General features: G+C 47.4%; 1 protein-coding gene and 1 long non-coding RNA gene across 2 annotated transcripts; one reads left to right on the forward strand and one right to left on the reverse strand.

Moving 5' to 3' along the window:
• Positions 1–309: 309 nt before the first annotated feature.
• On the reverse strand, positions 310–224,191 carry PLXNA2 (plexin A2). The gene is made up of 32 exons (XM_035280804.3): positions 223,512–224,191; positions 196,800–198,067; positions 190,048–190,230; positions 122,402–122,536; positions 82,744–82,844; positions 78,784–78,907; positions 76,673–76,826; positions 75,974–76,070; positions 72,416–72,530; positions 64,502–64,702; positions 62,287–62,383; positions 59,168–59,358; positions 40,671–40,822; positions 34,289–34,406; positions 32,193–32,329; positions 30,830–30,997; positions 30,585–30,678; positions 25,458–25,697; positions 24,650–24,793; positions 24,092–24,326; positions 22,662–22,804; positions 21,720–21,988; positions 19,710–19,776; positions 19,336–19,482; positions 18,533–18,692; positions 18,077–18,180; positions 12,454–12,553; positions 11,306–11,496; positions 9,621–9,790; positions 6,880–7,092; positions 6,060–6,210; positions 310–5,385 (listed from the first exon to the last, which is right to left on the reverse strand). Exons 2-32 carry the CDS (start codon positions 198,030–198,032, stop codon positions 5,290–5,292), a joined length of 5,730 nt encoding a protein of 1,909 aa, XP_035136695.1. The 5' UTR covers positions 198,033–198,067; positions 223,512–224,191; the 3' UTR covers positions 310–5,289.
• Positions 89,337–112,895, forward strand: LOC144580412 (uncharacterized). The gene is made up of 3 exons (XR_013529895.1): positions 89,337–89,472; positions 90,145–90,214; positions 112,792–112,895. It is a non-coding gene; the product is annotated as an uncharacterized LOC144580412 (long non-coding RNA).
• Positions 224,192–288,358: the final 64,167 nt, after the last annotated feature.

The following is a 288,358-nucleotide window of genomic DNA, read 5'->3' on the forward strand; positions in this document are numbered from 1 at the left end:
GCTGCTTCCAGTTGAAGGAAGGCTGTATTCTGGGGTCTTGGGGCTAGGGGGCAGTGTTCACCTGCTGGTATAAGCCAGAGCATCTCGGAGTGTGTGTGTGTGTGTGTGTGTGTGTGTGTCTGTGTGTGTGTGTGTTATGGTGATGATAATGACTGGTACATTAATAAACTCTGGCTCCAGAGAATTCTAAAATTCCCTCAAAACAACTTAGCTCATCTTTCCGTGAGTCCCCTTCTTATTAATGTGCCCCTGAAATGTTATTCTGCAGATAGGCTGCTGAACAATCAGGTTTATTTGAAGGTTTAAGTATTTTTTTTATTTCAGTAAACTTTATTTATATATAACAACAGTACAAATTGTGTTCTCAGCTTGCAAAATAGGAGTGTTTCATATTTACAATAGGTACACAATAATATATTAGAATAACAAAAAACCCCATTTTATTGGAACATTTTAAATACTTAATTTTCTTACAGTTTTTATTCCACAGCACCTGTAAAAACAACAAAACCAGACAACCATCATTGTATTTTCTTAAAAATATATATAATACAGATTCCAGTGTGTCAAGAGGAGTGGGTTTGAGCGGGAGAAGTTGTGGGAAAAGGCAGGTGGGCTCCGGCCCCTAGTCTCACGGTATAGAGAGCTTGTCCCTTCTTCCCTTACACACGCAAAAACATCTGCTCTGTTTGGGGGGACCATTTCCATCCTGCCTGCCGCCTTCCAAGTCAAGACCAAGGCCAAGTAAGTCAAAGTGAGGACTTTGCAATGCAGAAGATGTTTCTCTTGCCTTGAGGCCAGGACAGGAGGGAGCAGGCTGTGCTGCAGCACAAAGCTTCAGCTCAGGCTGAAGGCAGAGCTCAGCAGTGAGAATGAGACGTGGGTGTCCACGAGAGGCTGAGGAATCTCCGTTTTGCTTATTGGGCAGACACCCTGTCTGATGAGCAGTGGCCGTGATCTTGTCTCAGGACTCTCCTTAGGACTAGTTTAAAAATATCAAGAGTGAGACTTTATCCTTCATTCCTGGGGATCACTGAGCTCCAGATACTACGACATCACACTTCAGGGAGACGAGGGAAGAGAGACTGAGTTATGGAAAGCATGCTACCATTTTTCTCAAAGCATATTCCTGGAAGGCCCTGAAGTTCATCTCCATAGTTTCCCATGGGCTCTGCTCCCACAGCCCTGTGTCTACGAAGCCACTTTGCATTTTCTCACCCATCGAGCCTCCTGAGTCTCAATTCTTTTCTGTCTGTGCCCAGGCCCAGGAGTCTCATACAAGACACAATGTGACTGGGAAAAAAACAGCCTCCCCCGGAGCAGATGCTGGCTCAGTATTTACCAGCAGCAGGTTAATGGGTGCAGGTGTGGCAACCGGGATGCACCTGGAGATTTATCAGCCAGAGGCTTTCAAACATTTTCTATTTGTTCTGCCCAGGCCATTTTTTTTTGTTTAGCACATCCATCCCTTGTTTCTGTTTCATGCTCAGCAGGGCCAGGGGTCTTGACTGCTATTTCCTGTCCTTATTTGGTGGAGTTGAAGGAAGGTCAGGAGCTCAAGCAGCAGGTGAAGTGCCGCCAGAAGAGATGGTGGCAGCAGAAACAAGGGCAGCTCTCCACGCTGGGAGAATGGCCCCAGAACAAGGTAAGGCAGCTGGGTTGGTCTGCTTTCTTCCTTTGCTGGACTCCTTTTCCTACAAACCTGGTACCCTATGCCCTCAGGGGAGAAGAACTGTTGCCTGCTAGGTTGGTGGCAGGAACCAGCTTCCTGAAGCACATCAATTCGCTGGAAGAAAGACCTTAGTCTTGTTCCGTGCTGTTTTCCCCTCTCTAAAGCAGTGCCTGGCAGAGAGTGGCTACTCGAGAAGGTTCCTCTATGAACGAATGCAGGAAACAGTTCCCTCCTTCAGTGAGATTAACAGCTGATCCGTGCTTTTTATGACTGAACTCTGTAAAGAGGAGAGCTCTCCACCAATGGGAGATCCAAATGGTTTAGAGAGCTATGCTGCTGAGAGAGGTAGGATGGCAAGCACAGAAGCACCTGACCCCATGCAGAGGACGGGAGACAGCAGCAGGGGTCTGCCGGAGGGAGTGCTCTCCTTCCTGCCCATTAGCATCCTCTGTCTGGCCCAGCACCCTTCTGGGGTCCTCTTCCTTTTCCAGAGCATTGTCTCCTGTGCAGATCAATGAAACAAAGCAAAGCTAGATAGACTTTGGAGAGAGACTTGCCTCTCTGCCTCCTCCAGGGTGAATGGCTTCTTATGGAGAGGAGCTGTGGCTTTAACACTTCATCCTTACCCAAGTTCAAAATGTCCGCAAATTGGACAACAGGGAGAAGAAAGGCCAACCAACTTTCTCTTTTTCTCATTCCAAAGGGTGTGGACTCCATTGGCTCTTGGTGGCCCAAAGCCAAGAGATGTGAAGGAGGAACAGGTGGGCAGCTGGAAAGGGGGTGGAGCCTTACAACCTTTCCCCCTCATGGCATGGCTTGAGTCCAGCTTTTTCCCTTTTTATAGTTCCTTCCTTAAGGATGCACTGGGCCACTTCCTTTGCCAACCCAAGTTCCCCGACTCTCTCATGGAATCCTGAGAAACGTGGCCAAACCACTCACAGCCAGCTCCGGCTCTTCCCTCTCCACCCTCCAATTGGCCACTGCCGTGTTATTCTCCATGCTCTTCAAGGAAATGTCCCGGGGCAGTGAATGGTCACCGAAAGTTAACTGCTAGGAGATGCCAGGTAAATGCATTGAGTTAAGGGCTGGTGGAGATGCTGCTGAGGTGTCGACTGCCTTTGACTTCTTGGTGGAGCAAAGTCTGGATGGCAGTCTGAGCAGCAGTGTGGCCAGGAAAATCTTCACTCAAGCAGAGCTCAGAAGTGAGATGGGGTGGGCTGGACTTTTTTATGGGTGGTGGAAAGTCTCCTGCTCACACGCTTCTTGCCTGTATCTCCTCTCCTTTCATCCCCATAAATTATGGGCTCTGTGAGTATAAGCTTTGGGTGCTATGAAGAGCAAACACTTTGGCTTAGTGCAGAAGGCCAGTCATTAGTATTTCCTTCAGGCTATTAATAGGGCCCAAGAAACTTTAACAGAAGTGGATTATCAAAAGAAAGTGGCCTTGGCATGGCTGGTTGTGAATTACAATGAAAACAGCAAGTTTCCTGAGTATTTTGTTGAATGCTTTCTCTTCCCATTTGTCAGCTGCATTCAGGCAAGAAACTGGAGCTGAGGGGACCAGGCAACGTCTGCTGTGTGGTTAGACAGTGATCCAAAGCTACACACCAAGGATGGAAGCCAGCCCTCTGCGCTCCCCTCCCTCAGCCCTCTCCTGGGAATCACATGTGGTCAGCAGGAAATTGGAACCACTTGGAGGTAAAGCAGGGCACAAAGAAGCTGGAGCCCAGAGTTAATAACAGAGAAAATGACCCTGGTCCAGTCTCTCTTGAAGGAGCTGATCCAGCTACCCAGCATCATCGCCTAGGATTGGATTCCTGACCCTTTGAAAGGTGAGGAAGGGAAGCTTGTTCCTATCCTGTCTTCCCCCATCCCATCCCTTTGCTTCCACTTGTCCTCCTACCCCCGATTCCAGTGCTGCTTGCAGAGAAGTTGGAGCTGGCAGCTTGGATCCAAGCTAATATGGGAGGCCCGGACACTCTGATGGCTATCCTGGCCACCAAGGTCCTGACACCAACAGAGTGCTTTTCCTCTCGATGACTTCCGCTGGCTTCTATGGGGACTCTGGACCTGGGCATGGAGCTTTGGTCTCTTTGTTTGAAAACTACACTCAGGAGAATTGGTCATCCATAGTTTTAGGTGTCATCAGAAGAGATAGAGAAGGAAAGGAGTCCAGTGAGAAGTCATCCACTTGTCCTTCACACCCACAAGTCCACGAGAGGCAGAAAGAGAGGCAGAAGGTAGTAACGTGGGCATCCCACAGTCATTTCTACTGAGGAAGTGCTGCAGGCCCAGACAGTCAGGAGCTTCCATATACGAGCGAAGGGTTTTCTTCCCTCTCCAGGCACAAGAGAATGAAAGAAAGAAAGCATAATAATAAATACTGCAGCTTCTATAACTTATGCTCTTCAAGTATTGCTTGCTGTAAACAGTGTTTGATTTTTTTTTTTCATTGCCAGTAACGACTGGATGATTGGAGTGAACTCGAAAATCAAACACCCATGTTCCCAAATCAGCTTCCAAATGGAACCTCAGGGAGGCCTGGCCCACACCCCTCCAGGTCCTTTCCCCAGGGTGCTTGGTTTATGACAGGGATTGATATGAGGCAGGGCTGCCCATCCTCTGCAGGGAGGCCAGGTGTCTGATCTGGGAGAGCCCCACCTCACCCCATTGCTCATAGTAACTTTAGGGAAATTGAAAGGAAATGTGTCAAAGACCAGCTCCTCATTTGTTGAGGTTTAGGATTAAATAAAACAAAACAAAAAACAGTAGCAAAAAAGCATTGGTACTAACTAGGTACACATCTCCTCTCAAAAGATGAGAATGCAGGCGTGTGGAGGGTAAAGCTCCATTTCCAGTCAGCCAGGGTGAGCTGCTTGATGGCTCTGCAATCTGTGCAAAGTTCTGGAAGTTCCATGCTCTTCTGGCTGCAGGAATAATTCCAGGTTTTACTGGCCTGTTTTCGCGAAGTGTTTGGTGCATACTTGTGCTCATTCTTCTGGTCCTCCTCTTCCTCTTTTTTTTTTTTTTTTTTTTTTTTAATTTCAAGGAAAAGGAGGCAGTCATATTCCCTCCAATTTCCTTCAGCATCTCTTTGCTTTTTCTGGCATTTGGAAAATTGGCATTATATGAAAAAGGAGGAATGGGGGAAAAGAAGGAAGGAAGACAGAAATCAGAATTAAACAAAAGTTGGACGGGATTAACAGGGCGGCTCTCTGTTTTATTTCTGTTTTTTTTCCCTTTTTCTTAAAAAAAATTAAATAAAGTTCTCATTATTTCCCCAATATACATCAAATGCGTTTTCATGCAAAGCAGCAGTCACAGAGGCAGAACCGTCCCAAGCTCATGCCTCTCGGCTTGAAGAACCACCTTCTCTTGGCTCCAGGTTCTCTGGAGTTCTCACTGTGGATGGATGACGCCCACTGTCTCTTCCAGCTGGAAACTGGCTGTGACGAAACTTGGCTGGCGTAGGGAGAGGGGCTCTCCCTTCTCCCCAGGATGGTGTCTCAGGGGACAGCAAACTCTGGGGCCTGATCCCCATCACTTGTCCTTCCATCTGAGACTCCCAGTGACAGCTTGGATGGGTCCCTCTTCCCAGGAACGTGAGGCTTCTCCTCTCAGCTCTCAATGGACATGGCGTTAATGAGCTGCTCCACCTTATAAGCCAGCCGCTGTCTCCGCGCCTGCTCATCCTGCTCTAGGGCCCCAATGAGCTGAGGAGCAAAAACAAAGGCAGGAAGACTTCAGGACACCGTTTTCCGGAGTCCTTACCCCTTCACATTCTGTCTACCTTTCCATTCTGCCTTCATGCACAAAACCATAAGTAATTTAAATGATTAATTGAATGAATACATGAACAAACATCTATATATCTGTATGTATGTATGTATGTATGTATGGTGTTTAAAACATTATCTGGCATAGGAAGTGCTATGCAAGTGCTAATTATTTCCACCATGATGACTGCTTTCAGGTTCAATGCTAAAGAAGCCTGTGAGTTTTCCAAAGCTGTCCTATCCAACCTCTGTTCATGTTAGGTTCCACCTGTCTATCTGAAATGTAACTGACAGGATCTGCCCGAGTGCAAAGTAGTTTGATTCATTAAGAAAGAATGAAATTAATTATACAATACATTGAACTGAAAAACAAATTATTAAAAGTGTTATTTATTGTGTTAACAATGAGTGAAAGACAATGAAGCATACAAAACCCTTAGTGAATCAGGAGTGGGGTTGCCTTTTAAAGGAATGATAATGATTTTTGAGCTCATGGGCTTCTGACTCCCTAAGTGTGTTTTCTAAATTACCGTCTATTGTGATGTAAGGACTGAGTCAGGCTTCCTGCTCTTTGCCTGTCAGTTTCTGTCGCATCTGGGGCCCTGTCTTACCTCCTCACTGTACTTGCTGACATAGGAGTAGATCTCATTGAGAGCACTCAGCATGTTGAACTCCACGGCGTGCAGGCGGGACTGCTCGGCGAGGTAGGCGTTCATGTCCTGGTCACTGATGGCTGGGAGCTTGGCGATGTCTGCATAGTATCTGCCAGAGATAGGACAGGTGCCTTGATGGCACTCTCAGCAAACCTTTACCTATAGCTACCCCAGGTCCAGGTCCTTCAAGGGCACTGATGTCCCCAGTTGCTCCTGCCTCTCTATTTCTCTTCTGATGTGGCTTCCTCTGGCCTCTTGCTTCAAGCTGAGGTTGAAGCTAAAGGCCAGAGTTTCTTCAGTAGATTCCATCTAGCTGAGAGCTCATGGCTGTGGTGCCCAACAGAGTGGTTAAAAGCTCAGACTCTGACTAGGCTCTTTGTGTTCAAATCCCAGTTCTGCTACCTGTTAGCTGTGTGACACTAGGCAAGTTATTTAGCCTCTCTGTACCTCAGTTTCCTCATCTGTAAAATGGGAATAATAATAATACTGCCTTCACAACTCTACTGTACATTTTAATGAGATGATACACACAAAATCTTTATCAGAGTGCCAGGTGTTAGCACAGGCTCAATGAGTAGTAACTAGGATGATAATCATCTGATTACCATGGGCACAAAACCACCCTTCCTCCCGCAGCAGGGGGCATGGGCAAAGAGGGGAAGCGGGAGGTCCTGAAGAGATGACAGACACCGTCTGGGTTCTTGCTCAGTGACGGCTTACAGAGTGGGGAAGGGGCAGGGAGACAGGGGCACTGGCCTGTCCTGAGAGTGCTACTGACCTCTCCACCCAGCTCTTGTAGCTGGGGATGTCCTTGGCATAGAGCAGCTTGTTGGAGGGGGAGTCCTTGCCCAGCCGGTGCTCTGACGTTGAACAAGAGTCCATGAAGGTCTGGGCCACCACAGAGAGACAGGCATCCGTGATGCTGCCCTTGTGGATGTCAAATACGAACTGGGGGTTCTTGATCACGTTCACCCAGAAGCGCAGAGGGAGGCTGTGGGGAAAGGCAGAGCAGACTTGAGACTGGAGGCAGGCTGTGCCCCTTCCGCCACCCACTGCTATTCTTCCCCACAAAATGTCAAATCGTCTACCTGAAGGGGCAAAGGAGTAAAACGGGAGAAAATGGGTGCAGCCAGGGCTAATTTAGCCTAAGCTGTTACTGACGGTGAGAAATGGAGAGGCACCGCTGTACCTTAATGGGGGCACTGACCCTGATCTCTAACAACTGAGGGGTGGGCCTGGGTGTGTGCTGTTCCCTCCCGGGAGACTTTTCTAAAGGCCTCTGTGCCCCTAGGCAAGCCCAAGTACAGAGGACACTACATTTTCTCAGGGCTTCAAACAAAGCCACCAGGCTCCTGGAGTCCCTTCACAGTGCCCATGGCCATGGTCCGGAAGAAGGCAGTGAGCAGCCGAGGCTTGGCCTCAAAGCGGGCACAAAGGGCCCCACCTGCGTTCCCCGCCCAGCCCAGCTGCCCAAGCTACTTCCCAGGGCTGGCCCGGCCTTGCTGGGCAGAGGAATGGGCTCCCCTGGGGGAAGTTCTTTCATGACTCTCCCCAGGGCGTTCTTGTATCTGGGCAGGGGCAGAGGGAGAAGTGGAGGCCATTGTTGGCATCCTGGGAATGACTCACTGTAGCTCAGCGATTTTCCCACCCCAAGAGGAACCTATCAGTAGTTAGGAGACTTTCCTCTGCAACCTGGGAATTTATAACCAGAGGAGTTTTCTCAGCTCCTTAAGCCTAAAGCAGATAAGGCCATTTACTCTCCTTCAAAATCAGAACAGCTGCTGTTTTTACTTCCTCTTCCAGCTTTGCCTTCTCTTCCTCCTCTTTGCTTTCTGGGCTTTAAGTCTTTTGACTCCTCTGTGGAACACCGCAGGCTTGTCCTCTAGTCTGAGATGATGTTCCCAGCTCCCCAGTGTATTCTCCTCTTCCCTACTTCATCTTCTCTTGACTCTCATGGGCCCCAAACTTTCCCAAATGTCTCAGTAGTGCCAGGTCTTGGGCAAGATCTGCTTTACTCAGCCTCAAGTCCTTCCATGATGATTTCTGCCCATCCTCCAAACCCAACAGGATCCCTCACTTTCTTTTAGCTGCAGCTGAGAGCTGACTCATCTCTCCTGCCCTCCCCTTCTTCTGGCAGCCTCGGGGAGTTTCTGGTGATCTTTCCCTGGACAGTTGCTGTTGAGGTCTGGATAAGGAAACTCTCTCCCCACCACGATGCCAGGGTAGTACGTTTCTATGACTTGGGTCTGACCAGCACACAGAAGGCACAGAGATGGGGATAACCCCACACTTGCTCTTGGTTTTCCCTGAATTGCCCTCTCCCAGCACTGGGCTGGGGCTGCTCCAAAGCAAAGGGGACCGGCATGCGCAGCCCAGGGAATGCAGATGGAAGGCCTGTCCTGGCAAAGTGCACTGTGGGCTCCTAACCCCAGGATACCCCAAGCCTGTCCATCTCACTCCGCTGTGATCAAAGCTGCAGACTAAGGAGGGCTCAGCGACCACAAGATCCGGGAGGAGGAAGGAATAGATGGGGCTTGGGTCGGCTTTTTCCGAAGTGTTTTGTTGGTTGCTAGGACTTTTGATTCCCAAATAACAGCCTGGGTCCATCTGTGTCGGCTCTGTTTTCTGAGGAGACTGCTGACTCCAGACAGCTGCATGGGCTGCCTGCCCAACCCAAATGCCTGGACCTCCCCTCTCTGTGCTCTGTCCCAAAGGAAGCCTTTTGATGCCAGCTCTTGGCTGGGTCCTGCCTGACCTGAAAGCCAGTCTTTAGCTTGGGTCCAGGTTTAAAACCCAGGAGGAGAAAGTCTCATGCCAGGGGCCTGAGGGCTTCTCCCAATGCTGGTCTGGTTGTGGAGGTGACTTTAAGGAAGAGAACATGCCTACAGGACATTCTCCCTGCTGCTTCCTGAAAGCTATGGCACCAGGATAATCACTTGGCGTTAAGAGATCAAGTTTGCAATGAAATCCTCCCGGCCAGTGGGCTCAAGTCTACAGCAGGTGTGATCTCCCTCTCCAGTGCTGACCAGCTTCACCGGCGGTCTCAGTTTAATTCAGGGCTTCCCAATCTAACGCAGTACCCTAGAACTGCCCCACTCAGAATGCCTCATGATGGCTGGCTGTGAAGCTCTGCTGCAGGCTTCAAATGCAGCTCTTTGCATGGGTCCCCCCAGGCCCCTTCTCCTGAGAACCAGAGATTTCAGAGTCAGGGGAGGAGGCCCTTCCTGGTGGACTGGTCACAACCTGGAAGGCCAGAACTCAAGGGTGCATCCTGGTGCTGGGCCTCAAGCCAGGCAGGCCCCACTTGGCACAGGCAGCTGGGGACCATGTGGGCTCTGCAGAGCATATGTGCACTATTTGTTCCAGCCTCAGATCACCCAGCCCCAGCCGAGAATAGGCTACCCTCTCATCCTCCCATCTCCTGGTCCCCCGTTGGTCCCCATCCCCCACTGGTCCCCATCCCTCGCAGCTCCAGGCCTCTCCAGGCTGCACCTCCTGCTGAGCTCCCCTAGGATGTACCAGTTGCTTTTCCAGGTGTGCCGCACATCTGTGTCATGGATGCTGTGCCTGTCTGCCTGCTCATCCAGGAAATCAAACATGTACTTGATGGCCAGGGGGAGAGCGCTGCCCCGGTGCACAGTGCTGAACAAGGTCTCAAACAAGTCGTCCACGAATTTCTGCAGGGTGCCCTGGAGGAGGTGCGGGGGAGAGTGAGATAGAGGGGGTGACGGGAGATAGCAGATGGGCATACCAGATGGTGTCTTGGACCCATCCTGCCTTGGAAAGTTGTCTGGGACACAAGGCTGTGCAGGCAGTGTTGTGGGGTGGGGAAGGGTACTGTTGGTTAGCTGGGGAGGTGGAAGAAACTGGATCCTGGGGAAGAATCTCTACTCCAACCTGCAGCACATTCCACATTTATGCTTGTGTTCATGGCAGGTGGGTGTAGGCCCAGGGTCTTTGATAGGAAAACAGGAAGTGCCCTGAGTCCAGGCTTCTCATGGGTGAATGAGGGGGCACAGCCTTCAAGCCAGTCTGGAAAGGGTGTCCAAGGAACAAGCTGGAGGACTGGGTGCCTCCTGGCAGGAGCACAGGAGAGTCTGGTCTGATAGGAAGGTATGATGAGGCTTAGGATATTAGTGGCCTGGGACAAGTGGCATCTGTAGTGTGGAATGTGGGTGAAGTGTCTACACTCAAGAAACCCCCGGGCAGAGTGCTGAACCACAGGGCTGTGGAGGGTCTCTGGGGCAGGAATAAGACTGGGCCTGGGTCCCACAGTTTACAGGCTCATGGCACACCTCTGAAGGCCAGTGGAACCTCTAGCCTTTTCTGTTATCTCTTTCTTGGTCTCTTATTGGAATGCTGAGCCTATTGGCAAAGCTTGAATGGAGATATGGGGTCAGGTGGAATACTTATGGGCCACTCTGGGAGCAAGTATGAGAGCTCTAAGTTGGATGCCACTATATTAAATCTTCAGTGGCATTGTTAGAGGGTCAGTGGAAGAGAGTATTTGAAATCTCACCCTGCCTAGAACATAGGGGCCGTTTGATTATCATACTTACAGGCTTATTTTGGTATCTCCTAGGAAGGCTAGAAGACACAGCCTCGCTTCCATCAACACTTGGGGGTAGCCGGGGTGGGATGGGATGGGATGGGAAGGGGAAGCCTCCCCTTGGGTTACCGGCAGAGCCAGGCCTTTGTGCTTTCCCTCCCATGGTGGCCAGAAAGGGGATAGAAAGGCAATGACAATGGAGGCCAGCATATCTGTCCAACTAATATCAGCAAGCAACCCCAGTGTCTTCCTAAAGCTTAAGGGATCCAGAGGGAGAGAGCTGCTCCTCTGAAGTGACACAGGAGTCTCTGGAAGTATGCAGAAAGCTATGATGTTTGCTACTTTTGCCAAAGGGTAGAGAGCAGCAGTGGCCTGATCTTTCGGAAGCCCTGCCCAGGGACCTGGACTATGTTGTTGCTGTCAGTGGAGATCGGGCCTTGAAATGTTGCCCAGGCTGCTCCCATACTGTTGGGCTCAAGCCTTCCTTCTGCCAAAGCACTGGGATTATAGGGATGAGCCACCAAGCCCAGCTGTACCTGGACTGTCTGAATGGGTTCCCTTGAAGGACACACTCCAGACATGCTTCCTGTGTTGTGGAAGGACAGGACATGCTCCTCTGAGGAGCACTCCCTGGCCTGGGCAGAGTGGGAGTTACCTTGGTGGCCAGTAGCCGGGTCAGGTAGATCTCGGACACCATCTTGCTGCCCCGGTCACCCTCCTTCTGGTCACCGTGGTCATGGTTCTTCACCAGATGCCACACCTTGACCCCACTCTCCAGGTCTGGGGTGATCATGGGGGCCCGGGACCGCAGGCTGTCGGGGCTGCCTGTGTACCTGAAGGAGGAGTCTGAGAAGAGGGTGGTGGAGGGCTGTAAGTAACTGATGTCACTGCCTTGCTTGTAGATCCTTCCAGAATCCCTGCCTGCCTGCTACATTCACTCAGAATAAACTCATTTCAGCTGAAAGGGGACCATTGGGAACTCATATATGGTAGATCATTTTAGGGATCTTTGGTTGGCATGAGGACAGAAGAGCCTAAAGGCTCTTTTAGAAGAGGATTTATAAATTCGGTGAATTAGACAGACCCTTGGGAATCTGGGAGTCCCGTCTACTCTGACACTCCCAGCAATGAATAATTAATAGGTAAAAAGTCAATAAGATATTTTCATCAGTGCTTTCATATAAATATAGGTACTAAAGAGCTGCAAGTTGTAATGCTCCTCTTGGGAGTTAAGGGTATCTTCTTGCATGGGGCCTGGGGGATAGAATTTCTTGAGCCCTTTGTGGTGCTGCTGGGTTCAGTCCTGTGGTGCCCTTTGGCTGGGAAGCCCAAGAGCTTAGTGCATACATGAAACCAGAGAAAATAAGGGACAGGGAGGAGGTGCCATCACCTCATTGCCCAGAGGGCACTGGGGGCCTCAGCACTCCTCAGACTAATTTATCGATCAAACTGGGACACTTTTGAGAGTGCCAGGGGCACTCTTAATAATTCAGCTGAGACAACAGGCATAGACTGTGCTGCCCCAGCAACCTGGGATATATGAACCCCCATCCAGGTACCTTCCTGGTTCTGGGCCACTCTGACTCCTCCACTAGGCAGGATTATCAAAGAAAGGGCACATGCTGCCACCTGCTCCCACAGCTCTAAGGGCAAGGCTGCCTGGGAATACCTGGACTGGGGAGGAACAGAAACCTACTAGCAAGAGCCTGTGCGTGGTGCCTGCTGTTAGAAGGGGTAGCGAGTGGGCCCTGCAGGTGGCAGAAGACTGCTCTGAGCTGCCCAGTCTGCCCTGTTGGTTCTCACCGTATCTGCTGATGGATGTCCGGGAGATGCTGGCAGAGGCAGGGATGTTGTAGGAGGAGGTCTGTTTGGGGACCAGAGCCACCACCGACCTGTCTGATACCTGAGAAGGGTACAAAGGTACAGTATGGTGAATGTCGGTGTCTTGGGAAGTTGGTTGGTCAAGTACTCTCAGAGGTTTATCAGATAGGTGTGGGGTAGAGAGCAAGGAGTACAGGAATACTAGAAACAACCATTACTGCGGTTTTTTGAGCTTTTATTGGGTTAGAGCTGCACAATCACATATAATAGCCACTTGCCATGTGTGTTGATTGAGCATTTGAAATGTGGTTAATCCCAACTGAGATGAGCTGTGTCTAAATCGAGATGTACTATAAATATACATTACATGCTGGATTTCAATGACAGTATGGATACAAATATAAACTATCTTATTGATAATTTTTATACTGATTATGTGTTGAAATGTGATCATTTTAGACCAGTTAGATTAAATAAAATATGTAACATTAATTGATCTTTTTATTTTTATCTTTTTAATGTGGCTAATACAGAAATTTTAAATTACACATGTGGCTTGCACATGTGGCTTGCGTTATATTTCTACTGGACAGCACTGAGCTAGACCCCAGCCTCCCATCAACTTGGTGAGTTATGCACAAGTATTCCCATTTCACAGATGAAAAAAATGGAATCATAGGGAGGCTAAGCAATCTCTTAAAGGTCACATAATTAATATATGGTAGAGCCAACATTGTAGCGAGGTCTGTCAGGCTCCAGAGCCCATGTTTTCTCTTCATTATATAGTCTAACTTGGAATTTTATGTCAAGTCACACTGGTCTGAAGCCCATTTTCCTTTCTGGCTCTGCTTTCTTTCTGGCCTGGGTCCTATAATGCCTGGATCACTTCAAATAGTTTCACCAAAAGGGCAGCCACTTTTGGGGACTGAGCAAGAGAGATGGTGTCTTGTCTTGTCCTCTATGAGGGCGCCCCAGCTCAGCACCCAGCCTGCAGGGAGAGGGCTGATAAATGAGGAGCCATATTGAAGACATTTGGGGCCATTTTGATTTAAGATTACCCTCCATCCAATAAAAACAGAGAATCCCCAGAATCGTGGCGATCCAATTAAACCCCTAACGCAGAGGGAATAAAACAGCTATAATAATGTTATGGGCCATAAAACACTCCTATTAAACCATTTTTTATTTTAACAATTTTTATGAACTTTATAAGTTTGATTTATAGCTGCACCAGTCATAAAACCATCTTTCTGGGTCTTAAATTGTCAGTCCCTCTCTCCCACCAAAAAAGAATTAAATGTGGGGAAGTCAAACTATAAATGAACATTAGTGCTAACGAGATTCCCTGATAGCAGGTTTTAGTGGTGGTGTTTAATTTTACCCTCCCTATAAATCTGCGGAAGCCTGGGAACTTTTTTTTAACATCTCTTTGTTAATTAAGATTATGCAGATTTTCTTCTGCAGGGGCTCCAAGGACCTCTGACTCCTGTGAGGGTAACAAGAGGGCAGTGCATTGACTTGATGGTATAAAGCTCCAAGGTTCTGTGCCTGGAAAGTGCCAAGGCTCCATTTCTTCCCAGCTAGAGTAGCTCCCTGGACTTGTCAGCCGTTTGTATCATCAGCACCAGGACTGGCAGGGGGTCAGTCTCTACCTCTGTCTTTCAGGAATTCTCCTTACAACTGACAGCCCAGAAATGATACCCAGAAAGCTTGGCAGGGGCAGGAGTTTACACTCCCAGGGAGAACCGATTACATTATCATTTATAGTTTCTTGTCACCTAATGAAAGATTCACAAGGTGACTCAAATGACCACAGTTCAACTCAATTGCAGGTCTAGTCACTAAACCTCTCTTGTCCTTGGTTTTCTCTGTCTTCACCAACAGGTGGTGCAAGTCCATGGTCAAGATGCCTGGCAGGGTCTGACCTTGACTCTGCTGCTTTCCTCCTACAGGACTTAACCTCTCTGAGCCTTAGTGGTCAGTGGGGATAATAATTGCATGTAGTTTGTGGTGAGAATTAAAGAAGTTAAAACACAGAAAGGCTGAGAGTGGTGCCTGGTATCCAGTAAGCACGCAGTGAATGTTGGTATTAGTGTTGCTATTACGAGCATCATCATCAGAGTCTCCCAAAGGGAAGGATACTCCCTGCTGTCCCCTGTCACTCAGGGCTAGCATGTGGGAAGTGACTTGCACTCAGTAAAAGCTCAGTAAATATTTGAGGAATGAATGCATACATGAATGATAAATGACATCGGGGAATTGAAAGTGCTTTGTATCATGAGCACCATAAGAACAGAATATTTTCTTCTTCTGATTGGGAGCCATAGGCTGGAAAGCCCAGTAACAAGAATTAGGGTATCAGAGATAGAAGCAGCAAGACCTCACTCCTGCCCTTTAGAAAGTCATGATTTGGGGGCATAATGCTATTTTCTTTTGTACTTTCTCATTCAGCTTTAATTGGTACATTACAATTGTTCTACAGGAAACAGTAAGCACCATATGAAGTAGTGGTGGTTGGGCATGGATGTACGTGTATAGAGTTTACAGGGAGTGATGACAGCTGCCTTGTCTGTAAGTCCACATCCTGGGTGCCTCACACTTTCACAAGCCAGGGTTGTTATCTCCATTTTACAGAGGAGGCGCCCAACCAAGGTGCAGAGAGATTAAAGTCATACCACCGATGAGTGGGGAAGCAGGGGTTAAGTACGGTTTCCAAAGCCCCTTCTCTTCCCACTACACCATACTCATGTCCTCTGGGCAGGGGTCCAGGCAGGGTGTCAGGATGGTAGGGGGGGGTACAGGTGAGTGAGGGGATAGAGCCTGGAGAAGACCATTTTTGGGGATCCCCAGTGCCCCAGCTTCCTCTCTGCCCATGGAGGCTCCTGCCAGCTCTAGGGCCTGGTGGTTGGCAGCTCAGTGTCTGAGAGCCCAGCCTGCCAGCCTCTCTGCACATCTTTTCTGAGACAGGGACATGGGGGGATGTTATTAATCAGATGATCCCATGGGTCTTGCAGCCTGAGGCACTTCCTCTGGTTGGTTTAATTTCCCTTGGTGTCTCTTATTTCCAGTTTCTATTTTAGTATTTTTTCTGAATCCCAACCTGTCTACCTGTGCTTAATCTTACAGAGACCCCCAGCCGGGAGTGGTTACCATGGGAAGGGAGAAGAGGCAGGAGTAGATACCTCCTTGATCTTGTCTTCTTCTGTTGGGATGTTTTTTTTTTTGACTGCTCATTCAATGTGTCTGCCTGTGTGCTAAACACCTCACCTTCTACCTTGAATCTATTTCATACAACTGCACGGGGCAGGGATCACCAGGATCCCCATTTTACAGGTAAGAGAAAAGAAAGCTTGAGTAATTTTCCCAAGGACACCAGCTACTAAGTGGTAGCATGTAAGACCTGAAGAGAAGTCTATCCAATTCCCTGCTCCACTGCGAGTCAGAAGTGTAAGCTGCATTAGTAAGATGCTAAAGAGAGGAAGTCCCATGCACCTTAAGGTAGTTGTCCATGTGTAGGGCTTTGCAATATGCAATTTTTTTTTTTTTTTTTTTTGCAGATGTAGAGGTACACAGAATAGAAATCCCTAGGCCTTACCCTAGACCCGTTAAATCTGTTTCTGAGGGTAGAGTCAGGTAACTCCTGTTTTTTTTCTCAGTTCCCTCGTAATTCCAACGGGCAGCCATGACCAAGAATGGCTGCTCTAAGCTCCAGTAGTAGGAGGAAAGCAGGGAGAGGAGAATTCTTTTTAGACTTTTGAGGCCTTAGAGCAAGGCTTAGTAGGAAGGGGACATCCTAGGATGTTGAAGAGGCGGAGAGAACCTGCTCTCACCTGGTAATGCATCAGTGTGTCTGGGACGCTGAAGAGGGGAGAGAACCCGCTCTCACCTGCTAATGCATCAGTGTGTCTGGGACGTTGAAGAGGGGAGAGAACCCGCTCTCACCTGGTAATGCATCAGTGTGTCTGGGACGCTGAAGAGGGGAGAGAACCCGCTCTCACCTGGTAATGCATCAGTGTGTCTGGGATGTTGAAGAGGGGAGAGAACCTGCTCTCACCTGCTAATGCATCAGTGTGTCTGGGATGTTGAAGAGGGGAGAGAACCCGCTCTCACCTGGTAATGCATCAGTGTGTCTGGGACGTTGAAGAGGGGAGAGAACCCACTCTCACCTGGTAATGCATGTGTGTCTGGGATGTTGAAGAGGGGAGAGAACTCGCTCTCACCTGCTAATGCATCAGTGTGTCTGGGATGTTGAAGAGGGGAGAGAACCCGCTCTCACCTGGTAATGCATGTGTGTCTGGGATGTTGAAGAGGGGAGAGAACCCGCTCTCACCTGCTAATGCATCAGTGTGTCTGGGATGTTGAAGAGGGGAGAGAACCCGCTCTCACCTGCTAATGCATCAGTGTGTCTGGGACATTGAAGAGGGGAGAGAACCCACTCTCACCTGGTAATGCATGTGTGTCTGGGATGTTGAAGAGGGGAGAGAACCCGCTCTCACCTGCTAATGCATCAGTGTGTCTGGGACGTTGAAGAGGGGAGAGAACCCGCTCTCACCTGGTAATGCATCAGTGTGTCGGGGACGTTGAAGAGGGGAGAGAACCCGCTCTCACCTGGTAATGCATCAGTGTGTCGGGGACGCTGAAGAGGGGAGAGAACCCGCTCTCACCTGGTAATGCATGTGTGTCTGGGACGCTGAAGAGGGGAGAGAACCCGCTCTCACCTGGTAATGCATCAGTGTGTCTGGGACGTTGAAGAGGGGAGAGAACACGCTCTCACCTGCTAATGCATCAGTGTGTCTGGGACGTTGAAGAGGGGAGAGAACCCGTTCTCACCTGGTAATGCATCAGTGTGTCTGGGACGTTGAAGAGGGGAGAGAACCTGCTCTCACCTGCTAATGCATGTGTGTCTGGGATGTTGAAGAGGGGAGAGAACCCGCTCTCACCTGGTAATGCATGTGTGTCTGGGACGTTGAAGAGGGGAGAGAACCCGCTCTCACCTGCTAATGCATGTGTGTCTGGGACGTTGAAGAGGGGAGAGAACCCGCTCTCACCTGGTAATGCATCAGTGTGTCTGGGACGTTGAAGAGGGGAGAGAACCTGCTCTCACCTGCTAATGCATGTGTGTCTGGGACGTTGAAGAGGGGAGAGAACCCGCTCTCACCTGGTAATGCATCAGTGTGTCTGGGACGTTGAAGAGGGGAGAGAACCCGCTCTCACCTGCTAATGCATCAGTGTGTCTGGGACGTTGAAGAGGGGAGAGAACCCGCTCTCACCTGGTAATGCATCAGTGTGTCTGGGACGTTGAAGAGGGGAGAGAACCCGCTCTCATCTGGTAATGCATCAGTGTGTCTGGGACATTGAAGAGGGGAGAGAACCCGCTCTCACCTGGTAATGCATCAGTGTGTCTGGGACGTTGAAGAGGGGAGAGAACCCGCTCTCACCTGGTAATGCCTCAGTGTGTCTGGGACGCTGAAGAGGGAGAGAACCCGCTCTCACCTGGTAATGCATCAGTGTGTCTGGGACGTTGAAGAGGGGAGAGAACCCACTCTCACCTGCTAATGCATCAGTGTGTCTGGGATGTTGAAGAGGGGAGGGAACCCGCTCTCACCTGGTAATGCATCAGTGTGTTGAGCCGCTTCCAGTCACCCTCGATCTTGGTGGTGATGTCCTCATCTTGTAGCACGACCCGGGCTATCCGTCCTTGGCGCCACTCTGCGTAGAGGGGGTGGTGCAGGGAGCAGCGTGAATGGGATGAGGGCTGTAAGCCAGTGTCTCCCGATTGTGCCTCCTCTAGGGACCTGGCAACCGGACTCCCTCAAGTTGGTACCAATGACAGAGCCTAGAGACATGGAGGGCTCCATGGGCCCAGGCAGCGGAGGAAATACATGGGCCTTCCCAGAGACAGCCACATGTCAACAGGCAGTGCCCGAAGGGGGAAGAATTTCCCGTGGGCCTCACTTGCCAGGGCACACTCATGCCTCCTGGAAGGGTTGCATGCAGGGCAGGGCTTCCCTTCTTTCACCCCTCACCCGCTGCCCTCACACTCAGAGTCCAGCCTTCCTACCCAAGTCCATGTCCACCGCCCTTGGCCGCTGGGAATAGGGCACATTCTTATACACTGCATCAAGAATCTTCTCCTTAACCTGTGTGATGGTGTCACAGTTTAACACCTTCACTGGGATCTCTGGACTGTTCTCGTTGTCGGGGTTGACGCAGTTCAGGATCTACAAGTGGGGAACAGCGGGTGAGAAGGATGGGAGTCGAAGGAGTACTTTGAGGGAGAGGGTCAGGACGGTAGAACCTTCTTTTTCCAATGTTCACCCTCCTTAGAGGGGACATAAAGGTGATTTTCTGGTCTGTGACTTGGTTTCCCTCACCTTCGTAACATCTGCCAAATGAAAGCCTGAAACATTGTGTCCACCTCTTCTTTCTCAAAGCACCAGGACTCTACTTTCTAGCTCCTGGATGGCTTACGGGAGACTACAGTCCTGGAGTGAGGCACCCTCAGTGTTTTCAGATGGTTCTAGATGTATCAGAGATGAGCCTCACACTTCCCCAAAGCCTCTATGTTAGGAACCAACATACATCTTTCCCATAATGCCAATTACCTGATACCTAATGATGGGTGACCTTTTTTCTCCCCCAATATTGTTTAGGGTAACTCAGGGTATGGAGTGCTTTCAGGCCTTACCAAATGAGATGGGGCCGAGTGGAAGGGCCCTGCCTGCCTGCCTGCCTTGCTCTTGGTACACTTAGTTGCTTTTGGGCTCACCCCAGACCAGCCTCCCATCTTCTTTATCGACCCCCCAGAGTAAGGGGCAGAAGTAGAAGAAACGCCTGTGGGCCAAGAGCTTCTGGCTTCCTCACCAGGGTCTTGTACTCGATCTGCTGTCGGATGAGCTTGTCTTCGCTCAGAGAGTAGCGGGCCTCACCCGTGATGGCATCAATGGGGCCCTTCTCCATCTGCTGCTTGATGGCACAGTAGAGCATGAAGAGCGGTTCCCCTGCGCACTCCTGTGGGCACACACAGGGCAGGAAGTGTGGGCACACCTCCTTGGGCTTGCACCTTTTCCCCTTCTCTCTCAGAGCCAGGCCAGTGGAAGGAGGAGCTTTAGCACACCCAGGCCAGGTAGGTTCCTGCTCCTGAGGGAGGGGGGTCCCCATGCAGCCCTGTGGCCGGGATCTGAGCAGCAGTGTATCCTGCCCTGGACTCTGGGCCCCCGTCTCACTCCCTTTCTCACCTTTAGGAACTTGTGCAGGAGGAAGGCGAACCAATTGGTCAGCATCTTTTCAGCCACAGACTCTGTCCTGGGGAAGGGAGAAAGGATAAGGGGCAGTCCTTCACAGAGGGGTCCTGCTGGTGGGGCCTGGGCTTGTCTCAAAGTCTCCCAAGAGAACAAACAGAGCATGCGAGAATGCAAGGTGGGAGTCAGGACACCTGGGTTCCAGCCCAGCTCGCCCAGTAACTAGGCTGTGACCTGGGGGCAGGGGTGGCTTCTTTCTGGGCCTCAGTTTCCTCTGAAAATGGTGAGGTTGGCCTTTTCAGCCCTGATGGTCCACGATTCTCTGAACTGCTTTGGCTGCATCTGGGACAGGGGCTGTGGATAAAGGCACCTCAGCATCCCATAGGACTGTAAAGAACCAGTTCTTCCAACTCACTTCTGGCTTCACCACAATAACTAGAGAGTTTCCCGGTCCCTCTGGGCTTTGTTGCCTGCCTGAGTACTCTGTTTTGCCTATCTAGAAGACGCCTGGTCCCTTCCCCTCCAAAAACAGTCAGGGTCAGACTGCCTTGGGTTCAAATCCTGATTCTGCTATATGCTGGCTGTGTGACTTTGGGCAAGTCACTTAATCCGTCTGGTTTCCGTTTTCCCTTCTCAAAATGGCGAGAGTCATCACAACATCCACCCCGATGGTTGTTGTCAGAGTAGAATGAGTTAATATTTGTAAAGTGCTAAGGAAAGTGCCTGGCACCTGCTAAGCGCTATGTATTAGCTGTCGTTATGACTGTCATGTGGGGTCTTGGATCCCAGCCCTCAGGTAGAGAGCAGTGCTTAAGTGTTTTGCCAACAGGGGATTTGCTGGAGCAAGGGCTGGCCCCCCCTCCCCTTCCTGTCCCAGGGCTACAGATCTGGGGATTTGGGAAGGAACAAAGCAGCTATGACAGACCCTCAGTGAAGGGGATGCCAGAGGGGTATTTTAACTCCCTGCACGTGGTGCAAATTATACCCTCTGGTTGCAGTAAATCCCAGGCATTTGCCAGGGCTGCTCAGCAATCCAGGCCTGGGAGAGAGTGACAATGGCAGAAAAAATTGTAGCTTTCTCCCCTGGCTCCTCCCAGCACCCTCTCCCTGAATTGTGCCTGAGATTAGCTCTAATTTAAATACAACAGTTCTTAATGAGAGTTTCTAATGCTTGGATTGGCAGGATGGGGTCTCAGCGCTCATAAAACAAAGCCATTCTTCCTCCTTCCTCATTCTACGTGGGGCCTGGAAACCTCAGACCTTGCTAGGGGTAGGCTAAAGAGGAGGGGTGGTGAATGCCCTCTGTCCAGAGGAGCTCTGAAGCTGTGCCCCACTCCCCACTGCCGCTACAGAGGGTGGGCTCAGGGGATGCTGAGATTCAGATCCAGGAAGCTGAGCTCAGAAGGCACAGCCTTCCAGGCTGTCCAAATCCCTAGCTCAGTGCAGTGCAATAGAACCTTCTGCGATAATGGAAATATTCCTGTCTGTGTGGTCCGGTATGGTGGCCGCTAGCGACAATGTGGCCACCAAGAACTTAGAATGCAGCTAGTGCTAGGGCGACGGAGGAGCTAGATTTTACTTTCTATTTCATTTTAATTTCTAGCAGCTACCCGTGGCTGGACAGCACAGCTATAGAGGCACGGGGAGGAAGAAACTGCGAGTTAGGAATTATTTTTCTCATTTTGTCTAGGAGGAAACTAAACAGCAGAGAGGTTACAACCCTGGCCAGAAATCACAAAGCCAGCAGAAAACAGAGCTGGGACTCCAGCTGAGATCCAAGCCAAGGTCTGAGCTCATCCATCACACTTGGGCCACTTCTGACTCTGGTCTCCCTGGGCTGAGGGAAAATCAGATTCTGCCCTGCAGAGACATAAGGACGCAGGCTGCTCTGAATGGGTGTCCCTTCTGGGGAATGGGCTTCTCATGCTGCTTGGGCCTGCTATAACGAGGTGCTCTGTCCCCGTTTGGACTCCTGCCACCCTCTCCACCCACTGCTGTGGGTCAGACCTCCGGAGAAGCAGCTTGGGGTGGTTCTTGTTCTCCAGGTTCTTATCGATGAGGTCAGAGAGCAGCTGCTTGAGGACATCGGTGGCATACTCCAGGCGGCCCTGGAGGCCGGTCATGATGAGCGAAGCCACGTTGCCCCGGTCCCTCATGGAGAAGCTACGCTGCAGCTCCAGGGTGCGGATGAAGGTCAGCAGGAACACCTTGTTGTTGATGAGCTGGGCGAAGAGCTTCAGGGCCTTCTCCACGTGCTGCTGCCCGTTTCCCTGTACCTGGGGTGTGGTGTGACGGGGCAATGCCCTCAGAGTTCAGGCATAGGGTCTCCTACCCGAGGGTCTCACTGACACTAGCTGTAGGATCCTATCTTTGAGGCTTATAACCACGCCCACCCCATTCTACCCACGCTCAATGATGTAAGAACAGCTGGTCGTGAGGTCGACAGACAGCCTGCTCTGACCTTGCACGGGCCTGGGGAGGCTGGGATCCATGCAGAGCTCCCAAAGGGAAGGCTGCCTGATTTTCCCAAGGATAGCATAGGAGATGCCCCCTTAAACTTCTTCAGTTGACTAGTCTCCCCTTAATCTCCTCTGCCCGGTTTATTATCTTTAGTAAAACAAACCAACAAATGAACAAACAAACCTCATTGAATCTTATATCTTTCTTTAAGCCATCTTAAATCCATTTTAGAATGAGGCAGGATCTTAGTTAATTAGTTCAGTCATTAATTAAAAAATGACAAACAATGAGCCTTACCCTGGAATCATCCCAAAGTGTCTGCGTGCCCCTTGGCCATAACCTTCCTGACAGCTCTGTTGCTGAGATGTGGTTACAAACTACTGAGCCCTCTTCACTGCTAACCTTACTCTGTGCTGCTGGGTCTCAACTGCATTTACTGGGCTACCTAGGGCCTGCATCCCTGCCAGGTGGTTGGGAGGTAGGCGTTACCTCCAGCTCTCGCAGGACGGGGTGGTCCTCGATGCCTGGGAACAGGACTCGCATAGCGTAGGTACGATAGTCCAGGTAGGGGATTCCCGAGCGGTCAAGGTCGCTGGTTAGCTCATTGATATCCGTCTGGAGCTCAGCAAAAGCTATGAGAATGAACAGAGAGGGAGGCTCATGGGGAAGCCCCAGTCGGGGGAGGGGAAAGAGGGAGAAGAAGTTTGCCAAGGAGGAGGGGAGGACCTGGGGTGTAGCAACTGGAAGATTATGGGGGTGTGTCTCCAGAGGGTGAGGCTACTCCCAGCCTGCCTTTTTAAGGTGATTTTTATGTTATTTTCTCCTCTACACTTATCTATAATTTTGAATTTTCTCTTTACATATTGCAAGTATAGTTAAAACAAGGAAAAAAGAATACCATGATTGGTCTGTTGAGTAAAGATCCCAGAGCTGCTGGAGGCAGGTGAGAGACCGTGGTTGAGGGATCCAGAAAAGACCAGAACAGGGAACATGCTGCCCTTTTCCAAGCAAGACAATAAATCAAGATGCAAAAGCCTAGGGGAGGCCTGGCCATCAGACACTCAGCTGAGAGTCGAGTTTGGGAAGGGAAGGGCTTCAGAAGCCTCGACTTGGTGGTGGTACGCCTGTCTTCTGGCTCCTTCCTCTCCCAAACTCACCAGCCCTGTTGCCAGAAGGAGGCTTGGCTCCACGTGTTCTATTTCCCAGCCCAGCTATTCCCTGTCATTCAGCAGAGGGCTTGTTTCTGATCTTGACATTTGTGGCAAAAGGAGAAATGTTTTCATTCCTAATTGAGCTGTTTACCCAGAGAGCCCACCAGGTCCTCAGCCTAAGAGGACGCCCAGGTACACTCGTCACACCTCGAGGCTGTGGTTGCGTGGGACACGGGAGAAAACACAATCTGCACTCCCACACACGTCCACAGCCAAGGACATCAGCAAGCGGCGTCCGAACGCTCAGCCGGCAGTGCTGATGGAAAACAAACCCTGGGGGAGATGAGGCAGGTGCTCTCCTGCCTTTCCTGCCGCTGCTCCCACGTGCTGCCAAGACAGTGTGCAAAAAATAGGAGCTGGACACCCCCAGCAGGGAACTGGAGTCTGGGGCTGTGGGGCCCTGAGGGCTGTGACTGTGGGGACATTGAGGCCCTAAGAAGGAGAGGGAGTTGGCCAGATGGTAGGGTGAGTCAGGGCAAAGAAGGGACTAGAACAATCCAGTAGGACCTGGGCCCTCAGGCAGGGGGCATTCTTCATTGGACATCTCTGGCCCTATCGGCAAAAGAAGTTTCTGGGAAAACAGGTGAAAGTGGAGTGCAGAGGCATGGCTGGCAGCGATGCAGTAAAGATGGGAGTTGTCTGCAGGGAGGAAGGCAATAGGGCAGGCGGAGAAAGTGACCCAGCAAGTGAGGCTGTGCTGCCACTTACCTTCCTTGCACTCCAGGGCCACGCGGGACTCCAGGTTGTCCATCTGCATTTGCAGCCGCTTGAGAGTGAGGTCATTTTCTCGAGACTTGCGCTTGTAGGCAATGAGGACAATGATGACGATGATGAGGAGGAGGCTGCCGCCGGCCGCGATGCTGACGATGGCTGGCAGGGTCAGCAAGCTGTCTGAGATGACACTCACCGAGCCAGGCGAGAACACCATCCCGCCCACGTGAACCTGTGCATTGTACACACACAGACGCACACGATGCACACAGGTGTATTGTCCTGGCATGCCAGCAGATCCTTACAGTGCGAGGAAGGACATGACAGACCACAACCACACAGAGCAGTTCTGGACCAATAGCAACCTCCTGCCTTGGCATCTGCCTTTCTTTCCTTGTGTTCTCAGCTTATACCCATTTTGATGTAGGACATAGAGATGAGGAGATATGGAGGGGATGAGTCAGGCAATGAGGCAGAAGACAGCCTTTCCTTAGGACAGATCACACAGGCACCACCAGGCAGGGAGGAGGCAGTACACAGGAGCGACTCACTCACCATGACTTTGTGCTGCCCGGTGAGGTTGGGAGGCTCGCAGAGCAGCTGGGTCTCAGATACGGTGACAGCACAAGGGGTCTCTCCAATGAGCACTGTGTAGTTGAGTTTGGCCCCTCCAGAGGCAGGAGGGCAGAGGTTTTTGCCCTGTAGAGAATAGCAGTCTTTATAGGAATAATTGACACAGGCATGCACAAGTTAATTGCCTACTTAAAAAGAGATTAAGGAGAGGGGGAAGGGCAGCAGTGCAAAAATCAGGAAATGACTCCTTGGTAAGTTTTTGTGGATGGGACTTCTAACGGCCATGCTCTAGAGAGAAAGAGAGAAGACAGTGGCAGGAGAGAATGAAAATGAAGAAGAGAGTGGGAAAAATGCAGGGGAGACAAGATGCTGAACAAGAGAAAATCTGGGGGAGGATACATGGGATTCATGAAAGTAGTGGGGCAACAAATCACTTGGATGGACGCTGCCAGGACTGTGAGTTCTTGAAATGTGTGTGCAGGTCACTGTGGCCACAGAGAGGACAGAAAAGGAAACAGTTACTCCCAAGGCACTGCAGTGCCTCTGGTTCCCAAAGCTCACAAGAACAAACCGAAATATGCTCAGGTATTCTCTGAGACGCCTGGGTGCAAGCTATATGGATTGATGGGTCGATACCTAACCATAAGCTCCGTCCGTACAGAGGAGCCAGCTTTGCAAGTCCAAGTGCATAGGAAGGAGAGCCAGAAAGAAAGAAAGACAGGCCAGGAGTATGGTGTGCCCTCTGCCATTGCTGCCCCTGGGAACACTTCACTCTGGAGGGCACTCCTACCTTCAGAATGATGGGTGATCCTGGCTTTTGATCCAAGACTCCAGTAGGGCTGAGCAGTTCAAAGGTCGGGTTGGGGTAGTAGATAAACTTGGTATCATTGTAAATAAGCAAGGACTGGACATTGTTAAAGACAAATCCGAACTCATCTGGCCGTTCCACAGTGTCCAGGCCAGGCCGGTAGTCCGTGGTCAGAGAGGGTGCCAGGCAGGTGAGAGTGGTTGTGTTCACAACTTTACACACCTAAGAGATCCAGAGCGCCACATTCACACACCAAGTGCCTGGTGGGCAGAGGCCAGGTGCCCGCAGACGCTCCCCCACCCTCTCCCCACTTTTGTGCCTCATCGCTGGGTTTACTTGCTTGTCTCCAATCCATGGGAAAGCCCTCCAGGAAAGGGCAGTGAAATTTTGGGGAGTGAGGGACATTTTAGCTTAATTCATTCATTCACCAACCCTGTTTGGGCATCTAGTTTCTAGTCTGTGCTGGCGCTGTGCTAGGAGGTGGGGCTATGGAGTGAAATAGTCAGTCTGGAGAGGAGACAAGCATTACAGCCTAGTCCTGGCAGAGGGCCTGGGGCATGGGGGGGCACATGGCACTGCTGAATGCATGCAGGGATGTGAAAAATAAATGCCCTGGTGGGAAGGACCAGCTGCTCTAGCACTGTGTGTGTGTTTATGAGTGTGTGTGTACATGAGTGTGTGTGTGCAGGAGTGTGTGTGCGTGCATGTGTGTGCATGTATGAATGTGTGTGCATAAGCGTGTGTGCACGTGTGTGTGCATGTGTGTGTGCGTGCACGTGGGTGTGCATGGCCTGAAGCAGGGTAGGAGTAACTCATGGAAGTTTTCCCATGGAAGAAATGAATGAAATTTAATCTGAAGAATGAGTAGGACTTACCTAGATAAAGAGAGGGAGGGGGAGGGGAACAAGTTCCAGGCAGAGGGAACAGCACCAAAAGGCCTGGGGACAAGGGAGCATGGGATGTTTGAGAAAAAAGCAGCACAGAACAGCACAGTGTGTGTGTGTGTGTGTGTGTGTGTGTGTGTGTGTGTGTGTGTGTGTGTGCGCGCGCGCAGAGTGTGGAGCAGGAAGTGGTACAAGATGAGCACTCTGCCCAGTATATAGTAGTTCAGTTAATGTTGATTGAAAATATTGATGAAAAATGGGATTCTGCAACTCTCTAAATTTTTTTTTTTTTGAGGTGAAGCCTCACTCTATTGCCCAGGCTGGAGTGCAGTGGCATGGCCTTGGCTCACTGCAGCCTCCACCTCCCGGGTTCCAGCAATTCTCCTGTCTCAGCCTCCTGTGTAGCTGGGATTACAGGCATGTGCCACCACGCCCAGCTAATTTTTGCATTTTTAGTAGAGACAGGGTTTTACCATGTTGGCCAGGCTGCTCTTGAACTCCTGACCTCAGGTGATCCGCCCACCTTGGCCTCCTAAAGTGCTGGGATTACAGGTGTGAGCCACCGTGCCCAGCCCTCTTTAAATGTTTCATGCAGGACCTCTCCCTCCTCTCTAACCAAGTGCCCCCTAACACTGCATTGGGACAGAAACTTGGTTTTGACATAGTTCATGATATCCTTTTTCTCTTGGAGGACTGCGGTGGCAACTAAAATCCTGGCTTGGCTGGTTTAGTCCCTCCTTAGCATGAGCTGTGCCATTCTCTCCTGTGGAGGGTTTAGTTCTGGGGCTGCCCAAAACAGCAGCCAGACTGCAGAAACCACTAAAGGGCCCACGTGGGGCTTGGGAAGAAAACCCACTCCTCCTCCCTCTCTGCCAGGCCTCAATTTCAGCTTTGGGAGCCGTGGTGTCCCAGCAACGGCCAGGGCATCTCTGAGAACTCCAGTCTGTTCAAGCACATGCTGTCCTGGCGGGTCCACACATGTTGTGCATCTGGCCAACACACACACACATGAGCCTCGTGTTCAGAAAACAAGACTGTGTGTGAAATTGCAAAAAAAGCTGACACTTGCATAGAGATTATGTCTCGAGATTAGGTTAGAGCTTCAAGTCCAAGTCTTACCCCTTCCTTTCCAGAGGGAATTTAAGAGTTTAAACAGAACGCCTCACTGCAGGCTTCATGCTGTAGTGGGAGTGAGTACACATTCCTGCCCTTTTTGTGGTGGAATTCAGCAGCCCCTTATGAATCGAATGTCCCTTTCAAGTTCCAGCAGGGTACAATGAGGCATGGAGAGGTGAAGGGGTGTGGTGAAATGAGCCAGGGAGTCCCAATCCTTGGGTTCTGCAAGGAAGACACCGAGCCCCTATGAGCCTCAGCCCCACCCTCTTCCTCTCTGCTGGTCCCACTCTGGCTTCCCTAGACCAGGCTCCTCTATGAATAAGCAAATCACTCCCAAGCAAGAGGCTTCCTGCCCCATGCTGCATCGGCACTTTGTTTGCCAAACATTCCTCTGGGTTTGGCGGCTTCACTCTGGCCCTCCTCGCTATCCATTGGGGCGTCTTCGAAACCCAAAGACAGGGGTAGGCCCAGGTGTGCTGAGGATGAGATGGGGCCCAACCAAGCAGGGCTTCAGGGGCAAAGTGCCTCTCCCCTACCATTCCCAAAAGCAGAGGCACGAGCAGGGCTTCTGAGCCTCCCACTCCGGAGCCAGCTGATGGAAAACTGCATTCCTCCATCCTTCCCTCTGGCTCTGCCAGCCTGTAGATGCCAGGCAGGTCACCAATGAAGCTGAGCACCCCCAGCTCTGCAGAGGGCAGAGGGCAGAGCTGCTTCTTAATTAGTTGGAACACTGAGATTGTGGTGCCCGGGGCTGGAGGAAGCACTGAGAAGATTCCTGCCCAGGGCTGTAGATGAGTCCCAGTGAGTGGGCAGGGGCTTGGGACCTGAGCCTTCGCTCACAGGTGTCAGGTGTGGGGAAGGGAAGGGGCATCCCAGCCCAGGCTTCTCTTCAATGGCTTCCTGAGGACTAAGGCTGAAGCCTTTGGGGGTCACATACTCACTCTCCAAATTTTTCTCTGTACTGTATTAATTATGTCTTTTGTTTTCTGTGTGCTGATGCTTTGACATCTGGGGCCTTGCTGATGGGCAAAATCCTAGAGATAGCAAATAACTTGCCTGTGAGCATGCCTTTCATATGCACAACAGCCCGGCTGCCCCTTTCCATACCATCCTCGTGCCCAAAGCATCCCAGGACCAGGCACCAAACATCTAGGGACAGCCCCTAGGCCTCAGAGCCTGCTGAAATGACTCAAACCAGCTGATCCTAAACTTGCTTACCCTGCTGTGCCTGTTCCTTCCCGTAGAAACCTTGACTCTGGCCAAGGTTTCTCCCTCTCCCTCCCCAACCCCGGTGCTTCCTCCTGTGGCCCCTGGGGCAATGCCTGCCCTCTTGGGATCTGATCTATGAGTAGAACAAATTATACTCTGACCTTGCCATACCTGAATAATAATAAAACCCATATTTTAAAAATGTACCTAATTTGCTTTTTTTTTTTTTTTTAACTCTTTCCTGGATGTGAGCTTACCATTCTCATTCCCAAACCTCACCCTAGTCCCTGGAGTGACCTGTGAGCTTCTGGGGACCTGAGCTTCAGCAGTCTGGAAAAGGAGTGAAGGCCTAGGCTTTTTTACTCATAGATCAAGCTCTACACCTGACGGAAGGAGGCATGCGCTCACCCAGCCCAAAAAGGAGTGAGTGTGGGGTGTACTGAAGGTGTGGTACAAGTGCCCCCACATCTCTGGCAGGATAGTAATGTCAAGCCCACCAGCATTTCATGTGGCCTAGTTATAAAGAGTCTGGATGTTTGGGATCCACCTTGGCCCTGCCACCAGTAATTATGATTGGGGGCAAGATATTGAACCGTTCTGGCCTCAGTTTCCTCTGCTGTACAGTGAAGGGGTTGCATCAGATGATGCCTGAGACCTTTACACATCTAACCTTCTAGCAATCTGTCATTTTATGCATCTCCGTGTTTCTTACAGAAGCCTCAAATACCCTGGAAATATGTCTGGGGTAAGAGGGGAGACACAACACCATCTTCCCCATCTCTGTCTTAGCCTAGTCAAGCCTCTGAAGGTCAAAGCAGTAATAATAGTAATTTCTATGAAAAAGAATTGCCATAGTAGCATCTGCTGGAATATAATTATGAATACAATCATGTTTCAAAAAAAATTGGCTGAAAGACTGAGATGAAGCCCAGAAAAACAAAAAAATTTTTCAACATATTGGACATTCTATCCTTATGATACAGACAACTTTTAAAAATTACAAAAATTACATCGCTCTGCAGGGAAGACTAATATAAAATGTCCAAACTGATCATCTTAGCAACCAGGGTGAAGTTATCTGATGCAGCGACTAGCATTTATCAACTGCCAACCTCGTGCCAGCCACGGGCTGGCAGGTTACGAAGCGAGAGCAGGATTCATAGCTGAGGGGTGGAGGATCTGGAGGTTAAATGACTTGACCATGCTTGTACCGCTAATGGATGGCAGAGCCCTGCTTCCACTCCAGACACGTCTGAATCTGGAGCCAGAATTTCTCCAACCACTCTCAATATGTGTTTTTATTGTACCTCAAAGTCAACATGTCATAAAACAGGAGTCCTTTTGTGCTGTTTCATAAGCTCAGAAGCCAGTGCTTTGATACACTTACTATAGGACCTTCTGAGGAGAAATTACACTGTAATTATAATATAAAAATCATTGTAGGGCTGAAGATGGTGGCCCATGCCTATAATCCCAGCACTTTGGGAGACCAAGGCAGGAGGATCACTCAAGCCCAGGAGTTTGAAATCAGCCTGGGCAAAATAGAGAGAGCTTCTCTTTAAAATAATTATAATGAGAAAAAACTAGACACACATGTGCCTGTGGTCCCAGCTACTCAGGAGGTTGAGGAAGGTGGATTTCTTGAGCCCAGGAGGTCAAGGCTGCAGTGAGCTGTGGCTACACCACTGCACTCCAGCCCGGGCAACAGGGTGAGGCCCTGTCTTAAAAAATAAATTGTCAGGTTTAGGTATTTGGACCACGATTCCAGGCTCAGAGCCTTAAGCCAGCTTTCCTCTCCAGTATTCAGGGGCTCCAGCGCCTAACCAGAGCCCATCACATTGTAAAACACTGACACAGAGCTATGTTTACCAAAGGCTGGGGTGGACCAACAGTTACTCACATTGACAGATTCTTTGCCGTTGAATTTGACTCGGATCCTTGGCTCCTGAATGACATCCAGGTTGAAGCCTGTGATAGTCAGGGGTGTGTGGCCACTGGAAATAGGCAGAGGCTGCGTTAGTTAAAAACCCCTCAAATCTGGCATGGTGAACCTCTACCTTAGGGGTCCCTCTCATGAGCCAGACTTGGGCTGCAGGGATCATGGCGGGTGGCGGCCAGGTGCCTCCCTCCCACCTCCCGCCTCACCTGGCAATGCTCCACTCTGGCTCGATGCGCTGGACCCGAGGGTCGTCTATGTACTCAAACTGCAGGCTGTTATCCACACGGGCTCGGTCGACACTCACAGAAACAGGGACTGGGCCAAGGCCATTGGATGATGGGGGTGAGACACACACAATCTCACTCATTGACCTCCTGACAGGGAGACAGCAGGAGGGTTGAGAAGAATGGCATGGGCAATGGGAGGTGCCCACCGGCTCGACAAGGGGCTTTCCTCGGTCTGGGGGTATGGCCACAGAAGTGTTCTCCCATCCTTTTATATTCCACACGACAGAACACATCCTGCATCAGTATAGATCAGTGCCCTCTTTTTACCGAGGAGATTAGGGAGGGAGCAAATTGGAGTAAGGGGTTTGAAAATGAAAGGCAGGGGTAGGGCTTCATGGGCTTTGGGGGAACTCCCCTTCTCTGGATTTTTCTAGAATATGACTAGCCAGTGCTTGGAATTTGGTCAGGCAGTCAACAAATATTCACTGAGCACCTACTGTACACAGCAGTGAACGCACAGTCCTTGCCCCTGTGGAATTTATGGTACAAGAAGGACAGTATCAGGTAGAAAATGCTGGGCAAGCAGGGTTCTCATCCATGGATTCCTTCAGAATTCCCTACAGCTTCAGGGCTAGGGGAGAGCTGGCAAAAGGTAGTGTTCAATTTTTTATGCTCAAAGGACGCCCTGAGCATAAGTCTGTGCTTTCTAAGAACTGAGGCTATGCGGTCTCCACGTTTCTAAGAACGGAGGCTATGCGGTCTCCACGTTTCTAAGAACGGAGGCTATGCGGTCTCCACGTTTCTAAGAACGGAGGCTATGCGGTCTCCACGTTTCTAAGAACGGAGGCTATGCGGTCTCCACGTTTCTAAGAACGGAGGCTATGCGGTCTCCACGTTTCTAAGAACGGAGGCTATGCGGTCTCCACGTTTCTAAGAACGGAGGCTATGCGGTCTCCACGTTTCTAAGAACGGAGGCTATGCGGTCTCCACGTTTCCAAGAACGGAGGCTATGCAATCTCCATGTTTTTCAAGTCACCATAGTGAGGACTTAACGAATGCTCAATCCTAATGGTGACTGGGGCTCCTAGGAGCTCCTTCCTCTGGCATTCTCATGGCCTTCACTTCTCATTATTTTTAGAAGTATCCAGCCCCTCTGATATATGACATTTACACTGACAAGTGGGATATATTTCTCACAGTGACTGGTATGGTATTTGGGTCTAGGTGTAGCAAATAACATGAAGATGATGGGGCAGGCCTGTGAATGAACATGCACAGTAATATGTGTACAGCAAGTGTCCCAGATGTGCCGTTTTCTGGTGGGCCTTCAAGTTCATCTTACCCATAGAACTCGCAGGTCTGGTTGCCCAGGTAAACTGACACGCTGCTCCCAGCCCCAAGGTAATGGCCGGTGATGGTCACCATGGTGCCTCCTGACTCGGGACCTCGGATTGGGTTGAGTGACAGCACAGAAGGGTTCTTTGGAAAGAAGCACAGAAATGACGACAGCTTAGGTTTTGTCTGGAAGGAAGAATCAGGGTTAGATTCAAGGATGGGAGAGGCTGTCTTCATTCTGGGCATGATGGTACTTTTCCTGTCCTTTTCAATGCTGAATGCTCTCTCTGCTTACCCCAGAGGTGAGACCCTTTCTAAGAAGAATCTCTGGGCATGTCTGGGAAGGCAAAAGAGCCACGTGCTGAAATTAATTAACTCCCCAGAGAGTCGCATGCTCATAACAATGAAGGGAAAGCAGAGGTGACACTGACTAATCTATCAATTAGTTTACAAATTGAGAACAATTTGAAAATGCTTCTCTATCTAGAGCCAGTACTGATTTTTTGGGCACAAAATCGATAGGGCTGAATAAAGTGTCCCTGCCTGGGTTGGCCCACTGAGAGGTTAACGTCCTCCATTAACCACCCATGCACATGTCCTTCTGTCCTTTCCTAAGCAAAGGGCACAGCAGGCCACCTGGTGCAGACAGCTGTCAGTAAATGTGAGGATGGCTTCTCACACCCTCATCGGGAGGATGGCACATCACTGGCTGGGGCTTTCTAGTGAGCTTACTAAGTAGTACAATTCAGCCTGAAGCTGATAAGAAACGTCTAGCCTAAAACGCATCAGGCAGCTGACCTAAATCAGAAAAGAATTGCTTCCGCCTGGAGGACGGTGGAGTGGGAATGAATCGGAAAATGCATTTAACTGAGCAACTATATAGAAACGAATTCTAGTTTGCATCAGCTGTTCATTCGCTGTGAGTCCTGAGGCAAGTTTTGAAATCATTCTTTATTCCTCTGTCAAGTGAGAAGGGTGGGCTAGGTTACCTCAAAGCCCCTCTCAGCTCTGACTTTCTCCAGATTGTCAGAGTACTGACATTCTCCCCAGCTAGTTCTCCTGTGTTTGATCCTCACACAAACGCCCACTGCTCCTGCCCCGGGTAAGAGATGGAGTAGGTTGGCTGCGGACAGGGCAAGGTACTCTTCACTGTGAAAGAGGACAGTGTAAGAAAAGCGTGGAGATGCCAAGATAAGAAAGCAGAGGCTAGAACACCTGCAACAGGCAGTCAAACGCTTTACAGGGAATAGAATCTTCTGCTCTAAAGATTTTTTAAAACTCTCAGCAAGGCTGGTTTGACCCCATCTGCTAGTGTTAATGCCTTTTAATGAAGTACTCAATGTAGCAATGGAGGTAAGTGTCAGAAAAGAGACTTCGGGGCGGGGCGGGGGGCAAGAAGTCAGGTTATTGATTCAGTCTGAATGTAGCCCAGGCGGGCTGCAGGGCCCCAGAAGCAAGTTATTGATTTGGCATGGATAGAGTGCCAGTTTTACAGAAAGGAAGCCTTTGCAATTCTACTACCTGTTGCCTGTGCATAAAGAGATGTTTTCAGGTGTGAGTGTGTGAACGTGTGCGTGTAACTATAACAGCATACAGAGTGACTCTGGTGGTTCTGTGCACAGATACACATCCCTGCCAGATTTCAGTGACTCATCTAAACTCCCACTTAAAATATCCTTGGCAGAAAACTAAGCATGTGAATAAATATAGACTTACTTAATTAGGTCCCTTAGGCTATGTGTCCTCATTAGGCTAGAATTGGACTAATATATGACATTGGTGGGACCAGAGGCAATCCCTCCCCGGCCCCAGTCTAGGATCCACTTTCCAAGAAAGGTGGATTTTGCCTTATTTAGAACTCTGACCTGTGGCCCTCTGGTACTCCCAAGTCACAGCTTCGTTAATCGCATGCCCATCACATCCTGGAAAGACAGGCTCCCAAAGCAGCAAGGCCAGACACTGCCTTTCTGGAGGGTCCCTTTTCTCCTCCTTGGTCTGCAAGAAGCCTGGTGGTGGAGGGGAGTGGGGCCTTCCTAGGAGGAGTCTGGAGCATGTGTGTGCCCTCCCTGGGCACCTGAACCCAGCCCTGGACCCAGTACTCACCACAAAGGTGTACTGCTGATGGGACTTGGTCATAAACTCTGGCTTACACTCGCCAATACACAGGTGCACAGGCCCAGAGGTGGTTCCCACAAGGGCATGGCCCATCTCACAGACAATCCTGGGGAGAAAGCAAACCTTCTGATGAGGGGCTGGGCAAGGGTTGGCATCCCTGCCCCCTTACTCTCCCAGTCACGGCAAATGACTCATCACAGTCTTGCAGTAATGCTAGGCCAAGACTCAGCTTGGTCATCCATTGTGGTGTGTGACCTTAGGTACAGTGCTTTCCCTCTCTGGGCTTTGGTCTTATATGTAGTGCGAAGGTTGGATGGGATGATCTCTGAAGCCCTGTGTGCCTCTGATATGCTCTGCTGCCTAACCTGTGGCCAAATCTGTTATTCCCCATGCTTAGGACAGTGCCTAGCATTGAGTAGGAACTCAGAACTTGTGGAATAAAGGGAATGTCCAACAGAGAGAGATCTAGGGGCAGCAAGCTAGCCGACGCTCTCTCCTGTGTAACAAGCTGACATTGCTACACTCTCTAAAGGAAGGAGTGAGGGCCTATTTGCCAAGCAGATTCAACTGTGGTTTGCTTCCTGTAGTGAGTTTTAAAAAGGGGACAGATAATCTGAAGAGACAGTGAGAGTTCAAAGAAGGAGCTCCCTGCAGAATGGGAGGGGTGGAGTCCTGTGGCAGCAGGCAAAGGGGTGGGAACTGGACGAGTTCATTAGGCCAGCAGGTGACACTGGCCTCTCACTTCATCAAAGGCTGAGAGCACCGGGTGGGAGAGGCAGTGGCACGGCCCTGAGTGAAAGTCACGTCTCACACTCACAGGAGAGCTGGAGGGATGAGGTGTGCAGCGCTCTCTGTTGAGCAGCACAGATCAATACCCCTAGTGATGACTTCCCCAGTGCCCGAGAGAACACTTATACAAGCACATTGAGATATGGGTTGCCTTATCCATGGTAGCCTTCTAGAAAGGGTGGGCAGCTGAGGATGGGGAGAGATGAAGGAATCAGGGGCTTGGGGAACCTCTTGCCTGGAATGGTCAGGCCTGAGCTGGGTGGGATAGCGCCCTGCCAGCTCAGCAAGAAAGAGCTTGGGAACGGAGGGCAGGATTTTTCCCTTCCTCCCAGTATCACTTCAGAGGCTCAGAGCAGTTTGGTGCTCCTGGTAGGTTTGCTTAGTGGGGAGTCAGAAAAGCAGACCCCATCTCCACTAATCCCCAGTATTATCCTGGCACGGTGGGGAAGATCTGTGTTTAACCGAGCGATGCTTATCTCAACAGCTTCTCTAAGAAGGAAGGTAACTAAACAGAGATTTCATTTCGATGTAATAAAACTTGCATTAAACAAATATGCTGCATGCTCACACACACGGCACGCCACTGATCTCCATCTCCTTCATAACAGTTAATCCCAAATAACTACTTTCACTCCTGGTGAATATTTACTTAACATGCAATAACTGTCTTACTACGTTTAGCATATCAGATTCAACAAGAAAGTACTGAAAGGGAAGAATGGTCTCTCTTTCCCTTTCTCTATGAATCAATCAATTAATTATGAACCCGAGTAAACATGATAGTGATGATCAATTAATATTTTACATGTAACTATCTCCTGAAACCCCATTAGGGAGCGTTTGAGAAGCCCCATTTAAGGCACCGTGTGGTTATCTTCGTGCTACTACCTGTGTGGAGTAACGCCTCTTCCGTCCTGTTGCCTGTACCCCGGCAACCTGCTGCTGGTTCAGGTCCCTGACACCCTGCAAACGACGCCCAGCACACTCAAGGAGCTCCAGAGGAGAATCAACTGGCTATTGTAGGTAGTGTCGGGGCCAGGAGGGAAGAGAGCAGGAGGGAGCAGGAAAGTTTCTCTCCCTCTCTTCTAATGAGGGTTTGTGTGTTACTCACACATCACCCTTAGACACTCCTGCTGGAGTGATCTTAGAGAAGAAATGGAGGAAGAAATTGTCACAGGCTTGAAGTTAAGGAAGAAAGAAATATGAGAACAGGTGAAAGTCATGGGCAGCATGGAAATGTCCTTCCCTGGGCCCTGGGTCTGTGCAGGAAAGGGGAAGGCCCGGAGCAGCCCTGGTCAGCTGCCCCTGTGTTGAGCTCATGATGGGCCAGGGCCTCTGGGCACACTGCCTCTTCTAGGACATTTTCCTGCTAGGGGCTCATGTTTCAGAAGAAAAGTGGTGCATGTCAAGCACCTAGGAAAAGAGTGATGAACGAGAGATGGATGCCACCCAAGTGTCCAAGGAAGGGCACATGTAGTCAGCTCTGAATGCCCCCACCTGGAAAGGCAGGGTACAGAGGTCCAGGGGCTGGGCTGGGGAGAATCAGGGGCCCTTTCCTTGGCCATCAGCTGAACCCCCTTCTCAGCTCTGGAAAAAGTGGGCAGAGGGCTGAGGTCAGCTGTGGGTTGGAGAAAAGGGTCTGGGCAGGGAGATCTAAGAACAGGAGAGTCCTAAGAAAATCAGGCAGCATTGCAGACAAACTCCAACCACCTCTACCTCTTCTTCCCTTTCATTCCTGGGACCCCCTGCCTGCAGGGAAGGGTGGAAAGGGCTTGAATGTATTTGTCGCAGGCACTTGTTCTTTGAGTTCAGGGAGATAGAGAGTTAAAGGAAGACACCAGGGCAGCTGCAGGGATTGGAAAGGGTTACACTGAGGAAGGAGTATTATGCCAAAGCTGGGGATTCTAGACCTTAATAATAAGAAGGACTATAGTTTACTGATTCTGGCAGGCACTCTACAAGAAAGGATCTCATGCCATCCTCAGGCTCTGCCTCAGAGCGGGTCTTATCTCCATCGTACAGACTATGAAACTGAGGCTCAGAGATGCTAAGTGACTTATCTCTGGGGGCCACAACTGTGGTTAAGTGGCAGAGCCCTGATTCAAATCCAGGTCAGCTCAACTCCAGAGCTCACGCTTCTGACCATGCCCCTCTACTGACACTTGATTAAATGGGATGCTCTGTGCATCTTTCAAGGAAGGGACTGTATGGACATGGTAGCAACAGTAGACGTCAGGTTGTTGGCGGGGTGTGGTGAGAAAGACAGCTGGGTCCCTCAGGTCCTGAGAGCTAATCACTTCTCCCCTCGACCTTCTTGGCTGTAGACAACCACAGGCGGTGATGTGTGCACCACCACCTCCTCCAAGCCTTGCAAGTCAGCAAGGTTGGTGGATTCCTTGTGGTTTGATTTCTCGAGGCCTCTTGCCTTCCCTGTCTCTTCCCTGTGTCCCTGGTGGCTCTGGGGTCCCTGTGTTTTATTAGGAGACAATAGCTGGAGATATGATTCTCTCCTTATAAAATGGGAAGTTGGACCAAACAACCATCCAGCTTTGACACCTGAAGACCTGATTCTCCTGGCAGCAAAGGGCTTCCAGAGGCACATTAGTGCCATGGATAATCTTTATAATGGGCACATAAGTGCCACGGATAATCTTTATAATGGGCACATTAGTGCCACAGATAATCTTTATAATGGGCACATTAGTGCCACGGATAATCTTTATAATGGGCACATTAGTGCCATGGATAATCTTTATAATGGGAGCTGCAGATTCCACGGGGCGAACAGTTTCCTGCCTTGGATGTCTAAAGCACCGGCAAAGCAACTGTAGAGATCAGCTGTTCCTACACATCTATTTTCCAGATGAGATGTGTGAGGAGCAGAGAGCAAAGTGACTGGCTCAAAGTCACCTGGTTCATCCACAGTCGAGCTAAGGCTTCACTGTCAGTCTCCTGGCAGCCCCGTGTCTTGTCCCACACAACACCATCTCCCGTAGACTTGCATAGATGGTACCTCACTCCCTGGGGCGGGAGCACACACACATCTCACATCCATCCCGGAGTGTCTGAGTTCACAGGTACAGCAGATGAGAGGGAGCAGCCTGAGGATCTTTGGGGAATCTGCCCCATGGGGAGCCCTGTCCCAGGAGGGACTGAGCTGCAGCCTCAACCTGTATTCCATGGTCCAAAGAACTTCCTGTAACGGAGTCATCCAGCCCTCCACAGACCTGTGGGGTGCTGATTGCAGGACTAAGCAGGGCCCTTTAACCAACATTAACCTAATTGCTGAGTGATAGATGGCACGGCACAAGCATATGGTGAATCATTACCGTGCCGGCAAATCCTGCCCGCGCCCGGGACTCTGCACCGGGCCCCGTTAGCCAAATTCATCTCTCACAAACATCTGTAACGATAGTGCCTGCTGCTCACTGCCTGGGATGGAGGCTTTAATGATGTTAAACTCTGAAACCTTGGGAGTGGTAATGAGCCTGGCATGGCTGGAAAGCAGGGCTGCATCCAGCAAGGCACAGGGTGTGCTCTCTGCCTCCCGCCTGCCCCGTACCTGAGGTGGTGGCTTTCTAGGGTGACCACAGCCTCTGCAGGAATCCGTGGGACCGTTCTCTTCCCCACTCTCCCTTCATAGCCTCACTTGCAGCTTCTCTTGACACTTTCTTCCCCACGGCCCTGGGTGCAGCATGAGTGCAGTACATTTCATTTCATAAACAGAACTGAAATTCCTTACGTTTGGGCAGCACATTAGGCTAATGAAGGTCTCAGAGACTGAACAGCTTGCGAAGGTCTTGGGGCTGGTCAGTAGAGGAGGCAGGTCTAAAGCCTTGCAAGATTCTGAGGGCCAGTTGCCTAGGAATTTGCACTTCTCAGCTGAAAGCCTTACCTCCCACTCTCATCCCACACGCTAGCCCTTTCCTTTGGACTCCTGTAGCATCTCACCAAGTTTGGATACAGGCCTGTGTCTAGGGACCCAAGGGAGGTCTGTGAGGTCGAGGTGGATTTGTGGTTGCGTGACTGAGCACCTTGCCCAGTCTGGCAGGATGCGGGGCTCTGTAAAGATGATCTGCCTGCCAGGAGGACCTCTGTGGGTGTCCTGGCTCCTGCCACAACAGCTTTTACCTCTTTTTGGCTCAGAAGCACTACTGTGTCCTTTCCCTTTTTCCATCTTCCTCATCTCTTTCCTATAGGCCCAGGCAGCCGTTCCTCCAAGACTCATTCCTTGCAGGAATAAGGTTGTCATTGAAGGATCAGACCTGAAGGATCTGAGAGATCAGGCTAGCTCTTTCTTCTCCCCTGCTGTGGCTGGCAGGCATCACACAGCCCTCGGAGTCCAGGAATTCACCCCGTTCGACTCTGACCCTTCTCTGGGCCTTGCGAGAGTCATGGCCTCTGAGCCTCAAAGCTACCCACTGAGTCATGGAATTTCAGACTGCTCCTGTCCAGGAGTCGTGCCCCATCCCTGTTATGGAAGGGAAGTCGCCCTGCATTAGGGGTCAGGACACTCAAAGTAATTCTACCTCAGCCACTTATGCCCTGAATGAACCGGGGAAGGTCATTTCACTTCTCTTGAGTCCTTTGCTCTCTCTTGCTTTGCAAAATGACGATAACAATATTTACCTCTCAGAGTCCTTACCAATTAAAAATGAGATAGTGGATGAGAAAGTGCTCTGTTAACTGCAAAGTGCTGATGGAAGATAAAGCAATGTCATTTTTATGGTTGCCACTAAAGGCTGCCTCGGGGTGGGAGTGATCAGAGGAAAAGACCTGAGCTGGCAGAGGGGTGAGGCTGAGGGAAGGAAGTCCCTGCCCCAAAGTCATACTCTTGATCGTGCTCCTAGTACCCCCTGCAGAGCTGTGTTCACAGTGGAATCAGAATGGCTTGACCCAACTTTCCTGATAAATCACGCAGAATGATTGGGCTGCTCCCTCGCTTTCTCCTTCAGAGGGGTGGCATCCCTTTTTCCACCCTCCCACCCCCAGCTTCATGCCCACCTCCTGCCCACCAACTCCTCAGCAACTGCCACTGCCAAATGAACACCCCAAATTGGAACATATGTCACTCCTGGAGCCCCGTTCGCCTGTCCGCCACTACATGCCTATTTTCTAATTTCCAGCTGACACTTCCCTTAGTGAAATAAATGAATTTGCTCCGGTGGAGGCCCTGCTCGGATTAAGCTGCTGTCAGAGCCCCATGCACCAAACAAATTGTTGCCCGTAGCCCACCGTGCGGGATGCATTCCAATGGGGGCTGGCAGGGGAAGGGCTGGGGGAGACCTAGGAGGAAACGCTCAGTCACGCTGGTGGGCAAGCAAAGACTAGAATGAAGAACGGTTGGTGCCGGAGCCCTGATGCCAGAAGAGCCAGGGAACAGGGAATCAAGCAGAATGAGACCCCCTGAGGGTGGAGGTGACAGAGGAGAGGGTCCTGGGAAGGCTTCTGGGGCAGGTCCATAGGAGGAGAAGGTAATGGGAGATGAATCATGGAAAAGGCCCAGAGAAGGGAGAGGGGAGAGTCTCCAGTCTCCACTCTGAAGCTCCCATGGGAAAAGGGCCGGCCAGGGCAGACTCACTGCTCAGCGATGATGTATTCCCCTGGGAGGGGCGTGCAGGGCACCCCAGCCACCTGCACATGGTGGGCGATCTCAGAGAAGTCCAGACCCAGGTTCACGCCATGGATGGTCACTCGTGTCCCTCCTTCTGGCGGTCCGGACACCGTCAAAATCTGCAGGAGGGAAATGGGATTAGCAATTTGGGTTGGTCACAGGAACAGAAACAGCAGCACCCTTCCCCCTCTCCTAGGGAGGTTTCAGAACCTATGGACACCAGGAGTTCGGGTCAGTGTGTTTTCTCCACTTTTTAGCTTATCTCAGATCTTGACATCGTGCTCCGTTTTACATTGCCTCTTCGGTTCTTTACGTCATTCATTCATTCATTCATCTACTGATTTCAAAAATTATCAGAAAAAATACTAGACTCAAGGCAGAAAACCATTGTTTGAGGCATGTCTCTAATTCACTAGTTGCCGGATTACAATCAGTCACATATGTCTCTGGACTTCAGTTTTCTTAGTTTTGAAGGGAGTCTAATCATTTCTACCAACCTCAAAGGGAGCTTAGAAGCATCAAATAGAAGGTGTGCTTGGGAAGATTTTGGAAACCAGAGGGCTTTGTAATTATGACAGTGTTATTATTGCCACTGCTGTGTGCTAGAGCCCATCAGGGGTACAATGAAGAATACGACAGGAAATTTGCCCTCAAGAAACTTAGTATCAAGAGAGCTGAGATAAAGGAGGTGCATGAATAGCACTGATTCAGGGTGTCCAGGGATAAGACAGATACAGAGAGAAAGCAGTGGGAGTGCCGGGAGTAGAGACTGGGTTTGGCTGCAGAGGGAGGATCAAAGATGGAAAGTGCATTTGACATTGTTCTGCAAAACCATCCTATGACACACGTTAGACCAAGAAGAAATGACTTTTGGATTTTCCAGATCTTTCCTGGCTTCCTATTAGCAAGGATTGCTAATTATTTATTCCCTAATTCAGCCCCCAAATGCTGGAAACAGAATAGCAGAATACCAGGCTCCCAAGATGTAATAAAGTTCTATCTGGGAACAGACCAGACTCTTGGAAAAATATAGCTCTTTGGGATCCAACAGATCCCAGTGAGTAAGTTCACACTTTGTGGCCAGTAGTTATCTGAAGCAGGAAAAGTAATTAGAAGTGAACTGGATCCTAGACAGCAAAGGAACATGGAACTTCATAGCTGGAAGAGAGCTCAGAGTATCTTATTCTAAGATCCTTACTTTGTACAGCAAGATAAATGAGATCCAGAGGAGTCAGGGGTACGTCCAAAGCTTTGAACAACTTGTATACACAGTTGTAAAAAGGTCCAGTGTTCTTTCTACTACACTTTAGAAAGGGCAGGACAGGAGAAGGAAGGAGCAAAAAAAAAAGGGGGGGGGGAATTGATGAAGATCAAGTTTCCACTAGAATCTCCCAGAGGAGGATACCTGGGCAGAGCCACAGCCTCTCTGTTTTTGGACACTCTGGACAGTCTCCCTCTTGACCCTGTATATGCTGGTGGGGTGTCCAAGGGGGTGACAGGGTCAGTGTGCCCTGGGGTGCAGATGATGGATGAGTAGAGGTGAGCTTGCTGTGGAGAGCTCTGGAGACCCTTCTTACCTCCAGGCTTCTCGGCAAGTGCACTGCTTCCTTCCTGTGATGTGGGCACCATGAATGATGCTGCCAATTCAGCCACCAACCGCCAAGTGATAGTGAGCAGAAAAAGGATGCTTCTTCCCCTCACTGCCTGGCTGATAAGCAGTTCGGACTCCCGGTCTCTTGGTAAGCTGTCTGCAGAGCCGACTCCTGAACTCAGACCTCCTGCTTGTCTATCCTCCTCTGTAGGCCAAAGACTGTGCTGCCTCCTTCCCTCTGTGCCATCCACGCCCTGAATACTCTTATCTGAAGACTCATTTTACCCAAGTCACCTTGTGTATGGCTCTGACTCACTTGTCTGAGAATAAAATGTCTTCCTTATTAATAAAAATAAACAACAGGCATGAAATGAATCAAGTGGGCTCAGAGGAGTCTTGTAGGCTGGGGGTGAGGATGGGATTAGGAAGGACAACTTGGAGAGAAAGGAGCTGGCGTGAGGAACTGACAGCCCCTGCAGCTCTTCTGTCTCTGCACTCTAAAAATATCCAACAATAATCCATCCTGGCTGTCCCAGTCTCCTCTGGCACAGTTTCCTCAGGGACCTGGGACTCCTGGGCTCTAGGAGATGGACTCTTATTAATGAGAAACAGAAAGGGCTGCTTCCATACCTGCTGCAGGAGAGCATAAGAAGCAGACAATCTGCTTTTAGTTCCTGGTTCTCTTTTGAAGCACTTAGAATGAGCTTCACCAGCCCCTCCATCCCCTCCCCCAGCCCACTGGAAGGCATGAAGCCACCTACCCAAAGGAACTGACAAAGCAGTGGTGATTGGTTCTCTTTCCTTCTCCTACTTTTATTTCTTAAAAAACATTCTTTTGCTCACTGCAGTTAATTACAACCTTTCAGAAAAACTGTGGAGTGAAATCTTTCTGGAAAGCCTAAAAATATTTCTGTCTTACAGGTAGCCTGTGGGGACTGCATTGTGGATCCTCAGTGGCATTGGCAGGTTCCACGGGGTAGCTTCCTCCTGCTGGCAAATCACTGCAGTGTTTCCCTTCCAACATTCAAGGATCAGTGGCAGACACATGGTCATGGGCATTGGGGTACTGTAGGGTCTATTTGTTAGCACAGAGCTGCTCAGAAGCATAATTCAGCTTATATTGTTTAGAGAAGAAGATTGTTTTTTGGGTAAATTATTAGCAAGTATTGTAATCTTGGCATGGAGCTACAACTGAGATGGGTAGATCCAGCTAGCAGCTGGGGGAATCCAAGCCGGGAGAATCAGTGTCCTCGTGGGTCACTAAACCAGGTCCCTAGGGCTTGGAAAGTGCCTGGGGAGTGTGAGGTCTTCATGGGGTCTTCTTTCAATGCTGTGTACTATGCTGCCAGCACCCGAGTAGGTGGCAAGGGAGGCCAGGGGACAAGTGAGCAAGTGTCAAGCTCTGGGGCTTACAGGGACACAGCTTATAGCTTCCTTGCTGAAAGCAAAACTGACCTGTAAAAGACTGAATTTCCAAAACACAGAGGAAGTGGTGATTATTTGATTTGCAAGTGCATTCCCAAGGCCTCCATTACTGACGACTTCCAAATCTATATGGTTGGCGCAGGTCCCTCTCCTGAGCTCCATAGCCATATATCCAATTGCTACTGGGCATCTCCACTTCCCCATGTATGTCCCTCAGGCACCTCAAATTTCACCATGTCTAAAAATGAACTCTTAATTTTTCCTCCTCCCACCCCCAAGCCAACTACCCTCCCAGATCCTCTTTCAAGGTTAATGGACTCACCATGCACCCAGCCAGGAATTCTGCAAGCACCTTGGACTGTTTCTTTCCCTCATCTACCAGGAATAATAAAGAGAGTCACCAGGCCCTATCGGTTCTCACTCCCAAGAGTCTTTTGAGCCCACGTGTTCCAGAGTAGGTGTTCAGCAGGACTCCATCATCTCCTACCCATACTAACCCCAAGGGTCTGCACGTAAATCTACTTTCTAGTTAGCTGCCAGGGTGACCTTCACGAATACATATTTCACTACTTGACCAGGTTACAAGTCACTTGCTCTAAAAGGCTTCCATGGCTCTGACCATTGCCAAGGCAAAGTCCCTACTTCCTAAGGCTGGCCTGGCAGGTGTGGACTTTCTGGTTCTGAGCCCTTTTACCCCTTCAGCCACACTTTCCATTCAATAGCACATTCTTCATGTCCTGCCCTATCAGGGGTTCCTTTCTTTTTTTTTTGAGAGGGAGTTTCACTGTTGTTACCCAGACTGGAGTGCAATGGCATTATCTTGGCTCACCCCAACCTCCACCTCCTGGGTTCAAGCAGTTCTCCTGCCTCAGCCTCCCGAGTAGCTGGGACTATAGGTGCACACCACCATGCCCAGCTAATTTTTGTATTTTTAGTAGAGACGGGGTTTCACCTTGTTGACCAGGATGGTCTCGATCTCTTGACCTCGTGATCCACCCGCCTCAGCCTCCCAAAGTGCTGGGATTACAGGCGTGAGCCACTGCGCCCGGCCCTCAGGGGTTCCTTTCTACATCATGCCCTTTAAAAATCCCTGAGCCTTTGGACATGTTGCTCATTCACCTCCAGCTTAAAAATCAGAGTGGCTCAAGGGGGAGGTCTGTGTGCAGAGTGCAAAAACACAGAGAAAGACACTCTGTAGAAGGCAGTTTCTGTTGTCTGAAGCCATCCAGGCAGCTGAGAATGAGTCTACGGGCCATGCCCTGGCTGTGGTGGGCCTGGGAAGCAAGGACCCTGTACTCTGCCTTCTGTATTTCTTCTCAGGATCAAGTATTTGAAGAAGGCTGGGGAGGGGAGGCTTGGTGACAAAGGATTTCTCTTCCAGAGAGGGAGTGAGCAGATCCTGCAGGGTACCACCTCAGACCAGGGAGCCACAGGGTCCATAAACCCCTACCCCTGGCCGCCAGACCCAACACACACAGAGACCATGTCCCCAGGGCTCTCTCTTAAAATCAGCTTTCAATTGCAGGGCACCTGGGGCTGTGTCCCACAAAGTTGGCTCTCCTGGAAGCCAAGTCTGGCCTTTCTACATGGACCTATAAAGGGGCAATTTGGCTGAATCCCCAGCTATTGCTTGCAGGACTGTAGGGAAGTCCATCCACATCTGGGTGGAGCTGAGAGGCTGCAGGGGAGGGGAGAGCTAGTCTCCCACAGAAGTGAGGGTGAGAGGCTGCGGTGGAGTCACATGGAGTGACCCAATGACAGAAGGGAAACCAAAGTATGACCAGCATGTGAGGCAGATCCACATGTCTTGGTCAGTTTCAGATAACTCTATGCTGCTGGCTACACTAAGGTAGGGAAGAAAGACCATCTGATGCTGGGACTGTGTCTGCAGAAGGAAGAGAGTAACCTCTGGAGTCAGACAGACCTGAATTTAAACACTGGCTCTAACACTTACAAGTTATGTGACGCTGAATCTCAATATCCTCATTCAAAAACAGATCATCATGCTTGCCTCACAGGGATGATGTGAAGATGAAGTGAGATAGCACTGGGAGAGTCCTTAGCATGCTGGTTTAGAGAGAAGGTCTTGATAATTGGTATTCTCCTTCCCTGTGCTTCCCTGCACCTCTGTCTTCCTAGACGACTACAACATGGGATGTTAGAATGGCAGGGTTAGAGATGATGGAAGTCCTCCTATCGGTCCACAAGGACAACACATGGATCAGGGAGTTCATCACAGAAGCTGGGGTGACCCGGGGTACAAAGAGCTGCTCATGGGCTGATTGGAGAACCCCCGAGGCTGAGCTGGGGCAGGGAATGGTGATGCCTCCAGAGCAGGGTCCTGGCTTTGGCGAGTTCTGGACCCTGCACAGAAGCAGATTCAGAGCCAGACATCCTTTCACCCAAAATAAGTTTGGAAGAACACTGGCCCTGTACAAGACATTCTTTATTCTCTCCTCCTTCCCTTCTGGCCATTTCTTCTTTCCCTGGCTATCAGCCACTCTGGGGTAGATGCAGCATTCCCTAATGAACTCAGTTAATTCTTTCAGGGAAGTACTTCTGAATGAGATACCCATGCAAACAAATGATGTGACTCTGTGTGTGTGTGTGTGTGTGTGTGTGTGTGAGAGAATGTGTGTGAGTGTGTGTGTGTGTGAGTGTGTGTGGTGGGGATGTGGAGAGAGGGGGAAGGGAAGTGAAACCTGTTAAATCAGCAGGGAAGGTCTTAGAATATTGACTCATCTCAGCCCCAGGCTTTTCACCACATTTTATACTGTGGACTAGAAGTCTATCTGAATTCTCCCCATGTGGACCTCAGAAGTGAGAGCTAGAAGGAAGGGATTGGAGAAAGAAGATCCTAGAAGCAGCCTGCTGCTGTTAGGTTGGGGTAAAAGGGGTCACTGAGGCTCTTCTCTCTGTGATGTGCTGGCACTGCCTATGTGCCCTTCCCCTGGGAGTCCATTGGTCCTCACACTCGGGAACTCCCAGAGTCCTGGCCCTATCCTCTTAGGGATTATGGTCTTGTGCTGCATATTGATGTTTTAGTCAATGATGGACCATATATATAATGATGGTCTTATAAGATTATAACAGAGTTGAAAAAGTCTGTGGCATTGTATCAGCCATAAGTTATATGGAAGCTTAGAACATATAATTAAGTATCGTGCATAATACTTGAAAATCATGCTGAATGACTAGGTTATTGGTTTATGTACTTATTATATATTTTATTGTTATTTTGGAGTGTATTCCTCCTACTTATTAAAAAAAAAGCTAACTGTAAAACAGTCTCAGGGAGGTCCTTCAGGGATTCCAGAAGAAGGAACTGTCATCCTACTCGATGTGTGCTGTTGCCCCTGAAGACCTCCCAGTGGGACAAGATAAGGAGGTGGAAGACCTGACCCCGGGTAGGCCTAGGCTGATGTGTGTCTTTGTGTCTTAGTCTTTAACAAAATAAGTTTAAAAAGTAAAAAAGTAGAAAAAAATAGAAAAAGCTTATAGAACAAGGACATAAGAAAGAAAATATTTTGTACAGCTATGCAAAGTGTGTATTTTAAGAGTTATTACAAAAGAGTCGAAAGGTTAAAATTAAGTCTATAAAGTAAAAAGTTATAGTGACTAAAGTTAATCTATAATTAAAGAAGGAAACAAGGCATACTGTGTTTATAGTCTGTGGTCGTGTACAGTAGTGCCCTAGGCCTTCTCGTTCACTCTCCACTCGCACCCAGGGCAACGTCCAGTCCTGCAAGCTCCATTCATGGTAAATGCCCTATGTGGTGTACCATTTTAAATCTTTTATACACATTTTTATCATCCCATTTTTATGTTTAGATGCAAAGGTACTTACCATTGTGTTACAATTGCCTATAGTATTCAGGACTAGTGACATGCAGTACAGGCTTGCTGTCTAGGTGTGTAGTGGGCCACACCATCTAGGTTTGTGTAAGTACACACCATGATTTTCATACAAGGATGAAATCGCCTAATGACACATTTCTCAGAATGTATCCCCACAGTTAAGCAATGCATGACTGCACGTGTGCTCGCTGGGAGAGTTCAAGGGTGTCCACAAGTACACGGAAAAGCCTCTGTGCATTTGTCATGCTGTTCCCTGTGCTGGTCAAGCATGTCCGCTGACAAATGCCCACCCATCCTCAAGTCTCTGCTCAAAAGATGCCTCCTCTTCCCCTGACTTCTTCAGCAGACTTAGTAGCCCCTTCTCCTACCCTCCCACTTCCCTCTATGAACACCTCCAGGACCACAATTGCCACACTGCACTGTGACTGCTCATTCCCTCAATAAGACAGTAACTATCTTGGGACAACAGACTATCTAGCTTTTCTTAGCAAATGAATCCTTAGCACGCTTCCTGGAACACAGGAACTGTCAATAAATATCCCCAATTCTCTGTTAAAAGGAAATGCTGGTCTCAACCAGATACTAGAAAAGACTGTGTTCTAGTATGTGGTGTTCACACAAGGATGAAATCGTCTAATGACACATTTCTCAGAATGTATCCCCATGGTTAAAGAAGGATCCCACATCCTTCTTTAATGATGACTAGAGGAGCAGAAGTACCTAACTGTTGCCTGAGAGTGATGCAGTATTTTAACATCGGGATCATTAAACAGTTCTTCCTGCAATCTCCCGTGCCTTAATCTAAGCCAATTTCTGGTTTGATTCCTCATCGAATGGAGGACTGAACAGCTGCCTCCTCATCAAACATCTTTTAGCTACTGAAGACAGCAGTTAAGTCACCCCTGGCCTTTGCTTCTGCAATTCTTCCAGCCTTCTCTCCAAAGATCTTGGTTTCTAAACGTTTTGATCATTTTGGATGCTTTTCTCTGGACCCTCGGATTTCTATGCATCTTCTGAGAGTGTAGTGACCCAAACTCCGGTTGTGGCTTCAGCAAAGGCCTGACTGATGGATGCGCAGTAAGGAGGGCCTGCAAAGATGACTTCCTTTGCTTGTCACACACGCCATTAAGCTGGCAGGTCCTGGGCAAAACCCAGTGGAGGATAAACATTTGGTATCTTTCCCGTGTTCTTTCATGTTTTCCTCCCAGGGGTTCTTTCCCCATTTTAGGCACCTTTCCGTTGCTGTTCCCTCCTCCGTTTCTCTATTTATGTACAGCAAGTACAGAAAGCTGTATTTGCATCTTAATGGGACTTTAAGTTGTGTTATTACTGGCCTTAAGAGCACTGATCTCTATTGACTGGTTTGTAGAAAGAAAAATGTGTGTATTGTTTGGAGGATTCAGCAGAAAAATAAGGGAAACACTTTAGGATAGAGATCCCAGGCTAGCAGACCTAAACTCTGCCCCAGGAGCAGCCAGTAACGCCTCCCCCCCATGCAGAATGGTGGCTAGTTTAAGTCCTGGCCATACGCTTCTTGATCTGTACATCATAATAAGCCAGGAAGATTAGGCCAGCAGAGTGTGGAATGAGGCAGGCATGCCTAGGTCACAGCACATACGGCCACGGCAGGGGACCAAGTAGGAGATTCCTATCTTCTGCTGAGGCCCTCTCAAAGCTTCCAGGAACCTCTGGTTTAGGAAGTCACTTCTCCACCTGCTCAGACCCCACCTTGACAGCAGCACAGCACAACTGAGTCCTGGAGAGTGCTGGGGCACCCCAGCTAAATCTGTGTTCCTGCCAAACCCTGTCATGTTTGTTTTCCTCCGTGAGTGCCATGACCTGGAAAGCAGCTGCCGTGATGCTGCCCCCGATCTCATTCTTGCAGCCACTAATTGAACCCTTTGGAGGGAACTGTGCCACAAAGCCGCCCAAGGGTGAGAGCAGATGCAGCCAATTAATTACAGCTGGGGAGATGTGAAGGGCTGCACAGGGTGCAAGCAGGAGGCCCTGGAAGGCCCAGGGGCTTAGAAGCCTGGGGAGCGAGAGCTCAGGTGGGTTGTTCCCAAGCTCTGCCTCAGTCAGAGCCTTGTGGGGGCAGGGTTGGGAACAACTTCAGAGTAGAGGCTTGTCGGGGCAGAGGAGCGTGGTGGCAGCTTCACAAAGCCCAGCTCCCATTCTAGAGACCCTTCTTCCTCCGATTGTATCTCCCAGGCTGATAGAGATGGCAGGAAAGAAGCCAGAAGCAGGGCTTCGGCTCCAGGGTATTGAAGATTCTGAGAATGACGGCTACTGCTTTTACATGTGTTAAGTGCTTATAATGAGTAAGGAATTGAGCCAGGGGTTTTACATATTGTATCCCACCAAGGGCTCAAAACAAGGTATGAGGTATTATTATCATTCCCATTTTTCAGATGAGAAATAGTGTCCCAGAGAGGTTAAGTAACTTGTTCAAGGTTCCACAGTGAGTAGCAGAGCTCAGCCAGGTGTATCTAACCACTGCTTCTTGCCTTCACATAGCACTGCCCCAGGACAGACCCCTATCCTTGGTCACGCACCATGAGCACGCATGCCCTGGCCTGCTCTTCACTTCCGTGTGCTTAGGCACTCCAGCCCCTTTCCCTTTCTTCCCATCTCTGCAGCTGGCTTAAGATGTACAGATCAAGAAGTGCATGGCCAGGACTTAAGACATGGCAAAGGCTGCTTTCTAAGGAGCTCTGGGGTTGGCCTTGCTGCTCACTCCCTTTACTCCTGCTCTCTCTGGCTCCCTGAACTCAGTATCCATCCTGCCTCCTCTCTGACCTCACCTCAGGAAAAATAACCATACTCCCCTCTTGGCCTTACCCCTTTTTCTCTCTCTGTGCATGTCCAGTGTCCCCAAACAATGCCAGGATTGGGGACTACTGGCTTTCTTCCCATCTATGCAGCAGGCTTGAGGAAGAGCTTGGTGCCAGCTCCTTTCTCTCCTCTGGCTCTGCAGATTGACAGTTCTATTTGTTCAAGTAAGCTCAGGAAAGAGGTGAAGGATAGTACACCCGTCAAACGCAAGGGCTCTTGAGTAAAGTAGCTGTGGGTGAAATTCCAGTTGTAAAACTTACTCTCAATGTCACTTCCAGAAAGTTATCAGACCTCATAGCCACTTAGTGTCCTCATCTGTAAAATGGGTCTCATGACAATACTAACTTCTATTTCATGACAGTTTTGGGGTTGAAATGAGATGACATGTGAGGTGCTGAATGCACTGCTAGGCATTCAGTGAGTGTTAGCTATGATTTTTCTCATGATTATATTATGATGGAGAAATCCAGATAGAAGCGGTTAGCTAAGGTCCAAAGGAAACGTAGCTTTGTTTTCACAAGAATCTGATGCAGGTGGAGCCTCTGGGTGCTATTCTTGGTGGGGATTCAAGGGAGAGGCAGACAGGGTGACTTGAGAAGGGAAGGTGGCTGGTGTGGGCATTGCCCAGTGTGTCATTGGCTGCCCCTTGGATGAGCCTGTGCAGCTCTCACCATGGTTTCCAGCAGGTGGTCAGTCCCCACCATTGGATTTGTAAAAGGAGACAAGAGAGATTAATGTCAGAGATTCCCAGAATAAGACCTCCCGGAGAAGCCACTCCAGAATGGTCTCAGCCCCATCAGCATCCCCAATGGATGTTCACGCTCTGTATTCAAAGCTTTTGTGTCTGAGACTGGGATTTCAGGAGGGACCTGCCCTGAGGAGCCTTCTAATCAGAACCAACCAGTGAGGACAAGTCGTCTCCTCTCCTTCCTAATTCTCTCCTTTGGGTTTAGAGGGCAGTGGTGCCAACTTTGTGGCTGCATGTTTCCATTCCCTTCTGGCTCCTAAAGACACCTGGACGCTGGGTCCAAGAAAGCAAATTGTGGCATTTTTTTTCTACTTGGAGCATATGTGTGTGTGTCTGTGTGTATGTGCCTGTGTGTGCACTCTTCACAGTAGGCTAGAGCCCGGCTGATGAGCTCTGTAGGAATCTACGGCATTGGCGGTGCCAGCTCTCCTGCCCGGCGTGAATCCTTGCTGGCTCTGTCTTAGCTGATAGTACATTCAAAACCTAATTGTTATCTCAGCAGAGTAACTCCATTATTCATCCTGACACCATCCCCCGTTAGCTGTTTGTTGCAGTGATGTTATATTAATGAGGCCTGCGAATAAATGAACGAAAGATCAGAGTGCCGGCTTGTTTCTTGGGAAAGCTGGCTGACTTATTTATTTATTTGTGGGGAACTTTGCGGTGAGTCACTCTGGCCCTGGGCAGGTGGCTTTTGGCCTTTCCTGCAGAGATTTGGTGCAGCCTCGCAGATAAATACTTGTAAATGTCCCAGTTTCCCAAACAGTTTCACAAATGCATTTGCATCTGAGAGAATCCAGCAAAACAAATCTAGTTTAAATTATTTGTGCAAGTGAAGAACAGGAGCCAGCAGGGGCGATGGATCATCTCAAACTATTAAGGTATCAGAAATTATTTCAGCTTGAATTTGGAGGGCAGTATACATGGTTTTCTATAATTGATTTTCTCTCTCCAGTTACATGTACCTAAGATACGGAAGATAGTGTTAAAGAGTATCTGTATTCCCTAAGCATGGACTAGGGAGGTGGTGGAGAAGTTACTGAGGCTGGAAAATACGGAAAATAAAAGCTACATGGTGATCAATAGAGAAACAGCTGTAGACCTAACCCCCCTACTGCCTGGCATCAGTGTGACCTTATGGGGCAATGTGCCAGGTGACTTCAGGAACACACAGGAATGTCCTTTCATATCTTAAGGGTGGGTTCCTGGTCACACCAACTCTGGTTTTCATCCCCTGCATCTTAAGCCTGCTTTGCCTTGCCTTCACCTTGATCTCTGTTCTTGCCTGCAAGTGTGAACCAACCTGGGCCCCATTGTCTGGCCTCTCCCATCAGGCTGAGATGCTTGAGAAGTTAGAGCTGCCAGGCCAGGGAATCCAGTTTTAACTTTAGCTTAATGGCCAGCTCACTGGTGGGTATAGCTAAAAAAACAACCCAACTGAATCTAATGGCTTCAAGAAATAACTGGGGTAGGAGTTAGAATAATGCTTCCCCCTGAAAGGCAAGAAGTGACTGCCCCAAGCTCACATGCACCCCAATATCCTCTTCTTCTTGTTTTCCCTCCCACTCATAGGAGTAAGTGTGGACCTCATTATGTTTAGAAAGACAGTTAGGTGAAAGTTACTTTAAGACTCAGCACAAAGGGCAGCCAATGTTGTCATTTTGTCTGGCATCTCTTGATATTTCCAAGAGGATTCTGATCCTGGCTGCAGACACGTTGGGTACGCTCAGGTTGGGATGAGGTGGGGAAATGTACAGCCAAGGAACAGTCCCTCCCATCCCCCTGATCAAGAGAGAAAGCATGGTGTGGTGGAGGAAGTCTGCCTTCTGCTCTGCCACTAACCAGACGTGCGTGTGCCACTGGGCCAATTCTTTACTTCTCTAAGGACTGTTTCCCCAACTCTTAAGTGAAGAAGATGATAGCCATCTAGCAGAGTTGTTTGGAGGAGTAGGAACGCAAAGTGCTCAGATCCCGGCACATGGGAGAGTCTTGTTAAATAGAAGCAATTGCCATAAGGACTCCCAGAATTCAAATGTTGGCTAGTCTTCTCATGTTCCTTGTCTGAGGTTAGTGTCCTCATTAGCAGGAGACCTGTATCCTTGCTTCAGTCCTCCTTCTACATGGACACAGCTGCAGAGGGTGGAGATTAGAAGTCTGCCCTAGGCCTTTTGGAGGAAGCACAGTGGCCTGCAGAGCAGTCAGTTTCCAGCCTCTTCCAGGTGGCCAATGTTCAAGGATAGGCTGGGGCTATCCTGGGAGAGGCCGCATAACCTAGCCTCGCTACCCAGGACTCACGTATACATGTGACAGCTTCCAAGCCCAGCATGGTTCATGGCATACAGTAGTCATTAATTAAATACTCATTTAGTGAGTGAATTAATGTATTTGGAATGGTGGCATCTCCTCCCTATGATCAGAATGCTCGATTTTATGGTTTGACTCTTGTCTCCTCAAAATTCATATGGCAGAGACCTAATTAAGTACCTTAGAATGGGACCTTCTGTGGACATATGGTCTTTAGAGAGATAATGATATTAAAATGAGATAATTAGGGTGAGCACCCCCAATATGACTGGGTATTTATTAAAAAAAAAAACTAGGGAGAGAGACACACATGCAGACAGATAGCATGCCATGTGAACACAAAGGCAGAGGCCAGGCTGATGCTTCTACAAGCCAAGGAATGCCAATGATTCCCAGCAACCACCAGAAGCCAGGATAGAGACCTGGAGCAGATCCCCCCTCATAGAGCTCAGAAGAACCCACGCTACTGACACCTTGATCTTGGAGTTCACGCCTCCAAATACGTTCAGGTTGTTTAAGTCACCTGTTTGTGGTTCTTTGCTAGGGCCACCCTAGGAAACGGATACATTCGCTTGCAGTGAAGAAGACCTCTGTTATGTTAGCTCCCAAATCCCTTTACCCTCCCTGAGTTTATCCTCCCGAGAAAATAATCAGTTTCCTTTCCTTTTCTGCTGGATCCTGCCTACTCATGGCTCCTTAAGAAATGTTTTCTTTGGGCCTTCTTTTCCAGTGGGTGGCTCCTAACACCCTCCTCTTTGAGGTCCCAGCAGGTCCTGAAGCACAGGCTGGGGGAACAGAAACATGGCGGGCCAGACATCTCATGGGCTTTCCAATCCTCTGTATGTCTCCTGTTCCTGGGGTTGAGCAGGTGACACGTGCACTGACACCCAGGATGACAGGTGGAAATGGGAGCGGCTCACGAGGCCTCCCATGGGGGACAGCGTCATTATCACACCACAAGCTGGCTGAGAAGGAGCAGACGGTGAGTCCTGAGGGGGTCCTAACCTGAAGTTTATGTAAACTGTGAAATTCAATAGCCTGTACAACTTGTTCTACACGAAGCTGCCATAAAAGATGGATCCCCTGGGATGGGCCTGGTTGCTATGGAGAAGATGGGGTAAGGAGGGGTTAAGGAGGAACACAGCTATTTATCTAACTATGTGTGAGCCCACTTCTTTTTCTAAAGTAGAACTCCTCTGAGGTCATCTCATTTATTTCTCTGCCATCCCAGGCAGCACAGCATCCATTCCAGCTTGCACCTATTTCCAGGACTGGAAATTCTGCCATTATAGGCCATCATAGAATCCTTCTCTTTTCATCCTTCAAGAAGGATCTTTGTAGTAAGCGGCTTCTGTTTACTGCTGTCACTGCAGAGTGGCTGCACTAAGGAGGGCACCCATTCTGAAGATGAAGGCTGGGGACAAGGAGGTCTGCATCAAAGGGTACAGGCCTCATAGAAATGTTTGGGGAAAACATCGATACCAGTGTGAAGGGATTAGCCAAGAAAGCTGAAGGAAAGAAAATGAGTTGACTGGGCACAGTGGCTCACGCCTGTAAATCTAGCACTTTGGGAGGCCGAGGCAGGCAGATCACCTGAGGTTGGGAGTTCGAGACTACCCTGGCCAACATAGTGAAACCCCTTCCCTGCTGAGACAAGAGAATCACTTGAACCCAGCAGGTAGAAGTTGCAGTGAGCCGAGATCACACCACTGCACTCTAGCCTGGGCAACAGAGTAAGACTCTGTCTCAAAAAAAAAAAAAAGAAAGAAAGAAAGAAAAAGAGTTGATTCTCCTTAAAAGTTACTTTTAGCAAATAACGCATTCTTGCCAAAAACATCATACAAATGAAGTTGTGTCCTTCTCAGAGCATTCTGTTGAAAGGTACATGAGGATGATTTTTGTCATTACTGGTTTTGTTTACTTTCACCCGCTGGTTTGGGTGAGGTCTGCTGCATTTCTTCACAGCCCAGCTACTATTGTTCTTGTTATAATTAATAAGTATCTTATGGGAAAGTGGCTTAAGGTTATATAAATATCCTATTTCTCATCATACTTTCATCTACTAATTTTAGTGTTCATTGACCATTCTTTGCCTGCAACAATTATTACTGTGTAATTTGTTGAATGGTGATTTCTATTTCCATAATTCCTTCTACATTTTTTACTTGGAATTCTAGTGTAAAGAAGAGCTTCTTTTCTCCCCATTTATTTATTTAGAGACAGGGTCTTGGCCAGGTATGGTGGCTCACATCTGTAATGCCAGCACTTTGGGAGGCTGAAGTGGGTGGATCACTTGAGGTCAGGAGTTTGAGACCAGCCTGGCCAACATGGCAAACCCCATCTCTACTAAAAATACAAATATTAGCAGGGCATGGTGTGCATGCCTGTTGTCCCAGCTACTCAGGAGCCTGAGACACGAGAATTGTTTGAACCCGGGAGGCAGAGGCTGCAGTGAGCCAAGATCACACCACTGCACCCCAGCCTGGGTGACCGAGAGCGACCTCATGCCTGGGTGATGCGAAAAGAGACCTTGTCTCAAAAAAAAAAAAGTTAAAAAAGTGACAGGGTCTCACTCTGTCACCCAGGAGTGCAATGGCATGATCATAGTTCACTGTAGCCTCAGGCTTCTGGACTCAAGCGATCGTCCCACCCCGGTCTCCCAAGTAGCTAGCACTACCAGAATGCACCACCATGCCCAGTGAAATTCAAAATTATTATTATTATTTTTTAAAGATCAGTGTCCTGCTATGTTGCCCAGGCTAATCTTGAACTCCTGGCTTCAAGCAATCCTTCAACTTCTGCCTCCCAAAGAATGAGAATTACAAGCATAAGCCACTGCGCCTGTCCCCACACCATTATTTATTTACGTGTTTGTTTCTTTTTATCAGGAAGAACCAGTGGATTCTTATTTTATTCTGTTGGTGAAATCTGCAGTTATCATTTTTTATGTTCTTGCTCAAATTGCCCAGATTTGGCCTCTGAGATCCCCTTCAAGTTGCCTCAAGTGCCCTTTTGGTATGTACCATACAGGTATTGTTGCTACTTCTTGCCAAAGAAATATATAACCTGAATTTAACCATGAGGAAGTGTTAAATAAATCCAAATTGAGGGACATTCTACAAAACAGCTAGCATGTACTTCTCAACAGTGTCAAGGTCATAAGAGACAGAAAAAGACTGAGGATTAAAGGACTAAGGAGACATGACAATAGAATGTCACATGGGATCCTGGATTGGATCCTAGACCAGAAAAGGACATCAGTGGGACAACTGGCAGAATGTTAATAAGGCATGTATATCAGATGGCATTATTATATCCATGCTAATTTCCTGATTTTGATAATTACACTGTGGTTATGTAAGATGTTAACTTTGGAAATCTGGGTGAAGGGTATATGAAAGTTCTTCGTACTATTTTTGTACCTTTTTATAAGTCTAAAATTATTTCAAGAATGAAAAGTTAAAGTAAGAGACAATGACTTTTACAGGGAAAGGAGGATGGGGTGGGGGTAGGAGAAAATGAAAAGAGAGAAAATATTGAAATGAAAGAAAATACTCCAGATAATCATGAATACAGCATTCCAGGCCTGCACTCCCTCCCTAATGTCCTGTTCAGAGCGATGTCCCCCGAGTGGCTTGGGACACAGCATGGATTTGTCTGTCTTCAAAGATGCTCCTTCATTTCTCAACAGCTTCGACTTGAAAAACACCAGCAGGAGATTGGGGCCTCCGATGCCTGCTGATATGTTCACTGGGAAAAATCAATTACAGCCTAATTACCTCAGGGGGTTAATTAGCCTCGTGTAGCTTGGGTGTCCTCTGTGAACAGAGCAGCCCGTCAGCCCCTGGTCAGCGAGCAGGGCAGCTGAGGCAGAGGTTTCCTAGCAAGAAGCTTGCCTTGGGGCTGGAAAGGGGCCCCAGCCAGTCGGAGAGTGGATGGTGCAGGTGCTGGGGCTGGCAGAGGCGGGTGGGCGGTGCTGATGGAAGCAAGTCTCTGCCTAATTTAAGCTCCCCCACGCCACGGGTGCCCACAGATGTAGAGACTGGCAACTACAGCAGCAAGAATTACAGAACAGTGCAAGTTCTCAGGCCAGCAGTGGCCGGAAATCACTGGAATCAGGGGGAAGTCACGGAGCCCTGAACAGCTCAGGAAGCTAGCTGTCCGAGGGCAGAGGCTGGGGGCACAGCCAGCAGCCCCTGCAAACATTCTCTTCCAGAGACATAAGGACACAGGAGAAAGTCGGGAGGCACCATCCCTGGTCACAATCAAGAATAAAATGGGGTGGAAGTAGCTCTGTCTTTGAAAGGCAGTGTCTGCGCTCTCCTACCTCCTCTCCACGCAGATGAATGAGGGCCTGAAAGCAGTCAGGCTCTCCCACAGACTGCCCTGCATTTTCCCCGGACGTGCAGCCTTGGGATGGATTGCATCTATCTGGTTTAGGAAAGATCCTTAAGGAAGATATTAAGGAAGAGGAAGCACCACTTCTTGTTTTATATTACTTGGGCATATTGTAAAGAATTTAAAAATGGTTTTATAATTAAATATGAGTTCAAATACTGGCTGAATGAACTGGGGCATGTCACTCAATTTCTCTGAGCCTCATTTTCTTCAACTCTACGGTGAGGGAGAGAATACTTACTTCCCATGGTTGTTGTGAGGATTAAATGTAATGTACGCACATTAAAATAAATATTTGTTACCTCTTCAAATAACCCATCTGTAGGTCAGCAGCATTGATTCAATCTTGGGGGTTTCTTTTCTAAACTGATCTGGGGTTTTGATATGATCATAGACATGTTCTAGAAGTTTCCCAATATTCTGTGACATAGGTGAGGACCCGAGTTGCTTTCCTTGGCTGGCAGGGAAAATGAAGCAGGGAAAAGGATGGTGTAGCAGCTCAGGGAGGAGGCAGAAAAGGAGTAGCCCTTCCTCCTTTCCTAAACATGCAGACCACCGGGGTACCTGCCCGGCCCTTTTTTCCTAGTCCCCATCAGGAAAGTGCAGTTAGTTTCAAAGCATGAGTGACAGTTACAGACCAGGGAGCAGTGAAGGGGGAGCAGAGAACACAACCAAAGTTAACTACAGTGACTCCTCTTCCTGGCCATTCAAAATGTGAGCAATTGCATTTTCATCCACATCATCTATTCATCTTCCTTCGAAATTTGCTATTTTGGAAACATCGTTTTTTCCCCAGGATAATTAACTTCCTTTTCTTTCCATTAAAATGCATGAAAAAATTGGGACAGGGAGTAAATCCTGAGAAATGGCACGGTGGCTAATGTAGTGCCTGCCTTTACTCTCTTCTTCCGTTTTCGGCTTTGCAACTCTGAGCTAATTGCAGCTCCTGAAATCACATTTCTGCTGAGAAAAGCTAAACCTGTTTTCTGAAACGTTCACCCACCATGGAGCCAATTTCTCCTCCTCACTTGGCTCAGCCAGCCTGGCAGGGAGACTGGGCTGGCTCTGCCTCCCTTGTCGTGCGCACGTGCACACCAATGCGCTTGTACATTCATGCACAGGCATGAGGATGAGCTTCCATACACTTACCTCGTATACCTAGATGGGGGCCATTGAGACACAAAAGAGAGATTTCCTCTCTATGCCAAGAACTTGTCTACAAAGGCTCAATTTGCACTCTTCTTCCACTGTCTTGGGGTCAGCTCTTGGCCACCCCTACCTGCTGTAGGAACTTGGATGACTTACCTCGGTGATTTGAGGGTTGGAGCACTTGACATTGTGGCTGGACCAGTCGAGCCAGGGGCTGGAGGGGCTGGTACAGTGCTGGTGGAGGGTGCACCTGCGCTCGCCACTGCACCAGCCACACTCAAACTTCCGGTCGGCTTTGAGGCAGAGGCCGCAGCTCTCCCGCTGGGCTGCACACTTGTAGAGATGGACTGCAAAGAGAGCAGGAAGTCACCAATAAAACCAGAAAGGGCTGCTCACAACGCACACTCCTCTTGCAGGTGTGATAGAAGCTCTACCCCACCATGGATAACATCATTGAACATCATTATCATTGCAAGAATGTCTGATGGGGAATTAATAAATTGAGCCTCTTATCAGTCACTTAAGGGCATTAGGGAAAATAATATGATTTAAGAATTCTGGCTCTAGATTGAATCAGATTAAAGCTTTAACTGTGGCTTCGCTACTTTCTAGCAATGTGACAAAGGATTTCACCTCCCTGAACCTCACTTACCTAATCTCTAACATGAAGATAATCATTGTTTTTTTGTGAGGTTGGAATAGGATACTGTATATGAAGCCTGTAACATATCTGACGCCCTATGCATGTTTATTATCTTTTCTTTGAAGTCATGCTATATTCCTATGCGGCCATCTCTCTTATTCTCACACTCTCACATATGGTCCTTGTGCAGGAGGGAAGGGCTGCTTTCCTCCATTGTAGGTAAAATAAGGCTCAGAGAGAGATAATGACTCTTAGAGCTTAGTAAGATCAGTGACCCAAACTGGAATCTTCAAACTCCGACTTACTGTGCTGCTAAATGGTAGGTCCTGAGAACAGAGGAATCTTATCTGGTAAACTGGAAATTGCATGGGTTTGGGAGAGGAGTCAGCTGGGGGCTAAAGAAAGGCCAAGTGGCTAGCAGTAGGGGAAGCATTGCTGATTCAAAAAAAAAAAAAAAAGGTGACACAGTCCTGTTCAGAGACCTTGTGGATGGAGAATACGTCCCCAGAGAGGGCAAACTGGCTACCCAAATGGTAGCATTTGGAGTGTGTAAACTCTTTGTCTTTGCTTTTGTCTCCTGCTGACTTGAAAGTCCTAATATAACCAGCGAGTTAGTGGAACTGGGCTTCAGGTTCAGGAACCTGGTCTTAGCTCCTTGCCTGCTGAGATTTTGAGTTACAAGTAGAATTCTTCAAAAGCAAAACATGTAAAAGTCATTTTTCCATCTTTTGGTCAAGCACATATAAGCTTTCAGGACCAGGTGGTATGCCATTGCTGGAAGTGAGACATGCTCCCCAGGGAAAGGGCAGTTTTAAAATTCTGCCCATAGGTACTCATCCTATTCCTCTGTTGTGTCCAGTATCCTTTCATCCCAGCTGCAGGGCCTATATTTAAATGCCCTAATGCTTAACGCTTTTTAAGGTAGAGGGCAGGAAACTGGAATCTTAAAATGAATGAGTACACACTGAGCATCTATAAATATGTACCACATGGTCCATACTCATGAGCTCATTTGCTCCTCATGCTGACCCTGAGAGGTGGGCATCCTTCCTTCCACCTCACAGATAAGGACATTGGGTGTAAAGGGGACCGGTCATTCATTTGCATTCACACAGCTGTAAGGGAAACAGCTATCAGGTGAATCCTGCTTTGCTGGATTCTAGAACCTGAGTCTTTAAACGGTGTGGTCCTCTCCACCCAGCCCATTGGGCAGCCTGCAGTGACACTCATGCTATGAGGTGAAGGGGATATGAATGTGAAGACAACGCTGTCTGTGGGATCTCAGAGCTTCTTCAACATCGTGAAAGTCACAAGTAGAGTTTCTGATGCAACAGCTCAGATGTGGCTGCTCTCTAAGCTCCAGGTGCTAAGGCAACCTCTGGGATCTATGCCCAGATCCCCAGCAGGGAAAGTGTCTCCTATGTCTTAGCAGTGAGAAAGTTTGGCTTGGATATGAGGAGAAATAGAAAAAAAAATCCTCCTGGCTCAGTTCCTTTCTCCCAGTCTAAGTAGCCCCGATTGTAATGGCAGCATTTGGGACAGGGAACTACAACCCTAAAGATGCTGAAAAACATGCAGCTCCTGCTATGGCCTCACCCCCACCCCATTTCCATTTGCTGACTCCTCAGGTGGAAGCAGAGGCTTGTGACAACCCTAGCTACTTGAAATATGGTGAGACGTGTGGCCAAGGGTGGGAGGAGGGGCTAAGGATGTATTCCAGGGGGAAGGAGTTTAAATCCCCTCCCTAGTAGCAGATCCTCACCGTGATGTGGCTCAGCCTACAAGCTCTGAAATTAGCCTGTCTTGGTTCTAATCCCAGCTCTTACTATCTGACTCTTGGCCCATTTCTTAATCTTTTTGGGTCTCAGTTTCCTCATCTCGAAAATGAGAATAATAATAGTACATACCTCTCAGAGTTATTGTGATGCTTAAGGAAAATCTAATAAATTACTTAGTGAGTGCCTACCCATCGTGAGTGCTCATCATATTGAAATCACTTTCATCATTTTTGAGAGCAGGGTGGAATCTTGGTATTTGCTGCACTGAGGGTCAGGCCTACCTGGCACATGGGAGGAGCTCTTTGATGTGGATTTATAGGACGATGAATAAGGAGAACATGGAACGCCCCTCCTGCTTCAGCCAGCCCCCCTTCCTGAACTTCATTGCTCCAGATGTGAGCTGGAGTCTGCATGCTGCTCTCTCCCACCCACCTCAGGAACAGGAGAGCAGCCTTAAAAACCTTCTTTGTGCAGTGATCATGACCAGGGCCAAGGACAGGGGAACAAGAGCCTGAATGGAAACAATATCTCCATTTCCAGGGAAACTGGCAGGACATTCCTGCCTGCTGTTCTCCTAGGTCAGGTTCCACAGACACTTCAAAGCCTGCAGGAGCCAAAGAATAACGTGGATGGGCTGGCGGCCGCCTGACGGATGCTCTGGTTGTAATAAAACAGGGCTCCCAACAGGACTCCTTTGATGGCTCCAAATGTTGCTTTAGGATCCTCTGAAGAGTTCCGCTGACAGAGGGAGTGTATTATTCATGGCACAGTGTCTGGCTGCTCTGATCCCTCCAGCCCCAGTCTTTCCCGGGGTCGTGAAAAGATCAAACTTCTACCCGGAAGTAGCCACTTACCTTTCAGGTCCTGAGGGTTGTCAATGATGAAATTGCCATTCCACACCACAGCGAAGTCCACGGCCAGGTTGCTGATGTCCATGCCATCATACTGGTACTGTAGGGAGAGGGCAGAGGCATGGGGCTCATGGGGCTCTCCATCCCAGGGGTCAGGATGCAGGGAAGCCCTGCATGTTGCTCAAATTATTCTTATGACACCCTTTTCCTGAATTCCAGTCACTAATGTCAAGAGAATCCCACCCAAGCCCCTAGCTTGGCGTTCAGGGCCCTGCATAATCAGATGCAAACTGACTCCTCCAGCCTTCTCCTCCACTGCTCTCCTACGGAAAGCTTTGAATCTACCTTTCTCCAAACACATCTTCTTAAGCCCCTCTCTGTCTTCATTGAGTTCCTATCTTATAAGGAATGCAACCCTCTCCCTACAACCTCCATCCTTTTAACCCACCCGTATTCTTCTAGCCCAGCTCAGTTCACTTCCCCCAGGAGTCCTCTCCCACAACCCTACAGACCTGCCCCAAACTGTCCATCCCCTGGTGTTGCCACTTTCTGTCTTGTACCAGCACTTTTGGGGATCTGCTGTGCCTCTTTTCATGTGTCTCTCTAGAAAGTCCATATGTCTCCGTAGGCAGAGCTAACGCCCTCTTACTGTTCTGTAAGGCTGAGAGTCTCAACAAGCAGTCAGCCAGCCAAGACCTGCGGGGGCCCTCTAGTTCCCCACAAGCCTTACTTTAGCCAGCAGTCCACTAGGGAGAAGTGCCCACAGCTCTCCTGGCACAGATCTCATCAGCCCTCACCATTAAAGTCCTCCAGCTCTGGCCAGGAGTCTACGACTTTCTCTCTTGGGCTGATACCACAGAAGACATTTAGTCCCTTCACAAACTTCAGAAATAACGCCCCTGGGTGGCCAGCCCTGGCACCCTGTGAGGGAGACCTTGGGGCATCTCCCTGACCCCCCACTCTTCAGCTGTGGAGGGCGTGCCACTGTCAGCCTCTTGCCCCCACCCTCCCCTGCCCCCTGCCTCCCTTTGTTGTGTTGTGTTTCTTTCTCATCCTGCCTTCCCCTTGTGCTTGGCGGCCTTACACCGATTACAAATTCTATCAAGCGCCTGTGACCTGGGAATCTGACAGCTCCCTGATAAGAGGCCCAGATTCCCTTTATCTCTCCCAGGCGAATTAGCTTCCCTCAACACCTTTGTCACTTCCTCCCCTCCTGCATCTCCAGCTGACCCCCCACAGTCAGAGACAGGGAGCTGGCAGATAAAAAGATCTTCTTGGGGTTAGTATTATAATGAAACACCTCATGCTCTCTGTCTGCCATTCAGGATTGGATTAACCCTTGCTTCTCTTGAAATCCATGGCTTCCTCCTTCCCCTCCCTCCTGCCTCCTCTCCTCCCATCTCACTTCCTGCTCCTCTCTTCTCCAGCTTTCCCCTGTGGAGCACCCTCCTGGTATTCACTCCCTGAAAGGGGGACCTGGATGGGAACAGGGTGTGGGGTGGAGCTGACTCCCTTTGGCTCAAGTTTCACTGAAGACAAAGGGCGCTCTTTCCACTTCAGAAAGGTCCATGATGTGATTATTTCACATTGCACGCCTGTATCAAAACATCTCATGTAGCCCATAAATGTATACACCTACTGCATATCCATGAAAATAAAAAATTAAAAATTAAAAAAGGCAACTTCAGAAAGGGCACAGAGATCTCAGTGTAAGCCATGAAGGTCCTTATGGAAGTCTGTCTTTTCTGGCACCAGTCACCTGCTCTGCTCTGGCTGAGTGGCTGGGGTGCTGGCTGGCTCCTGCATCCCTGGGGATGTGAGCTCAGCCTGTGAACCTGGAAGGCTCTGGAAACCAGGGCTGGCCACACTGAGGCCCTAGCACTAGTGTAAGAGGAAGTGCTGCTCCAGACAGGGCCTAGCCTGAGTTCTCTCTTGTTTGTCTGAGATGGAATCTTGCTCTGTTGCAAGGCTGGAGCACACTGGCGTGATCTCGGCTCACTGCAGCCCCCGCCTCCTGGGTTCAAGTGATTCCCCTGCCTCAGCCTCCAGAGTAGCTGGGACTATAGGCACCTGCCACCACGCCTGGCTAATATTTTGTATTTCAGTAGAGGCAGGGTTTCACCATGTTGGCTAGGATGGTCTCGATCTCCTGACCTTGTGATCTGCCTGCCTCAGCCTCCCAAAGTGCTGGGATTACAGGCAGCCTGAGTTCTCTTACCGAGCTGTTCTGGCACTGAACGCTGGAGCTGTTGAAGCGCAGGGCGGGGACCCGGTGGATGGCCCCTTGTATGTTGAGAACGCACTCATAGCCTCGCTGGCCAGACTGTGGCTGGGGCAGGTTTCTCGCCTTAAGGGTAATCGGCTTTACCTCCCCGACCGGAATCAGGATCTCCTCCGTGGGCACCAGCTGGGGACAGTCCTGGGGGAACAAGTGAAGAGGCTCCATCTGTCCCACCCTCATGGGCCACGCAGGCCCATCTTGCATTAGGTGGGCTGCCCAAGAGCAGGACATTACTTCACGTAAGGCCCGTGGAGTGGGCACGGAGAACGGAATCACTCTTAGCTCCGGGGCTTTGATATCGTCCTCCCCCTCCCACAAGTTGTCTGTATCTGATGTGTGTGTGACAATTCAGGAATTAATTTCCAAGCACAGGGTGGCAGGCTGTGGATTTTATCTCCCGAGACCCTGGATAAAAGAGCCTCCACATGTCCCCGTCCCCAACCTGGCACCCCTACCTCTGGGTTTCATCTCGTTTTTCCAGCTCCAGATACTCGCCCGCCTTGCACTGTCGATGCCTGGGGGCGTCCGTTATCAGCAGCTTCAGCTTCCCAGCTCCAACTGAGCTGGGCTTTCCAGGAGGTGGGTCAAGCCCTCCCCTTCCAGCAGTATTCTAAACACTTGCTCTGTTTTTTTTTTTAAATCTCATTTCATTACCAGGCCCTGTGTGAATGCCATGTTGCTTTGGAAAACAAAACCAAAATAAGAAAATCTTGGTAGGGAGGGGCTTTGGGAAGGATCATGAGAGAGAAAGAGAGAGACGGTGAGAAAGAGATTGATTTTCTGGAGCTCCATGACTAGAGGTGATTCTCCATCAGAGATCAAATGGCCACCCCACTGTGCCAATCTCCTCTTTCTCCTTCTCTCCTAGGGAAGACGAGTCCAGTAGCCCCTGGCAGGGATGATGTGGGAACCACCTCCACAGGGAATCACCAGGGAAATTCTCACAGGAGATTCCCCTTTCTCTGTCCCCTTCTCTTGGGCAGCGGTTCTTAGGAGGAACTTCTGCGAATGCCTAGGGTCTGCAGAGGGTGTTACTGGCATTGATGCCAGGGGCCAGGATTGCTGAACTTCCTGCAAGGTGTAGGATGTGTTCAATGACAAAAGTGTTGTCCTCCTAATGGCAATTGCAATCCCTGTAAGAAGACTTGTGCAGTGCCGGCACAGCCTCAGACAGGGAATCTCCTGTGGCTGACTCTTGTCATGGTGTGACTCGGCTGTTGCCTCTTTTCTCTGAACCCCATTTGCAAGCCCATTGGCATCTGGCCCCTGCCTACCTCCCTCTAACCTCTGTGGTTCTTGCACATAATAGTCCAGCCATACTGAATGTATGGTTAATTCTGAGATGGCGTCTGCCTCTGGCCCTTTGAACATGCTTTTCTGTCTATCAGAAACACTCACTCCTGCCTCCTGCCCCCTGCTTCATCTCCTCTTTAGTTGATTACCTCTTCTTTTACTTTTTTTGCTTTTTAAATAATCACCTTATCTGAGAATGAATAATTGATGATCTCTTAATCAGCCTTCAAACTCAGCCCGGTTTCTTCTCTGCAAGGCTGTCCCTGACCCTGTCCCTGCGCTGGCTTCAGGATGGGTTATGAATATTCACCCGTGATTACTGTTGACCCACAGAACGACAGTTTCTTGGTTTGCTTTCCTCACTGGGCTGTGAGCTTTTTGAGGATGAGGCTGCATCTTCCTCACCTCCATCTCCCTAGTCTCTGCCAGTGCTTGATATGTAATGGACACTTGGTCATTGCATGTGGGAGGGTAAACAGAAAATAAAATAAAGCAACCTGTGAAAAAGATCTTTTTTTTTTTTAGCTCCAACTTTGTAGATTTGTTAGAGATGAGGTAAAGCCTGCCTTCTGGACTTAAAGAAACTTAAGAAGGCATTTGATTCTCAAAAGTTGGAGTTGGAAATGGTCACGGGTTTTGGAGTCATGCGACTTCTAAAGTGGCATGTCCACATTTACTAAGGAATTCTGACAATTTATGGAGAGCTGGATCTGGAGGAAATTCTGCACAGAAACCTACTAGGAGGGTCTGGATGCACCTGCAGGCTCACTGGTGTCATCCCTTGTCAGCTGGCCACCTGCATGTGAGGGACTCATAAGGAAACCCCAGAACAGATGGGTCCCTGTTTAGGAACCAGCCCCGCAAGCTGCCACCTCATACACTTGCTCTTTACTGCACTTTTACTTGCATTCCCTGTAGGCACTCTTGACAGACTCTTTCATATATTTATAGCCAAAAAAAAAAAAAAAAAAAAGATGAGCACCACTTTAGGGAAGCCCAGGCATCTCATGGAAAAGGAGATAACACTTCCTGTTAGCAGCTAAAAAATTTCCATTGAATCTAATGTTAGAATTTAAGTTAGAAATAAGGGTGAGGTATAATGATCTCTCTCTCTCTCTCTCTCTCTATCTGTGTATGTGTGTGTGAGTGAGAGAGAGACAGACAGACAGAGACAGAGACAGACAGAGAGAAAGAGAGAGGAGATTTTCCGACTCTGAACCAGCTGATGTATTGTAAATGATGAGCAGTTGTTTTTCATCTATAATGAGCTTAGACAGCAAATTCAAATTTCAGTAGCAAGATTTTAAAGATGTGCTTTTGGAAGCATGATGTCTGGAGTTAGTAAAAAAGATTGTTGAATCCTTTTAACTTGAACCAAGAAAAGTATATTTTTACATAGATGTTATATGTAATACCTATATATAACACACATGTAACCCTTATGTAACACACACACACTTTTGTCTTTTCAGCTGGGCTAAGTCCAGTCCAGCCCGGAGATTGGAAAATCATGAGTAGACTTTGTGAGTACTCTTATATATGAGGGGTTTTTTTTTGGCTGGGGGAAGATTTTGGAATTTTAGAAAATTTCCCATGGTCTGCTGGTTCAGACTTTTTAGAATGAAATTTAAGGTCTTCCCAAATTAAAAATTAGGGTCTTCCCAAATGCTGAACTAGGCCCCAAGATTGCTCTAGTAGAGAAAGATTGTCTTATGCTTTGTTTTTTTACTTGGTGATTGCTCTCGGGTCAGACGGAATAGGATTTTTTCTTCTATTCTCTAAGGCAAAGGAAAGAAGTGGTTGGTGCCCCAGATATGCTTTCTTCATCTTGGGAAACACGGGAAGATGCAGACCCTTCGGGTTGTGAGATGGTTCTGTTGAGTATATTCATGAAGGATCTGTGAATCTTGGGTGGAAAATCGCAGGGGCAAGGGCAGAAAGGGGGCGGAGAATACTGGCACCCCATATAAAATTGCCAAGTTGTTGGAACTTCAATATCTCTGGGGCTTGAGGACGATGAAGGGTTTAATCAGATACAATGAGGCCCCTTCCAACCTGTTTGCTTCTGTGGATACACATACACACACACACACACATACACACACAGGCACACACATGCGTACATACACATACAGTACCTGTCCTATGAACAAGAAAGCAAATCATCCTAAGATACTTTTCCTGCAGAATGTTAAGACTGTTGTTCACATTCCTGAAACACTGATTGCTACCGTGGATCCACACAGTCTTCTGAGTGATCTTTTGGGTCATCTTCTTCCTCTGCTGTCTCCAGGCTACCTGGAGCCAGGATCACCTCCTCAGCAGCAATCTTAGTTTAAACCAAGACTTAAACTTGTGGGACTATCCCAGAGGTGGGGGTAGGCTGAGGAAGAGGAAACACAGCTGCAGGGAGGGCAGGGACCCTTATATAGGAGCCCTTTGAGTCGTGGGCTCACATTGCCCACCTGTTCAGCTGTGCTCTGCCAGCTTTCTGTGCTGGGGACCCTTTAGCCCTCTGAAGCGACTTCTCCCATGTGGAAATGGCATTATCTTCACCCACTGGACTTCAAAGAGAGAGAGAGCAGCCAGCATCCTGGGAAGCTAATCGGATTTATTTGGTTCTATCTTTCCCCTGGGACAGGGCATAAAGAAGATATTTATGTATCTACATCTCACTAGGCCTGGTTTAGCCATAGAGTGAGATGAGCTTTAAAAGCTGAAAGCCTTACATCCTCCCATGCACACCTGCTTGCTAACACCATGTCACAGCCTGATCTGGCCCAGGGAGGCAGAGATGTGGGGGGCCCCGTTGGAGATCTGTTGTGCTCTGAGAGCTGGAAAGATCTGACTCATTACTTTAAGAGAGCTTGACAGATGGTTCAATTGAAAGTCAGTTTCCTCATCTATAAAATGGTGCCAATAATATCTGACAAACCTAGATTGTATGAAAGAGGAATATCAAAGTATGTTATAAATGGTAATATGCTGGATTAACAATTGTCAATATTAATGTCTATTTCTTGTGTGTGTGTGTGTGTGTGTGTGTGTGTGTGTGTGTGTATGCAGGAGCAGTGGATTTCAACTTATTCAAGGCCAGCTTGCAAAACTGTCTCTGAATCCTAATTTCTGCATTTATTTGATGATCATAGGAAAACTGTTTAACTCATTTAAGCCTCAGTCTATTCATTTATAATAGAATCTACTTCATAGAGTACTTAGGATTAAATTATATATATACATACACATATATATGTACTGCATAGATAATAAGCACTCAATAAATGTTAACTCCTAATATTTTTATTTTTGAATGGCATTTGCTCTAGCACAGCTGTTCTTCATTGTCAAACCCAAGCATGGAATTGTTCCATCGGCCTTCTGGAAAGATATGGGCAGATTTATCTCATATGCTGGCTTTTTATCTGGAAATGGCACCACTGACCCATGTTCTATGGGCAGTTTCTCCATCTGTGGAGATGGATTTGTACTGGCCCATCCACACCCTGAACCCTCATCACCAACAGCAGAGGACCAGGCTGGAGTCAGGCCAGAAGTGTGGCTGCCGCCATGGAAACGAGCAAGCTCCCCGATTTTCTGTACTGTACTCAGCTTTTTCGGATGCCTGAGTTCTCTGTAGTCTTGGGCAAAACCCCTAAATTTTTAGCATTCCGGTTACTACAGATGTCAAATATAAATTCTATGAAACTGCAGGGCTGTTGTGAGAATCAGTGAAAACACCAAACGTCAGTGGTTCTCATTCTTTAGCCTTATCTGGGATGGGGCCCAAGAATTTGAATTTCTATGAGTTCCCAGGTGATGCCGACACTGCTGGTCCCTGGCAGGCACACTTTGAGAACTCCTGGCACATGTGAAGAAATTATAAATGTGTGATACATTAATGTTGCTATATTAATCAATGGAGCTAATCAGTTATATATTGTTTCTAGGAAGCAGACAGACATAAAATTTTGATTCAAAATTGGGAAGGGAGGCTTACTGGAATTCTAAAAGAGACATTCTAGGAACCCCTAAAGAGATAGCTAAGGGATTTCCAGTTAGCTGGAAATCCAGGTGATTCCAGTTCCCCAAACTGCATGAAAATATCAGCTGGGACTCCTGAGACAGTAAAGGAAACCTTACCCAAGTTGGGCATGTGCATCTTTGCTGTTTCATGGATTATCAGGGGTGGGGTTCTCCTATAGCAGAACTTTGGACAGAAAACAGTGGGGCCTGGCTGCTGTTTGCTGAGAAGGAACATGTGGCCGGCTGTGGTTAAGAGCTAAAGCAGTATTTTAGGAAGCCCCGGAAGTGGCCCTAGCAACCTCGCTGGGAATCTGCATCCTGTTTCCTGAGCGAAGTTGGGAGCTGGGTGGAGTCTGGGCTTCCCTCACAGCTCCCCTCCAGACAGCCAGTCTGTGGGGCCATGCCAAGGGCCAAAGCACATGGTCATAAGGGAGCAGCCGTCCACCATTCCTACGCATTAATTTAATGCCGAGTTGCAGCGAGGCAACAGCTTCTCTCGGCCCAGCTCTGGAATGTTGAATCTCTCATCCGTGGCTGAGAGGGAGCTGTATTTCAGTGACTTCTGAACGGTGTGAGGAAGGCCGGGCCTGCTTCCAATTAGCTGCAGGGGCTCAGCTTTCTGGCCTCTACACACACCCCGGCAGAGTTTATTTATCCTGCTTTGAGCGATGCTCGGTGCCCTTGCCCCAGCTGCAGGTTGCTTTCAGGCTTGGCGGGTAGCCTCAGGAGAAAGTGGAGCAGCTGCTCTTTCTTGTCTAGATCTGTACTTCACCCAGTCTTTCTGTGTCCTGGGGGGCCACCTTTCCATTTTAAGGAACTTTCAAAGTGGCCCGTGTCAAGGTTAGTTTCTGAGACTGTGTCTCATACTCTTTCACTGCCCAGCCTTCACCCCTGCCCAGGTCTCCCACGGCTCTGCTGTTCTAGGCAAGATCTGCCCTCTAAGCCATTCTTCCATTGGCTCCCAAGCTGTGGTGCCCACTCCCACCCCTGACTGCAGCTCTGCCCTTTTCCCTGAGTGAGAGGACTAGCCCCAAAGCAGTTTCATATCCTTGCAGAATTCCAGGGCTGGAATTAATCTCCAGTGTCCAGGAAGGCTGGCATAGGGTTTTCAGGCCAGCTCCATCAAAGCATACCAACTGGCTGGAGGAAGATGCTTTTCTGAAATGTTCTCAGGGCACTCGATGCCTGGTTTCGTCATGCTGAGGCACCCATGGATGGGTCCGTTTGAAATGCCACCTGCGGCACCTATGTTTCTCCCTTTCAAGACAGGCAAATTCCATTTTTCTGACTGAATGTAACACCCGTTGTTTCATAAACTAAGAAGAGTTCAAGGGTGTGTGTGTTTTGAGAAACCTTTCAGAGTCTGTCTATTTTCTTACGTTTAGCCATGGAAGCTACCAGTACTGCTATGGAGATCAGAACACAAGAGACTCCATTTCTTAAAATCTTAGATGAGTCGACACAATTCCCATCAATGGAATTTAAACAGAGAGGTCATTGGTTCATCCATTCTTTCATGCATGCATTGTACAAATATTTCTAAATAAGACAGTAAAGATTTAAAGATAAGAGATAGTCCTTGCCTTCGAGGAGCTTGCTGTCTAGTGCAAGAGGAAGATGTGTAAGGAAAGGCTATCATAGTATATAAAAATGCCACATTGTCACTTATTGCCATTTTTGGATTTTCTAAAAAATAGAGTAAGAGAGAAATATGCGTATATGCACATGTGCAATTGTGCGACTATGTCAGGTCTCTATAGTTGTTCAAACCCAATTGGCCATCCTGGGGAATGAAAAGCATTCGATACAAGAAAGGGAGACTGGGTAACCAGGCTTCACTGTCCTGAGACATGCTATGAATATGTAAGAAAGTCAACATCAGTGAATAATCATTGAATGGTATATCCATTAGAAAGATAAGCAATTTGATATGTCACTGTGTTGATAACAAAGGTGAGTCAGGCTTCAGGAATGGAGCTTCGACTGTATAATAAGACAGGACTTTTAGCAATGCCTGGTTCTTTTCACTAGCTGAGTTTTTCTCTTTTTCTACAAGGCCACCCACCCAGTCATACATCAGAGTCAAAGAATCATTGAATTTGAGAGCTGGAAGAGAAGTTGGCATGAAAGAATGGTTGAGAGTGAATGTTCTATTGAACTAGACTATGTCTGCAGCCAAGCAAAGGGCTAGACTCAAAGAATAAACGCCATTCACTACACTCTTCTAGACCAGGGAGTGTGTTTGGTTGAATATGTTTCCTCTAAGCTTTCAGACTAAACCCCCAGTTACCTTCAAGCTTTTGAATGCATAGAGTCTTAGGAGTCTAGTAGATATTGCCTCTGCCTCTGGGGTCATTGGCTGCTACTTTTTGAGCTTTTTAATAACAGGGCTTTCTAGCATGCAGAATTTCTGGCAAGATGACCAAGATGGGCCAGGGCAAGAAAATAGCCAAGCCGTTTGACCCATCATCTAAAGAAGGAGGGGCCATTCAGACTCACTGGAAAGACTGTCATGTTGGGGTGAGCCCCTCTTACCTCTGAAACATTAATCCGGCCCTCCTGGAAGGAGCAGGTGGTGGGGTCGTGTGTGCAGAGGTTGCGGTACTTGCACCAATGGCAGCGGAAGGCGCTGTTGACACAGGACAGGCACCTGCAAGGACACAGACTGTGAGAGGCAGAGAGAAGGGAACAAAGAGGGAAGGCAGTATGTGTCATGATTAAAGTCTGTTAACCTGTGTTTAAATCCTAGTCTGATTCTTAGGAGGGAAGACTGGTGGACCATCCTCTAGCACCAAGAATTATGGATTCTCCATCCATGATATTCATGGGAACAGAAAATTGGAAAGAAAATGAGACCAGATAATAGTGTGACTTACAAAGCAGTGGTGTGCTTGTATAAATAAGTTCATGAGAGCTGATTATTCACATTTTCAGGAATTTTGCAAGCTGGTAGACATCATGGTGGTCGTTTGAAATTGACCATGATGGAAATAGTTGCCCCACAGAATTTGACAATGCCGCCAACTAGGTTTTCTTCTGATGCTGGTAGCTTAACATTTCCCAGGGCCAGGCATGGTGGCTCACGCCTATAATCCCAGCACTTTGGGAGGCCGAGGCCAGTGGATCATGAGATCAAGAGATTGAGACCATCCTGGTCAACACGGTGAAACCCCGTCTCTACTAAAAATACAAAAATTAGCTGGGCATGGTGGCGCACGCCGGTAGTCCCGTGAATAACCTGTAGCTACTCGGGAGGCTGAGGCAGGAGAATTGCTTGAACCCAGGAGGCAGAGGTTGCGGTGAGCCGAGATTGTGCCATTGCACTCCCTCCAGCCTGGGTAATGAGCGAAACTCTGTCTCAAAAAAAAATTAAAAAACATTTTGCAATATATCACTGCTTGTAAGGACAGGGTAGCTGACAGAGCACCAGGACAGAAACTGGGCAGATCTGATTCTAGTCTTGCCTCTGCTGTGGCCACTGGGGTCACACTGAGTAAGTCACTTCACCCTCTGAATTGGAGTATCCTCCTCTGCCTGTAATAAAACATTCCTGTCTATGCCACAGGGCTGTGTGGTGTCAGATGAGATAATGCATAGAAAATCGTTCTGAAAAGTGCCAAGCTAAATGTGAGTATTATTGTCAAGCGCTTAAATTACCAGTTACTTCAACCTCCTAAATCACATTTGAGTGTTAATGATTGGTTCACATCATCTGTGTTATTGGGCTTGGGGGAGCTAACAGTATCAGGTGGTAACTTTGCCCCACTCCCCCAGGGAGAGAATAATAGGGTATGTGCATGGTATGTGCTTTTCTTGCCAGGGTGTGCACCTCTTTCCTTCCAGTTTCACCTGGAGACTGTGTATATTCTTTTGGTTCTCTGTGTGTGATAAGATCATTATAATGGAGACGGGTTTTGTAGGTGGGATTTGTCTTGCTCCTCCTTGCAGCCCCCCTACTCCAGTCTTTCACAACTAGGCCAATCTGGAATGGACAGGACCGGGTCTGCAGTCTGGTGCCACATAGTGGGGCTCTGTTACATTTGGGTGGTTGGGGCTTGATCCAGGGGTCACTGGCTCACAGGTCATAGTATGTTAGGTAGGTTAGCTCATTTACACTTCATCTTCCCATGCAGAGCAGTTTTATCCCATTCTCCATTACCCAGACTTTTTTCCTTTCTGAGCTTAGGCCAATGCTATCTCATATACTCTCAGGCAGACTGGTTCTCGGTAACATCTTACAGTTCAGCAAGTAAATAATGAAAATGGACCAAGGGCCTATGGAGGATGGTTACTGGAGCTAGATTGGTTCTTCCGCTGGATATTTTTGTGACCTTCATTGTAGCACTAATCTTTTGTGGGCCTCAGTTTACTTTTCATATTAAACGGAGTGGACTAAATTTGATTCCATGACTTTTAACTATGAATTCCCAGAGTAGAGAAGGGCAAGAGACACAGTGTTTGGCATTAAAATGGAATCTTGGCTCTCAAGGAGACCTGCTTTTTTTCTGTTAAAACTTGCTGCCTCTGACAGCATCTGTGTTGACAAAGCAATATGTCTTTGAAAGTGATGACATCATACTGGGTTGCCATGGAGATAAGAGTGTTCTTACAAATAATGGATTCCATCACCACCATGTTGGAGTTTGAGAAGGAGGTAAGAGATTCTGTTGCCGAGATGCTTGCCATTCCCAAAGCAGGGTTTGCTGGGATTCAAATGCAGTGGTCAGTGGGCAACTTTGTCTATTTCAGCTTCAGTCCCTTTCTGCCCGCCCTGGTTCCCGCCAGGCCATTTCTATCACTTGTTCTGTCATTCTCAGCACATCTATTTATTTGTCCCAATAGGGTTCCTTCCTTGACTACTATAGAGACCCAAGAACTCCAGAAGATTATTTTAATTGTGAAAATCAAGTTCAGAAAAATGGAGAATAAGGACGACTAGCTTATTTGCCTCTTCTAATGTATAAAGATTTCTTTAGGGTTTAGCTGCAAACGGATCCTCTCCCCACCTTGATTGCTGAGCCCATCATGCCCATAGCTTGGACCCTACAGACTGGATACCCCTGAAGTACTGACTGTCATGTGGATCCCAAGTGGATCCTACCCTGGGCAATGGGAAGGATGAGTCCATAAACATTCCTAATCACTGCTTTCTCTGATATGGAACTGTTGATTGACCTTTCCCCTTGCTGAATGTCCAGGGGTTTTGGTCCTATGACCCTTATGTGGCTCTATTACAGGGACCTGTGTTTCCTTCTTTCTAAACCAAATGGTGCATGAGTTCCCAGCTTCTGTGGGAAGGGTATCAGTTTGTCTATGAGAGAGGATCAGCAGAAACTAAGTAGGGGTTTCACTCCCTCCATTTCTGACCCTGCTTTTTCCTTGTGAAATGTCCCCAACTTCTCACAAAGTTGTGGGGTCTCATAGCTTGTGGGCACCAATTAGCAGGCATCCAGCTGCTGGAGATGGCTGGGGAGGTCAGTAGAGCTAAACTTAAGCCCCACCGAAGGCTGTGGTTTAGCCTGTCTGGTTTCCCTTCCTCTTGAAAATATTGAAGGATGGATTTAAAATATGGTGGAGTTAAGGCCTCTGCTCCACCTCCCCAGTCCAGGTCTTTGTATCATGGGCTGAGAGAGGCTATTTTCCCCTTTCCCTGTTCCTCCTCTGTGGGTGACTGTGTGCATAGCTGATTCCCTAGCTCATAGTTCCTCTTCATCTGGTTGTGGGTGACATGTCCATATTCCCCTCACTGTCAATCTCTACCTTCAAAGTCACCATTAAGTGATGTAAAATGAAGAACTTTCTATATGGTTTCTGTGCTAGGACTCTCTTTTTACTGCCTGGCCTGAGAGTTGGGGGTAGGGTATGTTGGGGTGGGGTCCAAGGATCCAGAGACTGTGGGGGGGAAATACCATTTGGTTTACTACGGTAATATTTATGTACCATGCAGTCTGTCCAAACAAAGTGTCAGACCCCATGGGGAACCGTGAGGTGACTACCACATGGTTCCTGTCCTAAAGGAGCTTAGCATCGAGGGAGAGAAACCCCACACCCACATCCAGACCCAGAGCAAAACCCTCTCTAATAAGCACTTACAGTTGGTGGGCACTGCAGTTGTAAAACTTGAACTCGGTGCTGACAAATATCTTCCCTGTCTCCTTGGACCTCAGCTGTAGCTCCAGTCCGAACCAGTCTGGGAAAACAAACAAAACAGGATGGGGTTGGGCAACAACGTGAGGACCCAGTGGACAGCCACAGGAATAAAACGGGAAGTCATGAAGCCACCCCAGGGCTCTCTTGGGACGCAGATACTATGTGGAAGCTGCCTGAATCGTCTCTTCTCCTCCTAGGGGAGTCTCTGACTGAATAGCAGCCCACCCCTCAGACCCAGACTTCCTCTGCCTGCAGGGAGGAAGAGGCAGATTCCACGGAGCCCACTGCCTTGGTCAGCCATGTTCCGTTACGGAAAATATTTCAGAAATATTAAGTTTGAGCCCCAGGTTCTGAGGAGAGACCTGCTAAAAACCTGCTGATGGAAGCCACTGCATTCCTAGGAGGGTCAGGCCATCTGGAGAGACACTGTGTTCTCTGCATCCTTAACTCAAAGGGGAGCAAGGGTTTTCCTTCCTGAAATTCACTTTGGGGCATGACAGTTTGCTTTCAAACTCAAACACGTTGTCTAGGCCAGTATCTGGTATAAGAAGACTCTGTACCCGGTTCTTGTGACCACACCCTCCAGCTCCCTCAGTATAGAGAAGCCCCTCATTTTCAGCTCTCCTGGCAGATATTTCTTACCTTGATCCAGCGGGATGACAGGGACATCCTTGGGCCCAGGTGAGATGCAGATGACCTGGCTCCCGGACACCTGCCCCTCCACCTCTGTCAGGTTCCCAAAGGCACAGGCGATACCCGCAGATAGATCAGGAGCATCACTCACTACCAGGCTGAGCTGTGAGAGGAACAGAGAGGCTCAGAGGCAAAGAGATGACACCAAAGAAAGACCTCAGGAGACCTGAGCTCCAGGCCCAGCCCTGCTGGGACCAACTTGCTCACTGATCTCCCCTGACCTCATCTATGAAAGAAGGATGTTGGTCTAGGTGGTCTTACAGCTTTGACACTGAACAGTTACAGTCATTAATTATCAATGTGTGCAGGGTCAATGGTTTTTATTAATATTATTATTAATTAATTTTTCCATCTTCTCCAGCATCAGAAAGCACTAAGGGGTGGGGTGCTAGAGGGAAAGGTATCAAAATTCCTCTAACCCCTGTTTATTTTGACATGAAAATTAATTACAAGGCACCATGCAACCTTGAAAGCGAGTCATGAGCTGAGCCCCTCACAAACAAGGTCTTAGCTGTGGTTCATGGGAGTAAACATCCTGACCTGGAGGTTTACCAGGAGCTCACTAGGTTGGTGGAAGATAGCTAGCTCCTCACCCTGGCTGTCATTCATTAAGAGGCTGCTTATCAAGTTGTGGGTTCCCTAGAGTTTCTGCTTCTCTGTTCCATCTGGGCTCTCTGTTCTCTAGAAACTCCGTTGGAATGGACCAGTAGGTTTATAAGGAGCTCAGGGGATCAGAGAAGTCGCCACTAACTGCTTGACATCTGCTATTACCTATGATTCCAATCGTCTAGGCCAGCAGTTTTCAGCTTTCTGAGTTTGAGGATTCTCTTTTTAATAGTAAAAACGTCAGACTCTCGGGTGAATCCGCTGATTGAGAAAATATTTAATGGCAAAATGCTGCTCTAAATCTATTGCAATTTTAAATGAGTTTGTAGCCAATTACCATAATATAGCATCTAAGTGGTATTTGAATAGGTAAGAAACGCAACTGGCTTCCTTTGCCCATGAGGAGTGCCCACAGAGTTCATGATGATGACATCCTCGTGGCCTCCAAATTGAGGACCATGATGGTGTAGATGGGGGTTTCCCTTTGTTTTATTTTTAAATTTTTAGTAGAGACAGGGTCACACTATGTTGTCCAGGCTAGTCTTGCGCTCCTGTGCTTAGGCATCCCTCGCACCTCAGCCTCCCACAGTGCTGGCATTATAGGCGGGAGCCACCGCGCCCAGCCTGTAGGTTTCCCTCTGTCTTCCTATCAATCTGCAGTGCTGTTTATTTGCGGTGGGTTTCTCAGTCCCAGTGGGCATCACCTAGCTTTTCCATACATTTGTTTGCTGCTGAATCCCTGCCCCAGTTTCGTTTCCATGGGGCCAAGAGACTTAGGTACAAACTCCCCTGTTTGTTTCCTCAGCGCCCTCGGAGCCAAAAGCTCCTGGTGGGCATGAATGAACTGAAATCTTGGAAGGTTCATTAACTAATTAACATTCGTGAATGCTCATAAAACCTTCAGAATGAAATAATAATGCAGGGCCTGAGGACATGAAATATTTTGGGTTGTGTACCTTGACAGATAGTTAAGGGATATTTTATTCTCTTTAATATTCTCTTTAAGCATACGCTGACTTCGAACTGAGGCAGTCTCTTTCTCTTGCTCTTATTCTTTCCTCTCGCTCTCTCACACACACACACGCACACACACACACAAAGACAACTCGCAGATTTCTGTAAGAGTGCAGCGAGCGGAGAACTATAAATGCAACAGACACTGAAGACTGTGTTGTTCGGTATTGGATTGTATTATATTGCAGATGTTTGTTACTAAATGCGAAATCTAGATTTACAAAACAGATCAATGGGTAATGAATTTGCAGGGGGAAACTAGAGAAGGACTATGCCCTTTACAACAGGCATTGCCATAGGTTTGCTATAAACATAAAGTGTCCTTACTGCATTAAAAGTCTGATCAATTTACAGATACTCATGCAAGCTTGAATGGAGCACATCCACACAGGTGCATGCTCCGTGCTCCCTCTCCCCATGCCCCTGGTTGAGTTACTTACCAAGCGGCTGTGCTCAGACACTGAGATGCTGCTGGGATGCACCTCGAGGCTCACACACTGGCTGATGCTGGCAGCAAATCGATTAGGTTCCCAGGCCTGTTGGCATTTGTCCTTGCGGGAGCACCTGCCATAAACACAGATTCACAAGAGGTCAGGCCTCTGGGACCCATCTGTTTGGCTCTACTCTCCTCTGGGCAGGAAGGGGATTTGCTGCCCTGTGGCCTATGTTCTGTTTTCTCAAGAAGACTTTTACTGTACTCCAGAGGGCTTTGGTGACTCCCAGACTGTCTCTGTTGAAGTTACGGACAGACCAAGAGGGAAGAGGATTAATCCCCAACAGGAGAGATGCAGTTTTGACATGAAGAATTGTTACCAGTGGAGGGTGTTCAGGTTCTTGACGTCTTGAACAAAGAATTGGACAAAACGCACAAACAAAGCAAGGAAGGAATGAAGGGATTTATGGAAAGTGAAAGTGCACTCCACAGTGTGGGAGTGGCCTGAGCATAGGCATTTGAAGGTCCCATTACAAAATTTTTGGGAGTTTAAATACCCTCTACCTGGAGTACGCCCTATGTAAATGAAGAAGATGAGGTACAGTTACAAACTCACGTCCAGCCAGTGGACGCCTATGGAGAGGATATTTTCTGTCATAGCTGAAGTGCTAATTGGCTTTACGTTCCCTGGCCCCAGACCCTACTTCCCTGCCTCAGAATGACTCTTTACAGCAGTGTGGGATGCTAAGGCCAGCAAGTGAGGGCAGCCTGTGGGAACTGAGAAGCAGCACAGCCATGAGCAAATGAACTTTGGGGCCAAAGAGCCTGGGTTCCAACTCTAGACCTGTTACCTACTAGCTGTGACCCCTAGGACAAGCTACTTCATCTCTGCCTCACTTTCCTCAACTGCAAAAAAATGAGGATCAGCCAGGCACAGTGGATCACAATTGTAATCCCAGCATTTTGGGAGGCTAGGTGAGGAGGATTACTTGAGCCTATGAGTTCAAGACCAGTCTGGGCAGCATAGTGGGACCCTATTCTAAAAAAAAAAAAAAATTAGCTGGATGTGGTGGCACATGCTTGCAGCCCTAGCTACTCAAGAGGCTGAGATGAGAAGATTGCTTGAGCACAAGAGGCGAAGGCTGCAGTGAGCTATGACGGCCCCACTGCATTCTAACCTGGGTGACACAGTGAGATCTTATCTCAAAGAAAAAGAAAGGATGAAGATGATGATAATACCTACTTGGCAGGGTCGGTGTAAGAATTAAAGGAGTCAGTGCTTAGCAAATGGCCTGGCACATAGTAGGTGCCATGACAGTGTTAGCCGTTATAATATTGGTACTAACGGTGCTGATAATGATTCACATTCCCATTCTCCTCCGGAGAAATTTTTAAGGAAATAGGAGAGGATCTTGGCAGTGTGGGGCAGTGTGCATATGATTTCGTGGGTGGATTAATGGCTATTTGAAGGCAGTGGCCATGTTTTATTCATTGGGATATTCTACCTGTCACATAGTATATTTTAAATAAATGTTTGTGTCAGAAAATAACACCTTGAGACAGAGAGACAGACAAGGCGCTGCAGCCAGGGCTGCCTGTGTCAGAAAGCATGTTTGGCTGTTTCTCCCAACGTCTTCATCTCAGGCTCTAGGTTCCCCTGCCCACAGTGGCAGGTGGGCAGGTGACACCAGCACTCAGGAGCATCAGGTTGCTGCCTGCCTTCTCGCATGGGAACCTGCTCCATGGCTGGTGCGTGTCCAAACCAAAGAGCCATCAGGACACTAGCGATTCCACAATCAAGCAGTGATTCGCACCCTACCTCCCCCCAGAATCCTCCGCCCTTCCTTTTCAGGCACATAATGAATCTAAATATGAATGCTGTCAAAGAAAAGAATTATTGAGGTTTAAGTGAATCCTTAAGATAGCTCTAAAGTGAGCTCTTGACTGGAGCCTTTATCTCATTGACTCACTGAAATGGCTCTTTTTTATCATACTATTTATGGCAACAGCTCTAACAGAGATAAATAGCCTTGGAGACAATAACACACTTGCAAGAGCAAGGCATACAGAAGAGACAGGAAGGCTTCAAATCCCCCCAACCCCTCAGAGGCTCCTCAGCCCTTGGCCTCCGTTAAAGAGTCCTCTGTGGAGACCTGGGAGCCGCAGGTTGCCCCATCTCCTATGCCCGATGCCAGGCTGCTGCTGGCAGGTGGGAGAGCGCTTCAGGAGGGTCTGGTGAGGAGGAGAATGCCCAGATGTGAAGAAACCTCTGGGTATAAACAGCAAGAATCTTGTTCTCCATGAGCTCTTGGGACAGAGTAGCTGGGAGATGAGTGCTCTGGTAGGCAGGATGATTCTCCGAAGAGTTACTAAGTTGAGGGGCAGAGGACACCTGGGACCACCCTGGGACGTGGCTCATTCCAGCAGCCACAGCTGACCTGCACCAGGAGGAAGACGGGGTGGTTTGTGGCGGCAGGGAGACTCAGGCATTGCTGATAGATCTACAGGCACTTGTTCAAGTTGGGGAAAGCAGATGTCCTTGTGTTGAATAAATGATAATCCCCGATCTATAATTTTGGTGTGTTCTACATGGGAGAAGTGCCACAGGCTCCGGAGCTCAGAGGACAGAGTGGGGGAGGCGTGGGGAGTAGGAGGTGCCGCTGGATATGACCACTGCAGAGCGAGAGGGCAGGCAGCCCAGGGCCCTTTGCACAGAGCTGGCAGCAGGCTGTCAGGTTCTTTGGAGAAAGAAATTCTCTCGAGGAAAGACCCCTGCCTGCTGGCTGGTGGGCAAGGAACGGAAATGCACCCCCTTTTGCCATTCCTGGGTCACAACATTAGCATCTTTACCACTTGTCTGACCTAAATGGAGACACTGTCCAGGTCTGCTAAAACATTTCTGCAAAACTTTCTGAGGAATCTCTCACCTCCAAAACCCAAGCAGGGAACCCAGTATTCGCGGGCTCAAATCCAGTCCAGATTTTACGTCTGTGAGGCACCAGCCTCCCTCCCTCCAGAGCCCTCCCAACACCTGCTGCAGAGGCTGGAAGCCAAGAGCTATTGTGCAGGACCCTGAACTCTGGCCCTCCGCCTCCGCCTCCACCCCAAACCCAGCTCATTTCATGGAGATGCTTTGCTGGCTGGCATGGAGCCATGGAGTTTCCAACTCCATTGGGCAACAGAATTCCTAGCCAGCTCCTGCCTTTTGGGGTTTTCACCCTTTCTCTTCCCCTGGGGCCCTTCAAATTAGGAAGTTTAAGTGTGATTTAGCATTTATATTGAGTTGGTATTCAATGGCAGCTGATGAGGCCAGTTGAAAGTGAGATGGGAAATTCTCGGAATAATGAAATAATGAGGCCAGCAGCGTCCTCCCAAGGGTACAGGGTCCATGATTATTAATCTGATTTGTGTAGCCCCTTCTGGGCTTCCTTATTTCCAAAGCATTTATTATTTCATTTAGTCTTCACAATTCACCTGTGAAACAGACATTTTCCCTAAACAGCAGTGGAGAAACAGAGGCCCGGAGTTGTCAGGGACCCATCCAGGCTCACACAGCAGTTAGCTTGGGTCTAAGCCTCACAATGCTGATGTACCACCAGCTGCACACTCTTGGCACAGAGGGGCAACTTCTTCAGGCTACACTGAGGAGGTTCTAGGGAAACCTCAAGACTACCGTTTCCCTTGTGAGCTCTTTCAAAGACACAGGGATATAAGCACATCCCTTCAGAGCAGCTGAAGGGCTGAATTTGGAAGTAAAATGAGAGAGGCAAAGGCCCTGCTCTTAGAAAGAAGGCCCACCCATGGGCTCTTTGCCTCTTTCTGCTCTCAACACTGAAGCCACGATTAGAATTGCTGCTCTGAAGAGGGCAATTCCTCTCTCTCTGCAAAACGCTATCATATCCCATCATTCCAGGAAAGTCCCGGTCTTCTGCATGCCAAGCCCTTTTCCAGTATACCCCAAACTTACATGTTGTGCAGGGCACACCAGCCACAGTGAGGGTCCCCCGAGCTCAGGCACTCCCCACAAGTTGTATACTGCTCACACGACTCCACGGGGACCCTGGTGACCTGGCAGAGAGAGGAAAGAGGGTACAGTGAGGTTACTCTGTGACGATTAGCAGGTGTGTGTCAGACAGTCCTGCATGTACTCACACTTGCACTGTCAACTCCCCTAAAGAGGTGACACTGGTGGCCAATCATGAGCTCAATGTCCCCAGTCTCTTTACCTGTGTAAGGCGGGTAGGCTAAGCTGAATGTGTTTCTGAGTGGCAGGCCTAAGACTTCTTGCCTTTGCTAGAGGTAGCAGCAAATCCTCCATCTACTTCTGCCTGCCACTAGCATCCTAGCCTGGCAAGCCAGTGACAAGCACTGGAAATGGTTAACTCTGTTGAAAGGCTATTGAGTGGCACAAACTCATCTCTGAAGAGCTTTCAGCTGGGCTTGGGCTGAGACATCCTGCCTACACAGAAAACATTCAAAAAGGGAGAGGAGAAACTTTTCCCATCAAATAATATTCATAGTATGGCACAGACTCTTTACAGCCAACCAAATATACCACCTGGATCCAATTATCCCATTCTCTGATGCCTGCATTCAGTTTCTCTAGTAAATCTCCCATCCTTTGAAAAGTCTGGCTAAATGGGAACATCCACAGAAAAGAGCAGCCTGATTCTGTCTTGCCTGGAAAGTGGGAATCTGCAGATCAAGACCCTGCCCCACTAGAGACTGCAGCCCTTGCAAACTCCTCCTGGCCTTCTGCTGGGGCCCTGCAGGGACTTGAGCTGGGCCTGTCTGGATATTGCTCACCCCCACCTGCACAGCAGGAGTGGCAATAAAGGCCAGGCACAGGGGTCAGAGGACTGATGTGTTCCAGTTGATATGTCCTAGGTGTCTGTTGCTGGCTGGGGCAGGAGGCTGCTGGGCTGCAAAAACATTTGCTGGGCTGGGAATGGGTTCTTATTTGTTAGGGCATAGAGGTCCCCCACCTGCTGGATGTGCAAAAAAGTAAACACATAACCTGTGCTCCAGCAGCACAGTGATCCGCCTCTGGCAGGGGGGACAAATGATATGATGGAGACACCTTCACGGCATCCTCCTGAGAGGTTCAGGATGGATCCTAACACTGTTCATTCAGCAAATGTTTATCAGATGTCAACCCTGTGGAGCTCTGGTGCTATGCAATACGGAAAAAATAGCGAACAGCACACAGATTCTGCCCTCGAAGAACCCCACAGTCCAGTGGGAGTTGGTAATTACAAACTGAGACTCGCTCTATGTTGTGCTGAGTTTTTGTTGTGCGGGATTGCTGTGAGTGCTGAGGGTTTGGGGAGCTTAGAGAAGAGGTGACCAGGGGGTGAGTGTGCCTTAAAGGGCAAGAGGGGGTCAGATGCAGAGACCTGGAAAGACAGGCCAAACTGAAGGATTATGATGAGCAAAAGCGATCATGGACAGGTTCAGTATAAACTTAAGTGTAGGGCATACAGCGGGTGAGGGGAGAGATAAGAGCCTGCCTTTCCTCTCTTGGGTGTCCCCACCCATCCTTGTTACATCATCACATTTAATATTTCAATTTTTCTGTAAGTCAGTGACATGATCAGCTTTAAACATCCCTAACCTCCTTTTACTAATAAAAACATGAAATGCAGGGAGATGAGTGTAAAATCTTGCAACTTTGTTTTTTTAAAAAAACCCTGGTACCCTAAGTGTAGGATGGAGGATAGCTGATTTGAAATAGCTCAAGTATAACAGACTTGAGGGTTTGAGTTGTTTCAAAAATCAACTCAACTCTAAGTCTGATATGACCTGATAGGGTGATGTGCTAATGAAAGAAGCTATTTTGACAATGGGCTGCATACATAGACACACAGCATCAGGGTCAAGAGAAGCCACCCCATATTGGGGAGTTCAGAGTTCAGGTCTCTGCCACCTGCCCTAGGAGGGGGCATTGCTCAACCAGAGATCCTTCCCGGAGGGTGGCCAGGATGGGGTGGGATGCAGAGGTGGTGACTGAGGTACAGCAGATGAACCTGGGATGTTTGTTTAGTCCAATGAAGCGGAGTCTCAAGGTAGTCATGGAGGCTGCGTTCCTGTGTTCAGAGGCCAACAGTATGGCTGCAGTAGGACTCTTGGGTGAAAAGTTCAGAAAAGCTCAACATCATGCAACAGCCTCGCTTTTCAAAGGAACACCTATCACAGGGGTGCCTAAGCAGTCACGGTGACATTCATCATGAAGGCTGTAAGAAAGGACTTTTGCCCTCAGAGGAAGGCCACGGTAGTCCCTTCCAATTCTGACATTCCAGCATTCTATTTCCCATAGTTTCTCCAATTCCTCCTTGAGACATTTACGTTTATGATTTTTGTCCTGTACAACTTTACAGTTAAAAGATAACATGCAGCCACCACCACCACCAATTGATTGCACACCGCCTTAAAGAACAACCCTTGAACCCTGCCTCATGGCCCACGATACCTACAAGAAACACCTTTCAGACAGGTATCTGCCAGAGACCTTCTAGTGTGCCTCTCCCGGGCCTGGTGACTACCAGCCTTCTGGGATATCGCAGACCCTGGCTGCCTAGGGGGCTTCCGCTGGCCCCCTCCAAACCACTCTCTAAGGCCTGAGAGCGGCAGTTCAGTGCCTAGCCTCCTTGTCTTGGGTTTCGGGCTCCTTGTGAGTGATGTCTGCATCTGGCTGCAAATTAAAACAACTGTCTGCATTGCATTCGGCCCGTCTGTCAAAACACAGCCCGGCCCTCAGCAGCTGGGAAAAGGGGCCCTGAATGAGAGCAGTGTCTCCAGCAACAAAGCCCACTTTCACGCCAAGTGCCACGGAGATAGTGAAACCCTGTTCTTCTCCAAACATGAAACCAATAGCACAACTATTTTTCCTGTTTCCTGGGCCCTCCTGGTGGGATTTTTTTTTTTTTTTTTTTTTTCTTAATGCACTGAGTTGAAGAGCAAAGTGAAACAGGAAACTTGTAAGTTGGTGGGAGTTGGGGGGGGGAGGGGCGTCTAAAACTTGAATTATTCTCTAATAGCCACACACAAACCAGAGGAAAGAAATGTCACAGTGACCGGGAGGAGACCCTCAAAGTCAGATGTTCCCAGGGGCCTTCTCTGTCTCCTATATTCATGTGCTTCTATGTTCGTTCGTCAGCCAATATTCATTGATCGTGTCCTCCATCCAGGCCAGTGTGCCAGGCACTTCAGAATAAAAACAACAGCAGCATTAAAACACAACTAGCACCTTCAAGTTGCAAACAGACTAGCAATAAAAAGAAGAAAGCGAGGCGTGTTCTAAGAGAAGTATTCAAAGAGGGCTGAGGGAATTGAGAGCAAGGAGAAAACGGTGCCTGCGTCTGTGCTGCCCAGTACAATCGCCACTAGCCCCACGCAGCTATTGAGTTTGAAATGTCGCTAGGGCAGATTAAGATGTACTGTAAGTCCGCAGTACACACTGGATTTGGAAGATTTAGTGAGGAAAAGAAAAAAGGGAAAAATTACATCAATAATTTTTTATCGACATGTTGAGAAGATATTTTGCCTATATTGGGTTAAATGGATTATTAATTTCACCTGTTCTTCTTCCTTTTTGAAATGTGGCTGCTAGAAAAGTTAAAACTACACATGTAGTTCATGCTTGTGGCTTGAATTTTGTTTCTACCTGACAGTGCTGCCCTAGATGGAGAATACACAGTATGTGTCTGGGCCTTTAAAAGTGAAGAATATGGCTGGGCCCCGTGGCTCATGCCTGTAATTCTGGCACTTTGGAAGGCTAAAGTAGGCAGATCACGAGGTCAAGAGATGGAGATCATCTTGGTCAACATGGTGAAACCCCGTCTCTACTAAAAATACAAAAATTAGCCAGGTATGGTGGTGTGTACCTGTAGTCCCAGCTACTTGGGAAGCTGAGGCAGGAGAATCACTTGAACCCGGGAGGCGGAGGTTATAGTGAGCCAAGATGGCACCACTAGATTCCAGCCTGGCCACAGAGTGAGACTCAATCTCAAAAAAAAAAAAAAAAGGTGAAGACTAGACACATGAAGGGCATTCCAGGTGGAAAGAACCATATAAGCAGACATTGGAAAGCAGTTTCTTCAGACATCTTTGGTGAGGGCAAGGGAGGGACGTGCAAGTCTGGATATGTGGGGCTGGGTGACAATGGGAAGAACTGCTAAGACCACAGAGCTGGAATACGTGATGCCTCTGAGCCTTCTAGCCTTGGCCCAAACAATGTCCTCCATGAGGCAGGCCTGGGGCTCTCAAGGAGCAACGGCCCTTAATGTATGGTCCTCAAAACAGCACCACTGGTGTCACCTGCGAGATTACTGGACATGAAAATCCAAGGTCCACTAAATCAGCAACACTGGGAAAAGGGCCCAGGAAATGGGTCTTAACAACCCTCCAGCCGATTCTCATGCATGCCAACCACTGAGATAGTCGACTCCAGCTCCCCGAATGGGTCTTTTTAAATGTTAGGTCCTGGGGCCGGCAAGAAACAGAATATTACTCTTCCTTGGGGCTATAAAAGGAATTAGAGGGATCTTAGGGGTATAGGGGAAGGCAACAGTACTCTGGGGACTACTTCATGCCCAGTGAGAACTTGGTTCTAATGATTCTGCATCTACGGAGTCCATAAAGGACCAAGTTCAAGCCTCCACAATCAGGAGCCACTTCATCGTGCACCCCAGGTGACAGCCCAGCACTTGCTCTAGGGTTGGGTGGGTGGGGAGGGAGATGTCTTCAGAAGCCTAAAAAGGAAAGGGAGTTTTCTCCTGGACAGTGTCCACTGCATTGGGTGCCCTCTGTCAGGGCTGACTCAGAGTTTAATGGGACGCTCTATGATACTTTAATTGGCATTTGTTTATTATTATTGCGTTTTAATTATGCCTGAGGCTCCCTGGCCTCCTCCACTCTGAGTGCTGGGATCTGGGAGTGGCGATTGAGTGTGGCGACCGGAGTCATACAGTGGGAGGGTGCCCTTCCTCCTGTCCCCCCGCCTTCTCCCCAGGACCTGAGGTGTTGCTTCAAACTGGATTCCACGCTCACGCTCGCCACTCTTTTCTCCTTGATCTTATGGCTTGTAATTATGGCTTTAATGAATATAACTGTCCTATTAAGTCATTTACTTAAGAAATACTCTTAATTAAAGGTGACTCACTGTATTCTTGGCTCTCCTGGCCCCAGAGCCTTGTGTCTCTGGTGCCTTCCTTGGCCTGATTCAGTGGGGTTGGGGATATATGGAAAGGACCTGGCAGGGGGTGCAAACTGTGGGGCAGTTTTCTTTCCCCAACCAACTCTCTCCATTCAGCTCACAGCTAGCCCACAGGGTGTGAGGCCCAGTACAACCAGACACATTGTCAGATGATTAGAGGTCGTGGGGACAAGCCACTGAGGGAAGCTGCTGAAGCCAGCCTCTTTCCTGAAGATCTTGAAAAGCATGGCAGACCTGTAGGTTTGGACCATCCAAGGTTAGCCCAGGAAGGCCTCAGAGGCCCTGAGAGTGAGCCCTCCTGGACAGAGTCCCGGGCAATGACTCCCATCAGGAGCAGACACATCACCCTTCCCACAGAAGGGTTTCCCAATGGTAGGCATAAGAACAAGTACCCTTTGCCAAGTGAGCTTGGGGACAGAGAATCGACATTGCATCTCTGCCACCCTATGTAGACACGTGGAAGGGCCTACATGGTTCTGAGCACTTGTATGGCTCTTCCAAAGAAAGGCCTGAGTTGAAAGCAGAAAACCCCACATGATTCTGACAGTGGCTCATGCTGGAGGTACATTTAGTCCTTAAACGTCTACTGAGCCTCCTTACATTCTGCTCAACCCTCTGTTAGGCATCAGGGCTACTTTCTCTCCCCTCCTGGAGCCCATGGTTCAGTTGAGAACAAAACCAAGGAAACAGATAATCTCAATATGGTGGGACAGACGCCACAACAGAGGTAGAACCATGACAGTCATGGCTCAGAGGACAGAGAGTGGCAGCTCGCCTCATGGCGCTCTGGCAGGAGCACTCGGTGTTCCAGCGACCTGCAGGATTCCTTTGCAATCGTGCAAGAGAGACACAGAGGGACGAAAGGAACAAGGGAAAGCTGTGCCCCAGGCTGGCAGGCCCCCTCTGAGACTGAGAATTTAATCCCCTGCTTCCCCGGAATCTGCCCTCACCCCTGCCAGATGGTACACCTGTCCCCACACGTGTCCCCTGCCCCTGACACAAGGGAAGAAACAGAGGCCTTCCCAATGGCTGGGAGCCAGGTGGCAGGGGTGGGAGGTGGCACAGATGCCCAAATGGAGCACCAGTTGGCCTCATCAACAGCCTCCTGGTCCCCAGGGCTCGGGGCAGAGCACACAGCAGCTGAAGCTGATGGAGCTGCCTCCCTGGGCCTCTCTCCTTTCCTTTGTAACTTCTCTTGGTGGTCCCTCCCTGCAGGCCCCCCCGCTTCAGGTTTGGAGGGTCTCAGAGCCACCTTCTTCTCTTTCCCCCAATCCAAACCTGTTTTCAAGAACATATCTGACACTCATTTACACACACAGCTGACTGTGGATTGAAGAGAGACCCCCGCCGGGGCTGCTGTGTGGACAGAGATCAATAACGCAGTCACAGCGATTCTGGAAGAGGGTGTTGGCATTTTCGAAATGCTTTCACACACATTATCTCATTTGATCTTCACAACCCCCAGAGAGGAAGAGATGACAGGTATGTTATGCCTTATGATTTCCACTGGTCCACCACGAAATTAGGCTCACCAAGGGCGCATAAGCCCTCACTTGCAGTGAGTGGCAAAGTGGCCAACTGGAGAACCCTCTGCAGTCCATGATGGGACCGACCATTTGCTCTTCTCAGATACACTGCAGGGGCTCTTTCTGAGGGATGAGGAGGGAGGAGGTGGCCCAGAAGTCCATCCCAAGATCTGAGGCAAGAGCAGGGCAGGGATCAGGAGAACCGAAGCAACCTGAGGGCAGCGAGGCTTCTGCTTCTCTACAGCTCCTAGTACCCAGTAGCTGTTAATTGATGGAATAAATGGGTGCGTGGAGTATTTCTTCTTCACAGGCTTACACCAAATCTTGTAAGCCTTTCCATAAATGGGTGCAATTAACATGGAGATGTTGATTTTCTGCCTGGCAGCCTAATGTGCTGTCCTTCCCTTGACACTCATTCCGAGTCCTCACAGGGAGAGAAATGTGGGTCTATTGTAGGGGAGGCCTAGCCCAGCCTCCGACCCTGGCCTTATTCTGTTAGGCACAGAAACCAAGGCAGACCCTCTGGGAAAAGTTTAGGCCCCCTCCCTCCTGACATGCCTCTCACTCCATCCCCTTTGGCTCAGCAAGTCTCCATGGAAAAATACCCACACGTCTCTCTGACCTTCAGCAGGAAACAGCTGATGTCTGCTGGATGCCTGAAGCAACACCTTAATCTCAATCTTCCCTGCTGGGATCAGGTGAGGGATGCAGCAAGGAAATCATGTCGGTTGGAATCTGCTGCCTGAGGGTCTGGGGAAGGGATGGGCACTGAGGCCTCCTGACAGCTGGCAGGCTCCTGGCTGGCCCCACCTTGCCCTGAGCTGGGCAGTGTACCGAGCTTGTTGAATGGAGTGAGGCAGCAGGAACCATAATAACAGCAGCTGCATGTATCCAGTATCTACTGCATGCCAGGCACTTCACATGGATTACCTCATTTCATCCTTACACCAACCTTTCCAGGGAGGCATTCTTAGTCCCATTTTACCTATTAGAAAACTGAGTCTCAGCTTGAGTAACACGAGCAAGGCCATCTGCCTTGCAGGCTAACAGAAACAAACTGGACTCTAAGTTTGTCTAATTCCCACACCGATGCAGCAGGGTCTAGACAGAGGCAAGGACTACAGAGGGAAGGCCCATTCTCCTGGAGCTGCCCCAAAAGCGGCTGCCGCCGGGGCCATTCTTATTCCTAGAAAGAATGTCTTTCTGCTTCCTAGGCAAGCTGCTAGATGCTGCAATCTTGTTCACCCGCCTGACCACTGAGTCTGAGCTCATTTTATTCCCCTCTGTTTTCTAACAATGATTCAGCTGGTGAATCAGGAGGCAGACAGCAAGAGAGGTGATACCAGAAGGTGAAGAGGGACATAGATTGGGGAGGGTAGAAGATTCCCTACTGGATTTTGTTTTTTAAAGACACAGTCTTGCTCTGTCACCCAGGCTGGAGCACAGTGGTGCAATTACAGCTCACTGCAGTCTCTACCTCTCGGGCTCAGCAGATTCTCTTGCTCTAGCTTCCTGAGTAGCTGGGACTACAGATGTGCACCACCACAACTTGCTAATAATAATAATAATTATTTTTTGGTAGAGACAGACTCTCCCTATGTTTCCCAGGCTACTCACAAACTCCTGGGCTCAAGGGATCTCCTGTCTCTGCCTCCTAAAATGTTGGGATTACAGGCGTGAGCCATTGCGCCCAGCTGGACTTCTTTTTTTAAGCCTAAAAAAGAATGGAGGAGGTTATGAGCAGGCTCCACATTTTCCATCTGAGCCTCCTAAAAATGTCGCCGAGCCCTCTGTTAGCACAGCTTGGGCAGTGGCCGAAGCAGGGATTTTCTGTCCCAGTCCTACCAGTCATTAGCTGTGTGGCCGTGGCACGCCGGTTATGCTTCAAGACCCTCATTTCCTTATTTTGAAATAAAGACAATAGCTGTCCCACCTATCTCTGGGGCTCATCAGGAAGCAGAACATCTCTGAGCCCACTCTTTCAGCTTAGGTTTTTCCTATGAATCAGCTTCCCAGTAATTAATGTGAAGAACTCATTATTGTTTGTTCTCAGCGTTTGAGCCATTTCTTTAAAAATCAATAGTCATGCGTCCAGATCTCCTTAAATTCTCATAAAGTAAATACCAACCCAGCCTCCTGCCTGTCCTCTGGGCTGTGAAAGCCACGTGATCAACATCATTAAGAAAAAAAGAGGCACAAAACCCCCAGAAAACCAGCTGGAGGTTCCGGAGACTGTGATTGCAACTAAAGCAACACGCAACCTTCTGACCAGAAGCTGACCCAGGGGCTGTCTCCTAAGAACTCCTGACTATCTGGAGACCTGAGGGCGGAGTGCAGTTCAAAGAGAAAATCTATTTTTAATGACTTGGGGGAGAAGAGCATAGTGGTTGAGTAATTCAGAGTAATTAAAGCTATCTATCACTCAGAGAGAGGAATCCAAAGTTGGTTGAACTTTTCAATGACATTTTTTTTCTCCTCATTCATAAAAACTCAGCAGAGGTCCTGCAGCAGTCAAAGGGGAGAGGACAATAGGAAAAGAAACTTCTGGCCCCATACAGTGGACTTCAACCCTTGGATAAGGGCTGGGGCAGCGACTGCTCCCGAAACTTGTTTTCAGGTTGAGGCCATATTTTGTACTGGTTTTGTACTTCGAAAGGGACAGCTCTCAGCTTCAAACCCAGCTTCTATGTTTATCAGTCATATGACACTAAGTAAGATGCTGGGCTTTCTTGAGCTCCAGCTTCCTTCTCTGTAAAAGCATGACAACATATCAATTTTCCAAGGTTGCTCTGAGGTTTACGTGGTATCTATGCATAGAGACTTGCACACAGCTGGTGCTCAATAGTGGTAGCTATCATGCTCAGTCCCCAGGTGCAGACCCCTCTGAAGGTGGCAGTGTTTGCATGGAAAAGCTGCAGAGGGCCCTGGCTTTGCACTCCTATGATGGGTCACCTTGCACAAGCCACCCAGCCTCTTTGAGCTGAGATTGCTTATCTATGTATGACATGGAGAGAATTATGTCTGCCCTTTGCATGAAGAACCTTCTTTATTACATAATCCCAGTGTTGGAAGTGTGCTGAAACTCAGGATCCTTGGCTGAAAAAAGTCAAATTAAGCTTAACTTGCTAAGGGTAAAGGTAAAACTTGGGCAAGACAAAGAGAGTAGGAAATCTTATGGGCAAGGCAGATATTCCAAACACCACACCGTATTTTATCAGAGAAGACTCCTGTGCCAGAAGCCACTGTAATATAAGCTAGAAATACTAGGGTGGTAGAGGTAGGACCCTTTCTCATTCCGGTTTTTGGAAGGACCTACCAAAAAAAACAGAGATGCTGATACTATGTTGTCTCCATGACAACAGTGGATTTATTCAGTTAGAAAAAGCAACTGGGATAGGAAATGGGGGACGAGGCGGATTTGGGAACTAGAACTTAAGAAATAACTCAAACAGGCCTCTCACCTGGGGACCAGATGCCTGGGATTAGCCAGGTCCTACAAATCTCCTCATAGGGCCCGTATTGACTGGCCTACCCCAGGAGGGGGAAAGGTGATGATGGCATGGGGTTGGGTGACAAGGCAGGGATGGCCCCTACCCACTCATTCCTACTCATTCATTCCACAATGGTTGTTTGCCCCAGCCTGGTTCGAGTGAGGCCAAGTGACACTCAGAGCCAAGTCAAGCCTTACCACAGAGCTTGACTTCATCCGAGAGCTGGGCATCTGCCTAACATGCCTCTGTCTCAGGGCCTTGCTCTTTGGATTTCTACTTCCCCTGCCTTCCAGTCTCCAAGAGAGCATGAAAGAAGGGGTCTGGAACTCCAGTTTATCTCAAATGCTCTCTCTCTCTCTCTTTTTTTTTTTTTTTTGAGATGCTGTCTTGCTCTGTTGCCCAGCCTGGAGTGCATTGGTATGATCTTGGGTCACTGCTGCCTCAGCCTCCTGGGTTCATGCAATCCTCCCACCTCAGCCTCCTGAGTAGCTGAGACTAGGACATGTCATGTGCAATGTGTCTGACTAATTGTTTAATTTTTTTTATGGAGACGAGCTCTTGCCATGTGGCTCAGGCTGGTCTTGAACTCCTGGGCTCAAGTGATCTACCCGCCTCAGCCTCTCAGTGTTGGAATTACAGAAGTAAGCCACGTGCCCAGCCCTAAATGCTCTTTTTAATGTAAAGTGCCTATGGCCTTTTTTAAGCATAGAAGGTGAGGTTTGGAGTGGAAATCATCAGGGGAAGGAGCCCAAGAAGAAGCTGGTAAGACAGCTGGGGTAAGAGCATCTCTGCTGTTGTCTGAATAGAAGGTCGAAGCTAGCTTTAGTATTGTCTGAGATGAGGACTCAGAATTTATATTTGGGAGAATCCTTTTATAATAGGGAAAGTGGGGTCTTTAGGTCACTGCTCCTGAAAGAGATTGATGGCCTAAAGACCCCATTTTCCCTATTATAAAAGGGAATTACAAATTAGCTCCCATTGGCAAAGTTTTTGGCACTGCCTCCAAACAGAGCTCTGGTCCCCAAAACCCTCTTCCTGCTCTGCTGTTGGCATTTGTGGTTATTGATATATTCTCATAGGTTCTTAGGGACTCCTTGTTTACTAATCTTTCATCCTCGATACTTCCCTTAGAATCTGTTTCCCCAGTTATGAAGGGACCTGAGGTTGATGTTCCCAGGTCATCTTTACATAGGGTGGACAGTGTCATCAAATGGTATGAGACAGAATCAGAGTTGGTGAACCCTGATTGCCCAAGGCCTTCTTCACTGCACCAGGTCAACTGCTGTGTACACAAGGAAGCAGGGAGTGAGCTCAGCTCTATCCATAGGTGTCAGACCTGGGACCAGCCTCTACCTCTCTGCCTAAACTGTTGTGTGACTCTTAGTAGGTAAGAAACCACTGGAACCTCATGCTGTAAAACAGAATTTTGGTTTTCAGTAAACACGATGGAATGCATCCTCTCCACTGTCTCTCAGCTCTCCTTTCTCACCATCTGAGACTTAGGCATCTTGCCCTCTCTGACACATCAGACCTCCTGACAGTATTCTCTCTGACTTTTCTTGGCATGCTGAATGACTGGCTCCTTTGGGCAGGACTATAGAGAATTGTCTTGTCCATCACAGCTTCCTAGGATGAAGTTAGTGAGTGGATGAGTGTGTGTGTATGTGTGTGAACGAGGGTGGGGTGGGGGGAAGAGGGATAGAGGGATAGGGAGGGAGACGGAGGATAAGAATATGTGTTAAATCTCTGCTTAAGGGGAAACAAGAGTATCCTATGCTTACATTAGAACATTTGAATTTGCTTTCTGGTAGGAATGAATAAATAGAGTTCATTTATTCATTCCTGCCATTCATTCATTCAACCCAGCAAGGTGGTGATATGAGAGGCAGGGAAGCTTTTAGGCTTTGCTGGATCTTGTGCCTCTGTGTTAATTTGGGAACCTTTATAGACTGGTCATTTGGACAAGACCATCCCATGGAGGCAGCAATGACCACATGGCCTCAGAGCTTTGCACCCAGGGGTTAGTCGGTGTGGGTTGATTGGCGTGACCTTGTGAATCTGCATCCAGGTATATTTGATTTATAACCAAGTAGACCTGAATGTTGTTGAAATATACCTTGCACATATGCTTTGTGCATTTGCTTGTTTATTCATTCATTTGCTTAATCATTAGTCTATCCACTATGAGTTCATTCACCCAACCATCCATCTACCAGATCAGCTATATATATAACTTATATCAAACTTATCTGCAGCTGAAGAAGAAATTGAGGCACAGAGAGTCTCAGTGAAGTTGTTTAAAGTCGAATAGTAAGTTGTAGAGCTGGGACTCACACTCAGGCAGGCTGCCTACAGAGCCCATGTTCTCAACTTTGATGCCAAACTGCCTCTTAGACATGAAGAATGGCATGGACTAGAAAATGCTCGGGCCTGTGCCTTGCTGATAGCTGATGGTTATTATTAATAAATATGTATTAAACACCTACAATATAGTCTGTGTAGACGTTAAGTTCACAGAGCAAACAGATACGATCTTGATCCCAAAGTACTCATAGTGTTGTCAGGAAGATAGACAAAGCTCCCAAAATATAATGAAATATTAGCAATATGACTGATACATGGTAAAAGCTATAGGAGCAAAATGGAAGTACAAATCAGGGAAGGCTTTCTTTTCCCTTTTTTTTTTTCTGATGGAGTGTTGCTCTGTTGCCGGCTGGAGTGTAGTGGCGCGATCTCGGCTCATTGCAACCTCTGCCTCCTGGGTTTAAGTGATTCTCATGCCTCAGCCTCCCGAGTAACTGGGTAGTTAGGATTACAGGCATGTGTCACCACACCCAGCTAATTTTCGTATTTTTAGTAGAGACGGGGTTTCACCATGTTGGTCAGTATTGTCTCTATCTCCTGACCTTGTGATCCACTTGCCTCAGCCTCCCTAAGTGCTGGGATTACAGGCATGAGCAACCGCACCTGTCCTAAATCAGGGAAAGCTTTCAAGAGGCAGTGTGTACTGATAATCTCAGCCAAAGAAACACAACAATAAAAATAAAATCTAAAACAAAAAAACTCTGCCTATCTAATGGAGTTTATAGTCCAAACACCTCAGTGTGACATTTCAGCCTTTTAAATTCTGCTCCCCACCCAGGCTAATATTTCCACCTCTGTCCTCTTTGGTCAATATCAACTCCTCTCCTGTCAGGCTAGCCTCCTCTCATGCTTTGTGCAGTCCTACCTAGGGAATACCCTTTACTCATTCAATACCGCTAATTCAAATGTCCTCTCCTCTCCTGCTCATGTGCAAATCCCTGGGCCCTCCCTCCTCCAGGAAGTCTTCCTTCATCAACCTGTTACTTCTTTCTCTCTTGGAACTGAGAATCTGACTGCCTGCCCAATTGGCATGACTCTAATGCACTTTTTATACCCTTCTTAGGTAGGTATCTTTTTAGATTACTTATAGGGCTCTGCTTTTTATTTCTTTTTATGAGATATCTCTGTATGCTCCCACTTCAGTTTCTTGTATGAAATAGGCCTATAAATACCTGCTGAGAAGCTAATTATACCTGCCCAATGATCCAGGTTTTATTCTAAGCTCCTTAAGTAAATGCACTATGCTAAGGTTCTCTAGGTGTGGCTGAGGCTCCCTGGTGTTCTGTGAGGATCCATTAGGTAACTTGAGGGCTTTTAAAATTTTTTAATAGTCAATGTTTATGATACAGCAGAGACTTTTGGTGTCATGGAAAGGACATAGCTGTTAAGGTCAGAAGAACATGGCTCAGCCTCACCACGTACTCAACTGTACTAGGAAGTCCCATAACCTCTCTGGGCCTCAGTTTTCACATTTGTCAAACATTATTAGATGTTAAAATGAAGGTGCCCACGAAGGCACCGTGGTACAATAATGCTATGTTCTAACTAAAATGGCAGACTGCCATACAATTTTTCAGAGTAGCTTCTCAAGATCCAGGTTCCTGATTCTTCTGCCCCTGACCCTGGGTCCCCTGACCCAGATCAATGGAATAAAAGGGTTGAAGAAATGAAAAAGAAGAGAGTGTGTGAGTTTTTTGGAGGGAGCTCTTGGAAGGTTGAAATCTAGCCACCCTTCAACAGGACTACCTGGAAGTGTACAGGAGGAAATCCAGAGGGTAGGCTGGCGAGCCTGCAGGAGCGAAGCAGGAACTGGGGAGGCCACTGCCCCCACCCACCCCCACCCCATGGTGGCAGGCTGAGGATGGGCAAGTGTCTCCCTTGCAGAAGCCCTGGATGCCTTAGGAGGGAGGGCTGGCCTGGTGCATTTTTCGACCCATTCAAAAGACCCCGGAGGTGGTGCTGGGTCCCCACTGCGAACATTTATATGGAGAGAACAGGAAAATCAGGGCCCACAAGACAGGGTTCAGTCAAGAGGAAGCACCACACACTTGATGAGAGCTGCAGCCGCAGAAGTTCAGCAGGGGGCAGTTTCGAAGGCCCAGGAAGAACCCAGCCCTGTAGAGTCAGAAATATCAGCCATGACAGAGGCTATCTGCTGCCAATTCCAGTTCATGTGAGAAGGAACTCCTCTGACCCCTCTCCTTTCTACAAAGTAGATTTATTTGGGGGAAAGCAAGTGAGAGAGAGAGAAGTAATGGGAGAGTGTGCAGCAGGCTCAGGCAAGGGGAGGAAAACAATCTGCACGTTAGTCCAGAGTTAAGTCTGGTCTGGAGCTGGACGTTATTCTGATTTGAGACTACGTTTGAGACTGGGGAGACCAATGGGCTTTCATTAACCACACGTGTGCAGAGAAGCCATGCTGCCTGTCTGCGATCTAGGTAAAACTTCACTCACAGTAAACATCTCGAGACAGTGGGAGACAGCAGAGGGCTGCCTTGTGATGGTCTCTCCCAGCACTCGGGTCGGGCGCGACCGTGTTCAAGACTGCTGGTCCTCACTATCATATTGTCATGAGGACCACAAGAAGTGAGAGCTTCAGCACCGCGCTGCTCACTATCAGGCTGATTGGGTACAGATGGATAACTTACTGATAAAATCGTTTAAAACAAGAAAACTCTGGACACCAACCTTCAGATGGTTCAGCAGACCATGTCTCCTCAAATCCTGGTGTCTTTCCAGGGAGTGAACAGGTCATTCAGTCTCTCTTTTGGAACAAAAGAGGCCAAAAGAATTGAGAGCAGCCACACAGGGAAGCCTCTTGACCCACTGACCACCCTCTTCCAGGAGATTCAAGTGTGATGGTTAAATGTGAGGATCGAAGCTGGTCTGCTGAAGATAAGGCGGCAGTCAGGAACTGGCTCCGGGTTAGTACCCCTGTCTGGGTGCTTCTGCCTCCCACACCCCAGGGGCTTGTCCTGCCTGGGGAATCAATGGGGATTAGCGATTTTCAGCCTCCCCTCACCTGGGGGACGGTCCCCACTGATGGGGACTGTTCAAATCTGCCTTCCTCACTGCTTTCCTGACCTCCCTCAATTTCTGCCTCAAATGTAACCAGTGTCATGGAGCTTCTGGGGGTCACAGGAGTGGGAGGAACTTGCGGAAGATGGCAGAGAGACAAAAGATATATATTTTTTCTTTTTTTTTTTAAAACAGGTGCTTAGGAAATTAATTAGAGCAAATAATCACCGAGTTGTCTGAGTCTCTATTTTATTTGGTGCATGCCGGGTCTGGCGGAAAAAAAGCAGAATTTTAAATAATTTTGGAGTTATAACTGATGTAATTAGGTGCTCAGTGAACACTTAGCATTGAGCTGTGCTTATTAAAATTACTGTTTTAATCAGAATATTGCCAGAGAATCATTAATAATACAATGGCTTGATTCCCTGGAACTCTAATTAGACCTGGACTTTTAACCACCTGAGCGTAATCTGGCTCCGTCTGGATACGCACTACGGGTGATGCATTATCATTCCAGGGCGTGTGAGGATGGGGCATCAATACTGCTATTTAGTGACTGCCTGGATGCTTTTTTTTTTTTTTTTTCTGTTTTTTTTTAGAGCAGGAGAGTGTGCTGAGGCAGCATGGGAGTATAAAGCTGAAAGGTGGAAGTGGAGGAGGTCTGCCAGGGCTCGGGGTTGCAGGTCTCCAGGAGGAAGTGGCAGGAGATATGTTCCCTGATGCCACCAGCCAGGCATGCCATATACATTGTCCTGTAGGAGAGCAACAAAGCCACCATATCACAGACCCAGTGAAAGGTCTTCTCCGGAAGCTCTGCCCACAAACAGGCCTGTCCCTGATCTAAACCAAACATACCTTCAGGGAGGGGTGAAGCTCTAGTCTCCGCAAAACCCCTGAACACAAGAAATTGAATCATTCCTTCACTAAGTGATAAGGAAAGCTTAGTCTGGTGAAGGGCTAATTAGCCACTTTTTCCTCTTCCTATCCAGCACTTACATCACCACAGAAAAAGACCATAAGATTGGCTGCGTTTTTCTGGAACTAACTTTTTCCTTCCTTCCTTCCTTCCTTCCTTCCTTCCTTCCTTCCTTCCTTCCTTCCTTCCTCTCTTCCTTCCTTCCCTCCTTCTTTCTTTTTTTCTTTTTAGTGTCTTGCTCTGTCGCCCATGCAAAAGTGCTGGAATGCAGTGGCAGAGTCTCAGCTCACTGCAGCCTCTGCCTCCTGGGTTCAAGCAATTCTCCTGCCTCAGCCTCCCAAGTAGCTGGGATTACAAGCATGTGCCACTATGCCCGACTAACTTAATTTTTGTATTTTTAGTAGAGACAGGGTTTTACCATGTTGGCCAGGCTGGTCTCCAACTCCTGATCTCAAGTGATCCACCCATCTCTGCCTCCCAAAGTGCTGGGATTACAGGCATGAGCTACCGCTTCTGGCTTTCTCTGCAATGTTCTAATCCTTAGGGACATCTCTTTGGGTAATAAGGTCCAGAACTGGATGGAGGTGAGCAGACGGATTTGTGTTTCCTGAGATGCCTGGCTGAGCCGGCTTTTGTGGGGAGGGATAACCAGCCCAGCTCCTAGCTCTAAACACGGGCTTTGGTGTCTCTGCACCTTTGGCTGGTGACTCAGTGTGTCAACAATGCTGACTTAGCCCCAGCTGGGTGCAGAGTTTTCTGATGGATGTCACAAGGGTGGCCAAAAGCAAAGGAAATGAAAACATGCTCTCTGCCCTCCTGGAGCTTGCTAACTAGTTGGAAGGACATAACAAAGATGTGAAAAAAGATTCAGGACACTTAAAAGGCAGATACTGAGATGTGAAAATTAAGCTGGAGCCAGACAAGGGCATGTGGAGTTAAGTGGTGATTAGAGTGGGGTGGGATTAATCAGAGAGGGGCTGAAGCATTCTGAAGACAGACTGTGAGGCCAGACTTCATCTTTGACACATGAGGAGGGGGAAGCAGCACTCTTCGGGTTCTTCATTAAGCATTCCTTTGGCTGCTACTAGAGACCCTAAGACAAGAAGATTGAACTCTCTGAGACTCCCTTTTAGGACTACCACTTGCCAATGAGATACTTTTGTGGGATTTGAAAGAGGTGTCCCCTCTAGGCACATGGCTTGGTAAGACGAATGAGGACTTCGTTTCAGCCCCTACTTGCCCCTCAGCCAGATGCCTTTATGCAGCGCACTTCCTGAACCATCCTCAGCCTCGATTCCTAAGTCCCTAAGGAAGTAGGCAGTTGAAATGCAGCTGGTGGGTCTCCCAGAGTTCTGGCCTGGCAGACCCAGAGACAGAGTATTTTTAAATACTAAATATGGTGGGGCCTCTTATAATTTCTGTGAGGGGAAGTCAGAGGGTGCCGAGAGATGGGAATCACCTTTGGGGTCTGAGAGCAGGCAAGGCTCCAAGAAGGAGGCGAGACTTGAGAAGGGGCAGGGTGAAAAGTGGCCTGGGCACGAAAATGCCATAAACCAAAGCAGAGATAATGAGCTTTGGGTGTGCTCTGGGCATAGCAAAGGACAAAATATGGAATGTCTCCCATGTAGATTTCCTTTGTTACTCCTTCCTTAGGAGTAGACACTTAAGAACTGAAAAAATTAAACAAATCTAAGCCTCCCTTAAGGATGAAGAGCCCAGTGGAAGAATTTCTCTGTAAACCAATGCTGCTGGGAAGTAGATTTCTATCCCCAGGAAACCTAAGTAAGGTCCATCATGAGCGAGAGCTGGACTGAAGGATCCTCTCCAGCTCTGGGACTGTCTTAGGAGAGGGGGCCTGGCTGCTCTCTGTCCCTTTCCAGATTCCCTAAAATCTCTCACCCCAGGAGGATTTATACTCCAGGGAAGGTCAGATGAGAGGCGAGAATGGTCTCTGTGCTATAGAAACAGACAGGTAGGTTTCCACTCAAGAATTCTTGTGCTTCTGAAAAAAGAATACTGATGTGGTTTGGCTCTGTGTCCCCACCCAAATCTCACCTTGAATTGTAATCAAGGGCAGGACCAGGTGGAGGTAATTCAATCACGGGGGTGGTTTCCCTCATGCTGTTCTCATGAGAATGAGTGAGTTTTCATGAGATCTGATGGTTTTATAAGTGTCTAGCATTCCCCCTGCTGGCACGGATTCTCTCTCCTGCCGCCTTGTGAAGAGGTGCCTTCTACCATGATTGTAAGTTTCCCGAGGCCTCCCCAGTCATGTGGAACTGTGAGTCAATTGAAGCTCCTTTCTTTATAAATTACCCAGTTTCGAGCACTTATTTATAGAAGCATGAGAACAGACTACTCCAAATATCATGAATGGTAGCTCTGACACACACGCAGGTGTACCCCATAGCTCCACAAACTCATACCCATACTCTTACATACACACGCTAATCAACACAAACACACATCCGTACCACACCCTCACAGTGCACACCAATACGGAGACACCATGCATGAACTTCACACATGCTCACATCACAGCTCACACGGATATTTGACACACACATTCATGTCCCACACAGTCATAGACAGGCCCAACACACTCATTTCCCCTAACACCCCCACCTGCACACAATTGCGAGTAGAAAAGAGCCATCAGGAGCCGTCTCCCTCTGGCTGGTAGTGAAGAAAGATTAAGGCTGCCCAAGATTAAACAGAAGAGTTAAAAATGACAAACAGATTTCTAAACAGGATTAGAGTCTTAATGAAAACCATAATGAATGGAAGAGCCACACCCATAAACGGCCAGAAATATCAGACCAACGGATGAGATCCTAGATACTGCAGTTTGGAACCCCATCAAATTACTTCTATTATAATTCATCAGTAAATAACCAGGCCCAGCCTCATATTTAAGGTACTATCATGCTTTGGAGAATAGGCTCTGAGGCCATACAGACCCTGGTTTGAATTCTGTTTTTGCTTCTCATTGACTGGCTTTTCTTGGGCATGGTAGTCTATTTCTTCATCTTTAGCCATAAAAACTTCTTCATCTATAAAATGTGGATGATTATCTCCCTAATAGGAATGTTGTGAAGAATAAATTAAGTCCTAGACAGGTATAATAATAATTGATAATAACATTGACACTTATTAATAACATATTAGTGATTGTTAAACTTCACAATCTCTTGTTCCCTCTTCCACACCCCTTTCAGCTTCCTAAGGTTAAGGAAAGCCCTTGAGATGCACCCACTGGATGGTGAGATCACTAGGAAAATAACAAAAAAAGGAGAAGGGAGATAGAAGGAATGGGAAGGAGCAGGAGAACAAGGCAGGGGGAAAAAAACAGGAAAAAGGGAAAAGAAACAGAGAATAAGATTGGTAGAGCCCTCGGATGAGCACACTGAGTGGTCCATGGAGCAGTGCCCACTTTCTCTTTGGGTGGTGGTTGCCAGGAGAAGGAGGGGTGCTGGAGTAGCTGGACAATCAGGACATGATCTTCCCAATATTTTTAATATAAGAACTTTAATGAGATAATTCACATACCATAAAATTCACTCACCTAAATCGCGCAATTTGATGGTGTTTTGTATATTCAGGAACTGTACAACCATCAGCACAATCCAGTGCATAATAGTTTCATCGTCCCCCAAAAGAAACCCCACACTCATTAGTAGTCACTCTCATTCCCTCCTGCCTGTTCCAGTCTTAGGCAGTACCAATTGACTTTCTGTCTGTAGGGATTCACCTATTCTGGACATTTCATAGCAATGGAATCATACCATACGTGATCCTTTGTGACTAGCTTCTTACACTAAGCATGATGTTTTCAAGGTTCATCCATATTCCAGCCTATATTAGTAACTTCCTACATTTCTTAATTCAAAGACAAGAAGGTGAAAGAAAAGAGCTTAATATCCTCCCACATAAGCAAGTGTCATGATGGAAACTGTCCAACTGTTCACCCCAAGAAATCCCACTGATCCAGTTTAGTCATTAATATACAGACTTAAGAGATCAAGCAGCTGGATTCTTTCATTTTTACCATCAGGGAAACCGAAGCAAAGTGAAATGACGTTTTCGAGTGTGGGCTTTCTGTACCCTCCACACACCACTCATGAAAAAAAGAAAATGACATAGACTCCAAGTGTAAGGGTCTCTGGTCTATGGTTTTATGATTTAGATTTAATGTTAAGAGACAAATAAGGGTCTCTTGGTAGTATGTCCATATGTCTCTCTCTCACCTCTTAAAAGTGACAACTCCCAGTTCGGCTTTTAAAATGTAAAAGAATGACTCTCCTCTAATGGTGATCCGTCATTGTTTATGTTTAAAGTAATTTTACATGTTAAGACTGGAGCCTTAGGATGCAGGAAAGCAGAAAGCAGGCCTCCTGGGCCACACATGGTTCCTGAGGTCGGAGGAGCTTCCAATCTGGATTGAAAAGGACGCAGCCAGTCATTGGACTCAGGAAACATAAACCACCTTTCTTCTGTAATCGAAGTGAGATGTCTCCCTCAGGGAAGCTACTTGGAGAGTTACAGAAACGGCCAGGTATCTATTCCATCTGGTTGACCCCAGAGAGAGAAACTGTTTAAAGCCTAAGTTGTGTGCGGTTTCCCTCTGCACTGACATCTACCAACATTACCCATGGCCAGTAGATGTTGGTCTAGGGCCACAGGTAAAGAAACTGAACGGCATAAAAGTAAAACCAAGCCAGTGGTTGTCAGAACAGAAAATCAAATGCCATTTGCTCTCACGGGTGGGAGCTAAATGAAGAGAACTCACGAACACAAAGAAGGGAACAACAGACACTGGAGCCTACTTGAGGGTGGAGTGAGTGAAGAGGGAGAAGCGCAGAAAAAAATAACTATTAAGTACCAGGCTTAGGACCTGGGTGATGAAATAATCTGTACAAAAAACTCCCATGACACGAGTTTACCCATATAACAAGCCTGCATATGTACCCCCGAACCTTGAAGTTGTTTTAAAAAGTAGTTGCTTATGCCAGGCGCAGTTGCTCATGCCTGTAATCCCAACACTTTTGGAGGCCAAGGATGGTGGATCACCTGAGGTCAGGAGTTCAAGACCAGCCTGGTCAACATGGCGAAACCCCATCTCTACTAAAAATACAAAAATTGGCTGGCCATGGTAGCAGGCACCTGTAATCCCAGCTACCTGGAGAGCTGAGGCAGGAGAATAGCTTGAACCCAGGAGGTAGAGGTTGCAGTGAGCCAAGATCACGTGATTGTACTCCAGCCTGGGTGACAAGAGTGAAACTTCCTCTCAAAAAAAAAAAAAAAAAAAAGAAAGAAAGAAAGTAGAACCAGAGATACCCTATGTCTTAGGCAAGCCCAACTAAAGAAGGCTGAGAAAATGTATTTCTTATGCATGTGAGGCCTTCGTTCTTTCCTATACATTCAAATATTGACTTAGCTTGAACTATAGGGAGATGAAATTATCCACAGCTAGGCCAAGCTGGTGTCACAAGCGATAGCGTCCTTAGTGGCCAGGCATGGTGGTAGTGGTATCGGCCACAGCTGAAGAACCAGGGCAGAAACTCAGAGAATGAGGTATGGCCATGAAATTCAGGTATGAACACTGGTCACTTTCTATTCCAGCTATTCAGTGACTTGTATCTCCAGTTTTCTCAATGGATACTGTGAAAGTCTCAGAAGCAAATTCATTGTTAGACCCAAATTCACTTCAAAATGTAACAATAACTACACCAAATGGCCCTTTGTGTAGGGCCATATTTTATGAAATAATACAATGTTGCCATTCTAAAAAGGTCAGGCATTGTTTATTAACAATGCCCAAAGAACCTCATTAAATCTGGAAGGGGAGGATAGCAGGAACTAACATAATGCATTGGAAGTGATCTGTATACCAGCGAGGGCTGCTCTGGGACCAGAGGAGCAGTCTGGGCTTCCCACGGCTACTGCTCTGAAGTCCCCATGCTCTTTGAAGGGTTGTCATCCACTGCTCAGCATCTCTTTTCATTCCATCTGCCATAGAGGAGGCACTGGTCAGATTTCCCCAGGCCTCAGATTCCTTTCTCCATCAGAATTTACTCCTTGATTCATCTTTGGCAAACAGATAGGTGATCCCAGGTGAGGGAAATCGCATTGTGAGAGAAGCGAGGTGATGAGAATTTTCTCCATTAATCTGGGCATGCTCCAATTTGCACTAGGAGCATACATTTGCATGTTGAATTCCAGAAGCCCAATTCGAAGCATATTAGATAAAATAAAATTAATTCTTGTAATCCTCTGTGATCATATTCAAACCCAATATTTCAGCTTGGCACACAGAACAGGTTTGCCTGCCCGCTTTCCTCTGTGCTTTTCTATTGAAATTATTTTCTCAAACACATGATTGAGTTCTGGCTGCACAAATGGCCCTGGGAGGGGATGGGCTGCTTCTGTCCGGCATCCAGTCCCCTAGAAGCTTAAAGCCTGATGAAGGAAGACACCACATAGATAGATCCAGACAGGAGGTTTTACCATAAGAGTTAGAGAAGTCTAGGGGACTGAATTCACTGTGAATGATTGGGATGCTTTTGAGTTCTGTTGGGGTCACAGGAGGAAAGACAACATGGGGATGGCAGCAGTAGATATTCTGACCTTTGCACAAGTTCAGAACACCTGCATACTCTTTAGTCTGTACTGCGTCCCCTCCTTCTAGGGAGGCTGGCAATGAGAGAGACAGCATCTTGAGATGGTTAGCAGCTGAGCCCAGCAGGCCTCAGGGACTTGAAAAAAGGCCCATGATCATGAACAATTGCTGGGTGGGCCTCAGATGGTGATAGCAGTCAGGTAGAGATTTCTACCCTGACTCTCTGCAGAAATCTGTTAGACCCTGGGAAGCAACCTTGACCCTAGGCTCCCCCATGAGTTGGGGCTTTTCCTATGGTTCTGGAGATAGGGTCAATCATGGAATATGTGGGTTTAGCTTGCTTGGGGGAATCAAATAGACTTCCTGCACGCTAGTCTCCTGTGGTTTGTGATTCAATGACTGCCCAGTGCTACCAAGGTTTGTCTTGGCAAACTGAAGATCTATTTAAAAAGATCTTCAATTTGTTTATTGAATGTTTGCTGTGTTCTAGGCACTGTGCTCATGCAGTATCTCATTTAATCCTTGAAAAAACCTAATTCTAGCATTATTGACAACTATTATTATTATTATTATTATTATTTGAGATGGAGTTTCGCTCTTGTTACCCAGGCTGGAGTGCAATGGCGTGATCTCGGCTCACCGCAACCTCCGTCTCCTGGGTTCAGGCAATTCTCCTGCCTCAGCCTCCCGAGTAGCTGGGATTACAGGCGTGCGCCACCATGCCCAGCTAATTTTTTGTATTTTTAGTAGAGATGGGGTTTCACCATGTTGACCAGGATGGTCTCAATCTCTTGACCTTGTGATTCACCCACCTCGGCCTCCCAAAGTGCTGGGATTACAGGCTTGAGCCACCGCGCCCAGCCCGACAATTATTTTTAAGAGGAAACTGAAGCCTTAATGAGAACAGGTAACTTGGGGAAGGCTGAAGCTTAGGAAGGGTAGAGCCAGGATTCCAGATGTGCCTAATACAGAGCCTGTCCTCCCACCATGCCATCCTGCCTTCCAATAGGAAGCAGGCAATGTGGAAGCACATTAAGAGACTATGGTATCCACCTGCTTGCCCTGCCTTCCTGGAGCACAGGCTCTGCTCTCACTCTCTCTTCTGCTATCTCCTCACCTTCCTGCCTCAGAAGCAGTCCTGCAAGGAAGCACACGGAAGAGAGGCAGGCACACTGTGTCCTGGGCCCAGGGACAGGTGACCTTTCCAATTCAGCACCTTTATAAATCTTACCTAATGAAGTTAAGAGGAAAAAGGAATTAATGAATAAATGAAGGTTAAATCACTCCCTGCAGAAAATTGATGCTGACAGCGAGGGCCAAGAAGAGAGCTTGGAAAGCAGGGAGCTGACTTGCAAAAGAGGCTTTTAAAACTCCTTTCTCCGAATTTGAGGGAGGCATTAGCCTTGTCAATTCTGACGAGGGCAACGAAGAAGTCCAAGGAGATGGCCTGAAGAAAATGGAGTGAGAAAGCCATACTCTACCTTGGGTGATTGTTTTCCAGAAGCTGAATTGGGTATGATACACACATGTGCGCATGTACACACTCCTTTTATTTACTCACAACCAGTAAATAAAAGGTCACGTTTATGCTGTATACATGATTAACTCCTACAATCAAACAAGACATAGACAGTTTGGGTCTGCCTGTCTCATTCCTGGTCTTCCAGGGACCTCTGTGGCATGTCTTCTCATCAGCACACACTCGTTAGCCTCCTCTGTCTCCTTGTCACCACTACAATTGTCCTGATTCCCAATAGCCACCCTCCACTTTCTGGGGTGCACACCTCAGTCTACTTGGCTCAGAGGAGCTGCAGAAAAACACATGGCTAGACCCAGGGAGAAAGAGAAAGAAGGCTGTGCGTTGTGGCTCATGCCTGTAATCCCAGCACTTTGGGAGGCTGAGGTGGGCAGATAATGAGGTCAGGAGTTCAAGACAAGCCTGGCTAATACAGTTAAACCCGGTCTCTATTAAAAATACAAAAATTAGTCGGGCATGGTGGCACATGCCTGTAATCCCAGATACTTGGGAGGCTGAGGCAGGAGAATCGCTTGAACCCAGGAGGTGGAGGTTGCAATGAGCCGAGATCGTGCCACTGGACTCCAGCTAGGGTGACAGAGCAAGACTACATCTCAAGAAAAAAAAAAAAAAAAAAAAAAGAGGAGAGAGAGAAAGAAAAGCAGAAATAGCAAAGAAAGAAATAAAGCAGAAATAGCTGCTGGCCATGGCCAGCCAGCTGGGCTGGGAGCTGATGTAGGGAGTAGAAGAGGTTGAAGGGAAATGGATGAAAAGACCTGGTAAAGCTCAAAAAGTTGGATGAGGGGCCAAGGAAGTATGCTGCTGACTTACGGAGTAACTCTGAGGCAGCCACTCGCTAGCCTCAAGGTCAGTTTAGCTGCCCAGTAAAATGGGGTGGGAAGAAGAGGCCTGCTGGAGACGATCCAGCAGAAATCCCCCCTGGTGAGAGCATCGAGTAGGGAAGATCAATAGCTCTGACTGACCCTCCTCTCTGTGCCCACAGGTTCTTAGGAACCTGATCATGAAGACAAGGAGGCTCCGAGGGCCCCGCACAGCCTGTCCGTCCTGCGGCATGATGCGCCTGGGAGGCAGGGAACCTGCACTGGCTGACGGAGGGCTGGGAGAGCTGTGGGGAGCCTGTGGGGGCAGGCAGAGAGACCCGGAGCCAAGAGCTGACTAGATCAACCAGTAAATAAAAGGTCACAATGATTTTTTCAGGCACCCAGGGAGAAGCAGACAAGAGAGCCGCTGACGGCAGGAGCTGACAAGTGGCAAATGAGCCTCCACAGTTATCTGTTTCCCTTTCTTATTCTTGTCTCATAAGACAGAGGCTAGAAATAGATGCAACTGGCAGATGACTTAAGGATGAAAAATGGGCAACATGTTAGTTGTGGGGGACTCCGTGGTAGCAAGAGAGGGAGATTACCACAAAAGCAGGGAGAAAACGCAGGGCTTAGATGGAGCCATGTCCGAGGGTTTGGCTCTTACTCTGTCCCAGGCACTGTATAGGGATTTCACGTTCTCAGCAGTCCTAGCAGGTAGGCGTTATTGTTATCCCGACTTTACAGAAGACAAGATCGAGGCTTAGAGAGGATACGCCTGGCCATACCAGAGTGCTACAGCCAAGCTTTGAATACAGTTCTAATTGCCTCCAAAGATGAGGCTTTACAGTAAACTAGAATGCCTTCTTTTCACAGATTTTTTTTTTTTTTTGCCCTCCTCTCTTCTTCCTAAGCTCCAACAAGTGTTTCTTGAGTACCTACTGAGTACCAAATGCTGTGATATCTCTTTGGGAGATAGCAGCAGCCCAGATAGGCAAGGTCTCTGCCAGCAATAAATGTTGCAGAAATCATGCAATGAATGGTTGAAATGAGTGCACTATCTCATTTCCTTTATCCTCTTCCCATGAACCTGGGATGGGCAGAGGTCTTCCTTGCTGTACAGTCAGAGAAATGGCTGTCCTGAGGGGAGGGGATTGGGAAGGCCACAATAGGTCTCAGCACTGGAACTCTATCAGAGCATCTTTTCTCTTGATGATGTTACTTAGAGCCAGGGCACATCCAGAGGACCTGCTGGTGAGCTTGGCACAGAGAGCACCAGGGACTGGGTGCATAATGGCTTCCTACCAAGTTCTAGCTTGTAGTAGCAGGGGCTGTGGGAATCCCTTTTGGGAAGGGTGGGTGGGATTGAGCCCACCTGAAGGCTGCTCATCTGCATGCTGTAGAAATTCTGTGAGGATGGATGCCTCCTAATCCTTGCCTTCAGCTCTGCCAGTATCAAATTTTCAAAAATATGCCTGAATATGCCAAACTCTCTCACACTTCCAAGCTTTGCTTCACTTGAACAATACTCCTTTGCTTTTTTATTCTGCCGGGTGAGCCCCTCCCCTCTCACGATTCACCTAGAGCATCACCTCCAGGAAGCCTTCCTTGACTCACAGGCTGTATTGGGTGGTGCCCTCTCCTGTAATCCCAGCACTCTGCATACTGTATTGTAACTCACTACTTACTTGTCTGTTTTCCATATATATGTGTGATAGTGCAAGGATACGCTCTTTGCTGTGAGCGTAGTAGGTCCTCACAGGTTGTTTGATGAGCCATTTGACGGCTAATGGCTAGAGCATTGTTTTCTCATCTCTCCCATCTTCCTTCTACCTGGCTTGCAACTCTGCCCACCTCTTTCTTATAATTAAATATTAGTTGAGGGACAGAGGCTGAACCCAGACTGTTTGCTAAGCCACAGCTGATGATACAGCCAGCCTTCTCTCTACCTGGTGGGAGTTTTAAACCCCAACCTGTTTGTAAGGTGGGTACTGGTAATAACTGGGGGGAACAAGGTGAGGTGAGGGAAGTAACTTGAGGCACAGTGGCAAAGGCTTGGGGAATTTAACCACAAGGCATGCACACTATGAAGTGGAGATTGCGGCTGAAATGCTGAGTCCCTGAGCTGGTCTGCTACAGAAAGATCAAAGGGCCGGCTGGAAATGCAGCCAAGCTGGGCTCTGAAAACAGCGTAAGTTGGGAGGAAAAGGGCTGGAACACACATTTCCCCTAGTGTGTGCATGCAATGGCATATGAAAGAGCCTAATACTAATACAGTGTAGACACTAACACTAACATAGTATAGACACTAACACCCCCAGAACACGCAGGAATGTTGCTCTCATCTCACTCACCAACTACTCCTGTTCTTACAAGCACAAGCATACTCGAACCCAGATCAGCCTCTGAGCACTGTGCACACAGCCTCCATTCCATGCACATTCGTGGTCAGAATGTACCCAAAGTCAGGGCCGCAAGGGGTATTCAAACACATTTTATCAATGGGGAAAATGAGGCTCCAGTTGGCCTTGCCTCACATGCATGGTGAGCGACTCTTGATGACTGGCACAGGCAGTCTCTTACCTACCACTCCTCAGGCCACTCTCCCGTCCCCGCTCTGCCATCCTGTCACCTCTCTCCTGCAACAAACTCCCTGGCAGTTCAAAGTTGGATTCCAAATATTGTCCCTAGGATCAACCCCATGGAGAAGCCTTATCTGACAGGCAGCAGGTGTGAGTGGCTGGCCAGGACTCACAAGTGGTGAGAAAAAGCCCCCACGTATTTCCATAAACAAGTACAGCTGGTCACTTCTGGCTGAGGCGTTCAGAGGCCTTCCCTAAAGAAATCAACCAGTGGTGGTCAGTTTCCCACCTCCTGGGAACCCTATGTTCACAAAGCCTCCCAAAGGCCTGAGAGGGGCTGTCCAAGCCTGAACCATTTGTATGAGAAAACTGCTGGGGTGGAGACCAACACCTTTCCCCTCCCTCAGGGACACCCAAGGCCCTGGCCCACATATAGAGGAGCCTTGTCAAGTCCGGACCACACACTTCAGGACTTGCAATTGTGCTTATCTCCAGGGGTCCGCTGACTTCCGCTTTGCCCCCGCCCTCCTCCCTGATGCAGGATGCTTCTCTCGACACCTCTGAACCTGTATCTTCGCACTACAGAAACTGTCCTAGTCATCAGTGGATGAAAATAACTTTTCCTGACGGCTCCTCTGATGTTACCATCTTTTGTGTTGATCAAAACAACAAAACGAATCAGATTCTCGGCATCTGATTGAAGCCTAATTGGAAATCCAAAGTGGCACTAAATGTTATGGTCTAAATAAAGCACATTCAATTACTGAAACTCAACGCAGGGAGCACAAGGGATCGCTCCTGGAAGGACCTGAAAAGGAGGCTGCAGAGCTCTGGGGTGTCATTCTGCACGCCCCCCGGCCCGTGTCTGGCTGTATAAGAGAGTTAAGATGGCGAACGCAGGAGGCTTTCTTGAGCCTGAGAACCTCTTACTTAGGGCCACTGATTGAGCTGATAGGGGTTTGCATGGCTCACACTTGAAATAGCACCAGAGAGGCTGAATCGGGCTTCGATGCCTCACCTGTGTTCTGCAGCTGCCCTCCTTGCAAAGGTTCTTCCTTTGCCAGACTGACTGAGCTTTGGATGGGGGTAGGAAAATATGCCTGGGAGTCATGATGTCTCCCACTGGAGTCTCTGGCCTCTCCTGGTGCTGGGGGACGGTAAGCAGTGCAGGAGCTTTGCAACCACTCAGACAGGCTCCCTATTCGTGGCTCTGCCTCCTACAAGTCCTAGAGACACCTAGTTCAGATCCCTCAACATTGCTGCACCTGGACTTCCTCATTTGTCAATCAGGGGAGATAATACCTGTCTTCCCAGGTTGTTGTGAGGAGTGGGGATCCTGCTTGTGAGGCGCTGGGCCTGCTGCGCAGGATAAACTCAGCAGTAACTTCCTGGGGAGCGGTGCTTTTATTCCCTGCACGCTGACCACCAGAGGCATTTCCTCTCACTGCCCATGTCTGGCCCGGGGCAGTGCTTGCTTTCCTGTATTGGTTTTTTAGACAGAACTGTGCACTACTCCAATCTCCTTGCAGGTGTCAAGTGAGGGTCTCCTGGAGCTCCGAAAGCTGCCTCTGGACCCTTTTCCTAATTGGGAGCCGCTGTGGGGAGAGCAGGATGGGAGGAGCCTTCTGCAGCCACAGGGCTGCCAGGGGGCGCTGTCTCAGGAAGCTGAAGAGGTGTGGATTTGGCCTCAGAGGTGTGGGGCGGAGTCCCAGCCCTGCTGCTGGACAGCTTGGTGGCCCTGGGCAAATTACTTAGTGGGCTTGGATTTCAGTTTTGTTATCTGTTTAAAAAGGCAAGGACAATAATACTTATCTCATGGGACCAGTGTATTAGCTGAGGTCATGTTTGTAGACTAAAATAAAAACACGGCAAAAATATTAGATTTCAACACAGATTAAATAAGGCAGGGCTGAGAGGCAAGGCAGGGTGGTTATGTTATATTTTTTAGGTGTGGCTGTTTGCAAAGCACGATCTGCAGGGTGTGGCCTGATGATGATGTATGCGGCACAACCGTGAAAATCTAATTACTGCTACCACCATTTACTAAGCAGGTAGTATGTTCCTGGTACTTTCCAGAGTAGTTTTTATGCATTAATTTACTTACTTTAATCTTCAAACAATGCCCTAATTATGCCCATTTTACAGGCGAGGTAACTGAAGCACAGAAAGATGAAGCAACTCGCCCAAGGTCACACAGCAGTAAGTGGTAGAGCCAGGACTCGAACCCAGGCTGGCTGGGAAACTCTAGAGCCCCTGCTCTTCATGGCCGTCAGAAAATTACTGATAGTCAATCACTGCTTCTCCACATTCAGTTTATACCCTGTCTTCTCTGGAGTTACTTCCCCCTCAGACCTCTCGTCTCCTCGTCTGTAAAATAAAGGGCTGCTCGTAACTAGATAATCTCTGGATAAACCAGCTCTGGATTCTTGTGTTCGAAAGAGGGTGAATCCCTTGAGTGACCCCAATTATGGAGGGACCAGGACAGGTCCCTTCCTGCTGGTATGTGTTCGTGAGTTACTTTAATCATTGACTACATAGTACCTCTCTTCTACAGCATTGCTCCTATATACAAATAAATAACTATGTCTTGTTATTTATCTATACACCATTGCAGGCCTCCAGAATTTGACCGCCTTGAGGGCAGGGATTCTATTCCTTTTTTTGCTATACAAAAGCATACTTAATAGTCTACTGTTGCATCGAAAACAGCAGAAAGAAATCAAGAAAGTACTTATCTTCATGGCAGCTCTATTTAGGAGACTTTGCTGGAATATTAGAAAGACAGCCCTATCTATATCTCCATATGCAAATGACTTGTCAGTGGACAGCTCTATGCATTATACATGGTAGACACTTAATGGTCTATTGAATGAATGAGTTGGTGTATGCAAATGATATGCAAATCTTTCCCTATTTTAATTTGACCCTCCGGAACATCTTCGGGAACCCTCTGAGGCCTAGGTTGTTTTAATTTTGTTAATTGAAAGTTTTTAAACACAGTAGGTGTTCACACTTGACTGTGCTGAGTGAAACTGTTGTCAAGTTGGGAAAAGGATGCTGGGCTAGACCAGGTTACTCAGGATTTACCCCGATTCTTCTGGTAATTCAGAAGATGACCAAGTCAATTGCCTTTCCTCTCTGGAGGCCTGTTTTCCCATATTTAAAAGAATGGGCAAGGGTAAGTTTCCTTCTGGTAGGACACTATAATTTCCCATCTCCCTGTCATAGGAACACCGTTCTGGGCAGTCAGAGTGTCAGTCTTCACTACCTATCTAGAAAGAAAAATCAAATCCCTTTTCAAGGATTAGAGAAAGAGTCTCCAATCCCCCTCCCATTTAGAGAAATGAGGTTCTTGGCACCACTTCTCCCAGCCTGGGCATTGTATTTAATCATTTTTTTTCCAAACCAAAGGATTTCAAAATAAGAGGCTGGAGTTTTCTCTCTTAAATAGAACAAGCCAAGTGTCTGATTAATAGGGTGGGTTTGCATTTCCTTTCCCTCATGTGAAAATATTTATTTAAAAAAATGCTCCCATGAGAGTATTAATAGCCAGAGAATCAGCTCACTGTCTGCCTTTTTGTTCCCTGACATTTGAAATGGGGAAAGAAAGAGGTAAAAGTCAAAACCCGGGTTTGAGGTGGTCACTGTTGTCTGTACCCGCAGCCCTGAGAGGCAGGATTCCACCCTTTCTTTGGGAAAGGCACTGATCTGAGCGCTCAGCTCCTGGGCCACACTGGGGTTCTGCATCCTTAACCAGAAACACATGTGCATCAAAGGCTTGGATTGAAAGTGACACATTTTAAAACAAAAGTGCAGCAGCAATTCGCTTATCCTCACTTTCCTAATCCGCAAACTCTGTAATTCTCCCCAAAGTCCCTCAGGCTCAACTCTCCTCTCTGCCCCCTCACATTCCCTCCTCCCCAGAGGCTTAGCCAAGGCCTCCCAGCCCAGGCAGAAGGGAGGTCTCCTGTTACTGAGACCTTGCCTGCCTTGTAAAAATACACCTTGGCATGCTCTGCCTGAGCCCTGGGAAGCCTTATCGCCTGGACTAAACAAATGTGCCCAATCAAAATAATAGTCTGAGATGTCAAAATAAATGACAGGGGACATCTGGAAGTGCGGCTCCCCACATGTTTTTTTTCTCTTCCCCAAGGTCTTTAGGTGCCTTAGAGACTTGACAGTTCAGTAGCTTTGACTACAGGTAGAAGACTTACTGCCCCGTGGATCACAATAGCACCTCTGAAAGGGGTTCTTATTTTTGGCTCTAAATCCAGGTTAGTAGTTGACAGGGCCTCCTCCAAACCAAGGAAACCAGAATTAATTTCCTCTGCTGCAGCTGCTGGACATTGCTGGATGGCATGCTAAGAGTCTGGCCTGTCCTTCCATCTCTCCCCAGACACTGCATAGGGTCTTCAAACAATGCAAAGAATTTCTTAGGGGATGATGGGGGGTATCTCTCCTGCCTTTAAGACCTTCAGGAAAGGGTGGGTTTATGATCTTTCCAAATAATTTTTGTTTCTGAAAACTCCAGTCTGACAGTCTCCTTGCCCCATGTCTCTTAAATTACATAAAACAGATGTGGTTAAAAAGTCAGTTTCCTGTAATCCATGGGGATGAGGTCCCATTCCCCTGCATACTGAAGGTAGGCCACTGAGAGGCCTGCTCCTCTGCAGGATGAGACAATATTGCAACAGGAAGACTGCCATTGATAAGCAGTATACTCTTGATGGGGCAATTTCCAGGCAGTGTGATCCAGCTACTGATGGATTCCTGCAAACCCTTCCTGAGAGCATTTTTAGGGGCCATAGACATTTGATAGACCTCACTTAGGACTTACACAACCTTCAGCAAACCAACATCAAGGTTTAAAGCTGTCAGTGCTTCCGCATATGTTTGAAGAAATCAAACTAGTTCTGACTCCAGCTGGGTGTTGGGTGTTGCACAACGCTGATGGGGTAGCTAAACGGGGTGCTCTCTGGCCCTCATCTTTCTCATCTGGGGTCAGAATGGGTGATCTGTACAGTCCTTACCAGCTCTGACACTCTGTGGTTCCATGACTTTGGCAGCTGGGGAATCATGTTCTTAACTTGTGCTCATGGACCACATGCATCAGAATCACGTGGGTGGTGGGCAGCAGAGGGAAGAGGCAAGCAGAAGAGACGACTGACCGTGACTGCCAAAGCCAAGTCATAAAATTTCTACCTTACTGTAGGAAGTACTCACTCTTGGAGTCCTGAGCTGCCATGAGTGAGAATTCTGACTGTCTTGGGGGCTGCCATGCTATAAGGAAGCCCAACACACATGGCGGGGTCTTGTCTAAGGCACTATGGTCAACAGTCCCAGCTGATCCCAGCTTCCACTTTTCAGCCATGTAGGAGGAGAAGCCTCCAGATGATTCTAGCCCCTTGTCCTTCTAGTCAGCCCCAGCCATTCATGTCATCCCAGCAGAGGCTGCAGACATTGTAGAATAGAGATGGGTCGTCTTCAGTGCACCCTATCTGAATTCCTGACTTACACATTCTTTGAGCATAATAATTTTTTTTTTTAATATCCCCAAACCTGTGGGTGGTTTGTTACACAGCAATAAATAACCAGAACAGTGTGCCAACTACAAGCACATCTAGGACATTCAGAACTGGGGTCTGAACATTCACTGCCTGGAGAGTGGCAGACCCATCTTTTGCAATGAGCTTGAGACTTTGTTACTTACCTGGAGAGGCCAGAAATGAAAAGTCTCATGAGTATTCCCTTTGCGGCCCGGCATCCACGCATGCAGCCCTGGGCTCAGAGAGCTTGGGGGCTGACCAGGGCTCAAGGTCCCCCCTCCCTTCTCTCCACAGATGCCTGCTCTCCTGGCCTTTGGGCCTCACACATTGGCCTAAGGCTGCTTCCCTGTGTACTGAGGGGAGCGGGACTGTTTAGTCTGCCAGGCACATTCCTGGATTTTTAAAATAAATAGCAGATTAGGAGAGACTCAGCCCAGTGCTGTCATTTGGCCGGGCCGGAGGCTTCTGAGGCTGCACATGGGAGGGCGCAGGAGGAACGGCAGTTGGAGGCCACTGCTTGAAACTGGGAACTCTGTGCCAGCCATTAATTGTGGGGAAGATGTTTCTAACACTTTCTGAAGCTCCAAAGAAGTTCTAAGAACAACACTAGTGATAATAATTACCACCACTGATTTGAAACTCTGTGCCAGACATGGCGCTGGGTGATTTATATACATTCTCTCAATCCTCACAACAACTGTGTTAGGCCCATTACACAGATGAAAAAACTGAGGTTTAGAGAAGTTGAATGATGTTCTTGAAGCCATATACTTAGTGTCTATGGAATGTAGGTTAGCCTGACTCCCATGTGCCAGCTCTTAACATCTGTGCTATTTTGCCTCTCCAGGCCTTGAAATGGAGAACAGAATCCCATGCCCCCTGCACACTCCAAACACACACACCCATCACCATCCTTTCTGCTGTTTCCAAGGCCCCTTCTAGTCTGCACGGAGCCGTTCTCCACTGTGACTCCCTTTTCCCATTTCACCCTTCGCTGGATCATTTTATGCCTCTATTCCCTCTGCTAATTCAAACTAATTAAAGTATAAAATAGAATAATTGCTTCCATCCCTATACTCTTTCCCATCCACCCTGTGTATAGAGTTATACTCCTTTCTGGGAGTGGCCAGCCTGAGAAGTTGGGTGGAAACTGGGGCTATCAAGTTTCTTTTCATCTTGTTGCTTAGTTTTTCACTTGGCTCATAGCCTGATTTTCCCTGGACTCGCTGTCTGACTTCCATTAGACACTGAGGATGTGGGAGCAACTGGAATTCATGTTCATAACATCTGCTGGTTCTCTGTCAATGAAGCTGGGGCAGACTTTCTAGGAAAGAGCCAGGCATCCTCTCAGTGGAGCACCTGGGCAATTAACAGGATTGGGGAATCAGTTCCCAAATGTTCCCCTGGGACTGGCCAGTCTTAGATCTATTAACAGTACATTAACATTGACTTGTTAGGCAGTGACACTAACGACCCAATACTTACTAGTCCTATTTCTTAATTACATTTAATTAATTAATTGAGAGTGAGAGAGAACACATGAGTACTATATTGGATTGTTCTAGCTCTGTGGGGATATGAAAACCTCTCTAGGAAGAACGTAAGACCAGAGACTTGGTTTCACTCTCACAGTGTGCTCCACTCTCACTGCCCCAAGAATATTACACATGTCATGTTTGGAGGAGTGGTAGGGAACAGACAGGCAAGGGTTGGGGGCAGGGTGGAAGACAGCAATGAGAGTAGGTTGCCCAGAGATTTGTTTTAAAGTGAAATGATAAAAAACCCATTCCCATGATGTCTTAAAAGGTCTCAGGACTTTTAGAGAACTCCAAAGTCTTAAATTGCTGCCTCAAAGTGGGAATATAGACAGTCCCAACTTATGATGACCCAACATATGTTTTTTTGACTTTACAATGGTGTGAAAGCAATACACATTAAGCAGAAATTGTTCTTCAAGTACCCATGCAACCATTCTCTCCTTCACCTTCAGTACAATCTTTCACACATGACATGAGATATCCAACACTTAATTATAAAACTGGCTTTGCGTTAGATGATTCTGCCCAATTGTAGACAAAGGTAGGTGTTCTGAGCATGTTTAAGGTAGGCGAGGCTAAGCTATGATGCTTGGTAGGTTAGGTGTATTAAACATGTATTTGACTTAGGATATTTTCAACCTACAATGGCTTGACTGGGAGACAACTCCATCGTAAGTCAAAGACCATCTGTGCACATCCATAACCAAACCAGCCTTCCAGCTTTCTCTACAGTGTTCGTCCTTCAGGGAAGATGCTCATATGAGCACATGTAGCCTCATAAATCTCTCCTTAAGAACATCGTGTTGACCAGACATCATGGTTTGCTCTTGTAATCACAGGATTTTGGGAGGCCGAGGTGTATGGATCCCTTGAGTCCAGGAGTCTGAGACCAGCCTGGGCATTTATGGAAACTTTTTAAATTGGCTGGGTGCAGTGGCTACGCCTGTAATCCCAACACATTGGGAGGCCGAGGCTGGTGGATCACTTGAGATCGGGAGTTCGAGAGCAGCCTCGCCAATATGGCAAAGGTCCACCTCTACTAAAAATACAAAAATTAGCCAGGCGTGGTGATGTGCGCCTGTAGTCCCAGCTACTTGGAGGCTGAGCTGGGAGAATCACTTTAACCCAGAAGGCAGAGGTTATAGTGAGCTGAGGTAGCACGACTGCACTCCAGCCTGGGCAACAGTGTGAGACTGGGTCTCAAAACGAAACAAAAAAATTTTAAATTAAAAATTAAAAAAGAGAACACCATGCTTTTGGTTTAGTCTCAAGCCCATCTCTTGCGCTTTTTGTATCATCTTCTGGAGAGACAGAGCAGAGTCCCAATTCTAGGACATCAGACAAAGTTTTATAAGATCTGGAAGAGACTTTAGAGTTAGATTTATAATCTCCATCTTTAAAGAAGAGGAAACTGAGACCCTGAGAATTTGAGGGCCCAGGTCAGAGGTGGAGCCAGGCCTCGAACACGGATCTCCTGCTTAGGCTGAGGATGATTGGTGGTGTCATGTCCCCCTGCCCCCTCCTCATCACACCCGGTCTCTATACTCCTGAAAAATGGGATCATGAAGCATGAGCCCTGGAAGGGGCCATATAGAATGTGGCATCTGAGGCAGTGTAAAAAGAAATTCCTCATTTATTGTCTCAGCTGAGCCTCACACTGACCTTGTGTGAGAAACAGTGAGGTTAAGTGACTTGTGCAAGGCCACTCAGATATAGAGCATGGCGTAATGAAGTCCAAATCAGACCTGTGGACTTCAGAGACAAGCCTGTTATCTGATTCAGCTCCTCTCATCTATAAAAGAGGAACCGAAGCTGTGAGAGGATTCTACTATCAGTTATAGCACAGGCTGGACTAGAACCCAGGACATCTGACTTCATTTTTATAGATTATTCTACTGACACTTATTCAGCTGCTTCCTTGAAGATATCTGAGCTGTGTGTGAGTACTTAATCCACAGCTGGCTTCAGTCGGATGGGCCTCTTGAACTGTTCTTGCCTTTCATCTTTGGACTCAGCCCCTGGTGAAGTCACCTGGCTACCTATTTCTACACAATTTACAGCTCTCCAGGTGACAGGCCTCAGAGCTCCACCACAAACCCCCCTTAGACTTTGCCTCCTAATCACAGCTCCATCTGGTACAGGGAGCTCCCCCTACTAATATCTCACTTGACCAGAGACAGCCCATGGCAAGAAACCCAAATTCTTCCTATATCTGCTCACTGTGGTTGGCTACTGCTAAACTCCACTATTCGGTGCAGACTGTAACAAGAACTGGGGACCTGAAGCAGAACGTGGGACAGAGGAGGGCTATTTACAAATAAGCTATGTGGATACTTGGTGTGGCCAGGTTGATGCTCTCAGAGAAGGCATCAGATATGGATCTAGGAGGTGATTACATTCCCCGAAGCCCACTCATCAGCCTCCAGCCCTGACCCAGCCCCTCTTCTTTGGTCATATTTTGAATGCATTTTCAGAAAGCATCTCTTTGGATAACAAGATATGCAGCTAAAATATATGCCTTGGTACCTTCTTAGTCCCACTGAGGTCTCATTGGTCACTTCTTCTTTCCCACTTTGCTGGGCTCAGAGAACCTAAGAAAGAGCTCTTACCCAGAGCTACCTGCCTGGTCCTCTGCTGAACACAGTGCCTCTTGAAAATATTGCATAAGACATGAGTCTATTCATTCTCTGCCCATCCCTTTATCCTCCTATATAGGTTGCCATCTATCCATCCATCCTTTTATCTGTACCTATTTCTGCATAAGTGACTGGAATGGCGCTCGCCAAATGTTAACATGGTGTCACATTTTGGCTAGTGAGATTTAGTGACCTGCTGCTGTTTTCTTTGCTGTATGTATTGCTTGAATTTGTATAACAAGCATCTACCGTTTTTATTAAATGAAAAATATTTTCTCTTAAAGAAGAGCAGGATAAAAGAGCAGAGCATGTATAGAATTCAATCTGATGCCATTAGGCTATTTGGGTATATGTCACTCTCTTGTTAGATTGCAATCAACTCATGGGTAGTGACCAAGTCCCATTCATTTTGATAATTCCCAGAACTTTGTTCCCAATAAATATGTACCCAAGAATGGTTCTTTTTAGGCCCACTGACTGTTTCATTGGAAGGACAGGTCAGTGTTTATTTCCATGACTGTCTTACCCACTCTAGGTTAGGCAAAGCTGTCTGCAGATCCACAAAATTCCCATCTGGGCCTGTTTATACTTCAACTACAGAGGCCACATGAAAGAAGGTGACAAAGAAAGGTGGGTTCAAGAGGATCTCGACGTAATTTGCATGCAATTATCATATGATTTATGTCATCTGTCCTCAAGAACTAATTTTCAAGTCAGAACTGCATCACTGCTTCCCTTAATGCTGTTATGTGCAGACTTGCCTCTTCCTAACTTCTACTCATCCACATCCCCTAATTCAGATTCCTTACACTCAAAAAGAGAGGAGGTAAGGAGAGCTCTAGGAAGGTTAAGTCTGATCAAGGAAACCTGGAATTCTTGCAGAATTATCTGAGAATGACATAAGCCTGGAAGCACCTTGTGAAAGCTCCCTGGTCCTCCAGCCCTACCAGTATCCTTCTCTAGCTCAAGTCAGTATCCTTAGCTGCTGGGAAAGACTAGCGATCCTTTTCCTCCTTCTTCAGCCTTTATCTTACTTACCCTGTTTAGAAAAATGACAAGACCCCTGCTGCTGCTGAACAACTATTAACCAACTGACCAAGTGAATGGAAGGTGCCAGGCTTGGCTAAGGCCTTCACTTAGCTCTCTGGGTCTCCATTGATCTCATGAATCGCCTGCCTTCCCTGTTTCTCTTTCCCTTCACCATGGCTGTCTCTGCATTTGCCTTCTCTCTACTCACACATATTCACAGAAGATACAGTCTCCATCCATCCCAGAGGGTGGAAGACTTGCTCAGTTATTTTCCTGGAGAGGGTCAAAGTCTATTTCTCAGGACTTCCCATCTACAGGCCTGGTGTCAGCTTCCCAGAGCTGACCAGCTTTTACCCTGCACCAGTCTAAGACTCGCGCCAAGATTTTTATCTCCTTCTGGAGCCCTATCCTAGGTCTGCGTCTCCCAGAAGTGGGCCCAGCCTGGAGGCCTGGATTATTTACACCTCTTTGGCTCCCTTGAGCAGGAGACTCTGTGGGCCTGGCAGCAGTAAATCTACCTCCTAATCACACCAAGCTGCTCCATGCAGTCTGGCCTGTTCTTGCAGGGCTATTCATCACTTGCTGAGACAGGGGCTATGGCCTAGAGTGAAGCCTCCGGGAAGTGGCTGGCCCCCAGCTGCTTCGCTCTAGCTCCCTGCAAAAGCCTACAGGGACACCGCCTCTCTCAGGACCCCGGTGCTGCAAGCCCAGAGGTCTCTCTTCTTGGACTGAACAGTTTCTGAACAAAAGTGACAGATTACCAGCAGTTTCTCGCAGTTTGGAAAAGAGAGATGCGTGTTAGCACTTACCTGTCTCTCCGACATGATGTACAGGTAGCGCTGATCAATGGAGAAGGCCATGTCCCGGAGGATGGGGCTTCCATCTTTAAGCACAGAGACCATCTCGTACTGGACCCCACCATGGGGGGGACCATCGGCCCGAATCTGTGTGAGAAACAAGGATGTCCTCAGCACCTGCCCTCAGTATTCCCCTGTGGGCTACCTGCCTCTGCCCAGAGCAGGTAGCTTACAGAAGACCATTGCTAACCCCCATCACTACTCCATCGACAGAAGTGCCACTTCTTTCAAACAGCCCAGTTTTCACCAAACGGAATCCTTTCCCAAGCAGTCTTAGTGTTCTGGGCCCAGGATTTCTGACAGTGGATTTACCTGTGTGTGCATCTATGCCCTTGGGAATGGTTTAGAACATCCCTATGTGGTTATTCTTGTGTGCATGTACATCTATTTATAGCACTGTGTATTATACGTGTGTGTAAGCTAGTGTGTGTGTTTACGCACAGTCCTTCATGGTGGGTGGGGTGGGAAAGTCAACCTCTGCACACAATATCTTAGCCTCAGACAAGTATGAAGTAATGGTGAACAATTTATATAAATCATCAAAAAGCTGGTCATTAAGAGATTAAAGATTTTTGTATCCCAGAAGGGTCTTTCATCCCCCAAACATATGCCCTGACTGTCCACAAATCCACCCTGTGAGATGTGGGGAGCCAGGAATCCTGGCTTAGTCTCTCGGAGCCCATCCTAGGCAAATAAGTCAGAAAGGACTTAGATGTCATCTAGTCCAGTGCTTCTCAGCCCTGGATGCACATTAGAATCATCTAGGGAGTTTTTAAAAATACGAATGCCGGGGCTACCTCCATTCATCACAATCTCTGTGGGTGGGACCAAGGCATCTTCTCTGGCTTAACGGTTCCCCGGGTGAATTTAATGAGCAGCCAGGGTCGAGGAGCAGCGTGGTAGTCCTGCAATTCTCGCACCAGTGTGTCCTCAGAATCACCTGGGAGGGCTTGGTAGAATGTACTGCGAGACCCACCCCCAGGATTTCTGATTCATCGGGCATGAGCCCTGAGAATGTGCATTTCTAACAGATTCCCCAGGTGATGCTGTTATTACAAGGATTTAAGAAGTACTCCTCTAGGCCCCTATATTGAATGCTGACCTCAAAGGAAAGAGGTCCCTAAGGTCATACAAAAAGTTGGAGGCAGGGAGCCCCTGGTCGGAATGTGCCCACCCCCAGTTTTCCCAGTTTTTTGCTTCCAGCATAGCAGCAGACTCTTGACCAATATTCATGACCCCAGCCAGTTTTCGCTATCCTCTGACCATCTGAGCACTCTCTAGCTCAAGCCCCACCTCCTCCATGAAACCTTCCCCATCCCCTCTAACAGCTAATTAATTGCTCCCACTGTGATGCCTTTTTTTGCCAGACATTTTGTCCTTGGATTATAATCAATTGATTTGTTCATTGTATATGTACTAGCTAACATGTATTGACCACCTACTTGAATTGTTCTCTAATTGCTTCAGATGTGTTTAAGTCCTGTCAACATTTCGAAGGCAGGGATATCATTTCTATTTATCTTAAAACCCTCTGAGGACTAGCATGCAGCTGGGAACATAGCTGATGATGGATAAAAGGGAATGCTTGTGAAATGCTTGTTCAAAGAAATGAACTGTGCACCAACTGATAGCATATCCTAGACTCCTTGGGGCTGAATCAAAGTGAGGTCAAAAGACATTTTCTCTGGAAGATGTTCAGATTAAGGCTTCTCCCTTACACCCTTTGGATTCTCTCTTGTGCCCTTGATTGTCTTCTCCCTCTGCTTGTTTCTCCCCACCACACTGAGAGCTCCTCAGGGCAAGGCGCCATGACTTGTTCATCCAAGTCCCAGGCTTGGATATGCCTGATGCCACAAGCACACTGGCGTGGATGGATGGATGGATGTGTTTTCGGTTCTTACTGGCCGAGTGGGGAAGGTCAACAGCATTACTGATTGCAGAGCTAGGGCATGGGGGAAGAGCTTCCATTCCTATTTCTCTACTGTCCTGAATCTGCATACTTGAGGGGCCTGAACCAAAGCCTGGTTTGTACCTGTTGGGTTTGGATGGACTTAAGGTATGTGGGAAACAGACCATGAGTCCATCGTGGGGTGGTAAGCTCTGGCCCGGCAGTCCTCGCTGGTAGAAAGAGCAGATTCCTGCCTGAGGCCCTTGTGCCTATACCCCAGGAATAAAAATGGTAGGTCAGGATCTAGAGGCAAGGACACCATGTTCTCCTCCTCACCTGCTTTGGTGGGTGACTTAGGGGGTTTTGGGCTTGAACTTGAGGAGGTAACCGCAATGGAACTAAATAAACTCTTCTCAGCCACTCCTACCCCTCATCACTCCCCTTGTGGGACTTTCCCCTAAGCTTCACTCCTGCCCTCTTTCTCCCTAGCTAATGGGCTTCCTGCTGTTCAAGGCTATTGCCTTGTCATCTATCACTAAAGCCCCTCCTTCCAGGGATGTTGTCAGAAGGCCATTGGTTTCATTCTCATAGGGTCGGGGAGACGCTAAGACTCAGCAGTGGTGTTACAGGGCTTAGGCCACCCCCCTCTAACCTGGAGCAACTCTGATTATGAGATTCAAGCAGAAGGAAAAACAGGAGTCCCTGTCTGGGAAACTGCCCCATAATTAAGATGGTTCCCTGGACATTCAAAGCAGCATTCTCCCTTAGATGGACAGACCCAAAGTTCCTTAAGATTCTTGCAGAAATATCACAGCTTTTAGTCACAGGAGTTCTCAGGCTATTGCCGGAGGTAGAGGGGAGATGTGATTGTCATGACTTCTGGTTGGCCTGGTCTCAGTTTTCTGTCTCCATAAAATGGGGGTTTCAGGCCCTGCCTCTTGCCTGAGTCTCAACTGTGCCCCCCTCTGAAGGGAAAGTGTCTCAGTGCCTCTCCCACCCGCCCTGTGACAGCTCCTCCTCTCCAGGGAGATTTAAGTCTCCTCAAGGTGCTAGCTGGGTCCGGGAGGCTGCAGGGCTGGATCCCAGGAGTTGCAGAGCCAGCCCCCTCCCTCTGGCCTGGTCTGGGATCTCCTGCCTCAGAAGGCCAGGTAACCCTCTGCTGGCTGGAGCAGCTACCCTCTCCCTTGCGTGGATTCAGCAAGGCCTGGACACAAAGTCAGAAGAGAGAATGAAGGCCATGGTGATGGCCCTTCCTCTGTGGTCCCTGGGACCCCAGATGGTACCACGGCAAGATTAGAGCTGGAATTAAAGCAAAGACAACTTATCATCATAGACTCTGCTGCATTCGGTCAGGACCAATTCTAACCATTGTTTTACTGAGTCAGAGACCTGATCAGAAGGTTTTTCTTTTTCCCTGTCTGCAACCCCAATCTTTTAATAAACCAGGTGAAGTCAGAATCAAACCTACATAACTCTCAGTTGTCAGCGCTAAAACCAAACCAGAACAGAAAATGTTGTTGGTACTGAACCTGAACTAAGCTATGCTACTTCATCCAGTCTAAATCTCTGGAGAGAAAGGTGGTATTGGCCAAGAAGTCTGTGGCTCCCCACTCACCCCCTGATCCATGCTATCTGCCCCAAGCTTGAGTCACCTTTCAAGATGCTTACAGGGGATCAGAGAAGATGGAGAGCAGGGCCCACGAGCCCAGGTGTCAAGGAGAAAAAGGTGGGGGCAGGAGCTGGCAGAGAGAAGGCAGCAGAACCCCAGTGCGGCAGAGGTCTTTCCCCTCCCTTGATCCCCTTTGCTCCCTTAAGGCAACATGCCAGTGAGTGCAGGGTGTAAGTCTGGGCCTCAGGCATCCTGGGTTTCCATTCTGACTCTGTTCTTGCTTGGGGTTTGATTTCTACCTGACTGCACACTTTTAGGCGAGTTACCTCTCTGAGCCTCAGTGTTCCTGTCCGAATAACTAGAAGAAGCAATCTGCTGGGTGCCTATCACAGGAGAATCATAGACCTATAAAAATGACTGGAGCTAATCTTGCCTGAACTCTTCCATCCATGGCAGAACTAGGGTTCAAACCAGCCCCAGCTGGTGGGGTCTGGAGGAAAGCACCTGGCTGATGGGGAGAACACCCTGGAAGTGACTAGGAAGAAGGCTGCTACTACAGTTCCAGCCTATGATTTTTCATGTGTCTGTCTTGGATAGGAAATTTGGCGTTTCAAAGCTGTCCTCTTGTCTTTGCCAGAAATAGGATGGCCAGTGGTGAGGGGAGTGTCAAAAGTGCCAAATGAGAGTGGGATTTAAAAGCCAACGAACTGAGTCTATCCTATGGTGTCCCACAAAGTCACAGCAATAAACTGAACCAAGCTTTGTACACAGTCCAACACCAAGCTGCACAGTCCCAAAATCCAACCAGGTAGTGGAGGGCACTGGAGATGGGGCAGAGGAGGGAGGAGACAGGGACAGGTGGGATGAGTCGCTGCAGTGTGTTTTTCTATTTGGGATCTTCTTCTTCCAGGAAGACTTGACCTCAGTGGAAGTGCAGAAGATCCTGGGGCTCAGGAGCACAAGGTACAGACGAAGGAGACAGTCTTTACTGAGATGAGCAAAAGACACATGTGCCTAAACTACTGATTGGAGACAGAGTCTCACTCTGTCACCCAGGCTAAGTGCAGCGGCACAGTCACAGCTCACTGCAGCCTTGGTCTCCCAAGATCAAACAATCCTCCTACCTGAGCCACCCAAGTAGCTGGGACTACAGGCGTGCACCACCACAACTGGCTACTTTTTAATTTTTAAAATTTGTTATTTTTATTTATTTATTTATTTTTGAGACGGAGTTTTGCTCTTGTTCCCCAGGCTGGAGTGCAATGGCGCTATCTCGGCTCTCTGCAACCTCTGCCTCCTGGGTTCAGGCAATTCTTCTGCCTCAGCCTCCCGAGTAGCTGGGATTACAGGCAGGTGCCACCGTGCCCAGCTAATTTTTTGTATTTTTAGTAGAGACGGGGTTTCACCATGGTGACCAGGATGGTCTCGATATCTTGACCTCGTGATCCACCCGCCTCGGCCTCCCAAAGTGCTGGGATTACAGGTGTGAGCCACTGCGCCCGGCCTATTTTATTTTATTTTAGAGACAGGGTCTCACTATGTTGTCCAGGCTGTTCTCAAACTCCTGAGCTCAAGCGATCCGCCACCTCAGCCCCCTAAAGTGCTGGGATTACAGGTGTGAGGCACTATGCCCAGCCTGAACGATGCTACAGGACATTTAGTCTAGCGGCTTTACTACAGAATGGGTGACTGCAGGAGACTGTAGTCTCCTTCTCAGGAGGGTTTTAAACCCAGAATAACCCCTTTTGCTTCATGGTTAAATGCGGCCCTGCTTGAAAGCAGTAGGATAGACTTGGATTCTGAAAGGGTTCTGTTCACCTAAGGAATTTAAGAATAGCAACCACAATGCCACGTGCTGCCACAGTACTGAACAAAAATCCACTCATTTAACACTTCTAAGCATCCCTGAGACAAAAACTATTTTTAATTCCATTTTACAGATAAGAAATCAGAGGCACAAGAGAGTTAGGGGACGCTCCCGAGATCACACAGGTGGAGAGGGGCCTAACTGAGATTCACAGCTACAGCCTGAATCTCTGAAGATGAGGCTAATCATGGGCAAACACAGTTGCCCTTGCTGCTGAATAGAGTGGATGGGTTGTCTAAAGGTCTGAATTCCCCGCTCATCCACTTTTCCCCCTTTAGGCTCCCAAGGTCAAAGTGGGACTATCTCCTATTTCCTAGGGGCAACAATAAACTCAGAACCTAATTGTGTGGGGGAGATAAAACTCAGTTTAGGTCGGGTGCAGTGGCTCACACCTATAGTCCCAGCACTTTGGGAGGCCAAGGTGGGTGGATGACGAGGTCAAGAGATCGAGACCATCCTGGTCAACAACGTGAAACCCCATCTCTACTAAAAATACAAAAAATTAGCTGGGCATGGTGGTGTGTGCCTGTAGTCCCAGCTACTCGGGAGGCTGAGGCAGGAGAATTGCTTGAACCCAGGAGACGGAGGTTGCGGTGAGCCGAGATCGTGCCATTGCACTCCAGTCTTCGTACTGGGTAACAATAGCAAAACTCCGTCTCCAAAAAAAAAAAAAAACAACTCAGTTTATTAGGACTGGCTTTGGGGCAGGAGTGTGTGAGGTAAAATCCAGCAGAGATTTAGTGTCCAGTCCTCCAGGTGAAATGAGAATGAAATAGTAACCCTATTAGTACCTTTCCTTTAAATCACAGCTATGTCCGGACAGAAATTAATGTCAGCCTCTTTTCTTGAATATCCAATTCCAATCAGCATATCCAATTAACTCGCTTACCTGCAGCCCCCTCCAAACTTCTTTTCTTGTGCTTCAATTTCTTCTCTCGTTAGTCTTAATTTATGGAGCTCTTATTTGGAATTTGGTACTCTAATGTCACGTTATTATTAGTAGCAGTTTTTTTTGTCATTTTGTTTTGTTTTGTTTTGCAGGAGCAGTAGAATTGGAAATCTTCCTTTTGGGTTTCTTGGTAGCAAAGAGATTGGTTTGAAAGGCATCACCACACAGAGAGAGGCACTGGATGATGTCTGGAGGACTGGGATTGAATCCCAGTTTTTCTTTAATTGGCTGTGTGACTTCAGGAAAGTCATTTCACATGTTTACGTAATAGTTTGTGTAGTTGTCCCATAATGGTGGTAACTCCTGTCCTTAGCTCAAAAAAGATATTGTGAAAGTAAAATGAGTTATCAGCTATGAATCTCAGTACTGTCCAATATTCATTTATTATGTGCCTACCTTGAGCTAGGCCTATGTTAGGATATGTGATAAATGATACAGGATGCCCTCAGGAAGCCCAGGGATGGGAAATGGACAGGATAACTAGTTTTCATGAACACAGGGGTCATCCTGTATGAGAAGAGGTTTGCATGGGGGTCCCAGGGAGACCAGCAGGCGGGTAGAGCGGCATCTCATCTGGCCTGAAGGAAGATCTGAGGGGAGACTTCCTGGAGGAGGTGAGGCCTAAGCCAAAAAGCATGAGTGGAAATGTGAGTTCTTTGGACAATGTACAGGGTAATATAAATACACAGCTGTTCTTGTTATGTCTGAGCCCAGATTTCTTAGCAACTTGATCTGTCAGACCTGAGCATTTGGAGAGGATGAGACTTTTGACCCAGAGTTACTGAGGGCTCAACATCACTCGTCTCAGCATCTTATGTTCTCAAATTCACTTCAGAAGAGGCCTTTGTCACTTGCTTCTTCCTGTTCACCTAAGGACCCTACACTTTTGTGGTATATTAATATATACGTGGCATATGAATGTGTCTGTGTGTGGCATGTGTGGTGTGTGTACCTATGTAGTATGTGTATGAGTCTGTTGTGTGTATTTGTATGATGTGTATGTGTTGTGTGTGTGTGTATGAGTCTGTTGTATGTATGAGTATGGCGCGTGTTGTACGTGTGATATGTATGTGTGTGGTGTGTATAAGTCTGTTGTATGTATAAGGATGTGTGTATGTGTTGTATGTGTGTGTATGTGGTATGTGTATATAAGTGTTGTGTGTATAAATGTGGTGTGTTTGTATTGTGAGTGTGTATGAAGATGGTATGTGTTGTATGTGTACGTATGTGTGGTGGGTGTAAGTCTGTTGTATGTATGAGTATGGTGTGTATGTGTTGCATGTGTGTGTATATGGTGTGTGTGTATGAGTCTGTTGTGTGTATGAATGTGGTGTGTATGTGTGGTGAGTGTGTATGAGTATGGTATGTGTTGTATATATATACATTGTAGTGTGTATAAGTCTGTTGTATAAGTATGGTGTACATGCATTTATGTGTGTGTGTAAGTGTGGTATGTATATGCATATAGATGTATAAATGTGATGTGTGTGTATTGTGTGTGTGTGTTCAGACCTTTAAGGAGGGGAAAGGTGGAGAGGGCCTGGTGCTGCTGAGGCTGCCCCTGGGAATGAGTTAATGAGAGAACGTATCTGCAGCTGTGTGTTTGGTGCTGCAAGACAGAGAATTCAAACTTTATCTTTGTAGAGCTTCATGACCCAAATTATTTATAGATTTAAGTATTTGGCAAATTCTGTCTCTGAGACTCTTCCTCCCTCTATCCTGCATATACGTTCACACACACACATACACATACACACACTCTCTCACATACACATTCAGCAGCAGCAACAGCGGTGGTGGCAGTCCAGGGTGCCTGTTGCTGGCCCCGCCCTCCAAGCTGTGAAAACCTTAACGAAGCTTGTAGAGTCACAACTCAGCAGGCTGAGGCTCCCTGGAGGACAGCTAGGAGCCTGGCCCTAAATGCTTGGCTAATTGGAGGATGACGCCGGAGCCTGGAAAAATTGGCCTGTGGTTTACACTGAGCTAGCAGAGGAGAGGAAGAGAAACGGGGACAAGGGTCTCTCCTGTCCATGAAGGGGAAGGAGGTTAAGATGTTCTAAGCTTTGAGAATTTCCTCCACCTCTACACACACACACACACACACACACACACACACACACGCACACACACACAGTGCTTCCAGCAATGGTCCCCAATGAGTTGTCGGTCAATCTCCAGGTGACACTGGAGATTGACATTTCCATGTACAATTATTTCTATTTCTGTGTGTGTTAAGTTCAACTAGGAGTGGGTGGAGCTAGCAGTGGGGTACATGGGGCCAGAGAGTCCTGGATTTCAGGGGGCCAGGCCATGGAGATCTTTCTCCTGGAATGTGGGGAGGAGTCCCCAGAGGACTCACTTGTTCTCTGGACTTCCGCATCTTAAGACAGTATGAGAATTAACAGCCTGGCTAGTAAGGACAGTAGATATAGTGACTACTTATTGAGCATTTACTATGAGTAAGGGCAGCGTTCAAGGGTTAGGTTGGGGAGATTGGCTGGTGAGGAGCTCCGGAGACCAGTTTTCTGTTTCTAAATTGTGACATTTCTGCTCCCTCATCAGTTGAGGGTGGATGAGGATGGCCAAGTCATCCCTGGTCCATGCTGCTCATAGAACTGAGAGGAGTGGCCTCTGCTCCATGCCTTCCTACAGCCAATGACAAACTACACTCACAAAGGCACTAGGCACCCCATTCCTGGGGCCTCTCCCTTTGCCACTCAGGAGAGAGTGACAAAAAGAGCTAGAAGCAAAAAGGATTCAGATCTCTGGGTTCTACTCTTAGAGAATTTTGAACTCCAAGAGCCAGGACAAGAGCTTATGGGAGGTGAATTATGTTGGGTGATTCAGGAATACAGGGCTCAGGCCTTAGTCCAACTCCACCTTTATACACGGCTCCAGCTTGGACAGGGCAGGAGGCTCCAGGAACAAGATGAAGCTGCCAGGGGGAGAGGAAGCATTTGATTGTTCTGGGAAACAATAAGATAAACACAGCGGAGACAGCCGAAGCATTAAGCAGCCTTAGATGAAATCAAATCATGCAGAAGCAAAGCAGTAATTCACAGAGAGTGCGCACAGTTGGGGGGTGGGTGTAGCTGGAAGCGTGGTAGGAGAAATTAGTAAAGAATAATGAGGAACTTCTGCCAAATCCGAACCTCAGTTTAGCCCAAGTGCTAGGAGTGTGGGCACTCGGAATCTCCATTCAGGGCACTGCACACAGGTTCCTTTCCTGGAGATGCCCTCATTGTTTCAGGATAGAATTGAACCTCTTAGGTTTTTTGAACTGGGAATGATTTAGAGCCACTCTTTTAGGTCCATGGGGAGTGCTGGGCAGCCTTTCTCACCAAGCTCTGAAATAGGGTGTGGTGAGAACAGATGCAATTGGGCGTATTGGCAGGGTAGTTAACTACCTTGGAAATGCCCATCTCACTCGTCAAAAGCAGGCAGGTAAAGGAAACTAGCACTTGCTGGGACTGGATAGACACAGTGCTTTCAAATAGCTTCTCTCTCTTTGTAAATTTTGTTCAACACATTTATTGAGCATCTATTCTATGTCATCTTGTGTGCAAAGAGTTAGGGATATAAACATGAATACTCTTCAGAACTCTGAGGTAGGCATCCCCCTTTCATAGAAAAAGACATGTTAAGAGTCTATTGCAGAATCACACAGCTAGAAAGTGGCAGAGTGAAACTCGAAGCTGAATCTGTCTGATTCCAAAGCCTGAACTCATTTATTCTGCCTCCCTCCAGAGCCTAGGCTTGCCCTAAGTTAAACAGGAGGACAATGCCTGCATTAGGACTAAAAACTACATTTAAAAAGTGCTGGGTGCCTCTGGAGATTAAGTCCTGGGGAACAAAATAGATCATATAACTGTCGCCTCTGCTGTGACAAAAAGGCCACCTGCAGTCTGGAGAAAAGAGCAAAGGATAGGGTGTTTAAGAGGGTTGTTACTCTCTTTAATTAATTCATTCTTCTCTATAGCCAGAGATTGCCTTGCATTTTATAATCGGGAACAGTAATCTTTGCTTTGATTAACACTGAAGATGGCATTTCCAGCTGTAGGGATGGGCAGGGAGGTCGAGGGCTCTGAGCACTATTATCTGACACTGGGCTTGTGCCTAAATGTGGAAAACTCCAAGAGATTTTAAAAGAAGTCATTTTAAAATACACACACACATGTGACATGTGTTCACCATTGTGCAGAAAACCCATGGTAACCGAGAGAAATGGAGCCTACCTCCATGCCGTTGAATTTCTCTTCCCATTGCTAGTGTGCTGGGGCTGAGTCTTTACTGCCTCTTATCTGGGCTACTGCAATAACCTGAGAAATCTCCCTGCCTCCAGCATATTCTTGTTCTAATCTATTCTACCAAACACTGCCAGATTAATCTTCTTAAAACACTTGTTTGATCCTGCCTTTTCTGTATGCAAAATCCTTAAATTTCAGGTGTTTGTAATTTTCTTTCTCTTGCTTATCTCAGTCTCCTAATTTTTTTTATGATGAACATACACTACTTTTGGAATACTGAAAAAAGTAAATCATTGCATGTATTCATGCGCGCACGCACACACACACACATACACCCTACCTTCAATTGCCCCCTTTAATCATTTAGAAGAGTTCACACTCCTCAGTTTATCATTCAGGGGTCTAGCTAACATGGGGTTCTCATTGCATCCCCAGCTTTTTGGTCTTCATGCCTTTGCTTGACAATTTATTCTACCTCCTAGATCCTAATTGTCCTTCAAGGCCTAATCCAAAGGTCACCTACTCCATGAAGCCTGCACTGATCCTTCCCTGGAACTCCCAGAGCAGGTAGAATGTTTCTTGGCACAGTTACTTGTACACATATCCAGTCATCTTTCCTAAGATAGTCAGGTTCCTGGAGAAGAAACCAGACTTCGCACAGCTTCATACGCTTTACCATACTTGGTACTGTCTGCACACAGTAGGCTCTCAATAACACGTGCTGATGGAATGAAGGAATCCCTGTCGCTGAGACTGGCCAGGAGCAGAACTTTACTCATGGCTTACGTTGCTTGAACCCTTATTATTGTCTGATGTCATGCTAAGGGCTTTATGCACATTTTCTCGGTTAATCTTCACAACAACCGAATGGGGCAGGAACTACTATTATCCCTAAGACTGAGATGAGGAAATTGAGGCATAGCGAGGTAACCTCCCCAAGGTCACAAAGCAGGTAGGCAGAAGAGCCAGGATCTGAACTCTATTGGGTCTTCATTTTTTTAGTCCTCTGTTTTTCCATCACTAGAAAATAATGAGTAGAGAAAGAGGGAGTCTTGTTCCATGCCACCCCACCCACCCGAAATCCTCCGGAACCTGGCGTGTAAACACACTATCCACATTTGTTTCTGTCGAAATCATGTTTTCTAGCTCCCCAGTGGACTGGTGAGAGCTCTTAGGAGGAAAGCAGTTTAAACACTCAAGGTGCTGCTATGAAAAGAACTCCAGGGCCACTAAGCGGGAGCCTTGCTAGCTCAGACAGGTGGAAAGCAAGGACTGAGGTCATGAAGATGAGGTCAGAGTTGGGGTCTGAGGAACAGGGTAAGAGTAGGAAGGAGGGAAGGGAAGTCAGGCCAGAAAGCCTCCACCCCCTGCAGTCCCCGGCAGCCAGTCCAGGGGTACCCTGTGTGCTCCGGTCTGTCTGACTGCTTGGCAGAGCCCAAGGGCAGAACAGACAGCTGGGGGCGGGTCTAGCTCTTTTAAAAGATTCTGTTTGAATAGCTGTCATCTTCACACCTTTCCCAACTCCCCTCCCAGGAGAGGGGCTTTAATAATGAGCTGCTTCATGAAAACAGGCCCCTAATTAATTCACTGCTATTCTTCTGGGGCCAGATCATTCTAATCAAGGTGGGGTGGGGGTGGGGTGGCGAGTAAGGACTGTCTCGATCTGCCATGGACTCTCTTTGCTCCCTGCCATCACTGCTCCAAGACCCTCCCCGGTCACCTTGTTCTCTTTGGCTGGACACCTGCTTGTCCTCAATGCCCACCCCCTTTTTGCACTAACGTCCCACAGCTGCTGGGCACAGTGCCAGCACGAAGACTCTGCTGGTTCTGGGTACAGTACAGCAGGTGCCCGGATCTCACTGCAGAGGGGGAGGGAGGGAAGCAGGGCTCGGCCCTGTGAGGGATGAACTTCATCCTGCCTTTTCTCTGAGCATTCTCAGAATATCCAGATGGCTCCACGGTAGGCAAAGCGCAGCCCCGATTCTTCTCCTCAGGCCTCCCCAGATCCTCCTGGCCCTTGAGAAGTTTGCATTATCTAGGATGTCACATGCTCTTGGGTCTGGACAGCCACATTACCGCACAGAAAAAGTGGCAGTGGCTTCAGAGGATGTGCACGGATAACCAAGGACTGAGACCAAGGGAGCTACATCAAGGCCAACTCATAACAAAAATAACCTTAAAAAAATCCATTCCCCTGCCCCCCATAAAGCCAGATCACAGTGAGAGACAATGGAAGTTAGAGACTGTACAAGTCTCGCCTTCTCTTCATAAATTTTTTGGATTTCCTTTCTAGATCTTCCAAGCCCTGCGCTTCCACCTTCCCTTCCAATAGATGTTGATTGTCCAGTCAAGGCTGATGTCTAGCTCTCTGGGGTGGAGGCCACACAGGGGCACTCAGCCAAGGGAGTTAATGCTCACTTTCCTCATCTACAAACTGGTAACACAACATGCCGGCATGACAAGGCTGCAGCAGGAACAAATGAGCTAAGGAAGGGGAAAGCATTTGGGAAAACGGAAAGGAATGCATGAAGGAGAGGGATTCTGGATTGATTTAGCTCTGATTCATAGACTCGGGTGGGAGCTGACTGAGGAGGCAAATTGGGCAGGGAGGAAATTCTTCAGGGGGCCATGAGGGAAATGGATCCCTCCCACTCTATCCTTTCCAAGGTAGCAGGACTGGGGGTGAGGAAGAGGGAGTGGCAGCAAACGGGCAGCAGTGCATGGAGCAGGAGCCTCTTGCATGATGGGGGTTCTAGCTTGCTTTTAAGGCAGCCTCTCTCAGAGCAAGGAGGAGCTGTGGGAGCCATTTGACTAGGGTTGCCACAGAACTGGTGCTGGGGACACAGAGGGCTGCCGTCACTGGGCCAAAAGGATAGCAGCCTTCTGATTCAGAGCCTTTTCACTTTGTGAAATAGAGAAAAGCAAGAAGGAGGCTCCAGCCCTTCACCCAGAGAGAAGGCAGCTCGGGGCAAACCTACTCACTGTTAATATGCTCCTTAAAAAGCGCTGAAAAGAGCTATAGCTTGGCTTTTGTGTAAAGTACTAAAGCATCCCTCGTTCTGCCCCTCCCACACCCCCACTTTTCTAAAATTTTTTTCTCTTAAAAGAGTGTTCCAACTCTCTGGGGACTAGAATCATTAACTGAACAGCACTTTCCTCTCATAGCTTTTGACAATTTGGCAGTAAGCTGGCAAGTACCAGAGAAGCTACAAAGAAGCGGAGGTGAGGATGGGAGGGCAGGACCAAGGGGGTGTGTCTGGAGGACCCGCCTGGGGCTTGCCTGAATCCTGCCCAACACCTGGCTGCACTGGACCTGCCCTACCCTCCCTGCCAACTCTGGCTTTCGAGATGCTGGGCTCCAGCTGTCAGGGGGATGTGCTGGGGTATGCAGGGGAGCATCACGTGGCTTCTCATCTTCACCCCCTCTTACTACAGCCTGGAGGCTGCCTGGGGCTAGCTGACAACCAATCTGGACAAGGGATACCTCTAGGAGAGGTGGGAGTTAACGACCTTCATTCTGCCTGACACCAGGACCTCCCCAAGAAGCACAGTGAAGGGGTACCCAAGGCTTAAAGAATGGAGAGCCTGTGTGGCTGCGTGAGGAAGGAGGGCCTAAATAAAGACCCCGGGGCAGCAAAATCCAAGTCCTAAGCATTTCCTAAGTGGGGAAAACAGAGGGAGAGAAAGGAGAGTTACGAATTTCCCAGTCAAGTTGTGATATAAACAGATCCAAGGGAGGGGTTTTTCAGGTTCCTGAGATGACCTATGTTGAATTATTTCCAGTTCAGCATTAGACATCCTGACTGTTAGGGAGCAAATGGCTTCGGGGCGTTTGTCAGAAGAGGCAATGAGTCTTCAGCTTCCCTGGAGAGGATCAGAAAACTCTGGCTCCTCTCTCCCTACTAGGAGCCCATCCTCACTTAGCATGTGAGCAGAGCTACACCTGTCGAGCACAAACTACCCATTGGACATGACGCCAGGCACCTTATACAAATAATTTGCATCCCCAAAGCCCATTTCACTGATGAAGAAACTGAGGCTCCGAGAGGTTAGGTAACTACCTCAGGTCACACAGCCAGCCAGTTGTAGAAAGGCACGCGAACTTGAGTCAGTTTGATTATAAAATCTTTTATTAATCCATTTACCTCCCTAAAATACACTCACCTTTGTCTTGTGTATAATGTTAACATCTTACTGTCTGTCATTTTAATGCTCTTATTCTGCTGTCTGAGCCTCATCTAAGTGCCGACATAAATTATAAATTCCCAGATGTAGAAGCTGAATCCATATAGTTCATTTTATTCAACTTTTAGCAGAGTGCCAAGCATGACGGGGTGCTTAAAAATTGCATTCTACCCTTGAATCAAGGGAGAGCTCCAGAAAGCCGCCAGCTTGGACCACAAAAGCCTAACCAGCCAGCTTCCTTTTCCTTCACAGCCTCATGTGCTTATTTTTTAGTGTTTGTTACTCTATGAGAACAATGCATCAAATGCTGCGTGCTGCATGGAAGTCACAGCCTTGGCACTTTGTCAGGAGCTAATATAAGAAATCACCATATAAAAGAAGTGTCTTATTTGGATGTCAAACTCTTGTCCTGGTGTGTCTGTACGAGGTCTCACATGATAAATCACTTACAGAATGTAATGTCTGGGAATTGTCCCAAAAAGTAGGGACACTGCCTTCTATCAAAGTGTAAGGATTTCTAGCTCATTTCATTTCCCTTTACGACTTGGCTGCTGGGAAACTCAGGCTGAATCTCATGCTGGGTCCTGGTGCCTGTGTTGACCTTCTTGGTAGCATAGGTATTTCTATTCCTTTAGTGGCTTGGCTTTTCTAGTTCTGACATAGTTATCATTCCACATTTGCCAAATCTTTTATGGTAAGCCATCTTAATTCCTTCTTTGGAAAGAAATAAGATATGAATACATGCAAATAATTAGCTCGAATCTTTTCTTTGTACCCTATGAATTTGTACCTATTGTACATTGCCTCAAAGACCCGAGAATATCCTTTGCCTTATATCCTTTGCCTCTTCAAGGAGGAGTTGACCAGTGGGTGTTTCTGAGCGAGGATCTGGGCTACTTAAAGTGAGGGGCTGGAAGACAGGGGTGAGGTGGGGACTGTTCACTCCAAACAGAAAGCCAATGATTGATTTGTACTCCACTGCACTAATAAAAATCCATAGACTGCTATGGGGCTGGCCCATAATAAGGCTCTGTAATTATTTGTAAAATGGAAGAATGAATGAATACATTAATGAATGAACGCTTTTCTGGCCAAGAGATTCTTCTCATAGGAGAGAAGGCAAGACTGTTTGGCAGAAAGCCCCATCTTCAGGCCACAGAGGAGACTCAAGATCACTAGGACCCCAGCGGAGTCCAAGCTCTCCAGGCCATCCTTACCCACAGCTAGGCCAAAGCATTCTGCACCTGCACCATCTGCTGTGAACCAGGTCAGTGTGCTGGACACTAGAGGGAAGAGATTGGGAAGTGGAAAAGGAGGAAGGTAGGAAGGAGGAGGGAGAGAAGCCTATGTACAGCTTCTGATGCCTTTCTCTTCTTCCCCCTTGAAAGAGATGATCACAAAAATGCTAGCCCACAGTGGATGTGGGGAGGGAAATGGTGGTCTCTAAACATGTGTCCCCCTGTCTGTTTTTACTCAAAATCTCCTAACTCCCACCTGCTGCTCTCTTCCTTGTCTCTCTCCCACTAATACCCAACTCTCTGCATATCTACTGTTTCTTCCTCTGTGCTGTCTCTGCTTCTTTCTCCCTGTGTCTCTCTCCTCTCTCCCACCTATGCATGACCTCTCCAAGATGTCCAAGAGAGAAGCTCTTCAGACACCTGCATCTCCCCCAGGCTGCCCCAGACTCAGAGGCAGTTAAGAGCAGAAGACACCAGCCCCAGAGCACAGGGGCTCTACCACCTCCCAAACCGACCTGTGCCCAAACCTGGACTTGCATTCAAATCCCAGTGGCCTTGCTGACATCAGTTGAACTAATTTTTTCCTGTAATTAAAAGGAACCCCCCTCCCGCCCAACTCCATCTCTAATCCCAGATAATTAGCTCTCTGATTGCCAGTGCTGGGCAGGAAACCTCCTGTTTGGAGAGGGATTTTGGACAGACAGATTAGGCAAACACCATGCAGGAAGCTGCACTGGGAAAACAGGCTGTTCTCAAAGTTTGTTGTGAAAAGAGATTTGTGGTGGGCAAAAGGGCCTGGTTCCCTCCAGGTGGTCTGAGCTGCCTCTGACCCCGTGGGGTTCTCCAACACATGGGTCGCTTTTCTTGGCTTTCAGGATCCTCCCTGTGGTGGAGCCCTGCGGTGGGCTCTATCTCCAGCACACGGGGCAAGGAGTATTCCCAGGAAGCACATTCCTTCCTGCTCAGGGGGAAGAGTGTGCTTCTCTGCACGGGAGAGGGAGGGAGAGCCGCAGAAGTGTCCACCCCACATGCTAGCTGGGTGAGGTCAAAGGTTACTGAAATATGGCCGGTGACAACAAAACTACCATGACTCCAGTCAATCCAGGGAGTGGGAGAGATGCCAGGAAAAAAGGAACCTCTTCCCTGGAGGCTCTGGGGAGGGCTCATCAGAGCTGGGCATCGATTCTCCTGGCCAATGCTGTCCTTTGGCCAAGTAACAGGCACTGCACTCTCATCTGCTGGGCTGAGGGTATGCTGAAGGTAATGACATTTTGTTTGTGTCTACCATCTCATTTCTCTTTTTTGATTTTCATGATCATCCTGTGGGGGCAAGTATCATCTCACAGAAGAGGAACTGAGTCCTGGTGAAAGCACACAGTCCCTCAGTCACCCAACAAACCACTGCAGAGCCGATGCTAAAGCGCCAGGCTCCAGAAGGATGGCTGTCCCTGCCCTCTGCACAATCTCATGTCTTCCAGCTCCTGCTCTTTCTGTCTTGAGAGTTTGGGCATTTAGGATGTTGGAGTCATGGGAGACTGGGGACACCAGCCATCCGAGAAGATTTAGGACTCCAACAGCCAAGGGTTGGCTGACTCCTCTGTGAAGATCTGAGAGCCCAGGGCTGCCGTGACGCCCACCTGCACTTCTTGCTGACATGGGCTGGAGCTGGCATTCTCAGTCCCTCTAAATAACCTCAGGAGGGCCAGATATCTGATGCTGCTTCCCCCTCTCTGTACTACTCAAAGCTGTAAGATTATTCACTCTGGTTCTCAGAGAGGAAGGGGCAGAACTGAAGCCAGGGGCTGGTGCATGGGAGGGAGAACCTGAGCTTCCAGAGCCGGGGAGGGGTAGCAGGGGCTGGTGGACTGGCACCTGGGGGATTTGTCCAGCCTGCTGGTTGAGGCGCCTGGCCCTGCTCCCCCACCATGGCTTCTGCAGTGAGCTCAGGCCATGGGGGAGGGAGCCAGGCCATGGGGGAGGGAGCCAGGCCACGGATGGATTCCAGATGGGCTATCAGGTTTGCCCACAGTCGACTGTAAGGCTCCTCTGGTCTCGGCAGCTACCTCAGCTCTGATTCAGCTGCACGCTGCCGAAGGTCTGCTATGGAATGCCAGTGAAACCCAACCCGTCTCTCCCACCAGCGCCTCCCTCACTCCTTCTGCTACCTACCAGAGATAGATAGCACGTTTCTTCTCTGCCCCTTCTTTCTTTCATTAGTACAAGCCCCCAGGAGTAGAAACAGTTAGTGTGGAGAATTTAGCTGACAGCCGGGCTTTTGCCTCTGAAGCTCTGAACTATTCTCCCCTGGGAAGAGTAGCTGTATAGGTTCTGGGTTCAAGTTCTGGATATTTGAGAACAATGTGCCTGTAAGGAGAGCCACGGGGGTGGAGGAGAAACTCCTTGTGTCCCTCTGATTGCTAGATCAGTCTAGCTGGTGCTGGCCCAGGCATGGGAGGGAAGAAAGGAGAACACGGAACTAGCTAGAACTAGGCAGCCAGGTATCTGACAGCCCGCCAGCCTCTCACTGTTGCATGGCTTCCACATGGGCAATAGCACCTCATTCCATCTGCCCAACAGGCTGGAAGAAAGACAAGCGTTCTTATCCCCATTCTGCAGACTGATATACCAAGGCCCTGGGAAGTATAGAGCGCAGATTTGGTTTTGGTCTCCTGAATCTTGCCATAAACATTTTTGAGAACCTACTATGTGCTAAGGATAGCGTTCATGCTTTGGGGTACGAAAACAAAAGCAACACAGATCACGCCACAGAAATCAGTGCTGTTTTCCTAAGTCACATAATTCATAGATTAATTATTCTCAGAGAGAGCTCACTGGGCCTTATAATAGACTTTGACATATCCTCATCTCTCCACTGCTATTTTAAAAAGATCAAGTTCATTTCTGCCTTGTAGAGATAGGAAGGAATTATTGCAAGTGGCATGAGGGAATCACATCAGGATTTCCTGCCTCAGTTTCCCCTTTGTTATCAAAATCCTGCTTTATGGTGATTTGCTTCTGGAGTTTCCAGAACATTCCACCTTGGTCTCCTCCTCTACCCAGGGCTGCTGCTCCTAGTCTCTCAGGTCTGCCTTGGGTCCTTTGTTAATGACTGGCAGGCTGGAGGTGAGCTGCCTTATCAGGGTTGATTAGTTGGGCTGAAATTTGCATTTTGCTTCAGAAAACCAGTCTGGAATCTCTGGCAGAAAGCAGCAGGGCTTCAGCTTCAATAGAGAATGCCCCTGAGGCCCAGGCATTTGAATGAACCACAGAAGCCTTTTCTACCTTTTCCTTCTCTTTCCTCAAGCCCCTTCTCACCTCTCCCCTCACACCAGAAGGTTGGTTAACTGCAGCAAAGGGCCCTCTGAACGTGCTTGCAGAAGAAAAGGCTTTGTTTTATTTTTTGCTTCTTCAAAGAAAATGCGAAGCTCCCTCCAGCCTCTCTGGAGAATCAGTGAGGGAACAGTCTTGTCTCCAAATGCCATTAAAACATCTCTCAAATTAAAAGCAGTCCTGAAATGTGCAACTTCACGACACAGTAGTTCGCTAATACGCAAATGGTGGTCTCTGATCACCTGAGGGCATGGGCAAGTGGCAAGGGCTCCGTCCTGTGCTGCACGAGTGTCCTCGGGTAGGACATTTAGTCTTTCCGAGCCTTAGCTTCATCCCATTAATAATAATAAAAAAAAATTGTATCTTTCTCCTCCCTCCCTAATTTCAGGGTGCTTTGGAGGGAGACGCGGCCCTGTTACCCTTAGAGATAACAGTCTTGATTCTCATCACATGCCATCTCCCACTGCCCTCCCTTTCTCCACAGTCATGGTGCTATTTTAAGTTGAGGCTTCCAGCCAAAATCTGTACTTTATTAATTACACGTCACCTACTCTGTGTCATGTTTAATGCATTTTCCAGATTGTATCCAATCCACAGTAAAGGGAGGAGTCTGAATGTGGCCTGGGTGCCTGGCAGGGTAGGAGCTGGGAGGAGAGGGGGAGCTAGGCTGTGTGTGCTTTGACTTGATCTCTCCCCTTCCTTGCCCTGGAGCCTCCATTGAAGCCAAGGGCAAATCCTGCTCATAGCTCCTTGGAGCTCTCTATTTAAAGAATACACAGCACCCTGGGTAGAAGCACAGCACCCTGATGGGAAGGTAGGAAAACCTGCCTCATTAGGGAAGAGCAAAGGGCTCGGGACAGCTGAGATCCATTAGCAGGGAAGGCAGAAGGCTGAGGGCGATTGGAAAATGTGGCTCAGTGATACGCCAAGGGAAGACTGGAGATGACACTGACCATCTGTTCTTCTTCAAAGAGGAGATAGAAATAGCATTTGTATTGGAGCAGGAAAGATGTGAGCTAGACCTGGGTATGACATTCCTGACTGCTGGGTTTCCAGAGCTGTTTCTAGCTGTGTGATTTGAGCAAGCCCTTCAGCTTATTGGGCCTCATTTGGCTGGTGTGTAAAGTTAGCATTTACTCAACGTGAGCTCCGAGGTCCTTTCTGGCTTTGGTGCTCTGTGCTTCTTTCTTTGAGGAGACTATGAAGACAAGCAGCATCTTTTAGGGGAGTAACAAAGATGAATCCAGCGTGCTTCTTGACCTCCAGGAGTTCGCAATCAGGCAAGGAAGGCAGATAAACTACAAAATAAACGTAAGAGCAAACAAGCCCTGTTCCATGTGCTTTACCTGTGTGAAGACATTAAATGCCTACAGCAGCTCTATGGGGTAGGTTTGACTATTATCTCTGCACACCTGATGAAGAAGGTAAGGCACTCAGCAGTTAAGTAACTGTCCAAATTCTTACTCCTGGTAAACGAACAGAGCCAGGTTTTGAGCTCAAAAACCCTACTCCAAAGTCTGTGACATTCACCGCTGTGCACACTGCCTCTGACAAAGAAATATGAGCAACTTGTATACAAGGCGGACTCTGCTAAGTGCTGTAATCAATGATAAGAAATGTGAGATTACAGAGGGTCAAACCAGGAAGGCTTCACTGAGGAGGTGGGATATAACTTAAGCCTGAAAGAACAGGCTCTTCCTCAGGCAGAGGGTGGGGAGGCATGGCAGGGACAGCTTGAGTCAGGGCACAGGCGTGGACTGAGCTTTGAGCCAAGGCACAGGGGCACTTAGGGAAGAGGAAAGAATTGGCAAAGCTGGGACAGCAGGGCGGGAGGGTGTCAGAAGTGGGAAGGGGAAGGGATGTAGAGAGGGAGGAAGTGTTTCTGGCAGAGGGATGCCAAGACCTTGCTCAAGAGACTCAGCTATACCCTACCTAAAAGCTGTGGAGGACGATTAAATGATATTAAAAAGGTGAAAGCTAACTTAGAGAAGGCAGGGCAGGAGCCAGCGCAAGTTCAAGAACAGATAATGAAAGTCTCAGCCTGGGCTGGAGTGGGGAGGTGGAAAGGAGGGCAGGTGAGAGAACAGATGAACAGACAAGATTTGGCAACAAACTCAAAATGGAAAATGAGGGAGAGGGAGCAGTAGGGGAGTCAGAGAGCTCACCTGTGCCTGGGATGGCTGGTGGGATTTGTGGATGGGTGGCTCCAAGGGGCATGGGGTGGGGAGCTCTAAACTGTGCATATCAGGGATGAGACAGAGAGGCTCATAAAGCATTTACAATTCAACTTAAATACTGCTTCCCCAGGAAGTTTTCCTGATCCTTTTTCCCAGTAGTACTGGTTCCCTAGTTACAGGTTCCCATGAAGCTTAGTGGACTTTGCATGTCTCTACAACATCGGCCAGCCATATAATAAGCAGTTACCTGTGCAACCACTTGCTGGTGTCCTTCCCCAACCATCCTGTGTTTGGTTCAGTTTGATGCCCCAGTGCTGAACACAGTGCCCGGCGCATCGATGCTCCACAACTCCTTGCTAAGTGAATTGATGACTTCTGCCTCTGCGCTGGATGCCCTTTTCCCACTCTTGGATGTCAGCCCAACCGGCAGGGGCTGCTTCTCCCCATGGAGCACAGCAAGGTGGATGGATGTATTCATGTGTTCACCTGTCCACTCTCCCCACACTTACGGGTTCTGACGCTTCCGTACAGCGTAGCTGCGTGGCAATAATGAAAAACTTCGCATGGAAATTGACCTTAGCAGGAAGGGGCTGGTGTGTGTGTGCCCCATGAGACAGCATTTGGTTAGGGAACACCTTTAGCCCTAGAGGCTCCAGGGGAAGAGATCTGTGGTTTCCCTTCCTGGGCAGGCCTCTCCCAGCCCCATCCATCTCTGCCTCTTCTTTGTCCCCTCCAAACCCTCTTCTGCTCCGTTCACCACTAACATCTACCTGAGCCAGCGTAAGAGGAGAAACAAGAGCTCTGCCCCCACCCCGAACCCTGTCCAGGGATCTGAAGTTCTTTGCTCCCCTGGCCCCAATGCAAGAGGTAAGAGCAGAGGTAAGCCTTCTTTCCCTTCCCTCTCATAGGCAGGTTTAGTGCCAGGTGTTTTTCGGTGGTGTCTTCCATTGAAGACCAGTTTCAGACCCCTTCTAAGAAATTCTTTCCAAATCCCCATGGAATTTGCAGGGAAAAGGGAAGATGAAAATATCTGATACTCTTAGAAGTGGAATGATTTGACTCCATAAAAAGCCAGGGCAGGGACCATCTTTGAAAACACCTAAGAAAGAGAATGCAAACTCTGTGTTAGAGGCTGAGCTGAGTGAAGAAGCTGGAGCTCCCTTCATGCAGGTGCCAAACCCAGCCCGCCTCGCCTTCAGAGCCCTGGGTGTCAGTCCCGCAGCAGCTCCCTGGGGGCGGAGGAGGGAGCTCCTAAGGACGTACTTAGCAGGCGCTGCCTGACGCTAGCGGCACTAATGGATTCTCTTATCTCGCTGGGACCCTTGTCTGCAGATCGGCAAAGCGCAAGGAGGTGGCAGGTTAAAAATACTCTGTTAGCAAAGAGGCTTAGGTGGGGGCCTTGGCAGGGGAATTACAGTGATGAGAGACCTCTGGGGCTGGAAGTCAGGGACGAAACCAAAGCCTCTGGACCCTCCGCTTCTCTTCTGCCTCCCATTCGAATTCGCCGCAATGATTGGCATAGGCCTGTGGAGATGGAGGGATTAATGCTGCCTCTTTTCTAAGGCTGGAGAGCCATGCAGCCAATGAGGACCATGGCAGTCGCCTGGCCTCCCTCCTTCTCAGCCTGAGGCTTGGGCGTCGTCCTTGGTGTGCCAGGAGATCTCTGGTGGGAGCACCCAGCCCTCATTTATCTTACAGCTTATGTTCTCTTACCCAGGAAAAGGAACTAAGTCTCAGATGGGAGGATGTAATAGTACCCTGTGTTTAGAGACTGCGTGTATCGTGTCTGGGTGTTTCTACACCGAACACCCCCTTGCACCCTTGCAGCACGCCTGTGAGGTGAGGATTATTACCCGTTTTATATTTGGGGAAACAAGGCTCAGAGAGGTTATGAGACTTGCCCAAAGTCGCATATCTAGGAAGTGGCAGCGTGGACTTCAGGAGGGCTTTCTGATTTCCTCTCCAGGGCTTTTCCTGCATCCTCCATTCTCCCCACGATTTTGTTCCCCTTAACACTCTGATCAGGAAAACACCAACGGGGCAGCTCTCCTCAACAGCCTCTTTCAACTTCATCTGTCCTAAAAGCCCTCAAGTCTAGCTGCCCCTGCTTGGTCTGGGGCTGGTCCAACCCTAGGCTGGTCTTGGGGTCCTCGGTCTCCACTCCCTCAGGACCAGACGGCAGCTTGAGCAGTGGCGTCCCTGCTGCACCTCAGAACTACGGAGCCCCAGGACGCAATGCAGACTCAAGCCTCCGGGTGACTTCATCTGCTCCTACGTGAGCCAGGAAATCTGGGTCTCATTTTTTGATCAGAGAGGACAAATGTTCTACAACTCGTATTGGCACACTGATTCAGTGCCTACTGTACTCCTCCCTCCTACTCAGAAAGGTTCCCCCGCTAAGGTTTGACTTCCTGCTACAGCTTAGGGCTCTTTCTTCCCTACAGATGAACTGAGAGTTACTTTCCATGGGCAGGCCCCATCTCTAACAGCCCAAGGAGAGAGGACTCTGAAAAGGGAACCCCTCCTTCCCCACCACCCAACCTCTACAAAGGGCAGATTATGTTTCTCATATTAGACACACAACATAGAAAAAAACCAAACACACAATGTAGAAAGAAATCAACCACAAATGTGAGATTTTGAAAAAGAGAAAAAATAATCTTGATAACATCAGCAATTAGTGACAGGAGTTCCATTCCCAGTCACGGATTTTCTACAACACCATCTCTCTGAGAGATTTCTGTCTTAGGTGGCTACTCTAAGAGCAGACGTTAGGCTGGCTTGGACCTAAAGCAGCCACATGGTCTGCATAGCTTGAACCCTCTGCAGGCTCAGCTCACTGAGCTGGCAGCAGGGATTCCAAAAGATAAAAAGACATCATCATTGACCTGCAGGTACTTCCTGAAGATCCCATAGAATGGAATGCATCACTTCAAATACAGCTTGAATGCCTCCTGTACAAAGTATGGTGCTATGCGCAGAATGCTGAGTATCATCTAGTCCTTGTCCTTGGCAGCTTTTTTTGAGAGGGAACAATACAGGTAACTACGAGGTTTAATGACAAATGCACATGGAGCAATTTGGAAAACGCCTGCATGAGTTCAACAGAATGAGAGATAAAGTCCATGGGCTCCAGGGTGAGGAAAAGAAAATCAACAAATGTATAAAGTTTATAACAATGAAAACTGCAAAAAAACACAGAATGAGGACTTCATGCATTGACGTAAGAATTAAGCAAAGGTGGGGTATGGAGTAGGAGGAGACGGGGGGAACGCGTATTGAAAGAAACTTTGAAGGAAGGGTCCTCTCTAAATAGATGGATTCTTAACCTCTGGCTTCCGTTCCTCACACTTCACCTGGCTCAGGCATGGCACTCCTTCCTCCTCACCCCAAACCACGAAGCTCCCGGCACAATGGAAATCTGTGTGCTTCGGCAACTCTGCACCTGAGGCTACTGAACGAGAGGGCGTTCCCAAAATAGAGAGCAGAGCTTGGGGCTGCGCTGGAATGTCAGTTTGCTGACTGCCAGCATCTCTAGGTCGCTGGGGATGAGCATCAACTAGGCAAAGGAAATCCACGTATGATTTCCAAGCTTCACTTATCTCAAAGCTGAATTTTAACCTCATTCTCCCACTAAATCTCGGACCATAGCTCCTAATGAGGACTCCCCTGACTATGGGGATTTTACAGTTGCTGGAAGAAAAGGGCTGAGAGGAAGAGAGAAACAGGAAGGGAGAAGAGAACACCAGGATAATCTCTGCCCTCTCTCCCACACCCCCTCACAGCAAAGTGGACCGCTAATGCATTAATTAACTAAGTAGTTTTGAATGTACTCCATTGCACCTCATTGTCTGCAGCTGCCATTCCCTGGAGGAGCCATAATATGCTCAGCGCACACTATATAATTAAATATCAACACATGTGTCCCCTGCCCAGCGCTGGGATGCATATTTACTTGTGTTAATGAGAACCAGAATGGCCTTACTGATGAGCAGCCCATAGAGGTAGATGCACGTCTCCTGAAGCTGAGGTGCATATGCCTTAGCGCCCTGCTCTTCTAGCTCCCCTACCACTTTCTCCCCATATCCTTTTCCCAGAAGGCTGTCTCAGGACCCCTGGTGGAAGCTTTTCACCAGACCACAGGCCAAAGTGCCATCAGCTGCGCTCTTCCCTAATGGGAGTGAGCCGCAGCAGCCCACACGTGCTGCATAATGACTATGTTCCTGCTTAATACAAATTGTGGTTATTTAGCAGCCCAAATACCAATTCCCCACTGAGATCCCTGTCGCTGAAACCCCACACACATACACAGACTCAGCAGACACAAACACAAGCACCTGTGTGCTGCCTGCCCCCAAACTCTGCTTTTTGCCACTTCCCACCCCACCCAACCCAAATCCATCCCAGAACTGCTCTCTGGCTTGGGGGCCCGGAGTTCTTAATACTGAGATGAGTGACAAAGTGAAGGTGCTATGTGGAGCAGCTTGATGGAACCCCACGGCAGGTGTTTAGAGTCAGAAGGCTGTGGTTCAAATCCTGGTTTTGCTACTTATGGGCTGTGAAACCCTGGGCAAGTTCCGTAAGCTTCTGGGGCTTTCATCTACTTATATGGAGAGTGGGGACAGTGATACCTACACCGTAGGCGAGGACTAAAAGGTGTAATTTAGGAGAAGTGGTGCTCCCTGAATGTTCCTGTTTCTCACCCTCTCTTTTCCCCTCTTAACATGCAGCCACATCTGGATAGGGAGTAGAGGTATGCTGCCCAGAGACAAGGAATGAACTAAAGGAGATAGCAATATCTTCCCTCAGATTCCAGTTAAAACGCACACATTCTACTTTAAAAAGGGGCACTAGAAAGCAACAAGCGCTGATCTATTTTGTTCACTGATGTATCCCTAACATCTAGGAGAGTGACCAACTCATAAGAGATGCTCAGGAAATATTTCCTGATTTTTACTGAAATTGTACTGAATAAATGAATGATATTGTCTCTTATTCAATTCGTGTAATAACGTCATGTGGGGGAGTCTATTGCCCCCACTTTTCAGAAGAACAAATAGGCTCAAAGAGGTTAAGTGCTTTGCCCAAGGCACACAGCTAGCCTGGGATATAAACTCAGGTGTCTGACTCACATGTTCTATCTGCTGCTTTCAGCAGGTTCTAAAAGCCTAGGGAGTCTCTAAAAGGGAAAATAAAGACAAAAAGAAGTTTTTCTTTTCCTTTTAAGAATGACAGGTAGTGCTCCTGAGAGGTTGACGGGCCTCAGCACAGTTCTAATGAGCCATTTGTGGCCAGCTTAGGCTACCCCAGTGAGACCTCATTTCAACCAGGACATGAGGCCAGAGAAACAGGACTTCTCAGCAGGCACAAGATGTGGGACTTCTGGGAGTCAAAACACCAGCCTTGGTGGTGTTTTGTACTCTTAACCCCACCCCCATATTCAGTTCAAAAGATACCCTGCCCTTCAGTGGTTTTCTATAAGGACAAGCTGATCATCCACCCGGCTTGCATTCTTTGGCGTGAGCTCCCTAGAGAGGGTCTTGATTGTCCTCACTCTGGCCTGTGGATGCTCTCAGACCAAGTTATTGAACATGGAACAGCTGGGCTGGGGTAAGGCCTGACTGCTTCCCTGCACTGAGCTCCTTCCTATGCCCCAGAGACAGCTCAAGGGGAAAAGAGGCTCTGAGGCTGACCTTTGGGAGTGAAGGGCAGGCAGGAGCTGACAGGGCAAAGGCTGCAGATGCAGACAGGACACATACTCCAAAACTGATAAACAAGTGCAGATTAACGGAGTGATGACAAGACACAGGGAGAGTTCAGATGGGTCACACATGATCAGCAAGTCTGGACCATCCGCCTTGTCTGTGGGCAGAACTTTAACGCATCGTGAATATCTGTCTGTCTTCCATGGCAGACTTGATGTGGCTGGGACATAGCCCCAGGGCAAGCTACTGTGCACCCAAAAGTCTATTTTGGGTGTACGTGGCCCTGTTTGGGAATGAACCAGAGCCCCTGTCCTAGAAGATGTATCTGGTGGGCAAGTGGACAAAGGGCTGGAGCACCAGGAAGTCAGAAGACTAGGACTGAAAAGTCACATTGGAGTTCACAGTGAGAGATTCTGGAATGAAAGAAAGATTGGGGCAGAATTTGGGGGACCAGAAGAAGAAGAGAAACAGCGAGTTCAACAGGTGAGAAAAGGGCTTCTGTCAGCAGACAAGATAACCAAACCCAGAAAGCCAAGGAACCTAGATTCTAGCCCTGATTATGGCAGGAATTGAGTATAGCCTTGGGCAAGTCACTTCTACAGTCCTGAGTTTATAAAAATTAACAAATGGCTTACACTGGATGAACTCTAAAATCCATATTGACCACTAAAAAAAGTCTAAAAGTCCAGACTTAATACTCCCTCCCTAAATGTCTAGGCTTTTCTAGTCACAGACAACCACAGACACCAGGATCTCCAAGAACTTTCCCAGCTAGGTGTGGGGTGCTTTGTGCATCCCTCATTAGATATTCACCACCTCTTCTCACTCCCCAGCCCCCCTTCATTTCCCCATATGCAGATGGCTTTGTTTTCCAAACCTGATAGATGCTGACAGGTATATTATTCTCAGCATCACCAGACTGCCAGAGGCTGCTTGAGTCAAATGATTTTCTTTCCCCTAATAACTTGGAGAATTTTTTTCTTAAAAGGAAAAAAAAAAAAAAAAAAAAAAGGTCTTTTTTAATGCCTCTCTTTTACCTTAAAGAGACAGAGTGTCATTTATCTTCCTCTTTAGCCCAAAGTCAAATGAAAGAAGCATTAAACAAAGACCAGCCTGCCTTGAAGCAGTCATTTGTGACTGGAGGCTGGGGAGAAGTAGGATGGGCCTTGGGGACCATCTCCAGAGACTGGTGATTGACAGGCTGGGGGAAGCAGGGGCGGGTGGATCTGAACCGTGGCCAGGAGGAGAGGCACAGCCACCCACAGAGGCAGGGGAGCAGGAGGCCCTGTGGGGCTGGATGCCTGCCAGCATTGGGGCATGAGGCTGGCTAGCAGGCAAGAGCTGTCTGTGGGCATGTCCATAGGGGCTAGTTCAACCAAGCACAATAAAATGTAATGAATCTGACGTGGTCAAAGCCCAGCAGGCTTCATGGTATGATTTCATGACCCCCATGTTATCCTGGCCTTTGAAGTAGGACTAAGTACTGTCAAAAATTGCCTTTTACCTGTAATCTACATTGTTTTTAATGAGCATTAAACCATTATTGGTGATTCACCAACCAACAAGTGTTTTAAGCACCTCCAGAGTGACAAATATCCTGGCAGTATAAACAGAAAAAAAAGAAAAGAAAAAAGTCTTTGCTCTCAAGCATCCCACCATCCAGTGAAGAGGACAAGACAGAGGAAGAAAAATAGCAAGTGATGCCAGTGAGCAAATGCTGAATATTGTAGAGGATGGTCTTGCAGGAATTCAGGGATCTCAGTGGGGGCTGAGGAAGGAAGACTTCCTGGAGGGGGTGTTATTCCTAGCACAGGCTGTAACGTGCGGTACCATCTCATGACGGGCTGCAATCTGAACAACGGGACATAGATGAAAGGTAAATAGGTAAGCCTCCTTAGCATTTGACACACATGGGAAGAGGCGAGTTGTCCTTATCAAAGAAGAGCAGTGTGGTGGTAGTGTGGGATGCCATGTTGGCACTGTCACTGCTTAAGCCTGGAGGACTAGTAAGATTTGAGCGTGCTGGGGAGTAGGAGGAGAACGAAATGCAGTAATGATAAGAATAGCAGTGAACTTCCACTAAATGCTTCCTATGGCCCAAATACATGTTAAAGGTTTGATATATCCCATATCATTTAATTCTCAAAATACATTTAATCCTCATTTAATGCCCATCATGGTGGGGGAGGGGGGGAAATGGAGGCAACAGAAGCTTAAGAAACTTGCCTAAGTTACCTAACCTGCTTGCCAACCTTTGATCTCTTTAGCAATTAAATGATGGTAATAGGCCTGGCAAGGTGGCTCATGCCTCATCCCAACACTTTGGGAGGCCAAGGCAGGAGGATGGCTTGAGGCCAGGAGTTTGACCCCAGTCTGGGTAATGGACTGCTAAGATGTCCTGAGCACCTACTATGTGCCCCAGGCACCATTCATCATATGCATTTCCTTAAATCCATTCTTACCACATAATCCTGCTAGGTAGGAGCTATTATTATTCTTAAAAAAAAAAACAAACCTGTTTTCGATACAGAGTCTCACTGCCACCCAGGCTGGAATGCAGTGAGGCAATCAGGGCTCACTGCAGCCTAGATCACCTGGGCTCAAGCAATCCTCTTACCTCAGCTTCCCAAGTAGCTGGGACTAGAGGCACATGCTATACCATGCCTGGCTAATTTTTAAAATTTATTTATTGTAGAAACAGGGTCTCCCTCTGTTACCCAGACTGGTGTCAAACTCCTGGCCTCAAGCCATCCTCCTGCCTTGGCCTCCCAAAGTATTGGGATGAGGCATGAGCCACCTTGCCAGGTCTATTACCATCATTTAATTGCTAAAGAGATCAAAGTTTAGTGAGTAGGTTGGGTAACTCAGGCAAGTTTGTTAAGCTCCTAGTGCCTCCTTCCCTCCTCTACAATGGGGGACTAACTCAAAATTTAATTTTGAGAGTTAAAACTAATTGCGGGTTTTGCCATTAAAAAAGGCGAAACCTGCAATGACTTCTGCACCGGTGTTGTGCAGGGAGATGAGAGCAAAGCGGTGTTACAATAGAGAGCTGGGGAGGCAAAAACCACAGTTACTTTTGCGCCAACAACATAGCAGCCTGAGCAGTGGCTCCAAAGGGAAGATGCACGTATTGTCTGCAGACCTATGTGAAAACCACTGTTTGGGGCTCTGTTATTTGGAGATGTAACGTTTTTGGTTGGAGGAAGTGCTGTGGAATTGCAAAGGTAGGTGGGGGTCATATTGTGAAAGGCCAGGGATACCTGGATTTTGCTGTGTGAAAAGTGTGTTCTGTTCTTCCCTCAATTTCTAGCTCTCTACTTGGACATTGCTTGGACCCCTAAGTACTTCCAAGTTATCGCTGCTCTCTCTTCGTCCATTTCCTCTGCCTGCTGGTTGTGCCCAGAGCACTGCCCACATCTGCAGATGACACCTGGGACTCATAAGGGTCTGATCTCAGCTCTGGGCAGGCTGAGCCGAGCACATGTCCTGACCCTTAGCTCACTGCCAGAAAGCTTTTGGCTTCTGAGTTATTGGGTGGCAACTGTCCCAGGGAAGCTGCCTTCTCTTTCTAACAGATTCTGGAGGGCTGAGGGAGCTGATCTCATCGTGGCCTTGGATAGTATGGACAAGTCTGTCCATCTTTGCAAAAGAAGGCCCGAGAGTGCTCAGGCCTTACCTGGGAGAGTCCCTGCAGGAGCCTGCACAAAGCTGTTTTCTGTGTCCAAGGGACACTTTCGAGCAGTAGGAGAGAAGGAAGGGGTAACTGGGATGCTCTGGGGCGGGGGGGTGCTGGCAGGTTGGCTGTGGAAGACAAATCCTTCTAGCAGCTCCCAAGGAATATGACTCATCAGCTCAATGTCACAGAAAGAGCCCAGGCCTAGGAGGGAGGAGATGAACAGCGAGGTGACTGTGAGCAAGTTACTGCCCTCTAGGCTGGAGCTGCCTCACTGGCATATCTGAGAGGCAGTGACAGGTAGTGATTAAGAGCAAAATCTACAACCAGTCTCTCTACATTGGACTCTTGGCTTTACCAGTAATGAGAGCAGAGTTCTCAACTTCTGTAAGCCAAATGCCCTCATTTGTAAAATTTCCTCATTTCAAATCCTGTTGGTGCAAGATTAATAATTTATATATCTATTACTTGGAACAGTAGATGGCACAGAAAACATCCACGTTTACTAGTTTACAGACACTAGTATTCATGTGCTACTACTACACTGAGGATGTTGGATTACTGAGCCTTTGAAGGTCTCCTAAAATGTCTGTGGCTCTATTTCCCTGCACTATGAGCCCTGTTTAGATTTCAGACTTAATCTAGCATTTGCTGAGCGCTTACTACATATGAATATATTATCTTATTTAATCCTTGAAGCAAGCCCTGTGGATCCCATGTTATGTTCATTAAGAAGTGAGCACATCGGCGCTCAGAGAACCTAAGTGAAGTTCTCAGGATCACACAGCCAGCCCACCGCCAAGCAGGATGCACCTGCGGTCCGCCCCAGTGTTCTTTCCACTCTATCAGCAAGGGGACAAAGGTCGGTTCTTTGCTGCCAAGCTGTTGCATCTGTCCAAGATTTAGGGCCAAGGCTCCTGTTCCCAGCAGATCCAGTTCTGGGGCTGTGCATGCTGAGCCTGTCTCAAGGGTGAGTGGAGGATTTGCCAATGAAAATGTTACCAGCTGAACTAGCATTAACCAGCCATATTGGGGCCAAGATGGAGGGGAACAAAAATTAATCCTCTCATTACCAGCCTGACCTGCAGAAGGATGAGCAGCACCAAGCCAGGAAGAAGAACTCCAGCAACATCTGCTGCTGCTTGCTCAACTTTCATTTCCCCTGTCCCTCCTGGGAACGCCACACACCACACGGGTTCCAGGATGCTGAGATATGGTGTATGTGTGCACCACACACAAGCATATATGCCAGAGACAGAATTAGGAGTCCGCTGAGATAACGCTTTGAAAAGAATAGAAGTTGGTGGAATATGTGGGTTTTCTCCCTTGTGCCAAGTCCCCTCCGGGAAGGGTATTTGGATCAGAGGCGGAATCTCTGAGTCATGGTGTGACTGGCTTTTGCAAATGCATCTAGGCCACTCGCCTGGTCATGGAGGGGTCCTGCCCACTGCAGACCTCAGCTCCAGTCAGTGGCAGCCTTCCAAGTATGGAAAAGAGAGGAGTGAGGACTTGGTAAGGCCTGGCATCAATGGTTATGTGTGGGGCTGGGAGCTGGGGAGAGAAGAGCTAACTCTTTGGAGAGCCTGCCTGCTTGTTCTATTCTTGCAGAGACACCTGGGGGAGGCAGGGAGGAACACAGAAGTCAGAGTCATAAGGAGACGCTGAGGGTAGAGTGGGAGGAGGTAAGGGCTGCGGAGGGAGGGAAGAAGGTATTGTTAAATTCTCTGGATGGTCATCAGCCAGATGCGGAGACCATATGGAGGAGGCAGGCTGGAGGTGTGCAGGAGGGGAAGAAGACAAACTGAGGGGAGGAGAGCTGCGAAGGGCAGAAGAAGCAGGTGAAGGCTGCTGACCTAAGACATCAGAGTGGAAGCCGGAGGAGCGCCCATGCCCCCTATAGGCTGGTCCATGCACCAGGGCACCTCTGCTCAAGGCCCAGCCCAGTTCCTCTGCTTTCGGTTCTGAAACTCAAACCCCACAATGCACCCCCTGCTCCACACTAGCCCTGAGGCCTTCTCTCCTCACGTGTCCCCCCACCTGTACATCCTCACGTTCACGACTGCAAAATGACAACAGTGGTGTATACAAGAGAAATTCCCTGTGGAAATGAGCTGGCATTTCCTGGTCTCCCTCAATACCTCTGGAATGCAAGGGAAATTGGACTTGGCCCCTGCTGATGTGCTACCTCCCTGGTGCTGGGAACTCTCTGTCCAGCCCTGGCCATTTGCTGTCTTTGGGGGAGCTAGGACAGCTGGGAGCCAGCTGTTGTTAGGACTTTGCACACTGGCATCTCTGTGGGAGCTCCCGTACCCCTTAGAAAACAGAACTCAACAGCAGTGAGCAGACTGGCTGATCCTGCAGGAATCTTTTCAGGGAGAAGGTATATGATGTGTGAACTGGAACACCTGGAGACTCTGTACCTGAAGAGCACTTGGGAACTCCACTAAAGGAGGATGAGAAAGAAGGCTAGAGGGTGGAGGGAAAGAGGGCAGGGATGGGATAAGAACAAAGCGTGAGTCTTCCTACAGTCCAGCTGGGTCCGCTCATCCCCTCTGAGAACCCGACAGCAAAATGTGGACTCCAGTATGGAACACAGCCAGTCACTGGGCAAGAGTTCTTCCTTCCCTGGGGAGGTCCCTTCTTGTTCCCCCACTGTCTCCCTCCAGGGCTGGCACATACTCTCAACAAGGACTCAACGGCTTCAGCATTAAAGTATGAAGAGATAGAGGCTACACAGCCTGGAGGCAGAGGAAGAATGTGAAATGACCTCCGAAAGATTCTGTTAGGGTAAAGGAGGCCAAACTTTGCTTGTGTCCTGTGACAGTCTAGGCAGTCTGATTGGAGCTATCAGTTATGAGAAGCCTTGCTTCTCCTTCTTGGCCCAGACCCTTATGAGAAGCCTGAGCTTGAGTACTGGGGCTAGCTGTCTCCACAACAGGAACCACTGCTCCCCAGGGGAATGGGCTGGAAATCTGGAGAGGTCATCCATAGCCCCAGAGGGGATTGGGAGCAACAACCCGAGGCCCTGGTGGGCAGAGGTCAGGCTGAAGAAAGGCAGTCTTTCTAAGAGAGTGCCTAAGAAAACCTGACAGCCAGAGACAGAAGACCGTATGTTTCCAAACATAGTTAAAAGGTACCTAGGGACTCACTGGGATGGTTATAGGGTTGGACATGGGCCAGCTTCCCATTGCATGGTATCTTGGGGTTTTGTCTGAAGTGAATTGATGGATGGCTCAATTCTGTTTCTGTTGGAATCAACCAGCCTTACGTATCCTCCTCTCTCATATTTGTCTGGTGCTTCACAGTTTAGAATAGACTTTCAAAATCAGGTTCAAGTTAAGGTCACAATAACTGTGGAATAAACAAATAAGGAACTGTTGCCATTTCATGGGTGAAGAAACAAAGGTCACAGAATGGTGCTTCTAGCACTGGTTCCCATCAGCCTTTCCAATGAGATGACAGGAGCTGGGTTAGACAGGTGAGCACCGCAGAGGGGTCCCAGCAGCCTGCAACTAACACTGGGACTCATTCATTTCCATGGGCATGGGTAGGAAGGAGGCTGTCACCCCTTTACTCCTTGAATTATGCAGGTATCCACCTCTGCCCTTACCTACCAGAGCAAGGAGCCATGGCCAACCTAAGTATGGCTTCAAGGCTACAAACAACATGGCTACAGATATCTTGGGGTCATGAAGAACAGGATCCAAAAGTGATGAGTGACAAGGTCACAATTAGGTGGGTACAGGCTGGAAAAGCCTTGAAAATAATGGAAATTATCAACTAGAAAAAGTCCCACAGTGAGAAATGAACAATAAGGGGACACTGTCCAGGTAGATAGAAAGTGCAAGGAAAGCAGGTGGTTTTACCCAGGGAGATGTCAGTGACTGAGGATGCAGGGGAAGGCCAGCTCCTGGTGTTTGTTTGTGAAGCCCCTGCTGAACTAAAAGCTAAAACCTGGAGTTACCTTTCAAAATGACACAACTGATTATTACGTCCCTCACTTGCTGTAAAGACTTTGCTTTCCCTTTCTGCCCCGCTCCCTTCCTCCTGGACTCCTGGGCTCCTCTAGCGCTGAACCACTCACTCCCAGTCCCCTGAACCTGCCGTGCCCAGTTCACCGCAGTGCCTTTGCACAGACTGCTTTGGCTGCTGCTGCGGAATGGCCTTTTGCCTCTTTCACAGCTCAAAACTCCTTGCATTACAAGCCTAGCTCAATGCACACTTTTCTTTGATGCCTTTGCAGACTCTCCCAGACCTAGTAATTCATTCTGGCTGCTTTAGGGCCTCAGCACGGGGTACATATTTCTATCTTGGTACTCTTCTATGATTCCAATTGTTCATACAAGGCAAGGCTGGAACGGTTAAATGCTGCTAACGGTTAAAGGAAAGGCTGTGACTTACCCACCTCTGTATTTTTCCTACCTGAAGCATTCAGAGTCCAGCATAATGCCTAACTCAGAACAGATACTCAAAAAGCAGAGGACTGATTAGCAATACAAATTCTGGAACTAGACTGCCTGGTTTGACCCCTACTCCACCTCTGATCAGCTGTGTAACCTTCACATCCCCGTGCCTCTGTTGCTTCATTTGTAAATGGGGATAATCATTACAGATACCTCAGGATTATTTATGAGGATTAAAAGAGTTAATACATGCAAAGCTCTAGGACGGTGGCACTTAGTAAGCACTAAATGAGTGTTTACTATAATGATTACTATCTTTTGAATAAATGAATAAACAACATGGAATTAGCAAGTTGATCACATTTTTCCTTAGTGACCTCAAGGGAGCTCAGAAAGAGTATAATCTGGTCTGGAGGTGGAAATATAGTTCTGATGAGGGAAACATAAAATAACCGCCAGCAAAAGTCTAACCAATGGGCTGTAGAACTAGATAAGTGGTTCTCAACCCCTGGTCCCCAGAACAGCAGCATCTGTCCCACCTAAGAACTTGGTAGCAATGCAAATTCTCGGGCCCCGCCCCGGCCCAGTGCTGATGAATCAGAAACTCTGGGGGTGGGACCCAGAAATTTGTGTTTTGACAAGCAGTCAGGTGATTCCCATGCACTCTGAAGTTTGAGAAACACTGGGCTAGACTTTGCCCGTCTCTTGTTATCTGTGTATAGTTGTACTGGGAGATTTTGACCCTGTTGCTGCAAAACAGGTGGGGGCCTTACCCCGAGGACTTGAACAAACATTAGTCAGAAAACACTCCTAATAATAAAGGATGACGTGCAGTGCATTTAGCACAGCCTCTGTCATTCCATAGGAGCTTAATAAGTGTTGATTCCTGCCTTTTTTCCTTTTTATCCTACAGAGGGGAGAAAAAAAGAGCAAAGGTCACACGTCCATGGCACTGTTATTGCAGAATTCCTGAGCTCTCTGGAGTAGAGGGGAGGAGAAAGCTATGGCAAAGAGTTATGAGAAGCCTTGCTTTGAAAATTAATATACACAATGTGCAGCTGGCTGCCTGTTCTCTACTGGGTGTGGGGACAGTGTGCACAGGGACATTGTCACTTTCTGCTGAGCCTGAAGCTCAGCTAGAGGAACAGGTGGGGAAGAACGAGGATGGGCCTCACTGAGGGAGGAGAGCTTGGCTGAGACCCAGTGTTCCCAAAAAGGGTTTACGCACTGAGTCAGACTGGCCCCAACACCCCCTTGAGCAAGGCCTGAAATACCAAATGAAAGAATAAACCTTCAGGATTAGGGGTGGGGGTGTGGCCCGCCTCTGCCTCCTCTCCAAGGGGTTCCTATGTGTGAGAGCTAGCAGCACTCGCCACCTCACACCGCACCTGGGCCCTTGGCCTCCTTGTGGGGAACCCAATTTGGAGGGTATTGAATGAGGCACAATGTAAACACCTGTACCAGGAGGATGCGTGGAGAGGGAGCGTTCTAGTGACTCACACCTTAAATACCAGCAATTTAGCAAAATTTAGGGCAGGGGTTTGCAAAATGTGGTACCCAGATCAACAGCATCAGCATCAACTGGGAACTTGCAAAATCAGCATTTGGGAAATGCAAATTCTCAGGCTCCATCTCCGATCCATTAAATCAGAAACTCTGCGAGTGGGACCCAGTGAACTGCATTTTAACAAGCTCTGCAGGTGATTCGGATGCAAGCTGAAGTTTGAGCACCACTAGTGTAGGGTGTGGGTTGAAGTCTTTTTCTTGGTTTAAAGAGGAGAGACACGTGCTACCACGTAAAGGGGCCCTCCCTCTTGCCCTGGCATGGAAACTCTGCCACACAGCATCCCCAAAAGTATGACAGCATGCTGGGCCTGGGCTAGGGAGAGTCTCTGGTGATAAGGACAGGGGCAGAGACCCGGTGGATGGTTAGGGGAGGAGAGGGGTGGGGAGGCTGCCACGACTCATTTTCTCTCAACATGAAAGCCCAGAGGAGGCCTAAGCATCCTCGCCATTGAAGCTGGTAAATTACAGGATGATGATGGTGATATTACCAATAATGATGATAATAGCGCCAATAAGGTGAGGTCAGACAGGCACTTTCCCGTCCTCGGTCAAGGGGTAAGGTTGCAGCTTTGGTGCATTTGCTTCTGATTTAGAGCAAAAGCTGGCTCCCAGCCAGCTCCATTTCCATGCTAGGAGGTGCAGCCAGGGCCCTTGGCTCTTTGTCCTCCCTCCCTTCTGCTGGACCTGTCCTGCGGTCTGTCACCTCCCCACCTGGCACAATGGTCTGCCAGGAGGCAGGCAGCACTCACTCCCCTTCTCCCCCACTAGACCATCCCTTGGTTCACAGACTACAAGTCAGCCCTGGAGGTCAGGATCAGAAGGAGAGGTTCATCCTCGATGCTATCCACAGTGGGGGCAGATGAGGGCCCTGGAGGCTCTATTAGCTTCTCTCAGATAAGCCACAAAGAAACTGGAGGCAGAAACTGTGAGTGCTGGGGTAGAAGGCTTCAGCAAATCCTTAAATACCTGGAGCTGGAGTCTCCCCTTGGAGATCCCGTCCTCCCTCCCGCTGTCCAGAGAAACCAGAGCAGGGATTCAGAATCTCAAGGAGAGAAAAGGTCATCTGGTAGCATCCTCCTTCCACGGTATCCCCTGCCACCTCCCAGCCCCTGCCTAAAGGCATCTTTGTTACTTTTGGAGATTTCCCAGGATGAAATACTTCTCTCAATGCTACAGCATTTTCTAGGAGGATCAAAGGGAACAAGCAAATACCCAAGCCCTGGGTCTCTCTCCTCCTGCTGCCTCCTGCCCCACCCCCCACCCTGGGGCTTCAAACACCAGGAAATTAGCACAAGGCCCCCTGTCATCACATGCAATGACTTGTGAACATGTGCTTGGGTTGTTTCTCCTCCACAACAGGCGGTTTAGAGCAGCTCACTGGGGGCTTGTATTTTTTTTTTTTTTTTTTTAAAGAACTGTGTGTATGTTAAAGTCATTAAGGCTGGAAAAGTGGGGTGGAGGGGTAGGAGAGTAAAGGCCATTATATGGGAGGAGAAGAAAAATGGCCTGTCTTCAGGCTGTCAGCAGAAGAAACGCCTCTGCATTCAAGCGGTGGGAGAGGGGTTCGGGTGGGAGGCCCCAGTGGGCACCTCTGCTGGGATGGCTAGGAGCAGGGGCAGGAGGCAGAGGAAACGGTTCATCACACAGCCTGAGCCATGGCACTGGCAGTGGCTGTGGCTGCGGCTGCCTGGGTGTGGACTGTCACTATTTGTTCAAGAGCCACCAACAGAGAAGAAACCTAAGGAACAAAAACATAAGAGCTCATGCTTGATTTGTGTGTATCAGACACTGCTAGGCTCTCTGCCTTTGCTCGTGTCGAGTCCATACAACAGGGACATCCAGCCTAGAAAGGCACTATTATTTGCTCCATTTTACAGATGAGGAAACTGAGAGTCACAGTGGTTAACACAGCTAGCAAGGGGTGGAGAAAGTGTGGAGACACAGGTGAGTCTTTAGGGATTTGGTCTGAAGTTTCTGCCCCTCATGAGCATTCACTGCCATTGCTTCCTACCTTAAAGCAATGGAGGGGAATTAGGACAGAAGATACCCCAGGAGGGGTAAAGAAGCCTGCAATGCGGGAAATGGGGGTAGGAGGGAAAGAGAGTAACCCCTGTTGGCCCTGGCCAGGTCAAGCTTCTAGGGTCTCCCAGAAGCTTGCCCAAGTTTGAGAGGGGAGGTGGGAGCTGGCTCCTCTGGGACCCCAAGCTCCAGCCTTCCAAGTCTTCCGATGCTCACTCAGCAGGAAATCTTTAGCGTTCAGCTTCTGAGCCTATAACCTCTTCCTTCCTTTTAGATTTTAATTTGGTGGGCTGGAAGACAACTGTGTGTGGGAGGTTGTCTGGAGCGATAGGAACACATCGAGGGCCACAAGAAGCACCAGAGAAGCTCCGTGCTGGCTGCGTCCCTGAGGACCATCCCATCTACCACTTCCTGACCCAAACAGTCCAGACCTAGCCTTCTCCTTCTGAGCAAGCCCCTCCAGGGACAGGCTACTTCTGCCAGGGCCTTCCCAGGCACTGCTGTTGCCTCCTAAGGCTGAGGAGGGTGGTGGCAGGAGTGGGTGCAGGGAAGGTCCTGTCTGTTCTCTGGTTTTGCTTTCAGGGGGCCAGACCCTGAGAGGTGCACCCCAGTTCCTCAGAGCACATGCTCCAAATCACAGCTCCAGTGACAGCTTTGGCTTTCCCAGTGAGGGGGCCAGCTCGGGAGGATGAAAGTCCGATCCCACTGGCTGCTCCACAGGCTTCCTTTGCCAAAACACACTGTGAAAAGACCCCTGACCTCCACCTCATACTTTCTCTGCTCCACCTCCCGTCAGCCCTGTTTGCTTTCCTCCTCCCCAGAGAGGGTTAGACAGCTCAGTAATTTAGGGATCACTAGCAAGAAAGGTGCAGAGGTCAGAAGTCAGAGACAGACTGGGAGGGGAATCTCACCCCTGCTCTCTGGTAAAACTGCCCACGTCTTCCCGTCATCTGAAGACCAGGCCCTTTGGTCCTGAGTTCACTGTGAAGGTAGGGATGGGGGCCAAGGATGGGAAGCGATAAAATACAGAGATAGGAGGAGAATATGTACATTTTAAATTATGTCCTGAAAAATAACTTTTGGGAGGCAAATGTACTCCTCCAACTTTCTTGCTTTGAAAGTGTGCTAGGAAAGGAAATGCTATACTCCCCTGAGACCCTGTCCCATTTAGGAAGTTCTTTCTGTTATCTCATTTCAATTCCTCCCTGCTCTAGCTGCTATACAAACAAAGGCAAACTGACTTAGTGCCTCTCCTGTCTCTTCCACCATAGCCTGTTCCATCTAGCTCAGCTCAGTTCACCTCCAAAGCTTAGAACTTGAGACACAGGGAGTCAAACCAGTTGAAGGAGATGAGCAATGGGTTCATCTCTCCTCCTTAAGAAATCAGAACCACCAGAAAACTGTAAGAGAATTTCATGGCAGTTTCATAGCTGCTGAAAGCATCTTGCTCTGCCCACACACGTGGCGATGTTGGAAAATTACATTCACGGAATGGAGCTCTACGAGGAAGGGCCTAACAAGGTCGTCTCCTCATTTTTGCAGACAGGAAAACTGAGGCGTATTTGCCATCACTGTGCTGGTTAGTAGCAAAACAAGGGCTCTCCTGGTTTCTTCTGCAGTTATGAGTAAGAAAAGGGGTTTGAAGAGCAGCCTTTCAGCTGCGCAGAGCTATGCGGGGAGTTTGCATCCAGTACTGCAAGGTTCTAGCCCATTCCTGGGATGGGCAGCTCAGCTTCTCCCTGAGGAGAATCTGACTGCTGAGTGGCCCGGTGAATCAATGCAGCTTCACAGGGTGGTCACATCCCTGGCTAGGGGTGGGGGACAGGAAAGGCCAAGGAGCCAAGATCAGAAAAGGGAACAGCTTCTTCCCATGTGGAATCTAGCTGAGGTTGCCAACCTCTTGGTCAAGAAAGAAAGCCTTTCCTCTCTTCCTCCTGTTTACCCAGAGGAACTGGGGAAGGCTCTGCAGAGAGGAAGGATGAATTTATTCAGTCTGGGACAGGGAGGGAAAGTTCTTCTGGGGCTCCCCCGTCGTCTAGGGGAAAGGTCAGAAGAACAAAGGTCACAGATGGACCTGCCATGATGTGGGAGGAGGCACATGTGTCACTGTGAGCTGTGGAGCGTGGGGGCACAAGAGTTTGGCAACTCAGACAGGGGAGAAGCCACTGATGGCTTATAAACCAGACAAGGTTCATCCTGAATCTAGAGGGAGGGCAGTGAGAGCCCCATGAAGTCACTTTCTTGAATGTCACTAACATTTTCACATTTCACCCTCACTGTGCCTTCCTGTCCCTTTTTTTTTTCTCTTTCCCCCTTAACCTTCCTCAGCAGGGGATGGGGGAGTAGAGGGAGCCGGAAAGGAGGTCTGCAGGGCCTCATTGACTCTGCTGACCATCCACAGTCAGAAGCCGTTGCTGACAAAGAAGAAATGAAGGGGCAGAGACGGGAGGGAAACCAGATGTCCACAGCTGCAGCACCATTCTGCACAGCGTCCCCGCTGTGGTCCCTGCTGTGGACGAGAAGCCAGAGCCAGGTGCCAGAGAGGGAGAGGGGGGGTCCTCAGGGATGGGGGGTAGTGCTGGGCCCCACTCCTGCTTACCCACCCCTCAGTTCCTTTTACCTGGGAAACAGATCACCGAGAGAGGCCCATCTGATGCTTTAGGCTGGGAATCTGGTTTACTCTGGGGCAGATGAAAAAGAAACTGCACTGTAGCATCTTACAAAACTGCCCCCCTTTTCAACTGGGACTGAGAGATGGAGAATGTTCCTTTAGGCTTTCATGGTACCCTAGACTTCGAAGTTGTTTCTACTTCATATTCTAGAACTGCACCGTCCAGTAAAATAGACACTGGCCACAGGCAGCTCTTTCTACTTACATTAATTAACTATAAGTGAAAAAGAAATCCAGCTTTTCAGGCACACTAATAATATATGTCAATCTCTCAACAACCACGTGTATCCGACAGCACAGATATAAAATTGTTTTCTCATCACAGAATGTTGTCTTGGACAGTGCTGTTCTAGGAAGTTTTTGCTCATGTAACTTTCATTCCTGATTTCTCCCCATGTTCACAGGATAGCCTGCTCCTTAGGAATGAGGACTAACTGGCCCTGAGGATAGGTGTGGGGTGGGTTGAGACAGGGATGAGGGAAGGGACGGGTAGGAATGTTTATTCTGCCAACCTGAAGGTTTTCTTTAGACTCTGAGTCTCTTTGCTAGTCCTAAGCAATTTGACTTGCCTGGGGAGGAAGGGGGAGGCTGTCTGCAGCAAAGATGGCAGCTGTAGCCAAATGGGTTTTGAAATCCTATTCTGCCTCCCATCTCCACCCCCTGCTTAAAAAAAGCCAAGGAAAGTATACCAAGGCCAGCCCTAGATAAGGTGGGTGTACTGTCATTAGCCTGACTTACTCATCACACCCCAGGGCCTCTACTGGAATGAGTGTAGGCAGGGATGGAAGGAGGACACAGGCTGGGGATGAGGCAAGCAGTTAAGCTTCAGTCAATCTTGAAAGTTGCTGACATGATGGAGACGGAATGAGAGATATTAAAGCCAGATACTGGGCACACCCAGCAAAGCCTCCCACCCAGCTCACCCTTGAGCCCGGGCTGGTTCGCTCACATCAGGAGATCCACTGGTGCAGAGAAATCACAAAGCGCGCGTGCGCGCGCGCGCACACACACACACACACACACACACACACACACACACACTTCATGCAGTTCCGGGGAGATTTCTGGAAAGAATCTTTCCAGTTTCTCAGTAAGCCTCAGCTGTTCCTCTAGGCTTAAGTGGGAGGAGTGGTCAACAGATGGTCCCAGCTAAATAGGCAAAACCTCTGAGATCCTCTGAAAGCACGGCTGAGGTCCTTCCAAGCCCAACAGTCCAATTAAGCTTTTTGCCCACAGGTGGAAGCAAAAATGAATTGGGGCCATTCTTCCCTTCTTTTAGGCATGGAGTGCTCAGTCCTCCCATCAGCCCTCTCTCCACCACTGGCATTGGCCCATAGGGAATCCCTGCCTCTTATACTCCGCTCTGAACATTAGGTTCTTCAGGGATCAAAGACTCCCAGAAAGATTTCCTTCTAAGGTGTCTTCTAGGCTGCAGGGATCCAACGGAACAGTTCAGAGGAAAACTCCCTGCTTGGCCTTGTTAAGGAGGCCCTCTCAGTCCAGGAGGCGGGGCCCCTCCGAATTAAGGCGCCGGATCCAGGTACCTTTGATGATGTTCTTATTTCTTTCTCCCAAGGGCCAGAAAGCTCTGCAGGGAGATCCTGCTGTCCCGCTCTTCTCCAGAGGCCTCTCTTCCTTGCTGCAGAGCTCACTGGCATGACTGGCACAAATATATCCATATATCTCTCTGTAAATATACATGTCTTTAGCTATATATATCTTTTCTTCTAAAGACTTGGCAAGAATTCCCTACAAGCCTTTTCCATGACACTATAGAAAACCAGCAGAGTCATCAGCTTGATGGTTCCCACAAATATAGCTTGGGGGTTGACCTCTGCAAAGCTCCCTTGAATCTTGCTTCCAGTACCCCAACCCCTCCAGCCCTCACTAGCCCCCAGCCCCCTGGCAACACAAAACACAACTCGGTTTCCTGAACCTGCCTCTTTATTCCTTGTTGGTCCTGGAAGCAAAAAAGATATCTATTGCTTTTGACCTATTGTCTTAAAAGAATAATAAGCTTTGTGTTCCTCCAGCTGGCTGCAAAAGGAAATTAGCTGGGAGGTGGGATCCAATGGCACTTAGGAACAGGTGTGGCAAAAAGGAGGCACTGGTGGCTTCAGAATGGGCCACATCTCTGGGTGGGCAGGACGGCGGTACAGAGGGAGGTGGCGTCTATCAAGACTTAGCAACCATTGGGACAGCAGACAAGATGTGGCAGCCATCCCTTGAATGACTCCTTGGATAAACAGAGGAAACACCAGTGTACATGCACAGGTGGGGAAAGCATTCCCAGAACTTTCTGAAGAAGTTATCACTAGGCACAGATTCTGAGAATACTATCTTCATCACCCTGCATCAGCATTTGTTGGAAGGAGGCCCAGGACGGCAGGAGGAAAAGGTTAGCTCCTCTGTTTTTTTTCCCCCCCACCTTTCTTTCTTCCCATTAAAGGCTTGGGTAGGTGGAGACAACCCCTGTAACTTTTCTATGAGGTATTCAGATCCTAGCCACATGTTGACACCATATTTCATCCCGAAACAGGTTTCCTTTTCTTGATTTTCAAAGTGGGGATTGGGAAGGGGGGTCATAAATAGAGAATAGAAAATGCAAAGGAATAAGAGAATCCACAGAGAAATGTACAAAATGTAACTTGGCCAAAAACAAACAAACTGAAAAAAAAAAAGCACAATAAAACCAAAAGCCACAACTACACCTCCCAAAGCCTTTTTTGTTTTGTATTCCTGTTTGTAAAGTTGGGTTGTTATCTTTGCAACAGAGAATGCCAGCAGATGTTGCTGGCAGCTGTTTAATGACAGTGTCAAGAACATCTTTCAGAAAGGTAGGCTTGGAGGCAGGAGGCGGTGACGGAGAAAATGGAATGGGGGAGAGTAGGTGGCCCCGCATCTGTAGAGAAGTAGCTGAGGAATGAAGAGCTGTACTGGGAATTGCAGTGTTATTTTGTACAAAATCCTTCCTGCAGGAAGGTGGGGGGGTGGGGCAAGGGATATTTTTTAGTTTTTTGCAGCCCTAAGAATTTTGAACTAGAATTACATGCGGCTGGCTGTGTCTCTGGACAAATATCTTAGCTTCTCACTCGGCATCTACCACTTTCTTCTTTATTGTTAGTGACTGTCATGAGGATAAAATGAAGGGACCTGGAGACCCTTAGAGAAGGGTCCCAGCAGTCTCCAGGGGTGATTAGCCCTGCAATTATTCCACATCTGGAAAAGGTAATAGCTCCCAGACTGGCAGGGGTGTGTCATGGACCAGCAAGAGAAAGATGGTTTTTGTTACATAGCCCAGAGAGGCTGATCTCAGTTCTGTAGTGTGTGAGAGAGACCATGGGGAGGCTGGATTTGGAAGGCAGGGAAGCAGGAGCAACAGCCTTTACAACAAACGTGCTCCAAAGAAAACCTCCTGAACACTCAAGCTCTGAAATTCTTTTCTGTTCTGTGCTTTCAGCTTAGTTCCCTAAAGCTGACTCATGAAAGCAAGCTTGAAACCCTCACAAGCTAAACATTTTTTTGTAGAGAGAGAGCCAAAACCAGCCAGTGCTACGCGAAGACATCCGCAAGGTGCTCTGTCCTAACTGGATGGTCGTTTTCGTTACTGTTAGGACAATGACCGAGATCTTTCGAAAGTCCCTGGCTATTATTTTCTCTGCCTTCGGAGCATTACCAGGCCATGTACTTGGGGGATATAACCTGTGGGTGTCAGGTTCTTTCTGAGGCTGCTTATCAGATGGATCAGGTAGCAGAGAGAAGGCAGCACTAGCCCTTACATTTGTGCAGTGGTGTGCAGTTACTGTTGCTTTCACCCATATCATCTCACTAAATCTGCCCCACAATCCCATGAAGGAGGAACTGAAATGATCAATGACTCCATTTTAGGGCTAAGAGAACTTGGGTGATTTCCCCAAGGTCCGTGGCTGTGGAGTTGGGACTGAGTTCTGCTCACCGGGTTTCTGGGCTTTTCCCCAGTTCCACATTGCACTACCCCCGTGCTGCAAACCAGAGTCTTTAGGAGAATGGAGCTCCCAGATCCTGCCTTGAGGGGAAGCACGAAGGAGGCAAGCTTATCTCATGCCTTCAACCAGGTGCCTGAGGAAAGAACGCATGTTCTATGTCCTTTACACCTCCTGTAACCCATATCCTACAGAGATTTCATGTCACAGAGGTTCTAACAAGATAGGCTGGATACCTGCTTTAGGTGAGATAGAAGAAAAGACACAACAAGAGTATGGAGGCCTCACGGAGGCTATGAACTTTGAGCCACAAAACTAGGGGAATTTACACCGAGGATCCACTGCTTACTGACCAAATAATCTATGGGAATCTCAGTTCAATCCATTTGCAAAATGGAGATATGGGCCAGGTGTGGTGGCTCATATCTGTAATCCCAGCACTTTGGGAGGCCAAGGCAGGTGGATCACCCGAGGTCAGGAGTTCAAGACCAGCCTGGCCAACATGCCGAAACCCCCTCTCTAATAAAAATACAACTCAGCTGGGCATAATGGGTGCCTATAATCCCAGTTACTCGGGAGGCTGAGGCAGGAGAATTGCTTGAACCTGGGAGACCGAGGTTGCAGTGAGCTGAGATGATGCCACTGCACTCCAGCCTGAGCAACAAGAGCAAAACTCCATTTTAAAAAACAAAAAAAAGAAAAAAAATGGAGCTATGAATCCCCCCCTCTCAAGCTGCCATGAGAACTAAATGAGAGGAGAAATGTAAAAGTATACTGCATACTGCAATGTGTAAAAGTGGATCTTCTGGACCTTACGGTTCCAGAAGTCACCAAAGATAAGACGGCAGAGGGTTGTGGAGGTTCCTCTTCCTCTTTAGAGCAACGCCCATGCACGCCAGCCCCAGGTGGGCATGATGTAGTGTACCCAGGAGAAGGGATAAGCCACCTTAGAATGGAAAGGGCCTGGTGCATGGCAGGCTCTCTATGAGTTTCCCTTCTGTCTCTATCCATTCCAAAACATTCTCTATGAGAAAAGCAGAGAAAAGGGCAAAAATACAGTCACAAGGACAACCACAAAAACAAGGCATCTTGAGGATCCCTCCCAGCCTCAAGATCCTGGATGATTTCAGGCTCCATCTTTAACAGAGTCAACCAACCACTGCTTCACGCTTCCGTGCCATGTTGTGAATCTCTGCTGACTTAGGGATGAAGTTGGAGAGTCTTATGGTGATAACTCTCACTCATATGGTCATACCGGGGGAGGTGGTGGCAGCTGTGGTCTGTGTTACCTAACTCTAAACATAGGCAGAGCAAAGATAGTGATCTTGTGGTTGATTCAAGGGCCTGGGCTGAGCTATACACAAGGCCCCATGGGAGGTCTGGAACAGGGAGGGAAGCATGGTCCAGCAGGCCCACCAGAAGGGAACCCTGACTCCTCCGCCCCTTTTTCTTAGCTCCTAAGAAGAGGGGGGAAAAGAAAAGCGAACCTGGGGCTGAGGCAGAAGGATGAGCATACTGGCTAGCAATCCATAAGTATTCCCTCGTTGCCAAGTACTGCACTAAAAGACTTACACAACTGACCTTATTTAACTTTTGGAGCAACTCTGCAAGGCAGGTATCATCATTCTCAGTTTGCAAATGAAGAAGCCAAAGCTCAGTGAGACTGATTTGTCCAATATCATCATCTCCTTAGATGATAGGATTTGAACCACGATAGTCTGCTGCCGAAGTCCATATTCTTCCCACTATACACAGAGCTCCTGTCCAAACAGCCTGCCAGTCAGGAGCTGCAAATAAAATCCAACACCTCCTACAGCATGCTCTAAATCAGCACGAGGAGAAGCTGGAGGTTGGCAGAGAGCAGATCTTTATCAAGACATTTCAGGAGCAGGAGAAATATCTCCACCCTCTTCCCAGCCAAAAGTGTGATTGTGTGTGTAAGATGAGACATATTTTGGGGTGGGGGAAGGAGGGTGGAATCTCAAGCTAAAATTACCACTCACACCAAAGCAAACCTGAAGGCAAACTGGGGCCTCAAGGATTTTGTTCAATTGTGTATGTGTGTGTATGTGAGTATAGATGCCAGACTGGGAGAGAAGGAGGCAGAAAAGGGATTTTTTTTTCATTCCCAGTGGCAGTTATAAACCTTTTCCTCCCAAAACACATGCTTCTCCCTCACTTATTTCGTGTTTTCTCCTTTCTGATCTTGTGCAGAGAACTAGCATGCTTTCATAGACTAGTAGACTTTGGGGCTAGAAGACCTGGGTTTGCTTTTCAAATCTACTACCTACTGAGTTGTTTAGTAACTACATATTCTGTGAGTAAATGAGAAAATAATTTAATCTCCCTGAGTGTTTTCTCATCTCAAAAAATATAGTACCTATGTTGCAGGGCTGCTAGAAAGATCAAATGAAGAGTGCTTAGCACAGTGCTTGGCACAGAGGTGACGCTCCAGAAATGGTGGTTGCCTCTATTAGGGTTTCTCAACCTCAGTACTACTGACATCGTGGACCAGATCATTCTTCATTGTGGGGAGGAAGTCCTGTGCGTTGCAGGATGATTAGCAGTATCCCTGGTCTCTACCCTCTCGATGCCAATACCTTTCTCTGCCCCAGACATAGCAATCAAAATATATCTCCGGATACTGCCAAATGCCCGCAAAATCACCGCCAGTTGGAAACCACTGGCTTGAGGTAATTAATACTGATATGAGCAACTAGTAATACATGTTTGACAGCACACAGTAGGCCCATATGTAACAGCCATTTTTTTGAATGAGTGAGTGAATAATTGTATGAATGAACACAGTAATAATGGGCATTGCTCTGCATCTCTGAACCTTCGGGGGCAGTACAGTTTACTCAGTCCTGGATCCCCGAAGGTCGATGGAATCCTCTGTAGTTGTCTTTCAGCGCAGACCTGGCATCTGGTGGGATTTGCAGATGGGGCACTGACGGGTGACGGAGGCTATGAGCTAAGTGAGGCTAAAGGATTTTTCCCTCTGGAAAGGGCAGTCCCAAAAGGGTTTGGCTGCAGCACTGCTGGCTTGAATTTCTGCGTATGAGACGTGACTGCCTGAATCATGTGCACTCCCCAAGAACGTTGTTCTTTGCCAATACCTTTCTCTGCCCCAAACACTGGGTTTGGGGATGGTATGTGTGTGTGTGTGTGTGTGCGCGCACGCGCGTGCACACGCAGATGCGTGTTTGTGTGTATATATGGCAGGTGGTAAATGTGGTACAGGCATGTCTTGTCCTGCTGCCATGGACACTGGGTTTGGGGATGGTGTGTGTGTGTGTGTGTGTGTGTGTGTGTGTGCACGCAGATGCGTGTTTGTGTGTATATATGGCAGGTAGTAAGTGTGGTGCAAGTATGTCTTGTCCTGCTGCCATGGACACTGGGTTTGGGGATGGTGTGTGTGTGTGTGTGTGTGCACGCAGATGCGTGTTTGTGTGTATATATGGCAGGTAGTAAGTGTGGTGCAAGTATGTCTTGTCCTGCTGCCATGGACACTGGGTTTGGGGATGGTGTGTGTGTGTGTGTGTGTGTGCGCGCGCGTGCGCATGCAGATGCGTGTTTGTGTGTATATATGGCAGGTGGTAAATGTGGTACAGGCATGTCTTGTCCTGCTGCCATGGACACTGGGTTTGGGGATGGGGTGTGTGTGGGTGTGGGTGTGGGTGTATGGCAGCTGGTGAGTGTGGTGCAGGTATGCCTATGTGGTGCCGGTTATATAACACATGATGATCAAGCAGACCTAAAATGTCATCATCTGCCATTTGAACCTTTTTTATAAGCAGCAAAAAACATCATTCTCCTAACCCTAACTGATGAAATAGATAGATGAAAACAATGAAAGTAAGATGCGTTGATTGAAGGAGGGTGGAGTTGGGAGTTGAGAGTGGCCACCTAGAGCTCAAAGGTACACTGTTTAAAAACCATTAGACGCAGGTTCTTAATATTTTAGGGTCATAAACAGCTTTGAGAATCTAAGTAAGCAATGGGCCCACTACACACAAAAAAATCTAAAGATATAAATGTTTGCAAAACATTTTTCTGGTAGATCGCGAACCCGCTGAATCCTGGAACATGGATGAAAAACCCTGTGCATCCAACTACTGCAATATTCTGTTCTTACCGATTTTGCAAGGGAGGGTTATAAGGTTTTGGCTGCTGCAGCACAGCGAATGATGAAACCCAGATAGTCCTGGCATGGCTCTGTTAGCTCAAAGACAGCAGAGGCCCAAGGTTTGGAAAGCACAACCCTTTTTGTGCTCACATTTCTATGACAAGGGCATTGGTGTTAACATTACTTCCTCATAGCCCTAGGGTCCCTTGGTGCCAGAGATAATTTGTTTTTCTGTTTCCACAGTGGCCTAATGCTACTTAGCTCACACATCTGGGTAATGATTAGTGTGGACAAAGGATGGGCATCCAGGTTCTAATCTCAGTGTCATTACTGGGTGATAGTGACAAATCACTTGCCCATTCTGGCCAGTTTCTTCACCCCTAATATCACAGCCTGTGGGATTCTTAGGGTTACAAGATGAGATCAAAATGGGAAATATATATATATATATATATATATATATATATATATATATATATATATATTTGTGAAAGCTCTTTATAAAACTGAAACCAATGAACAAGTTTAAGGGCATTATTATTATCTTGCATTTAAGAGAATGACAAGGAGATTCATACCAAGAGAATTGCTCTGAGGCCTTGGAGCCAGGGAGGGTAATAAAGATCCCTTTTACTTGGAAAAGGAAAATTGATGCCCAGGATATGGAAGAAAATCGTCCGGGCTGGGTGCAGTGGCTCACACCTATAGTCCCAGGACTCTAGGAGGCCCAGGCAGGAGGATCACTGAAGCACAAGAGATTGAGGCTGTAGTGAGCTATGATTGCACAACGCATTGCAACTGGGGTAACAGAGGTGGGGAGTGTGGTGCAGATATGGCTGTTACCCAGAGTACATAACATGTGATGATTAAGCAGAGCTAAAATGTCATCATATCTGCCATTTGCACCGTTTTTTAAAAACAAAAACATCATATTCCTAACCCTAATAGATGAAATAGATAGATGAAATAGATGTCTCTAAAAATATTTTTAATGTAAAATAAATAACTATAAGTTTTATTTAAAAATTTTTTTTTAAATGAAAAACACTTGTCCAGGATCATTCACCCGAGAGTCCTGGGGGTGGGAAGTTAAGGAGGTTCATGGCTTAGGGCACATAGCTCTGGACAACCCAGCAATGGTTTGTAATCCTGGAGTCATTTACTCCATCTTTTTAGGCTGATCCCTCAGCCAAGGAAAGAGACTGAGAAGAGCCTCTTGCCGCAGTTCCCCTGGTATTTTGTGCTCAGGTTGAGGCCCCTGTCTGCTACTAGATGCAAATCAATTTCCAAGTTCACAGTGATGGGAAAACTAGAAGGCTCTTCATAAGGTCTACCTGCTGTTAATGAGCTGATCAGGGGGAAAAGGCCGAGTGAAAATGAACAATCACTACCTAGAGTCACCGGAGTGCTCCATGCAGCCTGTCCGATGTATGTATTTTATGCAGTGCTCAGGCTGCCGGTGCCTGAAGGCAGGTTTATGAGATTAAAGCCCAGTGCCCAATAAATAATTTAGCAGCTTACTGCAAAAAAAACATACATGCAGTATAATAGCGACTATCTCCAGCAGTCTGATGTGTACATACATTTTAAATGCACACCACTTTCATCTACATGTCTCCATTTGATGTGGAGTCCAAAACCAAATAAGGAAAAGAAAAGAACACCATTACCTCCATTCTGTCTATACATCCTGCCACCGAGATGGGGCAGATGAGAAGAAAAACCACACGATGCAGTCATTATTCAGGGCTTTGCTTGCTGTCCCTCTCCACCTCCCAGACCCTCCACTGCCTTCTTTGCTTTCGATTACTGTTTTCGTGTGTGTCAGAAGAATCAGAATCTCCACTGTTCTAGTATTCATTCAGAATTTGGCTTTCTTTTCCCAGTGGTACCTTTTCTGGAGCAAAGTTGGCTCATGGTGCTGTTTCCTACAGTGTCCAATGTGACTTGCTCGTGAGTACAGCTCAAAAGGTAGTATAAATAAGTACCACCACCATGGCCACCAGAGTGCAGGCTGAAGGCTGAATAACTCAGAAGTAGCGGTGATGGATTGGTAAGGCTTGAACTTGGCAACAAGGGAGCGGAAGAGTACTGGAGAAGGGAGGAGGAAGGGGTAGGAGTGGGTGTGTCACAAGAAGAGTAAGTGGGAGAAGGCAGAGAAACTTGCAAGAAGTTGCTCCAAGATCTAGAAGCATCAGGAAGTGAGTGGCATGTAGTGATCTAGGTAGCAGCATGAGCTAGCAGGAGAAGATGATGCCAAAGCGAGCCTTCTGATTGGAAAGTTTGCTGGTTCTGATCACAGTTAAGGGATGCATGGCTTCACTGGGGGAGACAGGCATGAGGGAGAGTGGTAAAACTTCCCTCTAGTTTTTGTGATCTAAGAGGGTGGCAACCACTCTGCCCTGGTCTCTTGACTCTCCTTCTGTGAGTAGGGGAGACCCACAGACATACCAGGCACTGGGCTTGTACAAGACTCCACCAAGCTTATCCCACCCCCTGCTTTTTGCACCTCCATGGCCTTGGCTACATTTACTGCCAGTGGCTGTGGTTTATCTCCCATTGTTTATGGCCTGGGACAGGCTGCCTACAAATAGCTCCCCAAAGAGTGGGGAGATTCAGGCATCTGCCATTCTGTGAAGCTCTTTCCAGAAATGAAAAGGACAGTCATAAAATGTGTTTTGGGGGGGGTTCAGGGTGGGTAACATGCATCATAAAAAGCGTAATGGACTAATGCTAATACACAGACTGGCTGCAGCCCAGGGGTGTCTGCTGAGCTCAGACATAAATACTGGGGAGGCACCAAGGAGACAGATTTTTTATTTCTTTGATTTGATGGTGGGGGGAGGTTGGGCATATTTTTTCCTTCATTTCTCTGTCTATGACCATTCCTCTGGGGATACCACCAATCTGTCTGAGACTGAAACTCCCCAACATTTTACAGCTTCAAGGGGGGCAGCAATTAGATTACTGGGAAGACTAGAGGTGCAAGGAAGGTGGTGGGTACATGATATGGCCTCGGGAGGGAGTCTAATTTGGGGGTTTGGTTGTGCCATACAAGATCTTGCTAGTGACAAGATAACCGAAGAGAGTGAAAATAGTTACGTCGAGTGTGTGACTGAATGCCTCTATGAGTAACAGTGAACTTTCCCAACATCAGGCACGTTTCCAATATTGCAGGAACTGATGAATGTTTTCTATTTAGTTGGAACCAAAACAACAGCAACACCAACAATCACCCAGCTGGAATCCCATCCCTGCTCAACTTCAGGTACGAAAAGTAAAATACCTGTTTGGTAATTAATAAAAAATTCAAGTACTTGAGGACTCAACCAAACACACTGTTTCCTAGGGTTTTATGTTAAAAAATACCCACGTTCTCTGCTAATATTGGCCATTGGCCAATTGCTCTCTAGCCACACACTTACTCTTAAGCATGCATTTACACAGAGTGGGTAAATATACAGTGTATCTGTGGGGCAGAGGACGTAAGTGAATGCAAATCCTGTGTTTTAGTTTTAGTTTTGGGTAGCCTTAGTTTTGGATGCTACTGAGATGCTCTTGCTCCTTTTTCCCTATCATGGAGGGGCTGAACACCTGTGAGTTTGTGGTGGGGTCCTGAAAATTGAATTGGAGAATGGACTCAGTCCACGTAAGACACTGGGTTAACTGAGATGAAAGAGAAACAGCAGAAAGCACAGCGGGGTGGGGGTGAAACCTCCTGCTTACCCTTGTGTGTGGAGAGAAAAGACTGGAGGCATTTGGAATTCAGATTCCATTGCGCCATTTGCTTTGGAGAAATTAATTTTCCATGTGTTGTCCCTGAGAATGGGTGGAAAATAAAGTGGTATTCAGCAGAATGAGTGACAAAAGACGGAGTGGAGGTTAAAAAGAAAGCTATCTCTTTTGTCCTTTGTATATGGGTATATGTGAGGACAAAGAAAAAGAGGAGAGCGGGGAATTGTATTAGGTGTACTAGACCTGTGCTAAGAGATTTTGATGCTTATTGAAACTTATTATAATCTTTCTGAAGTAGGTATTATTATCCCCATTTTAAAGACGAGAACTCTCAACTCTGAATTGTTGAGAGTTAAATAACTTGGCCAAGGTCACGTACTTAGTAAACAGTGGAGTTAGGACTTGAACTCAAATCATTGTCTTCTCTCAACAATTTAAAAATATGAAAGAAAAAAAATCAGTAAATGATGGTTTAGAAGAAAAATTACTTTCAGTCTGAAGATCAAAAGAGCAAGGACTAATGCATCCCTTGTGCCAACTGGTACAAATTATTATTCTAAGTGATAAAGGGAGGTCACCACATGTGCCATTGTTGGTAAAGGGTTAGATAGCCCCATTCACCCTCAGCCCACATGTGATTACTCAGGCTGAGGGTCAATGGGTCATTGACAGTCACGGAAGCTGAACTGGGGGCTAATTGCAGGAAAAGACTGGGTTTCCCAGTGACTAAATGTGCTGCATATGTACCTAGAAAAGAATCACGACATGAAAGAGAGCTCATCCTTCCCCACCATGTGCAGCAATGAGCTCTATTACGTGTGAAGTTAATGGGTTCTCTGAGGCCCAGGGAGCTCTCTGGATGGGGACCCTTGGAATCATTTGTCAGTAGGGGATATCATCATCCACCTAGAAATGAGGCCCAGCCGGGCCCATCAATAGGTGTTTGGCTCAGCCTCTTTGAAACAAGCTTAGGGTGTGAGGAAAATTCCTCTTCCCTTAGTTGGCTAGTCTCAGCCTACCTTGACTCTCATTAGGTTAGACATAAAGCAGAACTTCCTGGCTATGAGCTGTCTGAAGCTTGGCCATGAGCAACCAACATTGGCTCTGGCACATCCTTTCCTAAAGAAGTGCAGCAGAGACACCGAATTGCTGCCCACAGCACTGGGTAGGAGTGAACCCTCCCTCCAGCCTCACCTTTGCTTGCTGGTATTTCAGTAAAAGGCCCAATACAAATATAGAATGTATAATTTTCGCATCATTCTTGGCAAATCCCAGGTGCGCCCCATTAGCAGAGTTCCAAGGATGCCATTTTCTATCAAGAAAAAGACACGCTGCATCGGAGTGCTTAGCTCAGGACCCTATTAATAGCAATCCTAATTATATGGCTGCAAATTTAATTCATAGCAATGATTAGTGTCAGAATCAAAGGCATCAGGCATCAATATTGATGGAATTGCATAAGCCCTATAAACAGAGAACAAGCATTCGGGCCCATCCCCCAGCAGTGGTCTGCTGTTAACTATTGCATTAATGTCTCTTCCAATTTTGCCAGATCAAAATGACTCCATTTCTCAGTGTTCTCCTCCTCCCTACTGAAACCTTTGCCTGGCCAGCTCTGAATGGGTATGACTGGCACACAAAAGATCCCAGACAATGTCTTTGAAGAAGAGCCCGGGGGCTCCAAGGGATGCATGGGTGATGGGCCCCGGCCCCACGCTTTACCCAGCAGCTTTTGGCCTTGTCAGCAACACTCCTTTGTCTCTCCTTCAGAAAGCTCACGGCAAACAATGATGCCTGGAGAAAGGGGGACTGTGTGTGGCACAAAAGGCTGCCACCCCGTCCATTGTGACCCAGGCTGAGAGGGGTGGGGAGGTGGAGGAGGAGGCCCGAGGAGAGGGAAGCAAGCAAGACAGCGTGTGCCGAGGTGACAGCCGCTGTGTCCCGGCTTCCAGGGCACCTTCACTCAAAAGAGAAGAGGTGGCCCTTCTCTCCTCCTATGCATCTCCTTGCCGCTCTCCATCAGGCAGGTGGTCAGCTACATTCGGATGAATGGAAGCGTAGAGAAGTTCAACTGAATGCTAAAAAGTTAGTGGTTAAAAGCACAGGTCTGGGGTCAGAGAGCTCTGGATTCAAATCCCAACTCCCCAAGGAGCAGCAGTGTGACTCTGCCAAGTTACTTAGTTTTGTTGAGCCTCAGCTTGCTATATGTAAAACGGAAATAAGACTAATCATTTTTACAATTTGCAAGGGTTAATGAGGCTTAACTGAACCAAAACAAAACACTTAGCTCAGGGCTTCACAACTAGTAAGTGCTTAATTTATAGTGGATCCCTTACACCTACCCCCATCCGAAAAAATGGCATTCCTAGAGAGAGGACTAACATGTAAGACTTGAGGGTTCCAATTCAGTGTTCTTCTGATTTGTCAGAACTTCTTAGCCCTGAGGCAAGAACTTAAGTAGGCCTCCCTGCTGGGCAGGTTCTGGTATGAGCTATCTCATACCAGAGACAGCTGTCACATGGAGTGAGGGCTTAGGGATGCTGGTTACCCTAGATCAAGTTTGCATGGTCAGGCCGGGTACAGGAAGCTCAGTTGGACTCTTAGCTCCAGGGGAAGTAATCCCTAGATCAATTTTAACCTCTGCATAGGAAATGCCTGCATGCTACAGAGAGGCTGAGGTCCATCTGACGTTTCGTGCAGAAAGACTGTTCTTTAAAATGATATAGAGAAGGCCAGGAGCAGTGACTCACGCCTGTAATTCCAGCACTTTGGGAGGCCGAGGCGGGTGGATCACGAGGTCAAGACATCGAGACCATCTCGTCAACATAGTGAAATGCCGTCTCTACTAAAAATACAAAAAATTAGCTGGGCATGGTGGCGTGTGCCTATAATCCCAGCTACTCAGGAGGCTGAGGCAGGAGAATTGCCTGAACCCAGGAGGCGGAGGTTGCAGTGAGCCGAGATTGTGCCATTGCACGCCAGCCTGGGTAACAAGAGCGAAACTCTGTCTCAAAAAAAAAAAAAAAAAAAAAAAAAAGGTATAGAGAAGGGCCCAAAAATTGGAATTCAAAAACCTGGATTCTAATCTTGCCTCTGTGGGTAAGAACCCGGGTGAGTTTCAGCAGATCACTCTACCCTTCCAGGCCTCAGCTGTCTCATCCATAAAATAGAACAATACACATCTTACTTGTCCAAAGTCAGTAGACCAGACCAGTTTTCTGAGGTTGCCTCCAGCTATGAAATCTATGATACACATTTCAGGGAAGACTCTTGATCTTGACTAATAGTGTGAACCTTCTCTCCTGGGGGCCTTAACCCCAATTCCCCAGCCTCTTTACCTGAATTGTCAAGCACGGGAATCCCAGATTTGTTATTAAAGCCTGTCAATGCCCTTTCTCCTTCCAGATTAGCGGGGAGACGCTCAGGCTTTGCCATAGAAACCAGAACACAGGGTAGGATGGGGATGGCTGATTGGGACAATCCCAGTGGCACCAACTCCTGACCTTCTTTCCCACCTTGGAGTCTAGAAAACTTTTTGGAGGCTGAGTCCAGGAGATAGGTGGAACCCCAGGAAGAGACTTAGCAGGCCAGAGCTCCAGATTCATCTTCACCACTTTCAACTCCATGTACTTTCTACTTCCCTGGACAGAGGGGGCGCATGTTAGCACGAAGGAAAGAGACGTTCAAGTAGCCATAAGCTCTTAGCTTGATCATCTGGGGCTACACAAGTGACTTAGATATAGGCTGGGCACATCTCAACCCTGAAGTGTTTGTAGTTCTGGTTCCAATTTCTGCATCTTCCCTTGATTTACGACTTGACTCTAGGTAAACCCATAATCTCTGAATTTCAGAATCACCATCTGCAACAGAGCAGTGAAATATCCCAATCCCTTTATTTCTTTATTTTTGAGACGGAGTCTCGCTCTATGGCCTAGGCTGCTGTGCAGTGGTGCAATCTCAGCTCCCTGCAACCTCCATATCCTGGGTTCAAGGGATTCTCTTGTCTCCTGCCTCAGCCTCCCAAGTAGTAGCTGGGATTACAGGTGCCTGCCACCAGGCCCACCTAATTTTTTTTTTTTTGTATTTTTAGTAGAGACACGGTTTCACCATGTTGGCCAGGCTGGTTTCAAATTCCTGACCTCAGGTGATCCACCCACCTCCACCTCCCAAAGTGCTGGGATTACAGTCATGAGCCACGGTGCCTAGCCTCCAATCCTTCTTGATCATCTGAAAATTATATGGGATTTTTTTTTTTTTTTGAGACGGAATTTCACTGTTGTTACCCAGACTGGAGTGCTAATGGCATGATCTCAGCTCACTGCAACCTCTGCCTCCTGGGTTCAAGCAATCCTCCTGCCTCAGCCTCCCGAGTAGCTGGGACTACAGGCACGCGCCACCATGCCCAGCTAATTTTTGTATTTTTAGTAGAGATGGGGTTTCACCTTGTTGACCAGGATGGTCTCGATCTCTTGACCTCGTGATCCACCCGCCTCAGCCTCCCAAAGTGCTGGGATTATAGGCGTGAGCCACCGCGCCCGGCCAGTTATATGGGATTAATGAATCAAAGAGAATTTGGAACTCTGGCAGAAAAACATAATCCTAGTACAGGAGTGGTAGTGGTAACACTGGCAGGAGGAGTCACTCTAGCAGTAATAGAGGCGGTAGCAGCGATGACTGCCATTTATTAAGCATCTACTACGTCAAGATCTGCAGTAGGTATTATATATCCTCCATGTCTGATAGGCATAGCAATCTTGCCAGGCAGGCATGGGTGATCCAGATGAGTAAACTCAGGTCCCCTCAGATCACGCAATTCATCCGAGGCAGAGCTGCGTAGCACCAGGATATTGTGGTTGGTGTGGAGGCATGCAAAGGGAGAGAATGGGCCCATTTTAGTTAATTCTGCAAAGCTGCAACAGCGGAACTGACACTTCCCCAGCCCCACCCTGGGGAGGGGGTCAGTATATATTGTTTCGTGATATGAGACTCGGAAAACCTCTCACTGGTGACTAATGCAACTGGATGCCAAAGTCCAGCAGGATTAGATTAGTTCGGCTCAGCTGGTCCCGTCTTCTAAGTATTTTTTCCCATGACTCAGGGCTGGGGGTAGGGGGCAGGATTCTCTTCGTCTAACTGACCTTACAAACATGTCACTGAAAAGGAGCCTGATCTGACAGCTTCACTACCCCAGGGAGCCAGGGAAGAAGTAGGGTTTTGGGGAAGCCTCAAGATAGCAGTAATAATAGAAAGCTCTTTTGTGCCAAGGACTATGTTAAACACTTTTTACACATGATTTTTTTTAAATCCTTACAACAAACATGCAGTGTTTATTACTACCCCACTCTACAAAAAAAAAAATTGAGGTTCACAAGTTAGTCACAATTGTTGTAATGTTTAAGTGCACATATGCTCATGTGCCCAAGCTGTGTGTGCACTCCATCCCTTCCACGAATTATTTCTTTATGATCTATTTTTTTCCTTAGCACTTATCACCGTCTAAACATACTAGACCTTGTGCTTACTTATGTTGTTTGTTTGACTTCCCACATTAAGATATAATCTCCATCAGGGCAGGCATTTTTCTTTTTTTGAGATTAACTCTCACTCTATCCCCCAGCCTGGAGTGCAGTGGCACAATCTCTGCTCACTACAACCGCCACCTCCCAGGTTCAAGCAATTCTCCCACCTCAGCCTCCTGAGTAGCTGGGTTTATAGGCATGTGTCACCATTCCTGGTGAATTTTTGTACTTTTAGTAGAGATGGGGTTTCACCATGTTGACCAGGATGGTCTTGAACTCCTGACCTCAGGTGATCTGCCCGCCTTGCCCTCCCAAAGTGCTGGCATTACAGGTGTAAGCCACTATGGCTCGCCAGGGCAAGCATTTTTGACATTTTTTTCTTTTTTCTTTTTTGAGATGGAGTTTCACTCTTGTTGCCCATGGTAGAGTGCAGTGGTGCAATCTCGCCTCACTGCAATCTCTGCCTCCCAGGTTCAAGCGATTCTCCTGTCTCAGCCTCCTGAGTAGCTGGGATTACAGGCATGTGCTACCATGCTAAGCTAATTTTGTATTTTTACTAGAGACGGGGTTTCTCCATGTTGGTCAGGCTGGTCTCGAACTCCTGACCTCAGGTGATCCACCCACCTCGGCCTCCCAAAGTGCTGGGATTACAAGCGTGAGCCACCTCGCCCAGCCAACAATTTTCTACTGCTTTACACCAAGCTCCTGGCACATAGTAGCTATTCAATAAATGTCGGTTCAATAATGAATTATTTCGTTTAATGCTTATTGTAATCATATGATGCAGGTGCAAGAATTGTCCTCCTTTTCTATTGAGGAATTGAAGCTCAGAGGTCACACAGCTAGTAGGATGGAGTCAGGACTGGGTATCTCCTAAACCCCTATACTCTTTGTTATGCAAACTGGTCCCTATTTGAAGGCAGGAGAGGGGACCAGTTGGTCTTTGTAAGTCCCTTCCAACTCAGAGATCTATGTCTATCTTCCAAATCCACAGACAAGCAAGGCTTAATGGCATAAAAATGTATATGGTCTGTATTTTCCTAAAGATAAGACCTCTGTAAACACCAGCACCGTGGCCACTTGAAAATTTTGCATAGCCTATTTGGGTCACCTTAATTCTGTGAGCTTGAGTCATTACTCCCATCCCCCCGTCCCCAAAACACAGTTCTCTGTGTTTCACCTGCTCTGCAATAAAGCCCAGAGCTACAGGAGCTCCCTGTTAAGACTGCAAAACAGCCAGCTGAATACACAGCCCGATGCCTCATACAAGAGTAGTCCAAGATTGAAGTGTGTTAGAAACTACACAAAAAGTACAAAAAGTAAATGAGTCCTTAGTTTCTCCCCTTTCACTATGGCTCTGGGAGATCAGGACCTCCCTCCCTGGGGTCTGCTGGGGATCTGGATAGAGCCCATATCCTCCGTCTACACCTGCCACAGCCAAGCAAGGAGATGGTGCTGGCTAGAGTGTTTGTGTCAAGGGGGGTGGGAGTCGGGGGATTCTGTAAATATGCCCCTTTCTTGTGCCAACCAAATGCAGCCTTTCCCAGATTTCAGAAGACCAGTTCTGGGGACCCAAGAGGCCTATAAAACAACAAAACAAACAGCGAGCTTGGCGGCGGGAGCCCGGGCAGGGAGCCAAACTCATTACTAAGGATGTGGTGGTGAGCTCCCTGAGCCACCACCCTCCCCTTCCATGCAGGCTCTGGGGAAGGGCAGAGGGTCTGTGCACCCCACCACCCCAGTCCCCAGCATTGCTGAGAGCCCTGGGAGAGTTAGGATATCGGTCGGGCCATCTCAGGTCCCAGGAGAGCCACTGGGTCTCTTAGACGTGGACCTGTAGCTCCGGCTGTTTACTCAATCAAGGGTTCACACTGAGAGACAAGTGAATCATTTCCACTCAGAGGAATGAGTGGCTATTGTTTAGTGGGGTTGGCACAGAGAGAAAGGCATGTTTCTCAGTTTTTCATCCAACTTGGCCTTCCGTCCGCCAAGGCAACTCCACCCCATGAGGGGAGCCAAGTAACAGGTTAGTGTGTCTGGGGAGAAGGTCTAAAGGCCAATGTCAATATTGGCATTGGAGGGTGAGGGTGAGCCTATAACCTTGGGCAAGACATTTCGTATAGCTATGGCTCAGTTTCCTACATCTGTAAAATGGGGTAGAGATGCAGGGGCAATCGGCATGCTCAGTTGAAGTATTTGAGGAAGATGGAAGGAACCACGGAAAGGTATCTTGTAAACAGTCAGTGTTATCAAATAACATAATAATCCCAGGGCTGGGGGGAGTTAACACTCTGGTGCTCCTGATGGATTCTTTCCGACGCCAAAGCTGCTGTTGCAAGCAGCTCACAGTTTTCCTGGCTTTGCTTAGTAAATGGTTTGTGCGATTACAAAGAGGAGAACAGAATTGGGAAGTCAGGGCTTCCTGCGGGCTGGGGACTGGAGACCTTGGGTTGGTATGTCCCTTAGGAAAAGGCAGAAAGGATTTTTTTAAGGATTTCACAGGCATTTCAGTGGCCACCATTAGCTAACGGGAAAGAAGGCAGTGTCAGCATAAGCCCGGGCTCTCCCCAGAGCTTAGAAAGCCTCTGAGGATTTGCAAAGATGTCCCAGGAGCCCTAGAAACAGAGGTTGGTGGGGAAAGCGTGGTTCCCTGGGCATTCTTGTTGGCTTCCCTGCTATACACCAGCCTGCATCTGATCCAGGTGAAGCAGATGGCTATCTGTGCTGCTCTAGGGCCCTCCAGGCAACAGTGTAAATGCTGTCCCCTTCTTCCAGCCAACATTTCCGAGATTACCACCCCACCCTTTTCCAGATGTTGTTAACCAGAAAACAAACTCCTTTCCTGTTACCCACCAGAAGTTGTCCTGTTTCCTTGACTCCTCAGGCCACTGCCACAGCAACCCTCCTCCTCCCTGCACCGACCTACCCAACTCATCATACCTTCCTTCCTTTGCAACCTTTGCAACCAGCCATATTAACAGGAGTCACTGTCGGTGTCTGCTTCTATTTCAATTAACACAAATAGATGTCTGGCATAGAATAGGCACCCAATACATTTGAGATCACTTTCATGAGCACCTAATATGTATCTGGCAGTGGGGATGGGATGACGAATGTGAAAAGGAAGGTCCCTGACCTCAAGGACCTGTGAATCTCAAGAGAGGTGGACACCTTAGCAGCTACTTCCTTGTCATATGCTGTGGGGTCTAGGAGGATGGTATGCACAGTGGTCAAAGTGACAGGGTAAAGGACATGTCACAGTGCTTGAGCAGCAGAAGTTTTTGGTGGGGAGAGAAAAGAGAGCCAGCAGCGTCTGCTGCTTTTAAGGTTCCTGGGACTGAGGGGCTAGAGAGCTCTGGCAAAACACTACCCTCCAGCTTCTGCAAGGAACCCTGTAGGGATGTGAAACCTGGGCTGAGGCAGCAGTTCAGCAGCTGCAAATGAACGGAAGAAACCAAAGGAACTTCACCCTGGACCTGAGACAGTCCTTCCTTCCATTGTCCCGGCATCTTTCCCTTGCTCAGCTTGACACCTTCCCTCTTTTGCCTTATGGCATGTATTTGATTTGCCTCCTGTGTCCCCCCTGAAACCCAGAAAATCCCGTAAAAGGAGTTTCCAGTTCCTGTTGCCACTCTTCCTCCAGCTGCTTTGGTGTTTGCACTCAATCTCTATCATCTGGATTTCCACCACCTGTTCTTAACCAGGAGGGATGCTGTCAGGAGGAACTGGACCCAGGCCCCAGATACCCTGCTTTTCCCTCCCCTACATCTTCCCCCAGGTCTGCCTGTCCTCACTGTCCTGGCCATGCCTCACCCTGTCAGTGCCAAGTCCCTCCTTCCTGACCCTGAGGGGCTTTCTGCTATACTGGGGGCAGGCTCAGAGGCAGCCTCACTTCAAAGCCCACATCCAGGGGGCCTTGGCTTTTCTCTTTCTGCTCCTGTCCTCTGCCTCACCCTGTCCTCTTTCATCACACACTTCACTGACAGAGCCAGAGAAATAGTGATGGCATCATTGCAAAGACTGTGAGATGTGAGGCAGGAGTCCCCTTGGCAGCACCTCTGATTGGTGACCATCCAGTCTCTGCCTGCATATTTCCACTGACTAGGACCTCATCCCCTCCTGAATCAGCTCTTTCCATCATGGGACAGTCTAGCTGTAAGAAACTTCTTCCTTATATGAAGGGGAAAACTGCTTTGCTGTCACGCCTACCCAGTGGCCCTATTCTGCCCTCTGGGGCCAAAATGAATAAGCCTAATTCATCTTCCATAGCTTAATGGCTAAGCCTGCCGATTATAAAACCAGATAATCACGGTTCACGTCCTAGCTCTGCCATTTTGTTTGCTGTGTGGCTTTATTGTTATTTTTTAACCTTTCTTGGCCTCCATTTCCTCATCTTTAAAATGGAGGTGATAACAGCACCTACCTCACAGAGTTATACAAGGAGTAAATGAGTTAATAGATACAAAGCTCTTCAATAGCATGTGACACATAATAAGTGCTCACTAAATTATGTTATCTAAAGAGAGCTGTTCTATGTCCTGCTTTATTCACCCTTTTTCCTTCACATAGCATGAGTCACACATCCGTCCAGCTCTGATTTATCTGGCACTTGAGTTAGCTTAACACCCTCTTGTGATGTTATCTCCAAGGTAAAGTGGAGTCACTGTGTCTCGTGACATACAAGCTGTTCTTCTATTATCGTGATGAAGACTAACTTTGCTGAAGCAATATATCACACAGTTGGTTCATGTCAACCTCATGGTTAGCTAAAATCCCAAGATCCTTTTCACTTGATCTCCTTAGGTCTTAAAGCCTCACAGGGCTCTCCCGCCCCTCTAACCTGTTCAAGTCTTCCAAGCTCCTCTGCATGTTGGAACTTCATTGCATGTGCTTTGTACCTTCTCAGTGTGGCACCCAAGGTCTAGAATACTCTTCTCTCCCCCAGCTCACCAGTTCATCTGTCTCCTCTAGTCTATAAGCAGACCCTGGTAATTTTCCTCTTCAGTAAAGCCTTGTAGACTGATCACACTATAGTTGCTGTCTTGCTTGAATTGTTCCACCCTTATGGTGAATCTTTGCATGTCTTCTTATCCCCTTAGCTTATGCAAGCATTGCACATATAGGTTTTTTTGTCCATTTGTTTCTTTGCTTTTTTGAGATGGAGTCTTGCTCTATTGCCCAGGCTAGAGTGCAATAGCATGATCTTGGCTCACTGCAGCCTCCACCTCCTGGGTTCACGTGATTCTCCCGCCTCAGCCTCCCAAGTAGCTGGGACTTCGGTTATATACCACCACACCCAGCTACTTTTTGTATTTTCAGTAGAGACAGGTTTCACCATGTTGGTCAGGCTGGTCGTGAACTCCTGACCTTAGGTGATTCATCCGCCTTGGCCTCCCAGAGTGCTGGGATTACAGGCGTGAGCCACCGCACCCAGCCTCACACATAGGTTTTGGGGACTTAACCTTATTTTGTCTGTCCCTTCCACACGTTTGGAGCTCAGAAGGCAGTGGTCTTATCTAGGGTGCTCTCTAGGCGTCTTGCAGAGAGCAGTGGATACGCAGTTATGTGACAGCACATGAGAGTGCCCTGTGGTCCTGTCACTTCTAACAAATCTCTGCTTCCTCTAAACTTCCATACACAGGGACATCCTGTTCCTACAGGCAACAGTGGATGGGGGTTGGACAGCCTGACAGACGCCGGGCCAGGCAGGGAAGAAGTGAGTTAGTTCTGACGTACCCGGCTTCCCTTCCCTCTCCAAACTCTTAGCTATTTTTTTTTCTTTACTTTCCTTCCTGTGTTGAAAGAGCTATGGGGCTTGGACCATAGTTGGGTTTCCTGGGGACATTCCATAAATTCTTCATGGGTTATTTCTCTGGAGAGGGGTGGGAGCAAGTAAGCTGGTAGACGGGAGGCCAGCAGGGACCTGGGTATGAATGTCAAGTAGCTCAAAGCAGCGTGGGTGGGAAGGAAGGGTGAGTTGCACAGAGGAGGAAGGAGGGGTGTCATGAGCTCATAGAAACTGCCAAAGAAAGGCCAAGCAAAGAGTAAGAAGCAGCAGCCAACTCGCAGGTCAGAACAAGCTGTGGGTAGCCACGCCCCCAGCTTTGCTCTTGAACTTGCTGACTTGTCTCCACAGTAACTTGTCCGTCAGGGTTTCAATAGGGCCAGGAGAACTTGGCCAACTCAGGTGTGTGACTTGGAAAGACGCCAAGCAGACCCCGATGTGTGCTGTGCACGATGCATGGAGATACAGGGAAGGTCAACGCAAGGTCCCTTTGTGTCTGGCTGGGTCCCTTTTCCTTTATTCACTTCTCATCCATCCATTCAGCAAACGCTGACTCCTTAATTCACATCTAGATTTGAAGAGAGTGAAGGCACTAGCCCCTAGCTGACCTCTGTAGCAAGCCTGGACCTGAAGATCCTTCTCAGTCTCCCTCCCTGGGCTCTAGAGCTGCTTCTTTAAGTAAAACGGTGCCAAATTGGGTGTCAAGTCAATAAGCAACTTGTCCTAGATCTCTATGCTTGGGCAAGTCAATTTTCTTCTCTGGGCCTCAGTTTCCCGGTCAAATAATGAGAGTATTGGGGCAGGTGATCTCTAAAGTTTCTTAAAGAATGGTTCTATTTTTCACAGCAGTTCTGAGGCCTATCCCATGAGTGAACACTTGGTGAAGGGATTAAGAGGGGAAAAGAGAACAGTCCGTAAAGCATGACCCCTACCTTTCATAGCACTTTTAAGAGAATCAAGGAGACAGAGTGGCGCACATGACCTGGGACAGTGACTGAAGGTGGGGAAAGGTGCTGTCACCAGTGTGTGTGGCTTCTGCTGGCCCTTAGAGAGCCTGTGTGTCATCTAGGAAAAGGTGGTCCCTATGGGGAGATGACTTAGAGGAGTCCCACCGGGCAGGTGTCTATACCACAGGGTACATGATGAGACAGGGAGAGCACAGGCTGGATTTCAACTCCCACTAGACCTTTAGCCTGATCCTCCTCGGCCAGGCACAATTTCCCTGACTGGATGTGGTGGTCCTGGCTGAGCAGGGAAGTAGCCAGCCTCAGGGGTCCAAGCCGAACTGCTTCCTGGTAGAAGCCACTTTTATTTATTTTTATTTTTTATTTTATTTTTTGAGACAAAGTCTCTCTCTGTCACCCAAGCTGGAGTGCAGTGGTGTGATCCTGGCTCACTGCAACCTCTGCCTCCCAGGTTCAAGCGATTCTCCAGCCTCAGCCTCCCAAGTAGCTGGGACTACAGGCATGCACCACTGTGTCCGGCTAATTTTTTTGCGGGGGTGGGAGTGGGAATTTTTGGTAGAGATGGAGTTTCACCATGTTGGCCAGGCTGGTCTCAAACTCCTAACCTCAGGTGATCTGGCTGCGTCAGCCTCCCAAAATGCTGAGATTACAGGGGTGAGCTACCACACCCAGCCAGAAGCCACTTTTAAATCTTAGCAGAATTTCACAGACCAACTCCTTCCCTTCCCATTTTAGAACAGAAAATGCAAGGACCACATTCTTTCTCTCTCCCATGTGCTGAAAAGCCAAGCTAAGGTCCCTAGTCTCAGGCAGAGTGAAGGGCACAGAAGAGGAACATGTAGGCACCTCCACAGTGAGCAAGGAAATGGTTAAATGGCTTTGGTATCATGAGAACCAAAAGAAGCCTGGAGAGTTTAGCACTGCCAGGTGAACCCTGGCCAGTTCTTCTCACCTCCTTTGGCAGTCATTCAGAACAAGCAGAACATGGAAATTCTTCCTCGGGCTCACTCCAGGTTACCCTTCTTCCACATTCCCAAACAACATCCCTCCCAAGGGTCTAAATGGATTAGGAGGAAAGAGCTCCAGGGTGATGTCAGCATCAAAGGGTGAGACGCAGTGAGGTCTTGCGTGTTCCTTGATCCACAGGTGCTGGGACCAGGGAAAGGTGGTGGGAGGGTGCGCTTGGGAAAAGGGGATTAGCTGAGACCGGAAAGAATGTGGCTGCTATAATCCCACATAATGAACCAGACTATGCTTCCTCTCTGCACCCTAGGCACTAGACAAGCAGGTACAAGCTGTTGGCTTCAGCCTGCCTCACAAGAGGCCTCCCATGCTGCCAGCCCCAGACAGCCTGTGCCCTCCAGCTGGCAGAAGTGCCCAGGGAGGCACAAGGTAAAATGTGTACTTCTGCCTGGCAGCTCACATCTAGGTGGGGAGCTGGGAAGGGAAGAGTCTGTGATTGCAGGAAGAGGAAAGACAGGGGAATGGACTCTGCTTCAGGCATGTATGCCATCAGAGAGCAGCACCCACCGTTTGCCCAGGTCTTAGAACGGGGACCAGTAATCTGCTTCAACCAACTCTGGATTCAACAAAGACCAGTACGATCGACTTTGCAGGTCCTAGGGAGGGATCTGCGATGTTGGAGATGTATCATGTACATCATCAAAAACTTAGTTTTACTTGATTTGGGAAGGAAGAGCAATTTTTTTTCCCCTTTTGCAGATATACCTTCTTCAAGTTTGGAAAATATTGATATATGCTTGCATCCTTTACATACCCAATGACCAATGGCTGGAGGAAGTAGCTAGAAGAGAAGTCGCAAAGCTGGCCCCTTCTTACCTCCACATTTCACCTTCATTCCCCACCAAAATAAAAAGTTGCCTGTAGTTAAATCTCCACCAACAGCTACCTTCTAAGAGAGATTCTCTGCTGAGAAGCTGAATAGCATTGAGGCATCTGAGCTCATAGACTCTTACCTTTTTCAGCTTGCCACTCTTAGTCCCCACAAAAACCACGCTGTAGCCATTGTAAACGTAGGAGGCCACTGAGGTCATGCGGTCCCGGCTGGTGGTGTACAGGGTCAGGCCCTCCACTGGAGTTGAGCCTCCAAGCGGCTGGTTGATGTCCAGTCCACAGAAGTTATCATCAATGGGAACCGGCTGGAGGGAAGGGGAAGGAACTGGGGTGAGTAACAGTGGAGGCATGGTGGAGTCTCTATGCAACCCATATCCCCAACTTCCAGCCTTAAGACACCAGGCCTCAGAGGGGCAGACATGGGATTTCAGGGCCCTAACACATGCTGCAGACAAAAACTCCTAGCCAGCTCACCCACAAATTCCATATTGGTTCTTATGAAGCCAGACGAAAGAACAGGCAACAACCTTCCACTCACCTGGAGTCACCTGCCTCTACCTTTCGGCCGGGAGAACCAGGGTCAATTTGTAAAGCTAATTGCCTGAACTCATTTTCTATTTATTTTAAGGTCCCTCAGGACCATAGCATTCTGTGGGGATCTTTCTATTTCAGACAAGAGTTTCTGGCCGGTCGCGGTGGCTCAGGCCTGTAATCCCAGCACTTTGGGAGGCCAAGGTGGGTGGATCACAAAGTCAAGAGATCGAGACCATCCTGGTCAACATTGTGAAATCCCGTCCTACTAAAAACACAAAAAAATTAGCTGGGCATGGTGGCACGTGCCTGTAATCTCAGCTACTCAGGAGGCTGAGGCAGGAGAATTGCCTGAACCCAGGAGGCGGAGGTTGTGGCGAGCCGAGATTGCGGCATCGCACTCCAGCCTGGGTAACAAGAGCGAAACTCCGTCTCAAAAGAAAAAAAAAAAAGAGTTTCTTCAGTGGATAATCAGCTTAAAGGCAACATCACAAGATTTCCACCAGCCCTAAGAGGATTTCTTGTTTGTTTCTTGGGCTGTGGGGTCTCCCTTTGGGCTCAAGAGATTTTAGGCCATTCAACTACCCTGTTGTTAAATATTCACCACCATGTCACCATGGGAATTCTAGCTTCCTACTATCTAACATACTGGAAAGAGATAAGTGTCGTAATAATACTGGACAGTACCATATACTTTAGAAAAGTTTATCTACATATGTCTCAGTTTCTTCCTTTGGAATAACAACTGCCCACCTTTCTGATAGAATTGTGAAGGAACAAATGAAAGAATGTCTGCAAAGGATTTGTGTTAAGTTGTCCAACTGTCTCCACTCTCGTGCATTACAGATCTTCAGCAATGTTTGGGTAAATAGAACTATGAGAGAATTCCGGAGGTGGTGTCCTTCGTATTCCAGCCTTTGAGGAGAGTGGTGGTGTGGCTCCATAATGTATCTGTCAGGAGAGACTGGAGCACGTCTGAAAGAAGATCACCTTGAGCAAGTGAAAAAAAAAAATTGCTGGGCAGAAAGTAGGAAGATCTTTATCCTATCCCCTGTTCTGCCACTAACTGGCTATGAAAACTGGACCAGTAGGGTCCTCTTGTAGGGCTGTTAAAGGGAATGATAAATTGATGATTTCTAATATCTCAAGAAAGACCTTAGGTCTCTCATCTAAGAGAGAATGAAAGACAAAGACTGCAATGCTTCCTGAGGCAGAGGCTGCTGAGGGGTTTGCATTCTGTACACAGTACCCAGCATGGGGCTGAGCCAGAATGGGTGCTCTGACATGCCCCAGTTAATGGCACGATGTGGAATCCTGTGGCAAAGGCTTCAGGCTCTGGGCCAGAAAGAGCCCTGCATCCTGTGGCAGCTGTTCCTTCTGGGTCTGCAAAGGCATCCCAGAGGAGGAAGGAAATGGCTGTCTAGGAATCATAGAAAGCAGTAGAGCAGACTGCCCCTGTTCCCTTCAGCCTCCTCCTCTCAACCTCACCAGGGAAGAGCAGGCTGACACATCATCACTCGTTGACAGCCTAATTTCTTTGGAATAATTGGTTTATAAGTTATGGCATGTGATTTAAAAACAAAAAAAACCAGGGACTTCCCTTCGTCTTCTCAGTCCCAAAGGAAGCAGAGGCTCAGTTTTTGTGGCTCCATAGTGTTTTGCAGAGAGCTGCTGCTTCTGCTACTGGTAGGAATGATGGTACCACACTGGTGTGTATATATTCTTCAGGAAAGGAAACACATTTTTAGGTTTAGATGACTTTTGAATCCAGGATAAGATGGAGCCCCAAAGAGCAGAAGGAACGGGTTTCTCAGGAAGGGAGTGAAACTGTGGTATGCTGAAGCCAGCTCACAGGAGATAACTGTGCATTCAGTGGCATCCCATGATGCTTGAAATCAGTCATGATAGGAGTATTTACACCATGGCAATTGGCAGAGGCTAAAAACCAGAGCTTCCCTCTCCCTCCACTGCCTACATAGAGCCAGTTATTTAATATTTACCAGCACATCACCGGAGCCAACCACAGGAATTCTATCTCCCCAGAAAGGTGGGTCAGAGTTATTAGCTACATATTTTACATTTTGTACTTATTTTCCTCATCTCATCCCTACACCATAGGCAGCAACTGCCCTGGTTAAGACAAAAGCAATCCACCTTTTAGTCCTTTCTCTGCTGAAATCAGCTGTGTGACCTTGATATGTCATGTACCCTGTCTCAGCTTCAGTTTTCTCATCTGTAAGGTAAAAGTATTGGACCAGGTAATTGTCAACCTTCCTTTGAGCTCTAAAGGTCCTTAATTTCATGGCCTCCATTTATTTCCCACTTTCTGCAGGGCTGGTAAGGCCACAGAGTCTGAGCACAGGCATAGCCCAAGCCAGCTTTTGAGAAATGACAACAGAAGCAAAAACCTGGTAATCCTGGATTTTGCTACCATCTTATTGGTTCTAAAGTCTCCAGAACTACAAAAAAAAAAAAAAAAAAAAAAGATTTGTTCGCAGCCGAAACCTCCTCCGTTTCTTTTTAAATATATTGTCAGATATTCCCAGACACCTGATGTACCTTTACTTTTGCTCAAATGGCGAGAGCTTGGTGTATGGCTTTTCTTGGAAACAGACATAGAAAGAGCTTGGACTAAGAGGTAATACAGGGGAACTAAATTCAAATCTCTGCTTTACCACTACGGCTGTGGAGATCTGAGCAACTTGCTTAGTTTTTGTGAGTCTTTGTTTTTTTATCTGTAAAATGGGGATGATCACTCTTGCTTTATGGGGTCATTGTGAAGAGCAAGTGAGATAACACTTAAATGGCCAAGCTTAGCCTTTAGGACATAGCTGCTAGTCAATGAGTGACAGCTCCCTTCTTCCTCCCTTTTCTGGGATCATAGCTCAAACTTTCGCCCTGAGAGTTCCATGTTATTCCAGAGTCATGTTAAAATCAAGCTCTGGGACCTCGGCATCTTTCATTTATCCTTATTCTCGTTTAAGTCCACCAAAATGTCTCTGGATCCCTAGGTCTTGGTCCTTTGGACTGTCAGGATCTTTAAGGGGCCATTCTTCTTGCAGTCCCCTGCACCAGAAGGATGTGGTGCTGAAGGCGGGGAGGCAAGGGGCTCCCCACTCTGAGGTCCTGGCGCCACTCACTGTCACCTCTCTCCTGGTGCCTTTGCTGTCCTTTTGTAACTAGCCCAGGCTTGTCTCTCTGTGCTGGAGCAGAGAAGAGTGTCATCTTCCTCTTTCCTCTGGCTCAGAAGCAGGCAGGAATCAGCAGTTTCCTACTGACAAGGCCCCCTCTGGGTTATGGGAACTAGGCTGGACGCCGCAAGGGTTTAACCTTTACAGAGGGTTACAACTCCTCCCCACTTCTCCCCATTGGTTAGAGCCAGTGGCCATAGAGTTTTGCTGCTAAAAAAAAAAAAAAAAAAAAAAAATTAGAGACTCTCTAGTCCAGCTTCCTCATCTTACAAAAGCAGGTAACTAAGAAAATACCTGGCTTTTTATTACTGTGATTAATGTTAATAATCATAGCTGCCTATTTATTGAATGCTTATTATGTTCCAGGTATTGTGCTAAGCACTCTACATAAATTTTCCATTCGATCCTCATAATCACCATGAAAAGAAGATAATATTATCTCTGTTTTAAAGATGAAAAAATTACAGCTCGGACCAGGTACATAACTTGCCCAAAGTCACACAAGGAGTAAGTGCTAGGACTGATTTTTAATCCCGTCCGTTTTACTTCAAAGCCTTAACCACGACACCATGCAAATGACAGGAGTAGAAACGGAGCTTTGAGAGGATGTTTTCTCGCTTCAGGTACTGGTGTTTGGTCACTGCAACCTCTGCCTCCTGGATTCAAGCAATTCTCCTGACTCAGCCTCCTGAGTATCTGGGATCACAGGTGCCTGCCACTACTCCTGGCTCTGTTTTGTATTTTTAGTAGGGACGGGGTTTCACCATGTTGGCCAGGCTTGGTGATGGCAGGCACCTCAATTTAGAGTACTCAGAAGATGGCCATATGGGCCCCTTGGTCTCATGTAATTTTTCTAGGCTACAGATCCAGAGCCCTCAGCACTGTGTACAAGAAACTTACTTTTCCTTTGTCACGCTCCCTGCTAACTCATCATGGTCAACCTAACATTTCCAGGCACGGTGCTCACCTCTCCCTGTATTATCTCATCTGATCATCCCATGAGCTAAGCATTATTATTCCCATCTCACAGATGAGAAGATAGAGATGATAAGCTGCTTCTGAAGAAGCCAGGAAGAAACACAGATGGAATCTGAATCCTGGCTTTTGTCTCAGAAGCTCAAACTCTTACTGCTACATTATATTGCCAGATGTCAGATGTTTCTCTCTCACTAGATTATAAGATCTGTGAGAGTAGTGATTGTGTCTTTTTTTTTTTTCTTTTCTGAGACAGGGTCTCACTCTGTCACCCAGGCTGGAGTATAGTAGTATATAAATGTAATCTCTGCTCACTACAACTTCCATCTCCCATGCTCAGGCCTCCAGAGTAGCTGGGACTACAGGTGCACACCACCACACCCAGCTAATTTTTTTATTTTTTTGTAGAGATGGAATTTTATCATGTTGCTCAGGCTGGACTCAAACTCCTGAGCTCAAGCAATCTGCCCGCCTCAGCCTCCCAAAGTGCTTTATAGGTGTGAGTGTCTTTTTATGTTTGCATCCCCAGGGCCTAGAACAGCTTCGGGCACTCAGAAGATCTCCAATACTATTTGTAAATGAATGGAGGGATGGGTAGATGGATGATGGTAGATGAATAAAGAGAGGGATGACCTGTAATCCCAGCACTTTGGGAGGCCGAGGCGGGCAGATCACATGGTCAGGAGTTCGAGACAAGCCTGGCCAACATGGTGAAACCCCGTCTCTACTAAAAATACAAAACAGAGTCAGGAGTAGTGGCAGGCACCTGTGATCCCAGATACTCAGGAGGCTGAGTCAGGAGAACTGCTTGAATCCAGGAGGCAGAGGTTGCAGTGAGCCCAGATTGTGCCACTGCATTCCAGCCTAGGCGACAGAGCAAGACTCTGTCTCAAAAAAAAAAAAAAAAGAGGGATGCATGGATAGATGGAGAGCTAGGTGGACAAAAGGATGATGGATAGATAAAGATACAGAGGCACAGATTAAGGGAAGGAAAAAGAGGGATGAGTGTATATAGAGGGATGGATGGAGGGATGGAGAAAACAATGAAGGGAAGGAGCAGGGACAGGTGAATGGAGGGATGGGTAAATGGATGGATGGATGGATGGAGAGATGCATGGAGAGAGAGGGAAGGAGGAGGGAGGGGTAGATGGATAGAAGAATGAAAGGAGGAAGGAAGGGAATGGATGGAGGAGTGATGGGTGGATAGATAGATGAATGGGTGGTTGGATGAATGATGGAAGGATGAGTAGATCATGAATACTTTGATGGCAGCACCATAAGCCTCTGACAGGGCAGTGCTTGCCACTGAGTTTCTTGTCTCTGCAGTCCTCAGCAGAGATTCTGAGCTTCTCTTCCCCTCCTCTTTTGCCTTTGCCCACACTCCTGATTCTTCTTCCGTTTTCCATCAATTGGTCAAGCTAGACTTTCTTCCCTCCCCTCTGACTGTCATTTCTGATGCCCACTTGAGCCCCTGACTGGGAACCACAGTGGCTTACAGTTCTGTGTGTACATGACCTGGTCCCCATTACTTCTGATGGACCCTATCTCTGCCTACTCTTTCTCTCGCATACTTTGATCTGGCTGCAGTGGCCTCCTTATTGTCCCCAGACGCCCCAGGCATGCCCTGAATTCTTTGCACGTTCTCCTCGCTCTTTGTCTCTCTTGAATACTTTCTCTAGATACCTGCATGGCTCCCATTCTTCCCATCCCCAGTCTTTGCTCAGACACCACTTTCTCAGTGAGTCAGTCCTCTCAGCTACTGCCTCTCCCCCTTCCCTGTTTATTTTTCTCGATAGCAATTATCACCATTTAGCAAACTACATATTTTATATGTTCATTTGTCTCACCCCAGTAGCATGTATTCTCCACAAGGGCAGCAAGCTGTGTAGGCCTGCAGGATTCACCGCTGAAGCCTGTAGCATTTACAATATCACCTAATATGATGTAGACACTCAATACATATATTTGAAATGATAATGAATCAACACACGTGTACCAAGTATCTGGTGTATGTTAAGACCCTGCACTATTGGTTACCACCTGATAACCTGAGTCCTAAAAACCTCTTTCATTTCAGGCCCGTGGTGGTCTGGGAGCAGGTGTGCCTGAGGTCATGGACAGGAAAGTTGGAACCTGTGTCATAGAGCAGGATCGGGGTGAGGTGTGTGCCTCCTTACCGCCTTGGTGCACTGGACATCCTTCCCCAGCAGCCAGTTGAGTTCCAGGTTGCCCTCGCCCTGGTAGCAGGACTGCAAGCGCTCCTTGATCTGCAAGTTGATAGCCCGGATGGGGAAGGCACACAGGGCAGAGTCGTCAGGCGGGTGGTGATACTGCTTCTGCCCTTTGGAAAAGATGGCGAAGAGTACATCATCCTGGCTGCTGATATTGAAAGCCTGGGCCAGTGAGTCCCCAGGCTTGGCCAGGTAAGCAGCCTGCAGGAGGCGGTATTCCACCCCAGCCCGGGTGCAGCCGAAGGGCAGGGACACGTACGAGTGGAACTTGGGGTCATCCTTGCAGAGCCGCACGATGCGGGAGGTGTAGAAGAGGTCTCCAGCGGAGTTGATGGCCACGCCCTCGGGGGTCTCGGGCTGGACAGTAAGAAAGTAGACAAAGCTTCCACTGGCGAAGCCATAGATGTAGAAGATGTCAAAGTGGGAGACCAGGGCCAGGGTGTCTGAAGGGATCTTGATGAGAGAGGAGACAAAATCGCTGTGGAGCTCATAGTCCAGCATGGCTGAGGACTCAGGGTCTCGGGGCAGCTTCCGGCTGGACAGGGTTGGGAAGTAATCCTGCTTCCCGTCCACGGCCGTGCCGATGAAGAGCTTGCCGTCCTCACCCTCGGAGCGCACGATCACCCCATACATGGTGCCCGTCTTGTTGACGCTGGACAGGTAGTGCTCCTTCTTGTGGGACGGCTCCACCAGGATGAAGAGGTCGTCCAGCCGCAGCAGCTTGCAGACCCCCTGGTAGAGGCTCCCGCAGGCCAGCAGGCGGTTCTCAGAGTAGTCAATGATGAGCAGCTTGTTGACATTGTTGGTGAGGGTGAGCACTTCACTGCAGGGCTGCACGATGAGGGGCGGGTAACAAGACTTGTTGTCCTCTTCTGGCCCTGTCTTATGAGCCACCTGGATGGTCAGGTTGCCCGTCAGCTTATAGACCCGGTTGATGGCCCCCACGTAGACAGCCCCTGTCCCTCGATGGACTGTCAGGTGGTTGAAGGTCCAGTCACGGTTCTCAGAGTGGAAGGTGCTGAACTGAGGCATGCCGGCTGCCGGGGGGGCCAGTAGCACCCAGACCACTGACAGCAGGACCACAGAGCGGCTGTCCACCTCTGGGCCCCGTGGCCAGGGCCGCCTCTGTTCCATGCTGAGTGGGGCGGCGGTGAGGAGACGGCTCCCGCGTGTGCTCATCTACTCCGCCTTCCCGGGTTGGCCCTCACATGGTTCTGCAAAACACAAGGCAGGATGGTCAGACCAAAAATACGTTCCAGGAGGAGGGAAGAGGCTGGCCTGACCCAGGCTCCCCATGCCGGCTTAGCGCTGTGAGTCTGTTCCTTCTGAACTTCGGGTTTTCTATTTTTAACATACTTTCTCCCTCTTAGGAATGTACAGGGAATCCTGTTATCTATTTTGATCTCTCGCCTTTATGCTGTAAAATACTTACTTTTCTTTTTTTTAACTTTACAAAGCATCTCTATTTCTGGCCTCTTAAGCCATCGTTTTCATCTCTCAGAGAGGTTAAAAAGCTGTTGAAGTTTACCCAGCCAGTCAATCCAATGTCAGGACTAAGCCAGTCTTCCCCACTCAACAGGCTCGTCTTATCCCAGTCCAGTGGAAATTGCTCCTGTTTATTGAAAGCTTATCAGGCAGGCCCTCCCCCAGGCTCTCTAGGTCAACTGCTCCCAGAGTCTGACATTGCACACAAAATTCCTTCCTATTTCAGACTCCCATCACCTCACTCCGCTGCATCTCTTTACCTTCTTATGCTCTGTTACCCACAGAGGCGAGGAGCTGGTCACCCTGAGTGAGATTGCCCCTCTCTGCCCTCAGCCCTTTCTTCTCCAGCAAGAAAAACCCCTGATCACTAGCTGTTACAATTTTTTAGGAAAGAGAAACATGTTGTAGCCAACAAGACTGGGATTCCCACATATGCCATTCCAGAGCCAGAAAAGCCCTTGGGGGATAAGCAGATCTCCTGCAATCCCCCATCCTTCTCAATGTGGATGCCCAGCTGCTGTCAGGCAGCCAGATCCTGGGGAAATTGCTTCAACCTCTGCCTCTCTGCAGGGAGTGCACTGGGAGCCAGGACACACAGAGAACCAGTCTTCTTGCTAGGGGGTACTGACTGGCTGAGTCCAGCTTCAGCCACCTCGGGCAGAGGTACTGGGTTTGGGAAAATGTGGGGAGCAGCAGAGGGTGGTGAGTGAGGTTTAGTCTCATTTCAGGTACTGCTGGGGCCTTCTGACTGTTTCAGCATCGATAAATCACCCGTGGACCTCAGTGGACCATGCTCAAAGCCCAGTCTCTAGCCCTGACTCCTCTACTCTTTCCCCTGCCTCCTGACTCCCAGGCTTTAAGGCTCCTCCGCTTCCAGAGCCTTGGTGCTCACTCTTCCCTGTTCCAAGGAAGCTGCCCAGAGGGGCAAGGTGGGGCTCCTGAGGATAGCCTATAGCCAGGGGCAGGCTGGGCAAGGGGCAGGAACTGGAGGTCAGAGAGCAAGACCTGTCCCATCACTATCACAGTACTGTCCTGACATATGGAGAGGGACCGTGGGTGGTGACTTAGGCACCAGAAGAAGGCAGTGAGCTGTTCTGCAGGGAAATCTCTTCTCAGTTGGACAGATCACCTGGCATCTTCTCAGGCAAGTCCAGACAAAACTCTGGGCGCATAAGGTGGCAGGGATGGAAAAACCCAGGGGACAGAGAATTTGCTCCAAGGCAGCTTAGGAGAGGCCTATCTGTCCCCCTTAACTCCCCAGTCTTGCTGGTTTGGGTTTTAATTAGAACAGACACCCCTTAGGGAGTCCCCTAGAGTTTCTTTAGGAATGACCCTTCCTGTTCCTCAGTTTTGCCTACTTAGCTTGGTAGCCACCATGGTGCCACAGCAGGTCCCACCTGACTCCTTCCTCCAGCCTCACTCCCTGGGGTCTTTGGAGTGACTCATGAGGCTCTGGGCTTCCTTGGAAAGAGGAAGGCAACAGTGGCATGAGACTCAGGCTGACCTCAGCTACCCTGACACAGCCCTTCCGGCCCCACGCGCACACCGGCAAAGCCTCCCAACAGACAGAGCTTTCAGTTTGGAAACCAGGGGTTATTTTTAGCTATGTCCTGAGGCCGGTAGCAGGACGTGAATTCCTGAAGAGGAGCTGTGGAAAGGAAATAACAGAATCCTTAAATTCTCCAGCTGGATGCGGAATTGCAAGAGGCCATTCTCTGCATGGCCCTGTCTCCGGGAAGAAAAGCTCGTTGGGCTCCAGGTGGAGAACAGTTCCTTCTCGAGGAGTCAAGAGTGGAAGAAGGGGGTTCTGGTAGCAGAGAGAACATCAAAGGACCTGATCTGAGGTTAAGATCAGCCACCTCACCTCCCCAAGACACATTTGAATAGTGAGTGGCTTTTGCTATTGTTAGGCAGAATTTGGGAACAAATTTGGGATTTGGGGCAAGTTGAGTCTCGTGCCCCTTTCTGGTATTATATGAATAGCTATAGTATCTACCTATCAAGTTGTCAGGACAGTAAATGAGACAATGTAGAGACCAACCTCTGATCACAGTTGCGGGGACACAGTGAGCACTTAACTTATGTTAGTTTTTGTTATTATCTCTTTTTTTTTAAGATGGAGTCTTGCTCTGTTGACCAGGCTAGAGTGCAATGGTGCAATCTTGGCCCACTGCAACCTCCGCCTCCTGGATTCAAGCGATTCTCTTGCCTCAGCCTCCTGAGTAGCTGGGATTATAGGCATGTGCCACCACGCCTGGCTAATTTTTGTAATTTTAGTAGAGATAGGGTTTCACCATGTGGGTCAGGCTGGTCTTGAACTCCTGACCTCATGATCCACCTGCCTCAGGCTCCCGAAGTGGTGGGATTACAGGTGTGAGCCACCATACCTGTCTTTTTTTTTTTTGGTATTTTTGGTATTTTTAGTAGAGATGGGGTTTCACCATGTTGGCCATGCTGGTCTCCATCTCCTGACCTTGTGATTCATCTGCCTCAGCCTCCCAAAGTGTTGGGATTACAGGTGTGAGCCACTGCGGCCTATTATCTTTGAAGACTCAATAGGAGATGGTATTTCAGAATTCCTGCCACAGTTCTTGACTTCTCTTTTTGCTTATATTCTTCCTTTCCCACCCACAATGAGATGAATATTGTGGTTGGGCCTTTGATCCCTAGCCCTCCCTTACCTGGTGACAGAGCTCAGTCTGGGAAGCATATGGCAAAGGGAAAGAAATAGATCCACAGTGATCTTCTCTGTCATACTACTGCACAAGTCCCAATATAGCCTCTCCACAGACTGCAGGAAGGCTGGTGGAGATGCAGGATCCTGAGAGTTAGACAGTGAATGAGAAAACTGTCCTGATGTCTAGAGGCATGAGGTCACAGGGCAGGAAGAAGGGTGGGAGGCTCAGGATCCCTGGGTTCAAATTCTGCCTGCATGACTCAAGAATTGTAGTGTTACTCACTTTAGACCAGTCTGGCGTTTCCATGAGCCTGTTACTTGATCTTAAAACAAAAGGCATTTCAATTAGTCAATCTATAAGATTTATTCTTTCAGATAAAATGCTACCTTGAAGCTTTGTTCCTTCAGTTCCTAGAATCTGTGATTCCAATATCAATGGAGGTTTTTCTCTCCAACCTGGAGAGGCTGATTAGGCCAGGAGTTTTTTATTTTTTATTTTATTTTTATTTTTTCAGGCCAGAAGTTTTAAACAGTCCACTCCAGCTGGATTGTTTTTCTCTCACCCTCAAGCAGCATCTGCTTCGGGACAGGCTGCTCCTGGTAACCAGCCAAGTGAATTCATCTGAGAGGGCTTGGGGACCACCCACCTGGGAGCAGCTGTCATTGGACACTGGCCTCAAGAGGAGGCACAGTCTCCTGCAGTGAGGGGAGGTTTGCACCCTACCTGGGGAGTGTGGCCTCCTTAAAGACAGCTGACTTCAAGGGCACATTGAGAACCTTCATCTTTCTATGCTAAATTGATGTGACTAAATAGCTGTTCCAAGCAGAGCTCAGTGGGCAAAGATCAGGCCTCCTATCAGCATTCTGAGTAAGGTGGAAGGGAGCCCACCTTTGCGCCTCTGCTGAGAGGCAGTGTGATGTAACAGTTAAATGCATGAACTCTGAACTCAGGTGCTTGACAGAGCCTATAGCTGTGTATACTTGGTCAAGGGACTTAGCCATTTTATGATGCTATCTCACTGTCTATATAAAACAGGTTTAGTACTAGTAGTTACATCATAGCATTATTACAATGAAATCAGTTAATACATATAAAGCACTTAGAACAGTTTCTGGCCATCTTCAGTGTTCAAGATACATGAGCCTTTGTTATTAGCAACTCATTTGTCATCAGTTCCAGCTCCTCACCTCCATCCATCCCATCATCTGTCTTAGAATGAATTTCCCATCCTAAGTTTGGTAGAAGCTGGTAAACATACATGCCTATGACTTTGCAAACGTACAAGCACTTCCTCTTAGCCCCAATTTTCTGTCAGTGTCAACCTCAGGAGTTTTCTCTTAATAATGATGCTTTCTTCTTTCTGTCACATCCCTCTCTGTTTAGTGCATGAAGTCACATGCTTCTCAAGAGCTGAAACTTGCCTAGTCTCTGTTCTACCAGTTTCCCTCTCTCCACTCCAAGTCTCCCCTGATGCTACTCCGGGACTCTTGCCTAAACAACAGAGTCCCCCAGGATATGTAACTCGGAGCATTCCTGATACTGAGGAGAGGCCACACTTGCCTCTTTGGGAAGCAGATGCCACTAAATATTTTATGTGGAGGGCCTGATGACACCATCTCCCCAATCAGGATTCAGGAGGCAGGTGTCAGTGACAGCAAATGAAGGCATCTGATACCTTCCTGATCAGCTGCGGTGGGCGTCAGTGGCAAAGCAGGAAAGAAATGACAATCAGGCATTTCCAGTTCAGCTGAGTGAGGATTCCCTCCTCCCTGCTACCCTCTCCTCTTGTGCTTTTCAGGAGATCTGAGTGCACATGATTATGCTTCCACTTGGTTTCCTCTTATAGAAAAAGGAGCTGGTGGGAAAGTGAATTTAGATTCAAAATACGGTTTCACCAAATGAGTCAAAGTTCACGTTGGTAGCTGGCATACCCTGGGTCCATCTGTAGCTCCACCATCGCCACTAACTGCATTCTTAACAAGACTGTCATCGACATCGTCATCACCTCCAGCATCCTGGAGCTAATAGTTTTCATAAAAATAATAGCAAAGGGTGTCTACTATTACTACTGCACCTGCTAGGTGCCTCACACACCCTGAGGAGCCAGGCAGAGAAAAGATGAGCATGAAAATGAGGGCTGTGAAGTCAGGGAAATTACCAGCTGTTCTTGGGAGTCCCTTAACTTTTCCTTTCCCATGGTAGAGAGAAGTCCGTCTTCTTCAGCTCTTCCTTCTAATGAGTAGTGCCTTTAAAGTGGGAACTCTGGATAAATGCTGAGGGAGATTATAAGATTCCAACCCACTATGTTTTTTCTTTTAATATGAAAGACACCATAGCCCATAGAAAGGAAAGAAATTGACCAGGGCGATTCAAAATGAGTCAGAAACAGGCTGCGATCTGAACCCAGACCTCATAACAGAAAGTCTGGAGCTTCCTCTGTTGTAGGGGGAAGGGTCCTGGGAGTTGGTTATGTTTTGACTTCATGCTGTCCTATTTTGGGGAAAGAAGTAGTTGCCTTTGATGGTGGTCCCATGATATGCAGAAGTGAGTGTGGCACTGGACCTGGACAGGGATGTAATCCTCAGGGCAGATTCAAAGAGAGGTGGATTAAGGGGCAGAATGAATGAAAGACACATGTCCGAATGGCTCCCTTCCCTGCTGGAGAGAATAATTGCCTCTGTTATCCTCCAGGCTCAGGCAGGCCCAGGCAAATGTCACACTCAGGACCATCGCCCACACTGTAACTTGGGGGCTATGGTGTCCCAGTGCCACAACCCCATGGACAGGTCAGATTTAGTCTATGCACAGAAATTTTCTTCTTCCCAAAGAGTTAGAACTGCAGCAGAAGGGACTAAAGTTAGATACTAAGGGTACATTCTATCTAGAGAGGATCACCAGAGCATCTTGCCAATGAAAGATTCTGAAATTTTCTGATATTGAATTTTCCTGGAAGCTGCCTAGGAATAAGTTTACCTAGAGGCAGGGGATTGGTCCTAATGATCTGAGAAGGCTCCTTTTGGTTTAAGATTTCTGTGAGAATAAAATGTCTAAACGTGAGAGTCTGCGGCCCCACCTCGTCCTTGTGGGTGGAATGCTACTGAAGGACCTGTCTTCATAGTCCTTGTGCAGCTGTACGTGCAAGATTCTGCGTGTTGCTCTGTCTAACACCGACCTCAGAGGTAGTCCAGGCACGTTGGGTAGCACAAGGTGAGCGAGAGGGCGAACACGAAAGCCCCGGGTAATGCCGACAGCTGAAAGGCCTCAATTAGAGTGAAAGGAGTTATCTGGTATTTAAATAATTATTAGAGTGAAGGAATAATCATGGGTTTGAGCTGATTTTTTCCCCACTGTCACCCTGATGGTGTCTATAATATTATTATTCAAATGCCCATGATTCTCATTGAGAACCAAGAGAGAGAGAGGAGAGAGTGGGGGCCAGGGGGTGCAGAGCAGATAGGGGGTGGGGAGAGAGACTCATTTAATCTCCATGTGACAGGGCTGCAGGAGGTACGATTAGTCTTTTTCTTATTTCAGCTGTCACTCATGCACAGACACCGAAGATTGTTATTAGCGTATTTTATGCACGCGATTTAAAGAGAAAAGGGGAGGGGGGTGAGGAGAGAAAGAATTTCCTACGGAAAATAACGGGACCAAAGGAACAATTTAGATGTCACTTCTGTACAAGCTGCGTTTGCTTCATTAATCGAATGTCATTTTTTCCCTAGACTCTGTGCAGTTATGTGAAGCTGAGTGGCTACACCTTGCCCCAGAGTGGAGAAGAAGGAAGGTGGAAGGAGAGAGGGGAGGAAAACAGGCCTCTGTCTGCATGCACCCTTGGCAGCCTTCTCTGTGAAGGTGACCCAGATGATACTGAGGCCTCTCCAGGAGATATTAAGACAAATTTGGGTGACGATTTCTACCCAGTCACCCTCTGTCACTGTGAGAAGGTGGACCTCCTGCTTGTCCTCAGATATGTGCTTCCCTTCACAGGTGGGATAAACTACATCCACGCTGTAATAGCCAAGGAGTAAGAGATGGAAATTTGGGGAGGCTCTCACAGTCCCGATCAGTAACGAGGAAAGAACTCATACTCCAGCTGGTGAGGCAGCAGGGGCTGTGAGAGGGGAGCTGTGTGCGGCTCTCAGCTTTGGACAAGGCCCTTGGATCCCATATACATGCGTGACAGTGAGGGACCCTCCGTCTCTGCAATGGTGGACAGAGGCAGGGTAACGGCACAAGTGCAGGGGTTGGGTATTGGCAAGAAAGGGGAAGATAGAGTTAAAGGCTGAATTGTGTCCCCTGAAAATTCCTGTGTTGAAGCGTAACCCTGAGTACCTCAGAATGTGTTCTTATTTGAGATGGTGTCTTTTGTGATTATTGTTTTTTGTTGTTGTTGTTTCGTTTTTTTGAGACAGGGTCTTGCTCTGTCTCCCAGGCTGGAGTGCAGTAGTTCCATCTCAGGTCCGGGCAAACTCCATCTCCTGGGCTCAAGTGATCCTCCCACATCAGCCTCAGGAACCACAGGGTTCTGTGGGACCACAGGCACACTCGTATGCCTGGCTAATTTTGACATTTTTTTGTTAGAGATGGGGTTTACCATGCTGGCCAGGCTGATCTTGAACTCCTGGGTTCAAGTGATCCCCTAGCCTCAGCCTCCCAAAGTGCTGGGATTACAGGTGTGAGCCATGATGCCCATCCCTGAGACAGGGTCTCTGTAGAGGTAGTCAGGTTCAGATGAGGTCATGAGGGCAGGCTCTAGTTCAGTATGACTAGTGTCCTTATAAAAAAGGGGAAAAGTGGAAACTGAGACAGACACCCACAGAGGCCAGGTGATGTGAAGAGAAACACCCGCATCCTCCTCTGACCATCTACAAGCTCAGAAAAGAGATCTGGAACAGCTCCTTCCCTCCCAGCCATCAGAAGGGAGCAACCCTGCAGGCATCCTCATCTTGGACCTCCCGTTTCAAAACTTGGAGAAAAAAATTTCTGTTGTTTAAGCCACCTGGTGTGTGATACTTTGTTACGGCAACCCTGGCAAACCAAGACAGCAGGGAGGAGAAAGGCACTCAAACTTCTTGGTTCAGAAATTGTTCTTTTAAGATGAGGGGTGTGGTGTGCATGCACACGCACATTTGCAGAGATGGGCGGCTTTCAACCCTCAGGAGCGCCTCACTCCTGCTGCCTTCACCCAGCAGAAAACAGTAGCCCAGAGAACTCATTTGCTCTGCCCCTGACAGCTTGAAGATGAGAATTAGGATGTGCTGATTTCTGCTTTTCCTGCAGAGTGGACCCTACCCCCTGCCACCCCCCGCCACCCTCCGACCTTTTTTTTTTTTTTTTTTTTTTTGCATCTCCGGCCCAGAAGAGTAAATCTGCCACTTGCCAGACCCAAGTAGAGATCTCCCCAACTCCCACCCTGGCTCCTCCTTCAGGCACAGGCCCTGTCCTGGGACCACTGCTTTTCATGTCAGGGAGAGATTTCTGTTGTTTTTTTTTCCCAGGTCTCCCAGTAGGCTCTGATAGAGCCCTGGAAACCGCACCAGCTCTCCCAGGGCCTTAGCAAAACATGCAGTGTTTGCCCTCTCCACTCACAGGCTATAAAAGTTTGGAGCTGTATCCTGAATTATGAAGGGTCCCAAGATGTGCACTCATCTGAGGGGCTGGTGGGGGCTCTGTTTCTTTCTAGGGCACTGGCTGAGCTGGCTTTGCAAAGTCAAAACAGGATTCATTACCCTGGGGCCGGGAGCAGACAGATACACCGCCTGACCCTGCAGACCTGCCCCATATGTCATGGGCCTGTCAGAAATCTCCCAGAATTCCCTTTATTATCTAAAGGTCGCCACCCGGGCAGAGCTGAGAGAGCCGCATGGTATAAACTAAACTACAAGAGCAATCAATTTCAAGCAGCTGCCTTCCCTGCTCCCCCGACCCCTGCTCCCCCTTCCTTAGGCTCTGTCCTCTTCAACCCCCTTTGAGGGAGGGTCAGGAAGGAGCCCTGCTTTGCCATGGCCACCTTCCCACTGGGTCAGAAAGAATTTCTCCAAATTAGCAGGGGTCTGACGCTGTGAGAAGCAGGCCTTGGGAGCACTCCTGCCTTCTGTGCTAAGGGAGTCCGAGAAAGGTCACGCTGCCTCTTCCGTGATTCTAACAGGACCCTATTTAAACCATCTTATCTGTTGAGTTGCTTTTCTGGTAGATATTATGGGAATAAAGGACAGAAAAAGGAATTCTCAGGCTCCTTCCAAAGGCAGGAAAAGGCAGTAAGAGTAGGCATATGGCTTTGCTAAGCCAAGTCAAGATTCATATTAGCACACCTCATACTCTAATGGCCACATGAGTAGCAAATTAATAGCAACTCTCATTTGTTTTCTAGAAAAAAACAATGAAGAATAGCTACTACTATTATTATTATTATTTATTAACTACCTGCTACATGGTGCTAGGCTAGACGCCCCGTATATGCTACCCATAGTTATGTGATTACCTTGCAAGATGAGCAGGACGATCCCCATTTCAAAGATGAAGCGATGGAGTCTCAGGAAGCCTAACTTAACAAGGATCAGCTGGGAAGCCAAGATCTCTGAGGCCCATGTGTTCCCTGTTCTTCTACACTGCCTAGATTTTTAAGACGTATTTTTCAGTCAAATCTTCGTATCACTGGTCTGGGAGAACTCACCAGAATGTTAAGTAAGACTTGGCAAGTACTTTATTTTAAAGGTCAAAACTTGAGGCTCCACAGTTTCATTTATGTCTACCCTGAGCTGACCCTTTATTTTGGTAACCAGGCAGTGCTGGGATGGGGCACACAGGAGCAGTGGGTATCAAGCACCAGGTGGAATCCAGAGCTGTTTTGTGGCAAGAGGCTTGCTAGCTTGGCAGCCACCTTTCAGAGCAATTCCAAATGATCTTTCCGAAGCGTCTGGAAATGTCTCTCATCCTATCTTCACTGTACGAGCGAGAGCCAGGGACTCATCGACGTTGAGATGGGGCAGGAGAGCAAGCTTAAAAAGTGCTCAACTAAATGGTTAAATAAATTACAATTACTCCATCTAATGGCATATTATGCTGCCATTAAACACAATGTTTTCAAAAAATAATGACACTGCTTTAATTTACACTAGCGGGAGGGAAAAGGAGGAACAAAGGAGGGAGTAAGAAAAAACCAGAACAAAGCACCAGGCATTCATCTCAACTCTCAGTCCGCGAACTGACCCTAAAATCCCACTTACTCTCCTTTGAAGCCGTCCACATCTTTTTCTTCTTGAAGAAAAATGTTAATGGCTCCCAGGAGACCCAGGTGAGAGAACTTCCCGCTTTCTTTTGCAGACCTTCCTTTCTACCTTCAGTGGCCTCACGTGGCCGGCAACTGAATTGCTCTAGGGACAAGGATCATTCCCAATCCCTGATGTATCATCTCCATCTCAGGGAGAGTGGCCATTAGTGCCAGATGATGTGCAGTGTTTAGTACTGCTCTCTTCCAGAAGTTAGGGTCCCCTAAAGGGCGAGGCTCTTCACCGGGAATCCCTGTGCTGCCTCCCTGAAAATAATGCTTGTAACACAGTCACATTGTCACCATCCAGGCCTTCCTGAGACAGACCCTGGTGAAAGCCATTGGCAGCCAAGATCCAGCCACCCATCTCCTGCAAGTTGTCTCGTGCTGCCTCATTTCTTGTGCCTCAGACTCATTGCCTAACTTTGCCAGGCACATGGCCAAGGTATGAAATTCACCTATGGAAATACCTTCTATGGCCCCTTGCTGTTGCCCAGATAGACTCAGCACTGCTAAGCACCCAAGTTCAAGTCCTTCCCCAGCTGGCTCTTCTGTCTTTCTCCAACCTCACTGTCCGCCTCTCCCAGAGTGACTCCGCTCCCAACAAACTGGTTGGTCTGTTGAGTCCCCAAAACACCCTGCCCTGGAATGCTTGTTTCCACTTCCTTCTTTGCCTATCCATACCCAGCCCATCCTTCAGTGCCTCATAAACCCCCTAAGCCCTCTCCACCTCCAATCTCCTTTCTCTCCTCCAAAGTCAATTAAAAACTGCTGGTTTGAGCACATACTGATTGTAGCACACACTACATTGCAGCATTGACTGTCTTCTTTATGTGACTGTTTCCCGGCTCCCCATTGAATTAGAGGCTCTTTGGAGGCAGGAACAGTATTTCATGCGTCTTGGTATCTGTGATGGGCTAGCATGATAACTTTCACTCAATATCGTGCTCAGCCTGAATTGTCCAGAGCAGCGAGAGAAAGGGCCCAGCTGCTCATTTGCTTTTCCTCAGCAGACACTGTCCCTGCTAGGCTGCCTCGAGAAATGATTTGCACTAATACGCTTGGCTCAGAGATCTCTCATGACTGATCTTTAGGAGGTAGTGAAGAAGGAGGTGAACCATTTGGGAAGAATTCTGACTATTATTCGTCTTGAGCCCACTGGGTGAGGTTAGATGGGTGAGATGGGAAGAAAGATGGAGAAGAATGGGAAGATACCAGCTCTGTCTTTGAAGAATGTATAGCCAAGACTTGTGCAGGAAAAGTCTTTGCAAGAGATCTCCAGAGCCACTAACCATATAACATCACGGACCACATAAAAAGCATATAATAGGCTGGGCGTGGTGGCTCACGCCTGTAATCCCAGCACTTTGGGAGGCCAAGGTAGGCAGATCACAAGATCAGGAGATCAAGACCATCCTGGCCAACATGGTGAAACCCCATGTCTACTAAAATACAAAAGAAATATATATATATACAGCTGGGTGTGGTGGCACATGCCTGTAGTCCCAGCTACTCCGGAGGCTGAGGCAGGGGAATTGCTTCAACGTGGGAGGCAGAGGTTACAGTGAGCCAAGATTGTGCCACTGCACTCTAGCCTGGTGACAGAGCAAGACTGACAAAAAAAAAAGGGCATATAATAATAAAAAATGACAAATTCCAACAGAGTGGGATTGGTGGTCAGGGAAGTCCCCTTGTAAGTTTTCAGAACAGGGTCTTCAACAAGGAGGTCAGACTCATAGTGCTGGATGGTGCAGAGAAAAGACCTTGGCCTTTGGAGACAGACCTGGGCTCAAGTCTCATTCTACCACTTATGAGTTAGGTGACCTTGAACACGTTATTAAACCTTTTGGAGCCTCACTTTCCTCAGCTGTAAAATGACACCTCACAGGGTTGTGGTGAGAATCAATGGGATAATGGACATGAAATTGTTTTGTAAACTCTAGAGCGCTGAGTAAACACTAGTTACTCATGTTTCTTTCTGCTTTTGGAGAAACACTGTGCAAGGACATCATCTCTTTGGCTGCCTTGTACGATGGTGACAAACTCTGAGGGTTCTGTTTCAGCTCGAGAGAGCAGTGACCATTGTGTAGCAGAAAGTGTGACGCAGTGCCCGCCTCCCGAGATCCAGTTCTCTTGGAAGAAACAGACTGAGTGCTGCTGGTCCCACCTTCTCCCCATGATGACCTGAGCTCTTGAGTAGCCAATCCTACCAGTTCTCTCGGTGGTCCCATGACGTCCAGGCCAACCCTCCTCTCACAGCCCTGAGGTGATTTAGGACCACTTGTGTTGCTCTTGCTGGTTTGACCAGGCACCTGTGGCAGCACAGAAGGGTGTAGAGGAGGAAATCAGAAAACTGGTCCTGAGGAGGAGGAGGAGATGCTGAGATACCAGCTTGCTAGGCTGAGGCCTTGCATTCTCTGGACCTTTCCCACATAGGTCCGCCTTGATACACAGAATGAAGTTCCTCTTCCTTCTTTGTCTTTCCCTGCCTCTCTTTCACTCTAGTGCCTTTCTGAACCAACAGCCAGCCTTCCAATAAAAAGGCTCTAACTCCTTTTCAGGAGGAAGATTCTTAAGTAGGCTGTGTCCCCACCCTGTATCTTCCCACCTGCAGTTTCTATTATTTTTCTTTCTTTGTGTGAGACTCTCAGCGCTTGCAGAAGAGATCCTTAGCTGTCAGGCAGCTTCTCCTAACTGGCACGCTCACACTCACACACACCAAGCAAGGGGAGTGCCATGGAGCTGGATTAAAGGGACACGTGGAAACTAGGGGGCGGCTGGGACTCCAGACAGAGATCTGACCACTTAAAGGCCTTTTCTGTGCCAAGATGTACAGGCCTTGGCCTGGAGGACCCTTAAGCACCTAGAGTGGTATCAGCCCCTTGGTGAGGGAGCACAGGAAATAGACATTTGAGATCCTTGAGGCCCTATCAGTCCAGCCCCGGACCTCTCGGATCCCTCAGCCCACAGTGAGGGAGAGTGAAGGGCACAGTTTTCAGAGAGGCTGAGACAGGGAGAAGAATGTGCTGATGGGGAGCAGGGTGGGAATGGCAGGCCTGGGAGGAAGGACCTGGGGCAGGAGATGAAAAGAGCTCCCTGAGTGAGAATCTGGCTGTGGATGATGAATGGGGTGTGAGAGAGAAGCAGGGGAAAAGGGTAAACAGCCAGGAGGGACCCAGGAGGGAAGCGGGAGGAGGGGTTAGGAGAAAGAATGTGGAGGTCAAGGAGCAAAGAAAATGCTCCTGGAGTGATTGACTCAAGATCCAACATGTCCCACGCCAGATGAAGGCACATGTGCGCGCAGATGTGCCGGGCCACCCGCCCTCCCTCCACACCCCCTCGAAGGTGTGAGCACGTCTGTCTGCTCCCCTCCCAGATGCATTCCATGCCCTCTGGAAAAGATTTCTTCTGATGTTTGGCTCTGAATCTGCAAAGGACCCCAGTGTAATATGAACAAGCATTTGTGCAGTGATTTTATAGTTTCCTAAAAATTTCATATGAATCATCTCACTAATGTGCCCTTTCCTCAAGCCCGTGAACTTGAGAGCAGCATCTGCATTGCCAGTTTACAGGTGAGAGGACTTAGGTATCTTCGAGGTTGAATATTTTGGCAAAGGCACCAGATGTGAAAGTGGGACTTGGACTTGTGGGGGGGGGTCCTAGAATTAAACATGTCACTTTGCTTCTCTGCTGCCTCACGTTGCAGGTGCCACCAACTCGGCATCTATATGTTGGAAGAGATCACTTACTCAAGAGGACACTCTCTGCCTGCACATAAGCAAGACTCTGCCCATAGTTGGGGATATCCTGTTGCTACTCTTTGCGAATGGAGGTGGGGTCTAAGGAGTTGTGACTCAGTTGAATTCTTGGGGACCCCCTGTGAACCTGGAAAGGAAAAGGCCTTGGGCTGGGAGCTGCTGGCCATCCACTGAATGCCATTTGGCTCTTGCCCAGTTCTGGCAGGTGAGAAGGAGGGCTGGGGAGGGGCTGAGGCCTGGACATGGTCCCAGGGGCTTACACAGGTGGTGGCAGATGGAAAAGATGCAAAAACACAAATCTGTAGGGAGCGACCACTGTGCCAGTCTCCCTCTCCCCAGCTACCCTTTATTGTGGGCAAGAATGCTAGCCACCAGCAACCCCTCTGAAGACCTCTGCAGTCCCTGCAGCCAGCCCAAGCATGCAGGAGGCTCCTACCTAGCGCAGACTCCTCTTCCTTACCCATCTCCTTCCAGCTCTCAGCCCTGGCCCTGCTGCTCTTCAATTCCCGACAGTGGCAGATCACTGATTAATTCAGGGCTGTTTAATAACCCTTCTATTTCGATGAAACAAGCTGTCTTGTTTTCTTTATTTTTAACACTGACTTTCGTTTCTTTGCTAAGCATCTTACTGTCATTTAAATTTCTCTGTCTCCAACCAAGCTGATAATAGACTGGAGCGAGCAGCTGCTTCCATCCTGTTTATGACAATGATTAGAAGTTAGAGCTGTGCAAGCAGAGAATTGACCAAATCTCAGTTCAGAGGGGTCTGCCCCTGCTTGTAGAGGGAGTGTTAATTTTAACATGATTAGGAGAATTCTAACTCCAGAGGAGCTAATCCCAGCCTTGCCTTCCAGGCACCCTGCTCAGAGGAGACTGCCATGGCCTGAAGGTATGAGAACCAACTCTATTTACTTTGGAATTCAATCATATGGACTTGACACTCCACTTCATAACAGAGCCTTTTCCTCCACTGAATTTGAATTTACTGAGCAGCAAAGAGAGAGACTCAAACATTGAGGATTTAGAGTGGGTGGGGACCTCAGCTATCAGCTATGATATCTTTCTGCTCTATGCAGAAATCTCTTCTGGATCTGGCTGTCTTCTAGCCTCTGCTTGAATTCCCTTAATGTAGAGACCATTTCCTCCCCAGATAGCCCCTTCCAGGCTGGGATAGCGCTGGTTAATTTCTCTCCTCCTGTCTTCTTGTGACTTGCAGGACCATGATTTGTTTCCCCCCATCATAGTCGGTATATGGATATTCTATAAACTTGTTCAGTCAAATGAAATTATGCTGCACGAACTTTAAAATTCCTTGCAAGGAATGTACCTTTATTCTCCCAGGTGAAGCTTCCTATTTTTCTCTAAGCAGACAAATGCTGTCTCTTCCCATCCCTGGTCCAGACGTGGCTGCTTCCCCATGGCCCTACTTTTCCTTCCAAGCCCCCAGGGACTGCACAGGTGGTGGCAAACTTGGCCAAGGAAGCTGTGAGCATGCAGTGAAAGTCAATCGGGCAGCCTAGACCAGGTTCTCTGGATCCCAGACCCCCTCAGTCCCTCCAGGTCAGCCACAGCTGCCTGAGAATGCTCCCAGGTGCATGGTGTGCAAACCCAGGCTGGGCCAACCCTCCCTGCCTCTCATTCCCTCGAAGCCTTGTGAGACTGGAGCTCTCTGCGCCTCCCAGCCAGCACAGTCTGCAGGCAGCTGCTTGGGTCATTGTCTCAGCCTCTTCAAGTTGTGAATGCTGAGTCTATAGAGACTGAAACACAAACAGTGCCCACAGTGCCTCTCGGGGAGGGAGGGGCAGCTTGGCCTTGCCAGAGCCATTGACTGTGCAAATATCAAGGCTTGCTGTGGATGGAGGAAAGCTGGTTGGAGCTATTTAAAAGGGGGGGCCTTTTTACACCACACTACCCAGCACCATGGAAGTGCCGTGGTGAGTGCTAAGGGCCAGCAGATGGGCAGAGAAGAGGAGAGGTCAGTTTTCACAGAGAATACTGCTTCATCGGGAGATGCCTGTCTGCTCAAAACCAAGGGAGATAGAGATGGGGGAGGTCACCGGGCACAGTGCAGGGGACAAGAGATTGGAAAGGACAAGGTGACTCAGTGGGCAGATCAAGAGAGTGTGGTAGACGAGGCTGGGACAAACAAACCTCCCAGCAATTGGAGGGCAATCAATGGCAGCTTGCTGTGTGACCAGGGCAATGCACTTACCCAGTTTGGATTTAGGTTTCACATCCACTCGTGGGCCTGGATAAAAGCTACCATCAAATACTCAAACACATTTCCCAAGTATTCTACACCGAACACCTATTTATCCTGCAATTTAAACTCTTTCTTAAAAAATAATATTTAGAAAGGAAAATCAAGGCATCTTGCCCCCCACTGCCATTTTCTGCAGCAGGCTCTTGGACAGTGCCATGGGGTGTTCAGGACTCTCCTCTCACAGACCCCTTGCCACACTCTGCACTTCCAACAGACACAAGGCTCCTTGCAGTGCTTGGGAGCCTCTTGATCTACTAGAAGACAGCTGATGTTTCTCCCCAGACATCCTGCTATGTTTTGATGGATGATCAGTGCTACCGAGGATCTGATCCCTGAGCCCCAAGGTCCAGCTCGGGCTCCTGGACTCCACTCCTAACACACTCTGTGATGTATCTGCTCCATCCATGTCCCCACCCCTAGGAGCTTTCTCTGCAGTAGAGATGCAAGCCCTGTTGCAGCCAGACACCCATGAGCTCTGCCTTTCCTTCTTCCGTGAAGGGTTGACTCCCACAGCAGTGCCAACGTACCAGTCCTGTGACAGTGTCATTCGGTCATTCATCTCTACTCTTAGAGCTGAAGGCACTAAAAACCCAAGGGTGGCAAAGTCAGAATTCAAATTCGAATCCCACTGGCTAAATGCTGACCACAAGCCCTGAATGCGGCCTCAGTGCAGGGTCCCTGCTGGCTTTCTTCTCTACTTCCAGTCTCCAGCAAGTCTTAACCCCTTTATAATTCAGCATACAAATTTTCTTTAACTAAATCTTATTCTTACTCAGAAAAGTCCAGACAAATTTGGAGAGCAGGAGGAAAAATAACCCTAGTTTTGCTTCTTCGACCCGTTCCACGATTTCGAATACTTTTCCCTGTTTGTGGCACTTGTCATTTTCCCAACTCCCCTAATACCCTCTTCCAGGGCCTGGCTCCAGACACCAAAGACAGGTGAGAGTGCTTGAGTATTCACCCCATTCTACAGACGGAGAAACCGAGGTGCTGGCTAAGGGGCAGGATCCAATTCTGCCAGAGCATAACTAACCTCTTATTTCCCTCCTAGGACCAGGGAACAAATGGCTGGTGAGCACTGGTCCACATGTGAGAAGCCTTTAGGAAGCGGGAAGGGCTGCAAGTGTGAAGGCAGGCACTTAGCTCCTGCTTGTTAGGACACGATTCTTTAACACCAGGCTCTTCCTGACCATCTGCTCTCAATAGTCTCTGAGGAGCCTAAACCTCCTGCAGGCAGGCGCCAGGGAGTGGCTGTCGGCTCACAAGCAGTTCAGACCTTTCTCTCCAAGTCTCTGGGCCCAGAAGGCTGAAGAACCTGACCCCCTGGGGGTCACCAGCGTGGGGCAGTAGACTCAAGTTTTGTTCATTTCCAGGTAAACCTCAGGGCCAGGTGTTTGCCTTACAGGAAACCTGGTAGCCTGGGTTTTGATGTCACAGAGGGTGAGGGGACTTGTCAGCTGGAGTGAGGGTGGGGGGCAGTGTCGTCAGGGCACCGTGAAATCCCCTGCCGGCCCTGTTCCTGAAAAACACCACTTCCCCAAACCGTGGAGCGAGACCTGGAGGCAGAGCTGTGCTGACTCACGAGGGGCCTCCTGCCTGCAGGCAGGGACGGAGGCTGGGCCTTCCTGTCTGGCTTGGGCTGGGCTCCCACTAAGAACCCTGTTCTCAGTGACATTCACAACCCTGGCTCTTCTCCTTCAGGTATCTTTGTCCCTCAGGAGAAAAAAATGGGAAGCCGGGGGAGCAATCAGGGGAGGTGGGAGGTCAGAGGCCAACGTAATATTTACCAAGCCCAGCCGAGGCCTTTCACTTTTATGAAGCAGGAAACCACTTCAAAGCGGCAACATCCCCTCTTGCCACTTCTGTCTGCCCACTGGTCCTCCTGCTTCTCCCCAGCATGGCAGGGCTCTGCTACACACCCCTTCCTCTGCTCCTGACCCTTTCCTCGCTCTCCCTTAGAGGCTGCTGCCTCTGGCCCCTCCTCAAAGGTAAAAAGGCCTGCCCAGAGTCACAGAGCAATCACAATCCATGGGCTCCCCTGACATTCTGAGCCGTCCCTGACATACTCTTGTTCACGCGGTGAGTGACTTGTCTACCACTCTCAGAGGCTCTGGGGTTACAGCTCCTCATCCAAAGCCCCATTCTGCCACTAGAGCAGAAGCAGAAACCACAGCTAGGAGAGGCTCTAGAGACTGGAATCTAGTGGTTCTTACATTGTAGAGGGTGCAAGAATTCCTTCTCTTCGGAAATACAAAACTACACATCATACCCACATCATTTTTTTTTTTGAGACAGAGTCTCGTTCTGTCACTCAGGCTGGAGTGCAGTGGCACAATCTTGGCTCACAGCAACCTCCGCCTCCTGGGTTCAAGCGATTCTCCTGCCTCAGCCTCCCAAGTAGCTGGAACTACAGGCTTGTGCCACCACACCTGGCTAATTTGTGTATTTTTAGTAGAGACGGGGTTTCATCATGTTGGCCAGGCTGGTCTTGAACTCCTGACCTCATGATCCACACATCTCGACCCATTCTTAAAGGTATAGAATCTCTAAGGTTTCACAGACCTCTTGAAGCCCAAGTATGGCCTTAGCTCTGTGCTTCCCAGTAAGGGGTTAGTTCCTTGGCAGCATCACTGATGTGGCTCCCCCAGCCTCAGTCAAGGGTTAGGGAGAGCATGACTTTCCATTATAGGATTAGAGAGTATCTTTGAGTTGAAATCTTCACCCTTCTAACCTCCCTCCATTAGTATTCCTCTGCCCTCTTTATAGACAGAAAACTTAAAAGAGAGTGGCTTCTTCTCCAGGTAGCAAACGCAGGGCAAAGGCAGCCCGAAGAGTGTACAGACTCCCCTGCTTAGCTAACATGGAGGGATAAAATCCAGATCTTTCCTCTCAGGTTCTCCCATTTAATAACTTCATTCAGATAAGAATAGGTGCATAATAGCAGGATTCTGGACACTTACATGTGAACATGGATGAGTAATATTTCCTGATGCACCATGCTGACCTCCACACGCCAGCTCCAGAGGTACCAGAAAGGGATCCAATGTATACAGACTGCAACATGAAAACCCTTGGGAGTATGCACGCTGGAGAGCTTGCTCTAGGATATTGACTAAGAGAAAATAACTCCAGCGCTGCCCGTTTAAAGTCCTCAGAGAAGAATGAGGAGAAAATATGGTAGGTTGGGGTAGCTGTGAGAGGATGGAGCCTGGGAGAGCATTAAATAGTCGTCATTCTTCACAGGAAACTATGAAGTTCTCCAGCACCTCTGAGTCTCTCCTGGAAATCTTTACCTCCCATGACTTAAAGCAAAGGCACGGAGGAGCTGTCTGCCCTCACTTCCTCTGACTCTGTAGTACACACTGTAAATGCCATTCTCTTTTACTAAAGATATTTGGGGGTACTTGGCTTATGCAGTTTCTTCCTCCACTCTCTCAGTGTACTGTAAATGCCCTGAAGGTAGGACCTATTACTTTTCACCCTTGTGTTAGGAGGGAGATACCACATTCTTGGCGCCACACAGGTGATTGATTTCTATTTATTTAAACTTAAATGAATTCCAATTCCCACTTTCAGTGTCATCCTATTTGGTTCAATGCAAAGGGCAAGAATCTCTCCTTCTTCTATCCCTCTACACCCAGATTGAAACTATGGTTGAGAAGGACACTGTTTAGATACAACCAGAGAAAGCCTGAGAGAACAAGTCCTCCAAGACGGCTGGGAAGTGCTAGGGTTCCTCTGTCAGAAGTTTCTGTCCTCTCAAAGCCTTGGAGCGAATGTGTGTGTGTGTTGGTGGGGTGGTAACAGAGGAGACAGGCTCATTCACCAGCTATTCACTCGGAGACCTGGGGTCCCACCTCCTCTTCCCTCTGAAGACAAGTTGAACTTTCCAAGGGCACTTCCAACGCCTTTTATCTCTCAAAGTAATTTTAGCCAAAGAAAAGCAGAATTAAACTTTCATAGCACGATACATTTATCGTGTTTTTCTTCTTTTCCTCTAGTCTCCCTTCCCCCACCCTGACCCCCAGGTACATTTCAGCTAAAGCAAACCTAGATGAAATATCAGGGGATGCTATCAGATTGAAAGAGATGCTGCTACTGTGTGGCCTCCTGCCCATCCCAAAACTTCAATATTTTCCCATGCCCCTGTTAGGCAGTTATTATCTCCTTAGATGAGAAAAGCCTCTGGACTCTGCTGTCTCTCAATATTGTCCTCTGCTGAAATGAAAGGGGGAATTATAATTCAGAGAGACTCCCACAGAGAATATGAAGAAAAAGATTAAATCAGCGATACAACGTTGACATGCTTTCAGTTCCTGAAAGGTCTTTTAAAAAAAAGTCTCCTCGGGAGCAGTTTTGCAACCACCTGAGACTCTCAAAAATCTGCATTTAGGGAGTTGGGAAATGGGAAGCCATGTGAAGGTGCCTTGGGGATAGGCCAGAAACTTCTGCTGCTGATAAGAATGGCAAGGGCCTTTTGGCGGGCCAGTCAGCAGACTGGACTGCCTGCTAAGTTGGGAATGCACTCCCTCCCTGCCACCCACCCCTGGATGTGACCTGTTGGGGCAGGCCTCTCCAGAGCTGCTCACAAACCCATGTACCCCTGCTTAATACTGCAGGCGCCTTGTCATCCTCTGCAACCAGACAGAGCCCCAGAGGTCCCACTGGCAATAGGACCCTACCAGTTGTGGTCTCTGGGAAGTGACAGCTGGGAGTTTCAAATATATCTCATCTATTAATATTTTTTTTTTCTCTCCGAAGAAAAAAAAGCACAAAAGCCACTGTTTTGGGCCAAGCCTGGCTTTCAAGAGTCCCCTCTAGTGGAGATAACCTGCTACTTCGGCTTCCCAGTTCAGCCTGAGCCTCCCGGGCCATTGAAGACTCAGAAAACCCCCTTCTGCCTGCAGGGCTCTTTTCCACTTTCTCTTTGTGTTGGAGCTGAGCTCCCTCCGCCCCCATTCGCACTGTCAGTCTCTCTGTCTCTATCTTCCCTTGCGGTCTCCCCGCCTCTCTCCATTTATCCGCGCCTGTGCCCACATCTTGACTTCTGTCTTTCCACGTGTGCCTTTGCTCCTGCATTGATCTACATCTTCCGTCCACCTGCTAGTTTTCTCTGAGGTTCAGGATGCCAGGTCTGACTTGCTAGGATTACCTTGGTAAGACCTTGGACCACAGGGCCTAACCTCAAAGGGCCAAAACAGGGACCAACAAGCCAGATCCACAGTGAGAAGCACTAGGAAAATCCTAATGGTTATAGTGCTGTGTATAACCTGAGCTCAAAGCTCCTGCCACGGAGTCCTGTGTGAAGCCAGCCACTCCCCTCCATCGTTTCTCCCCACCTCCCTTACTGTGTCCCAGTCTGGCAATGCCTGGGTAAAGGGACAACTGGCAGAGGGTGGGAAACGTATGTTGGGGCAGGGGAAGGAGAGGAAGGGGTGAGTGGCGGTCAGGGGCTGAGCCTGGGGCTGTGGCAGACAGGGGAGACAGAGCAAATGTTAAGTTGGGGAGGGGAGGTGGGTATGGAGGAACACCTGCTGGTCCTTTGGGTTTCCCAGAGATACTCTTTCACCCAGGAAGGAGACAGAACCAGGGCAGGGAAGGCGGTTAATGGTTAACCAACTGTTGGAGCAGAGAACGTTTTCGTTGCTCAGACCTCAGTCATTTCTTTCAGTTCTGTGTCCTTCCTTCCTTTTGCCCCCTTACACTCTTACCCGGTAGGAACCCTGCTCCCCAACAAAGAACTTTCTCACCTCTATTTCTGCCCTCCAATTCCAGATGGAGCAGTGTGGAGGTAGATAAAGAGGTTCCATATGCCGAAGTGCCAGGGAATGAGGCCCAAGAAAGCCTGAGGGCTAAGCCCAGGAGGACAGGGGTGTCCTCTTCTTACCAGCCATCCCTCCCTCGCTCCTTGGGACCAGCTGTTTGACCCTGGGAAGAACTGCCTTTCTGTCTGTCTCCACAGGGCTCACCTTTAGAAATGACCAAAAAGAAGTGGATGTACACCCACCCCTCATTTACTCTAATCAGGCATGAAATCTTTGTAACTAAGTGAAAAAAACTGTTAAGGGAACCGGTTCCATTCATCATTGTTTGAACTGAGCATATGTGAAGGGTAGAAATAGAACGTTCACATATAATGGATTGACAACAGACTACCCCTGGGCGGGGCGGTGGTGATGGGGGGTGGGGGTGAGGGGAGAATGAACATGAGCTGTAAAACTCCCAGAACCTCAAAGCCTGTTTCTACCAGTTTCCCTATGGACGGTCCTGAATTATTTCTAGTTAACAGACTGTAACACAATGCTCTAGTCTCTTTATGATCAGAAGGGATGGGGGTGGGGGTGGGGGTGGGGGCTTGGCTAGGCTCTCCTTGCCTCTCCATTTGCCATGATGGACAGAAGTATATTGTGCCTCAGTTCGTGTGTGCAGAGACAGCTGTGTGGCAATGCGGGAAGACAGCTGGTGGTGGCAGGGGTGCTGCTGGAGACAGGAATGCCTCCCCCACAGCAAACCCTATATCGTGGGGAGATAATCATAGAAAATGAGGTAGGATAGAAACTATAAAACCCCCAATATGACAACTCCAGCACCGTAATATTTCATAGCTGCTACAGTGGTGAGTTTAGGCTGCTGTCAGCTGCTGCCTTGTATATTTAACCATGTCACTGGTTTCCCCTCCCGCTCCTGTGTTTTCTTGTAACCTGCCCATGAAATAAAGATTAGCTGAATAATCAGATTATTTGTAAATGAGAACTGGACCTAGGAAACAAGTAGCTGTTCTTTGAGGGCTTTTCTTAAACCTCATTTTAAGTGTAGACTTAAGTGAAGCAGTTGGTGAATGAACTTTTACATTCATCGCATCTGCAGCTTTTGATGGTCAGGAGTTGCAGGGCGAATGTTTTCTGGTACTCTGGAGACAGGGGTAGGCATTCAGACCAGCTCTGAAAGGGGCGCCACCGATCTTGTAATGACATACTTTTGGGTGATGGATGTAAGACACCACCATACCCTTCATTTAGACACGGGCTGAAAGGGTAGCCAGATCCTCTGTCCTGCTCCAGGCTTCCAGGGACCCCTGTCTTTTTGCCCTGCCTAAGGGAAGGACCAGCTGGGATTTCCTTGCCAGACTCATGGTCCCTGGGTAAAGGAGATCTCCTGGTACTTCACCACTGCTGCTCCTCGGCATCTTCCCTGCACATTGCTCCAAATGTCATTTCCATTTAACTGTTTTGCAAGCCAATTTGCCCCATCCTAATGCAATTTGCTGAGGACAGTGAGGGAGCAGAGAGGGCAGTCTGCATTGCCCTCCCTTTATCAGTGGGTCCCCGTACAGGATCGGCTGCAGAGTGGAGGGAAATAGCTCCTTTAGGTAACGCTGGCTGGTGGCAGCAGGGGCAAGTTCCAGAATGAGGAGGGGATGGTGGTGATGCCAGGTGGAAAAAGGGGAAAGAAAAACATTCTTAACAGATTCCACTCTGTTTCCTTGGTTCCCTACCCTCTCTCCTCACTACCCCTTCAGCCCCCAGGCCACCGCCCAAGAGAGATCACAGGTAATTAGTTAAAATGATGCTCTGTGAAGAGAGAGGGAAGTTAATGAATTCTTCTCTCTTCTTACCTGGAGGTCAGAGGGGAGAGGGCTCAAGCAACTCTAGGAGCTTTCTGGGGTGACGGCACAAAAGCCTTGCATTTCAGTTAGGAATAGCTGAATTCCTCCAGCCAAGGTTATCTCTTCCTGGGGCTCTGTCACTCAGTAGAAGGCCCCAGAATCCAAAGCCAACCCAGAGGGAAGAGTGAAGTTTCAAGGGGTAGGAAAGAAGCCCAGCAAAGGAGGGAGACTGCTATTGTGGGGGGAGATGGGAGAGCTAAACCTGACTCCTGCTCTCAAAACCTCCAGCCCAGGCCAGCCCAGATACTCATCTTGGCCTGCCGCTCTTAAACCTTATCCACTGTGCACATGAATGGAAGGAGATGAATGTGCCCCCAAATTTCTGTGGGTTCCTCCCAGCTGATGGACCCCCAAGTGACTACCCAAGCTATGACTGACCTTCCCAATTCCCTCAAACTGATCCTGTCTTCATGTCCCTTGCCTACCTTCTACTGGTGTGTCACTGTCACTCTAGGATCTTAGTTTCCAATGGGAGACCTGTTCCTACTTCCACTGCCCACCTCATGCACTCTCATTTCTGGACCCTTACTGACTTAGAGCCCCAAATCTTTTATCCAACTTCCACTCTCCCATTATTTCTATCCCCGCCCTGAGCAGAGCGGAGTTTGAGTAGGCAGGTCCCACTAAGGGCAAGGAGCATTCCAAACAGGTGGGTATTTTTCGGGAACCTAGAATGGCAATTTCTGGTGACTCTGGCCATCTAGACCATGATTGGCATCAGAGAGACTACCTGTGGGATGGCTAAAAAGGGCTAGAATTTTCTAGGATCCCTACCTCACTTGTGGGGTGGGACAAGGAAGAGTACATGGAAGGATACCTTCTCAAAGGATTCATCAGGAGCCTCTGGGACCCTAAGCAAACTCCCATTTCAACCCCCAGCACTCCTGAGGTGCTCAAACTACGGGGCTGGACCCCGGCTAGGCCATACCCCGGGAAGGGAGTCCGAAAGATGGAGCAATTAGACCCATTCTGTGCCTGGGAATCTCTCCCCGAGCCTTATGGAACCCGCGCAAATGATGTTTTCCCCTTCCCCTGATTTCCATTTCCCATCGGAAGGGACAGCCGGCGGCCACCAGGGACTCCAGCGCTGGAGTGAACGCCCCCAAATCGATCGCTGGCCACAGTGGCTTTGGGTTGTCTCGCTCGTGCCACCGAGGCCCTCTTTGGGCTCCAGCTCCCGGGACAGCTTTGACGCCCGGAGCTCCCCATAGCCGCAGAGCGCCGGCAGGTGCGCTGTGGAGGCGCGCGGCGGAGCGCTGCTGCCTCCCGCAGCCCGGGCTGGGAAGCAGGCGGCCGGCCGAGAAGCCTGGGGCGGGAGGCAGTGGCTCCAGTGAGCCTGCGATCGCGCGCACGCAGCGCTCCGGCCCGCCAAAGTGGCCGAGCCCGCGCGGGGACTTGCCCTCCGCGGCCGAGCCCAGGTGCCTGGGGCCGGGACCCCAAAGAGGTGGACGCGGGAGAAGCCGCCGCGGGTGTGCGCGCGCGTGGGGTGAGGGCGGAGGGCGCCGCGACTCCGAGCGCCCGGCCCAGCGGCCGCTTACCCAGCTCGGCAGCGTCGGTCTGTCCTTCCGTCCCCGCTCCGTCCTCCTCGGCCGCCGGCTTCTGAGGGCGGCTCGAGGCCCCTCTCCCTGCTCGCAGCTCGGAATCACGGAGACGACCAAATCCACATGGAGTCCAAATTCATTAAAATCCACGTCAAGCCACTAGCCACTTATCTGTATTCCTGAAGTCGCCCCTTGGTCTCCGCTCCGCGCGCCCCTCAGTGCTCCGTCGCCCCGCAGCAGCCGGGCTGGGCGCTGTCGCCGGCTCGCGGGGGACACCCGGAGGCGCCGAGGGGGCGTGTGGGGGTGGCCGGCGGCGTCTCTCGCGGGGAAGAAGCAGAGCCCCGGCTGTCTTCAGATTTTCCCAGCGCGACTTTCCAGGCTCCTCTGACATCAGCAATCCCGGCGCTTCCTTCCCTTCTTGCTCCCGGGTTCGTTCACAGTCCCATTTCCTCCGGGAGCCTGGCTCTCCAGATCTATTTCGAGGTTTGCTCCGCTGGCTCCGGCGCTCGCCCTCCCTACCGCTCCCAAGCTCGCGGGGTCTCTCTCCTGATCGCTCGCTCTCTCGGCTGAAAAATTCCCAGCAACTGCGCTCCGCCGCCCTCCCGCTCCAGTCTGGCGCGGACGCCGCTCCGCCCGGCAGCTCTGGCTCCCGCGGTGGCGGCGGCGGCGGCGGTGGCGGAGCCCTGAGCGCCGGCCTCCCTATTTTACCATGCAGCTCATTATCATAGAGGCCGCGCATTAACCCCCTCCCCGCCGGCCACGTCCGCCCGGGCGGGGGCCGCGCCCGCCGCTGGCACCGCCCGCCACCGCCAGCCCCCGCCCCTCCCCCGCCAGCGCGGACTTCCTCTTCTGCCAGCTGTCAACAAAGGAGAAGCAGGTTTGGCATCCGGAGGCCGCCCCGCTGCCTGTCCTGCGCCCAGCTCAGCACCGGACCCAACGGCCACCTTAAGTAGCCAAGGGGGCGAGGAAAATGCTGCCAGGGCCCAGGGATTCGAATCCGGGCCTTCCAAGCTCAATTGGCTTAGCCCCCAGTGGGGGTAGAAGGTCGAGGGTTGGGGTCTGGGGGAAGCTCAGGACACAGGCATGGTGGGCGAGGGCAGTAGGGACAGGGACTCCCCGCCATTCGCATCACCTGTCACCACGCACATCCTGCACACCTCCCTCCTCTTCATCTTTAATTTGAGTGAGGGTGAGTGGGGAGGAACCCGGCTTGCCTGGTGGGGTTGAGACTGGAGTCTTGGAATTTGTGGGAGCAAATTTCCTCTTCTTGTAAATTAAAGGGGGAAAAAAAGGCCAACAAGCTGTCAAATAAGGCTTGAAGTTGTTAATATTTTTGCAATGAGAAAATGAGCCTTGCTCTGAATTGAATCTCAAGCTTCCAGCCCTGATAGATATCCTGGGCGTCTGATGAATCCTGACTGGGACGGGGGCATCGGGGATGGAAGAGGAGCTTTCTATATCCAATGCAGAGTCTGCTTGGCAGGGGAATCAGAGGGGTGGCGCTAAGATAACTTATTGTAATAACCTAAGGTAAGAGGTTTCAGGATTCTGGATGACAATGCCTCGGTGCCCTTAAGCGCCATACAGTCTCAGTATCTCCGTAGCCTCTAGACACTGCTCTCTGGAAGGAGCCTGCAAGCTGGCCCCCAGCCAGTTCACAGGATCTTGTGCAGTCCCTGCTCGCTATTAGAGCGCACATGAGTTTACTCATGTCCAAGTATTCTGATAAACTTCCTCTACTGCCCTCTGGTGGCCACAGTCCTCAGTGGTAAAAAATCGAAAAAACAACAACAAAAATCACTGCAGAAACCCTGAAAGCAATTGCACGAAATTCTCAGAGCAGTAGGAGCAGAAGAAAGGAAGTAAGGGAGGGATGAAGAAAGGGAGCCAGAGAAAAGAGAGTGAGAAAGAGAGGAAGAAGAAAAAAGGTGATCTAGATAACCAGTCATCTCGAACAATTGTTCATTCAATACAGGACTGGAAGATCTAGGCTCTACTCCAACATCTGCAGAAATTAGCTAATTCTCCAAAAGTTCTTCATTGTAATTAGCTGAAATTTGTGTTCCCGTAACTTTCACGGGTTACTGCTAGTTTTGTCCTGTGGAGTTACAAAGAATCTAAGCTGTGGTGCCTGATCCAGACCTGTTCTTTCCTTCAAACTACTTTAGCATTTATTGTTGGTAAAACACCAGTACATTATCATATTTACCCTGTATTATTATTTTATTTCTTTTTATAAGTAGATCTTGTCTCCCCATGCAGATAGTCTAGTCGATGCTCTTATCTCTAAGTAGACTGAATCTAAACCACAATTTATTAAGAAAGATGATTCGAATAAGATGATAGAAGATTTTGGAACATTTCCCCCGTTTGTTCATGGAGTCTGGCCAGCTACACCTAAGACTAGGAGTGGTAGGACTGGAGGCATGTAATTAATAAAGCTCCAAGCTGAAAATTAGGGCTTCTGGTTCTAAATCAAATGCTGTCTGACTCTGGAAGAGGTCATCTCTCTTCCCCATGCCTCAATTTAATCACATCTTGGGAAGATTATGATACAATTTAAATAATTTTCTCATACTGCCCCCCCTACTCCTGTGGTCCAGAAATAAATCCTAGAATGAAGAGCAAGGAAGCATAAAATGAAACACACTCCTTTACTCACCCCATCTTTTACCCCCACGCCTCCCCTCTCTTTCCTGAATAAAGGGAGAGACAGAGAGAACACAGGCGGGAGAACACATTGCCGCTGACAGGGTGGCAGGATGCCATGCAGATTCCGCATTGCCAATAAACAGGGTCTAAGATCTGAGTCCTGCGAGATTATGGACAAACCTGTGGTCAGCATAGCAATGGAAAGAATGCTAACTTGATCCACTGGGATGGGCCCTGGATGAAGTACCTCTGAGTTCTCTAGGCCACGGTTTGTCCATCTGTAAGATGGGAATTTCTGTCTTTACTCTCCAGACAGCTGGGGAGATTAAAATAGATATACGTAACAGTATTGAAAGATTTAGCAGTATCATCAAAATGGAAAGATTGTTGTTATATTTAGTCCTAATAGGCTAGAACAAATATGGATCTTATTAGCTAAACATCTAATTATAATAACATGCTCTGAGAATTTAAGAAAAAACCTTGGGTTCAGGGTTCATATTTAGATTTGACATCCTCTGAGGCAGTGGTGGTGTACATGCGCCTCTAGTCTTTACATGTTTTTGTTAACCTTACCCTTTTGATCTGGGTAGTCATTCATTTATTATGCAGATATTTATAAAGAGCAAATTTACTAATTTTTTTCCTTTAATAAAACTATATACAGTCCATAATTACCACTTTGGCACATACTTTTAAAGAAAGCATGGCAATAACCCTACAGATTGTATACCCTCAGCTCTGTCTATCTCTTTCTGAGGTTTCCTAGCCTTCTTGTATGTTTCTGGCCTTCACTATATTCTTCCTCATTCTGTCCATCGGATGTCAGACCCACAGTCCCTGGGAACTGACCAGTTCTCTGTCAGGGCCTTGTAGTTCATTCTCATTTTCATCCAGAGGGATAGACATAGTCTGGCACATTTGTGAGCAGGCTTGTAGATATTTAACAGATATTTATCAAATGAATGAATGAACAAATGAATGAATGGGGAAATGTTTATCTTATGCCAAATCTTCACCTTTGGAAAATCACAGCACACTCAACAGGGTTCTCCGCTCACCCCAGCCTACGTACCTGCCCTAGTCAATATATTCCTGGAACCTCACATTTGGAAAGTCATTTGTCACTGCTGCATTATTGTTCCAGGCCCCAGGCCTCTTCTTTGCTTGTCACTAGATGGGTGACTTAGCAAGAGAATGAGAGAAGTGGTAGGGGACAGGGCACCAGAATTCTGGAATGGCACAGAAATGCTTCCTGTGAGGAATGAGTATTTCTCCTGTGGAAGGCAGGTCTGGCTAAGCTGCTCCCACCTGCATTTCCCAGGCTAGGAGCAGGTCTTGGCCCTGGAAAGCAAGCTCTTAGGCTTTAAGGAGCACAGACCCAAATGGGCAAGTAGCCCATCCCCAGGGGAAGTCCTTTTTGTCACAGCAGCAGCTCCAGCCCCACAAATAGATGCCAGTACAGTAGCCCCTTGGATCACAGGAGGTATTTTTGGTGCTGGAAGCCAGCCACACTTTGGCAGGCTTTCAGCATCAAGTCTGCTCCCTTTAGAGGTGGGGGTGGCAAGCCATCAGTGTTTAGCATGGGAATGCTGCCTGCCAGTATGTGCATGCATATATTTAGGGCGCCTTGAGTTGGCTGGGAACTGGGCTCAGGAGGCTGTGTGGACCTGTGCCTTGGAGCCAGGGGGGCTCCTGCTTGCCAGTGTCAGAGGCAGTGTTTGGAGGGTGCACTGGCTGTTGTCCGGCTTGTATCTGGCTCCCAAAGCTGAGACCACTGATGCCACCACCAAGTTGATGGGTTTCTACTCTAAGATGCATGTCATCTTTTATTGGCCCTGAGCCCGGGCTTGCCACCATAGACAGGCAGAAATGTGGTCCCTTCTGTCTCCCTACCAGGTACCTCCCCCTTCACCCAGCAGACGCTGTCAGGCAACCACAGCAGCAGGGCAGCCTCCCCTACCCACCACATTGTTAGGAACAAAGGGATCGGTCTGACAGGCCAGATTGGAGTGTGTGGGCCAAGTCCCATGAATGGAAGAGAGAGACTGCGGGATGCCAGAGTGGTGGGTCTCAGCCCGGGCAACGGGGCTGGCAGCCCAGGACACAGGAACAGGGCACCTGCTCCGGGATTCTCAGCACCATTCATAAAGACATCACCCTCCCCTCCCCTCCCCTCTCCTCCCTTCACAAATCCCACTTTCCTGTGTACTTTAAACAGTAGCAAGCCTGTTAAGGCTCCAAATCAAACAAGGCAGGATTTCACTCCTTTCTCACTAAACCTCCCACGAGCAGAGCTTATGTCCCTGTATACCTCGTCCTCTTTCCCTAACACTCCCTCCCCCCCTCCATCCACCTAGTGTGTTGCTCTGTGAAGCCCAGGCAACTGCAGTGGTGGTGGGTGTCTGTAGTCCCAGCTACTGGGGAGGCTGAGGCAGGAGAATTGCTTGAACCCAGGAGGTGGGGGTTGCAGTGAGCTGAGATCACACCATTGCTTTCCAGCCTGGGCAACAGAGTGAGACTCCATTTGCAAGATCAGAAGCCTTCAGGGGAGGGGTGGGGCAGGGGAGTATGGACAACGGGGCTCCAGGCATGGAAGATGAAGTCTGAGGCTCAGACCTTTCTTTTGCTCTATTCCTAGCACTATGGGTCAGGAAAAGGGCCTTCCTCTCTTATTTTTTTCTAAAAGAATCCCCCAAAATGAGAAACTAATCATTTGGTCACAGAATCCCTGGCTAAATCTCTTGGTGCCTCAGTTTCCTCCTTTATAAAGTAGAATAATATTTATTGTATTTCATATCTTGCAAGATGCTGACTATGAAAGGGCTTCACGAGCCAGAAAGCATCATACAAATGCATGGGGATATTCTCTTAAAACCTGAGAGTTTCATCCAGAGGCAAATCTATTTCCCAACTGCAAAACTGCAGTTCTTCTCTTGGTTGGTTTTCTAGGAAAAACAGCTGGGCTCACTGGAAACATCCCTTGGCTTGCGGGGTCATTTGTTGACCGTTACCTCAGGATCCCTCCTTCTCTCCTGCTCTTCCACTAGAAAATGCTGCAAAGAGGCTGGGCATGGTGGCTCAAGCCTGTAATCCCAGCACTTTGGGAGGCCAAGGCGGGAGGTTCAAAAGATCAGGAGTTTGAGACCAGCCTGGTTGACGTTGTGAAACCCCGTCTCTACTAAAAATACAAAAATTAGCTGGACATGGTGTTGGGTGTCTGTAGTCCTAGCTACTGGGGAGGCTGAGGCAGGAGAATTGCTTGAACCCAGGAGGTGGGGGTTGCGGTGAGCCGAGATCACACCATTGCTTTCCAGCCTGGGCAACAGAGCAAGACTCCATCACAAAAAAAGAAAGAGAGAGAGAAGGAGGGAGGGAGGGAAAAAGAAAGAAAGAAAGAAAGAAAGAAAGAAAGAAAGAAAGAAAGAAAGAAAGAAAGAAGGAAAGAAAGAAAGAAAGAGAAAGAAAAAAGAAAGAGAAAGAGAAGGAAAGAAGAAAAGAAAATGCTACAGAGAAAAGAGATTCAGTCCACCAACCTTCCCCTATGGAACCACAAAGCACACCCATGCTGCTGTTGGTCTTCATTACTTAGCAGCCCACGTACACACCCACAGCCTCCCAGGCACAAGGGTGGGTGACGTGCCTTGGAGAACATGCCATACAAATTCCTTGCCTAGGAATTTGTATGGTCCCATTCCTCGTGGGCTGAGATGTATTATGCCAATGTGCTTTTGGGGTCCGCCCCTGCTCAGCAGCCCTCGCTGGCCAGGAAGCCTGTGCCTGTGCCGAGTCACTGACCTCCTGGCTTTGACTCCCAGCCTGGTTCAGAGGACAGTTGCTGCCAGAACTACAGTTGGGCTGCTAAGTCTTTCTGAGGGCTCAGTGTCTCCTGGGCAGGCCTGCCAGGGCTCTCTGAGGCGAGGATTGTACTGAACAAAACCAGTACCATTTATTGCTTTGAGATCAGAAGTTCACAGAACTGCTGGGAAGTGATCATTTTGTCGTGGTTTCTTCATTGAGACAAAACAACAGCTTTTCTTCAGTTACCCATAGTTATCGTAAGATAATGGTAAAGGTTAAAGCATATTGAGGTCCTGCTTTGCACTAATACTAATCCTCCCCACTCTAATCTTACCAGGAAATAAAGTAATGATTATCACCCTACCTCCCTTTTGTTGGGTCAGGGTCTTGCTTTGTTGCCCAGGCTGGAGTGCAGTGGTGCGACCATAGCTCACTGCAGCCTCCAACGCCTGGGTTCAGCAATCCTTCTGCTTCGGTCTCTCAAAGCCCTGAGATTACAGGTATGAACCACCATACCTGGTTTATCCTCCCACCTTACAGATGCAGAAACTGATCACATCGTGGTGCCAAGGTCACGCAGTAGTGTGTGGTATGGTCAATGTGAATACAGGTCTATCCCACACCCATTTTCTCTAATTTTTGCTCTTTTCTGATGATGAGATGTGTGAAAGTGTGGGAGTCCATCAGTGTCGGAGTTTGAATGCCAGTGAGAAGCAAAAGGCTTCATCCTGCTTCTTAGCATTCCCCCAGCCAAGGACCTAGAGCCCTGCCACAAGAGAAAGCCCCCAGACTCATCATGAGTCAGGCAAAACATCGCGGACTTTAGTTCTGCCGAGGGTGAGGAGTGTCATTTTCTCTTACAAAGGAGAGCGTGTTGTTGTAATTGTTATGATTTTTATAAACAATCATACTAATGAGCTCAATTCTCCCTGATTTTACGGAGAGGGAGGGTGTGTTTAACAATGGGAGTTGGCTGGTAGAAAAGACATTGCCAAAACATGCAAATCTCTACTAGCTTACGTCACCTCTGCCCTTACAACACTACATATGTGGCCATGCCTGCCTTTCAAAATAATGGGATAATTGGGTGCAACGCATGTCACCCCCACCCCTTAGAGAGAGCATGCCAGTCGGTCTTTGTGGAAATCCACGGGGAGCCGGGTGAGCAAAACACCAGTGTCTGCCTCTCCTTGATTGCTTCGGTGCCCTACAAACCCCAACAGAATTGAACTCACAGCTCCTCCTAATTAGGGGAGAGAGAAAGACAAGAATGATGGCGAAGAATTTCTTCCTGCTTCTGACTGCAAGCTCTTCAGGGACAGACCATTAAGCCCCCAGCCTCCAACTTCTCTTTCCTGACTAATATCTGGAGTACCTAACCTGGTGCCAGGTACTCCCTGGGATTATATCCCCGAGTGTGACAAGAGTGATGACCAGGGGCTGGTTCGAAAAGCCAGTCCCTGGCCTGGGGGCCTGTCATCGCTCTACTGTGAGGCAATGCCAAGCAGCAGCCTAGGGGGAGTCTGGGAAGCCTCAAGCCAAGGTGAAGGCTGGTCCAGGGTCTTGCAGGGGTGGGTGGGACCTTGCCGGGGAAGGAGCCTGGCAGAGTGGAGTCCATCACTCCATGCAAAAATAAACGAACACCCTACTTAAGTAAATCGAATATCCTGACATCCAGGTGCAAACCACAGTGCCTGCCCCCATGCTATACATTTAGGACAGGGTGTGAATTACTCGCGTCTGAAAAGACAAATCCAGAGGTGGCACAATCTCTGGGCAGGCAGGAATCAGCTGCAGCAGCGCTGACATCATGAAACAATTAGGAGCCCGCATTAACCATGTTTTCCATATTCTGAGTTTCGAATTCCTAGAAAGAAAGGTTCATGTTTACGTTTCCCCCTGAGTCAGTTTAATATTAGGTTCATCATGATTCCTTTTGTGACATACTCTTGCCAGGCGTGTAAGTGCTGTACGGGACAGAAAAGAAAGATCGACAAAAGCAGTTCTCTTTTTCTCCCATTCTCTTCTGGTTTCCTCCTTTCTCTCTCTGGGGCTGCAGCACTGATATTCTGGAATGGTTTCTTTTGACTCAGAATTAATGCTGGGAGGATGAGGGCTGCTGTCTCCATTACAAAAACAACAGCAACAGAAGTTAAAAAGAAAAAAAAACACACACAGCTTGGGAATCAGGAGACCTGGGTTTGATTTCTGATTCTGCACTCCCTGGCACTGTGACCTCACATAGGTCACCTTCCCGCCTCTGGCCTTGGTTTCTCCACCTGTAAAAAGCAGGAACTGGCCTTGATGCACCCTGTACCAACCCCCTCATCCCCAGCACGACTGCCAGCCCGCCATGCTGCCACCATTCCAAAACTCACTGCCTAAAAAATCAATGAGGGAGTGCAATCTAGGGACACAGTTGAGAAATAGGATTTTGCCTTTGAATTGTCTCAAGTCGGATGATTTCTCTCTCTGCCTGCCTTTGATAAACGCTCCCGTTCAGAGCTCTGGTGTTATGAATCTTTCTGAGTCATGGGTGGCTACAGCCCCTTCGATCTATTCAGCTGACAGTATTTCCTGATATTTCAAAGGCCAAGAGCATAGGACGATCCCATAGCATCTCTTTACCTTCTCTCTTCTTCCCCCATCTTTCAAGCTCCAGCCAATACTGTTTCTTGAGGAGTTCATACTTTTGCACTGTGGCAAAAAGTCTTGATATGCAGCAAACCCAGGCTTGGTGATGATTGCCCATAGCGCAGGAGACCCCAGCTCCTGGTCTCCTGGAGAAGCCTGCAGAAAGCCTTCTGTGGTCTCTCTGGGACGTCACCCCCCCTGGTGGAATGACAGGGAACTTTCCTGGCTTCAGAAAAGCAGGGGAACCTGGCAGCGGTCCCCCTCCTCTGCAGTTATCAGTGTGGTTAATAATTATTACACTGTGTTAATCACGGCAGTGGAAGGGTTGCAGGCCGTTATTTCAAAATGATCGGCTCCAGTCAATGACTACTTATGACAGCAAAAGAGAAACATCAGCTCCGGGGAGCCCCCATGTAAATGGAGAGTTGAATGAAAGATCAGAAATAATGGAACGTATATTTAGTTCCATTTTCCTCCCTAGAAGGGCCCTGTCAGAGTAATTTCCCCTTCCGTGTACTATACCTCTCCATTATTTACAATATCTTCTTGGGAGAATAAAACAACTCGGAACCCCTCCACCTCATCTCCTACTCCCTGCCTCACCCTCCCCTCTTCCCACCCCCCATCAATTGTGTCTCTTTCTGGAGTTTGGCAAACACAGCTACTTTCTCCTGCTGTGCTTTCAGTGGAGCTGAAATGAATGTGGCTCTAGTTATTTCTTTCCCTTAATCATTCTTTTTCTTTCTTTTTTGCAGGAGAACATTTCCACGAAGCACAATCACTGAAGAACAGAATGTCCTGATGTTTGGGTGAGCAGCATGCGTTTCTTTTTTTTTCTTCCCCTTGAATACAAATTACACTCCGAAACCGTAATATCAGAGGGCTAAAGGCCATCTTTCAAAGTTTTTCATAGTCTTCCCCTACCCTCTGGGCTCAATCTTATTTCTGACAGCCCCCTCCCTACCACCCCGGGACATAGTGGTTCCTCGAAGATGCTTAGTTCATTTCACTCCATTGAACCTCTGCCCATGTTCATCTTTCAGTCTGGAATGTGGCATTCCCCTACATCATTTCCCACAGTCATCCAATGCCTGAACAGTCTTTAGGACCTTCTCAAGATCCGTCTGTTTTAAGATGCCATGGCACTTTCTGTTCATACAGAGTTTTAAGGATTTGTACACTAGCTTCTTTTCATTGTGAGCCTGGTACAGATAAGTCGTTTAATAAATATACATTGAAATATTTTCACCGTGGTATCTGCTTTTTTTAAAAAAGAAACTCATTTCAGAAATGAGAGAAGTAAGGATACTCAGAGAGGATAAGTGACTTGTAGATCACATGCCCAGGAAATGACAGAGAAGTCACTGGAACCCAGGTGTGTGAATTTCAAGTCCAGCATTCTTTCCCCTCTGCTATGCTGCATTCTCACTGCAATTCCCTCTGACCCCTGCTTTTCCTAATCAGTGTGCTTAACCTGGGCACTTCACTTTCGTATTCCCCACCAGATTGCAAATTCCTTAAGGGCAGAGGCTATGCCTTATGTTTCTCTTGCACCTTCCATCTGAAGTGTAAGTTTTGTATTAATTCCCTCTAGCCATTGCCCACCCCAACTTTTCTCCTGTCTGTCAGGACTGGCACAACATCATGGAGTCACATTTTGGAAAATCTTTGTTCTGATGCCAGGACCCCCGTGAGCCTGGGATGAGAAACACCCACGATCTCTGTTTCTCTCTAAGGCTGACACTGGGACTCATCCAGTTCTGCTCCACTAATCTGGATCCCTCTGTTACACACAGAGGCTGACCACAGGGAATGTCAGGATGCCAAAAATTTCCTTTGGGACATTAGTGACGCTTTGAATGTCACCACTACAAGTTCTACCATCAGGGAAAGCCACTAACACCTCGGGCCCTATTTAAACAAGATACTATCTTCTCTTTCCTATTGACTGATGAGCTCAGAAAAGACCCTGTGGTAAAGGAATGTGCCAAATTGCTTTGCAATTTCTATATCCACCTCATCCCAGGACCTATGAAGCACCTCTGTGCTTTTGATGAGCTTTAAAGTCTAATGAAATCTAACTTCTCTTAATGTAAGAATTACATTTAACAGTTAATATTAATAATGAATGCAGTTATGTGTATAGCAAGTTGTCATTGACCAAGTTTTATGTACATTAGAAGCAGGTAGGTATATACTAAGAAGACAGATGGGTCCCATTGCAATTGCTAAGAGCACAGATTTCAGAGTGGGTTTGACTCCTGGCTCCGGGGCTCATTCCACTGTGGTTTCGGCAAACTTACTTAACCTCTATCTAATGTCAATCTCCTCAACAGTAAAATGGGAAAAGAATATGAACATCACAGAGTTGTTATGAGAATTAAATGAGAGGCCTGTAAACCACAGTGTCTGGCACAAGAAAAACTGAGACTTACAGGACAGGTTCTCTGTGACAGTCATTGTTCTGTCACTAACTGGTGATGTGGCTTTGGGAAATCAGGCAGCCTTATTTTCCTCCTCCAGAAAGCACGATGCGTGGCATCCTGATATATTTGGTTTTCAGGCCAACACATTTTGATTCCTGCTGTAGGCACTGTTGTAATTTCCATATATTTGCTCATAAGAGTTATTAAATCCTTGGTCCTGGTTTTGCCCCTGACCTGGAACAATGCACAGTGATTGCTAGGACACAACCTCTGACTCCCAATTGTAGCAAAAAATGATGTACTCATTTCCCTTACTCTGAGAATCTTAGAAAGCAGTGTAATTGTCTCTATTTTCAAATGGGGAAACTGAGGCTTAGGTGAGTAAGTGCCTGTGCAAGGTGATGCAGCTGGTGGATGTATGGTGGATCCAGGGTTGAAACGAGATCTATTGATTCCTAGCCCCATGCACCATTCATTCATGAAGATGCAGGGCTTCTTCCACACGTCTCTAGATGATTTCTTGTCCTCTGTACAGATTCCATCTTGGTTTTGGCCCCTGGTTTCTAGAGAAGGGGACACTGGTGTCCACCCCTGGGAACAATAGCATTGCCTCTGAACCATCCCTCCGAGGCAGCTCAGTGGAGGAGGAAACAGTGATCTTCACGCTGAGCCCACTCTGCTTTGTCGCCCCTTCTGCTCCTCCCAGACTGCCCTGGGAGATCTTGCCTCTAATGGCATTAGTGTGTGCCTTCTGCTGTGTTGATTGAATTATCTAATTGTTGGGGATTGGATGGAGCTCCTGAGTCAGGAATGCCACTTGATAACCCTGGGGACTGGGGTCTGGTTTCTGCCCCAGGAGCCAGCACAAAGCATGCAATTCTTCACTGGGGGAGGAGAAGGCAGCACACGTAGAGGGACACAGCACCCTTCTTGAGGAAGGCAGGGTTGGGTTGGGGGCTTCCCCTCAAGGGCCTACAGTGGCTTTCATTCCCCCCACCTCTCACTCACAGCCACACTTCTCTTTCTCATGATAGGATGGTGTGGGGATCAGTCTAAAAAGATGTTTCTGTATAAACTTATAGTGAAGAAACCCCCCACCAATGTAGGACCACAGCTTATCATAGTTGGAAAAAACCTCCAGGCCATTTAGTCTCACCCTCAGTTTTAGTTTCTGAGGTTGCATAACAAATGACCACAAACTGAGTAGCTGTAAACAACAATTTTTTTCTCTCATAGTCTGGGAGGCCAGAAGTCAGAAATCAAGGTTTCAGCAGGACCAGGCTCCCTTTGAAAGCTCTAGGGAGAAATCCTTCTTGCCTCTTCCAGCTACTGGTGGTTATCCACAACACTTGGCATTCCTTGCCTAGAGCTGCCTGGCTTCAATTTCTGCCTTTGTCCTCACATAGCCATGCCCATCTTCTGTGTGTGTGTGTGTGTGTGTGTGTGTGCACGTGCGTGCGTGTGTGCACGTGAGTGCCTTCACATGGTCTTCTCATAAAGACACCAGTCATTGGATTTAGGGCTCACTCAAATCCAGTATAATCTCATCTTAACTTGGTTATGTCTGCAAATGCACTATTTCCAAGTAAAGGCATATGCAGAGGCACCAGGAGTTAGGATTTGAACACATGTAACTTTCTGGAGACTCCACTCCACCATCTGTAAGAATATCTCCTACATCAACTCGGCAAGTCATCATTCTTTATTTCCTTGGATCCATCTGATAATAGGACATTCACCACCTTGTAACTTTTGAAGGGTCTAGAATATATTACCAATAACCCTGAATACTGTCATAGTTTTACAGTCCTCTTAGCAAGAGGATTCTTAAATTCTAGGCTAAGTTTTTCCTGTGAACCTTCATCCCGTGAAATCAGTGATTTCTCCAAAAGCCTTGGGCAAAAGGCTTTTCTCTACCACTGACCTCTTCTGATGGCAATACAGTGAGTAGCTGAGAGGCTCCTGTTCCCCATCCCGGTTTTGTGTGCGTCCCAGGGAGAGAAAGAGACCCAGCATTATCACAATAAAATACTCATGATTAGCATCCCTATAGGACTCTGTGCCTTCAAAGCCTTTCAGTCTCCGCTTTGGCACACACTCAAGTTCACCGAAGTGTTTGCCCACCCCCTTGGGTTTCCTTCCTCCCCCATAACTTTGGCCTTGTGACCTGAATAGTTTTTTGCCCTGCTTCACACCATGGAAGCCAGGAAGACCAGAGTGAGCCCCAGAGAGGGCACTGAGACAGGCAGTCACGTGTACGTGTGTGTGCATGCGTGTGTGTGCGCCCATGTGTGCGCAGTGCCTATGATTAAAAGGGTCTGTTGGGTTTAATTGATGCATTTGATTACTATGATGGCTCGCTCCCTGGAGCTTTCCAGAACAGCCAGCTGTACCAGGAAGACCATCTCCAGTTTTTACTTTGGTTCAAACTGTGGGCAGGGGCACAGGGAATGGTGAGGATTATGTGGACCTGCACAATGGAAGAAAAACTTAAGCCTTATTTCTATAGAACCCAACCGCCATCTCTTTCCACCAGGACACCAATTAGAGGATCTCTGGCCTATCGCGCCCTGGGGATAAAAGTGAAAAGGCATACTTGGAGGAAGCCAACCGTGCTGCTACTTCTAGGGACCCCCTGCCCCCAGCCATCCCATCCACCCACTGCCTCTTTTCTCTGCTAGATGGATGATCAAGAAAAATCAAATGAGAGAGCTCATTTAAAATTGTTGGAGGAGGAGGAGATAATCCTTAGCCACTCCCTGCTTTCTTTTCAGCTTGCGCTGGGTGTGACGTCTTGGACCCAGGTCTGGGGATGGCCATTGTCACGAAAGCTTAGGCAAGTGGAGTTGAGTCTGATTCTTGCCTTCTACATAGCTGCAGAAATGTGATATTAGGCTGTTTGGCTGCGATTGGATGCCAGCAACTCTCACTTGCCTTCATTCTTACCACAAGGCTTCAGTGCACTGACTATCAGCTATGATGGCACAAGAACAGGTGAGACTGTCACTGCTGCAGCACAGGAAGTGGAAAGCCTGATTGGCCAGGGAGGCAGGTGACTTTAAGTCTAATCCTATTACTGCCTTTAACTATCTTTCTGAGTCAGGCCACAATTTTCTCACCTTAGGGATTCAGGTAAATCCCTAAGGTTCCTTCTGGCTCTAAAGTCCTGTGGATGGAGAAAGTGCCCTTAGAGAGATCAGAAGATTAGTGTCATCTCTGCTTCACGGTGATCCTAAAATTGGGAAAGGGAAGCAGCTGCTTCTCTGACGGTGGACAGAGCTCTGGGCCAGAGGGTCTCAAAGCTGGGTTCATCCCAAGTGTTGAACAACTGTGTGACCTTGAAAAGGTAGTTAACTTTTATATGCCACCAATTCTCTTTCAAAAGCAGAAACTACACCCTCCACGGTTCTTACGTTTTCTCCAAAGAAAACCATCGGGATAAATAAAATGATAAGCTAAATTTTCCTCTGGGCTGTGCTGGCGACATTGAACCCTCTCAAGCAGCAGAGGGGAGAATCTATTTAGAAACATCCACTGCGTGCACCTGCGCTCCATCAGTACATTTATGCGGAGTGGCTATGCTTTTGATCAATGGCTCTCAAACTGGCTGCATGATAGAAGCACGCTTTATTATTTAATTCAGATTCTTGTTGATCACTTTTGAAGATTTAGTGAGTTTTGGGTATAATTTGGCAAACTGTACTTTTAACAAATCTGAAAAAGCTGTAAAGGTAATTTGGATGCTTATCCAGGGCTGAGAGACACTGATTTATGCATTTAATTTAACAAATTTTCATTGAGCCTGTGGCTGTGTGGAATGTAAAAGCTGTGTAAGGGTTGGTCTGGTTTTGGCTTTCTAGGAAATCCTAGCAATTTTTGCTACCAAAGGAGGCAGGCATGAAGGCAATGAATTGTAATCAGGTAAAACTCAGGCACCAATAACTACAACAGAGGAGTGAGCGGTCAGAATGGAGGGCAATTATGAACAATTAGTGTGACTATTCCAGTATATTGTCAGCCAGGGTACACCTCTGGCTGTAATTAGTTTGATGAGTGCTCCATTCATTCATGATGGTGAGTCCTCAGAGGAGCCACCTTGGAACTGAAACTTGAAGAGTCAGAAGGATACAAATATATCTCTGAATTTGCTTAATGTATGGAAGAATACACCAATGAAGGATAAACCATAAAAATAACATGTTTACCCTCAGAAAGAGAGAAGAAATAGAGACCAGAATAGAGATTAGACTTTAAATATGCCATGTTTTATAGATTTGCTTTTGAAACCATGTAAATATTTTTACATAATTTTATAACAAAATACAAAAAAGCAATTCCTAAAAATTTAGAAAGTAAAATGAAACCAAAAAGAAAGAACTTAAATGTATTTCCAATTACAGCATAATCATACCAGGAAAGTATTTCAAGTACTGTAAAAAAAAAAAAAAAAAGTATATTTTTTATGTCCTCAGTGGGGTATACCTTAAGAACAACAACAACGAAACAAAATCTTAAGCTATGCTTAGTAATCATGTTGGTGGTGGTAGTTTTGGCATGCTATTCTGAAGTTATAGTGTGTGTGAAGTATGTGATGTATGTATATTGTTTCATGTATATGTGTTGTATATGAGTAATCATATAATTGTCATAGAGAATGGGGATTTTTTTTTCTTATAGGAGAAAGATATAGATGTGAGATTGACAAAGTAAAGAAAAACCTGTGTCTGCATTTGCACTGGAAGTATCTTTATAAACTTGAGATCTATATTATTATTATTATTATTATTATTATTATTTTGAGATTGAGTTTAGCTCTTCTTGCCCAGGCTGGAGTGCAATGGTGTGATCTCAGCTCACCACAACCTCCACCTCCCAGGTTCAAGCGATTCTCCTGCATCAGCCTCCCAAGTAGTTGGGATTACAGGCATGTGCCACCATGCCTGGCTACTTTTTTATTTTTAGTAGAGTTGGGGTTTCACCATGTTGGTCAGGCTGATCTCAAACTCCTGACCTTAGGTGATCTGCCCGCCTTGGCCTCCCAAAGTGCTGGGATTACAGGCGTTTGTTTTTTTTTTTATAAATACATGTTTGTTGGCTCTATCTACCAAAAAGAACAAAAATAATGAACAATGTAGTAGTACTGAACATCCCTAGCTCTCAGACTATATTTTCTAAATTCCATCTTCTCTTAAAAGGAACCAGGGTTTCTTGAAGAAACGTTTGAGTCCAGATTCATGGAAGGATATACACAAGTCTGAAAAGTCTTGTTATATCAGAGAATAGACCAAGCATCAAACACTACTCCTGTCATGTCGAAAGGGCTCAGGAATGTACTCAATTAGATTCTTATTAATCAAGATGATATAATTTGAGCATAAGAAAGGATAATAACTGTAAAGATTGAAATTCACACAAATATGTTCACTTCAGGAGTGTATAATGATACCTTACTAGTCATTGAAAAAACTTTCAATATTTTAAAAACTAAGCAAAAGGAGAAAAAAAATCAAGCATTTATCTTGCTTCTTTGATATGATCTATATCTTGTTACCATCACGAAGATAAGGGGAAGTTGCTCTTTATAAAAATATTCCAACTAACAAATAAATAAGGAATAATAGAATTAAAATGTGACAATTTTGCAACCCCCTCCCAATTAGTGTTGCCAGATATAGCAAATAAAAACATTAGGATCCTCAGTTAAATATGAATTTCAGATAAACAACACATAATTATTTAGTATATGTCTCATGAAATATTTGGGATATACTAGAGGACTTTGAAAAGTTCATGGAAAAATTGAATTAAATCATAAAAATAAAAAATAGAAACTTTCTCAACATAAGCCTTGTCAAGTTTAATACACTTTTTGTTAGTGATGATACCAGCCATTTAGTCCATCCCTAAAGAACTGAGGTCCCTGGAAATTTAACCATGTCAATGCAGTCTTTTTACATTATTCACTAAAGAAAATGGGTGCCATTTAAATATCTTTTTAACATTAGACAGAAGGAGCCAAATGAGGACTATGAGGCGGATATGTAATGATTTTCCATCAAAACTCTCGCAAAACTGCCTTTGTTTGATAAGAGGAAAGAGCAGGAATATTGTGGTTGAGAAGGACTCTCTGGTGACGCTTTCCTGCAGGTTTTTCTGCTAAAGCTTTGGCTAACTTTCTCAAAACACTCTCATAATAAACAGATGCAATTGTTCTCTGGCCCCTGGAGAAAGCCAACGCAAAAAATGCCTTGATCATCCCAAAACACTGTTGCCATGACCTTTGCTCTTTATCAGTCCACTTTTGCTTCAACTGGACCACTTCTACCTGTTAGTAGCCATTGCTTTGAGTGTGCTTTGCCTTCAGGATTGTATTGTTATAGCCATGTTTTATCTCTAGTTGAAACTCTTCAAAGAAATGTTTGAAGAAGCAAGGGGGATCCATTGATCTATACAGTTTCCATCAAAATTAATTTTATTCTCGAAAATTTACGTGGATGGTCTGCTGCTGTAGGCATCAAATTCAAAATTGTTCCATCCCTTCTTATGAATTACCCATTTGTAAACTGCTGGTTTCTTTGGGCATTGTCTCCATAAAGATTTCTGCACTTGTTTGCAGCTAATCTGAGTGCAATGATTTTGGTAACTATCAATGGTCACTTTGCTCAACTTTAAATTTCTGGTCAGAATTGTGTAAGCTAAACCAATTGAGGTATCTATAGGGTTGACTATTTGTGCTGTTAATCACTCGTCCTCTCCAATTAGGGCATGAATGAAATTAATTTTATTCTTGAAAATTTACGTGGATGGTCTGCTGCTGTAGGCATCAAATTCAAAATTGTTCCATCCCTTCTTATGAATTATCCATTTGTAAACTGCTGGTTTCTTTGGGCATTGTCTCCATAAAGATTTCATAAAACATCAATGATTTCACTATTCTTTCAAGCTTCCCCGTAAATTTGATGGTCGTTGCCTCAATTTTAGTGGAATTCATGTTGCTCTGATAGGAACTCTTTTCAAACTGATGCCTTATCTTTCTTGGTGCATCAAACTAGATTCTGTTCAGACCTGTTAGATCATAATAAGTGCATTTTTGTGCAAAGGGTTTTTTAAATCCTTGCATCATTTTTTCATAATACACATTTTTCATGAATTTTCAAAGGCCCCATACTTATGCTAAATGATCATTCATTGTTTATCTGAAATTCAAATGCAACTGGATATTCTATATTTTGTTTGGCAACCCAACAATAAATTTATACATCTAGGCAATGATCATTGATGTAGTGTGACATCACACACATGCACACACAAAAGAAATTACCAGACCTTATGACCCTCCTGATAGAAAGACCATGACCCACGAAGTAGCCTTATCAAATTATTGAGCTTGAATCAATCAAGCTGGCAGATCTAACTACAAATTTACAGGAAATACAGAAGGATCGAGGAACACGTTAAACGATGTGCAATCAGGAAAACACAGGCTGTCAGAAACTCTATACAACAAATGACCTAATTTTGTAAGTAAAATGAGAGAGAGAAAAAAATCATTCATATTTAGTATTATAGAATTATTTTTATATTTTTGAGGAGTGTGATATTGCTATGGTGGTTATTATTTTTTAAAGAATCCCTTTCTTGAGATACATGCTGAAATACTGAAAGTTTAACTATGATTTGCTTCAAAACAATCAGAAGTGTGGGTAAAATGGGGGGTGCGTAGTCAAAGCAAGAATGACCGCACACTAATCATTGTTGAAGCTAAGTGAGGCATTCATTACAGTATTTTGATATGTGAGAAATCATTATATTATTATTTTTGCTTTTGTATATGTCTAAAATTATGTATAGTATTTTTTAAACAAAATTAAGGAGGATCTTGGTTGATTAGGTAGGATAGACCTTCCAAGCGCTATTCTAGGTGCTTTATTATCTCATTTTAATCTCATGGATACCAAATGAAGTAGGTATTACACCGTGACTCCTATTTCACATATGAAGAACTGAGTCACAGACAAATCAAGTAACTTGCCCAAGATCATCTGGGAGGAAATGGTGAAGCTGGAGTTTGAACCCAGGAAGTCTAACTCCAGACAGTCTAAGCCTATGACCTTAACCACAGCACTCATCCCCTGAACTGGCAAAGTTGGTTTATCTACTTTAATATATGTGGCTGCTACTTGGGGTCATCTGGCCCTGTGCAGTCCTGTATCTCAAGTGATGCTCTTGGTAGTGATGTTCTTGTCACCTGGTGGTGTGCTCTGTTGTGTAGACATTCTAGTGTGAGATGGGTGATCTGACTAAATGGGCTTTAAGGTCATGTCTAATGATTCTGAGTAGATTTTTCTCCCACCAAAGTGCGTGTCCCGAGAGTGAGGTGCAGAACTACTTTACCTCAAGGAGCCATAAAGGCAACTAGGAGAGAAATCAGTAACCTAGGATGAGGCAGCACAGGGAGCCTTGAGCTCTGTGATAGGCAGACAAGTTACAGAACTTGCCATTCCTCAAGAAAGGCTCTCTTCTTCCTCACTAAGCCCCTGCCCAGCAAAAGGCTGCATGTAGAGTGGATACCTCCATTTTCCAGGACACATACTTGGTTTAGATATTTTCAAAATGTTTTCATCAGCTTCTGGATATAAACATGATTATCTTTACAAAGACCTTCTCCACTCACTTAGGAGGTAGACAATGCCTAGAAATGCCTTGTTTTCTAACACAACTGCTCCTCCAAACTGAACCAAACCTTCCCCAAACTGCAATCTTGCCAAGAGCTGAAACGCGAATGCCTCCCCTTGAAAAATGCAACTAAAGTTCTCTACATGAGAGCTATTGCCTTTCATTCTAACATCTCTTGTTCCTTTGCTACACACATCTCTTTGAGTAGCAGCAGCTTGGGGTCACATCCAGAGGAACTGGGCAGGTGGCTTTAAAGGCCAACATAGCAGGCTCTGAAGTTGTAATAGGTGCGTTCGTTTTTATCAGTTTATTGGAAGAAAAGGTGGGTTCATGTGCAAAGTTACTTTTCAGATTGGGGACAATCTCATAGGTTGGCTGATACATATGTATTATTTTTCAAAACTCAAAACTATCTATGGAACTGCCAAGAGTCAATTCCAACCCTTTGTTTGGATAAGATAGAGGTTTCAAAGGAGAGTTTTCCTTGGCAAAATGTATGTCTTGGCGCTAACAGTCCTACGATGAAAATACCCAAGACCAAATGCAATACAGGGCTGCTTCCAATTACTGGGGCTGAGCTCATTGGGAATAGGTCTCTTTGGATTAGGGGCAGACACTGTTTCAATTGGCAAGCCAAGGGAAAAAGAAAGAGATCATTTCTCTGCTATTTGGTGGACTTTTCCAATTATGGAAAGGTAATTCAAATCTTTGGTGACTTTGGAAATCTTCCCACTGGAAAATTCCTATTGATTCTTGGTGTTTGCCTTATTCTGAAGCGCTAAGAATATTTTGGAGCGAGCAGAGTCTAAGTTGTCCAGGGGATTGATAAGAATTCTCAGGCAGTGGCACTGGCAGAAGTGCAGCTTGGGACTTACCCAGATGCCTCAGAAACAGGCTCTGGCTTTTCATGTGAATTGAACTCATTACTAACAAAAGAAGAACAGCCCAGAATGCTGGCAGAGAGCAAGTCAGAAACATCTTCAAGGCTGAGAACCTAGAGAAGCTTAAGTCAAGTCAATAGAAAATGAACTCAGTAGGAGGGGTGGGGAAGAATGATATTTCTCTCTTTTTGGATTGCTTTACCAGTAACTTTTTTTTTTTTTTTTAACCTTGCTGATGATCCTCAGTCACTAATAAGGAAGCTGATGCACTCTGTCTAGACAACTCATTTCATGAAGGTCAAAGAGGGTAGGCCTTGCCCTTTGATCCTTGACACTACTCTGCATTCTCTTTCGAACTTCACACTTGCTGAGAAATTTGGGTGGAGATGAAATGAGAAAACTTTGACTAAAATAAGCAGTGCCCATTTTTAAAAGTTATAATTTTTGGTCTTAATTTTCAAACAGCTGCATTTAGCTCAGTAGCTGCATGTTGCCCTCTGCCCACCCAGGCCCCCATCTCCTTCAAAAAGCCATGAACCTTCCGTGCTGGGCTAGACCCATGGCTCTCCTAATTACCACCTGTCTGATCCCGGGCAAGCCTCAGTCATCTCAGTTGCAGAGAAGGCATGAAATACTTCAGTGCTTTGGAATTCCTTTTCCCATTGACTTAAAATATACTGAAAGAATAAATGGCAGTTTCAAATACAACCTAAGATACACCTTTGGTAAACCCAGTGGATACTAAAAACACGATTTCTTTTCTTTTCTTTCTTTCTCTCTTTTTCTTCTTTTTTTTTTAAGACAGTCTTGCTCTTTTATCCAGGCTGAAAAGCAGTGGCCAGATTTTGGCTCACTACAACCTCCACATCATAGGTTCAGCAATTCTCCTGCCTCAGCCACCTGAGTAGCTGGGATTATAGCTATGCACCATGACACCTGGCTAATTTTTGTATTTTTAGTAGAGACAGGATTTCACCATGCTGACCAGGCAGGTCTCGAACTCTTGACCTCAAGTGATCCACCGACCTCAGCCTCCCAAAGGGCTGGGATTACAGGCGGGAGCCACAGTGCCCAGCCAGAACATAATTTCCTTGTTCCCTCTGAAAACTGGAAATGCCTAGGTGAGCTGTCCCTCTGCCCACTTCCACCTGAGCCATGAATGGCTTGGCTCTAAGTTGAATCACGGCTCCGAGCCCTGCCCTCGGAGCAGGAGCCATGTAATTAATATTCCCAATGACAATCTCATCACAGCCTCTGCCATCTCGAGGAGAAAATAGAAGGCATCTTCGGTCTGTCCCTCTCCACAGACTAGAGGTCTGCATGCCAGGCTTCCATGCAGAGAATCACCAGTGCAGAGTTGCTGGGATCCATCTTACCATGACAGTCCCACCCACAAGATTCCCTCCTCTCCCACCTTTCCCAGCCATCCTCAAGCTTTCTGCCACAGGAGCAGAAAGTGTCTGGGAGGGATCAAGCATTGGCAGAGCTGAGCAACTTCAAATTTAATTTCCTGAAAGGACACAAGCAACGGCAGTGTGCAGTGACAGAGTACCCCCCTCCCCCCACTACTGAGAAGGGGCCCCTAAGGTCTGCTTGATACAGATGGGAGGATGTGGGGGTAGCAGTCTGGCTCCTCTGAATGCGGTATGAAGAGCCCACCCAGCCTGCTGAAAATCTCCACTCCTTCCCCATCTTCTCTCATCCTGGACAAGGGCTCTGAGCCAAAGGAACCTTCCCACCTCCTCACCTTCCTCCTTACTATGTTTCTCTGTGTTCCTCTTTGAACATGCTTGACTGGGACTTGCTCACTCCTAAACTGGGGACTTAGCAAGGTTGATTTTTCCATTTGGAATGTCCTGCCATTCCTTTTTGTCACAATATTTCCTTTTCCTCTTCTAAAATCTTGCTCTATTTCATCTCCTTCGGGAGCTCGTCTCACTCGTTAACATCTGCATTCATATTAGGGCTCAATTTATCATAGTATCACAAAAAGCCAGAGCCAGGGGTGGCCTTAAGAGATTACCCAACTGCCTTATGTTCCTTTGGGGAAACTGAGGCTCAGAGTGGGGAAGGAACTTGTACAATTTATGAATTGAGGGAGTGGTAGATCCCTGGCTACAACTCAGAGCTGGCATCTCCGAGTCCAGGATCCTTCCCTCCGTATTGATTTGTCTCCCTTCTCCTTTTCAAGCATCCGACCCATGTTTTCTGTTAATTACCAAACTGTCTAAGGGCAGTGACCTCTTCTTCTTCTTTCAGAGCTTCATGGTGCCTAGCACAGCTAATACCTCATTCTTTCAGCACATTATATACTTTTAGAAGTTATTTACATTATTTCACTTTTCCCTGATAAGATTACTTTCCAGCAGCAGCAGCAGAAATATAATTGACCCCCATTTATAGATGATAAAGCTTTAAGGCAGAGAATTCCATGGCTGGCCCAAGGACACCTAGACATGTAGGCTCATGTGGGAAAACAGAAGGCCCTGGCATGAAATCACAATGCAGACAGTGAAACTGATTGTTACCTAACAAGACCTGTAGCCATGGGAGCTCTGATGTTCAGAGAAGATGATGGGGTGCTCATGGATCAGTGCACGGTCCGATAGTTCCCTGTGGTTTTCTGCTCACCGGATGCCTGATTCTCTTGTACCGTGCTTTAAAAACAGCAATGTTCAGAGTCACGGTGGAGTCAGGAAGAGGGAGCTTGCCATTAGAACTGATTATTTAAGCAAACTCTCATTCTTCCCTCCCGCAACCTGCTCCCATCCATCCAATGCGCTTTGTGGAGATGTCCTATGGGTCCCTAGGAGAATGCTGTGATACAGACACAAGACTGGTCTCCTCTTGCCCCTCCCCACCCCATTTGTGCTGGGGGAAATGTAGTCACATCATTTGCATTTATCAGGAGAATATGCCTCCTTGTCTGTAGCCTTTAGTCTGACTGAATTGCTTTTCTGCTTCATGAGACACACATCGTGGCAGCCCAGCACTCCTTTCTCCTCCTCACTTCACCAGCGTTGGGCCGTAACCCACTTTGCTCTCCGGTGCATTTATCATATTGATCGTATAAGAAATAGATCATAAGCAGAATGAAATTACCGAATGCAATGATCTGGGGCATCCTATGGACCAGATCAATCTTCGGGCAGCCAGGAAAAAGAGTCCCTTGCTGTGACGTTTTCCAAAGTTGATTTTCATTGCAAATAGAAATTTCCATCAGCTGAGGCACCCTGGAGGGAAAAGTCTGCTGTGCTGACAAGGTTGTGTGTGTGTGTGTGTGTGTGTGCATGTGTGTGTGTGCGGTGTCTGAGAAAATCAGGAGGTGGGACGGAGGGAGAGAGAGAGAGAAAAAAAATGGGAGCTTTAGAAAATTCATTCATTAGAAAATTAATTCATTCCTTAGCTAGATCTCATTTGAAATGGATGTTTGAGGCTCCAGCTATAATAAAATCCATTTTTCTTGCCTATCTCAGATTCTCTAAATTGTTCTTGTATTGTGTGTGTTTGTATGAAAAAAGGTAAGATTCTTACTTGTTTAGAAGACCCTCGATGACCCTTTCTAATTCCTTGTGAACTCCCAGGCTGAGAGCTGCCTGTCCTTGTCACCGTGGACCTGGTCTGCGAATGTGCATTGTTGGTGAGAAGCTGGAGTTTTAACAACACAGTTGGTACAGGACAGTGTGGAATTTATTTGTAGACTGTTCCTTGAAAACATGTGTGAAGCCCCTCCTCTCCTAGACCTGAGGCTCCAGACATGACCTCTGCCATCGTAAGAATGTTCTCTCTGTCTGGAGACAAGCCTGGTGAGTTCAGCTGAGAGTGGAAACCCAAGTGAACAAGGTCCCTGGCAGCCTGCCACCACCTCAGACTGAAGCAGAAACCCACAGTGGGAATGTGGTCCGAGGCCCAAGTCACCCCCTTCCCACTGTGAAATCCATCCCCAGACACTGAGACTCAGTGTTATTGGCTTTGGCAACATTCGTCATGCCAATAAACTCATTGAAATTGAAGAAAGCAGAGGGGGGACGGAGATCAGGGAATAGATGGGGGTGATGAGGGAGAAGGGAGAGGAGGGGAGTGTGCAAAGGACAGCAGGGAAGAGGCGCTGCCCTCAGACTCTCCAGTGAGCCTAAAGTGAAAGACTTCATGGATGCCAAATAGCTGAGTTCATGGAAGAGAGAAGGCACAGGCACGAACAGACCTCCTCCCAACCCTCCAAAGCTGTCTTTGCCTGCTCCCTGTCACCACTGAAACATCTGTGCTCATGGAAATATCTCTGGAAACCTTCCTGTGGGGCAAATGGCCAAGGAAACACACGTGTGCACACACATGCACACACACTACCATCAATGAGACAATGAGAAATAAAACACCATGAAATATGTCTGCCAGGACTATGGGGAAATATGCCAGCCACTCATCTGAAGCCAGAGGAGAACAGACTGGTTGAGGAGCTGAGCAGGTTCCTGCCAGCAGTGCCCTGTCCCCATCCCAGCCCTACTCTGGTGCTACATTCTGCCCTGGTATATGCCCCTAGATTTGTGGAGTTCTCTAGAGTTAGAAATGCTACTCGAAATTCATCTAGGATAGCTCTGTATTGTTTTCCCTGGATAGAAGACTGTCTTTCCTAATCCTGAAGACCCCCAGAAATGGCGAAAGTCATTTCACAGCCCTTGCCCTCAGGGAAAGTCCCCTCATTCCCTGACATTGTAGCCTTGGCTGTTCCCCTTGTCTCTGTCATGACTGGACACAACCATGAAGTGAAACATCAGAGCCCTGCAAACCAAGCATTTTGAAAAGGGAAAACCACCAGGCTGCTCCCTGGACAAAACAGCTCCTCCTGCCATAAACCTTCTTCAGTTTGTCTGTTAGCTATACTATTCCTGCATAGCTGAAGACTGTCTTTACTTCTCAGCATTCCTGTTGCATTCACTCTTCGGGCTCATCTTCCTTTCTCTTGCCTGAGATGTGCCTGTGTGGTTAGTGGAGAACTGGATTGTCATCTAAGCTGCTGTATTTCCTCACCTACTGTCCTTTCTATCTTATCCATCAAATATGCAAAAAATTAATGGAGCATCTTCTAGGTAAGGAGAGGAAAAAGGATAATTGGAGAAAATGGAGGCTGATTTGAAGTTTGCAAAAAGGGAGGGCAGGACAGAGAGCTCTTATAGAGAGGCAGCATCAGGTAATCCAGGAATGTAGAATGAAATTTTGAAAATGTTCTTGAGTTTTTGAAAGCTGAGTTTGATTCAGTTGTCTCAGACTTTTAGAAGAAGGTGCTAATAGAGCTAAGAATGATCATTTGGAGTTAGGAAAGGCATTCTTACTTTCCAAAGAGAATTTATTTCATAATCACAGATTATTCTGTTGATGTCTAATCAGTCATCTAATCTATGTTGCCACTTGTCACAAGGCTGATCGCAAGTGGGGTATCTCAGTGCAATGCCATCCTGGCTACTGGCAAGCATGGAAAAATAATGTCCTCTTGGCTGAGAATAGGTTTCTGGATATATGTTTGCAAATTAGAGCAAGTTGCTGAGGGAGGGAGCATTCTATGCAGGGATTTGTGGGGGGAGTTGGAGAACATATGTCATGTGTAAGAAGAGAATTGTAGTGTCTGCAGGGCTTCAGACAGCTGAGAAACTGTGGATTTTGAGACTAGCAGACACGAAGGATTGGGGATGGGATACAGGAATGCTCTCCCTGTGACTCCATGGGAACCTTTTTTTATCAGCTGGGGGTTAATTTGAGACAAAAGGCTGGTGCTGTGAACATGGGATTCCTGCCCTGTCCTGAGCCTGATGGATCCATTCCCTTAATGAAATGCACACAGTTTATTTTACCAACTCTAATTACTTGAAGAATGAGTATCAGGTTTCCTTATCCTTCTGCAGGTTCTGGATCCCTGCCAACCCCAGAAGCCTTACGTGTACTGAGGCTAATGGAGCTTTTATTCCAATGAGTTGGGAGCCAACCCACCTTTGTGGAGAGAGGAATGTTAAAAAGAGGGAGGAGAAGAAGAAAGAAATACTTAATGTTTGTCTAGTGGATGAAAAATTTCACAAGATAAATTAAAGTGTTTTCTGGCTGAACGGAGAAACAGGGGCAGGATGGTAGAGATAATTTTTCCAGGACTCAAAATGATTTATCTTATCTCTGTGTTCTTTAGACAAGAGGTTCCATTTATTTAGTCATTTATTTTATTAGTTTTCTGAAGATCCCCCCATTCCTCCCCCACATCCAGCACAAAGACATAGCACTTGGCACAAGGAGCACGGGGCTGGGAGACAAGACTGGGATCCCTGGATCCAGCCTGTCATTCATTCAGCCCGATGCCAGGCACCAGGCCCTGTGCTAGAGAGACAGCCATTCTTGGATGGAAATGGTTCCTGTCCTCATAAACTACCGTCAAATCACATGGGAGATACAGATTCGTAAACCAGTGAATAGAATTCTCTGTGATAAATTCTATGCTATCGGAACCTCTCTGCCACCCACATACCCCAATAATGACCTTTGATAAGGCTTCAAGAGATGATCTAGTATAGTAGTTCTCAAAAGGGGTGATTTTTGCCCATCAGGGGCATTTGCAGTTCTGGGGACATTTTTAATGGTCACAACTGGGGGAGGGAGGTAGAATCTCTAGCTATGGCATCTTGTCGTTAGAGGCTGGAATGCTGCAAAGTTTCTTTCAGTCCTACAGTGCATGGGATAGCATCTCTCAGCAAAGAATTATCCAGCCCAAATATCAATAGTGCCTCTGTTGGCAAACTCTGCTTTAGTCTTTTCTCCTGCCTCAAGACAGGCCTGTGCCGAACTACCTGGCTTCTCTAAGAACTACCTGGCTTCTCTCAAATTTCCCTCTTTCATGCTGCTGGGCTTTGCTCGAGCACTGCTGTATGGGATTGAGAAAGGGAATTTCCTTTTGCCCTGCTCTAATACCTGGAGTTAGAACTGTATTTTAAAAGTAGCAAAATGAATACAATTATTAATGTGAGATGGTAGAAAAATCTTTAGGAGAGCATCTCAAATTCAGGGTGGAGTAGATGAAAACATGTGATCCTGCCTGGATGCCTCACATTCCTTTTTTTGTGGCACTCTCTGTCACACACAGAACTCCTCACTCGTAGAGTTCTTGGCAGTGGAAATAAATTGGGACTATGTTGAGTCCTTAAATAGTTTCCCTTTTGCATGCCCCAACCATTATTCTGAATGTTTGTGAAAAATACTGCCAAGGCTTTTTCTTCGGATCTTCATGTAACTGTATGTTATGTACCATGGAGTTATTTTTGAGCAATTAAGGCTCCCCATGCCAGGTTTTCTCATTTTCTACCAAAGCCATAAAGATGGGGCCTTGTGTCTGGCTTTCCCGGGAAAGCAGATGGCACTTTGGGTACTGGCAGGAGACAGGTGTGAAGTTTCAGGGGCTGGAGGGCTTGTCTGGCATACTATGCAAATTTGGCTCCATTTTGCATCCCCTCTAGGAGCTACAACCAAATGGAGCCTACCTCTCTCTCTCTGTCTCTCTCTCTCTCTCTCTCTCTCCCTATCTCTCTGTCTCTCTCTGTCTCGTGTGTGTGTATGTGTGTGTGTGTGAATGAGAGAGAGAGAGATTGTACATGTATGTACTGTATGTACTGGGGTAGCAACAAAAGCTGTTATTTTATCCTGGTCTAAATTGTACAAAAAAAAGATGAATGAATCCATCAGGGTCAGCTTTCTGGGAGGACAGTGTGCAATTCTCTTTTTAACTTGATCAGCTTCTGAGTCTGCCTCTTGCCTTCGGATGCTGGGACCTTGGAGTGCCTGGCTCAGCTGCTGACAGTCACCAGGAAGCTCAGCAGAGGAGTGCTGATGAATTCTTCTTACACGTTGACCATAGGTTAGTGATAGTTGCAGTTAGTGATTTGCATTAATTGGCTTATCCTGGATTATGGGTACTGTCTTTTCCTTTAGAAGGGGCATTGTGTGAAGGGGACCACATGCCAAAGATTTTTCAGGGGCATGGCTCAATTTTAAATGCTTTTTTCTTGGATCTCCCAAAGTACTTATCAAACATAATTTTTACATTTTAAAGCTGTTTCCTGTAACTATTGGATTATTTATTTTGTCATAGAAACAAAATAAATCTCTCTAGTCCCTGATAACCCAGAATCAAGAAGAACAAAACCTTATTTCTACTGCCTTCCAGTTTCTGCCTCATCTTTATCCAAATCTAGTGATCCAGAGATTTCTGGCCAGAGGAGAATTTGAATGTAATTAACTAGGTAATATAAACTGTTTTCTTCCTCTTTATAGACTAAGATTGGCTACACCATTACTCATTCTTGTCTCTAATGATTAATTTTTACTTGCTTTCACCAGGATGCCCTTAAGTGCCAAAGATGGGTTATCAGTGCCTCCCAACACATGTTACCATTTGGGCTGGATAAGGGAGCCTGTGTGGCTTAGTGGAAACCCACCCCTGTGGTTTGGTCAATACCATATGTTCTTAATGAAAAGAACTACTCTGTCCTGAGGAAGCTACACACCCTCCTTGGGGGACTTTCAGGGAAGTTGGAGAATATGCATTACAAATTAGAGGAGATATACCGTATTTGCTGGACTGGAGCCATCTAGGAACCTGAGTGTTATTAGCTCAAAGGCCTGCACAGACAGGCCTATTGGACCTCTCAGTGGGGGCTGATGCAACCACGGCAACGCATCTCTGTGGCTCACCTGCCAGTGTTCAGTATCTATTCTAGTATTGAGCATTGAAGACCCTCAGAAATATCTGCACAGACACCAAGTTCTAGGCAATCTAATAGAGTGTAGACCATAGAGGTGGCAAAGGCTTTCACTACCTTTTAGGATAGAATTAGATGAGGACCCAGGTCCCAAGAAAGCCAACAGAGACCTGATCAGATCAAACCACTACTTAGCAGCCTCAATGGCAATGCTGTAGGCATGTCCAGATGAAACTTCCTGGCTCGGTGTTCATAGCCCCACACACTTGGATCTCCAGATCCTTTAGCAATGTTGCCTCCTATTATCCTCATTTACTTGCTCTCTGTTTAAGCCACGTAGAAATATTTCCCATTGCCTGACATGTTCTGAGTCCCCCTATTTCTATAAAATGCACTCCCACTTTGATACAATTTCTTATCAAAGTCCCTGTATTTAGATTTGATTCCAAGACTGGGTGCAGAGACTGACACTGGGGATGATCAAGTTTGAAAGTAAATATGAAGGATATAAATAATATTAGTAAAAAAAAAAAAAAAAGAAAAGAAAAAGGTACTACCAGGTCATTTTGTCCAGGCACTGTTTGAGGCATTTGATATACATGTTTTCATTTCATATCTTGAGTCGTCACAATTACTGAGTGAGTTGGCGTCATTTTGTGGCATCTTTTAGTAGACCAGAATCTTCCCCAGTTCTCGAACAGAGAGGAACCTGAACCCCTGTACTCCGCTTTTGGCTTTCTGATTGGCTTTTGCTGCTCTTGGGAAAGCATACTAGCCTTGACCGAGTTCTTTCCTGGAGTAGAGGATTGTGACAATGACAGGGATTCTACATAGAGACCTAGGTAACCACTCCATGGTGGCCCCATGCCATCCTTCCAGCCCCAGCTTAACTCACATATACTTCCACCAGGGGTGCTGATCCCCTCCAGGTGTAATTAATCACTCCCTTCCCTTAATCCCGAAGCATCTTTATGATAGCACTTTTTACTGCCTCCCTGTTTTTTCCTTTTTTTTGAGACAGAGTTGTGCTCTGTCATCCAGGCTGGAATGCAATGAGTGGTACAATCTCAGCTCACTACAACCTCCACCTCCTGCACTCTAGTGATCCTCCTACCTCAGCCTCCTGTGCTACTGGGATTACAGGCGCCCAATACCACACCCAGCTAATGTTTGTATTTTTAGTAGAGACAGGGTTTCACAATGTTGGCAAGGCTGGTCTTGGACTCCTGACCTCAAGTGATCTCTGCCTGCCTCGGCCTCTCAAGGTGCTGGGATTACAGGCTTGAGCTACCATGCCCAGCCCCTCCCTAACTTCTTTATGGATTTATGGGATCCACTTGACAGAGCTCCATGCAGGCAGAAGTCATGTTCATTCAGGTTTGCATCCCCAGAGCACTGGCGAACACACAGGAGGCTTTAATACTTGACTTCAATGTAACTGAGCTGTACAGATGGCTGAGAAAGACGAAGGTCACATCACTGTGACAGATGTTTGAGCTTGTGTCTGTGTGAATGTGTAGGAGAGAGGCCACAACTGGAAGAGGGATTTGGAGTGAGGGTTTATATGGAAGTAAAACCAACTGCAACTGGGCTTTTGTGTATAGAGGAGACAATTCCCATGTGAAGTGTACACCTTTCCTTGGCACTGCTGGTGCCCTTCTTCTAGAGGCCTCAGTGTAAGTCACTCTTAGCATAGCAACTTCTTGGAATCTACCCATTAGAGTCATGGCTGGAGGTGTAGCTGATACCGCTCCTGCCATTGCTCCTCCCTCCCCGGCCCTCTCAACAGTCCTCCTTCCCTCCATTCCTATGCTGCAATCCCTATCAACCCAACAAACCACCCTCTTCTCTGTGTTGAGTTTCCCCAAAGGCTCTTGGAGTAGCAGTACTGTGGGGCCCCCAGGACTTTAGACTCAGGAGTGAGGTGTCTCTCCTGAGTGGTAACGGCTCCGTATGCCTCTGTCTGATGTGCTCTAGGGGAACCTGTATGGCTGTGATTCTGCAAATGAGCCAGGATCTGGTCTCTGAGGGATGTTTCATCTTCTCTTAGGCACAACTGTCATTCATTCAATATCTTAAAAATCACATATTTATTGCAAACTTCCATATCAAGCCCTATGTGAAAATCTGGAGCAAGAGAGCTGAGTAAGACATGGTCCTTGTTCTGGAGAAGCCCTCAGGAGGAGAGGGACGTATAATCAAGGGACTGCGAAACAATGTAAGTGCAGTAGTTAAAGTGGGAATTGATAGCACAAACGAGGAAGGAAAGACTGTACGGAGGATGTACTCTTGGTGTCTGAACCCCAGATAAATGTGCTGCACATCCACAAATGGAATGGTATTGATATGGAGTTAAGATGAGGAAAAGTATGTTGTCAGCATAAAATTCCACAGAAATGTCAGCTGGAGAGCTGAACAGTGCTGGGGACTGAGTGGCTGAGTCGAGCAGTAGGGGCGAGCAGGCCAAACCTTAGATGTGGAATCCGAGGGCCTTGGTTTGAGCTCAACTTACTGCGTACCAGCTGTGTAGCCCTGCACACGTCTCTTATATTTTCAGAACTTTGGTTTCCACTTTTCAGAAACTGTGGACAATAGTACCCTGTATACTGTGTTGATATGGGGGCAAAATTAGGCTGTGGATGTAAATGCACTCTGCAATCTATAAAGTGATATGCACATGCTAGGTATTATTTTTATATTGCGGGAATGAAGGGCAGAGAAGAAAGCTAGGAAGTTAAAAACAGGTAGGTCCTATATAGTGGGGAATGGTGGGGACGAGTGGGAGGGGTTTGTGATTAATGTGGACGCTGAAATATCACAGATGTAATGGGCCAGTGGCGAGCTCAGCGTCACACATACACATCAGCCCCAACTGGGCTGGAAAGCTCAGAGTTTCCATGCTATAAAGTCGGCAGTATGGCTGTTGACAGTTTAAAAAATGGCTGTTCAGCTTGGAGATTGAATGGCTGTTGAAAAGTAAAGTATCATTTGATTTTTATTGTCAGAAAGAGTTAGACCAGGAGAAATTTTCTGTAAAACACATGTGCAATTTGGGGACAGTTTGTCATCATGGCGGCTTCTGGTTTTCACGTGTTTTGCTCTTGTCATATTGATGTACAAATTCAAGGTTAGTTCTGACATTCAGAAGAAAGCAAGGCATAACTGTGCATCGTACTCTTTATTAGACTTGTTTCCTGGTGGAGCTGAGAGCTTATTGATATTGATTTAAATGTGTTCAGATATTATCATAACAGGAATGAAGACGCATTCCAGAGCTTGACTTCCTTGTAGGGTCCACGTTCCCCTAGAAGGACCTCTGTGAGCCATGCAGGGTGCCTGTGGGGGCTGTTGCCAGGAAGGGAGGGAGGAGACTGGCATCCAAGCAGAACTAGGTGACATGCAGCCCCAGGAGACCAGAGACAGAGTGGGAGGGAGAGACTGAATTGCCAGCAAGTAAAGAAGCAAACTGAAGAAAAAAAAAAAAGCAAATGGAGGGGTTATGGGCATCTTAAATCCATAATGGGAAATGAACTAGGAAGTAACAAACCAGAAGGACTCACTTCAAATTGTGGTGCAGAGTGTGAAACATGCAAAGGAAAATAGATCCAAGTGGCCTAAAGACCAAGCCTGTGACAAATACCAGAGGCATGGGGGTCTGCTCTGTACATGTTGGGGTAGACCTGACCACCCAGGACACAGGTAGGGGTGGATAGGCAGGTTCTAGAGAATATCTGAAATTCCTCCATTAGAAGTGTGTGTTCCTTTCATTCAACATTCACTCAGTCAACATTTCTTGAATGACTATTATGTAGCAGACATTAGCCTAGACGGTCCAGATTTATCAGCAATGAAAAAACTCAAAAATCCTTGCTCTCATAGGGTTTACTTTCTAGTAGGATGTGAAGATAAAGGAAAATAACCAGTAAATCTAATAAACAAGTAAACGGTACAGTATGTTAGAAAATGCAAAGTGCTATGGAAGAAGAAAAAGCACAGGGCAAAGAGGTTTTAGGGGATGCATGAGGGCAGACTGTATTTTCATTTGGTGCTCGGAGAAGGAGACCTCCTTGAAAGGTAGAATTGGACAAAGTCCTGATCTAATCAGGGAGTGAACCTAGATTTCTGGAGTAATATTATTCTAGTCAAAAGAATAGCCAGGCCAAATACCCTAAGATGCAAGATGCAGTAAGAAGGCCATTTTGGTCAGAGTGGGGTGAGTGGAGACCAAGGGGCCAGCAGGAAGACATGAGGTCAGAGAGGTGGGGGTGGCAAATTGCAGAGGCTCCTGTGGGACATCATAATGGGGACTGTGGCTTCCTCTGAGACACTGCATTGCCTGGTTTGAGCATCCTCTCTTTCTTTAAAAAATGTTTTTAATGGCCTGGTTTTTCATGGTTAAGCTTCCTTTCTTAAGTGCAAATTCTCCTTGGACAAAAATACACCTGTGTCACAAATAAATAGCTAATTGTGAAAGCATTAATCACAGAACATCTCTTGTTGTTGATAGGGTGAAAGTCGATTATTCAGGGCTTCCTGCTTGTGCTAAAATGCTGAAGAAGACATAGAAAGCCAAACTCACATGCATCTAACTGTTCTGCAATTCTGTGTCAGGGGCGATTATGTTGAAGTTCTGTTTTAATCTCTTTACGTGATTGATCTGTATGGAAGTGTCCTGAACCAGAAAATGTTACCTGGGCTGTCCTCTTGTAGCTGTTGTCTTCCCTCCTCTCCCTCTCAGCTAGGACAGTCTCAGGTGCCTTCTGAGAGGAAAGGAGGAGGAGAGAGGGAGTACCTCTCTTAGAAAGGAATGGTGTCCTAGCCTCTGCCAGTCCCAGGAGTGGAACAGGTTGGCACCATTTTTCTCTTCCTCTGCTGGAGATGAGCTCAGCTGGAGAGGAGAGACAAGGACAAATAAAGGCATCTGGGTCTGCTGTTTGCATTCAAGGAGTTGTGTTTGGTAGCTTGTCAGGAAATGATTTCCAATAAGTGTTGATCTAGGAAGACACAAAGTCAACCTGGGTTGTAATTGGAGACTCCCCACAGAAAGATCTGGAAGCCTGGAGGAGGGTGGCAACTGAATCCCCAGACACTGTCGGTTGGACAACTCATTCTTTCCCAAATCTGGGAAAATGTTTTTCTTTTCAAAGAATGTGTTGGAAGTCTCCAGCTTTGCTCATGTAATGTTGTTTTAAGGACAGAAAGTGTCGACTACATGTGGGTCTCTAAGAAAGTCTTGGAAAATAAAATGAGATCCTCCAAGTCAAGGTTAAGAGTTCCAAGTTGAGCCAAGAGTTTTTTTTAGCAAATCCCTTGTTCATCTCTCTGTGACCGGGTAGGACTGAACCCCTCCCAGGCTGGAGAGTGACAGGTGTGTGTGTGTGTGTGTGTGTGTGTGTGTTACAGTCATCTACCAAACTTCCATGGGCTCTCTCGCTGAGAAGCCTTTCCTATATGGAAACAAAATTGTTCTTGGTTCTAACCCCCGATAAGCAGTTTCTATTGAAATAATTGCAAAGCAGTAGCTTCAACATTCCTTCCAAGGAGCCTGGCTTCATTCAAGGGAGTTGAGATAGACCCTGTTATTTGAGACACCCCTGACCCCATGTGTTTCCTCTGTGACCCATTACAGTGCCCCAAATAGCATTACAAGCAATTCTTTTCTTTGCTCATTGAAGCCTCGTTAAGAGCCAGGCTATTAAAATGTAAATATCTCCAAGGTAGAGAGCTTCAGGTAAGGCTTTTTGGCTCTGTGATGACAGCTAGTTGAGGTTGAAGAGATCCTTTAAGGATAAAAGATTTAAAATTACATAGACCTGGTTTGAATCTCGGCTCCACCACTTAAGAGCTGTGCTGTCTTGGCAACTTCTTTAACATCTCCGTTTTCTCTTTAGAATAATGGGGAAATAATAGCAGTTTTCAGTTTTGCCTGAAAATTAAATAAGAAAATGAATATAAAGCACTTTATCCAGGACTTGGCACATAATAAATATTGATAAATGAGTATGGTTTTGATTGTTAAGGGGTCTGGGATGACACCTAGGATGTCTGAGGGAAGGGGAACAGAAGAGTACGGCCAGCAATGCAAATACTCTCAAGGGAAAGAGACCTCAAATAATCTTTACTACACTTTCTTGGCTGGCCCTACCCGCGTTCCTCTGCTGGAAGTCGTACACAGGAAAATAAACTAGCAGAGAAGCATATATTCGTGATTGTTTCCTCCAAGCTTCTCAACGACTTTTTTTCCCTGATCATTTTCCTTTTTCCTTTCTCCTTTCTCCCCACTCTATCATGAATTTCTTTACCTACGACCCAGGGTGCACTAAAGAGAGAAACTTGGCTTTCAGTACCAGGCTCCCATCATGTGGGCAGTGGGGCAACCAGATGCCATTCTGAGTGCTGCATCAGAGCGGGTGAGACTTGGGCATCATGGCCCTGGCACAGCCCAGACTCCGGCGTGCCAAGGCCCATGCTGCGTGATCACACCGCTTCCTCTTCTGAAGTCTGCTGCATCCACAGATTTAGGAACCAGCGTGATGGAAGGGAGTGGGCACTGGGGAGTTTTGGAGCATCAATCCTCCCATGCCATCTGTAGCTAGCTTTATATAGTGCAGGGAAAAGGGACAGATCAGGATGGAATGGTTTGCTTTGTTTGACTTCGATGGGAGGGAGGGGGACAGAAGGAGTGGGAATGCTAAAATTGCCTGGGAGAGGATAATGCCAATTCTTCCCCCCACTACTTTTCTCCTCCACTATTTTGGAACAAAATTAACCTGTGGTTTATCTGGAGAGGAGAGCTGAGAGGCAGTCACATCTGGCTATCTGATGGTCACAAGACATAGAGGTGCTAGTGTGAACTTGCAGATTCCGAGACAACAGAAAAGGTTGCTATTATTGCTGAATAATAGTGAGGAAGATAAGAGGCAAGGTGCTGTTGCTAGAGGTTATCAGTTCATCCTCTGTCTCCACAAGTATGAAACATATCCGGATAGGTGGAGAACGCCTGGGAGGAGATCGCTCTTTCTGGTGTACTGTAGGAAAAGGATGCACGCTGTAAGGATGCCTTTCAAGATGACAGATTTGCTCTTTAGTCTTAGGGCTACCTAATCTCAGCTTGACAAATGAAAGTGTTAATTCTCTGCCACACATGAGATAACTACCCTGCCTCTTTGGGCAAAAGATAGCCCAAGACAAAGAGTTTCAGAAACACGGTTGAGATCGCAAAGATAGAACTCATCCTCAGAACTCTGCTCCTATGTTTCCTTTTCTGTGTGGTTTTCTCCACTGCTGAGAGTATTAATGACTCTCTTCCCCTTCTATAGGACTGGCTGCATGCTTCTATTATTGCACATAGTATTCTGCTTTCTGCCTGTTGCTACATATGCCTTCCCTACTAGACTGTGAGATTTTTGAGCACATGGTCCATCTTATTCATCTTTGTTTCTTCTGTGTCCAGTTCCATAACTGAAGGAAGGCAAGTGGTCCTCACCCACAACTTCCCAGAGCTGGGGAGTCCAGAGCAGAGACAGCTTCTGTCCAAAATTGGAGCAGTTTGTGCTAAGGACATCTCCATCCTCTGGGATCATTCTCTCAACAGATATGAAATCAGGATTGTTATTGGTAAATGATTCAATGATGGCTCCTCTGGGGGATTTTTCTAAAGTCGGAGGATCCTCCTGGTGTCTACAGTATAACCTCAGTAAGACTCAGCATGGAGGGAAGCCAACTAAACTGGAAAATTCTAGTTTATTCTGCAAGGTGATCACTTCATTCCTGTAACCTTCCAAACCTACTGGGAGAAGGAGAAGGGCATCACGTTACAACTTCATGGAAGGGGTTCCCACTCTTGGTCATTTCTTCTAGGAAAGATGTTGCTTTTCTCTGGAAGATTGCTTTCCTAACATTGCTCTTCTTTCCAGAAAGATTAGCAAAACTCTAAGCTCTGGTGTGTGCCTCCTGTTTAACAGGCTTCCAGGGGAGCCAGTCACACTGCGAGTGCGGCCCCAGTATCTGTGGAGGTACTCAGTTTCTAAATCAATAGGGGTAAAACTATTTTCTTTTTGCTAAAACATACCCCTTCTGGGCACATCAGCTTCTGTGCCTGCTTGTAAAGAAACTTGGGATTCTGTCCAGGAAGAATAAATTCTATCAGCTTGCAGTAAGTCCTCTCAGGGCCTTTTGGTATGAACTTCCTTGGCTTTCTACTTCCAAAACCATCCCTTCTATTGGATACTCAGTCAGTGTGGAATAAGAAGCAGGTATTAGTATGAGGAGGTTATGTTCATATCTTAGTGCTTTCACTGAGTGGCCTTGGGTAAAGCCCCTTAATTTCTCTGAACCTCAGTTTCTCTCTTTCTCTCTCTCTTTCTTTCTTTCTCCCTGTCTTTTCCTCCCTCCCTCCCTCCCTCCCTCCCTCCCTCCCTCCCTCCCTCCCTCCCTCCCTCCCTCCCTCCTTCCTTCCTTCCTTCCTTCCTTCCTTCCTTCCTTCCTTCCTTCCTTCCTTCCCTCTCTCTCTCTTTCTCTCTTTCTTTGGAGACAGAATCACCCTCTGTCACCTAGGCTGGAGTGCAATGGCATGCTCTCTGCTCACTGAAACCTCCACCTTTCAGGTTCAAGTGTTTCTTCTGCCTCAGCCTCCTGACTCTCTGGGATTACAGGCACCTGCCACCATGCCTGGGTAATTTTTTGTATTTTTAGTAGAGACAGAGTTTCACCATGTTGAGCTATCTGGTTTTGAACTCCTGACCTCAGGTGATCTGCCTGTTTCGGCTTCCCAAAGTGCTGGGTTATACGTGTGAGACACTGCACCCAGCCCAGTTTCTTTATCTGCCAAATAGCAAGAGTAAGTGCTAACGCCGTTTGCTATCATCACTTGCAGAGCTCTGGGGATTAAATTAGGTGCTTCTCATAAAACTGGTCAGTGCTGTGACTAACAGAGAGGAGACATTTAGTAAGTGTTACATGATAGCAGTGTGCTACAGTGTACTGGACATAAGTTTTGAATTCAGTGCGTTATTTTCCTTGCCTATAAAATAGGGATAATAATACATATATCTAAGGATTGGTGTGAGGATTAACTGTGGCAGTGGATGCCTTCAACAAGTGTTTATTTCAAGTACCGTCCCAATCGTACCCATCATTTGAACTCAAATTCCACTAACGCTTTAGATTACAATTCACTTTATTGGATGCAGAATGTCCACACTTTCATTGCTTAGGATTGATTTGTAAAACAACTGCAGGGCATTCAATCCAGGTTCCTCCTGCTTCTTCTAGAAAGCACTTTTGTCTGGAACCACTGTTCTTCTCTAAGTCTAAATTCATAGACTTTGTGAATCAAGGAAACCTCAAACTCTACTGCCTACAAGGGCCAGGCAGATAACATAAATGTGTGGATTGGCCCAGGCACAATACATTAGGGAATAGTGGGGTCTGTGGGGGACTGAAGAGTGTCTGTCCATTTAAAGACTTTCAAATTCAAATTTTAAGAAGCTAATAAAATACTCTGTAAGACAGATGAGCTAATTTGAGACCTATGTTTCTCAATCTTAGTCATTTGTGTCAATACTATCAGTGGGGAGGATCCAGAGTGATGGGTTCTTCCATACTCTGCCGGCAGGCATGCAATTTGGTACAACCATTTTAGAAAGCAGCTTGACATTATTTTAAAAGTTAAACATTCACTCTCTCTGTCCCTTAGCAATTGGACTGTTAGGTTAAAACCCAAGAGATACTCCTTCTCGTGTCTACCAGGCTGCATATACAAGAATGTTCACAGCAGCACTGTTCAATAGCAAAAAATGCAACAACTCGAGTACCCAGTGAGGGAGAAGTAGGTGAGTAAACTGTGGCACCGTTGGTCATATTATGATAGTACCTAGCATGTAACTCAACCAACATTATGGGTAGAGCTTAGCAATGAACAACTTTTTTCAAAAAGTAAGGCTCAATTATCTCATGTTGCCTGATGCCTATTTCATAAAGTCAAAAAACTAAAGTAAAAAATATGCTTCTCAGAAACCTATAAAGGAAGTAAATTGGGTTCTTTCAGCATGGTATTATGGGATGTGAGATGAGGTAGATGGAATACGAGAAGATCACAACATACATAAGCACAGGTTTTGTCAAACTTTCCATTTTGCTATCGTTTGTGGGTATATTACTGCTTATTACATCATTTAAAGATTAAACAAAACAAGATAAAGTATTCTTTATACTTTTCCACATTTTGTGAGAAACAAATAAGCAATGTTAAAGTGCTTTGTAAACGCTAACATGCAAATTAAATGTTAAGATTATTGTTATGAAAGGATTACGACACTGACAGGTGCTGTTGAATTCCTGGGGTGCAGGCTTGTGAGTCATCTCTTTGGTGGATTGTACGCCTATGATCAGACCTAGACCAGACTCATTTCTTTGAACTTCTTGCCATTTTCTCCCCTTCACTCTTTTTGTTAGTGAGAGTTCTCCCAGAGAACAGGCACATATGCAATATCAGCAAAAATGAAGGTTAAATTATAGGAGCAAACCTCACACATAATTGCACATGCCCCTTGCTTCCTCATATGCGTACGCATACCTATGCCACATCCAAGGCCATCTACAAATGACTTTTGGATCATCTGTTAATTTGGGTTATTGATGCCACTCTTTTTCTCTGATAAAGCAGGTGATAATCTCATTCAGAGTAATTACACAACTGGTTCTGATCCCCTGTTTTTTCCTAGGTTTTAATGAAATGGACATGCAAATAGCTATGTATATACAATTACTAAAGATAAATGGGACCTACATTAGGTGAGGGAGAGGCATTTTTTACCTCTATTAGACATTGAGCAGGCTGTGTAGTAGGGGCTGGGGATACAGAAATGACCATTTCCAGCCTCTGCCCAAGGAGGAGCTCACAGGCAGCCTGGCAGCTCAATGACTTAAAAGGTGGTGAAACATCCTGGTCTAATTAGAGGATGTCCTTGGAGAGTACTGATAGGAGACCCTCATTCAGACTGAAGGTGGGGAAAGGCACTCTAGAGGAGGTGATATCTGAGCTAGGGAGGAATTGAAGTTGAAAGGGACGGATGGGCAGTGTGTAGTGTTTTTAGCACCTCAGAGAAAGGAGAAAGGAGAGAGTATGGCTACCGGGGACAAGCGAGCAGCTCCTGATGGGTGGAGTATGGAATATGTGTTGGGGTGGGGAGGGATGGAAGCTGGAGAGGGAGGTAGGAGCCTGCAGATGAATGGCCTTATTACCAGGCCTTTGGATTTCATCCTGAAGTCAATGAGGAGTTGTTTAAGGATTTAACCAGGGGAGTGGCATGAGCAGACTCAAGTTTTAGAAAAAGTACTCTGGCAACAGTATTGAATTTGAAGAGAAGGGGTCACAGGCAGGAAGACCAGCTAGGAGCTGGTTTCTCTATTCCTTCCAAAACGTTGCTGCTTTGGATCAAGCAACGGAGTTAACCAGAAGAGTCTATGGGGAGTCACCTTTGCCCTTTCTTGTTTAAAAAACTCACATAAGAGCCTGCCTGAGCAGCTGGGAGTCGCACAGTGGAGTTCTATTTCAAGTCTTTCCAGTGCATACAACCTCAGACAGGTTCTGCATCTCTGGACCTCAGTTTTCTGTTAATTGGGACAGGCATTTGCAATGCTGCTTGTTTCTTCTGGAATGAGTTAAGATGGAAGTTGCTCCTGAAGACCTCGGAGTTTGCTAAATAGTGGACTTGCCTATGTATCATTTAATATTCACATTTTGGAGAAACACTCACAATTGCATTAAGGGGGAAGACTTCTAGTCAGTCTTCAGCTACACAAGCCAGGTCACAAAGTTGCCTTTCTCTTCCTGCCTCCCCCAGCAGCCTCCACTCCCGGCTCTGAGAACTGTGGGTCCCCAGTGCTTTGTGAAGATGTGTCTCTTTTTTTAATGAGGCTAATGGATAATTAATGAATCTTTGGCTTTACTAAGTAAGACAAACTTGGGAAGAGATTATTCTGCTTCCCAAGTCTCTGGAACATTGGCTGGGGATGAAGAGCAAGCCCTTCAGGTAGCTTTTGATGCTTGAACAAAACCCATCCGTGGTAATCTTTTGCCCGAATGGTGTTTGATGTTGGCTTCATTTAAGGTGGGTGTGGCATCCACAAGTTTTCCTAGTCAAAGGGGACCCCCTGATCACATCATTCAAGCCCACCAGCTGTGAGGGTTGCCATGGAAACCAGACACCTCAGGGTGCTTACCCAATCTACAGTATGTGGCACCAATTCCTATCTCTTTGGGATAGTTTAGGCAAAGTTTCCGTAGAATCAGGAGAACAGACATCTTGATAGCCTAAGGATTGAATTAAATTCTTTGGAGCCAAAATAATAGGGTGATTGGCACAGAAGACTGGTTTTCAGAGAAAACATATCTAATATTTATGGAGCAATAACCAAGCACCGGCACTGTTATGAGTAACTTGTATTAACCTATTCATTCCTCATAATAGCCCTATCACCAGCTGCACTTTACAAATTAGGAAATTAAGATACAGAGAAGGTAAATAACGTGTCCAGGGCCACGCATCTGGGACACAGCAGAGTTGGTGTATAAACTCAGCATCTGTCCTGCATCCTTGGTCACGTGTGGTACTGCCTCCTGTATAAAATCGTAGGCCCCAGAGCTTGAAAGTCTCCAGGTCTCCAGCCCCAGTCTCCAGGTAATTAAGATTTTATTATACATTTTTTCTTTCCATCCTTCCTTACAAAGGAATGAAGTCCCAAGGAGTTAGTTGTCAAAACACGGAGATATGAAAGCTTTGGAGGGAAGGAGCACGCTGTCTGAAGGGTCAGAGGGGCACCACTGCTTCCTGACTCTCCGTTTTACCAACAGCCCAGACAAAATGCACCCTTCCATTATCTCCTCAGTGATGCTGTTGTTTTTTCCCCTCCCATCTAAGATTCTACTCCATTTTCCCGGGTTTCCCAATGCAGATCACTAATGCCTAGCTTTGACTTTCTTTTTTTCTTTTTTTAAGAAAGATTTTAAAAGACCTGTATCTCCTCTGCCTAGGCTAATTGGCTTTGACTAGGGCACAGGGGGCAGCATTTCCACCGATTTCCTCTGGCCCAGGACCTGACCTCGGTGAAGCAGTGGCCCGGCTTCAACGTGCCAGGGTCTCGCCCGAGGGGGCTGCCCTGGAGAGGGGCTGGTGGTACTGGGGTGGAGGTGAGCCCGGGTTATGGAATAACGCTTTGGTCAAGTTTTTTTTTACAACTTCCCCTCCTGTAAATTTGTGCTGCAGATCAACACACGTTCAACTCTCTAGGATTTGGATGTATTTATTTTTCTTTCTGTTAATACAGTATTGCCAAAGAGTACCCTTTCTAACTAATGACAACAGCAAGCCTGCCTCTGCTCTCCGTCTTTCCCCACTGTTACCTCAGTTTCCCTGTGCACACACTCACACATATATGAATACACACACAGAGCATGCTCATGCCGATTTTTTTTTTGAGATAGGATCTCACTCTGTTGTCCAGGCTGGAGTTCAGTAGTACAATCTCGGCTCACTGTAATCTCTGCCTTTCAGGCTCAAGAAATCCTCCTGCCTCAGCTTCCTGAGTAGCTAGGACTACAGGTGTGTGCCACAATGCCCGGCTAATTTTTGTATTTTCAGTAGAGACAGGGTTTCACCATGTTGCCAAGGTTTCAGACTCCTGAGCTCAGGTAATCCACCTGCCTCGGCCTCCCAAAGTGCTGGGATTACAAGCACGAGCCACCGTACCTGGTTTGTTCATCCCGATCTTATTGTCCATTCCCTAGTGATGGGATGAGCTCAATCTAAAATGACCGACATGCCCATCTTCCAATGTTGCACGCTCAACACTTCGCATCATTAGCTTCAGTCTTATCAGTGATGCATGCATCATTCTTGTTAAAGCATCCAAAATGTCGACTATGCTGGGAGGCTGCAGGTCCACTTGCTGAGTCTTTCAGGCCCTTGGCTCCCTCTCCTCCCTCCTGGGGTTTACCTTTGGGCATGGTCATCTGCAGGAGAGAAAACTGGGAGAAGTTGAGACAGGTCCCTAGTGTTTCACACATGGGGACATCTCTATTGTATGCAGCTGAACTGGATTTACAAAGGAGAGCTTCAAGTAGGAAAAAATTATGACATAAGGGCACACATATGCCCTTGTACTCATCCCCATAACTAATCCATCAGCAAGTCCTATGAGTTCCACTTCCAGAATAGTTCTTCAGTCCCTCCACTTTTTTCATGCCCCCTGCCTCCACCTTAATCCAAGTCACCATCATCTCCCACTTGGACAACTGCAATAGTCTTCTAATTGGTCTCCTTGTCACTGTTCCAGACCCTTACAATTCATTCTCTACACTGCAGCAGAGGGATCTTTTTCATAAAGCAAATCAAACCACTCCTCTGCTTAAAATGCTTTGCTTGCTCTTAGAGTAAAGCCTACCTCTTCAGCATGGCTCAAAAAGCCCTGCGTGATCTGCCCCTGCCCTGGTCTCTTCTCTGACACATCTCACCCCATGGGCTCCCCAGTCACACATTGACCATCGCAGCCTCCCATTGGGTCTTCAGCCAGGCCACGCTTGCTCCCGTTTCAGAGGCCTTTGTGCTTGCTCTTCGCTCTTTCTGGCACTGTCTCCCCCCTGCTTGGTACATGGATTCCTTTTCATCCTTCAGGTCTTAGATCCAAGGCTGTCTCATAATGAGCTCTTTCCTCACTACCATATTTAAAATTGTGCCCTTCCTGCCGCTCCCTATCAAATCATCCTCTGTATGACCTTCATAACATTTACTACCATAAAAAACTGTTGTGCCTAATTCTTGTTTTATCTATAGTTAACAGGCTTTTTAATTGTTTTCTGTAACTTGAAATAAACTCAAGCTCAATTTTTGTTTGGTTCTTGGCTAATTCCTTTGGGCCTGGAACTTAGTAGGCATTCACTAAATTTCTGTTGGATGAATTACTGACACTTTGACTCTGGACAAGTTGAAGCTCTCAAAGCCAAAAGATTGCTCATGGTCTTGGAAGATTTTTTATCTTAGGAAGTTCTATAGGGTCTGGAGATGCCCTACCTTGGTGTCTACCCTGGCACCTCTGCCATTCCTCTCTGGCACCTTGCCATTTCCCTACCCTGGGGACTTGATTTTCTGCTTGATAACACTCCTTGTGGAAGAAATGAATTCACTTCTGACTCTGGTAATGAGCATGATTAATGTTATTCTCCTTTTAGTTCAGGACCTCAATTTAAATTCTTTCCTGTCCATCTCGATCAGGAAAGGTTTCTGGATCTGCAGTTAAACAAATCCCTGTGCTCACAAAGAGTGTTATTCCCTGCACCTCGAGGTCTCTGAGCTACACAGGACATTTCCATGCAGTGCTAAGTCTGGGTCCACACAAAGCACAGCCCATCCTGCACCATCAGCCACAGATGAGAGAGCTAGAATTTGTTTTTCACTGCCATTGCACATGAAGGCCAAATGGATTTTTTTCTTTACTGCAACTTGTCCTAAGGTTATGTGGCCTTTTCTTCAACCTGTCCCTTATAGTCTGTTAGCATACATAGTTGGTTCAGATATAAAACTCTCTAGGCTATAAATTATATGAGATTTCAAGAATGCACAGGAATGTCATAGGACATTCCAGAGACATGTGAGCTTAGAGATTAACCAGTTCAATCTCCTGATTTACAGTAGTCTTATTTCTTAGTCTGGAGGCAGACTCCCTGGGTTTAAATCCCTTTAGTCTCTTTGAATCCTGGTTTCCTCATCTGTAAAATGGGAATGATAGTAGCAATTATCTCAGAAGCTTGCTGTGAGGATTATGACTTAGGGTCAGCTCTTAACATTTTTAGCTATTACTGCCATAGCTATAGGAGAGAAAACGGACTGAACAGTCACCGTAAGTCACTCCATTGAGTAAGGACATGACTGTTAGAGTGTAAATTCTATTACAGCAGAAAAAAATTTGTCTTATTATTTCTTCACCTCAGCGCCCACATCTAAAAAACGGGTCAGAAAGCACTACTCAGCTCAGTAGACCCTTCTGATATTCAATGTATCCAATAAATATAAGAGTAAATATGGGCAGCACTCATTACAAATTAAATGCTCTGTATGTTATTATTAACATTATTATCGTTATTTCATTTTTGTTATCTTACTGTTATTTTAAATTCTCCATAACTTAGCACAGGGTGTACAATCAGGTAGACACTCAATACATTTATAGTAAATGAATAAATGAATTGGCGGGAGAAACCTGATCTGCTGATTTCTAGTTCCAGGGTCTCTCCTCCAGATCACACTGCCTCAGGCCTTCCAAAATGATGTTTTTTCCCCTAGTCAAGTTAGCTTGACTTGGGGTTAAAATATTAACTAGCCACCCTAGATCTCCCAAGCATTTTTTCCGCTCCCACTCTCTAGCTCAGAATCAAACCCTTGCCTTCAAGATGTATTGCTACTGATTTCTTTCTGGTGAGAAACTAAATTGGTAGCCATCTCCCGTGTCAATTTGGCTCCTATCCTCAGGCTTCTCTTAGGAAGTGGCATTTGTTCTCTAATCTCGTGCATTTGGTCATAAGCTTTTGGTTGATTCTGGCCTACAAGTGTTAAAATTCCGATCTCATGTTGTCTTTTTCCTCCCTCCCACTGGCTGATCCTGTACCAGCATGCTCTGCGCCCCCATATAGCCCGTAGGACCTGCCAAAGGAGTGTCTCTCCCTGTCCAGGATATTTTAGCTAGTTCTGACCAAGCTCCAGCCTCCCAAACACTCTCCTGGACCCTTCCTTCTTCCTCTGTGTGTCTTTATTTTTCTAACCATGTACCTATTAACTTCTTATCTAACTCTGGGGCATCACTCAATCTTCTGACCCAAGGCTTTTCCCCTAGCAAGCCTAAACATCACTTTCTTCCCAAATACACAATATGCCGTGTACAAAAAAAAAAAAAAAAAACGCAAGCAATCCCCATCTGGCTTTGGAAAGTTTTCAGAGATTTTCACTGAAAATATTTAAATGACTTAAAATTCCATAATTCTCAGTCACTTTAGGCGAGAAGATCCTTTTGCTGTTTGGTCCTTCCTGTCTTTCTTATCTTCTACTCTTGCTATTTGACATGGGCCATGAGGACCAGCAGCAGTGACATTACCCAGTAGCTTGTGAGAGATGCGGAATCTCAGGCCCTACTCCAGATCTACTGCATCAGGATCTGCATCCTAACAGGACCTCAGCTCGGTCTTATTATTATAGTGTCCCAAGTGATGCTCCACCCCTGTTTCTCAAACTTCAGTGTGAATGAGCTCCTCCAGGGTTCTTGTCACAATGCAGATTCCTGGATTATGCCCTCAGAGAGTTTTACTCAATAGGTCGGAGCTCGATAGCCCCAGATACTTGCCTTTGGTCACAGTCTGCAGGTAACGCTGATCCAGCTGAGGGCCGTACTTGGAAAAACACTGCTCCAGTCTGTAAGTGTCCTATGTCTATCCCCAGCTTTTGGATGATGTGAGCAAAAGTTTATTCCTCCTTTTTCCTGAAACTAAGAAAGGGGATGTGAAGGTGGCTGTTTTAGTACATTTTCTGGCTGCTAGTTGAGTGTATTAATCCTGCAGATCTCAATTAATGAACTAGACTACTGCGGCTCCCCGATATCTTTATTAAACATCTATTTTGTATGGGCTCAGTGTTCTGTTGAGTCTTTGTGTTTTCTGCAAGATAGATAATATCAAATAATCTGACCAAATCCTTACCTTTTTTTTTCTCCAAAGCTTACCACAGAGCTTAAGAGTATTAAAGAGTTTCTATTTCCAAATTCCTGCGTGTGGTGGACAGACTGTTGAGTAGCCCTGTGTTCCCTGCCTCCTGGTATTCACACGCTTTTGTGATTCTCTAACCTCCAGTGTGGGCAGGACTCACAACTTGCTTCTAATCAATAGAATACAGCAAAAGGGATGGACTATCTTCTTTGGAATCACAAATCACATAGTGTTATTGCATTATGTTATATAAGACTCTGTCTTAATATCAGGCTCTAGGATACTCTCTTTGCTGACTTGCTGAAGTAAGTGCCCATGTTGGTGTAGCCCATGTGCCAAGGAATTGTGAGCAGCCTTTAGGAACTGTGGCCAAATGCCAGCACAAAGCAGCTGCAAGGAACTGAATGCTTCTAAAACCACCTGAGCAGAGAGCAGTCTCTTTCTCGGCTGAGGTTCCAGATGAGGACACAGCCTGGTCAAACTTTGACTGCAGCTTCATAAGACCCTCAGCAGAGGACCCAGTTAGGTCATGCTTGGACTGTTGACCCACAGAAACTGTGAAGCCATAAATGTGTGTTGTTGTAAGCTTATAGGTTTGTGGTCATTTGTTACACTGCCATGGATAACTAATACTCCAGTAATGGTCATTAAGCTGACCTGTCAGGAGACAGCTCAGTCAGCTCTGGGTAAGAAGAAAATAGAAACTGATGAGAGCGAGTGTGCCTGGATTAGAGTGAACTGTATTCTGTTTGGTATTTCCATGGTGGTTCTCATGAGATGAGTGAGATTGGAGTGGTTCAAATAAAGGTGACAGCTCCCTCGACTTCTTCGTTGACTATTTTATCAGTCCTTCCACATTGCCTCAGTTTCCCCACCTCTAACAGTAATCAAACTTGATTTTCCCACTTGGGTTAATAAAACAAAGTGATAAGTGATGCATGACAACATTTAATTAATACGTATAACTTATTTACAGATTGGGGTAAAAACTGCTATATAAGTGAAAAGTGGGGTTTTTTTCCATTAATTTTTTTGCATGGCACACATCATTTCTCTAAGCCTGTCAGATGCTTTTGCTTTCTTCTGGAATCTGCTGATTCAGGCTTTCTTGGCAAACCAAACAAAAGGAGACACAGAGATGTAAACACATTTCCCATCTGCCAAATAAACGGTTTAGAGCAAAGAGGTTATCTTTCTTAACCCTGTGAAGACCGCACAAGATGCAGTCTCCCCTGGCTGCGAATGCCAGATCCTTGTACCCATGTAAGTGTTTGAGAGGAACCTAGATCAATAATTCACCCTGAAATGCCTCTTCTTTCTCAGTACTCCTCGTGCAGATCTTTTTAAGAACTCTCCAGTCATGGTGGTATGTATATTTAATTGGTTCCAAGACAAGAACTTGCTCACCTTGAAAGCAAGTGGCTTTTCGGAGTGAAGGTCAGATGGGGACCAGAGAGGAGCCTGTTTTTAGCTCTGCCTAGATTTTCCCGAAAGCAAGGATGGGTGCTGGATGAATTTTCTCTGTGGTAGGGCTGTGGAGCTGTAGCTTGACAAAGAATAAATGCAGAATCTGCTTTTCAAGTGGAAAAGGTTAAGTGGCTGAACAATGCCAAGCAAAAGGCTTTGTAATGGGTATGTTAGGCAGGAACATACTTGTACCTTTCCCGTCTTTTGTCACCATCTCCCAAGCTGATGAAGAAGGCTGTCTGAGTGGGTCCTTCCTTCCTCCCTCTTCAACCAGAAGAGTTAAGAGATAAGGAGAAGAGACAGCTTAAAATCCAAGCTTTCCAAAAATAGTTTTATAGGTCTCATAGTTACCTTAAGGACTTCAGGGTGGTATTTTATATTATGAGTAAAATTTTATTGCTACATGGACATAAAGAGGAAAATTAACTGGTAGATTGTGGGAAGGAGATATTGGGGAGGGTGAGAAACTGGCACATTCATCCTCGCTCCTGCCTGCCTGAGAAATGTTTTCTGGTTGTGACTATTACTGACTTCTGGTCCAGCCCCTGCCTGTCCTCTATCTCATGAGGCAAAGCAAGCTCAGTGCTCTGACAGCTCCCACCACTGCAAATGCACTCAGAATCCCCATCCTTGCTTTCAGACACAAAGTTTCAATAGAACCAAATATAGAGGCAGTGAAAAGCAGCCACCCTTCACAAGCTCTGGTCAAATTTCTGCCCATGTCACTGCTGGAGGCCTGCAAGGCTTCAGGGTGGCCTGAGCCCTGCTGCATGGCAAGGCTTTTTATAAGGTTGTGTGTGGGATGAAAGAGCAGAGGATAGCAGGAAAAGGGAGAAAGGCATGAGAATGTGTTTCAATACATAGGCTAAATTTTGGCCACAAATGACGTGTCTCAGATAAGAAGGAAGGATGGCAACGTATCATTGAATCTATTTTTCCCCATTGTTCAGACTGGAAAACTGAGTCTCACTTTCTCACATTTAATTCTTTCCCTGTAAGAATTTGCATCATGAAAAGTTTTGCAGTTTTCTCAAAGATTAACCTACAAATAGGTATTTATTGAGTATGAATTTCTTATTCCAAGTTGTTCTGGGTGTTTTATTAAAGAGAAGCCTATGGCATGGTACACTCCCTGGAATTGGTTCCTTCCCTGAAAGAGCTGGTAGTTTTGAGGATTAAGCCTTATGTCCCATTTTCTCATTTTATTTTAGAGGCTTAAGAAAGGAAAGAGTAAGAATGCTGGCATTGTTAGAGGAGACTTGTGGAGAACAGTTAATTCCAAACTCACACCCCAGCCTCCTCTGGAGCTACAAGCTTCTTGTGGGATAATTCCTTTTCCTTATTTACCTTCTACATTTTGTCTTCGCTGCCTTCATTTCATAGCTGTGTACCAGGCCAGCTTTCAAACACACTTTGATAGCTAGTTCCAGATATTTCAGGTAAGTTACTTCTTCTGTGAAGTTTTTCTCATCTATAAAGCCAGGGAATTAACTGATCTCCAGGGTGCCTTTCATCGCCAACAGGCTTCAAGTCTCAAAAGCAGAATGCATCAAGGAAAAGGTGAGTGACCAGAATAACTCTAGAAAGTATACATTTCAGCACTGAGTTAGTCCTTTCCTTTTCCTCCTTCTTCTCCTCTTTCCCATACTTCTCCTTCCTCTTCCCCTCCAGGGGGTGAGTACCGGTGACTTCAAGCTTGGCTGGGCTTTGTAAGGTAGAGAGTGGTGTGGCTAAGTCTCGGGTTACAAAGAGCTTAATATTAAGGATCAGAAGTCCTCTGTCTGAATTTGTTCTGCTCTGTCACTAACTAGCTATGTCATCCTGGACAAGTCACTTAATGCCTGCATATGGGCCCTCCATCACGGTCCCTTATAGAAACAAGGTGACCCTGTGTTCTACAGCCTTCCCTTCATTACTCAAAATCAACATCAGCCCCCTTTTCCAACAAACTGCAGAAAGTCAAGCCATCTACCAGGTTCTCCTATCCAAGGCTCTGTGTGTGGGGTGTGTGTGTGTGTGTGTGTGTGTGCATGTGCACGTGTCTCTAGGAATTACACTTTCTACAAATCTATCTTGATTGATCTTCATCATCTCTACCTCCACCTTGCCCTGGATGGCTGATCATCTTACCTTCCTGTAACTGTTTTTTTTTTTTTTCCTCCGGACTGGTCTTTCTCATGCTGACACACTGAATGAAACGAAGGTTTAAAGGTAACAGAAGAAAATTATAACTGGGAATAGATTATTTAAAACAGGATACTAGATCCCTTAGTTTCTATTATTTCTAAAACAAGACTCTTGTGACTTGCTCTGTCCCTTTCTTCTCCTCCCTGTTTCCCCCCTCACCCTTTGTCCCTGGGGTCATGCACCTGCCTGCCACATGAGTGCCTTCATTCATATTCTACACTGAGGTTTCAAGGGGGAAACAAACAAGAAATTGACCACCCCATTACCCCCAAGGAAACACAGTAGTAATCTCCAGAAATACAATAAAGGCAGAGTTTAACATTATTTTGTAAAACAGGTTAAAATTTCTTTGTGCCAAGCATCTTCCCATTGGCTTTTTCCCTATGCAGTACAACTAAAAGTTTAATACAGTATCTATTCCCTATCAACAAGGATCTCTCAGCCCCAAATATGAATATGCAAATATCTAATTTTATCTAATATGAATAATTCCTTACAGCTTTGAAATATTAATTTCCTCTGCTTCTGGCCATCAATCAGTCAAAATATCAGGGTCCTTTCACAGAGCACCCCTTCATTTCATAGCTGTGTACCATCTTCAAGGGTTCTTTCTGGCTCTGACAGTCTGTAAACTCTTGGCTTCTGTGAGGTTATCCACTTAGAAGAGTCTCTCCATTAGTCTCTTTCGAGGTGAGCTTCTTTTCCTAGGGTGTGTAGAGAATAACAGAACGCTTGCTGGTGAAATACCAGTGGTTACTCTGCCCAGGGTCACCCTATATGGGCTGCCATTGGTGACCTTCCATTCATGGTCATGGAGGTGGGGTGGTCATTCAGAGGCATGGGTGCCATATTCCCCATCAGTTGCTTGCTCTCATTTTCTTTACATTTTTGCCTATTCTGGGAGCAGTCAATCTTAGCTGTATTTGCAGCCCCAGCAGGGAGCCCATTTCCATTGAAGAGAGGACTCCTTTAATAAATCTAGCTCATTTGTGCAGGAGTAGTGCAGCCATTGATTAGAGGGCTGATTGGAGCTGTGACTTTCCTTAGGAAGAAAATTAAGAAAACAGATTAAAGCAAATGATGGGCGGCTTTGTCTTCTGGAGAAGGGGGGTGGGGAGTGAGCCTTCCTATATTCTGTGTCTCACCTATGCTGATGCAAGGTTTGAAACATTCTGCAAGATGAATTAACTCCTTCAGGTCACCACGGTGCTCCCCTATATGGCAGAGGATCACAGAATCTTAGGGCTAAAATGGACCTGGGTGTTCATTTGGCTCAAGTCCTTTATTTTGTAGATGAAGAAATTGGCTCAGAGAAAGACACTGACTGGGCTGTGGCCATGCAGGCCTCCTGCATGACCTCTAGGCTACAGCAAGCTACTGTCACCGATGCAGGAACATCTAAAATGAAGTCAGATTGAGTCTAAAGGGAAATTAAAAAATGGCGGCTGCCCTATATGGGACAGTGCTGCTCTTGAAAACTGCTATTGCCCACTTCCATCTGGATTAAAGCACTAGGGAAGGGAGACGAGTCAGTGCGTCAGTGAGGGAGGGGCGTCCCCACAAGCTGTGGGCTACACTTCTAACCTGGTTCCACTTTCACTTTCTTTCTTAAACTTCCCTTTGTGCTCTCTGTGTTCCTCATTCACCCTCTCACTTGTTCATTCTTCCTTCTGGCATGCATTATTAGAGCACCTTGTGTTTTCTCAGAGCATTTTGTGGACACGTGGGAGGCATCTCGCCTCAGCGACCTCTACAGTTGCTCAGCAGCTGTCATGTGGCTATAGCAGATCTCACTATAAAGTAAGGGGATAAGGAAAAGGAAGAAATATTAAATGTGTAGTCATGGTCCATCGTAAACTTTTAGAGAAAAGGGGCTATACTGCATTTGACTCAGTATTCCCTGAGTCTGGTAGCATTTGGTACTTCTAGGTACTCAGAGGACATTTGTTAAATGAATGAAAGAATGAAATGTATGGGTATGAGTATGGTCATTTAAAGTCATCTCCTTCTGGCTGGGTGCTGTGGCTCATGCCTGTAATCCCAGCCCTTTGGGAGGCTGAGGCAGGCAGATCAAGATGGTCAAGAAATAGAGACCATCCTGGCCAACATGATGAAACCTCATCTCTACTAAAAATACAAAAATTAGCTGGGCATGGTGCTGTACACCTGTAGTCCCAGTTACTTGGAAAGCTGAGGCAGGAGAGTCGCTTGAACCTGGGAGGCGAAGGTTGCAGTGAGTCGAGATCACAGCACTGCACTCCAGCCTGGTGACACAGTGAGACTCATCTCAAAAAAAAAAGTTATCTCCTTCTAAACTCTACAGTAAGGAGACATGTTACTATTCTTGCCCCTACTGATCAATGACTTTTAAGTTCCTGCATGGAAACTGCCTTCAGATTTAAATTACTAGTCTTTCCATATCTTTTACAAAAATTTATTTAAGTTGCCATTTAAAATGCATGGCCCAGAGATCTCTTTTACAGACATTGTCTTTTAATCATAAAAATCCTTTTAAAAAATTGTTATCATTCCCATTTTATAGATTAGGAAATAGAGACTGAGAGAGTTATAGACTTACCTAAAGTCTCAGGACTGGTTATTGACTGAGCAGAGAATCAATCAAGATCTTCTGACTCAGAATCCTGAGTCCCTTTTAGTACCCCACTCCCTGCCTCCCCAGGTTCAAGACAATGTCCCAGGCTTGTTTCCCAACTTTATTTTCCATGGTTCTGAAAAACTTTTGGCTGTGATTAAAGATGAACTCAGGCTACGCTCATAAAATGAAGATTTGCTATCCTTGGAATTACAATAAATTTGTTAGCGCCCCAATATCATCCTCAAGGATGAGTTAATTCTAAGAAGAAGAATGGCAGCTCTATTGTTGTAAAAAGTAACTTCCCAACCATGTGATTATTTTTTGCAGATGTGAATGTACAATGGGTTGTGTGCACAGACGTGTGTGTATCGTCTCTTTGATTAGTTGGAAAACTGTCAAAGGCCAAGAATAGGGACACTGATAATGTAATATATTTGAGATCTTTATTTTTTCTTAACCCATTTAATTCTCATATCACTGCAAATTAGTGAACTAAGACCCAGAGAGGTTAGGAGAGAACCCAGATATCTATCTTGTCTCTTGGCCCACTGCTGTTCGCCCTTTGAGGTACCTCTTACATAACAAACCAGCCTTTATCTCTGCTGGAGGTCAGCAGAGAGAGAAAAGGAAGGAGGAACTCTCCAGTGCAGCTCTTTGTAGTGTTGGAGTTATACGGTGCTCCTCAGTTTGGCCAGGACGCCTGAGTTCTATTTGCCTTCTGCTAATTATGCTTGTGCTGGCCTGGAGCCTGTGTGTTTGTGTGAGAGAGGAGTGAGAGGGAACAAGTTACCCTGATTCTGTTTATATTGGATAAAAGCTTCAATGCTTGAGAGTAATCTGTATCTCAGCTCTATTTACTTTGCAAATAGAATAAAAGTCTTACCGCTTGTGCATAAGAGAGATGGGACTAGGGGAGGGAAAGGAGGTGGGAAAGTAGAGGAAGAGATGAGTTTTAGTGTGTTACAGGCAGAAAGGTGCTGGTCCACAAGCCCTGAGGTCCAGCCCTGCTTCTGTCACTGCGAATATGTGACCTTGTACAGACCCCTTTCCTTCTCTGGGCTGTAGTTTCACTGTCTGTAAAATTTTGGACTAGAACCAGGGATCCCATATTGGCAGCCCAGCTGGTAAAATTCGGCCTGAGGACTTTTTTTTTTTTTTTTTAGCAAAGTGCTTTAAAAAAATTTAAGCTGCTGTCAGACTCTATAGTTCATAGGCCTCACTTCCCTTTGCTGGATTTTTACATAGCTGTTACCTGCCCACTTACATAATAGTCTCCCCTTATTTGATGTGAGGTTTTGTTACTCGAATTCAACTACAGCCCACAAATATTAAATGCAAAATTCTAGAAATTAACAATTCGTAAGTTTTACATTGGCACCATGCTGAGTAGTGTGATGAAATCTCTCGCTGTCCTGCTCCAAGGCTGGGGAGCATATCCACCCTGTACGCACTTCTCACCCATTAGTCACTTAGTGCCCTCTGAGTAATCACATTGATTGTCATGGTATCCCACTGCTTGTGTTCAGGTAGCTCTTATTTTATTTAACAGTGCTCTCAAAGCTCAAGAGTAACGATGCTAGCAATTTGGATATGCCAGTGAAAAGCCTTGCCGTGATTCCTTTAAGTGAGAAGCTGAAAGTTCCTGACTTGAGGAAAGAAAAATATAATGTGCTGAGGTTGCTAAGGTCTATGGTAAGAACAAATGTATCCATGAAATTGTGAAGAAGGAAAAGTAACTTGTGCATAGTATATTAGTGTTAGGTACTATCTGTGGTTTTGGGTATCCACTGGGTGTCTTAGAATCTATCCCTTGCAGATAAGTGGGGATGACTGTATGTGCATTTGACATAAAGACAGCTGGACTGGTTTCTCAAGAAGTGCCCTAATGTTATAAGCAAGCCTAAGCTTGTTTTTCATAGAACCTTGATGAACGTATGTGCGAGGGAGAGCGTGCCGCTGTGATTAAGTATCAGGGCTCCAAAGTTGGTCTGTCCACGTTTGAATTCTTGTGTCAAATACCACGTTACTAATCAGCTCTGTGCCTCCATCTCCTCATCTGCATAAGGGACATACTCCTGGGAGGATTAAATGAGTCAACGTCTCTAAAGAGCTCAGAACACTGCCAGGCACATCTTAAACGGACAGTAGTAGTTAGCTGTCACTGTGATGATTATTAGAGAATGTAATGAAATATTTACACTAGCTTGTCTTGAGTAGCAAATGATCTTAAGATGTTTGAGAGTCTGATATTATGAAATGTGCTCATTATAAAACACGAGAGCCAGGCTGAGAGAACCATTTGAGAAAGGCTCTCTAAACTAGTTATGCAAATAAATATCTAAAACCAATTGGTTCCCATAATTCTTTTTATCTATACATTTTCATTTGCCAGCGTCTCATTCAGTCGCTAAGAAATTGGGGAAGGCGGTGCTAGACAGGCTGGCTGACTTCATGAGGTCCATTCCCCGTTTCCACAAGGGACTGGCACCTCCATTTCTCCCGGGCCACTGGTGTTGGTTTTGTCTTGTCTGGCCTGGCCTGGTGTGAATGGATGGAACCTGGCTCTGACTTCTTCTAAGAACACAGTGTCACTTCTCATTGAAGCAGCAGATGGGGGAAGAATACTTACACAGAAGAGGCATCAAAAATAGCAAGTAGTTCCCTGTTCATTTTTCACGTGGCATGAAATAAAAGTAGGTAAGATTAGGAAATGAAGGCGAAAATGATGTGTGGGAGCTCTCTCTGCATGCCATTGGGTCCCTCTCCAAGTTTCAGTAATAGCATGTTTATCTGAGTAGTTTCCCGACCACACTCATTAATTCTAAATTTCAGACTCCTACCTGACATTTTTGTAACCTAGTTAATATGGCCAGATGTAGTAATACATGCAGAATCAGACGACTGGGTAAAGATTCTGGGGATACATGCCTAAGGCCCCTCATTCCCTAAAGGACAACACCAGGAGAATACTGGCCTTTTGTGAAGGCAGAAAAGAAAAACAAGGAGGTGACAGCGTGAGTCTACCATTAGTAGAAATTCTCCTTTGACACCTTTGGTCCTTAAGCAGAGGGAGCTGACAGAGGGAGTCCTAGGCACAATTACAGGTAAAAACGTAATTAACCTTACAGAGAAGAGCCACATCCTCAAGAAAAGAAAGAGAGAAAGGAAAGGAAGAAAGGGAGGTGGGAACTCCCAGGTCACTAACTGCAGCTTTCAGCCCATATGACCCTCGGCTCGCCACACTGCCTCTTCTATTTTGTGTCCCTCTCAGGAAAGGTCATAGGCCACCTGTCTGCTGATCTGATTCCAGAGTTAGGAGCTCAATGAAGTGCATGGAACAATGCCTTGCTCTGCAGGGATCTGTGTCCCCTGGGTTTTTGAAGGCTGTGAAACTGGTGTTGCCTCTCCATGATTAGCTCTGCTGAGGGTCTTGTGCTTTGTAATCTATAGGTAATCAATAGTGTGTGTGTGTGTGTGTGTGTGTGTGTGTGTGTATGTGTGTGAAGGTCAGAGGAGCCTCCATGCTCCTTGTCTTGTGTTTCCATGTAGAGGCACTTCTGTTTCTCAAGGGGTTTTATTGACATTTGGGGTAGAACCTATTCTGTGTCATATGGGACAGTCCTTCGCTTTGGAGAATGGTTAGCACTCCTCGCTCCTGCCCACTAAATGCTGGCTGCACCCTGCTCCACGATGTTTTCAGATACCCACCCCGGGGAGATGTAGTCATAACAGAAAACACTCAAAAGCACTGAGAGAGTGGCACTTTGTCCATCTTTCCTCCCCAGTGGAGAAGCAGTAATTTCTTTCATTAGTGAATTTGGGTGAAGAATTTGAGTGAATGCAAAGCTCAGCTTTTTCTGTTTAAACACAGCACTTGCGCCTAAACTCAGATCATGGTACTATCACTTCTGGACTTGCCTGCTTGTAGAGACAAAACATTCTTTTCTGCTCTCCACTGAGAGGGGAGGTTCACGAGAAGCCTGAGGTGGACCTGCATAGCCTCTTACTAGGTCCATAAGAGGGACCTAGGTTCATGGACGATGTGTTATCAAACCATTTTTAGGGAAGACCCTCTTTACTATGGAGCATATCACAGATGAAGCTAATATTTTGAGCTCTATCTATCTGTGTTCTGAATATTCTTTCTCCTGGGTTTGAGAGAAGAAGCAAGGAGTGTTACTTCCTAAGCACCCGGGCCCTCAGTGACTATACATCTAATGGTGGTGTATACGTCTAACAGGATATCCTTTCCCGAGTTTCTGCCTTAGTCTGTTTTTATCACCTGGCTCATAGGAGAATGGCCAGGGGGACACCAGTTAATGGCAAGGAACAATTCACTGCCCTTGTCCCAGCTGCTGCGGAGGAGGGAATCCTTAAAGGAGATGTCAGGACAGTTTAGTGATAGGAACAAGAGATTCAGGCTGGGCTTGACCTCTCTCCCACACAGACATGGGCACTCTGCTTTTTTCTGCAGACTCCAGGAGCATGAAGAGTAGCATTGGTTTTGTCAGGCTAAAGATTCATTCCTGCAGGCTGAAGGTGAACTCATGAGTAGGCTCATTTCATCCAATAGAGAACATGGTCCTGATAGAATAAAAGGAAAGCAAGCCTCCTCTGGGGTCCTCTGTGTGTCCCTGCTTAGGGCACAGTACTAATCACACCACTGTGCTCATAGGACATGCAGTTGGGTGGAGCAGGGAGGGGTCATTGTGGCTAAGAGAGGTATTGGGTGTTTCCCGTGACACACCTGAGACAAGGCGCTGGCCTGTTGTATCTCTGGAGGTGGTGGGAGAGGGTAGCCTCAGAGTCAGGAAGGTTCCTACTTCATCACATGCAATTCTGCAAAGAAGGGAGTTGTGGGTTGGTGACGTCAGGCAAATGCACTGCAGCAGGGGTGGCTGCATCTACACTCAGAGGAATCTGGTTGGGCACAAATAGCATCCACTGTGGGGCCTGCAACAGTATTCACAGGAATGGCTCAGAGTAGAGGGTGTTTTTTACATCAGGCAGTTCCAGGAAGAGGGCCAAAGGGGTCCTTTTGTGGGGCTGTAAACTGGATCTAGTCATGGCTCTTATCACGAGCTGCCAGGCATTCATGCCTGGACCACATATGCACGTATAACCCATCGATGCCTCCAGACTGTGTCTCTAAAAACCTCTCTCACATTTGTCGTTCAAACACAGCACTTGCACCTAAACTCAGATCATGATACTCACAAGTAAATTTGGTTGTCTTGTTTAAAACTTGAGGCCTACAGGCTTTACCCAAGACTGCAGGGATCTGGTGACTTCCAGGAGAAACATCTTGAAAGCTAGCATTTGCCTGGAGGCTGCAGACTCCATGAAGGAGGTCTTCCCTGGCATCCTCACTCATAGAAACAGACCCCTCTTGTATGTTCACCTCATCAGTGTAGATGCCAGGCCTAAGTGGTGTGAGAAACCCAGGCAATTATGTCTGCCTGTGGCAGATCCGTGACACTCGGTAGATAGCCTCTTCGTTGGCAACTTGATTAGTCATTCAATGAATGACTCAGGTCCTCTGTGATCAGCGACATCTACCATGCAGATCCCATTCCAGTTGTATCTTCGTGCAATTCCCTTGTATGTTTTTTATTAAAGATAAGTAATGGTAGTGGCATTTGAACAGAAGTTGCAGTTCGCCATTCATTTTCTCAAGCAGTGTGCTCGTTACCTCATTCGGCTCCCTTCTCTCAGTGTCCCGGGGCTCCCAAAGCTCTTTTGTTGTTTGCTGTCTACCTCCACCTCCCATCGCTGTGCTTCCCACCTATCCACTGGCTGCCTATCACAAACCATGCCTTGTACATAAGTTACTACTTATCCTATCAAACCTGGTCTGTCTTACGTCCCATCTCCTTAGGGCCCTACTTTCTGCTAATATGATGATATGTGACAATGTATTTGCATTTGAACAAGACCAGCTCCTAAATAAAACACCCCCTTAGCCCCATGCTCAAGAAATGTGACTGTGGAAAAAGAGATATGCAAATATAGTTGCTCTGTAAGTGTAGATGGAATAAACATACATATAAACATAAATTTACATGGGACAAACCATCGCTCAAGAAAGAAAAGGGAGAAACGAAGCTTTTTTTTTGGTAAAGGGTGGGAGATAGAAATAGAACCCACTGTCCAGATGGTGATGCCTGATGGGAGAACCTACATAAGAACAGGAAAAGGAAAATAAACAGAAGACTGAGAAATGGAATGTGCAGCTTACTAGACAAAGCAGAAAGATTGGGGGTTACAGATACAATGTGTATAAAGGATAAAAGCATGACTTTGGAATCAAAGAAAAATATGTGTGGAATTTTTAGTCTACCATGTAGTAACGGTGTGATCTTGGGTACATTATTTAACTTCTCTAAGGCTCTGTGTTATGTTGTACTTTTTTTTTCTTTTCTTTCCTTTTTTTTTTTTTTGTTAAGACAGAGTCTAACTCCGTCAACCAGGCTGGAGTGCAGTGGCACAGTCTCAGCTTACTGCAGCCTTGACCTTTTGGGCTAAAGCCATCCTTCTGCCACAACGTCACAAGTAGCTGAAACTACAGGGACATGCCACTATGCCCAGCTAATTTTTGTATTTTTGTAGAGACAGGGTTTTGTCATGTTGCCCACGCTGGTCTCGAACTGCTGGGCTCAAGTGATCTGCCTGTCTCTGCCTCCCAAAGTGCTGGGATTACAGGCTGAGCCTATCTTATATATTAAGGGGATTCTAATAACGACTTAATGAGTTGTTAGGCAATTGAATGAAATGACATATGTGAAATTCTTGTAGCAGTGGCTGATGCATGAGGGACTAAATACGATAATACTATTTCTCTCCTCCCTTTCACTCCCAAGTTCAGGAGTCGCAATGACCTTGGTAAAGTTAATCTTGGTTAGAAAATGAGAGAGAAAGAGAGTCCTAGAAATCTAGTTAAAGAAATGCTAGATGTGAGGACTGAACAGAAAAGGCTGGCCGATCTGTAATGTCAGAGTGTTGAGAAGAAATAACTTGTCTGAAATTCAGAGTTTTTTTTCAGAAATCACCATTAAGGTATTTCACCTTAAAAACAGAGCTTAGGTAGATTAACTGGGAATAAGGTGGGCCTAGTTTCAGAAAAAGAGTCAACTGGCAGAGTTGATGCCTGAGGCTGAGAATGGTGGAATATTCCAGATGAGGTGCATGAGTGTTGGAATCAGGCCAAGTTTGTTTAAATGCTGTCAGTGCTTAGCTGTGGTATGACTTCGGACCCGATGCCTAATCTAGGTCTCAATTTGCTCATCTGCAAAATGGGGGCCAGCTAAAGTTCTTATCCCATAGGACTGGTGTCAAGGATTAAAAAGACAATATACGTCATCATTCACTGCCTGGCATATTTAAATTTTTAGAAATACTAGCCAGTGTTATAATTTGCAGTATCCTTGGGCGTTGTGAGGCCTATGCATCTCTTCCCTCAACTGCATCATCAGGTCTGAGAATAATCCATCCATTTCGACCTGTTGGGTAAGTGCAGGGCCTGCTGAAGAATCATTAAAGAAAAGGAGTTCCAGACAGGAGGGTGTGGAGTGAAAAAGAAAGGGAATCAGAAAACATGATGATGGAAGGGGAAATACATAGTGAATTCTATTTTGGACAGCCAATCTCTGTCTATTCATCTATGCATGCATTAATTTAACCAATATGGTTGCATAGATATTACGTGCCAGGTGCTGGAGATGCAGCAAAGAATAAGAGAGCTGTGATCTTGAGAGAAGAAGAAATAGTAAAAGTTTGATCAGGGACATAAAGAGCGTAAGGGAAAAATCAGGGTGATATGAAAGTAAAAGACGAGGAAAATCTTTCTGCAGAAGTGACAGGTAAGCAGGGACCTGAAGGATAAGTAGGAGAAAGCCAGGCAAAGGTTGGAGCAAGCAGAAACAGCACATGGAAGAGCTCTGGGGCAGGAAAGACCTTGGGATCATTGGAGGGACTGAATTAAGACCGACATGCCTGGAGCAAGGTGAGGGAGAGAGGGAGATGAGAATACAGCTGGTGATGTGTCCCAGGCAGATCACAACAGGTCATGCAGACAATGTTAAAGATTTTATATTTATTCCTAAGAATCATAAAAGGGTCACGAAAGAAAAGCTAATAAAATCTTCTAACAGGAAAAGAAGATGCTCTCTTTTCAGCTTTATTTACATGGCCAGACTTTTCTTCAGGCAAGCATTTTTTTTGAGTGTTGACCCAGAAGTTTCAGCCAGCTAAGGTACCATGAGTGTCAAGGTCCTCACCACTGATTCCCTAGCACACTTATCTCTGGGCCCTGGGCACCCAAGCAATGTGGCCAGTGAAACTTCCGGGGAAGATTCTTAGCCTCAGGATTGGATGGGGATGGTGCCGGTGGCAGGTGCCATGGTCCAGGTATGGAGTCGGGAGCAGTTGGAACTGGATCTGAGTAGTTGAGATGTCCTCGTACTTCTATTCCAAAAGGTCTTAAACAATCCCAGAGAATATTTTAGATATATGCAGATAAATACATCAGCAGAGCAGCCAGTATGAATAATTATTGTAGAGCTTCCTCTGTGTCCATAATTTGTTTTTGAATGACCACCTCTGTGATAATAGGCATGAAATTCTTTAATAGCAGGTTTAAAGAGCTACTAACCAACATCTGATGAAACCACTTCTTTTGAAATAATAATGTAAGTTTATGAATGCATACTATATCCCAGGCATGGTACTAATTGCTCCATATATATCTCTTTATTTAATTATCACCGAAATCTTACAAGTTAATTATTATTAAGTTCCTTTTATAGATGAGAAAACTAAAGACTAGAGCAGTTGAACAACTTACTCAAAGTGAAATAGCTCATAAATAGTTAAGCTTGTTCTCTTTGTCTTCCACTTTCATTCAAATGAAGAAGAGACCATGAAATTAAGGTGCTTAGAGTAAGTGAGAATTTGAACCCAGGTCATATTAAAACAAATACCACTGCCACTACAAGAAAAAACGGTGAAATTAATTCTAATCATATATTTATTTCACTTGGCCCTTACTTCCAAAGTATCTTTTCATGTGCCATCCTTATAAAAGCTACCAGTAAGATATTTTCCGTTTTATTTTCTTTTTTCCTGCCCACTCTCCAAAATCCATTGTGTATTTGGTCACTTCCAACACATTTCAGTTTGGCCTAGTCACATTTCAGGTGCTGAATAGTCACATGTAGCTAATGGAGACCACACTGAGCAGTGCATGTAACTAGTAACACTACGGAGTTTAACAAGTTATGAAAATTGAGTGAGAAAATATATGTAATAAGTACACAGTCCTGTGTTTGGGACCTGGTAGGCCCTTTGTAATTCTCTTTATTTTTGATTCCTGCCTTTAAATCACAAAATACTGAAATTATCTACTTGGAAATCTGGTCTTTCAATTACCCACGTTAAATTCAGGAAAGTTACCATGTAGCACTTACCAACTTATTTCCATTTTGCTTTGTTATGCATTACATAGTGATGGGGCAGCATATTTTCCTATCTAATTACGCTCTGTAGATTGTAATTCCAAAGTAAAATTTCCTTTTCTGACTTATAAGCAAAGAAGGCCCTAAAGCGACCTGGATGGCAGGGTGAATTCAACCTGAGGAAATAGATAGGCTTAATCATTGACCTCGAGAGCCAACAGCCTGTCTACCAATGAGGACCTGGGCAGATAAACTCTCGGTTCTATGTGTACCTGGGGGAGAGCTAATTGGTTGTATGGATCTTACAGGCAGAACCATTGGAAAGAAGCAGATGATTTCTTTGGGAGGGAGGTCTGTTTCCAAAGTAGAAGATACAGGGAATAGGTAAATACTACCCCTTTCATTGCATGGTCAGCTTTTAAAAATTATAGCATAATATCAAGATGGGAGCTGGCTTAGATTAGAAACTGAGCTTGAACACGCTTCCTCTGATCTTTCTTTTTTTTTTAAAATTTTTATTGCATTTTAGGTTTGGGGGTACATGTGCAGAACATGCAAGACAGTTGCCTAGGTACACACATGGCAGTGTGCTTTGCTTTTCTTCTCCCCTTCACCCACATTTGGCATTTCTCCCCAGGCTATCCCTCCCCATCTCCCCCTCCCACTGGCCCTCCCCTTTTCCCCCCAATAGACCCCAGTGTTTAATACTCCCCTCCCTGTGTCCATGTGTTCTCATTTTTCATCACCCGCCTATGAGTGAGAATATGCGGTGTTTCATTTTCTGTTCTTGTGTCAGTTTGCTGAGAATGATGTTCTCCAGATTCATCCATGTCCCTACAAACGACACAAACTCATCATTTCTGATTGCTGCATAATATTCCATAGTGTATATGTGCCACATTTTCCCAATCCAGTCTATCATCGATGGGCATTTTGGTTGATTCCAGGTCTTTGCTATTGTAAACAGTGCTGCAATGAACATTCGTGTACATGTGTCCTTATAGTAGAACGATGTATAGTCCTTTGGATATATACCCAGTAATGGGATTGCTGGGTCAAATGGAATTTCTATTTCTAAGGCCTTGAGGAATCGCCACACTGTCTTCCACAATGGTTGAACTAATTTACACTCCCACCAACAGTGTAAAAGTGTTCCTTTTTCTCCACATCTTTCTACTTCGACTTCCCGGTGCGGTACTGCTCTCTACCCTTCACTCCTTCTTTTTTTCTTTCATCTCCCTCCCTTGGAAGTACCTCCAGTTCATCTGCCAGCCAATTTCATGATGGAGCAGAAATGCCAACCAATCATTTGGCCATCAGGAGGACAGCATCCCCAATCTGCATTAGCCTGCTGGGCTGACTTCCAGCACATCACATACTATACATGAATTATTACAGAAACATTATTGCTGTCAGCGTATTCCACTCTATACAACTTCCTATTATTATTTTTTTGGCGGACAACACTGAAATTTTAAACAGCTTGATCTTGCTTAAGTAATGTGAATTTGGTGGCTCTAGAAACAACTTTTTGCCTCATCAGTGAGAATCCACCCGCAGCATGGGTAGGGCTGAGATGCAGGGGAAGGGAAGC

This window comes from Callithrix jacchus, chromosome 19, assembly GCF_049354715.1.
Source record: "Callithrix jacchus isolate 240 chromosome 19, calJac240_pri, whole genome shotgun sequence".
NCBI classification, from domain to species: Eukaryota; Metazoa; Chordata; class Mammalia; order Primates; family Cebidae; genus Callithrix; species Callithrix jacchus.

Bases quoted from the DNA above. Each gene is read 5' to 3' on its own strand.
- PLXNA2 (XM_035280804.3), bottom strand. From the start codon at position 198,032: ATGAGCACACGCGGGAGCCGTCTCCTCACCGCCGCCCCACTCAGCATG. The intron at 82,845-122,401 runs GTAAGTGCTAAC...TCTCTCTGCCAG, and splicing joins ACATCATGTCGGAGAGACAG to GTCACCAGGGTCCCCGTGGA. The intron at 18,693-19,335 runs GTGAGGAAGCCA...CCCCACTTGTAG, and splicing joins AGATCGAGTACAAGACCCTG to ATCCTGAACTGCGTCAACCC.